The following is a 288,358-nucleotide window of genomic DNA, read 5'->3' as shown; positions in this document are numbered from 1 at the left end:
CTCCAGTCTTTGTTTCATGGTATGACGGAGCACAGAGATGAGTTCCCCTGTTGCCGAAATCAATGACTAATACCAGAGACATTTAAAATTTCTGGTATGTTGCTGACCACTGTTTTTTTTTTTTGGTTGTTTGTTTGTTTTTGTTTTTGTTTTTTTTTATTTTGTCTCTGTCTAAAATTACCAGATAAAGAGCAACAGTGCTGAAGCCTCTCCAGCTCATATTGATTTTGAATTATTTGTACTAAAGAGGACGTCACGTTTTCCTGAAAAGTGTTGTTGTTACAGTATTCCAAATCAAACTGACACAGGGTGACTTTGTTCCGCCAGTGTCTAGTAATGAACTGTCAAAAGACAAGCGTAGCCGTCAACAGGCTCCAACTGAAAAAAACAAAAAACAAAAAAGAACTCTGTAACTCTTAGGACATAAGTGGAAAAAATAGACGTAGAAATGAACAACAAAGAAACAAAAATGAATACATTTGGAGCTGTTTGATGAACGGTGAGAGACAGATGAGCGGTCTATCAGAAGCTAGGAAATCACCCTGAGAAAGTTAGTAGAGACAATGGCCATGCTTGTTTATATACTGTGTATTATTTTTCTAAATAGCAAATATACAAGATGAATCAAATAGCTGATTTACAAAAGTTTCATCTCTGTCCCCATCAGGCCCCTTCATCTACTCAGACATCCTGGACTACAAGAACCTGCGGGAGATTGTGGTGAACAACCGCATCACTTGGCTGGTTCACTACAGCGCTCTCCTCAGTGCGGTCGGAGAGGCTAACGTGGCCCTGGCGCGTTCTGTCAACATCACAGGTCATTTCATCCCATTTGGCCCATAAGATTTAGTGTTAAATGTTGTTACAGCAACGATAGGGTTCACTTAAATACTGGGTTAAGTGGAATGCCTTAATTTGAAGGGTTCTCGTCTCGCTCTTTTTTTTTTTTTTAGGGCTGCACAACATCCTGGACATCGCCGCGGAGCACGGCCTGCGTCTGTTTGTCCCCAGCACCATTGGTGCCTTCGGGCCTACCTCACCGCGCAACCCTACACCAGATCTCTGCGTGCAGAGACCCCGCACCATCTATGGTGTCTCCAAAGTCCATGCTGAGCTGATGGGAGAGGTGAGATCTCAGATCAGTACCACAAATAAACAGCTTATTGTTGTTTGATTCCTATTTATAATCGACAGCATTGAGATCTGATCTGAGGGCCCAACTGAAAACCTGAAAAGATTGTGTTATTAATGACTGATGCCTTTCTGTTCTGCAACAGTACTACCACCACCGCTACGGCCTGGATTTCCGCTGTCTCCGCTACCCAGGAATCATCTCTGCTGACTCCATGCCGGGGGGCGGCACAACAGGTGAGAGAGATGAAACTCAGAGCATATACAAGGTTTCAATCTTAATGGAAGTCTATTCCTGTACCGCTCCTGTCCTGTCACAAGTTTGTTATGTAACGGACTTATTCCAGAGACTTGTTGTGTACTTGCTTGTATTTTTAGGCCATCAAATAACTCAACGCGCTATCTACGTAGTTTAACTTTCACTGACCAGCTTCCACACCCATGTGCACGTCGAAATTCTGTCTGTTGTTGTCGTCGTGGTTTTTCATAACCGCAGTATTGTTAAATATTTGTTAAAATTCAAATACTTCTGTATTAATGTTGCACTTCAGGGGGTTTATTTCTGAACTGGCACGATACCGATGTTTGTTTTACGTCTCTGACCAGACTATGCCGTCCAGATTTTCCACGACGCAATCAAAACCGGCAAGTTTGAGTGCAACTTGAAAGCCGACACGCGGCTGCCCATGATGTACATTGACGACTGCCTCCGCGCCACGCTGGAGGTGATGGAGGCGCCGGCTGACACGCTGAGCATGAGGACCTACAACATCAATGCCATGAGCTTCACCCCCGAGGAGCTGGCCCAGGAGCTCCAGAAGCACGTGCCCGAGCTGGAGGTCACATATGATGTTGACCACGTCAGACAGGCAATTGGTAAGTCACCTTTGAATTTGTCGAAGCACGACTGCGAAACTTTTGCTGAACAGCAGCCACTGTGGTCACAAGTGGTAAATACAGGACACATTCACATTGAATTTGCCTTCATTTGCTCGGATCCTCTCGAGTCAGCTGCTTTAAAGACGTCCTGTTATACTACGTCGTGACAAGCTCCAATGTAGTATAACAGGGGCACAAATAAATTCATAAAGTCAACATGCTGACATAGCAGTCGCAGTTACTCAATATTATCTATTTAAAGTTAGCTAACGTTAGGCTCCGTACTCCGTAAGTTACTGGTCATACCAGACCACGTAAGGGTGCAGCAGCAAAACCCCTCAGTGTATAAAACTGAGCAAGGGTTTGTTTTATTTCTCATGAAATGTACTTTTCATGTGGAAGAGGAAGATTGTGGGGTTTTTTTTTCTTTAAAAAGTCGAATAGTCTCAGTTCAGGGCAACGAGGCTATTGGCAAATATATATATGTAGCTCAGTGTTACACAATTGATGAGCGCTGCTGTCTCAAGTTCGAGGGAGAAACTTTTCATCAGAAACCGATGCATGCAGGAAACTCAAACCAACATGCTGTTCGTTATTGAGATTAAATTCTGTTCTGTCCCCCTGTCTGTTCCTTTCCAGCTGACAGCTGGCCAATGAACTTCGACGACTCCAACGCACGGAAAGACTGGGGCTGGAAACACGATTGCGATCTGCCGGAGCTCGTCCAGACGATGCTCAACTACTTCGGTGCAGAAACGCGCATGGCTCGCGCCAACTGAGGGAGCACATCATCAGTCTAAGCATTCTTTGTACATAATGTATAGATTGACCAAAGAGAGAACAGAGGAACATGGCCTGTATGTAGACGTTCTCTCACTTCTCTCTGTAAAATAAGAAGGGCTCTGCTTGCCTGACCTGATAAGGTCGTTGCGGGCTAGACAATCCTCCCCGCTCCCGTCTATCTACCCCTGCTTCGCTCTCTTTCCGCTTTTTCTACTTGGAGACTTGGGCAAAGAGCAGTCTGTCAGTGGTCGGTTGTCAGCAGTGCCAGGGACGACAGCGTACCCTGTGAAAAGTTGTTTGGAAAAAAAACAAAAAAAAAAACATGACTTGCATGTTGATGAATTGCGCAAAATTTTTGCAATGTTTTCTGGGCAAAAATCAGGTTCAACAGGAAATGTTGCATTGTGTTTTTCTTTAGAAATTTCTACCAGTTTTTCTTTAGAAATCCAAATTGGTCAGGGTTTTTTTTGTCTGCTAAATTTCCATGGATGTCAAAACTCAAATATTCAGGGACTTAAGCACTTGGGTATCAAATCAAGTAACTTTAGATTGGAGGGTATTCAAATACACAAGTTGTGTCCTTTGCACTTTAGATGGATCTCTATCTTAAAATTACTGAAAGGTATTTGGGCCTGTAAGGGCGATTTCTGATACAGTGCAACTGTATCGCGAGCTGTGCGGAGCGATAATTCTTAAGAATTGTTATGTTTATTCCACATAACATTATTTATTCTGTCTGTTGGTGTTAAATGTGTGGGTGCTTCATCAAGTGAAAGCGTTTCTTTACACTTTTTGTTTTCTAAGTGTTCCTGTCCACTTCTATGTTTTAATATTTTTTTTTTTCATCAACTCCGTGGGATATACTTTGACACAAAGGGGAAATGTGACACTTTACGTCACATTTACATTTAGCCACATTTGGTGGTTCCTGTATTTTAACTTTCTGGAAAGGAATTGTTGAAATTGGTTTCTTACGTGAAAGTGTTAGCGAGTACTGTCTGCCTTTCAAATACACAACAAGCTTTGACAATTAAAAGTTTTCCACATACCTCTGACTGTTTCTCTGGTTATTTTCACACCTTGGCAACACGAAGAGACAATTTAATCTCTCACAAGTTAATGTTGATTCTCTTTTGTAATTAAACCAGTGTTGTACCTAAGCTTTCCCTTGGGGTGTTGGAGAACATGTCATGGCAAACATTTTGTGTACAAAAAGTTTTCACAACCCAGCTCCTTTGAATTTTCAAATCCTTTGAACTTGGATCTGTCTTTAGTAAGAGTGTTGGAGGTCGTTGCGGGCTAGACAATCCTCCCCGCTCCCGTCTATCTACCCCTGCTTCGCTCTCTTTCCACTTTTTCTACTTGGAGACTTGGGCAAAGAGCAGTCTGTCAGTGGTAGGTTGTCAGCAGTGCCAGGGACGTCAGCGTACCCTGTGAAAAGTTGTTGGTATAAAAAAAAAACAAAAAAAACATGACTTGCATGTTGATGAATTGCGCAAAATTTTTGCAATGTTTTCTGGGCAAAAAATCAGGTTCAACAGGAAATGTTGCATTGTGTTTTTCTTTAGAAAAACACAATCTTTTTCTACCAGTTTTTCTTTAGAAATCCAAATTGGTCAGGGTTTTTTTTGTCTGCTAAATTTCCATGGATGTCAAAACTCAAATATTCAGGGACTTAAGCACTTGGGTATCAAATCAAGTAACTTTAGATTGGAGGGTATTCAAATACACAAGTTGTGTCCTTTGCACTTTAGATGGATCTCTATCTTAAAATTACTGAAAGGTATTTGGGCCTGTAAGGGCGATTTCTGATACAGTGCAACTGTATCGCGAGCTGTGAGCGATAATTCTTAAGAATTGTTATGTTTATTCCACATAACATTATTTATTCTGTCTGTTGGTGTTAAATGTGTGGGTGCTTCATCAAGTGAAAGCGTTTCTTTACACTTTTTGTTTTCTAAGTGTTCCTGTCCACTTCTATGTTTTAATATTTTTTTTTTTCATCAACTCCGTGGGATATACTTTGACACAAAGGGGAAATGTGACACTTTACGTCACATTTACATTTAGCCACATTTGGTGGTTCCTGTATTTTAACTTTCTGGAAAGGAATTGTTGAAATTGGTTTCTTACGTGAAAGTGTTAGCGAGTACTGTCTGCCTTTCAAATACACAACAAGCTTTGACAATTAAAAGTTTTCCACATACCTCTGACTGTTTCTCTGGTTATTTTCACACCTTGGCAACACGAAGAGACAATTTAATCTCTCACAAGTTAATGTTGATTCTCTTTTGTAATTAAACCAGTGTTGTACCTAAGCTTTCCCTTGGGGTGTTGGAGAACATGTCATGGCAAACATTTTGTGTACAAAAAGTTTTCACAACCCAGCTCCTTTGAATTTTCAAATCCTTTGAACTTGGATCTGTCTTTAGTAAGAGTGTTGGAGGTCGTTGCGGGCTAGACAATCCTCCCCGCTCCCGTCTATCTACCCCTGCTTCGCTCTCTTTCCACTTTTTCTACTTGGAGACTTGGGCAAAGAGCAGTCTGTCAGTGGTAGGTTGTCAGCAGTACCAGGGACGTCAGCGTACCCTGTGAAAAGTTGTTGGTATAAAAACAAAAAAAAACATGACTTGCATGTTGATGAACTCTGCATAGAATTAAGCTTTGAAGCAATGTTTTCTGGGCAAAAAATCAGTTTCAAGGAAAATGTTGCATTGTGTTTCTTTGAAAAAACACAATCTTTTTCTACCAATTTTCTTTAGAAATCATCAATGGTCAGTTTTTTTAAATTTCCATGGATTGGACGATGTGGAAAAAATAGCAGGACTGAACTCTGAGTACTTAAATGAAGCTTTGAAGCAAACATTTTGCCATTATCTGTTTATTAGTGCAATGGAGTGGAAATTTGGATGACCTCAATGACAGTTGGCACTTCTTACGTGATACTCCCTCATGATACTCAGACTGTGAAGGTCGTTGCGGGCTAGACAATCCTCCCCGCTCCCGTCTATCTACCCCTGCTTCGCTCTCTTTCCGCTTTTTCTACTTGGAGACTTGGGCAAAGAGCAGTCTGTCAGTGGTAGGTTGTCAGCAGTGCCAGGGACGTCAGCGTACCCTGTGAAAAGTTGTTGTTTAGAAATCCAAATTGGTCAGGGTTTTTTTTGTCTGCTAAATTTCCATGGATTGGACGATGTGGAAAAACTAGCAGGAATCTGCTTTGCGTGACTGAACTCTGCAGGTATAAATGAAGCTTTGAAGCAAACATTTTGCCGTATGCAATAACGCAGTTGGACGGGTGAAATTTGGGACTCCTCAAGCTGAAATGACAGTTTCGTGATACTCAGAATCCTCAGGTGTAGCTGAGTGCAGGTTACAATACATTTGCCGCTGTCAAAAAAGCCAGTAAAATGGACGTTGATGCTTGATTCCAAAGGCCTTATGGGACCAGAAAACAGCCCTGCTGACACCAAAAAATCAGGCTAAGGATGTGACCATGTATGTAACCATATTCATTTAATCAGTATATATCTCTGATCTATTCTTTGATTGTATTGTAACAGTTATATGTGTGAAATTTAAGAGTGATTGTGCTGTTTAATGTTAAACTGTTGTTTATGAAGATACTCAGAAATGGTTTAGTATTAAAATGATTAAAAATAAGAATTAAATAGTTACAATGGTTGACTTAGAAGTTAACAAATGTAATGTTTAATCCCTCTGTGACGTTGAGAAAGTTATGAGTATGGAGGAAATCAGGGAATGCACCTACTGATGGAAATTTCTGAGGAAGCCGAGCTGACGCAACTTTCATATATGACTCAAATCTTAGGATGAACTCTCTTTTAGGTTTGTTCAAAGTGACTCCACTGTGCCTAACTGATGCATCAATACAAAGTTATTTCCCCACCGTTTTAGCTGGGGGGAGAAGCGGTTCAATTAGCAAGCAAGAAAATACAGTATAAACGCCACAGACGTACGCACGGAATGGACCTACAGCAGTCTCAGTTTGACTACAATCTCCAACAGAGGAAGAGTGGGCAAATAAACATCCCAGTGAGAAGAGCCTCCCCCCCCAGCACGTCCATAAAGGCACTAAACCGAAGCTGCTGTAGTTCCCTCACCGAATGGGCTCGTGAACTGTAACCCTGAGGACAGCAGTGCCCTTCGCTATATGCTCGGTAAGCCTTTTCTTCAGTTTCTCTGTGTCAGTGAGTGCAGCTGTTCCAGGTGAGCCTGCAGAGTGTGCCGGCTTTCATTTTCAACCAAACACTACACGAGCTCTCATCACTAATAAGTACCTCTCCCCCTGTGAATGTGTCATTAAATCTGCAGGTGTGCTCTGCGGCTGGAATGAAAACGTATAATTTGCTCATTACAAATCCCCAGAAACTGTATGCAAGCTTTTTCACACATCCCCACAACTCCACCAAGTAGGAATAATTTCACGCTGCGCGATTTCACACTGCACCCACATCCAGCAGGCTTTCTGCAAATAATATTATCCTTGATTTCCTAAGATTTTGCAGCTGAGGGAACACACATGAAAAAGAACCCTGTAAGTACCTCAATCATACTTGCTAACGTGACCACAAAAGCTTGTCATGTTAGTTTGACTGCAAAACAGCAGCATTTTTAGTTTTTTGTGCTTTTTTAATATAAAAGAAGAATAGATTAGCTAACAGGGAACCAAACTGGTCACACGATCTACGCTTAAGTTACTGGTTTTGATGGTAATTTAGTCATTTCCCTTGTCAAAATCCTTTTTAAACAAGAGTCGATGTCATTTCTGTTCTTCCCAGTGTGAAAGAGTGCAACATATTTTGCTTCCAGGAGCTTGGTAGAAATGTGGAAATTAAAAGGAAAATCAATATTTGCACTGGATGTGCAATGCTCCAAGTGTAGCTTTTCCTGTGTTGGGAACAGAGTGTCTTTTTTTGCAGACCTCTAGCTGTGAATGTGAGATGGTCTTATACTGCGGAACTGAGAGTGTAGCCTCTTGTCCAATGCATGACTGGGAAATCAACTCCTCTTTCAGGATTTACAACACACACACACGCAAGTCACTGCAATACATACATCTAGATTTTTTTTAGAGGCAAAATACTCCCATATGCATGCCTGTATGTCGATATGACTGAACACGCATGTGTCTCAGATGAAGAGGCACTGGAGGGTGATGGAGGAGGGCGTTTCGAAACAGACACACAGAGCCATCTGACAAGGCCCTCACTTGTTACTTCATGTTCTCTTTCTAGTAAGCGACGCTTTGCCTCTTATGTAAGACGTCTCCACTGGGTGTGCACACACACCAGCGGGCCTGCCTCCCACCGGCCAATCACAGGGCTTCCTCAGTCGCCCGGGCCACAGTGTTTTGTTTATAATAAGATTTGCACGGTGTTCAGCGGCTGACGTTGGACCAGGGCAGAAAGTGAAGGGCGAGACGCAAGGAAGACCCGGGGGAGGGAGCTGCTGGGCAATGGGCCAAAAAAAGGGCCGTAACACTCTGTGCCACAGCTGCTATTTTTCATGGAGACCTGTTGCCAAGGTAATGGGGCCGAGACCTCACCACCATCCTCCCACCGTCTAGCCTCAAGAGAAATATATATGCCTATGCTGTACATTATATCACTCCCTCACAGTCACTGGCTTCTAGCCAGCCGAGTCAAAACACTACAGTCTTGTGGCTGCTGTTCCTCATTTGTGACAATGTTTCTCAATCAAAGACAGAGACAGACTAGTAATTCATGAAAAAGCAGAAATAGTTTAACTCTTATTAAAGATTTCATGCTTTTAACATCTTCAGTTTCCTTATTGGGTTTTATTGCCTTCATGTTTTAAGATTTTTTGTTTTTACACTGCCTTGTTGCAAAAAGAACTTGTGGGACAACAAAGAATTGAACTTCTGTTTTTTTTGTTTGGTTTTGTTTTTTCTTAAGGAAATGTTTATGCAAAACATGTAATGGCTTTTTCACTGCCCCAGTGGTCTGGAACAGGACTGATGCTATTATGATCAGAAAATCTATTTTGACTTTGGGATCATGGTCAGGTTTACGAGCTCTGTGAATCAGTGATCTCCACATCAGTTATAAACTTTCAACGAAGTGTCTGACCCGATCTGAACTTTACACTGTGCGTGCATGTGACCTTTGCATGGTAGAGCATTTTTAAAAATATTTTAATTGATGTCACAGCGACTTTAACATACAAAGATCTCTTTCAAGGTTACTTGAAATGGCAAGATTGGGCGTAATGATAGCACAGAGTGTCAGGAGCCCTATTGTCAGCTTCCCTGTAGGACAGTCTGGTGTCTCAAGTTGACCATATTCACTGCCGCTGATCCGGTTCAGGCTTCTGTTACACAACCTTGCTTTAATCCCACGCTTGAGGTGGTAACTTTAACCGCAGATTTAAGGTTAAGATTAGAGCTTCACACAAACAGAGAAAATTATGTCTGACTCTGGAACAACAGATAACGTGAATCCACCTGCACAAACTCGCGCAATTAGAACAAGACTGTGTGATATATAAGACTGCCAGTATCTTACCTTATATAGTGCATTAGTGCATGTTTTAACTTTATCCTAACCATTATCATTTTACAGAGTTTAATTTTCTCTAGAGCTTTACTGTATATTCGGGCTATATTTGGAACTATAAGACCATAACATCTCAGTTTAAGGGCTAGACACTCCAAATCAAAAAAAAAAAAAAAAAAAAAAAAAAGGGATTAGGTTGAACATATAAACAAATAAGCTTAAGAACATGTAGGCGAGGATGGATTTAACATTTCAGGGGCTTAAGTTTTGCTCAAATGCATAATTTTATCTCTAGATTTGCATCTTAGAAAAGTAGATTAGAGAAATAGATTAGAAAAATAAAGAGTCAAAGCAGATATGTCCAGTGGGAGTACTAAAAAAACCCCTTAGTCATATTAACTTGGTACATTGGCTCCTTCCCTAAGAAAATAATTCTTGAAGGTTACCCAGGTGAGGCTTTTTTTTTCCCCTGTGCGTATTTTCAAAGGACTAAACATCTTGATAATATTTATTTAGCATATATAAATATGATGTTCATTCGTTGCTTTAGGTGCACAAGAATTGTTAACATTTGTCTCTTATCGGGACCAAGATTTGTCTTTCTGAGAGGGCTGATAGAAAAAACGTTCCCAGAAAGCTTTCATAACTCATAAGCTACTCAAGGACACTCAGTTGCAAAACAACCACCTATAATATGGCTCCTGGAGTGTGCCATTGAGATAATGTTAGGCTTTTAAACTTTTTAATTATAATTAGTTAATAAACTGAGAGATGTGGACACTCCAGGCTCCGTACCATAACACCTTAACAGCAACTCTAAGTGAGAGCAAAGCAGCTATCCAGTAACATCCCAGAAACTGCCACTGCCATTACAACTATTGAAGTCCACTGATGTTACTGATGCAACTACTATTGTCCTTTATATACGAGCTATAGCGTTCTACTAAAGCCTTGGTTTCTGGTCGTCTTTCATGTTGATTACAAGTTACATAAGAGGACTTCAATATTCATGTGGAATCCACTTGGTCCACAGCTCAGCGATAGCTTTTTGCTTTGTGGTGGCTGAAGCTGCTGCCTTCAAGTGCTGCTTGTAAGCTCAAGTCAGAGTTCAAGTTTTTTGGTTGGCTGCAAAAGAGATTGTAACAAAGTCAAGAAATTTAGGCTAACGTGAGTATTTGGAGCCGTGGTCAGAGCCGTGGTCAGAGGAGACAGAATGATTGCCGGTCTACTTCCTTGCTTCCAAGATCAACAGCGACTTCTCAGCTCTAAGCACTATAGTTAGATGTTGATGATCGCTTGTGGTTGGGATATTTCTGTCCGTACAGCAAGCTGCGCTGTACTGAAAATTTGATCTTCTTTTGGGTTAGAGTATCATATGCATCAGAAAAAAATGTGTTGTGTTGGCTTCGCATGCAGTACAAAGAACACATTATGAAATTCTTTGTTTGAGTTGGGCTCAGTTTAGTTTTGGGTGGAGCTTGACTGATACATCAGTAGGCTGATATCAGCTGATTTTGGCTGATCACAGATACATATATTGCTATTGGTGTATATATATTGGAAGATAATGAAATGTTTTAGTGTGCATTTTTCAAATATTTGATATATTTGAAACATAAACATAATATAAATTGTGGTATTTATGTTTTTATATATTAATTGATGTTTATATATATATATATATAAAAAAAATATATATATATATATATAAATTTTTTTAAAACATTGTATATTACATATTATTGTAAAATGTCATCAGTACATCTTAGTCCCAACTCCATTAATAAAAAATAGATTAAATTATATATTGCCGGTATTTTTTGTATTAGCCATATATTTTTTTATTGTTATATCAGGATCAGACTCAGCAATGTGAGTCAGGCTGTAGTTCTTGGTTGAGGAGGACACGGATCACGTAGCATGTCTGTATGCTGTGGCTGTGTGTGTGCGTGTGTGTGTGTGTGTGTGTGCGCGCGCGCGCGTCTGGCGCCCTCTGTTGGCGAAGAGAATCACTTGCAGTAATACAAAATAAAAATAGCGATAATATTGACAGTTAAAAGATAAAAGATAAATTGATATACTTTAATACATTCTGAGCACGACACAGAATAAATATTTTTCTTAAAACGATATGTTTATAACAAACAACCCGCGTAGTCAGACATTGTCTTCAGGCATTTTACGGGAGCCCCACTCTCCTTTCGTCAAGCTGTTTAAGGACCCCAGGATGTCCATGCTTGCTGAGCGTACGTAAATTTCTCCTAGAGTTTTGACGCATAGTTATTTTTTCTGTCAGTGTGACTATATGTATGTCTATGTTTTGTGTTCGTAAAAATCACCGCTACCTACTGTCAAGAGATTTTCTTCCGGAAATATTCAGTATTCAGTGCTTGTTAAAGTATCCCGGTAGCTAACATTAGCATTAGCATTAGCTACAGCTCTCAATAAACACGTGTTTTTTCTTGTAACTCTGCATCTTATCCACAGTAACTCATCATCAGCTCATTTTAGTAAATGTAGTGTCCTTAATGGCCGAATACTTTGATTTATTTGCATTCCCCTTTTTAACAAACTTGTCAGCTGTGGCACACTGTTCTCTCGGCGCATGGCCGGGCATGTCTTCTGCTCTTACTCCCTTAATGATGACATCTGTCATTCCCTGGGTTTACTTACACACACACACACAGACACACAAAAAACACACGACACTTCATCGTCCCGATCTTCACATGAGCAGAGAAACCGGGTTTACTGAACAACTAGAGCCAGCGTATTATAAGGTTTTGAAATGTGTGTTTTGAAATGACTGAGACGAAGCACAGTATCACAGTGTAACAGCAGTTTGATAGGGATACGTCCGATCTCTGACTGTGTGTTCACTGTAGCTTTAGAGTAAACTGATTATTACAGACTATACTGTGTATCTGCCTTATCTTCATTCTGCACAGTAATCAGTTTTGTGTGTTCGCATATGGACCATCCGGAGTTACCTTGCAGGGCAATTTGCTTTTCCTGATCCTTTATGTAATGTTGTGTTCGCTGACTGTTCTGTAATAATATTGCTGTTTTGTTTCCAGCCCGGAGGAAACAAAAGTGGTCAGTTGACCCCAGGAACAGTGCCTGGAGCAATGATGACTCCAAATTTGGCCAGAAGATGCTGGAGCGGATGGGCTGGTCTAAGGGCAAGGTAAGTTTACACATGAATCTCTGCTGTTTCCTGTTGGGTAAACATTGGTGGTGTTTTCTTTCTTCTTTTAGACCTGGGCAATAAATGGATGAGTTGGTGAACATCGGTGTCACATGTAATGTCTTCCCCTCTCATTTTAAGGGCCTGGGCAGGAGTGAGCAAGGCTCCACCGACCATATCAAAGTAAAAGTTAAAAACAACAACTATGGGCTTGGAGCCAATGCCAGCTATGAGGTGAGCACATTTAACATTTCAGATTTAATGCATGGGAACTGTGCATTTTTATATGATGTGATGGGGTGTATCTTAACTACTTGAACAACTACTAGTCATTTTCTTGAGGAATAATACAGTTTCCATTTTGAAATTATAATTATTTCAGTACAAATTTGAATGACTTTCTTGCTGCACAAATACTAAGATTGGCCCCATTAATACCTGATGTAGATGCACCACAGTTATATTACGCCAGTATCAGTCATTTTTCTAAGGGACTGATGCTATAGCTCAAGTTCATTATCACATTATCATTATCACAAATATAACTGCAAATATTTGGATGAAGTTAAGTTTTTACCTTCTGGTGCTGCTGTCATAAGTCAATAGCTTACAAGTTTTTAATAACAAACTATGAGCCATGCACATCTGGCTCATCTACAGCTTAGTGCTCCATTTTTAAGAAGCACATGGCAGGTCCTCTTGCTGGCTGTCTAACTTCAACTTTATTGTCTTCAAGGGGAAATTTGTGTCTCAGCCAGGTATAACACAGAACTCAGGCTTGAACATCAAACACAACAAATACACAAGATGTTATACAAATTCGTAAAAAAAAAATGCTAAAAACCCCACACACAACCTCACATAAAGCAGTGTTCATTATGGACAGCATAAAACCTGGTGTCCATCCAGCCATCAACATCCATCATCATTCATAGTTAAAACAACATCACCCTCATCACCCACCAGTATTGCCACCAAACTGGCAACTAGTGGTGGAACCATAAACCAAGCTATTTGGTATGATTGCTTCTATTCAGTTAAATCTACAACTCGTCGTGAAAAAAAAACGAAACAGATACGTCATTGTCAAACGGAAGTGTCTCGGTTCTGTTGTGCTGAGATCTGCTCTGTTTACAGGACAACTGGATTGCCCACCAAGATGATTTCAATGAGCTGCTTGCTCAGCTGAACAACTGCCACGGTCAAAACAACAGCAACGGTGTGTACCCAAAGTTTAGCTGAGCTGTGCAGCGTATGTATATTATGCATTGCTAACGACAGCTTGAGAATTTATTAGTGGTGTCAACTCTCTGGTGCGATGTGTGTCAAGGTACAATTGCAGTTTTTAAACTGGAGTGGTAAGTTGCTCTTTACACTCTGTCCAGAAGAGAGATTTTCAGATATGTTTGTAATTAAATTTTTATATCTGTTTATTCAGTGGGTAGTAATATAGAAAATGGTCCACGCACAAAACAAGTGGTCACATATCACTCGGTCTGGATGCATTACGCCATTGATTTTTAAAATGTACGTCTTTCGTTAATCACCATTTAGAGTTGAGTCTTGCAGAGATGAGAGTTGAGATGCGCATAAACGTACTTTTCATAGTAACCTTCCCAACAGCTGTTACAACCTCAACAAGCAGTTTCACTCTGTATCAAGCTACAGGGGACTACACCAAAGTACTGCCATGTGCAGCTTCGATCCATGTGTTGAACAGTAGAGGGTGCCACAGTGTAACATTTCGTAGAGCAAATGCTCCACTAAATGTACTCACTGTCACATAATTAACATCATTATTATCAATATGCCAGAAGACAAAGCACAGATAGACTAGTGTTGTATGAGAGTTTAGTTGGAATGATACTGACTAACGATACTTGTAACTACATTTGACCATGTTTCAATTTTTTTTTTTATTATCTACAGAACCTCCACCAGATGAGCAGAAAGGCTTCAGCTTGGAAGAGAAATCCAAGACCTCCAAAAAGAGGGTCCATTACATGAAGTTTACTAAAGGTGGGTGTGTCTTTCGGCAGCTGACAGAATACAGATCAGAGGGATATTTTTTACCATTTATTACCTGTACAACTGTTTTTTGTAGTACAAATGTTTTCTCAACTAGACTGGACCCTCTATTCATCACATAGTAAAATTCATTTATTCATCTACAATAGTTTCAAGGGAACCGGGAACTGATTTGAGAGCAGCGCTTCTTTTCTTCCACCACCAACTAATACAGCTGGCTCTGCTTTTCATGCTTAGTTCTCTACATATATATACTTACCTACCAGACAGACAGACAGACAGACAGACAGACAGCCTCCTTTACCCCTCGTTGAGCTTTGTGCACTTGGCTAGGACTACAGACGCTGATCAGAGCTCTGTCATTCTGTGCTGGGTCAGTTGGCCCGGTCAGAGCTAGGGGAGGTTATTAATAACTCTTCCCCTCTACCTTCATTACTCCTTTACACGTCAGGAAGTCAAGATTTGCTGGTCAAGGCCAGTATACTGATAGGCACGAGGAGGAATTTGGTGTTCAGGTGCTCTGGAGAGCAAAATGAATAACCGCTAGCCCATATTTTACTGCTGAGTCGCTTTGCTTGAACACACAGCATAGTTTAGTGATTACATAAACAATTCATAAGCAAGACTGTCAAGGTATTCATTAAAAATGTTGTTTTGCATTGGACTAAGATTTGCACTTTTTAAACTTCCAACACGTAGCTGATATTAATCCATATTGTTTTAATTACAGTAATTATGTGAGTCCTCATCAAATGCAAATATGTAAAAGTCATGACTCCATAATTGTTTGTTATTGGGCTCATATCTACCTCATCAGGTCAGCGTACATGGGAAAGCAAAATATCTCAACTTTTGCCTCACCTGGAAGAGCCTTTTATATTTTACGTCATTCAATAGAAACTTCCTGTTTCCTGTTTGGGGCATCTGGCATGTCCATTTACTGCCCCCCCAAAAACAACACCTCCCAGGGGCTGTGCAACCCATTAGATGACCCCGCCAGATAAAACATGGCCTCTGTCTCTTCCTCGGACCCTCTCACCCTGTTTTTGTGATGTTAATATGGCAGGAGCCAGAAAGAAGCATGTCCTTGACAGATGTGATGCAAAAAGCCACACTCAAGACATGAGGCAAAGACGTTATGAGTGTGATGATCACTCGTTTTTTGTATTTTCCACCAGATGCCTCTCCTTTCTGCCCTCACTCTTAATACATACCTCATATGAAGTCATACAACTCGATATAACATCAAAGTTTGTGTCATTTTGGAATTGGCCCAGACACACCTTTGCTTCAGTGTGTGTCCCCTTTTTTGAATCTGCATCTGTTTGCTGTCTCTTATTGTCACCTCACATTGTTCAGTGTTACTACACATGACCACTCATGTTTGGAGAATGTTATCCCAGCTAAATTAATAGTTTTCACTTTATCTTATTGGGGACATTCTTATCTGGGCACGATCATAATCTAAGATAAGATATCATTTGAATTTTGGCCTGAATTCTTTCTTAGTCAAAATCTTATTTGGGGGGGGATAAAAAATTGAATATAATGACCCCATGAGTGAGCACCTCGAACAATACCCTACGTGAGACGTTTGACCAGTCATTCGTTTACATTTGTTTATTGTTCAACTCTAAATATTGTCGACAGCGAACTCGGGCGTTTTATAGACTTTGGATTAGGATGCACTTGTACCCCAACCTGCTTTCAACTGATAAAGTCTGATCCCGCAAAGCTTTGAGTTCTAATCCATTTGAGGATAGCCTTTCCATTATCGCCACCATCCTGTTTGTAAATGTCAGCGGAAGCCGGAGAGCAGGTAGCACCTGACCCAACTGTTGCGTGTTGTGTTAAGACATATCCCTTCTGTAATTATTTTTATTTTGTCAGACTGTCAGAAAGCAGAAGAGGGAACAGATTGGAGTGAATTCCAGGTGGCACCTTTTTTTACTGGAATTCAATCTAGTCAGTAAACCTGTCAGTTCAGCTGTGTTTGGCAACGTAACAACGCTTTAACCTGTCTCTACTCAAAGAGGCCCGCAACTGTTTCAATGCAGCAGAAGGGACATTAGCACTACTTGGTTTTCCATAAACAACTCTTCCCTTAATTGGAAACTTGAGATTTCAGTTCTCTATGTGCCAGAAGTGGTCTGACTGGCACCAACTTTCATTGCACTTTGATAGTGAATTTGTCCGTTCTGAGAAGTTAAATGTTGGAAATATGATCCAACAGCTACAGGAAGTCCTACTTTAATAATTTAAATATCTTTTTTTTCGTTTTTCTTTTTAAAATCGTCTCCTTCTGTTGACATTGCCTCACTGTGTCCAGTTTGTGATCTGGATTGGCATGGGTAACCAGAGAGTTACCTGGCAACATGTAACCAGCCACGCCTGTTTGCATGCTTCCACTGACTGCTCTGATGCCGGTTCCCCTCCCTGTGAGGCTGTTGCCAAGTTAAGGCTTGGCAAAAGATTTTGTGTTGCTAAGCTGGTTACATGGATGTGCAGAGGTTGTTCATGGGCAGGCAAAGATCAAAAATTGAATCTGCCATTAAATACCTGATTTCCTATCCTTTCAGATAAAAAAAAAACCATTGCAAAATGCTTAGTCTGTCACCAATTACTAACCTCAGTGATTTCTTACATACATAGTAGTTGTGTATAGTAATTTAGTATTTATTCATTGATTGATTGCCCTTGATATTAAATCTGCCAAAAAAAAATGTTGTGGCTGCAATAACATCAGCTACCAACTTCCATCTCAGTGCAGGCCTCCTCCTCATTCTCTCCTGCGTTTTTATTGATATCCTGTTCATGCTGGCTCCCTCACTGCCAGCACTGAGGATTAATGGCCTTTGTTTGTGAGGAAAGGCACCAAATTCTCTGCTGCTGAGGTCCGGGGGCCCACGGCATAAACCAGTAACCCAGTTTTAATTGCTGCCTCCATCTATCACCTGTCAGGTCAGTGAGGGTAGGTGATGCAGAACTTAACTACGGCTCTCCGTCCGCCGCTCTGTGCAGTTGGTTTCGTTGCAGGATTTGGGCTTTGATCTAAACCAGTTTTTGCATTACATCCATGCAACTTAACACGCTACAGAGCTGCGGGCAACAGGCACTAAGTTGTGTTGTTCATTCGTTCCCGTAGAAACGTCACATCTGCCTCCAGTTTTGTGTTTAATACTGGAGACACTGATGTAATCGGAAACCATCCCTTACTTTGCTTTGTTTAGTAATTTAGTCGTTTTTTTAACTTTGTATTTATCACTCAGAGCTTCTGTAATTTGTTAGTCAGGTTTTACTAGTTATCTGTACCGACAGTTGTTGTCATATCAACCGTGACCATGGAAACCAACACGTACTGTATTAAATAACACTTTAGCAGTGCCCGTGTCATTACCATCCTACGTAATGGCATCCAGCCACCTTTGAACGTTTAAGGGAAAAGTAGGGTTAAGATCCTTTTTATCAGAACATTGTTTTTTGCACTTTCACCTGAAAGCCAGAGCATTTTGACAGGTACTTCCTTGTCCAAATGGCAGAGAGGTCAGATTGGACATAATTTTACATTTGACCTCAGTTCGCTAGATGTCAAACACCACAGCCCCCTCCCCAAAAAAAAAAAAATTGTTTGAGCTTTCAACATACTTTCTTGGTTTTACTTCTTAGACCTGCATGCGCAGTGACTTTCAAAGCCAAGAGTAGGGGAGATAGAGTTTTAAAAGCAATAAATAACCAAATGTTATCAGAGCCCCACTGAAGGAAGAGGATGCAGCTGTACGAACAGGACCCGGGCTTGAGACAGACGACTGTGTGCTCCAGGAGTCTTTGAGGCCCGGCTTGAAAATGGGAATCCGGAGGCGTGGCGTGGCAGGCCTTGTCGTGGGTTTATTTTTCTTTGCTGTTTTATCCCTGGAGCAAGAAACAAGCCACGCAAACCTCCCCTTTCTTTACTTAGAGACCACCTTCCCCTCAGACCCAACACACACACTAATGCACGCACGCTTTTCAGCTGCAACCATTACAGGTCTCCTGGACAAAACAGTTGCACCTTCAGATGTTGTCTAAATTTTTTAATTATTATTATTATTATTTTTGTGTGTGTGTGTGTGTTGTAGAAACAATGAGCTGTCTTTGCTCGCCTCTTGGTACATCTGCAAAAGTAAAACACCCTGTACGGTGACCTTTCATTTTTAATTTTACAGATTGGCAATTTCTGTTTATTTTACTGTGATCTTGAAATTCGCCTCGTCTCTATGTGTCAGAGTGATAGAGCAACAAAAAAAACAAGTTTAAATTGTTCTGATTTTTATTTTTTATTTTTTTTTAGAGTGTTTTTGTTCTTTTCTTTCTCCTAGGAAAGGACCTGTCCTCCCGTAGTGAAACAGACCTTAATTGTATCTTTGGGAAGAGAGCAAGATCTGCCAAAGACCAAGAGCAGGTAAGAGACATAAAGAATTTTTTAAAAAATCCCCTTAATTATAAAAAAAACAATGCATTTGCATTTATGCAGCAATTTCAATTTTCCAAATTTCAATCATATATATATATATATATATATATATATATATATATATATATATATATATAATATAATATAATATTTTTTTTTTGTTTGTGTTTTTTTTGTTTTTTTTGTTAGTAATAGTTAGATAGTTTCATTTTATAACGGAGTAACCTGCAAACAAAGGCAAATACAACATTTTTTAAAATCCATATCATGCAAGAACCAATAAAATTCTGCACACTGTTGATCACTTTTGTAGTATTCACTTTACAAGTTGGTAAATAAAGCTGGGTTTGTTTGGTTTTTTTTTTTGTTTGTTTTTTTTTTATGTAATAAAATAATGTACACATACAAGATATATCCAAATATCCACCAAAAAAACAAACAAAAAGAGAGATTCAATCCAATATGAAAATGCAGAAACACAAAATGAATCGATTTAAAAGAAGAAAAAAAAAAGAAAACAGACAGAAAAACTATAAATGGCATATAAATCAAAGTGTTATGTATAAAATTGAAACATGAAAAGAAAAAGACACTAAAAGTTAAAATAACTTATTTCTTTAGTTCCACAATGAGTTCAAGTGATCGACATTGTGCAGGATTTTGCTCTTATGTTAAAATGCAGTGTATCCAGAAAAGATTTACAGAGAATAGTAATATAATTAACCCAAGATGCAAGTTACTCCTCTGTACCTAAACAGTGGTTGTGTAAACTGAGAGGGCAGGCCTCTGATCTGCCTTAACCAAGTCAAAATCCAGTATGCACTGGGGGTGGAGGAGATGGCATACCTCTGGCCAGGTGGCTCGAGCTTATCTGCCTCTGCCCTAGTAATTAAGGATGACCACCGGTACTGATGCCTCCATCAGTCGCTGCAGCATCACGTGATCCCTCTGCTTCTACAGGGCCCAGCTCCTGAGCAGCCCGTGGACCTAGATTAGCCATGTCACAGCATGTAGCTTTAACACCGCCGACAGGCCACTGATGGCGGCAAGAGCACCTAAATCCAGTTAAAGGATTTGCACTCTTGCCCCCTACTTCTCTCTTTCTCACTCCCCCTCTTCTCTGCTTCTGTCTTGGAGCGCTCACATCAGGTAGTTAAGTGTGCCAGCGGGCATTATTAAAGGCAAATCAAAAATTGAGGTGAGGTGTGCAGAAATCTGAAAAAACCGAAATGATGACGCTTGCAGAAAAAAGTTGTCTTTTTCCTCTTGGCACTGGTGGTTCATCACTTCAAATGTCACTTTGCCATTTGGCGTTATGCTGGCCCTCATGCTTTTGAAATGTAGCTTACAGGCTCAGGCAGGTGCAAGTTGAATTCAAGCCCAGTAAGTTCCTTTTGGCTTAATCATCAAAAACAAAACCTTAACCTGCATTTAATATCTGGTCTTTTAGGAGTGTGATGCCTTGGGATGAAAAAAATGGTGCTTTAATTATTATTGTCAGGAATTAAACAGGGGAAATTACTACTAATAAAGACTACAACTGAGTAACCCCACACACTTTCTTGTCACTCAGTTGACAGACAGCTGAGTGAGTTGCCAATTTAAAATCACAGTAATTCTGCCAGGAAGATTTGTAAATACATTTTTAGATTTTAACGAGATATTCGTTGCTGCCACAACTTTGTTATCAATGAACTAAAATGGATAACGGGGAGCGTTTTTCCTGATTTTTTCCCTTCACATAAACTGTGGAATTTTAATTGTAAAGACATGAGACGTCAAACAAACACACACAGAACTTCTGTGGGTTTTATTTTGAATTAATAATTCCTCATTTATTTTTGTTGTCATAAGTTCTGCTGACCCAATACAGAGCCACAAGGACAATGATAAATGTAGCTTTTTGGACTGAGAGACACAGAAAAGCCTCTTGCTGGCTTCCTGTGTTTATCTCAAGCATTTGGCTTGAAGAAATTGGCATCTTAAAATCCATAAATTGTGCAAGGAAAAACCCTTCTCTATTCCCCTGCAGGTGCCGAGCCATAACATCACAATGGCTGCTGCTCCCTAGCTGATTAACATTGGAAATGCAGGCAATACACACCATCATTTTCTCCCTAATCGTTTGGTTATGGGTTGTTATTTTTCAGCCAGGAGGGACACCATTGACCATATCGAAAACACTGAACACAATTACAATGGCTTCCCAGGAGGCCTTGTGTTGAAGCCCAGCAACATCTGAGGTTGCCGGGTAGAGGTAAAGAGGCTGATGGACCAATCAAGCTTTAGGCATTGTGCAGGATCTCCTGTGAGTGCGTCCGTGACACTACTAGTGACCCTCTGCTCACACTGATCTGTGCTCACAGTCGTCCGCCATTACGCAGTATACACACACTCAATAATCTCAATACCCCAAACAGCTGTATTCCTACATACGTGGTGACTGTATAAACATTGGGAGCTTTGGTTTAGTGGTGGTGTTTATTTGTAGTTTTTTCAAAGCTGCCACCAGTCGCATTATCACATATCTGTATCCTGACAAGGTGAGGCCAGGGGACTCGACCAAATCTGGATGGGCCTCTCCAGAATAGCCCACCTTCCCCCTCATGAATCTTCCAGCACTCCTCCACCACCACCACCACCACCCCAAAACTGCTGGGGTTTTCCTTCCTCTGCAGTGATGTGCTTCCTGCTAGGCCTCTTATCGCTGCTCACAACGCTCCCTGAAATACAGACACTCTCACACATATGCGCACACACTAGGCAGTCCCACATGCCTCTGTTCATCAAAGGCAGCACTGGGTGTGTTGAAAAGAACATATGAGAAGATGGGACAGATTATAAACCCCTTCGTATTAATTGGTTATATTTAGATGGCCACTAAGTCTCATCTAATATCATGTTTCACCTGAACTAATGTCTTCAAAGTAGTTAAGACAAAAACCTCTGTGTAATCTTATGTCCTGACTATGAAGTAGTATTCACGGTTTAAATCTTATTTATTTTTAAGTTAATTTTTCAAACTTAAACAGTGTACATTTTTTTTTAAATATTTGATATATTTTGATGTTGAATGTGGTGGGATTTCCTTTGATATTCTTCAAACAATCACAGACGCTCTTGGAGGGGTGTGAAAGCTTTAGAAGAAAAGACAAATTAACCAAAGAGTTATACTGTTACCCTGCTCCTTTTTTTTTTTTTTTTTTTTTTTTGGCCTGCTAAGTACACACCTCTGAAGAAGAGGTGTCAAGTAAAGAGAATTATATACATGGCAGCATAACATAAGCAATGTTGATTAACGATATACATACACACATTGAAATACCAGGTGTAGCCTACTAAATTTAGCATACCATATTTTTCATGAATTACTTTCTGTAACATTATTTACAAGATGATGACCACCATTCCGCCCATTCATGTAAGAACCTGAAAATGGACGCTTAAAACCATTATTTACACTCCCTGACCAGTGGTGGTTATCAAGTTGTGGTGGAGCACCTGTCCATCTACACAGCTCTCTGTTATCCATCACCCATCCCACGCTTGCAAGCCCCCTCCTTCTCCTGCCTCCTCTTGTGCCCCTCAACACAATTACTCACCGCATGACAAACGACAGGCTCTCTCGGCCGAGATATCAAAAAGCCCCGGCCACTTCTAAATGAAGGCACTTTGGCAGCCCTGTGCTCCCCGTGCTTATCGGCCGACGCGCAGTGCCCCTGGCCGTCCTGTGTCCCCTCCATTCCGTTCCTTCCTCCTCCTCCTCCTCCACCATCCCTGGCTCTCCGTGCTCTCCTCAGGGGGTTTAGTTAGGGGAGCCACATGGAGGGCCGGCCCGGCTTGATTTATCTCCCTTGCCCCTCTGCCCAGCCACTCAGGCAGGCTGAAAGAGCCGACGAGGCTCCAATGGGCCTCAGCTCGAAAGCCCGGCATTAGCTGAAATAAACCATTCTGCCGCCCTGTGAAAAATATCCTCTGATTGGCTAATTAATCAGTCAAAGGGGAGCGACGCGGCTTGTGACTTGAGGGACCCAAGCGGGCGACCGCAGAGGGCCTGCTGATAAATAGACTCCCCGCCGATTCATACATCAACAAAAGTTAGTCATTTTTTAAAGCCAACAGCTCGGATGAAAGGTGGAAACAAGCCATAGTTTTCTTTTTCCAACTACGTTTCTTTGTGTTCAAAATGACAAAATTCGGTTTTATCTTCTTTCTTTTTTTATGTGTTTGTATTTTCTGAAGTCTAAAGCCACATGTTTTAAAACAATTTCTACTTTATATGATATTTCGAATATTGAATGGCCATGCCTCAGATGATTACATTCGTACTCGGCCATGGTAATTCATTTTAAAGACAATGGAATTACATTTCCGTATTTTTTTATTAATTTTCATGTATGCTTCCAGAATTGATTTAGGATGAATCCTCAGCATAACTTAAAATTTTGTTTTACTTTTGTGTAAAACTGTGCTGACTTTACTGAATTTTTTTCAGTTTACTTTCTAAACTATGAATGAAAACTACTTAATCAGTACAATAAAAATAACTATCAAATCTATAAAAAAAAGAATTAGGTTTTATGATGGATTAACAGAACTATTTGACTATTATAAACATCAAAATGATTACAGCATTGACCCGTTTTATTAGCTCAGTACTCCCAAAACGTGTCAGGAAAGAAAAATGGCTGAGTATAATTTGGTACAAGCCTTGTTTTGACTTCTGCACCCTCCAGTCAGACAGTCGGTATGGCGCACCCTGTTCTTGGGTCAGCGTGACCCCTGTGGTCTCTCCCACTCCCACTCCTGCTCAGGCACAAAGGGCTGAGGATCAAGCTTCATCGGGTGGCACCTGTTGCAAGTTTTTTTCCGCCCACGCGTCGTCCACATGAAGGATCGCACGTCAGCAGGGGCTCCCCCGATACCACCATCTCAAGGAACATTGGGCAGGGGCGACGCGGGTTGGGGGCCTGAACGTTTGGCAGATGCGTCGGCAAGGTGTCATCTGTGTTTTGCTGAGAGCAATTAAGCGAAAATGGTTTTCCGTACGGAAGTTGTGTGCAACTCTAGTATCTAGTACAGGATTTATAGTTTGCTACTTAGGCCAGTGAACAATGAGTTGAGGTAGTGTTGAATTTTTTTCATGTCAAAATTATCAAGATGGTTATTGGTTATTGATAAGGCATAAAAACGAAGACATTTTTATTTCAGCCTGACTTCATACAAGTAACAGACAGACAACCATTTGACTATTTTAAAAGCTATTTTAACGATATTTATTTTTCCACATGTTGACTTCAGTTATAAGGATATAAACTGATAATTGTTGCCTCGGAAAGCTTTACATGTGGTTAGTACAGTATAGATTCAATTATTTGTTTCAGCAGCTTTATTTTATTTGGCTTATTTTCTTCACTGGGTTAAGTGTCCTGTTTGTCTACATTAACAGGATTATTCTTCACTTAGTGCAGAGGCCCACTGTACTGTATAATTGACAGCATAAATAGAAATGTGGCATCAAAGCAGAGATTTTCTTTTTGGCTCAGATGTCAATTACCTTGCAGCAAGGATCTGTTGAAAGGGGATGCCGGTGTAAACGTGCGTTGCCTCAGTGTGGTTGGCGTAGTTTGAATGAGCCGGTGCACTCATGCAGCGAGCTGGGCTTATTGTGAAGCTTAGGAGGTCTAATTCATTCTCAGATAACATCTAATTGCCTCAAGCAAAAGCTTTCCCTGTCTTGAGCATGTTTGTTGACAGGCCCTTTTGCTTCTGCCGCTGAAAATATCAAGACCCGCCAAGCAGCCTCCCCCCTCCTTCTGCAAAGAAACGCACACTCACACCACACATTTACCACCTACTTCCCTTGCAGTTCTTTGGACTGCTCCCTCTTGGCCATGCCAGCTCGCTGACACTTACAGATTAGCGCAGGACAAAAAAAGAAAAAGAAGCAAGTAATGCAAACAGGCAGTTTTTAAGAAAATAAATGAGCATCTGCAGCTTTGTCAAATGCTAATTAACATGTGAGCCAGAAAGTGACTTTATACCTTGGAAAGCTGATTAGTTACACATAACTCTTCATATTTACCTTTTTTTTTTTTTTTTAATAACTTCATAAATCTAAAACAAGTAAACTTCTCGACCTTTATTTGAGTCTTGTCCAGTTTAACTTAGTTGCGTGAGGTTTAGATTTCTCGTGACTGATATATAATATAACCACTCAGCACTTCAGTGCCCTTTAGTATGAATTATTATTATGTTTATTTTAGTTTCTACAAAAAAAGCCATGTCTGTTGGGTTATGCATAAAAACCTTGCAATACTGCAGAGAGAGTTATGTGCCCTAGGTCACACTCATTTTGCGATCTGGATCCACCAAATGTTTAATGTCGAGCCATACTAATAAAAATCGCCCACTAATAAAAATATTAGGGATCTCCTGTGCTGATCCACAGAATTGGGATAAGGACTGATCCATGCATTTAATGGGCCATTTAGATGGGTTTCCATCCAGCTGTTTTATGTGCAGTTTCAACTTGGTCATGAGCGGTAACACCGGAAATTAGGAAAAAAATCTCGAAACATCTAAGTTTTTACGCATGACTTGCTTGGAAAAGATGGTGTGCCGATTAAAAGTAAAAGGCGACAAGGTGCAGGTGAACCAGACCTGGCGAATAAATCATGACGTACATGAATTGTGATCTAAACACTCACTCAGGCTTTTGCTCCACTGTAGAGACGAAGTAGCAGTAGACAAAAACATGAGATCTGTGTGGAACGATGAGGAGACTGTAACATTCCTTAAATTAACACATGAAACAATCATAAATACCGTATTTCCATCATGTTTTCTACATTGTTTTTCACCGTAATGGCACCTGACTGGAGAATTAGCGCCACAAACTTTTTATCTTGACAAATCAATTCCTAATGTTTCATGACAACAGTGGCTAGAAATGTACCTTTTCTTGTGCCAAAATTCTTGAAATTTGATTAATATTTGCACTGCATTTGGATGGAAACCCACCTATTGGCAAAAATTAAAATAATTATTGTATTGGACTCAGTAATAGCAAAGTTTAAATTTAAAAGGTCTTGGATTGGGATTGAAGGCAAACAAAACCCCCAATTAGGACATCCCTGCAAGTATTGATTCTGGAGTTTTATCCTTCATGTAGAAATGAATAGACAAGCAGTAGTTTTGGTTTCTCCATAGGTTTCAGATCTAGTTGGTAATCAATTAATTGAATACAGTGTAATGAATTTCTCCACTGATTTTGTGTCAAAAAGTTTCACATGCACTCTAGCAAACCTTCTCTACCATCTTTCTGCTGGCTTGATTGACTCTGTTCCTGAATATGTTGGCCTCCCTATCTTGGCACCTTGGCACATATCTTACATTCAGCTTTCCATTGGCTACACTAGCAGGGAGAGATAGAACTGGAGAGTCTTGAAGGAGGCGGCCTGTTGAATGTCTTCCCACCCTCTCCTTTTCTCTGGGACACCCCCCCCCCCCCCCCGTGTTCCCTGTCCAGCCCCAGGCCCCGCTAAGGGAGAGAGCAGAGCAGGAAGGGCCCGATAGCCAGCCAGACCGCTCCTCTGCTGAAGGAGCCTTATCTCAGACCTGCACACAGTGCACTGAGCGCATCCTTTTCCTGGGGTTCTGGGTCTGGGAGGGTGAGGAGGAGGAGTAGACACTGCTGGATATAGGTGTGTTCTCCAACCCTCCACTCGTCAACCCCACTGTGTCCTAGGCTGGGACTGCCTTTTTTTCAGTCATTCTTCTCTTGTCCCAGCAATTATGTAAACAGATTTTGTGAACTTAGTTAAATCCTTGAGATGAGATGTCGATGGTAGTTTCATTCAAATCCTTTAGAAGTGCATTTAGTGTTACAGAGAATAAGCTTTTCACTTTAAAGAAGTTAGTGTAGTATGTGCATGTGCTTTGTTCTTTATTCTTGTAGAAATAAGAACAAAAATTCTTTCACTTGAAACATCCCTTTCTTATGGCATGGGACAAGTATCACTGACCTTCACTGTGTATATTGGAGATTTGGCTGAAGACCTTCTGTTGACACTTGAAAAAAGCAATAAAGTGAGACTAACTTTTGGAAAGAAGAAATAAAAAAAAAAACAAACAAACTACTTTTTACAGTTGAAAGGTTGAACACACTTAAAGAATAACATGCACCATTGCTCAAGCCAATACACTCGTGTTTTTCTTCCACAGCCTAACCTGTTCTAGTATGACTAGTAGCTTATGTTCGCTAATGTAAGCAAACTTTAGATGGATACAGCTGTGTAGTTAAGTGACATTATTGAGTCACTTCACTGTCATTACAGTTCTTAAGTACTTGTGTGACTAATTACATGTTTTAGCATTTACCATTATCCCATAATTCTTTAGAACATGATTATTACTACACTATACTTGTGTTCAGTGGCTGCTGTGGAAATTTTCCATAGAACCGCTCTAAGCATTTCTCCTCCCTGAAAGCCTTTTTTACTATGAGCCACCTGCTGGAAATGTTGTGGCCGTCCAGTAGCAGCTTAGGGATGTAAATTGGTGTTGTAAAAGTTTGATTTGATTGTGTAAAAATGTCATTACAGTGTTTGCAAAGAAGAAACAATCAAACTAGAAGAACAGCAAACATCACTGCAACAGAAAGTTATCTTTCAACTGTTTAATTATATTTTTGTTTAATGTTTAAATACTTTACACAAAAACATTTTCTTAAAAACAATTGTATAAAAGAATACTAAGCATGATAATATACTGATCCTACAGGATTTTGATATTACATTTCAAATTTCTAGGTGATTTTTAGTGTTGCTTTTTTTTTGTGTGTGAATATTGTATTGTAAGCTTATATTGGGGATTGCGTATCATCTCGAGCCTGCTGCACACAATAAGCCATGGCTCTTGCAGTCATTAAGTTCCTACAGTAGTAGTAACTGATAATAACGACAGAGAAAGTAAATGCACCTGCAAATAGGGAAACAAGATCTGAAGAAATACTGCTGAGCTATTTCTTAGTCACACGTTGCCCTCAGCACGTTCACCAACAGAAATCTCCACGATTGCCAGTAATACTCACTGGATCTGTAGCTTTATATCCTTACTGTATGTGTGTGTCAAGCCTGTGCTCAGCACAGCACTTTCCCCGTCAGATTAGAGTCTAATGGAGATCCCCAGGCAGAGGAGACGAACCATATACCAAGTTCCGGCCACTTTCCCCCTGATGAAGATGATGTTTCTCTCTGTCATTTTTTTTTTTTTTTTTTTCCCCCTTGCTCGTTCACCCTCTCCCTCTCTTGAGAGTAATTTCACAGGCAGCTCTAAAGTGGCCCCCAGCCATCTTCCCAAATCCCAGTTACATGTTGTTTGGCGCTGTCAGCTCTAAGCCCCATCTCCACTTACCCAAGCAGAGAGGATGCAATTGTGCAGTAACAGGGAGTATAGATTTTCTCTGGGAAGTTGGAAAGTTTTGTTTAATGGCACCTCACCTGAAGGGCCTTATCCCCCTTGTTGGAAGTTGGGGTTCTTTCTAGTCGAGGTCTGAGGTGGCAGAACACTTTGTAGTCTGTTTTAACACCTGCTTTATCATATAGCCTCAATTGTGTGCGTCATGTCAGTGTGAGGCTTCTGAATCCGTCCGCATTAGATATAATGTAATCATGTTATGTAATACTCTTTCAAATCAGTTGAAGTCTTTCATGTTATTCATGTTATTTTCACGTCTTGCGTAATTAAAAGCGCTTAAAAAGAGAGAATTTATGCCTGTGGTATATTCGAAGAGCATCTTTTTTTTTTTTTTTTTTTACTGTATTAATCAATATATTAGCCCACAAAAACAATGGTCGTTTCCCTTATGGAAATATATTGACTTTTAGCGGGTTAAGATAAATAGGTTTTGTGAAATAAGGTTTGACAGAAGTCCCTGGTGGCTGGTTTAAAAGACACAACAATTTTCGTAATCTTGAATTTTCAAACAAACCAAATTATTAGCCAGAATCAGATATATTATACTAAAAACCCTGGAGAAAGCCTAGTGAATAGGTCCCACAAGACCTGTTCAGATCTACATCCACATTGTTTTACACAGCCATCAGTTAGCTTGTCTATCTCACTCAGAGTTGAGGGTTAAAGTAATGTAATCCGCATGTAAAAGTTTAAAGGCCAAACCACGAGACGAACCGGCATGACAATGTTTTTCTGTTTATCTCTGTTCTGTACGGATTGAAAAATGCCGTCCACTTGGCTATCTCCGGGGTAATACACAGCGGCGGTATTGTTTAGTGCGACTCTCCCGAGGAGCTTCTGTATTCTTCTGGACAAATCATTATGCATTGAGTAGGCCATTAGGAAAATGAAGATAAATGGGTCGCAGGGGTGAGGTGACAAATTGTTCATTCTGTAGAGTTAAAATCTGCTCTGTGTTGTGCTTCACAGTTGTAAAGTTGGCCCTGTTTAATGTGTAGCCTAAAGGTCGGGGAGATGACTTGGTGACCACACTGACTCACATCCCCGGACTGAAGACAGTTTAACCAAAACAAATGAATGAGTGCTGCTCTTTCGTCATTTTCAACCTTCACTGTCGGTGCAGGGATCACCTCCTGACTGTCTTCCACTCTGATCCCAGTGTGGGCTGTTTCCTCACAGAACAAAGAGAGAAATCTGTGAAAGTGACATTGCTGTGTTTATTGGCAGACACGTACAGCAGGTTGCACTACATAGCAAACACCTGCGTGAATTGTTATTTCATGATACAAACATTGCACAATTATGTCATGTTATAAGGGGAAAGGTCTCTTGTCTCGGAATCCAAATCCTGCATTAACTAAAAGGAATAAAATTACAAGTAGAAGTTACGAGTAGATTCTCAACAGCGTTACCTGAAAGATCAGGAAACACTGCGAAAAATGATTATAAAGAAAAAAACATTGAGCAAATTTAACACCTCTGATGGAAAATAAATCTTACCAACCTCAAATATTTATTTCCTGCACAGCTGCTGTATCAAAGGTGTTTCTGTTGCTTACCATTCAGGTTTTCTCTGAAAGATCTGAGGGATTTAACTATGAATTGTTGTCAATGCTCATTTTCTAATTGCTCAGTCAAGTAAATCATTCAGTTATTTGCTGATACAAATATATTGTAAATACCAGGAAGCGCACTGGTGTCAGTGTGTGAACTGAAAACTGGCTCCTGCACACTGTCACCACTTCATCAGATATTGTTTTGTTCTGCTGGGAAAGATAAGTCTCAGCTGTAGCTTGCTAGTGAGGAGCTGTTACACAGGGACAGCAGTTAAAGAGCTGACTGTGCAAGTACAAACAGCTGGATGTGTGGAACTACGTAGTGTTGTAAGAACAAGATGAGGAATGTCAGATGTGCGACAGGCCGTGATGCTTATTTTAAGGTGATGCTTCTAATAGCTGTTATTGCATCAACATCGTATTTCTCTTTTCACTCCCTAAAATCTGCCTGGGTAATGGCTGCTTGTTGATTGATGATCACGTAGGCTTCTGGGATAACCATTGTTGCCTGTCTGTTTCTGTGTAGATTCCCTAAATGCTGCATTAAAGCCTAACTCTGTATTTTCATTTGTGTGTCTCTGGTCTAGGAGGGCAACAGCAGTGATTCTCAGGGCGAGATGGAGGACAATGGGACTCCTGCTACTCCTGAACTGGATACGGAGTCCATCTCCAAAACTGTGACGAGTACTCTCACTATGCAGGAGTATTTTGCGCAGCGAATGGCTCAGCTGAAGAAGGCTCGGGGACAGGCCCAGATTACGACATCCCCGGTAGAGGCAGAGACCAACGAGACATCAGGTCCATCGGAGGAACCCAGTCCCATCCACAGTAGCAACAATGATACGGAGGGGCCCAAAAAGAAAAAGAAGAAGAAGAAGAAACAAAAGGCTGCGGATGAGGTGGAAGTGGAAGAAGACAACAGTAGTGCTCCCATTGTGGTGGAAGACAATGAGAACCAGGAGCAGGGACGTTCAAAGAAAAAGAAGAAAAAGAGGAAAATGGCAGAAAACGAAGGAGCTACCGATGAGAACTGTAGCTCCACCTCTGGTGTGGAGCAGAACTGCGAGGAACTGCCTCCCTCCAAAAAGAAAAAGCTTAAAAAGCACAATAACGAAACTGAGCTACTAAATGGACAAAAGCCATCTGAGGATCAAACTGCAGAATCAGAGGTTGTACAGAAAAAGAAAAAGAAACACAGAGAGGAGGCAGGCGATGTCGTAGAGGAGGACAAGGAGGAAGTGGTAGAGAAGAAGTCCAAAAAGGACAAGAAAAAGAAGAAGAAACATTGAGAATAGGGTGGAGTTAGGGGTAAGGATAGGTCCTTTAGTCTTCAGGGGGACTTGGTACTCTTTGTACTGTTATCTTGGAGGCTCACACACATGGCCCTTTATGTGCCAATCAAATGTCTTTGGATGTACAATCTAATTACCTGTTTATGAAGAACACTTTGCTACAGTGAGGGGGGAAAAAGAGGTTCGACATTTGATCAAGCTGCCCAGTAAAGCCACAAACTTGTACTGGTGGACGCTGGGATACACTATTGTTCCCTGCAGATGGTAAAATGCCTTGATGAGAAGACCAGTACCACTCACGTCTGTACAAAACCAGTGTTGTTTTTACACATGGGTTTTTGCTCTGATTCAACAAACAAGACAAGACATGTCAATGAATGATCTTTAGAAGTGCTGGTAGGTAGATGGTGGACAGAGCCAGGTTAGCTGTTTACAGTCTTTATGCTAAACAAAGCTAAGCTAACCTACTTCTGGTCGTAGCATCCTCTTTACTGTACAGACATGAGAGTGGTATTGATTTTTTTCTCATTCACATCTGGGCAGGAAACAAACACATGTAGGCTGCGAAATATGGAACTATTCCTTTTTAATCTGTTTGACAAATCTATTTCTTTATGTATGACTGGCTCAACAATGTCTAAAATGTATTAATACAGACATCAGAAGCTGACAAAGTATTTTAATCAACCCTCTTTAAAATAATTAGATGAAACTAATGTGCTACATTGTATAAAGTCCTGTCACATGTCTAATGAATAAAATAGTCCAATTTCCTACTATTCTAACAGTTGGTTGAGATATTTGTTAGTCCACTCTTTGTAAACAGTGTGTCAAAATGCATTTTTGCAAATGACAGATACCTCAGTGTGGAATGAAAGTCTTCATATTGTTAATTAAAATGACCCAGAGACAGTTTTTGTCGGTTTTGTAAAAACTATACAAGCACATAGGAATAAGCAGGCTCATTGTTATAAGAATGGGTGTAAATTGATGGGGTTTTGCCTTCTTTCTCTCTTTGATCTGATTCATAAGCTGTAAGAAAACAGAAAAAAATTGGTGCTTTACCTGAACCAAATCCATTTTTTAAATAAATCCAAATGGTTTTGCATGTTTGATTTTTGTAGGTGGATGTATAAGAAAAACACAGGAGAGGGGTGGGGAGAAATGCTTGAGCTGAGCAGCTGTAAAGGTAACCCAAAGACGATCCACGAAAGTTCACACAGATCTACACATCCCCACATAAGTGGCTGTCGCAACACTCTCCTTTCCAACTTCCAAATGTGATTCATCAGGTCATGAGATGTTTTCTTTTGACTTGTCAGGCGAACTCTTAACAAGCCGGTCTTGTTCAGCGGTGACGGTGGGTGGTACGAGGTTAAGGACGAAAAAGGAAACTACAACAGCATGTCATCCCTCGTCATTTATATGGGTTGAAGTTTAGAAAAACCGACATTGGATTGCTTAATTTGTCATCCAGCGATAGAAACTAAACCTGAGTATTACTGTAACCATCTCAGGTGTGAAGGTGTTTTTACATCTCCCCGTCCCCATCCACCCGTGGAGATGACTCAGCTCAATTCATTACTAGACCTTTTAGTCCATATAGAAGATGAATTAGATGGTACAATAGTACAAAATAGATCCGTAAATTGCTTTGGAAACTCAGCATTTATCTTTGCTAAATTACAGTGTGCATCATTTTGATCGATTTAGACAATTAATGAAAATAAAGATCCTTTTTCAAATAAAAATGTTTCCAACTGATGTGGTGATCATGTTTAATAAAAAGGTACTTAAATGAAAAGATTTTTCCTTTTATAAGTCACAACCTCCCATCGCCATTTATAGACGTATGTGCACAGAATGATGCTGCTCACTTTTATTTTGTGAATTACATTAAAAGGACACTTTTGGGATTTACGACAGCAGGTTATGTATAGAGAGAAATATTAATCATAGAAGCTGAGAGGGTGAACAACAGCAGGCTGATACAACTCACACCGACACAGCAGTTAACACACAGAACTATCAGTCGTTTCAGAAACCCTCAATTCCGAGCTCTGACTGACTGACTGACTGACTGACTGTCCGTCCTCCATCAGCTCACACTTGTTCTGTAATGCTGACTTTCACTGACTGCTCATCAACGTGGCCCACATCAGACCAGCAAGAGGAAGTGCAGCCCTATATATCACTAATGTGCTTGCTCTATGCACAATCTGTGGCTTCAGGTGCCGTATCCTGTTCCTGTGTGTGTGTGTGTGTGTGAGGGGTGGGGGGTGGGTGAAGTCTCACACAAAGCTGGAGCTGACACTTCAGTTTGATGGGTGAAGGAATCGCTACTGACCGAAAGACGTTTATTCCAACTTGAGATGCATTTTTCCTGTGGATTAACTCTGGGGGAAAGAGAGTTGGAAATTCCTCCTGTCTGAGGTTACTCCCTCCTGCATAAATATTACAAACCAAGATACTATCTGACCTGTGATCAGAAGCGAGTGGTTGGGCAGCCTGTGTGTGTGTGTGTGTGTGTGTGTGAGAGTGAGAGAGAGAGAGAGAGCTACTCTATGGCTGCAGCCCAAGAGTATCCTGTCAACAGGAACTCCTGGATTTGATATGCACTCGCCTATGGCCACAGAAGGAAACTGATTTGTTTGTAGTGTGTGTTCAGTAGTCCTATCTCTGCTCTTACCCACAGATGTGCTCAGAGCTTCCAGAAATTGATCTCCACCCAAACTGTTAAAAAAAAGGAAGACATTTTGCTTTACGAGATGAAGTGTGAAGAAAAAAAAACAAACAATGAAACTAGTAATGTCTGTAAAAAGTGTATGTTTTCTAAAAAATAGAAAAATATGCTTTTACTAGAAATGAGAGTGATGTGTTTTGGTTCTGAATGCAATTACTGTGACATACTGGCTGGCTTCTCGAGTTCAGTGGAAATATAAAAATCTCAGTGCAGTTCGCTCTGTGATGTATTGAGTACGCTGCAGAACAGGTTAGAGAAGTTTGCCAGGTGAGGATTTCCTTGTTGACTGGAAAAGAAAAAAAAAAAAAAACTGAAGTTGCCAAATCCCCCTTTGTCACCACTAAACGAGAGCTTTAATGTTTGCAAAAAGATTTCTCCTTGTTGGACAAACTTTGGTGGCATGGCTGTCCTAAAAAAAAGTCATTGGTGATCAGCAGCTCCCAAAAAAGAAGAAGAGAATCATGAGCTACTCCCAATTATTATGTTCTGTCCTGTCGGTTATACAGAATTTACACGATCTGTCAGTGTAAAGTGTCGTTTTGTTGTGAGGCCAGTTTAAGTAGTTAGTAGTGTTGAAATGCTGCGCGCTCTCTCTCTTCCCTTTCACGGGGCTCAACTTGCAATCAAGGAGGAGCCGAGAGTCCTCCGGGGCTTCTCCTGGAACCTGCTCCTCAAATATAAAGCGCTCCCCCCATCCACCAGGAAAGACTGAATCATAGCTCGCAAGGAGGAGCCGCCGCCTGAGCACATCTTCGCTTTCTTCCCCCAAACCCGCACTCACATCCGACCGCAGCCTGTAGCTCCGGTGATCTGGTCGGCGAGTTGCTGCATTTGTTTAAAAAAAAAAAAAAAAAAGTTTAAGGAGTTTTTGGGCTCTTTAATCCGCCCGCAGGTCGGACCAGAGAGCGAGAGAGAGAGAAGGCAAAGTTTGTCAAAAAGAGAGAGTGAGAGGCGCATCTTAAGTTTGGAGCGCGCAGATGGCAGCCCTCATCAGCGCGTACTCGTCGTGGCCGGAGTCCTTCGAGTGTCCTCCAGGAGACGGGGACGTGCCCGACGGACATGGCCCGCACAGGACCCCCGTGGACAAGGCGCCGGAGCCGCGGATCAGACGGCCCATGAACGCGTTCATGGTCTGGGCCAAAGATGAGCGCAAGAGGCTGGCGGTTCAAAATCCGGACCTGCACAACGCCGAGCTCAGCAAAATGTTGGGTGAGGAGGAGAAAAGTTATCTAAAGACTTAAGATTTAAAAACGAATTATTATTATTATTATTAGGATTAGGATTATTATTATTATTATTGCTGCATTTTAGCCTTCCTCGCACTTACAATTCCCTTCAGGCCTCGGTTGTTTCACAAAAGTTTTCAAGTAGTTTTCGACTCCAAAAGGTAAATTAAAACCTAAATAAACTTAAAAAAAAAAAATGTGTTTAAAGTGCTGAGGAAAAACACCAAAACAGCGTTTTCTGTTGCTGCCGGTCATATGTTACGACCAAGGAAATTACTCACACAACTTGAGCGCCATCCTGAAACGCGTCGCAAAATTCCCCCTGAAATTTAAAGGTTAATGTCACCGCACCGTCAGGTTCGCTGAGAGTATAGTTACAGAGAAGGACTCAAATGTACTGTTTTGCGTCGCGATCGGGGAAAAATAATCTTTAAGCCGAGAGCAGAACAGCAATACGGGAAATGCCCCGTAAATATCTTAATTCGTTAGTCGCATTTACGTTTCTCAAGGACAATTCAGAGCCCCCCCACAAAAAAAAGAAGCTGAATGTTGAGGCAGTAGTTTTTTAAGTAAGTTTTAATACCTCCAGATGATTCCTTCGTTTTTTGGTAATTGTCATGCATGAGCAAAATAAATCAAGACTCTAAAAAAAGTTTATGGAGATTTGTTATATTTTAACGTAAAGTCTGTTTTAGAGAGCCAGAGTGATTCAGGAGATGATGTCGTGATCCCACCATTATTCATATGAATTTAATACCTTAAATTTCCATTAAAGAAATGTAGGCCTACTACTTTTAAAAAACCTTTTCTTTTTAACATTTTTATAGTTATTTTACAAGTTAACTAAATTGTTAGACATTTTTAGAATGTGAGGAAAAATGGTCCATCATTTTAATATTAGTTTATAACAGAAAACAGACAGGAATTTAAAAAAATAACATTGCATCCTAGTTTGTTGAACCATATTCAGGATTTTTGGTTAAAATATTTAAAAAAAAAATCTGTCTCTTTTTTATCCAGGCAAGTCTTGGAAGGCCCTGACTCCCCCGCAGAAGAGGCCCTATGTGGAGGAAGCAGAGAGGCTCCGGGTGCAGCACATGCAGGACTACCCCAACTACAAGTATCGGCCTCGCCGGAAGAAACAGCTGAAACGCATCTGCAAGCGAGTGGACCCTGGCTTCCTCCTGAGCGGGCTGGCTCCTGATCAGAACGCCCTGCCCGACCAGCGAGCCCTCTGTCACCCCCTCGACAAAGATGAGGGCAGCCCTAATGGTGTCAGCAACGGGTTCTCCAGCCCCAGCCCGGCCCTGCCCAGTGTCAGAAGCTTCAGGGACCCCACGGGTTCCAGCAGCAGCTTCGACACCTACCCCTACGGCCTGCCCACTCCTCCCGAGATGTCCCCCTTGGATGCCATGGACCACGAGCATGTACCCCCCTCATATTACTCGACGTCTGGCAGCTCCTCTGTCTCCTGCTCTTCCTCCGCCTCCTGTCCAGATGAGCACCATCAGAATCAGACACACATGGGCAGCCCGCCCCCTTACCACACTGACTACACCCAGACCCAAATCCACTGTGGGGGCACACACATAGGTCACATTCCTCACATGTCCCAAACTGGAGGTGGTAGTGGACTGATCCCTGGCACTCCGCTATCTTACTACAGTACCTCATCTTTCCCCCAGATTCACCACGGGCTCCACCAGGGCCATCTGGGTCAGCTGTCCCCACCACCAGAGACACAAGGCCACCTGGAGACTCTAGACCAGCTGAGCCAGGCCGAGCTCCTGGGAGAGGTGGACCGCAATGAGTTTGACCAGTACCTGAACTCCAATGGGACCGGGTTCCACACTGAGCAGGGCAGCAGCATGACTGTTACAGGACACATCCAGGTGGCATCAGCCGCCACTGCTTCTGCCACTGCGTGTCCCAGTAGCACCACAGAAACCAGCCTCATTTCCGTGCTGGCAGACGCAACAGCGGCCTACTACAACAACTATGGCATCTCGTAAACTTCGTTACAGCACCCATTCTACTTGCAACTGATCAGACTCTACAGGGTTTGAAATGGGTGAAGAAATTTGGGATGATGTTGCACTTGGGTGCCGATAAGGGGAAGATTTCTGTGTTCCTTTGTCTAATTTCAAACACGTGTTAACTCTGTGCAACGTCATCCCACCATGATTGAAACCTGAACTGAACTGATTACTGAGCAATATGATTGTCTGGAGCCGAGGAAAGAACAAAGAGCAGTTGGAGGAATATGAAGAAAGGGAGATGGACACCTCAGGGATGCAGACACAAAATATTATAGTAGGCCAACTCCAGTTGTCGTGAAATTTCTAAACCAGAAGAACAATCATAAAAGACTTGTTGTCCACTTGTAAATGTCACCAGTTACTGTTGCCACATAAGCGTGTACAGATGCTCTTTAGAAGCTAATTTAAGTCCTTCGATGTTTCGCATAAATGCTAACTGTAGTGCTATTATCAACGCTTTCCATTCGAATGTTCGTATTATATGTTCTTGCTCTCATTAGTTTGGGAGTCTTACCTCAGTAGTTGTAATTGAATGAGGTTTTAGTTGGACATTTCTTATGCAATTTAACAAAACAATGTATAATGAAGAAAAAAAGCCGTTTATACTTCTTCTCAAGTACTTAATAATATATAATCATAACCTCTACGATGAAAAATAATAATGGTAAATATAACTGTATGCTGATTTAGGTTTGTGAAAGACAATAATTTAAAATAAAGGTCAATTTTTATATTAATGCAGTTCTACTTGGATAATGTGCCCACAGACAACATACCATAATAAAACCTTTTGTTATTTCACTATAACATCTGAACAGGAGATATTGGCAATAACTGATATACTTAAAAGACAGTGTGCGGTAGCAGATGAAACACATTTCTATTGATTCACATAATTTATACAATCAGATTCCTAAATAAAAACAATAAAAGGAAGTAGGACTCCTGCTTACTAGTTTTTGACAAATGGTGTGTGCTACTTGTCCATCTTTGAATTCAGTGTCACACCATGTATTCTTCTATTTCAGGCTCTGTCTAGCTGTTCTACTGCTAGTGGCCCATTATGACACCCACTCCCCCTGCTCGCTTTTCCACCCTCCATCACATCATCCCTCTCCATCCGTCTCCTCTCGCTTTCATTTCATCCCGGTTCAGAGGATTAGTGTAAAACAGGCACAGCCGTCGCCACCCGCCTCCATCTCAACCATCCTTTGTTTTCCTAGAGTCTTATTGTGGGTGCCATTCTTAGGCACTCTGGACCCCCCCTTCCACCCCCACCCCCTCATCCTATGTTATATCTTGCTGATGCAGACCTTTCGTAATCTGTGCAAAATAAATAAAAAAATAAATCCCGCAGCTTCGTAGACTGTTTTACACCATCATTTTTCTCTTTTTTTCCCCCTCTCTCCTCTCCACTCCTCCCCTTCTCACCCCCTCTGTTCTCTTGAATTTTTCTTTTTCGATAAAAGGAATTCAGGGGGCTTTTGACAAATCCTGGAGTCTGGCTGGTCTTCCTGCATTTTTTGGGAACGGTTGAGTCGTGCTTCTTGTAAAAAGGATGTGGCAGAGGAGCGGTGTTTCCTGACTGATAAGGGAAAAGCCTCTCTCCGTCAGGATGTTTGGGCCTGGCTGGGCCCTGCATTAAAGAGCCAGAGTGAGGGAAGGGAACCCGCTGTTCAGTGTGCGGGAGGAAACACGGCCGCGCTGATTAGCATCTTACTTACCCGTCTTTACTTACCCACCATTTTTCAGGAGAGGCTTTGTCAACCTGCCCAGTTGTACCTTGACCACAGACACATCACAAAAATCCACAAAGAAATGAGCAAAAAAAACGGTTTCTTACTCTGAAACCGGAAAACAACACTTGTGAACTTATCTACACAAAAATGACCTTACTTGGTCCTCGTATCCAAATACGATCATGCACTTTGGATACACCTTCCAACACTTACTGTGATTGTGATTAAGCTGACTAAGATGACAACATTCATCATCTACCAGTGCTTGCAGCTGGCTGCATATTGTGCTCGTTTCTTTGGGGTTATACCATTACCCTTTGTGCCTGCAGGGAGTTCAAAACTCTGCGGAGGGTCCATTTGAGTGCAACCACATTTTGGATATGGGAGCTGGACGGGCGGTGCCCCCGGCATCCGGGGCGAAAGAGTAGTCTGAGTTGCAGCATCAGCCCTCAGAGTTGTCGGGGTCAGGTCAGGGTGCTGCTGCGGACTCCCTCGGTAAAAGACGCTATGAAAAGTCTCAACAATCACATCCAGCACCTCAGGGTAGGACACGGTAACACGGACAAGGACAAAGACTTAAGCATCAACAGAACATCCACATATTAGATGACACACAGAAACCTCAAGTCATGCATGAGTTGAGGTGCTATACTTTAGAATAAATTGCTGAACAAAAAAACATCATATCATATTGTTCCTATGTGCTTTGATATTTTATAGTATTTTTCATCCAAACAACCCAGAAAATCATTATGGCCACTATGGAAATTTAGGCATGGACAAAATATATAAGCAAGATAAAATGCGATGACAACCACGTATCGCCAAAATGTCATCATTTCATGAATTAGATAATCACATAATCCAATGGTTTTCTCTGAAAAACTGTTTATTTTACTTGTGAAGTAGAATTTTTTCAAACCATCCAGAAACCCTTAGTCTTTCAGTTTATCTGAAAAAAATTAAAAACTGCCAGGACTGGAGAAACGTGGTTTTCATTGGACAACGAAAACATGTTACATATTTAAACAGTGGCTATTTATAGTGTAGCTATAATATACTGTATCTGCATTTCCTATTAAAATTATGTATAATGTTGCTTCTGTTTTTGACTATGATCATCTTTTACCCAACAAGATGCCTCTGCAGTGAGATAATAAACACCATTTGGTATCTAAACCATGAAATATGCAGTGCTTTTCATTGAAAAAGGACTAAGTAATGACCAGTCCATATAATAACGCTTGCTTTGATTAGCGCATCAAAACCTATTCTCTGAAATGCCCAAAAGAGCTCTACAGGAATATTTACTGAGTTTTTTGGATCCCGTAACTTTTAAGTTTTCGGGAAGTGAGGGCAAAACACTCAACTTGTCAGCCTCAATCCTTTCCTCCCTAGGAGTTGACTCATTAACCCTTAGTCAGACTCTACTGCTAAAAGCCAAAGACAGCCACCGCTGCTCTTCTAGCTGCAATAAATCAACAAAAAAGGAAAGGGAAAATAAAGTGTCAACAAACAGTGGCATGACATTGTTGTGCACTGCGTAAACTTTGCACTTTACACACAAAGGCACTTGCAGGAAATCTGTGAGAAGGGAGTGCATAATCTATTTAATTTGACTAATTGAATCTCTCACACACTTGCGGTATCACAAGATTTATAATATTTGCGTATATAAGGATATAGGCTGAACAAACAAAGAGCCTCCTCTTATTATTTCTCTCTGATTGCTGGCTGGCTCAGTTCCAGTCTCAGGTCAAGCCCGTGGAATGAGTCTGTCAGGTAGTCTGTTATGTTTCCTATTTCCTACCCTGCGGTCATGTCACTTCCCTGGGCAAACAAACAACGGTCTCGCTCAACACCAACTGTCAAGGTAACAACGTAAGGTTCGGTGTGTGTGGACGGGGCCCAGAGCTTGCACAGCTGTGTAAAGTATTATCCATCTGCTGGGACTGAGGTGAGCAGTGATCACTTTAAATGTTGTGTTCTCCGGAGGCACGGAGGAGGCTGACTGTCTGGTTGGTCCAGCGTCCATTGTGTAGCCGGAGAGGGAGCGTCCAATCACTTCACATTTGGAGGTTGACCATTTGTGCTATATGACGTTCTTCTTCGTATTAACTGTAGGTCAAGAGGAAACGGCTGATTTGAACTACGTGACTAAGGTATATCAATGCATGAGACGGAGATGCTCTTTAAAGCTTCATTCTACAGATATGTTGTGCTGTGTTTGAGTGAGCTGTTGTATTCTCACTGCATTATGAGCCAATTACTTTAAAGATGCATATATCATAAATAATTATTTGCTACTAAACGGAGCAAAGTCGATATTCAAGGTGACCCTGAGGGAATAATTACTTCTTTTCCAGTTAAGCCTCGCTAATAGAAAACAACAAACCCATTACAAAGTCCTCATCACACTAAATGCAGTGAACTTTACACCAAATTAAACTACTCTGTGTGACAGATGAAGACACACTTACATCAGTAAATACTAAATGTTGTCGGAGTGCATTTCCAGTTGGAGTGTGTTACAGCAGCATAATAACCTGTTTACAATTTGTACTTGGCCCCGAATTTGGCCAAAGGAGGAAAAGATGGGGGGAAAAAAAACCACACACATCTCACAGCAAGGGATTATGGAGTGCAGCTATTCTTCATCTCATTGTGGCTCAACAACAGGCAGAGTGTGGGGTGGCGGGCAGGCGTGTACGTCGCCGGACGAAGAATGGACCAGACTCGTCGAGGGACAGGTGCCATGTGGCAGAGGATGTGCGGGGACACAGATGGGGACCCCTGGAAAACTTGGGGGACCGTGCGAGCAGCCAAGGGCCTCCCACCCGTACCTGTGCTGTGAATGCTGCAGCTGAACGGGATCCGGCACCTGTTCTAAGCAGATACAGGCGACCGGCAAAAGCACAGAGGGAGGCCAGCACATGGCTGCCAACACAGGGAAGGAGAAGGCTAGATTTCCATTTACCCATAAGCACAGCCTGATTACCAAACCGGCACAGGCAGGAAAGCTTGTGCTCTACTGCAGAATGTGCAAAAAAGGATTGAGAAATGTGCTTTCTTCCAGAAGTAAGTGCATTTTAGTAAACTCCCCATAAAAACACTTCAATAAGAGCTTTCTAGTTGTGTATTAATTATAACCACAATGAAAACAGTCTGGAAAACTTGGGTTTGAAAAGTTATAAAACAATTTTAGGCAGATTTATTATTTTCAAAACAAGTGATTCAAAATTGCATGTGTGCAAGTCCTATTTTTACAGCTTGACCTGCACTGGTCTCTCTCTCTCTCTCTCTCTCTGATAGCATGGCTTGCACTGGTCTCCGCTATGTATGCTGCTGCGCTATTTGGCTTGTTTTTGACTGCTGCAAATTCTCCCAGGGGTGGTGTAACTCTTCACCTCAATGTGGAGGAGGATGTTCCTATTGTGCTTCCTAATTGCAATGTGGTTGTTCCATTTAAGAGATAGAACATCCTTATCTGTTCCGTGTGTGATCTTGTATTTTGGGAATAGCTGGAAGACGCATTACATATTTTGATTCATGTTTTAACTGAGCTAATTACAATATTGGGAGCAATGTTTTCATATTCTGGAGGCAATGTTTTATCATGACCAGGTTGTTAAAGCTGAGTCATGCAGCTGAATTGTAAAGGATATGGCTAATTTCTGCTAAGTTTGGAACGCTCAGTATTGGTTTTGTCCTGAGATGTTGCTGTTTTCTCTTTACACATTCACAGTTACGAAAAACGTTCAAACGTTAACACATTATTCTTTTTAAGGGCAAGGGCTACATGCCTTTGATCATTAAATCACTCCCCATCTTTTCCATTTTAGTGGGCCTACATACTGCCATTGTGGCTCTGGCCCCGTTCTCCTGCACCAACAGACTTTACTCAGCGTGCATCCTGAAAAGCAGACGCACTAATGATTTAGATGAGTGATGTTATAAGTTCAGTGGTGTGAGAGAGCCCCTTTTAACAGCTACCGTGGAGGATAGACAAAGCAAACCGCCAGGCTGCTTAATGACAGCTTCTGAGACACACCGAGGGTCATTAAGTTTTAAATATTTCAGCAAATATCATTCATAAGATTTGTGTGGTTACAACATAACAGTTATATAAGATTGCAATAACTTTATTATCCTAAAGGGAAATAGCTTTGCAGTGCAGAGTGTTAGCTGACCAAATCAACAGCACCAAAAAGGACCCTTTGATAGATATATTTTAACAGTTGTGATTTATTAAATATTATAGTTAAAGATTTAAAATCCTTGCCATTCATGTTTGTAGCATTTTTGTTTTTTCCTATTTCCCATTTATTACTTTGATCACTATTTGACTACTTTACACATCTCGTAGCTGCGTTAGTGGCTATAAATCTGAAATTAGATTCACATTCCTAAAAATGTTTATAGTTGTTTTTAAATATTCACAATTTAAAAAGTGTTATAATAGAAGCTATGTTTTGATTTATCTGAAGCAGAAGAAAGCAAAGGAAACGATGTTTGCTATTTCAATCAAAGGAGTGAAATATGGTATCATGTTTGTATGTTGTGATTCTTCTGTAGCTCAAGGCACGGCTTTACATGAAAACACTGAAATGCAAAAGAATACATTTCCATTAAACTAAGTAATAAAATCACAGCAGCAAATGACAAATGTATTAAGGTTCCAAAGATTTCTCTCACAACTGTCAGATGTAGAATTACAGAAGGAACATTTTTTAGGCAGAGTGAAATGACAAACGTCAATGTTCAGTGCTGTTCCTGACCTTAACTTAGAATAAGAATAGAATAAATACACAATAGAAAGCATGATAAGATCGTTTTAGTTTGGAAGGAAAAATCATATCTAAAGTTTAAGTGGTAACACTCTATGATAAAGTACTCAAATTCCTGGGTAGTTAAAAAAATCCAAGTAAGGAACAAACCACTAAGTACCTTATTTGCTAAATGGTACAGCCATAAACACATCATCTCATCCTTATTATTTGTTACTATTGTTACCATTGTTTTTATGATTTTATTTGTTTTATTGTTCTTACCCATTCATCAATATTTTTCAAATACTTTAAACTACAAATGAAATAACCAAATTTAATGTGAAAGGGACTGTTTTTTAGTGTTGAATAAAAGTGTACACTTCTAAGCTGTTCTCACTTCTAAAAAAATTCGGGATGGTACAAGGGCAATGGCATATCCAACAAACACATACAAACCAAGAGATCATGAAAAAGTACAAGGAGGATTTTGTTAAAATATTATCATATTCTGATTTTTATACTCTTATATTCTAAACAAAGAAACATGAATTAGCATGTCAAATTAAATTTTATGTTGATTTATTACTTTGTTTCTTTTCTTTTTTATTCTTTTTCATTTTCTTTTTATTCTATTTTTGGACAGAGGGCAGAGAGAGAACAAGGAAAACTTCGTAAAGGAAGAAACTGAGTGCCTACTCAAAGAGAGATCTCCTCCCCGGGACGGTCAGCTGGTGGGTGCCAAGGGTGGGCTGGTGGTGAGATGATGCTGATGATGCTGGTCTGTGTTCACCCGTAGTATGGTTTCTACCTTTTCTATGCCAAGCTCTAGATATAAAGCTTGGTATAGAACAGATATATTAGAGGTTGGGGTGAAGCTGATTATGTAATGTATGGTGCTGGGGATGTTATGTGAATGAGATAGAAGAGGTGTTAAAGTCTTTTACTGTCTGTTATGATTGATAGTGTTATTGTCTGGATTTTTTGGCATGTCTTTCATACTCATCTTCTTCTTTCTCATCTCTGAGTGGGTCCATCTCTTCTTCTTCTGGGACTGAATTGCTGCTCTCACTTTCATACACAACACTGCTGACATCACTGTCAAAAGAGCAGTCCCATTGGCTGTCTGCTAATTCTTCCCACCAGCTGAATCTATGACTGCCACTATCGTCATTATCTACTTCTCGAGACTGTCGCCTGGATCCTCCAGGCAGTGGGTCATCTTGTTCAATACGCAGGTTGATTCCCACATCAACCTCAGCATCAGCAACAACATTCTCAACAAGATCATTGTTGATATTGTTGCCGTTATGGTCAAAGTGACCCGGCTCCTCATTGGCACGGTTTCCTGGCAACATACCAATTACCAGGTTCCTGACGATGGTATCTGTATCAAATCCGTCTCCTTGTCTGTTCATCGTCACACAGCGACTCAACCAATAGTTTTGAATGGGTGTTTCGCCTGAATACAAGGGGGCTAGTGAAATGTGCAGTCTGCAGTGTGTTTTATCTGGTTGAGCTCTTGGTGAGTAAAGAGTAAATGGGTAAATGATCTATTGCGAATTCATCAGAATTAGTCTTTAATGCATGTGAAAAAGAATTATTTAAAACGAATTAATAGTAGTGCAATTCCCATCAAGCTGGAGTGTGGCCTTGAGATGATGTCACTGATGACATACAGACATCTGTCTGTATTTCAGTTTTCTCAACAAATACAATCAACTTTAGACTTCACAGGTATATTACTGGGGACCCAAGGAAGTGCAGTGTCTGTTTTTTTTGATGAGCGGTTCTCGAGAAAATCGATGGAGATTTATTTTAAACTTCACTTGTTTTCTTTTGAATCTCTTTGATGATGTCACTGATGACAGGCAGGTTTCTTGATTTATTAATAGGATAGCTAGATTTAAAATTCCGATAATAACAATCCCTCTAATTCTAATGGAGCGCTAAATTATGTTTTTTGCCCTGCACAATCACATTTACATTTACTCATTTGACAGACTTTTTATCCAAAGTGACATACAAATGAGGGGAAAAAGTAAAGCTTCAGTACGGTAGGAGGCCTTGAAGTAAGTGCTAAGTGCTAGATCTATTCAAAAGACAAAGTGCAAGGAGATCAGGTAAAGAAGTGCACTAAAAGTGCACAGTAAGTTCTAGTTGGGCATGCTGGGGTGTTACAGGTGTTAGGAGAGGACATACTCTAGGAAGAGATGAGTCTTAAAGAGTTTCTTGAAGATAAATATGGATGCCCCTGTTCTGATCACATTTGGTAGCTTGTTCCACCATTGGGAAACCACAAATGAGAACTGGCCTGACTGTGATTGCCTTGTGTGCAGGGATGACAATGCCAGACGACGTTCGTTGGAGGAACACAGCTGCCGAGAAGGAGCATAAGTCTGTATATCTGAGTTTAAGCAGATTGGTGCAGACCCAGAAGTCACTCTGTAGGCAGCCATTATTTACTTGTACTTGATTCCGGCGTCCATTGGTTGCCGGTGGAGGTAAATGAGCACCGGACGTGCAGTTTTAGGCAGATTGAAAACCAACTCTGCTGCTTCATTCTGGACCATCTGTAAGGGTTTCACTGTGCGTGAACGGAGGCCTGCTAGAACGGCATTGCAGGAGGAGAAGGTAATGCTTGATTTTTCTTATGTTGTATAGAGCAAATCAGCATGCCTGTGAGACAGATGCAACGTGGTCAGAGAAGGATAGCTGTTCATCAAACATGATGTCCAGGTTTCACACAACCTTGGTTGGGGTGAAAGATGAAGAGGTGATTTTGATATTGTGATGGAGAGACAGATTGGCCGGGATGACTAAAAGTTCAGTCTTATAGACTTATTAGAGGGTGTCGTTCCCGCATCCATGTGGATATTTCTGATAGACAGGCTGAGATCTGTGCCGAGTGTGTGGGGTAACCTGGCCAGGATGACAGGCGCAGTTGGGTGTCGTCTGCATAGCAGTGATATGAGACACCATGCAAGCACATAATTGGGCCCAAGGAGGTGTTGTATTTTGCAAAGAGGAGAGGCCCCAGCGCCAAGCCCAGTCAGATAGGATTCAAACCAAGAAAACCCTTTTTCTTAGATTCCCATATTGGAGAGTACAGATAGCAGGATGCAGCGGTTGACTGTGTCAAGGCTGCTGATAGGTCTAGCAAGATAAGAACTGAGGACTAAGCTGCAGCTCTGGCTGCCTTTAGGGCTTCCTTCACAGAAAACAGAGCTGTTACAGTGGAGTGGCCGCTCTTAAAGCCAGACTGATTTGGGTCAAGGAGGGTGGTCTGTGAGAGGAATTATGAAAACTGTTTGAAAACAGCCCTTTTGATGGCCTTTGATAAGAATGGAAGTAAAGCAACTAGTCGAAACCTCTAAACTTGCGTAGGGTCAAGTGAAGGCTTTTTTAGCAGAGGTGTTACCCGAGCCTGCTTCAATGTGGATGGAAATGTTCCCGAAGCCAGTGAAGCATTTATCACGTGTAATAGTGGGCACAATGGTGTGAGAGATGGCTTGGAGGAGGTCGGACATGTAGTAGGATTGCTACATGTTACGCTTTTTGGTGCCATGTATTCAAATAGGGGGCTGAGTGACGGAGGTGGTGAGCCATCGACCAGAGGAGGCAGAGAGGAGTATGACAGCAGAGAGGGATTGCATCATGTTTGGCTTACTGATGTGATGCCTTCGGTGAGAGAGGGTCAATGGAGAGTGATTTGCCGTTCACCAGTGGAGACTGGTTGTCTCTGAGTGGTTCAGAGATTTGGGTACTGATCTTTGCCACCTTTTCAGTAAAGGAGGCAAAGATATCAGCAGAGAGATTTGTATCTTTTGAAGGAGGTGCAGGATTGAGTAATGTTTTGAAAGTGGAAAGTAATTTCCTAGTGTCTCTGGTACTGCTGATCTTATCATTGTAAAAAGCAGTTTTGGCAGCAATGATGCTGGATGAGAAAGAAGAGAGGAGTGACTGATAACTCTTGAGATCAGCAGGGTCATTGGATTTACTCCATTTTCTCTCGGCAGCTCTGAGAATCGGTACGCAGCTTATGGATGGAGTCAGTCAACCATGGCTGAGGCAGGTTTGGTAGATAGAGGACACAGGCTATACAGACATGAGGTCAGTGTGGCACAGAGTGGCATCATTGACCTCTAGTGAGGAAAATGTGCTAAGAAGAGGTAGAGTGGAGGTGACCACCAAGGAAAAGTGGGTGGGAGACAGGTTGTGGACGTTGCGGCAGAATGAATCCAGAGGTGGTGGAACAGAGGGGAGTTCTGGGAGGCATATAGTCAAGCAAATGAAATGATGGTAAGAGCGGTGTAGAAGTGTGACCGTTAGGGAGTCTGAGGCACAGTTTCGGATGAAGATTAGGGAAAGGTCTTTACCGGCTTTGTGAGTTGGGCGTCTGCAAACCCGTTTCATGTCAAATGTGTATATAAGGGACAAAAAAGGGGCTGTCAAAGCTCCATCAGACTCCCTGTCTTTCCAGTACAGAATAATTATGTATTTTGGATTCAAGAGAGTAATTTTGCTGCTTTCCCCCAAGAGAAAGGGAAGTTCAGCCTCATTTGTGCGGTGGAGGATTTCTGGACATACTATATAATGCTAACTTTATGAAAGCAGTGACAACACAGTCTGTCATCTCTTGTAGCCATGTTTGTCTGTGTCTACTCATTCTAAATGATTTTTCTATGTAATTTATATATAAAATAAAAAAATATATGTATTACAGACATAAATTGCTTGTATAATCACATACAAAAATCTTCAAAGCATCAGTGGGTCACTTATAAAAAATGTCTGCTATATACTGTACAGTTAAAGCTGCCCTTTCACGTTCCCTTCCTTTTATTGGGTTGTTCAAGACCGAAAAACATATCATTATTATTATTAATATCATAAGTATTATTAATGTGTTATTACTAGTATTTTTCCCACATATCTGGAATTAAAATTAAAGTCTCCGTCACCCATGGCTTGAGAAAGGTAGGTTCTCTATAAGATGACCTATCAGTGATGCAAGTTACTACATACAGGAAAAACAAACCTCATTTACTGCTGCTTATTCAGTGATAAGTACGTCAGCCATGACACACAGCTCTTCCGCTGCCTTGATGTGCTCTGTTTACACTCAGAATTTCTGGGTATGAATGCGCTGGACTGACCTTGGCAACAGGTCACTCTGGCATAATTTCCATGCTCAGTCCCATTCTTCTGACCTTACGTTATGGGTGTAATAGTCGGGATGTTGTTGATGTCTGAGCTTGAAGGAATCCCTTCCTGCTGGATGCTCGGCCCCGTTTCCTCAAAGACTCAACATCAAAAATGAGACACATGGAAATTACTCACGCAGTTGTCCCCAGAGTTCAGACACTTCAACTAAAGTACCATGTTGACAGGTTCAAAACAGGATATGAGCTGGATAGGTCTATGTTTATTACAGATGGCGGAATACTTAAGAGCAGTGATAGCTGAAAGCTCTGATAAGCAAATCAAGCAGCTACAGTCACGTATCCATTTTAACCTACAAGTGGCCACACAAAGACTGAACTCAAACCATTTGCGCTAAAAGTCTCAACTTACGGTGTACGTACTATTCATTTCAAACGCACAAGCAACGACATTACAAATATACTAACATTCCAACAGATGAAAGGCCACAGTAATTTTATGCTTCAGCTCCCTGGACTTTTCAGGGGCATCTCCACTCCAAAAATAGCTACAAAGTGAGAAACTAAAGTCGTATCAAGAAATTTTCCAGAATCACAACTCTTTCAAGCAGACTGCACTCACTTTAAGTATTCACCCCACAGTTTGGTAAATTCTGCTTCTGTAAAATATTGCACAGTTTGCACGTTCACAGGGCAGTTTTCCCAGGTGTCTGGAGATAAGAATGAGAGAATAATTCTTAGTTCCATGGGCTGTTGTATTAATTACAATAGCCCATGACCTCCTGGGCTAACTTGTGCCATTTATAAACTGAACAATTTCTGCTTAGTAGTGGGATACTTTACAGGCAAGAGTGCCTCTCCAACATATAAGTTTGACAGTAACATAAGCAATGTAAGCTACACTATTAAATTATTCTACAACCTCCAGGTATGTGTACATTTTGGTGAGAAAAACCTGTCTATGAATCACAATTTATTTTGATGCAATTATTCTCCTAATTGGCCCCAGCTGTGTGCAAGTCCAGGTGTTATCAATGCAGTTCATTTACTAGCACAAGATAAAGAAAAATGGAGATACTGTCTATAGAGTGACATGATGATATAAAAACATCCTTTACCACTTTTACTTTTCCACCCAACTATGCATTGTCATTTTGTGTATTATATTACAACAACAGAAATAATAAATACATGAATCTGAATTGCTCATATTTTTCTAGTGACTGTTTTTAGCTACAGTTTTTTTCAATGCAATTTTTGTCAATACTTTTACTTTACTTTTGTTACTTAAGTTAATTGATCTCTAGCTGCTAATTGGTAGGTAGCATGGTGGGAAATGACGCCTGAAAACTAATTTTGTCCGACTCTTAAACCACTCAAAAGCTTCCAGTATTTTTATAAAACAGCCAGTGACTTTGGTCCGACTTCTTACTTTCACAACAGTGGCAGGTGTACTACAGGTACAGCGACAACGCACCAGGAATTACACTTGAAATCTGCCTGGGTATGAGCTTGGCGGATTCTGCCATTGGCTTTGGTGACTTGATGCACTTTTCAGCATCTAGCGGCCGTGAGAGGAACCGCAAGCCTAAAGTCCCCCCCCGCCCTCATAAATCATCAAAATGCTACGGCAAAGGTCGTTAGTGTGTCCCCGGCTCCGGTCCCCTCCCGAGAAGCAAAGTTCCTATTCTGCGTTGCGTATTGTCTTCTAGGACTGTCGGTTTCCTAGGCTTGTACAAGAATCCGGGTATTTCGGTGTAGACGTTATCTCCCTGTAGCTGCATCCATGCTAGTTGTCTTATTAGGTAGCCAAGCAAAAGAATAAGCCATTATCTTTTTATACCAGTATTTATAGGTTTATTGGGTCAGTTTCGTGTGTTTTACAACACGTTCAACGCAGTGTTCACGTTTGACATAGTTGTGTTATTTAAACCGATAGTTGAGACAAACCTCCACAGCTGTCAGGATGGCCGAGCGGTCTAAGGCGCTGCGTTCAGGTCGCAGTCTCCCCTGGAGGCGTGGGTTCGAATCCCACTTCTGACAGAAATAACTTTTTGCTTTTTCAGGCTTAAAGCTCGGCTTCTTGTCTCTAGCCTCACAACAAGCAGCAGGAGGAGACGGGTCAGCGGATATAAGACCAGGAGGAAATACAGTATGTTATATTTACAATATGTAGCCATTGATGTTGTTTCTCGATTGTGTACGTATGTAAGCACAGCATCACCCCTATTTAATTATTTCACAGCACCGTAGCGGTTTTGTGGTAAAAGGTAGGTTCTCATTTAACGGAGCAAAACTTCAGAATAATGCGAAGTTATTAACACAGAATATTACCAAACAGTTTAATCCCTGTCATTTTCTTAAAGCAAGACAATAAGGTAAAAATGTGTTTTAGAAGTCCGTTGTATACATTAAGAAAGATGAGGGTGCGATGTTGCCTGTGCCATTTAAAAAAAAAAGTTTTATCATACCGAAATTCAGAAACCTAGAAAGAAAAGTACAGGGTCCTGTCATGTATGGGTAAGGGCAGACTAAGTATATGCAGTAATACCTCATCCACACTTCATATGGAATATTAAGGAGAAATTACATAAACTAAGATCTGGTTCTGATGAATCGTGGTTTCAGAACAACATTATTCTGGTGGATCAGTTGTTCAATAGGGATGGCACATTGTTTTTTTTTTTAATCACAGTACATCATCTCTGTAACACCTGGGAGTGATATCATCACACTAGCATATTTTTTCTCATACTGGAATCGTTTTGTAGATAGGTTGGCATGGAAAAAGGTGGGGCCTCCTACCTAATAATGTGGTATCGTGACAACTAACAAAATCAACTTATTAATAGGTTTGACATGGCTGAGATATATTTTTTAAAAAAAATCAAAAATGGTAGTAATATAAATTGTACATTCTAGTGATATTTCTTTTAAGTTAAAAATAGCTTTACCAACTAAAATTCTCCGGTTTGAAGAAATCAGATAACAGCATGCTTCGATTATAAAGTAGAAGAAGCTGTTTCAGTACTTTCATCTCTCACTAATGGGACTGTCATTACACACGCCTTAAATTGAAAGACTGCTTTAAACATATTGACTATATTTTTATGAAAACAGAAATGGTGAGGGCCAGACATTTGTTGCACATTCATCACACGACAATGGCACATGCACGCATGCACAGATGCACACGCACACTGTCGCAAGCATTAGGTAACAACACACGCGCATGGTTGCATTTGCTAATGCACTGAACAGTTTGAATGTATGGTGAATTTAAACAAATGAAGCAGGATGGCCTATCAAACATTTGATGTCAAATTAATTTAATCTACCAAAGGGAAATAGTGAAATATGTGCAAATCTGTTAGGTCTGCTTGGCTAAACCCCAAACTTGCAGATTTGTAAAGCTTGAAAATAAATGAATCAAATAAAACTGCAAATGGATGAATATAACAGTATATTTAAACAAGCGTTCTCGAGAGATAAGTACAGTAGGATTTGTCCAGAGCATGGGTCTACTGCTGTGCAAATGGCTCCTTCTCTTGCTAATAGTCTTATATTTGCTCCCTGTGACCTCACTGTGGCAGGTTAAGGTTAAAGAGTGAACGGAGGTTAAGCCTGTCTGGACACTCATTACCATGAGATTGGCACATGTCCTTTATCATATGGATTAAACGCTAGTGACGAAGACATGAATTTGTTCCTTACATCTCCTCTTGGTTATTTATTTAGGACGTCTAATTTAAAATGCAGGAGAGAGTGCAGGGACCCCTATTCGGGGTGTTTTCCGGTTAGTCTTCTGGTTGAAGGAGGTGAATAACTGATGGATGGACAGCTCTCATCATGGCGAGTGGTATGAAGTTGGAAAAATACAGAACATTGGTATCAGATAAAAAAAAACAATACTTCTTTGGAATTATTTGAAATCCCACAACCTTGTATTGTTTGTGTTTACTTGCAGCAATCGAAATTCTTGGAATTTTTGCACTTAAATGCCGTAATTTGAATGATAATTTATCATCTCGTCATGGAAGATTAAATGTAATTACTGTATTACTTTTGGTGGGAAATTTCTACTTTTTGACTGGTACGCTGGTATGCAGCCTAAATTAATGCTGTTACTTAACAGTATTTGTGATATTAGTGTACACTTTCAGTGAGAGTATTCATCCCATCTTATATTCTACCTTCAGCTTGGATTTAAATGTCTTCCCATTTAACCGTGGCCATTTATCAAGAATTCCGTTTCCTGGGTTTAGAAAGACTATGACTTAATATAGCAGGCGTCCTGCTGCACAGCAGGTTGCACTCTAATTAGCCCTGATATTTTAACTGCAGCCAGGAGGGGGGAGTGCTAAGCCTGAGCATCAGTGCACACGTGTGAGCTTGACAGATGATGAGCTTCGTGGAGTCCTGCTGTGACTGTGATCCAAACTACATCCGCATGGTGGAGACTATACGGCTGACAGGAAGCTAAAATACTAATCATATTTAATTAAGTTTAATGCAGACAACAGGTTCTGGGAAATTATTTCATCGTGGGCACTTGAAGCCACGAGAGGCTGGTGGTAGGTGTAGTGGTGGTGCTTTTTGGTTGATTATAGGAGTGTAAAAGCCCTTATATAGGAACAAATATTTTTTTTCAGAGTTGAAGCATTTATTTGAACGATAAATCATCTCTGCTTGAACTGCGACTCTTCATGATGACTCCATTCAGAGCTGACTCACACTGATCGTAAGCTCTTTCATTTTCTTCTGAAGAGTGGACGTGCCTTCCTCACACAGGAAAATCCACAGTGAGAGTACAAAACCACGTCCTCAGTACTTCTTTTGAGTCACTCATGTGCTGTCATGACTCAGTGGGGGGGGGGGGGGGGGGGTCTTTCTGCCATTTTCTCCCCTGAGACCTGACTCAGGGGATAAAATAGCCCACCTCGAGTCAACTCCTCCCCCACCATGACTCGTCCAGCTCCTTAAGACTGAAGACAGATGGCAGCGTGAGAGCTCAACCCTCTGTGTGTGTGTTTGTGTAGGCTTCGTGGGAGTGGGTGCTCCTGTGATTAGGCACTTCTTGAAACTCCCGGCATCTTTGGGCAGGGATCGGCATGCTGTCTGTAAACCCCTGATAAGGGTAAGCGCTTACATATTCTGCGGCAGCTCTTTTGTCTTCGGAAAGAGTGAGCTGACCCCAAGTGATATTTAGACAGGGAAAGTACAGTCTCTCAAATAGCTTCAAATAACTTTCACATATAAGACATGCAGGTGGAACATGTGTGGTTAGATGTTTTTAGACCCTGTGAGCATTTCACATGCTCTGCCTCAACAATCTGTCTCAGGAGACTGTGCCAGCCAGACAGCTGGCTTGTCGAAGGCTAATCAGCCGAGGGCAGTGCCTCTCTTTTTAGTATCACATTGCCCTAGAAAATAAATGGGTAATTTTAACGCTGCCATCTTTGCCCATTTTTCTTGATATGACCCTTGAGACAACCCCTTTGTCTTCTGTTAGGCATTTGTTATATTTTTAATTGTATCTGCTTTGTTTTCGTAGTGATAACACAGCGTGACACAGTAATTAGCAGTGTTGGAGAAAAATGGGTAAGTGACAGTTTGACTGTATATCCCTGGAGAACTTGTTGGGCAGGACAGTATATATGAAGTCTCGTGACAATAAGAGGGAAGGAGTCAAAAAGAAAAACATACTCCCACATCAAAAGAGTCAACTTTTAAATTAATAATTACAATGCAAATGATGAATTAAATCAAGTGTTATTTATGGAGCTCTTTTGAAGATACTAAAAAATGCTCCAGATGGCAAATGTGGCTGAGGAGGTAATCTCCAGCAACTAATCACAACGTTGGCGGTTCAGATGTTAGTTCCTCCTGTTCACGTGTTGAAGTGTGCTTGAGCAAGACACTGAACCCCATATTTCTCCCGATGGTCAGGCCAAGATCTTGCATAATAGCATACTGCCTATGGCGTGTGAGCTGTTGAATGAGATGGAAATTGTAAAACACTTTGGATAACAGTGCTATATAAATGCTGCCTTTATCCTCTTGCAATTTCTTTAATTATGACAAATACAACGGTTACGTCTCTCCTCAGTAACAGAAAACCTGAGATGCAACAAGCGCAGTAAGGCTTGTGGATGTTGCTGAAAGTCATTCTTGGAAGTGTCGGAAACCAGTTACTAAAAGGGAGGAGAAATAAATCCAAAATATTGAAAGGAAAAAAAAAACAATAAAAAAAGTTGAAATCTGTGCTTTAAATAGCAGTCCTTTTCTCGCTTGAACAAAAATCAGCTAATTTTACCAAGTTACCACGTTATTGTAAGAAGAATCATGTCGCATCATAACAACACAAGTACGTATATAATGGAACTTTTTCATATTTTGCATATGTTGTAATATCTTGCTCAGGTATAACACAAACAAGAAGCCTAACCAAAATGTAGTGTTAGAGACAAAACGCAGCAGAAACTGCAGCCATACAGTGATGACTGAAAGGACAAAGGGTGGCAGATAAAAAAAGGAACGTTATGTCAAACATAGATTGTCACTGAGCCTTTGATTGCTTTCTAAAAGCGTGTTTAACTCCCTTTATGCAATGGTGAAGTCCAAGTCATGTGTCCAAAGCCTCAGCAGATTCCAGTCCAATCTCAGAGTGATTAGCAAGGCTTTTCATTCTATCCTTAGCTTCCCATGTATCTGATTAGCAGGTAGGCCCGCTTCTGGAGGGAGGCTTTTGAACTGCTTTCTCGTCTCTCTGCTTGCAATAGCTCTGGCGTTTCTGTGGGAGTTTACATCTTACATTCTGTGGCTTTGGAACTATTCATCTTCAGTTTGGTTCTTTTGTCCTCTGGATTATTATTGTGGGTCATGTGAGTATACATACTTAGTCTATATGATGTACTTTTTGGCTGCGCTGCTTTATCTCTTTGTACATCAAATGTTAGAATATATTCTAATAACTACGAGAATACCACTGGAAACTGCACTCCCAAAAGTTCAAAATAAGTTAGAATTTAAGACATGCTGTGCAGTGGTTTGTTCATGTGATTCCCACAAAGAAAGGATACAACAGTCCATGTTAAACTGGATGATCTCAGGCTGGCCTGTGTGCAGGATGTGATTTTTTATTTTCCTTGTTTGAACTCTTTTAGAAGCCTCAGTTGGCAAACATGACACCTTGGGGATGAATAGCATTATTCTAGGGATCCAAGGCCACATATGTTTCCTGGTTCTGGTGAATAAAGAAAAATACTTTTTGCCTTTGTAATCCACTGACTAGAAACAGGCACTTGATTTGCCTAGTAGCAGCTAATTTGCAGAATAATGGTCTCTGCCAAGTACACGCTACAGTATGGTGAGTTATTTTTACATATAAGTATATACCTTCGCTGTACCTTCTATTATTTACCCAAACCCTCCTGTGGCACCTATAATTTTGACATATAATATATATATCTAAAATAATATTTTTACATATCAACTAGTTGTCTTTCCCATCAGTACCAGTCCATTTTTGTAATTTTATATCTAATGTTATGCTTTTGCTTGTTCACAGGGTCATAACATATATGAACAATGTGAGCATTTAGTGTAAGATGTTTAAGTATAACTGGCTGTACAAGGCTACTTTACTGTAGGATATAAATTATATGATTTACACTGGTCAGCAATAATTTTAAAACCAGTTATAAAGTTTTGGCTGAATTGTGTATATATACTATATACATATATATATAGATATATACTGTATGTATATACCATACAGCCAAAACTTTATAACTGTTACCTGAAATAGAATTCACCTTCATAATCCTGTATTACAGTGTGGAGAAAAACCTTTTCTAATCAAGTTACATTCTAAGATAATTAAAATGCCTTTGTAGGCTATAAATGGTTTTAGGTCCAACTCAAGATTTAAAGACCAAGGTTGGCAGCATGACATATAAGAATATTTACAGCAATCACTTACGCTCTTGTGCTGCCAAAATGTTCAGCTAGAGGAAACACTTCCTGCATGTCTACAGCACTGCTAATACAAGAACAAGGACAACAGCCAAACCTGTTCTTTATAGGTGTCAGTCAAGCTTAGCCTATTTTTTTAGTCACATAATTTGACTCATTTTTATTTGCATTTTGGTAGTGGGATTGCATCCTTTTCCATCAAGCAACAATGAATTATCCTTACCTCCTTCTGTTGTCTCAGTAAGAATACATAGTGCTTGTTGCAGTTATTTCTGGTTTTTATAGGTAATCCTTGCATTATTGATTGCATGGAAAGCTGGCTAAAAATGTATTTTTTCCTGTGACAGTGACAATCACTGAGGTAATGTCCACTTTCACTGCTAGCAGAGACTTAAGCTCGTTATTTAAAGTCACTTGGAGGATTTATTTATGGCTGTATCCTGATTATCCCTGCCTTCATTTACTCTTTGATCTCACAGCAGTCTGTAGATGTGCAACAACCTCTTCGTGTGTATCTTTGTTTTAAAAATATAGTAGATACTTGCAAGGTATGTGATTTTAAACACTGCTAAAATGGAGATAAATTTATTGTTAGACTGGATATCGTTCTCTGTACAACTAAAAAATATTCATAAATTTGTTTAAAAAAAGGAAAGTATATAAAAAAGTGTACTTGAGTTAACAGTCTCTGACCTTTAATCCAAATAGAATAACTGTCTACAAGTTAAATGTCAATAAATATCCGCAGTCATTCAGGTAGTAGGATATCTACAAGTAATTTGAGAATTTTTGTGAGCGGCAGAAAAAACCTTCACGAACAAAACAGGCACCTTTGATTTAGTAAATCTAACCATAAGACAGCATTATAATGATTAAACCCATAGCCTTAAAGGTGTCTCTTTATAAGGATTTTCTTTTTCAGACATGCCTTATGTCAGGCCTCATCAAACATGTTTAGGTGCTACTTTAGATGTAAGTTCGTTAGAGAAAAAGCTGAGGAGCCATGCTGGGTTACCAGGAAAAGCTAAAATGGGAATAAAAGTGACTGGAGGTTGACTGACTGCCTGCAGGTTAGCGAAGGATATAAAGTTGCATGTAAAGAAAACAGGAATTTCTGCCATGTTTTTGTTTCTTTTGTCTTTGATTCAAGCATTTAAGTGATAACTCATGCTGAAATACATGTAAATAACAACAATGTTCTCTCTTTGTTTTCCCTTTAACCTGCTCTACTTTTTTCACCTCGTTTTATATTGTCTTTCAGCCTGGGATGAGTGGGAGCCATGCAGATGTGCTGTGCATTACCTTCCCCTAGGCAACTCAGGAGAAGTATGACAACTCCCAGTCACCGCCCGCTTCATCTACTCATGTGAGACCATCTTTCATCCAGAGCAGAGAGGCTACCATCCAGAATGTCCTCCCACAAACGCAACTTTCAGTGTTTCAATGCTTTAGGAGATGAAGGCTTCCACAAGTCTTCTCTGCCCGTCAGTCATCACACCAGCCGCCTCCCTAGGATCCCTCAACATGGCATGGTGGCCCATCATGAAGCTCTGGAAGAATGCTACCTTTGCTCTGAGTACAGACATGCCCAGGGCCTGGAAGCATTAGAGACGCAGGTTTTACCTCTGTATCACGCTCACACACCATATCACCACCATCATCCACATCAGTTTGTTCTTGGGAGGCCAGCCAGGCCTGAGGAGCCGCATTCAGGCCACGACCGACGCATTCATCATCACAGATACAATAAGAGGGTAACGCTGGTGAAGAACAGCGACCCCTCGTTCAGGAGGACCATCATCTTGCACCGCAGGGGTCTACGCAGTTTTGGGCTTTTCTTAGAGGAAGTTTCTGAGCTCATGCAGTGCCACATCAGGAAGCTCTACACTCTGGAGGGCAGCAAGGTGAGGTCATAAACACCTAGAACTAGAACATTATGTAGAGATGTGTTTAGTTTTCATGTTCTTTTTTCCTTGATACTCTTACATAACCTGCAGAGCGTTTGGGAGAACGGGGATTGTATGACATTTTATTACCCGCACCAAGGAGCTTATATTTTTACCTGTGTCTGTCTGTTGGTTTGTTTGTTTATTTGTCAGCAGGATTAAGCAAAAACTACTGAACTGATTTGCACCAAACTTGGTGGAGGGATGGGGCATGGGCCAGGGAAGAACCCATTCAATTTAGGGGGAGATCCGGTTAAAGGGGCGGATCCAAGAATTTGTTTAATTACTTTCCTTAACATTGCCAGACATTTTCGTCATTATTTGGCCTTGGTGGAGGTATGCACTCTACTGAATGCCATTCTAGTTCAGTTATGTGCTCAGGAAGCTTGTTTTACCAAGAGGACATTTTTTATGTGCTTGACCCTATGTAAATACTTCCCTTGTGTTTTAATGAAAATAAAAGGAAGGCAGAATCTTTAATGAACTATAAGTACTAGGAGTTTGTCTATATTACTTTAGCTTTAAACTTCCCTAAAAAGTATGCTGGGGTAAAGCTTTGTTACACATTGCGGTTATTGCCTGAGACTGAAAACCAAAGTGAAAGAGAGGTCTATAGTGACAGGATTGATTCCCTTCTAAATCCTATTCGAGAGCTTTGTCAATTATCAGCCCTACTGCAAACATGTAATTTCAAAAAGTATTTTTTTGACATTACATTTTGAAACCTTATCAAAAATAACACTTCATTTGCCATATTTTTACAAATTAAGTTAAGGTGTGTACTATTATATTTCAAACTTTCAATATGGTATTGTAGCTTGTTAAACATGAACAAAGGGCAGCATGGAGTGCAGAACATCAATGTCAAAGACATAACTGTTAAGTTAATAAATAAAACGGAACGGTGAAATGATCACAATACTACTACTAATAACCTTTTAATGGTTTACATAATTGGATTATGATTATTAGTATCTCACATTTTGTTTCACATCTTTTAATGTCATTTTGTCTTGGATGTATTTTCATAATATACATACAATTTCATATAAAAAGTATTATGTGTACTTAATTTCTGGCTCTACATTGAAAAAAATACACTTCCTCTATACACTAAATATAAAAATGGATTTGAATCAGAATACTGCATCCTTTGCCATGGAGATAAATAAGGACATTGGATTTTTTAACTACTTGTAAAATCTTTGCCATTTGTAAGTAACTATTCCATACTGGGCAAAAGCATTTCTGGAACAGTAAAGTCTACCGTGTGCTCTAAAATCCCAAATGAAATGTACAGAAACATCCAACACCTGATTGTTATTTGTTAGCATCCAGATCCATATGATTTTCCATTTCTTTGTGTTTGACTCGTTAGTGTCTTTTATGGTAATTTCCTTTAGGAGGAAACACCACTGCAACTAGATGTGTGCAATTTTTAGACATGTACACAATAAATACACTCTTAGAATATCTGAGTGGGTGCATGAGGGAATGAAACAAGGATATTCCCTTACACACATTTTTAAAACCCCATTAATCTTGGTCAAATCAGAGCTATTTATGAGAGAGGAGAAACGGGTCAATGTTGAAATTCCACTCCCCTAGTTTGACACCAGAGGTGTCTCAGAAATGTGTCTTCCACAGTGGTAATTAATTATCTTCACCTGGGCTTTGTGTGACCGTGGATGAAGCCATTTATCTGCCTTTACCAACAGTGGATTTTATATTCAAAACTGCACCGTCATCAAAACTGACTGCTCATAAGCAAAAAAATCAACAAAACTCAATATTTTAGTCTACATGTTTTGTTTCAGAGTTTCATAGCTGTCACTAAAGAACAGAAGCACCAGTATTCAGTATTGAGTGTCATGAAAATGTGAACGCACACTTACATAAATAAAAAAAAAATAGGAATAGCAGTATTATATACATTTCATTTGCTTTGAGGACTACTTCACCACATAAAGAATAAAAATATGCAATAGAAATTATACATACATGTTGATTTAATATGGAGAAGTAATTAACTGCATTATTGTCACAGTCCGGGAAAAAAAAAAAAAAAAACATAACATATCCAAACAACCAATGAATATATGTGTATAATTAACACAAAAAGTGTAATCCCAAAATTTAAGATGACATGCCCCTTTTGAAGTCTAAAATAAGTAAAAATCACCAAACTTGGCGATACAGTACATGGTTTTTATCAGATGGCAACGTGTGTTTATCAGTAAGGAAGCAAAATACAGTAGCTTCTTTTATTAGACCAATGTATGGAGATGCTAGGGAAAACAGGTCAGTACACATTCACCCACTAGATTAGCATTCAGCCATTCAGGATAATCACCTGTAAGAGAGAAGATTTATATTTTAATTCCCACCACTGTGGTGGTGACTATGGTGATGATGATGATGATGATGATGATGATGATGAAAATAAAAATTAGCCTGCATGATGTTAGCCATCCACTTTTGTTGATAACCTTGCAACACTTTCATACATAAAGAGACTTTGTGTTTTCGTTTACATCATAAATTTTAGGAGTACGAGGTATCCTAAAGCAAAATAACTGAATATAGTTATGCTCTATTAATGGATTACAATTTCCAGACCACTGTGTTTGCTTGTCTGTAGCATTTAGTCGGCTACTTTCACACACTCAGCAAGCATGCATTACTGCTGAGCAATACAAACCGCTCTTAAGAGTGACAATGGCAGCAAGAATGCACTGTCATCTGGCGCAGTTTCCCAGAGTTCATCCTGGATTAGGGTATTTATCTGGTCTTGGCTCACTGCTTAACTCAGAGCCTTCTTTTACAGGGATTTAGAGCCCTCAGTTGCACAAATTAGGGGAAAATGCCTTGACCCAATTAAAATATTCTCATCATAACACTTGTTTCTTAAATGTTTTCCTGTGAATATTTCCTAGTTGGTATATATTCCTATGTGTTTGGTAAAAGAACAGACCTTTACTAAAAACATGACTACAAACTAACATCAGACTAACACATTAGTTTCAAGACTTGGTTATTGGACACTTTTAATATTAAAAAATAATCAAAATATAAACCCCAATTGTTGCTATTTCAGTAATAAAAAACTGATATGGAAAGTGGCTACAGAAGCTCTAATCTTGGTGAAATGCAAGCCACAATAAAGGACAGGCTTTGCTGCTCACCAATATGGCAGAATTTAACCCTCACTATGACCAAAGTTTCATAACTATGCACTTAGCTATAGGGGTAAAAAAATTACCGCCCAATGGCATATCTTATACTATATAGGAAACACAAACGCACCAGTAAATATGTTGTTCCCATAAACGCAGCAGCCTGGTGAGCCTGACAGAAGAACAGACGTCCTGTATAAATAGGAACATTACAGGTAGTAGGTGCTAAGGCTGTGAAACACTGCACTAGATACGCCTCATTCTACTTCCTTAGTGTTCTACATTCGGTTTGCTCACAGTGCCTAGAAAGATTGACAAGGGCTGACAGCCAAAAGAAAAAACAATTTTTTCTCTGTGATAAAGAGAATACCTCTCATGCATTAAATATAATGAGTGGTTGGGCGCATCTTTAATTGCAATTTTATATCACAACAACATCAGACAGAAATTCACCTGGAAAAATTCCTAATCTACTTCAAATAATGTCATGTCCAAGGCATTTAATCCAAAATGCTTGAAATCAAACACGCTGTAACTCGTCAACTTATTTCTTTTATTTTGGTAAAAACTTTATTCAGTCAAAAAACTCACTCTTTACTAATTTCTGTTCTTCTGTTTCAGGTTGACAATGTTCAGAGTCTCATGCAGTGCCCCAGTGTCCTTGTGTGTGTGGGACGTGAGCCTTCTCATCCTTCCATTGTGGAGAATTTTAGGAAAACATCTGATGACAAACTTCCAAAGCTGAGTGTTAGGTCACGCTACCATGGCTGCACTAGAGGACATGAGGGTAGGAGAAATGGTTTATTGTCAAGACCGTATTTCTGACACAATTTCTTGATACAATATTCTTTACATTATTAAGGTATTAAAAGCCTTAGTATTGACTCCGACCCCAGTAATATGATCTTTTTTCTTATTTTTTATATTCCAAGTCATTGATACCAAGTAATTCTATCGTAAAATTAAGTGCTACTTATCCTTTGTAACTGTATTGTACACCATGAGCAAAAGAGACCTAATTCCATCTATTTTTGTTTTTGTTTTTTCCTGTCGCTATTCCTGACTTGATGGTAAACCAAGGACTTCCAACAAAGAAAAGTGTCATCAATCCAAAACTGGAATCTGACAACAGATTTAACAGGCAGTCTGTGTCATCTGACAAGTCATTACCGGATGGAACTGACTCTCCAGATAATGTAGATTCCTGCCCACCAAGTGGTGATGGAATGAGAGATGATGATATAGAGAAACAGGTTCGTGTTAATAAGGATGGCAGTTTATCTATGAAAATGAAAGTCCGCTTCCGGCTACAAAATGATGAAACACTACATTGGTCAACAGAAGTAAAAAAGGCAACAGGCAGGACCTGTGAGTACCTCCAAGCACACAATAACCCCTGTTTTGCACAGGTTAGTGATAGAAGCTATTCAGAATCTGAAAACATTTCTGCTGGTGAGCAAGATGAGGGTTACATCACCAGGCGCTATCAAAGACATACAGAGGAACCTCACTGTCCTCACTGCTGCAGTTACTGCCATGATTATGACATCCGGAAAAATGTTCAAGGGACACACGGAGCAAGTAGCAGCATTCGAACATCCAGCTCGAGTGCCTCCTCACATACAATGGTCTCTAGAAAGACAGTGGTTGCAAGGCAAACTATGTCTAGATCAAGCGAAGAGCATACAGAACAAGTGGTAGAGAAAGAAATGTGTGTGAAGCAGACTGTTGAAGCAGCTGAAACTGTAGAGTATTGCACCATCAGGAGTGGGACTTGCTCGCCAAAGTGCAATATGCAATCCCCCACACTGGACAACTGTGAGGTGTGTGCTGACAGTTCCCAAAATGATCAGGTTAAAACATCAGAGCAAGAAGAACGAACAGGATCTGCTCTTAGTACTTCCTCACAAATATTAAAAGATCATGGGGAGGATCAAAATGAAGAGGATGATAATGTCGCACCAAGTGCATCAATAGGATCTACTCAGAATACTAAACCTGAAAGGGAAGAGACCACTGGAAGTGCAGTGCTAGAAGGATCACCAATGCAACATTCATCTCCGAGCCCTACAGACAGAGCATCCGATGCTTCAGTACACTCTAGAAAGTCAAGAAAATCAAAAACTTCCCACACTTGTCACTGCGGAGTACCAGATGTTTCTGAGAATGACACTAAAGGACAACTCAAGACCCAAGCTGCAGAAGAAGGTGAGATACAAAGATATCAATCAAGTGCCATGTCTGTTGCATCAAATGCCTCTGGCAGATCAAATAAGTCTGAAGAAATACAGGATACGGAGTGTGAAGATGTAGAGGAGAAAAGATCCAAAAGTGCCGTGTCAGTTCAATCCAATGCCTCAACAAAATCCAAATCACATGATGACAAAGAAACACAAGTAAGACCTTTAAGCAGCATGTCTGTTAAATCCTCTAAATCTGAAAAATCAATGAAGTCAGAAGTGGTAGCTGAACAACATAAATCAGAGGAGGATGTTAATGAAGGAAGAGCATTAAGTTCCATGTCTTCAAAATCCAAAGCCTCTATTAAATCAAAGGGATCAAGAGTCTCTTCTCTCCCAGACACAGAACAAGATGAGGAGGAAACTGAGCAACGGACACGTAGTGCCATGTCAGCCTCATCACACGCCTCTGCAGAATTAAAATTAGAAACATCAGAAGCATCTGCAGAGAAAAGCATTCAAAACCCGGCTAAAGAAGATGAGAATGAAACTGGAGAGAGAGCACAGAGCGCAATGTCAGAGAACTCAAATGTTTCTGAAAAATCTAAAACATCAAGAATTTCTGAAGCTCCACCTAAAATAAATTCAGAGGACAACTCTGAAGGAAGTGTACATTCTCCCGTGTCATTAAAGTCAAAAGATGGTGATGAAAATTTTGAGGAAGAAGAGGAAGCTGAGGAGGCTGGAGAAGATCAAGAGAGAGTGCCAAGTGTCATGTCATCCAAATCAAATACCTCTGCAAGATCTACACTTTCAAAAGCATCTATGCTTCAAGACGAAGAAAATGCTATGGAAGATACCCCAGAGAGAGCATCCAGTGCCATGTCAGCAAAATCAGCAAAGTCTAAAACTTCTGAAATTGAGGTTCAACAAAATACTAAGGAAGTGCAAAATACAGATGCAAGAACACTTAGTGCTTTGTCAGGAGTGTCCTCAATTAAAGCTGACTGTGAGGAGGAGGTAGTGGAAACTATGGAGAGAGCTCCAAGTAAATTGTCAGTAAAATCCACGAAGTCAAATGTATCTACAAGGTCCAGAAAAACTAGAACCTCCAAAGGTCCTAAATATGCAGATGAACACGAAGTTATAAATTTGGAGGAAAATCAACATAGAGCACCTAGCACCATGTCAGAAAAATCAAATGTATCTGAACAATCAATGGTGTCTGATCTTTCAGCTGCAGAAAAACGGGCGGAAAATAAAGAAAGTGAAAGAGCACTGAGTGCAATGTCTGCTAGGTCTATCAAGTCAAATGTATCATCAACATCTAGAAGGTCAAGGGGCTGTGACGAAATGAGTAAAGTAAATGCTGAAGATGTAGAAGTACCACTGGAGAGAGCAACTAGTGCTATGTCAGCTAAGAGTAATGCATCTGAAGGGAGAGCACAAAGCACTATATCAGTTAAATCAACAAAGTCGATGAAGTCAAATATTTCTGCAAAATCTAGCAAATCTAAATCGTCTGAAGTTCCTAACAGAGAAAGTGATGACAATCATGAGGACAAAAATTATGTACTACAAACTGAAGAAAGAGCAGCAAGCTGCAATGATGAGGCTGAGGAAACACCAAACTCCTCCAGTGTCTTAGCTGAGGAAAATAATGTCAAACATGATGAAGCTGACGAGAGAGCATCTAGCGCCATGTCAGAAATATCAATCAAGTCAAAATCATCTGCGATATCCAGCAAGTCAAAAGCCTCTAAAGATAGATATGAGGAAAACAATGATGAGGCCATTACAGAAAGAGCCCTGAGTGCAATATCAGCAAAATCTGCAGAGTCAAATGTCTCTGCAGTATCTACAAAGTCAAAAGCTTCTCAGGCTCTTCCTAAACATAATGGAAATATTTGTGATGAAGGGGATGCTGCACAGGAAAACAGTGAGCGATCAGCAAGCTCCATGTCAGATAAATCAGCCAAGTCAAACATTTCAGCAAGATCAAGTCAGTCAAAATGCTGTGACGATTCAGAGAGAGAAAATTTTACTAAATATGAGGAAGAGAGGGGACCTAGTGCACTGTCAGTGAAATCAGCACACTCCAATGTGTCAGGCAAATCTGCCAAATCAACAGGGTCAAAGCCCAGTGATGTTTCAGCTGAAGAAAATAGTGCAGGTCATACAGACCATGAAGGAAGGGCTCCAAGCAATATGTCATATACATCTGCTAAATCTGCAAAGTCAAATGCTTCAGCAATATCCAAGAAATCAAGAGGTTCTGCAATTCCTTCTGAAAACTGTGGTGATGCCTCTGAAGAAAATGGGGAGACTGAAGGGAGAGCAATGTCAGCCCAGTCATTTGAGTCAAGCATTTCTGCAAGATCACAAAAGTCAAAATGTTCTGCTCATGGTCCGGCTGAAGAAGGCTTTGAGAGCCCTGATGAAGGAAATAACAAAGAGCAAACTGAAGAAAGAGCAGAAAGCAGCATGTCAGCTAAATCAGTCCAATCACATGTTTCTGAAAGGTCTAGTAAGTCTGCCATGAGGGCACCTAGTGCTTTCTCAGTGAAATCAGCAAAGTCACACGCTTCTACAAAATCTATTAAATCAACTGCTTCTGAACTTCATTGTCCCAAAACTACTGGCATTCATGATGATGGCGATGATGAAGAGGTAATTCAAGAGAGAGCACAGAGTACAATGTCAACCAAATCCACAATATCAAAAGGACAGGATGGTCCAGCTGAAGAAAATATATCTGATCATGAGGAACATGGAGAGAGAGCTTCAAGTAAGTTGTCTTTCAGATCAGTGAAATCAGCAAAGTCAAATGTTTCTATAATATCTAAAAGATCAGAAGTTTCTGAAGTTCCCTTGGAGGATGATGCTGACAATACTAAAGAAGGACTTGTTGACGAGGAGAGTGAAGGGAGAGCAACGAGCTCAATGTCAGCCCAGTCAAATATTTCTGCTACATCAAATAAGTCAAAATGTTCTGTTGATGCTCCAGCTAGAGAACGCTCTGAGGCATCTGATGAAGACGAGGATGAAGAGCATACTGAAGAAAGAGCAGCAAGCAGTGTGTCAGCTAAATCAGTCCAGTCTCGTTTTTCTGAAGTATCTTGGAAGTCTGCAGAGAGAGCACCAAGTGCTTTGTCAGTTAAGTCAGCAAATTCGCGTGGTTCTACAAAATCTTTTAAATCGAATGCTTCTGAAATTTGTTCTGGCAAAACTACTGGCATTCCTGATGAAGGGGATGGTGAAGAGGAAACTCAAGAGAGAGCACAGAGTGCAATGTCAGTGAAAACTTCAAAGTCAAACATTTCTGCAAAATCTACAAAGTCAAAAGGACAGGATGGTCCAGCTGAGGAAAATATATCTGATCACAAGGAGCACGAAGAGAGAGCTCCAAGCAATTTATCAGTCAGATCCGGAAAATCATCAAAGTCAAAAACTTCTACAACATCTAAAATATCCAAAGTTTCTGATGTTTGCTTAGAAGATGGTGTTGACAATCCTGCGGAGAATGAATGGAGAGCATTGAGTCCAGTATCAGTCCGGTCAAATATTTCTGCTAGATCAAATAAGTCAAAATCTTCTGCTGATGTTCCAATTAAAAAACACTCTGAGACATCTGATGAGGAAATAACAAAAAGCAAATTGAAGAAAGAGCAGCAAGTAGCATGTCAGTCAGATCAGTCCAGTCACATGTTTCTGAAAGGTCTAGTAAGTCTGCCATGAGAGCACCAAGTCCTTTGTCAGTTAAATCAGCAAAGTCATATGCTTCCACAAAATCTGTCAAATCAACTGCTTCTGAAATTTGTTCTGCCAAAATTACTGGCATTCCTGATGATGGAGATGATGAAGAGGAAAATCAAGACAGAGCACAGAGTGTAATGTCAGCCAAATCCACAGTATCAAAAGGACAGGATGGTCAAGCTGAAGAAAATACATCTGATCATGAGGAACATGAAGAGAGAGCTTCAAGTAAGTTGTCTTTCAGATCAGTGAAATCAGCAAAGTCAAATGTTTCTATAATATCTAAAAGATCAGAAGTTTCTGAAGTTCCCTTGGAGGATGATGCTGACAATACTAAAGAAGGACTTGTTGACGAGGAGAGTGAAGGGAGAGCAACGAGCTCAATGTCAGCCCAGTCAAATATTTCTGCTACATCAAATAAGTCAAAATGTTCTGTTGATGCTCCAGCTAGAGAACGCTCTGAGGCATCTGATGAAGACGAGGATGAAGAGCATACTGAAGAAAGAGCAGCAAGCAGTGTGTCAGCTAAATCAGTCCAGTCTCGTTTTTCTGAAGTATCTTGGAAGTCTGCAGAGAGAGCACCAAGTGCTTTGTCAGTTAAGTCAGCAAATTCGCGTGGTTCTACAAAATCTTTTAAATCGAATGCTTCTGAAATTTGTTCTGGCAAAACTACTGGCATTCCTGATGAAGGGGATGGTGAAGAGGAAACTCAAGAGAGAGCACAGAGTGCAATGTCAGTGAAAACTTCAAAGTCAAACATTTCTGCAAAATCTACAAAGTCAAAAGGACAGGATGGTCCAGCTGAGGAAAATACATCTGATCACAAGGAGCACGAAGAGAGAGCTCCAAGCAATTTATCAGTCAGATCCGGAAAATCATCAAAGTCAAAAACTTCTACAACATCTAAAATATCCAAAGTTTCTGATGTTTGCTTAGAAGATGGTGTTGACAATCCTGCGGAGAATGAATGGAGAGCATTGAGTCCAGTATCAGTCCGGTCAAATATTTCTGCTAGATCAAATAAGTCAAAATCTTCTGCTGATGTTCCAATTAAAAAACACTCTGAGACATCTGATGAGGAAACTGACAAAAAGCAAATTGAAGAAAGAGCAGCAAGTAGCATGTCAGTCAGATCAGTCCAGTCACACGTTTCTGAAAGGTCTGTTAAGTCTGCAGAGAGAGCACCAAGTCCTTTGTCAGTTAAATCAGCAAAGTCATATGCTTCCACAAAATCTGTCAAATCAACTGCTTCTGAAATTTGTTCTGCCAAAATTACTGGCATTCCTGATGAAGGAGATGATGAAGAGGAAAATCAAGACAGAGCACAGAGTGTAATGTCAGCCAAATCCACAGTATCAAAAGGACAGGATGTTCAAGCTGAAGAAAATACATCTGATCACGAAGAACATGAAGAGAGAGCTCCCAGCAATATGTCCGTAAGATCAGCGAAATCAGCCAAGTCAAATGTTTCAGCAGAATCTAAAAAATCAAAAGCTTCTGATATTCTGTCTAACCAAAATGCTGATACTCCTCAAAAAGTAACTGAAGAGGAGCAAAATGAAAGCAGATCAGTAAGTTCCATGTCAGTCCATTCAGTCAAGTCAAATGTTTCTGCAAGATCAATTAGGTCAAAATGCTCAGCTGATGTTCCAACTGCAGAAAGCATTGCAAGACCTAGGTCACATACTTCTACAGTATCTCTGAAATCAAATGCTTCTACAGTTCCTCCTGATACTAATAATCCTGAGGAGAGAAATGATAATGAAGGAGTTCAAAACAGAGCAGAGAGTGTGATGTCTGCAAAGTCAACTATTTCGGAAAACTCAACTAAGTCAGGAGAAAATGCTTATGATTCTGATCATGTGGAAAGAGCTTCAAGCAATATGTCAGTCAAATCAGCAAAATCGGCAAAGTCAAATGTTTCTGAAATATCTAAGAAATCAAAAACTTCTGATGTCCTTTCTGAACACAGCACTGAAATTGCTGATGCAGAGAACGAAGGAAGAGTGAGTTCAATGTCAGCGCAGTCAATCAAGTCCAATATTTCTGCTAGATCAAAAAAGTCAAAATGTTATGATGTCTCAGCTAAGGGAAGCTTTGAGGGCTGCAATGAGGAAAATGACAAAGAGAAAATGGAAGTAAGAGCAGCAAGCAGCATGTCAGCCAAATCCACACAGTCAGCCATGTCTGTAAAATCAAGTAAATCAAAAGTCTCAGATGTGCCAACTGAAGAAAATGTTGAGGAACGTGACAAACCTGTAGAGAGGGTAGCTAGTGCTATGTCAGAAAGATCTGCAAAGTCAAATACCTCAACACTGTCTCAGATATCAAAAGGTAGATTTCCATGTGAAGGAAGTGCTGAAGAGGAAAAAACAGAGAGAGAACCAAGATGCATGTCAGCAAAATCATTTAAATCAAGTGTTACTGTCAAATCTGTGACTTTAACAGAAAACAGTGCAAATGCTGAAGAAATTGTAGACCGAGCACCAAGTGCAATGTCAGCAAAGTCAAATGCTTCAGGGATATCTGCAAAAGTTTCTCAGGCTTCTGCTGACAATCATGATGAAGAGAATGCCACAGAAACTGAGGAGGGATCACCCAGCAAAATGTCAGCCAACTCAACCAAATTAAATATTTCTGCATCATCAAGAAATACAACAGCATGTGAAGTTCGCTCAGAAGAAAACACTGGAAGTGATGAGGAAACTTTACAAAGACCACTAAGCTCCCTATCAGCTAAATCAGCCAGATCTGTCAAATCAAGTCAGTCAAATATTTCTAGTGAGTCAAGGTCTAGTAAATCAAAAGCCTCTAATGATGAGAATATGGAGCGAACACCAAGCAGTACTTCCATCAAATCAGCAAAGTCAGGACAGTCAAATGTTACAGCAGTATCAAAGAAATCAAAAGCTTCTGAGGTTCCTGATGAAGGCGGTGCTAACATTACTGACACTGAAGAAGACACTGAGAAGAGAGCAATGAGCTCAATGTCGGCCAAATCAGTGAAGTCAAATGTGACATCAATATCTACAAAATCAAAAGCTTCTCACTGCCCTGAAAATGTAAACAATGAAGAAGATGCTGGAAATGAAGCTGAAAAGAGGGCACAAAGTGTCATGTCAAATAAATCTTTAAAGTCTACTGGAAAATCAAGTCCTTCAAAAACCACTGAAATTTCAGCTGAAGATGATGCAGCTAATTGTGAGGACACTGAAGAGAAAACACAAAGAGCTATGTCAATTAAATCATCAAAGTCAAATCTATCTCTGAGGTCAAGGAAATCAAAAGTTTCTGAACAGACAACTGAAACACATACTGAAGAGGAAGCTCGAACAGAGAGGACATCGAGTGCTTTGTCAGTGAAGTCAAACACTTCTGCAAGAACCATGAAGTCCAACATGTCTGGAAATACCTGTAGTGAAAGGACTGCACATGATGAAGAGGCTGACGAAAGAACACATAGTGCCATGTCAACCACATCAGTGAAATCAAATAATTCAACAAAATCAAACAAATTAATAGTGGATGAAATTTCTGCTATGGAAAGTTCTGACGTTCCTAATGAAGGAAATGGTGAAGACAAATCAGTGAGAGCACCAAGTGCCATGTCAGCAAAGTCAACTATGTCAGTGAGATCAAAAAAATCAAAAGTCTCTGATGTTACTGCTGATGAAAATACTAAGGAAAAGATGGAGAGAACACTTAGCCCTGTGTCTACAAAATCAAATCGATCTGAAATGTTAAGCAGGTCTGAAGTCCCTTCTGTGACAGTTGAGGAAACTGAAGACAGAGCCCCTACACCCATATCATCAAAGTCTAAGGTTTCAGCACGCTCAAAAAAGTCAACAACATCTCTGGTTAAACAAAAGAAAAGTGAAGGGCGGCCACAAAGTTCTTTATCTGTCAAGTCCAATCTGTCCGTGAAATCCAGAAAATCCAAAATAACTAATATTTTGACAGATGAAGATTTGGAAAATAAAGAGGAATTAAAAATGTCCACAGCCATTGATGTTCCTGCTGATGAGAAGACCAGTGATTCTCCAATAGATGCAGGAGAAGTTGTGAATCCTGAAGTCGAGAGTAAACCCACATATAGTATGAATGAGGAAGAGAAACAAGAAGGTACAATTGATAAGAGGAGTAGTCACTCTAAGACAAGCAAGTCAAGCAGGCAAGACACAAAAAATGCAACTGCAGAGGTTATTGCGAAATCAAAATCTGTTGCAAATTCTGCAGCGTTAGAAACCTGTCAGAATGCACATCAACCAAAAAGAAATAAACATCATGTGATTTGTCACACAGAGTCAAATGAAAGTGATTTGTCACAGACTCTGTCCAGTTCAGATATTGTCAAAGAGATGTGTGAGACTCAAACTACCGGCGAATCAAACTCCAATGTATCTAAGAGGATAACAAAAGGTCCACTGGAGTCTACAGGGAGTGATAGAAGTGTCGGGGATAACAAAAGTGACAAAAGAAGCAAATGCAGACGGAAGACCACAGAAGATGCTGATGACCTTGAGCTGGTCCCATCTAGGCTACCAAATGCATCCCCTACTGAGGTTGTAAACGAATGGTTGAGAACCATACCAACAGATGGAAATATGTATGGCATGGAGGAACTCAATGAAAACTGTGATGGACAGAAAAATGGCCACAAAACAGAGGAAATTAATATAACGGAAGATAGTGAAAAAAATAATGACTCTGCAGCTGAGAATACAAAAGACACAAATGAAGGAGTTGTGATGAGCAGTGTCCCTGATAATGACTGCCAAACAAGCACAGAGGTACCAAACGCAGATAATACCCGTGCCGAGAGAGACAATGCCTCAAAAATATTCCACTCTTCTGTACAGGTGATGAAAGTACTTTTAAATCCAAAGCCTGACAGATGTAACAGTTTACCAGAAATTTCTCCAGTGTATGGACGTAAACTAAGCACTTCAGCTAGAGGTCTTTTGGATTGCCTTGTGAAGTTGCAGCTAATAGACCATGATCCTAAAAATGCAAATGAAAAGGATGAAAGATACCAAGAGCTAATGAATATTCTTAAATCTCTTTGGCTTTGTGATCCTCAAGAAAATGAACATGTATTAAAGAAGGATGATCACCATTCGGTGGATGATGAGTTCAATCATACGTCATCCTCTGGTGTGGATGTCAACAGTGGCTCCACCGGCTCTGGGAAGAGTAGTGATGGTGTCAATGGGTTTGTGTCTCAACCGCATACCAGTGCAGATCTGTTAGGGAAGGTACAAGAAGACTGTGAAGGTGAAGCAGAAGCACATGCTCAGTGGACATCTGAGAGAGATGTAGAAGGAATGTATGAGGAAAAACAAAAAGAGGATGATCCAGCAACAGATGACACAATCAGAAACAATGATAGTCCAAGAGAACTACCTGAAACACCATCCTCCTCAAACAAGAGTTCAGAAAATGACAGCAATGGCCAAAAAGTGCCAGAGGAAGATGAAGCAGAATGTCAAGAGGACACCAGTTCTGGCAGTCCTCCCCTTACTCAAAGAGAAAAGATAGCTAAAAGGATTTCTCAAGATCCTGATCCTGTCTGGGTCTTAACCTTACTAACTAAAATAAAAAAGCAGTTCATGAAACATTATATCAATGCAATGAAAGAGTTTAAAGTCCGATGGAACTTGGATGATAATGAGCAGCTTGACATGATGATAAGTGAAGTTAAAACAGAGGTCCACAAAAGAATCCAAACCAGTATAGACAGAGAACTGAGGAAAATTCAAGGTCGAGCAGGACTACCAAGACCTCCTAGAGAAGCAATGTCCCGTGATTCAACAACACAAATGGAAGAGAGAAGACGGAGGTTGAAGATTATACTCAAACAATCAGTTGATCCAGAAGCAGAAAAAAGTGATGATTCAGCAACAGGCACATCTTACAGTGACCAGCGCAGTGAAAATGATGAATACTGTCCATGTGAAACATGCTCAAAGACAAAAATGACATCTAGGCCGCCACTTCCTGCAGAAGTTATGAATACTGCACCTGTTGTCATGGACTTCGACCTAAAGAGGATTCTGGTGATGAAGAACGGTGATCCTGGCAATCCACAAGCAATCAACTGCACATCACACTCTGAAAATGATACTAGGATAAAATCAGCAGAGACACTTGTAGAAAAAGTTATTGCCAATGCTGTAAGAGAAGTGGAATGGGTTGAAGCACACCATAACAGAGAAGATGACGTTGCAGTTGTAGCAGATGAAAAAGAAGCAGATGATGTGTGTCACCATCTAGGTCAAGAAGATCAGTCTGAAAACAATGAAGTAGAAGAAGTCGATACCATCAAAGAACTGGCTGAACAGACTGTTGCTGAAGAAACAGTAAAAGCCTCTCCTGCAGATAAGGATGAAATAAGCATAACAGAAAATGAGAGTGCAGACATAGGCACAGGTGAAGATGAATCCATGGTAGAGAACGAAGAAAAGTCAGTAGAAGCTGAAGCAGCTATTGCTGAAAATGAATACTTAGAAGAAGAGAGAGAGAAAGCAGACACAATTGGAGATATAATAGAGGAAGAGGCTAATGAATCTACCAAAGGTAGAGATGAAAATACAACAGAAGAGACTGCTGTGGTTATGTCAACTGAACACCAATCTGACAAAGAGGAGGCTTTGGAAGTGGGGGCAGTTGAAGAGAGAAAAGACACCACCACAGGGGATGAATTGCCAAAACAACCACACGAAGCAGATGAAGATGAGACTCTTATAGTAAAAGAAATTATGATCACGAGTGAAGATGAGTCTAAGGAAGAGGCAGAAGAAATTTCAGCCGAGGAGTGTATTGTGGTAGCCACAACTAAACGCATACCTGACAAAGAAGAAGCAAAGAAGGGATGTTTGACAATGCAGCAACTGATGAATGCAGAGAATGATGACACAGCCACAGCTGAAGAATTGTCAAAGGAACCAGCAACTGATGCAGAAATGGAAGATGAAATTGCTGTAGAAAGAGAGACTGCTGTCTCAAGTGAGGAAGAGACTGCTGAAGCCACCACTGCTGAAGATGAAAATACAGCGGGAGAGGCTGATGTGGCAGACACAACTAAAGATGAATCTGACAAAGAAGAAGCTGTGGAAGCAGAGATGGTTGATAATGAAGAAGAGATTCTTGCTATTGGGGCAGATGATTCTGCAGAAAAAAACGACACATCAGCTGATGAATCAGCAAAGGAACCAGAAAAAGGAGCAACAACTGAAGATGAGACTGCTGTCATAATTGAAGATGAACTTCAGGAGAAGGCGTCTGAAGCCAATACCGCTGAAGATAAAAATGCAGCAGCAGATACCACCATGGAAGCAACTAGTGAAAATGAATCTGACAAAGATGAGGCTGTGGAAGAAGGGACAGTCGATGATGAAGAGGAGATCCCTGCCACCAGTGGGGATGAATCTGCAGATGAGAACTATGACACAGCCACAGCTGATGAATCATCAAAATATCTGGCTGAAGAGGCAACAACAGAAGACGAGATGGCTGGAGAAAGAGAGATTTCTGTTACAGGCGAAGATGAATTAAATGAGGAGACTGTTGAAGATGAAATTGCAGCAGAAGAGACTGCTGTGGCAGCCTTAACTGAACATGCATGTGACGAAGATGAAGCTGTGGAAGCAGGGGCAGTTGATCATGAAGAACAGATTGATACCACCAGTGAAGATGAACTGAAAGAAGAGGTTGCTGAAGCCACCACAGCTGAAGATGAAAATGCTGAAGAGATCACTATGGCAGTCACAAGTGAGCATGAATCTGACAAAGAAGAGGCTGTAGAAGAAGGAACAGGCAGTGATGAGGAAAAGCTTGCCTCCACTAGTGCAGATGAGTCTGCAGATGAGAACAATGACACAGTCACTGCTGGTGATTTATCAGAAGAACCAGCTGAAGAAGCAGAAACAGAAGATGAGATGGCTGTAGAAAAAGAATTCACAAGTGAAGATGATTCACAGGAAGTGACTGCTGAAGATGAAATTCCAGAAGACGAGACTTCTGTGGCTGCCACAACTGAAAATGCATCTGACAAAGAAGAAGCTGTGGAAGCAGGGATGGTAATTGATGGAGAAGAGTCTGCTGCCACCAGTGATGATGATTCTGTAGAAGATGCCACCATAAATGAAGATGAAACCACCGAGGACAATGACGCCACAGGTGATGAAATGTCAAAGGGACCAGCTGAAGCAGCAACAGCTGAAGATGAGACTGCTACTGAAAAAGAGATGGATATCATAAGTGAAGATGAATCAAAGGAGCTTGCACAAACTAACAAAGTTGAAGATGAATATCCTGCAAAAGAGTCTGATGAGGCCCCCACATCTGAAGATGAATCTGACAAGGATGAGGCTGTGGAAGAAGAGATGGTTGATAAAGGAAAACAGGCAGCTAGCACTAATGATGAAGATGAAACTGCAGACAATGATGAAGCAACAACAGCTGAAGATGAAAGTGCTATGGAAAAAGATGCTTCTGTCACAAGTGAAGATGAAGCTGAAGATAACAGTGCAGCAGAAGATGATGATATTGCATCTACAACTGAACATGAATCTGACAAGGATGCAGCGTTGGAAGAAGAGATTCCAGTCGCCAATGCAGATGGGTCTGAGTCAGATGACAAGGACACAGCTGGAAAAGCAACAACTGAAGATGAGATTGCTGTCACAAGTGAAGATGAAATGAAGGAAGAAGCTGGTAAAGCCACCACAGCTGAAAAGGAAAATGCAGCAAAAGATCTGGCAGACACAACTGAACATGAATCTGACAAAGAGGAGTCTGTAGAAGCAGGGACAACTGAAGATGCAGAGGAAACTGCTGCCAGCAGTGAAGATGATTCTGCAGAAGGCATGGATACCACCACAAATGACGACAGAACTTCGGAGGACAATGATAACACAGCCAAAGCTAACAAACTGTCAAAAACATCCGAAGCAGAAACATGTGAAGATGGAGAAGAACTTGTAGAAGAGCATGATAATGTAGAAGCTGATCCTGAATCTACAATAGAAGAAAGCTCCAAAGCTTTGAGTGAAAGTGAATCAGAGGAGGAGAACAATGAATCGGCCACAGATGAAAATGAATCATTAAACGATGCAACAACAGAGGCAAATGAGACCACAGGAGAAGAGGATACTTCAAAAGTTACAAATGATAGTGAATCGGGGGAAGGGCATTCGGAAGCCAAGCCTGAAAATGAGACCGCAGATGAAACTATAGGAGAAGAAGAGACTGCAGAAGAGGATAAAGTGGTTACAGATGAAAATGAGACTTTAAGTGATGCAGAACATGTTGAAGTGGCATCAGCTGAAGAGTTACATGAGACGGAACCGTCTGAAAAAAATGCAGAAAGCAGTGCCACTGAAGATTTTGTTAAAGAAGAAGAACAAGTTGAAGAAGAAGAAATTGAATCTCATGACCAGGAACTAGTAGAAGATGAAACAACTGGAGAGGAATCTGTAGAGGCTGAAAATGAAGGGGAGGAATCTGCTGAAAATGAAAGTGAAAGCGTGTCTGGACCAACAGGTGAAGATTTCACAGAGGCTCCAACAACAGGAGATGAGACTGAAGAACATGAAACAGCAGAGGAAGGTTTGGGAGAAACTGAATTGGCAGGGAATGAAATTACTGAAAGTGATGGCGGAGAAAAATCTGGAAAAGAAGGTGAATCTGCAGGAGAGGAGGTTGGAAAAGCTCAAACAGGAAGGGAAGAATCCCCAGATAACACAGGGGATGAATCTTCACAAGACGACCAACAGCAACTAACTGGAGAAGATGAAGAAGTTGTAGATAATGCTGACAGTGAGTCTGAGACTAATCCTGAAAAAGACGAACAAACATGTGAAGAAGGTGACATGACTGAAGAGTATGGAGAAGATGCTTTAACTGAGACAAATAATGAAACAGAAGGCCCTGATGATGTGATGGAGCTGAAGCCAGATGAGGATGAGGATGTGGAAGAAATATCAGAAAACAATCAAGAAAAGAGAGAAAACAAACCAGTGGAAGTTGTAAATGAAGATAATGATGGACAGAGAGAGACAAATGTAACACAGTCTGAATGTATCAGCAATGGTAATGATGAAGACAATGTCAAAGCCACCGAAGAAGAGGAGGAGGAAACTGAACCACCCAATGAAGACTGGAGTGGAAACCAGGGAGATTCAGCTGATGGAGAAGATGAGGCAGAGGAAGATTCAGAAGAACCAGAGGAAGAGACTGATGATGGAGAGCAAAGTTTTGCTCCAAACAAGACAGATAATCAAGAGGCCACTGACAGAGCAGCTGGGGAAACAACATTAATCCCGTTTGACACTTTGACGAAAGTGAATGCAGAATCTGAGGATGGCGCTTATGCTGATGTTGAAGATTCAGAGACTGAAATAACAAACAGCCAAGAAGAAGTTACAAGCCTCAAGTCGAAGAGTTCGAAAAAGATTTCATCTTAAATTGACTCTGACTCTGCAAATGCTCAGGAGAACTGATAGAGAGTGAGATGCAGGGGTATGATAAGGAGTCTACTGTAGAAAATAACAAGAAGACAGCAAATAATATTGATGCTACAAGAACAGAGCAGTCTGAAGTCATTCTTGTCATTTTAAGCCATAAAAATCAAGAAAGCAAAAGGATTGATCTAGATTATTGTCACTTCTAATTTGATTTTAAATTCTTGTTAAACAAGCACTAAAGAAATACAAACCGTTTTTTGTAGCATTTCTAATGTTGAGATCAAACACATGCACAATTCCTGATCATACACTGGTATGAAAAAGGAAGCTTAAGGAAACTCTTAAAAACTTGAATGTATATACACATTATGGATGAGGTTTGCATAGTTTTATATAACTAAATGGGGCTTTTATTTTCATGAACTATGAAGCCATAGATTGTTTGTTACGTAGTTCCCACTCTGAGCCTCAGAAAGAACATGAGTGTTCACTAATGTTAAACTATGCTTTGTGGCAGAATCTGCGACTTCCATTAATGACATAAAAATGTCATGCAAGCACATATATACTGTAGATTTTCTTCTAATTACTGCAGTACATTTACACCATTTTTGCTGCTTAGCCTTTTTATGCAGGGTTAAGTAGGTCTCTGAATATGTTTTAATTAATCAAGAGTATTATTTAAAGGCCATTTGGTTCTGATGTTAAAATTTAAAATAATAGTTATATTATTTTTGTAGTTAATATTGTACTTTCCTGGAAAGCCAGAAAATACTGATAGTATATTATTTTGAGTAATTAACTTACTGTTACTGTTCATGACAATATTGTAGTGTGGATATAAAGGACTGGATAATGATTAAATTGGTGTGAACATCTTCACAATTCCATCGGGTAACTGCATTATAGCTTTAATTGATTTCTATAGCAGATGAACATGAACATATCTGGAAGGTAGCAAAAGTCATGGCAGGGTTTTATGTATCATTACAAGCTCTCCTATTCTGTGTTTTAGACCGTTCTACAGTGTTTATCAGTAAAAATACGTTATTCTCTGTGGTACAGAGGTTATTACCTTTGCTGAATGTACTGTACTAATTGTCTCTGAAATTAAATGTACTTTAAAATCGTTTGTGTTTTTCTTTTGTAAGAAATATAATTCAAATTCAGAAAAATCCAAACTGTGACACTGACATTTACATCATAAACTTTGGCTTTGTACCTCCTCTACTTAAAGTTTGCAATTAAAGAAATATTAAATTTTAGAAATGACTTATCCGGAACTTGAAAATGTGCAACTTTACGTGCAACATTCTTGGAAAAAAATTGTAAGTATTGCATTCATACACACAAAGCCAATAAGCTAATAATATACTATTTAAATATCAGTGTTTCAGTGTTATCAAAGATCAGATTGAACACTACCTACCATAGATGTAAATATGTCCCCCAAAAAAAGTATATTATGAACAGAATCACAACCAATCAAAATGGCTAATCATAATCCATAATCCAATTCACCACAATCACAAAAAATTCCATAGAAAAAGAAACTGTGTGTAAAATTCCCTAAAATGCAAATGATCAGTATCTGCTACGGGAGTAATGTTGAGGACTTGATCGCTTCTTTTTTGGAGGGCTATGGTAACCTCACGCACAGCAGTGGAAGAACAATAATTAAAGGTCACTTGAGTCTTTACCGTTTGCTGAACTAGTTTAAAGCAAAAGAGATAGCGCCTACACAAGTACGATCAACTTCTGGTGATAGGCCTGGTGCGTGATGCGGGCGTTTGAGACTTCATTCATTTTCTCTCTACAGTGAGCCCCAGTAGATAAGAGCTGATGGATGTGCCCCTCTCGGAGTTTCCATTTGCAGTCTCTTGTGGTCATGTGACATACATAATTGGTGTCACTCTGATTGACTGCGTAACGCCACAGTGAGGCCTCTCTTCCCAAGCTTTCGCGCTGAGACAAAAACATCTTACAGCCTGCGTTGCCTGCATGCAACAGTCCACTACTTCGCCCTGGAAGTTGAAGGAATACTTTAACTCAGAAGTGAAGCATGTGGAGTGCAGTGTGCTTGTTGCCAGTAGTTAGGAGAAGTAGTTTAGCTTAGCTTAGGAAAATTTACTCTAGGGTTAAATCTTACCCGTCTCATCAACCCATTTCCAGCAGCAGGAGGCAACTGTTTGCTAAAAAAAAAAAACCCAATGTGCACTCTTTTCTAGGGCCATATGCCTGGCATACAGATTTAGCCCATAAGGTCGCTGCTGAAGAAAGTCAAATATGTAGGAGCTATAACACCCAAATGTTGTCCTCAGGAGTGGGGTGGAGACTGTGGAACTAAACTATAAGTGACTATTGGACTTACCTTCATCTTGTTACAAAAAAAATGACTCCGGTGGGAGGACAATGTTGCTACATGTCTGCCGGAAGAGCAGGTAATCTACGGGCTAGCTAAAAAAAAAAAAAAAAAACTTTACAATCCAATCAATAACATGTAAGGTCTTTATTTTAGCTTGTTTTGTATTTCTTCTGATCTTTAGTGATGAACTGAAAACAGCTTTAAGATTTTTTTTTTTTTTTTTTTTTTTAAATTTAACTTATATTTTGTAATTCCAAAGGTGGTTTCGCATTTTAAGGCCTGCACATCCAAACAGGTGTTTTTTTTAATCACTTGCCAGTCAGGTTAAAGAAGCCATGTCGGGACGTACACTCACCAAACTAGTCTGATCAGGCAATTTGAACACACCTGGATAGGTGGAGCACGGATGTGTAAAGGGTGTAAGGAATTACATTTTCATTCCTTTGGCATTAGGAATGGTCTTACTGTGCTTGTTCTATATTTTGCCTCCCAGATTATTGTTTCCACTGAAAAATTCCTCTCTCTTCTGATGTTTAATAAGTACAGTAGTAATAAAGTCCAGTGTCAAATAAATAGGCTCGCGTAGCCCAGAGTTACGTCTGCAGGTTCAAGAAGCTGGAGGGTCACATTCATGCGAAAGCAGGTCCGCTGTGAGAATATTGTGACATGGTTCCTCAAGGAGGAAATGTGTACAGTAATCATTAAGGCTATTGCTGAAATCAAAAAAGTGGCAAAAAACCGTATCAGTTTAATACTATGCCTCTTATCAATAGTTATCCTAACCTCTTTCATAATAATGCTTCACTAATGTTTGATTTGGCCAGATGAATCTAATCCTCAAATCTTCTGGAAAAGCAAAGCGTTTTTTGAGGAAGCACCTGCTTGCTGGCACAGAGTTATTTCCACGGTAAACACTGGAAGAGTGAGGAACATCATCCGGAGCACAATAATAAGGGGCTTTCCCGCAGCCATGTTTACCTCAGAGCAACTTGCCTCTGGAACAGCTGCATAGGTTTACTCCCAACTACATTACTACAAATCCCAACTGCAGATGTGTGTTTTGAACAAAGAGTGTGACAAGTACCATTTAACAGGGGAAACGCAGGCTTTTGCACTTTAGGGTATCATAGTAATGGCAGTTACGAAGCACAAATAAGAAAAACATATAAGAAAACTGCCATTGCATTAAATCCCACAAAATTAAGCTACAATGGGGGTTACCCCAGTGCGCTCGGTGTCTGCTGTGCTGTCAGTCTAATGGAGGTAATTAGAAGTAGGATGAGTGAAGCTCTTCCGAAAGTCATGAGCGTCCCGGAGGAACGGCAGAAGTGCCTGTTGAATACATGGAGGGGGTTCAATTGTTCCTTGTTTACTGACAATCACTTTATCTTTTTAAGGCAAATGCAGGAGCAAGACCTTCTCTAGCTCCATGTGTGACAGAGGATAGAAATGGTTCCCACACAGACAGGAAGTCAAAGAGGGGCCTCTTGTGATGTAGAGGGGGATCAGAATTGAGGAAAGTGTGTGCTTGTGTTGATTCGTGAGAGTGTGTGTGTGTGTGTGTGTGTGTGTGTGTGTGTGTGAGTGTGAGTAAATCAAAGCTTTGACAAACCCTGAAACAACACTGGCTGAGTACTTACAATACAGCTTCTACTAAATATTACATTTCTAATCGTCATGTTTAATATGATAAATGTTCAGCTTTGCCACACACCTCCACACACAAATCTGAAACACTCACATAAGCACATGTACAGACCTCTTCAGTCACACGCAGTGCACACTCACATTAATAATAGGAGCTGAAAGCAGCTATTGGCAGCACATATGCTTTTGGCACAGAGGTGGCCAGGACCGCGATACTAAAGGAGACCCACGCTCCCTTTCTTTCCCACCGTTGTTCAGGTTATCCTGTGGGGCCACTTATGACCCTTCTGCAGGCAGGATGCAATGTCTGGGGACCCCAACAGAGCTGTACACAAGCATCCGCCAAGCCCTGGGAAGAAAACAAGGGCTGATGGAAAACCAGAAGAAGGGAGTATAAAGAGAAACAGCAGTTAGTAACCAGGACGCACTCAATAACATTCAGCATGCACCTGCAGCCTGTGTGTGTGTGTGTGTGTGTGTGTGTGTGTGTGTGTGTGTGTGTGTGTGTGTGTGTGTGTGTGTTTGTGTTGGTGTATGTACAGTGAAGGGAGGTTGTTCCTTCAGAGAACTACAGCACAGCACAGGTGGTCCAAACAAAAACCTGTGAAGTGTTGCCCAGAGAGTAATATCCCCACGTTGCGTGTTGTATAAAGCCCCCCATAGGAAACAAACATTTCCGGTGCTGTAAGATTTATTGTTCCCTGCACTTATAGGTTACAACATACTGTGAATGATATCTTCCTTGCAAAGTTCTTTGATTCATTCTTAATAACAATTAATGGTGTGAGAGCATCAAACGAGAAACAAAAGGGTCATAGAGCTAGATAACTCCAGGACATATTTTTTTTGAGTTTATTGTCTATAGGAGATGTGTGAATTCCCCCCTCAGTGGCATTTTGTGGTGAGAATAGGAAAGACCTGGTTAACTCCGCTGTGCGGTGTGAAAAAACAACGCACTGTTAAACTTTGATAGATTGACCACAAATCAGCTTGCAATTTTTTTTTTTTCCCCCCGTGTGACAGGCTGCATCTGTGTTCACATCTGCACACCGTCCTCTGCAACAGATACAGACATTCAAGCATTACACAATAAAAATGTTCTATATAAGGAGGTCGATGTAAAGGCTATCTATTAATAGAAATGGCATGATTTTGGGGAAAAGCTGGCACAGTGTCTTGAAAACCACCAGGGGCCTACTTCAGGAGAGTCAGGGAATAAAATGTGACTTTCTACGCCATCTAGTGTCAACTTTGGGGAACTTCAGCAACCAGACACTCTACAGTCACTTAAACTTCAACCATGGACTCCTTAATGCTTCTGGAGGTAAGTACAGAGTCAACACACAGACTTTGAACACAATGCTAGTCGGGAAGAGTGTTTATTGAAGGTTCATTGAAAGAAACGTTAAAACAAAGATACAAATCAAAGCACGTGTGCAGAAGGGGCAAGAAACCCCGTTGGGCTTTTAAGAGTCCTCCTCAAAGAGCACTAAAAGTAGGGATGGGTATTTTGATACCTGAAGTATACTACGACACAAAGTCTTACCAAAAAGAAATACCAACACAAAAATGGATCTGTTGCATGTATAAGTCACACCACAGACACTTGTTTTTTACCATTAAAAATGATCTCGTGTATTAATATGCATTTGACCAAGTAACTGACGGAGCACAATGAAAAGAAAAACGTCATGCTTCCTATATCATTGGTGGTAATAAAATACTCACAGGTGGTCCATCAATGTTGTCTTTACCCATTCACAGTACAGTAGCAGCTCTTAATAATAAAAAGTAACAGTATCTCTATTGATTCTGGTGAACCAGCCCCAGTATTACTTGGCATCAGATTGAAACTGCGTGTGTAATATACAGTCCTACTTACATTACGTTCCAGTTTGTGGTCAGCGGGCGATATGCTGGAGGTAAAAGGAGGGTCGCAAGGAAAGAAGGATGAGGAAGTAAGGCATACACTCACTTATTTTAGAAAAGGCTGAAAAAAATGGGATAAACATCATTTGCAGATGTGGCACAGGAAGAATTAACACTGCAATAACACGTACAACCTTTGACCCTGCACAGGTACACGAGGAAAATACTTCCCTTCTTCCCGTGAGCACATACTCCAATCCTATTTCTCAATTAGAGGGTCTCACCAACAGTTCACCAGTCCATCTTGTGGCGAGAATGTGTACTGCTTTACTGTACTACTCTACCGTAAACATGCATCACGGTTTTCTAAGCTGCAAGGACGATTTGTAGAGATAAACAACAGAGAGGAACCGAACCCCAGAGGAACTGAGAAATATGTCATGGAAACTGTGCTCTCTCTCTTGCACAGTATTCAGCACTCAACCCCATACACTCACCAGTGCAGATCTCATTTAATATGCACGATGACCTGCAGTTTAAAAAAAAAAAAAAGATCATAGTTCTATGTAACACACAAATTACGGACTGTCCACCAACACATTTCGAAATACAGCCGTCCATACCAATTACCCTAATAAACTTCCTCTTCTTTGTGATCCGATCAATAAATCCGATGTTAGTTGTGATACATTTGTGAGTCAGAAGACTGAAGATAAATGGCATTCATTCATTTCACTCATTAACCAATTGAAGATTTGGTGGAAGTTAACTAACTGAAGTTTAACCAGCAGGTTTTTCTCTGTGCTGTTTTGTTAGAGGATCTGCAACAGGGGCAAGAGAGGGATTTACCGGATAAAGTAAATACAGTGCTATCTTTTTACGGTTAAGTCAGTGTAGACCCCCAGGGGAGGCCCTGGTCTTTACTGCGAGAGAGAGAGAGACGAAGAAAAAAAAAAAAAAACAGAGCGAGAGAGAACAAAAGAGAGAGAGAAACTTTCAAAACCAAAATGAGCGAGTGAGAGTGATATACTGACAAGCGCTTGCTTTTCAATAAGGAAGACATTTTGCATCTGGAGTACTTTTGACAACACAAGCCTGGGGGACAAGGTCAAGGTATTTATTTGCTGTATAATTATCTCACAATGCAGTTGACTGACACAAATACTGTAATGTTATGGTGGTAAAATGAACAATCATACCAAGTAGAGAACATTTTAGAATCAAAAGGAGTGATTTTAATAATGCCGTACACTGTTAGAATGTTTTAGCCGGAAAAAAATGAAATACTTGACAGTCGAACGCAAATAGACTTTAACGGGCATGCCAAAAAGTTAGTGATAATCATAACAGAACATTTTTAGAAATTATTTGGAGACAAAAAACACATGTAAACATAGTGTTTATCACACAAGCACTTACAAAGTAGCAGCATTTTAAACAGGAAAATAAATTTTGACTAAGAGAAATAAAATTCCTAGATTGTGTGAAAAAAGCCTGACGGAAAGATTCATGCTACAGAAAAGGTCAGTAAATATAAAGTTAATTTTCCTTGAAATGACCAGTTTTTCAGGGTATAAACTTACATTTAAATATAGGCTAAATAACGATTATAGAAAGTTTGACACCGCTCAACAGCAGTGTGACTTCCACTTATAATATTACCACTACAGTTTTAGTTTCGCATCATTAGACAGTGTAGGCAATAAAGGCGCGAGGATTTTCATCATGACAGTTGCTTTTTAAAGATAATCTTGAGTTTCATGTGTGACTTTTTGGCATAATTAAAACATGATCATTTTCCATCATTCCTGTTACAGTGCTAACACATAAATGCTGACATCAAATGTCATTCAACGAACTGTGAGACAAAAAAAAACAAAAATGGGACTAAAGCATGAAGTCCGACCTCCATACTGGACACCGGGAGGTTTTGGTTTTGTTGGCCAATGTGAAAACGTTGACATTTGGACTTGCCAATTTGCATGTACAAGCATGAACTCGATAAACATCGATAAACATCTCTTTTAGGTGCCCAATATTCACATGCAGGTAATTTTGAAATTGGCTCTTACAACTATTCTTAGGACTCTCATGATGAGCAGTGTAACTTTTTTTTTTAAATTCATCGGCTATTTAAAAGTTTTAACACAAACATTTTATAGGAGCACCTCTTCAAACAGATCAGAAACTGTAGTAATGAGCGAACCGTAAATGAAAAACACGACGCTTTCACGTTGAAGACCGTTGACTGCAAATTTCTACATCAGGCTCTTGTCAGTTATTTTTAGCACTCTATTTATCCTCTATTATTAACTCTGACAAGACCATGTGGCTGTATCTTAAATTGTACATGCAAATGATACCATACAAAGCTGTAAACATATTTTCAACTTCCACATATGAGGCTGTTAAGTCACGAGCGCACTTGTAAATAAGATAAAAACTTAAGGGACTCTCCACTGTTCAATTTGGCAATTTTGAGTGAGTTTAATTCATTTTCAGCCCCGAGCATGAACTCACAGCCCAGGCCCTGCAGTGGGAGGAGTGGCGACTGAAAGCAGCTTCAGCAAAGCTCATCTGCCTTATCAGGTGAGGGCACAGAAAATGAACACGCTGTACCTAGCTGGGGCTCTTAGCTAGCACCTGGCGTGGGGGGTAGTACTTGATGACGTTATGAAGCATGTGCTGTAATTTTATATTAAGTAAATCTTGTTAGTAGTGTGCGGTGTAACTGAAGAAGGTAACCATTATATACTCAGGATGGGCTGCACTTGCAGTGGCCAGAAACAAGTAAACGAGGGCAAGTTCTACAAAGGGAAATACAACTCTCAGGCCTCGCACACACTGAATCACATAGTAAGTAGAGCTTTTCTCACTTTAACTAAGTACAAACTAAAGTATTTTGAAACTAATCTAGAAGACAGACTTTACATTATTTGGCAAAGTCTCTTTAATTGACTTACTGCTCACTTTGGATATTAAAACATTTTTTTCCCCCCTGTTCTTTAGGCACAAAGTGGACAAGCCTATTCGGATAATGGTAATCACGGAACGCAACTCGCACAACAAACTTTCTGCTGAAACACTGGCCTGCATTTATGTATCCGAATGTTGCTGTGCTCAGAGACATGAGCAGCCATAAGAGGAGGCAACATTTAGCGATTGAAATCTCAGTTGGATTTCCTCTGTTCCCTTCTGGGGAAAAGATGAGATTATTCACGAGAGACGTAATTTTAATGTTACGGACAGCGTAAGAACTCCAGAATTATCGTAGCTTAGAGAAGGACGGTAACGCAGTACTTTGAGTACAGTTGTTTTAACTGGGAACACAGTATTATGCCCAGAAATGCAGGCCATAAGAAAAATAAAAAACTTTTTAAAAACATGAATGAACCGCTGTAAAGAGCAATTACTTCTCGAACTCACTCGTTTGCTCTACTCGACTTCAGATGACACTCTGTTTGTGGCACAACATGACTTCAAAGCGAACAATGACAGTGATCTACCTTTCAAGAAGGGAGACAAGCTTAAGGTTTTACAAGAGTAAGTCTCTTCATAGTCCCTACTATACAGTACGTACCCAGCAGTAGTGGAACATATTACTCGGTACTTCTAACATGAAGAAATGAAAATGATATGCCATGATTGTCTTGTTTGTAGAAATGGAGAATGGTGGCTGGCTAAATCGTTGGTGACTGGACAGGAGGGTTTCATACCATGTAATTATGTAGCCAGAGCCGATACGCTGGAGGTGGAAAAGTAAGCAAGCAAATTCGAACACACCACAAGTTATTATCAGACAACCTGGCAGATGAAACTCAGCACTGCAATGAAGTTTTATGGAATTTTAATTAGATTTGTATACGTGTTTATATAGTTGTTCTCTCCTCTGTAGGTGGTTTTTCAAGGACTTGAGTCGGAGGGAGACTGAGCGACTGCTTTTGGCCCCTGGAAATAAACCGGGTGCCTTTCTAGTTCGAGAGAGCGAGACTTGTAAAGGTGACTCCCGCCAGTCTCTTCTCGTGATCATGCCACAAATCAGAATTTCAGCGGCAACGCCTCTCTGGAAGGCCCACACAGAAGCGAGGGAACCTGCCCAATTTTAAAACTGTTCAAGTATTAAACCCTAGGTGTAACTGTAGAGGCCATTTGTTTTTCTTTTAGGCTCCTTCTCACTGTCAGTCAGAGATCACTTACCAGAACAAGGAGATGTGGTGAAACACTACAAGATCCGCTGTCTGGACAAAGGTGGCTACTACATCTCTCCTTCCAGCACGTTCCCAACCCTACAGGAACTGGTTAAATACTACAGCCGTAAGTAATAGACAGAAATATAGTGCATCCACCCGTAAAAGCTTGTTGACATTTTTTTTAGACCTAAATCATTTAAAAAGAAGCAGGTCTATCCACAGGTTTTTTAACATCTCCTAATAAGATGTCTGCATTGAAACGTTAGACCTTTGTGAAGCGTTGTGCATTTCCTGTTTGAGAGGAGTGATAGTCTTTCCACTTCTGTGACTAAACCACAAGATAAGAAGGCCAAAACTATAGAAAAGGCTGCCAATGCACAGCAATTTACAAACTTCAGATAAAATGACACTAAAAACTATATTTAGCACAACAGCAAAGAAAGCAGGTAAAAAGCACTGTTCATTATATTTGCATGTATCACATTTGGTGGCAGGTACAGCTGACGGTTTGTGTCAGCGACTGTACGCTCCCTGTAAGCCCAAGGCTCCCCAGCAGCCGTGGGGACACGATGAATGGGAGATTCCTAGAGAGACGCTGAAACTGGTGAAGAAGCTGGGAGCTGGGCAGTTTGGAGAAGTGTGGATGGGTGAGAGGACGCTGCTAACAAAGCCCGCCATCGGAGACATTTTATAAATCAAGACAGTAAAGAACAGCGCGTTACTGTAAGCACCCTGCTGTGATTCTTCCTGCAGGTTACTACAAGAACACCCAGAAGGTTGCTATCAAGACGTTAAAAGAGGGAACGATGGAGCCTGAGGCCTTCCTCCAGGAGGCCAACCTGATGAAGCAGCTTCAGCATGAACGACTGGTGCACCTCCATGCCGTGGTCACGAAGGAGCCCATTCTCATTGTCACCGAGTTCATGGTCAATGGTGAGCCGCAGAAAAAAGGGGTGCGTGGGTGCCCCATATGAAAGTATGGACAAACCATTCAGTTTACTACCATCAGTCCTTTCTCAAACACTTATTAAATGCACACCAAGATATCCAGCTGAAATTAACGATTATTTTCGTTATGGATTAATCTGGTGATTATTTTCTCTACGTAGTCTATGAAATGTCAGCATATATTAAAAAAATGCCCATCACCGTTTCCTAAAACCCAAGGTGACATCTTCAAATCCCAAACATTTTCAATATACTATGACACAGGACAAAGAAAAGGAGCAAATCCTTACAAATGAGAACCAGAGAATGTTTGATATTTTGATGCTATTAAATCCAAGAAATAGAAAACTACGTTTGTGAAGCCTATAATATTCACTTTGAGTGACTATCAGACCGTTGATTCAATTCCATGGTTTTTTGAGTCTATAGTATGAGGTGTTATTGTATTGGACTTGATTCCGTAATAAAGTTTCTAGTGAGGGAGTCAAATGAATCTGTGCATTATTAACTGCAGATTCAAAGATTAACACAAAACTCTACCAACTATTACACAGAATAGGTGTTTGCGTTGTTATTTCTAGCTGCTAGAGCCTTAAAAATCGATAACTGTAGCCTTACTGCTTAATAACATGCAAAGGCACAACCGCAACACCATCATATGAATTCTCCTTTTCTCATTCGCAGGTTGTCTTCTGGACTTTCTAAAAACAGACAAGGGAAGAATGCTAAAGCTCAACAAGCTGATAGACATGTCAGCACAGGTGGGAAACTTTCGATTGTAATCTTCCGATTTGTATCTTGTACATTTTCATCAGACGGTTACCTCACACCTCTCTGTGATAAAAGTAAAGCTTTTTCTCAGAGGATCAGCTAAGAAGCTTTTTTTTTTTACACTTGTGTGCTTCTGTAATTCTTGTTGTTCTAATTTTGTTTTGTTCTGTTTTTTTGTTTTTTTTTTATTGCTACTGCGGTTGTTTACAACTATATGACATTAGTATTTAATTCAAAGATTTTTACATTGTCTGTGAGAAATAAAACACTAGCATTATTTCTGACCTCAAAGTCTATTTATATACACTAGTTGCTCTACAGTAAGACTTTGAGCATCTGCTATAGTGTAGACTTTGAAACCAGTCAGGATGTTAATACACATGGAAACTGTCAGCAGTAGCTGTGTGGTTTCTGTAGTGGGGCTTTTGCTTGTCTGGCTCAAAGCCTCGCCCTACGTCAATTATTAACATCCGGACAGGAAATCATGCTATTTTTCCACCCACAGTGAGCTCCCCCAGAACTCTTGCCCCTCCAAAAAAGCATTCTCACTTCCTGAGAGTTGGCACATCCTGTTAAACCCACATTGCTGCCATTACGATACACGTAAACACAAGTATTCACACATAGATATACACACATAGTGTAGCTGCACTACTGCATGTGCTCGACCACTGTACACACTGACCAGAGAAAATAGACACAAATTATCAGTACAAAATCTGCATTTATTCTACGGATTGAGTGTGTTTCTAAAAATGATGTATTTCAAGTGAAATTATCTAAATTCTCGTGACAAATTAATATATTAATAAATATTTTCTGATTTTGCATTTGATCTGATGATAAACCGAAAATGCTGTTCCCAATGTTCCTTCCCTGGTCCTTCCATGCGACAGATAGCTGAAGGCATGGCATACATCGAGCGGAAGAACTACATCCACCGAGACCTGCGTGCGGCCAACATACTGGTCAGTGAGACCCTGCACTGCAAGATAGCAGACTTTGGCCTGGCCAGGATCATCGAGTCCGAATACACGGCTCAGGAAGGTACAGTACGCGCAGTGTTACAAACATCGGACAATAAATGTGTCCATGGCCATAGCCCGGATTGTAGACATCCCCTAGCACACACTCAACCCTCTCAAGCAATTTTGACCGGACCCCAAAAAAAAAAAAAAGGTCTCTACATTTTTTATTTCTTATTTTTCTTGTTGTATCTATCAAGTTAACTGTTAAATTGTATTTTCTGTGAAATTTCCCTTTTCCGGCAACATGAAGGTCTAAATTACATCACATTACATTAATATAATAAAATACCCAACACATGTACATTTTTGATTATAGAATGTCACCTCCCCCGAGGTTGCTGAAACCCCCAAAAATTCCCTGAAAAAATAAGGAGGACATGACTGCAGAATCCTCAACGATGGCGACGGCTCGGAATTCATCAATTAAATCCTCAAATTAGACGCACATTATTTTAACCGTTCTGACAACACGTTGTGGTTCTAATGCAAATTCCATCGTATGCCATAGTGTAGAGGAATAGCAGTGGGCGAAATGGATAAAATCTTGTATCATGATCATTTACTTGTAAATGTAATCTACAAACAAATTATGTAATTTTATATTTTGATACAACTAGCAACATATATTGTGGTGTAGTAGATTTTGAGACATCCAACTGAGAAACCATTTTTTGACAAAATGACCAGACGGTTTTTAGCCAATCCAGTGAATTAAATACCTGACTCAAGGTATGGTAACTTGAGTCAGGTGGTTTTTTATTCACATTGCTGCAAAAATCCTGTAAATCTAAATTTGCCAGCATTGCAACAAAAAAGGGACAAATACAACCAGAGAGATTAAAGATGTAACTACCCTTGTAAAAATGTTTATGTAAACACACACACACACACACACACACACACACACACACACTAGTCACCAGCCAATAACACAGTTTCCCTTTGCTTTTTTTCTCACCCTCTTTCTGACAACTAGGTGCTAAATTTCCCATCAAATGGACGGCTCCAGAGGCCATCAATTTTGGCACATTCAGCATCAAGTCAGACGTCTGGTCCTTTGGGATCCTCCTGACAGAAATAGTTACCTATGGAAGGATACCCTACCCAGGTACAGGACATTAGAAATAAATTTAAAAAAAACAACAACTGTATTGTGCTTCAGAACACTCACAATACATTGTATATATTGTGTACAGTCGAATAATTGTATAGAAACTAATACAAATGTTGTGTTGCTATTTATTTGTACACTGAAAAATACCATTACTAAAAGTGAATTATAATCCCACACTAGCTGCATTTTTCTTTGTCCCAATCAGGGATGACCAACCCGGAGGTGATCAGGAGCCTGGACAGATCGTACAGGATGCCGTCTCCGGAAGGCTGTCCCGAGGAACTCTACGACATTATGATGACGTGCTGGAGGCAGAGGCCTGAGGACCGGCCAACCTTTGAATTTCTGCAAAACACTCTCAACGACTTTTTTATCGCCACGGAGGGACAATATGAGATGCAGCCATGATTAAAGAAAAAGGAAATGTTTCCTACTCATAACCGAAAGGCAACACCAAAAAAAAAAAAAAAAAAAAAAAAGGAAAATATAAAAGTAAGGCTTGAATGGATAGAGGACCATCCAAACAACTTTATGACTGATACAATTTATTTTTTTATCATTTCAAAAGGGACACATTTTTTTACACCTACCTTCTGGGTTAATATAATTACTATTTATGGCTTCTTCTGTCTATCAGCTACTGTAAGAACATCTGAAAACATGTCAAAGTCAGAAAGAAAACATTCAGAACTTCAATGCACGGTTTTATCATCCTGACTGTACTCCTGCCATCGATGGCTCCCATTCTTGTTGACAGCCATGGAGTATGAGGAGACATAATTAAGACTGATAAATGATGGATAAATAGAAATATGGAAATACAAATACAGTACATGCATGATATAAAAAGGCATTAGGACCCGCAGAAGTCAACACAGGTAAAGTTACGGATTCAATTTTTCCATGGTACAGAAACGAGCAGCCTGAGATGACATGCACAATACTTAGCACTTTTTTAATTCCTTTAGTAATTCAGTGGATATATAAAGAAATGGCCTTTCAAAGGAGAATTTATATTTGCATAAATGTTTTTTGTAAATAAAATATTTACATTATTTAGAAATGTATTTCATTCCAATTATTTTAATAGTGGTGTAACAAATAAAGAGGGTTTGCACGCACAGGATGTGATATACAAACATAATCACACATAATCACTTTTGCAGCGTGGCGACAAAATGACAGTCATGGGTCAATTTCACTTTGAATAAAGTTGAAACATAAAGGAAGGCTAAAGGAGGAAATTGCAACAGTGAGATGAGTGATAGAGACTCGAAGATAAATCATTAACTTTACAATATACATGTTTCCTTCAGTACAAAGTGTGAGAGACTACAGCAGCGTACAGGAAGCCTTTCAAAAGCAACCGACTTTACTAAATTACAGTGGGTTTCATCCTTTGACTAAACCACCCCCTAGGGGGCTCAGACAGTATCTTGAAGATAAGAGAGTGGGGTGGCCGCAGCAGCCAGGGGTTAAATTCCGCCATTTCCTGAACGGACCGGAAACAGGAAGCGTGAGTCAGCGTTCCTCAAATGCCACACAGCAAGAACGAGCTCACACACAAAAATTTGTTGAGGTCTTCACATTTTTGTACGCTGGAAAACATGTTTTGGTTATTTTGGTGGTTGAGAGACATTCTGAAGAAAGTGTTTCTCTTGATATGGTCAATAAAGCGCCTTTGAATTGTGAGGGAGAAAGAGGCTTTTTATGTCATTTAACATACTGTGAATGAGAAGAGAAAGAAATCTAAAAAATATAGACTATCGGTAGTACACACAAATACAAACACAAGATGCTGCGTCATCACACTGAGTGTTAACCGCCATACGTCTAACAACAACGTCATGAGTGAGTTTAACACGTGACATGATGTAGATTTTATGAGTCACTGGCCAGTTTCCCTGTTGTATCAACAGCACGGGCCATACTAGCGATTAAAAAACATTTTAATTCGTGTGAGATTAGGGATGTCTTTAGAAATATACATACACTTTGGAGACTTTCCAACTGACAACAACAGGAGGGACATGCATCACATGTTTGCAAGTGCAGCTTCTTTAATTTCCTGCAGGACACATTAATTCCATTAAATCCATCCCAACATCAGATAACTGAAACACTGGCAATCTCTATGATATCAATCTTTCTTATGAATACCAGCAAAGACATTTTAATGTCATTTTAGAGTATTCAACGCCCGTGGTGTTCAGTTATGGAAATTAATTATTCCCCATAGTCCTGTGCTTCCTTTTCCTTTTCTTGACAATGCAAAGAAAAAAGATAAATCCCTACATGTTAGTAAGGAAAAGTCTGAAATGTCAAATGAAGAAAATTGTCCAAAGAAAAAGTTGGTGTTTCAGGTACTATACCACTGCAACCCTGCAGAGGTCAGTGTTACACAGTCTCGCATGATGTATCACATTGTAGACTGCAATTAAACTGCTGTGCTGCTAATGATTTCTGAGGATAGTAGAATACTGGAGCTTCTGCACAATCAAGACAGATTAGAAAATGTCTCCAATCCAGAGTATCCCTGACAGGGGTACTGTTAGGGGGTCAAATTTCATTCATTCAAATTCAAAGCAATCTGTATAATGGTACTTCAAATTACATATTACCATAAAGCCAACGTTGTGCATCATATTTAAAATAAATATTTCAGTTGTTAAATCCTGTTTTGGACATTTTATGCCATTTCATGACAGGAAATGAGGGGAGATAGGGAGATAGGAGATGACACGCAACCAAGGTCCCCAGCCAGATGCAAATCATTTAAGTTCTCTTTAAACGTATAGTGTTTTCACTGAATACTGAGCTTGGATGCAACATTCACCACAGACACATAGCTCGTAGACACAGTCACAAATTCCTCATAAATCATATTTCGGTCTGCCATCAAACCCACTGCTATGTGCTGAAGTGTCCAACTGTGCACAACCTCACATATCCTGCAAGGTGGCCTCAACAACTACAGTAGTGGTACAAACCACTGAGCCACCCTGGCACGCACTGATCCTATCGCAGTTATCTGTATTCATTTACACCTTATCTGTCTAGTTGTCTGGCTTTCTTTGCATCTAAAATCAATATTGTTTCTTTTTTGCGTGTGGGTGTGTGTGTGTGTGTTTGTTTGTGTGCTAGCAGACATTTATGAAGAGCAAATGATCTTTAATTTAAATTTTGGTGAAGTTGGAGGCCTCAAAAGGAACAATTATGACTGAAATACCCTGCCTGCTTTAATGTTTTTTCTTGTCGCACCTCTATTAATTTTCGCATTTTTCTTTGCTGATTCTGCTGTTTACCTCTGGCAGCATAACCAAATATTACAGGATCAGTGGTGGATTATATATCAAATGTCCTGAGAATCCATGTGTTGTGCATGCACCGAAACTTTTCATACCTTAGTTCAGTGCAAGATACCGTAGACGTTAAGGGATGCAGCTAATATTTGATCATGGTTTTCAGGAGCTACCCCACAGGCACAGAACATAACATCAGCTTGAAGGAACTGCCATTAATACTGTAAGTATCACACTTTAATATGATTGATAAGCAGCTCACCTTGAAATGAGCCATGATACTAACACAAGATAACAAGACATGTGGGGTAAAGGTTGGGAGGCCCAATCACCGTCTCCCCTTCCCTCTGTTCACCACTGCTGCCCTGGAGGGATAATGACGGGAAACGGTGGCTTGTACGCAGATTGATGACTGATCCCTGCAGAAGGCAACACATCATTAGCATCTTGTGAGGATAACCCCACGCCGGCCTCTGGGGTAAAAACGAGCCCATTGTCACAGATGAAAAGAGATGCGCTTTCATCTCTCAGTAATGTTGCTGTTTTCAATGGTGTTCAGTTGGCATTATGCTCCTCATAAACATGTTTTCTCTCTTGGGCTTTGATGCCTTTAAATTAATTGAGTCCATCAATCAAGAGTGTTTGGTCCAATAGATGTGAGGGCTCTTGAAACGGTGATAGAAGATGTCCACAAAAAACATTTTGCAAAATGAGCAGCTGTAAAGTCCATTAGCAAAGTGAAGGATGGGGACTAGGGCTTGTAAACTACTGTAGGTGTCACATGATTCGTGAATTTCATTTTATCTGAAATTATCTCATACACACAAACAATGAATCTGTTCTCTGACTTAGACTATGAAAGAAAAGAGAGCTGAAGCAATCCCTCTTGTCTCTCATTCAGGAAACAATACCCAATTTAATGGGCTTTATTTTCATTTTTCTTGAAATGCACACACATTAGTTCAGGCTCTTTTTTCTCTGTGCGATTCAAAACAGCATTTCTCTATTACGAAAAACTGTGTAGCTCAGTCAGTCAGCACAAGATCATACAGAAAGTCACAGTCAAGGTTCAGAGTAAAAATATGAAGATAACTCAACAACCAGCAGCTTAACTGTTCTGATTCAATTCCAGCTGCATCAGGCACCAAATGAGCGCTTTGATAAACTGTATGCTGCCAACCAAGCACTTAACAGCAGACAGACAACATTAGCGAATAGTTGGTGAACATAGCGGAGCATTTAGCAACTAATGAGCCAGATATTTCCCTCTCAAGTTGGTGGAGACCAAAACTGAGGTAAAAGTTGAATGACATACATTTTGTTGGGTGGACATGACTCTAGATGAATGCTAATGTTGCTCAGTGTCCACTGAATGTGTTTGCTAAAAAGTTCATCAGAACAACTTAAGGTGATAATACTGTGTCATTGTTGCATTGCCCTCAAGTGGCAAAAAAAAATTTAAGTAAAAATTATTATTATTAAAAATTATTGCTGCTTAAGAATTTTTAGGGAGGTTGACAAGACAGTGACAGACTAAAAAAAAATCTATGATTGTATGAAATCAGAATAGACAGGTGCTTCAGGATTTAATAGAAATACACCTGTAATAGGGAAAAAAACTCAAATGGATTTGGACAAACTGCTCTACCACTGCCAAACAAAAACGAAAACACTTACAGCTTATTTTTATGTAAGAAATATACTGTAAGTGTTCCATTCTCAAGTACATCCACATTATTTCAATAACACAAGTCACAAGGCCAGATTTCTGCACTGTACATGAACTCCCCTGGAAATCAATATGTAATAATAATGTTTGCTGGTGTCCTGGGTTCTGCTGAAAATTAATTGAAGCAGTCACGATCAGCCCAGTGTGTATTATAATTTTTTAAATATCCTAATTTACCCTCTGGATAAAATACTGCAAAATGTAAAGCTTCTTCAGTGTGTCTGAGTAAGTGAGATTACTGTCACGCACAGTGAAACCATGCAGCATACACAGATTTTACTGCTGACATCAGCGTCCTTGAACATACAAAGGACGCGGATGTATGTTAATATTTCCTGATCACTTGGAGCAGTGAAGAAAAAAGCTCTCTCTATTGTTACAGAGTACTGAGCACTTTAATGCTAAGCATACAACAGGAGAAAATGATGGAGACAAGAAAGGTGGAGAGCTTTTCCTTGGCTTATATTGTATAGATCTATACGGTAGGATGATTATATTCCATTTTTTTTTTTTTTTTTTTTCAGCCAAAACGAAGCCTTATACAGAGACCTTTTGTTCTATGAAACCAATGCAAAAGAAATCTGCACACATGATTTATGGAGGCAAGCTTCCTTTCTTTGAGCTGATTGGGAAAGGTTTAGGGAACCATCTGCTAGATTGATATTTTCTCTTGATATACTAATCTATGTCAATTCATTTACTTTAAGGAAGCCTTGGAGCCATGAGGGTAGAAGAAGCCCAGCACACCCTCCAACTGTGTCTGGTAATTGACCACCATGGTTGTGCTCAATGATGAGTCAAGGGCACTGGTAACGACAGGGAAATTTAATTATATCTGCGCTGGTGCAGTAAAAATTACTTAAGGATACTGCTGGCCTACACAATGTGGGCTTAAATATGACCATTCAGTGTTCTCCTAGACTTTCTGTCTCCAATGGTAAGCATTCGAAGATGAAATGATCTGATTCATTTTAAGCGGAGTCACTTACGAAGAATCAGACTATTTAAGGAATCCTCGTATGAGCAGGAAGACATATCTCTCAGCTAAATGAACTCAGCGCAATCAAGTAAACCTTTCACGGGACAGTAAAACGCTCATGTACGTTACAGCTACATTTCACACAGTTGCAGACTTACGTCACACCTGATATTTTGCGTCATGGACATATGCGTCTTTTGTTAGCTCCCCAACAAGACAGCTCACCATCCCTGATCAGTATGCAGCACCGTGCTCCTGCCCATCTGAAGATCCCTGCTGTCACTGTCTCCCTTCTCCTAGTGGTTTATGTACCAAATGTCGATGTAAATATTCATATATGTGGCTTTGACCTTGAGTGACTGTCTCTTCCGCCATGCTTTCTCTCTGCCTGTTTTTAAATTCAATGTCAAAAAAAGGAAGATCACTAAAAGCACCATGTCAAAGTGGAGGTGATGTCTTTTGTCAACGTGTGTTAGAGCAAAAAATACAGGGAAACAAAAGTTTACACAATATTCAAACAACTTTTTAATTAACTGAAAAGAATGATTTGTGTTTTGTCAACTTTGTCTCATCCTTCTTGTCTTTTCCATTTACAAATCTTTTAATGTCTAACTACTGTAGAGGATACCATGGAAGGTATACACAATGCTTTTATCCAATCATGACATTTTACTAAATGGTGACTAATGTTTCATGCAACTGCTTTATCTCCAAGCCCAAAAAACTCTTGGACTTCGGTAGGTGTCATCCAACGTAATGTTTCCAATCTTACACTTTAAGTACCTGGGAGCCATCAGGAGGACACAGAAAATGAACTATCATCAGTCCATGTCTGCCATCACTTATTAAATCCCTGCCATCTTTCTGCCTCCTCATTACTTACAAAGTTCTTTCACTGGACACTGAACACCAAGCAATTAACATTTTGAGTCTTTTCTCATGCCAGGTGAAGTTATTTTTGGTACTTTCAACCCTGTCCTTTCTGGATCTTGTTTTGAAAGTTTTAAAATTAAATGATGACTGAGGTCTTAAGGTGACCCTCTGTCTTTTGAAAGGTCTTCCACCCCTTCACTGGACTAATTTGTTTATTAAAAAACAAGCTCTTTAAGACACCACTGGAGCAAAATTATTCCCATGTCACAGTGTTTGAGATTATTCCAACAGTCCAGTAATGTGAAGGTGACACATTCCTTAATGTTTACAGTGGGAGGTACAGATGTGTGATATCCTTTGCTTCCGTCAGAGTTTGACAGTGAGGAATGGCTTGCCCCGATCTTAACACCTATTTTCCAGCAGTCAGTTGAGACTTTCACATTTTTCATTCCAATTGTTCTTTTCTCAGGATGTCTGACAAGTTCACAGCGCAGACAGGAAGATGAATTGGTCCCTTTTTAAAATATGCACTAAAAAAGCGGTCTGTGTCTCTATTGCGATTGTTCCCGGCAAAAAACAGAAGTTTTTTTTATGCATTTTTTCCCCACACACACACACTTTCTCTTTGGTGTCTTTAAACAGGGATTCCCATCTTGGTAAATTCTGTTTTGGTTAAAAAATCCATCCACATTTGTATTTAAGAGTAAAATAAACATACTGATAGGATCTGCTCTTTAGTATATTTATTGTCACTATACCCAATAAACTACCAGGTGGGATAAGTACTCCACAAACCTCTGATCGGTTATAACACCTGAACACCACATACTACAATTGAGATTGTCGGGAAACTAGTTAGCAAGGGAGCAGAGAGGTCAAAGAGTTATCTAAAAGTAATGGAAACATGTTTAGAATATCCTGCTTCTGACCTTCAAATGCAAACCAACCAAACCTGGGGCAAAAAAAAAGCCTAAACATGTAATTCTAGGATCACTAGGTCTCCTGTGAAAAAAACAACAATATTGGTAAATAGCATCAAATTTAAAATCAATTCAAATGAACACATTTGGAAGACGCCAGGTGGTGTCACTCGATTCCATCCGATGGAGCTGCGAGAGAGTCTGTCAGACAAAAATATGTGAACTACTGTCTCAGAGCAGACAAAATCTAAAATGTTCAAGGATTTAATGAACTACCCGGTCAGTTAGCTGTTCCCACGCACCTGCACCCATACAGTACGATAAACGTCCCTTGATGCCGAGGTGATTTTGACACCATGCAAAGCCATCCCACCATATCTACTTTTAAGGTTCGTGACAGTAACAAATGAGAGTGCAATAACAAACTGCTGGCACCTGCAATCTGTAACACTTTTCTGTAAATGCAGGAAGTTGACATTGGACTCTGAATGGGAACATTTCTCATCAGTCCAGAGAAAAACAGAGCAAGCGGAACCTTCGGTAAAACCTTTGAGACGATACATCAGCTCCGCAGGCGTGGAAGCTCTTTCGCCCGTGGACACGGTGTCCAACATTTCTCAAGTTCTAATAAAATAGAGCCACACTATTTCACAGTCTGTTATAAATTTAAAAAAAAAAAAACTGTGTATTGCAGTGTTCCAAATGGGTTGTGAATTGCGTATTTGATGCTCACAGCTAGAATTTCTCTACAGTAGCGGGAACTCTGTCTTTTACCCAGGTTACATACAAAATAAAGCAATACTTCCCCTCATGCGAAAAAAAAAAAAAGAAAAGCTTAGCAACAGGGGATAGTGGTGCAGTCAAGCGACTGTGTTAAGAACAAACAACTTGGCCCAAAATTGGATTCAGGCCGGGTTGTGGTGCAGAGCATGTTGAGTGCTGCTACACAAAGGTAAAAACCCATAAGTCTGAGTGCTGCTTGCATAGATCATTTCGGTTCCATTGTAAGCCGTTCGATTAATTCATTATAGCAACATTTTCCAGTGTGAGAGAAGTTTCTGTTACCTTTTCAACATGCACTTACTCATTTTCTTTTTAATGCTGCTAGAAATCGTTTCTGAAGTCTCTACCACTTTGATCAGTTGTGAAATATTTTCTTTTATTCCCCCCGATACCAATTACTTTTACAGGACTTTTTGTAAACTTTGAATAATAATGAATAATAATACTCAAATAATACTCAAATGTGTCAAAAATTGTGAGGGAGAACGACACCCCCTTCCTCTGCGTCTTTCTCTTGATGATCATCAGTGTGCACGTCGATATGAAACAACGTATGGAAAAAGTCTGAGGTCTGAGTCAGTTACAGAGATACTGACATCTGTACTGACTGAGACGTTTTTCACGAGAGCCTGAGAGGTTGTCTGACACATCTTCAGTCGTGCTGTATTCCAACGAGCCAGCGAGGTGCTCTCATGACAAGGTTAATGTCTCCCGTTATTGCTGGATACACATGAGAGGCAGCGATTAGTGTAATTTATGAATACAGTGAAGAAAGTCACGCAGCCAAGTGAGTTCTGGCTCATGTTAACTGCTAGAGATTTTAGGGCTGGTGCTACATCAATCTGTGGTCTTTCAGTTTAGTGTTTGATCCAAGCACAGTAAACAACGTGGAAGGAGAGAAGTTTGTTTGTTTGTACTGCACTGTACACCTGTGTGCGAGCCAACAACTCTCTTCTCCGAAAATCATCACAATTTTAAAGAGTGCGGGTAAAATGGAGCCCCCTGCTCACAAATCACACGCCGCTGCACAATAATCTGAACAACAGATTATTGTGCAATGAAAAAAGCTATTGTGTAACTGAAAACTAAAACTTTTAAACTGTAAAATGGCATTTACAGTAAAAAAAAATTAAAAAATTTTAAAAAATTTAAAGGGATTCTCGATTAGCTACAGTCAGGGCTCAATAAATAACTGAAAGAAAGTTTGACACACAACTGAACCTCTATATTTATACTTGCTTCACATAGGAAAAACACACACACAAAGGAACAGTGAATATACCAAGTGCTAACCACGATAACCCCACGTTCAGTGTCTTTGTCGAGGAAAAGTAAAAAAAACAGCTCTTCTCGAGATAAATGCCACAGAAATGTCAGCTACAAAGAGGCAGCTGTCGTGGTAACTCCAATATCTAATATCTAGCTTAACCGTCTCGCGGAGGCTCGCGGAGGCCTGGTGGGCTCATAGGAACCTTGGCACCACCTCACAGGGGAGAAAACCATCTTCTCTTGACCACCAAAAGGCGTGGAGCATGTCATTGAGCCGACAGAGCTGTGGAAACAAAATCTCTAATGGGGCAACACACGCCTGTTTTTATTCTAGTTATTAGATCATATTGGTAACATCTGATTTCCATCCCCCCTCATGTTCTGACTCATAACTAGAACACACACACACACACACACACACACACACACACACACACACACACACACACAGGGCGCTGGGGAGTGTATGATGGGCAAGTGGTGGGGGGGGGGTATAAAACACTCCCTTGCCTCCCTCTCAGCGGGGTGTCTCTCAGATCTCTCTCTTTCGTTCAACACACAACACGAATTCACTCCCTGTTGCTTCTCGCACGTGCCTAACAACCCCCCCTGACAACAACGCTCCTCGAGCCGCTGCGGTAAACATCTATCAGCGTGCCGAAGCGCGCGTGTGTGGCTGCAGCCCAGGTCGCCGTATAGCTGACGCTCCCCTCCGAATGACACGTGGGTGATCGATCGTGCTATGCTGCGCGTGCACTTGAGCTGAAACCCGAGGTTTTTTACAGGCTGGTTGGAGGGGGGGGGGGGGTCCCCCCTACCGGACCGGAGAGGACTGCAGGATGACCAATCAACACATTCAGGTCTGAGGCGCAAACGGTGAGCTGCGGAGCGCGAGCGCAGTCCGAGCAACTTACGGCGCTGTCCATGGTGCTGAACCCGCCGTCCCCTCTGCCTGCGGGGGGACCGACGACCCCCGTGAGAGCGTCATCACACCTGAGCCCATGATCCGCGATCCCGAGGAGGATGGCAGGCTACCGGACCCGGTCGGGCATCTCGCGGTCTGCCTGAGGACACGCATGGAGGACTTGTGGATTTAAGCCTCGGACGAAGGATCCGCCTGAGGCTCGACAACAATGTTCGTGAAGACACCGTTTGGTGCATACTTTCACCGGCTCTCCGTTTATTGAACTGAGCAGCTCGGGCCCGACTCAGCCCGGAACCGTTCATTCACTCATCAGAGGAATTCCAACACGTTGTACAACAATGAACCACAGCCGCTTAGTCGCCATTCGAGCATAGGACACCTGCGTTTTGAGCCCGACAAGAGCCACTTCACCCGCGGGGACATGGCTCGCCTGCTCGTTTTGGTCCACTCCGTGGCCCTGTTGCTTTTTGGCAGCGGCATGTTCTTGGTGGGAGCAAGTAAGTACAAGTCACAGCGGTAACCGGGCACTTTGGAGCCTCGTGCAATGCGCCACTAGCCGAAGTATTACAGAACGTGGACAGGCCGTCGTGTTTGTTAAGAGTCTAACGAGGTCGCACTCAATTCTACCTTTCACTCATACACGTGAAACAAGACCCTAAAATATTATTCAATGCTCTGGTCTACTTACTTATAATACAGGTATATTTTGATCCCAATATGCAGCTCGACCAGTAAGACCTGTTTAACCAGGTTTATATCAGCATTATTTCTCTTCTTTACATTCTTTCAATCATTTACAAAACGAGTCACGGTATCTATTTTTAAAGTATCCCTTGTGTTTTATATTTGAATTTAAAACTGTATAATTACCCAGAATAACCTCAGCAGTTTGCCCTACCAATGCATCTAATAATAAAAAAAACCCCAAATCATTTGAGCAGGTTTGCAGCAATAAAAACCCGGCAATAATTTCCTAAAGACAGAACCCGCATCACAGCTACCTTCAGCCTTTTCCCCTTGTGTCTGCTCACTGGGGGGGGCACTTTTTCTCTCATTCTCGTTTGACTGTGGAAAGACCCTTTCATTCTTAAATCGTGGCACTACGGAACGATGCGGGCCACGACACACAGGGTCATTGGCTTCACTGTATCAGTCTGCCACAGAAAACACCAGTTGCAGAGCCAACATGTAAAAATCATCGCCCGTGCTCAACCTGTACGGTCTCATTTACAACAGCGTATGTACACCCAATGTATGTACTTTTGCAAGCTCGGCTTCAGATTTACAGTTTATTAATCTTTTCCTATTTCTGTCACAGAAAGCTTCTCTTATTGCCTCTGTAAGCGTGCGTCTACAGTATCTCAGTCTCTTCATCTAACGGTCTGCCTCTATCGCTTCCTCCCCTTCCTTTCTCTCAAGGGGAACTGAGTCCTCACATGTGACAGCGCCTTGAGAGAATTAGATCGACACTCCACAGTTCCTGCGGGTGTGTGTACTGTCTGCCTGAGACGAATATTCAGAGCTTTTGCCATGTTCTGTGCTGACATGTGAGACACAAGAAGCATCTCTGATCTCCGGGGAGTTCTGTGTGAGGTTGTCAAGAGCATGCAAAGCTACTATTAAAATAATCGACATGGCGCTCATAAATATAAATGTCAATTCGGCTGGTGCAATGAGCTTCAAAGTCAATGAAAATAACTGGTTACTTCATTACTGCCATCCCTATGCATGCAGGGAGACTATGGGAATCACAGTGACACGTCTTTCAGAGGAAGGTCTGGATAAATTATAAGCAGGAAGAGGGAGAATTTCAGTGAAGTATCTCTTAGGAAACACAATTAGTGAACTGTAGTTTAATGATTTAAAAGTGGCCTAAAATGATGCAATGATCGTGAAAGCTTGCACATAATGAAGCCCATTTTTCTTTCATCTCACCCACTGAGATTTGTTCTCACTCATCCGTTAAGCACGCTTTTCAACATGAGTCGTGATTACACAAGAATCGACGCCGCGCAGGTCTTTGAATTTGGATTTGGAGCAGATGATAAAGTATTAAAAAGGGCATTGAGCTGCCAGCATTTGCACGTCAGTGGGACAAACGGTGCGAACCAAAACCAGGTGTTTGAGATTTGTCATTTTCCGGCTCCAAGCTGACAAGAAATCCTTGAATGTGAGCAACCCGGTTTACATTTACACGGTCTGAAGACAAGCGTGCTAGAAAAAGAAATTCGGACTTCAGACACTAAACAAATGCAAATTAGAATTTATTGGATTTATTTGGATGGCCGGGCTCATATCATTCTTCAAACTGGCAAACTGCTGTTCATAATTCTGGTGACACGTTTTTCGACAAATAGAGGCACTGTATAGGAGCTGAATCCATCAGAGTGAGAGCTAATGTTTGCTCATTCTGGCATGATTTGATCTGCTGTCACATGACAGACATTTTAAAAATACACAGAAATAAAACAGACTACAGTGTGTGGGGGGAAAAAATGGATTGTATCCAGCTCTAGGTTTCATATTAGTGTTTTGAGTATCATACAGTAGATCATGCTTGTTGGTGTTTTGTTTAGACGTCTGTATAACCCGCAAAACCAACTGTAGCCAAAACAATTAATGCTGCGAACTCTGTACGGATCGCAAACTAAGCTGCTTCTGCGTGTCACAGCATGCTAGCCCTTGCAGTTTTGGGATGATGAAGATATGTTAGCTTGCAGCTGGAAAGCCTCAGGGTTTGGCCAGTGATTACATTAACCTTAGACTGGCACCTGGTCCCGTCTGGTCCCCCGCTGCCGTTTCACAGCCTCTGGGTCTGTGAGAAAGAAGACGGTGTGTACCTAAACCAAAGGAGTGACGCTACTGTAAAGAGGCTCTGACAAGTACAGGAAAAAGGACTTAGCCACACCTGGCTGGACAAATCCCTATACCTTATATTCTAAATAGGTACTTCATACAGTTCTACTTCACTAGGTAGATACTAATGTATTGGAGAGAGCATGTATTAGAGATTCAGGCCAAGATCACACAAAATCACCTCTTCCGCATGGCATTAAATGTGAAATAAAATTAGGCTCTCAGAAGGGAACGCGTTCAGAGATGAAACTAGAAAATGATCTTCAAAGATAATATGATAAAGCCAGCATGACACTGCTTAAGAGGAGCAAGTGATCTGCAACACCGCAGCCTGCGAGCAGCTGTCTGACAGCCTCCTGCTGTGCAGAGGAGAACATTTAGACCTCCCTCGGCTGAGCCCATGCAGATGAAGCTGTTTGAGGACTGACTGGGCAACACATCGAAATTCAACGCACCTGTTATGAGTTACCGCCTTTATTTACAAGACGTCAGTGAATATATTATTTCACAAGGGACTGACACGTTGTAGTGTATTAGAAAAGGATTACAATACACGCAGCCTGTCAAACTGTCACTAGCTTAGAGGTAATTGAGACTAAAATATGATCGATAATACAGGAATACAGAGACCATCCCCTCGTTAAACCACAGCGTTGTGCCTTTTAAATGTGTCTGAAGCAATATGAATTACGCACCTTTGGGAGTTTTATTGTGTCGTGAGCGAAGTAATCAATCATTTGGAGCATTTCTGTCATCCAAATAATGAGTTGAGCACTCGTTCAGGTCAGACTTGATGTTGTTTGTAAAATCAAGTGGTAGCAGCCTCTGTCTTATTGTAGAAGATTAACGGAGTAACAGAGAAAATGTCAGTTTATCACGTTCCAAACTGTAAATGAGCACCTAAGCTTTGAAAATATCATGTTATAATTATGTCTTACATGTTTTTATGTTGTTTCGAAAACCATCGAAAAAAAAAAAAAAAGAGCAAAAATGGATTAACTGGCTCTACAACACACCACTACATATGAAATGTATCAATCGCTGAGAACATGAATTGTCTTTTAGCGTCGACAGAGAATACACGTTATTCTTTATAGGATTTTCTGATAGCAGCCGGAGGCAACTAGAACAGCCAACTTCCTCTGCTTTCACACTTTCTAAAGAAATGTATGGAATTACGATGTATGTTTGGCATCCAGATACAGTATCTACTTACGAAAATAGTGATGACGGTGACTTAAATTGGAGCTCCCTAGGGGGGCAATTTTATTTTCTATCAGTCAATAACCCACATCAGGTGTAAAAAGCGAACACAAAAAAGGCAGCTATATTACATTTTACACAGGCTGCAAATTTCCACCTTAATGCTTTTCTTCAGGCAGAGTGAGACTAAACACAGAAGCGGCTCCTGGAAACAGTGAAATGGAGATGACATGTCACCTGTCAAATTGTGCTCCTGGTAAACCCGACAGGTGACGCAGTTCTCTACTCACATCTCATTTCACTGCGTCTGTTTAACGAGCGTGTCACGGTTATCCAAGGTGGTCAGTGATCAAAAGCTGCGTGGGCTGTATTAGTGCGATAAATCGAAATTTTTTGCAGTTTGACCGTAAAAAACATCTCCAACCAATCTCTTATCTGCTGCTGTGAATATACAATATAACCAACCACTAAACAAACAATGCGTAAATCCGGATGTATCGCAGAATTATGCTACACAGGAAAATATAGAGTTCAAGATGTAAGATGCCACGGCCGTACCGCACTCTAACAAATTCCGACTGGGCTCCTTTGCACGTGGCTTGTCAGCCATTCAGAGATCCAGCAGCTCTTTCCCTCTCTCTCTCTCTCTCTCTCTCCGTGCACTCTGGTTAGATGGGGAGTAGCTAATGTGTTGGGGTTTGGCTATACGCTATGATTCATCCTGACAGTGCAGCAACATCCCAAGAGGGTCTTACCCTTTGTTTGCACTGACACACTCCTCGGCCACTGTTTGATTTCAGGTCTTACATAATGCATTCTGTGGAGTGGGGGTTACTCAGGACACGTGGCCAATAACATATATTTAAACATCCACAATGACACTTATTACTGCGGAAGGGAACATCAAACAAGCTAGAGGGGAACAATAGAAGGAGGGTTAGACAACTGGATTTCACATAAATAAAAATATTCACATTAGAGCTACAATTGTCATCTGCTGTCTGCACATGAGCCGACAGGGATTCAATTTTGGCAACATCAAGACAGTTCTTTATTTATAATAAGCTTCTAAAATAATAAATGAATGAAAACAACAGTATCAGTTTTAGTTGGCTTCATCTCATCCAATTCTTTATCTTATAGAGTCATCTCACCCAGACACTTCAAATTGAAAATATACTTGTCCTTCTCAACCGCCTCCGATGGAAAAAGCATCAAACAGGAAGAGGGCACTTATACATTAGTGATGATTCATGGCCTGCTTCAACCAAACCGTCACTTGCTCCATCACCAGTAAATGACTCGCAGACAATGCATCATGGTAACTGGCTTCTTTTCTGTCCATGTGTCGCTGTCGGTAACCCCCATTACCTAAAGGACAATGAGCTTCAGGGAAATGAATGTGTCCTGTCTTAGACGAATGCTGCGCCCGATCCCGATGAGCGTGCCCTACAGGACATATGCTGATGGCAATCAAGGCGTGATAGCGTTTGCGTGTTAACTACAGAATCAGATTTATCCTTTCAAAACAAACGAAGATCCTTGTTATTTTGGCGGAGTGTGCGTTTGGGATCAAAGAAGCAGAGTCAGATCTAATGAGAAAAATGAATTTCTGGTATGTCAGAACCTTATGCAGCATACGAGCAGGGATTCGTTAGGTACGTATATGAAGTGTGAGTGATGTACGTTTCCTGACAATACATTCAATTACAGGATCATTAGCATGGTCATCAAATGATTATGACACAAAATTAGCAGTCGTTTAGATACTGCCAAGGCACAAGGACACAGGGAACCATTATTCTTAATATATGTATGAGTCATTCCCCTCCAGCTCTCCAAAGATCACGGGCAATTTTTTTCTGTATGTGACTTTCCCCCGCTCTTAACCTAATCCATGTCTATCTTAACACACTGCAGCACCTGCTTCCATCAAGGAGCTTCTCATTAAACGGACAGAATGAGACGGATGTCATCTCTTAACTTCTTGATACCAGTGTTGCCAACAGCCAAGCCCCCTTTTCTCTCCGCTCCCTCTGCAGTTAGAACATTCATTTCCTCTCGTGCTCTCTATCAGCATTAGTGTGGCCTCTAATTCCGCTCATTCGCACCCTTCCACAAACCAATCTCTGAGCGTGTCATGAGCCCGAGGAGCCGGGCGTCATGCCTGTGTTTGTTCTGCAGGTCATAATGCCACTGGGGCTGAGACAGGGAGACTGATGGCCCTCGTCTGACCCCTGGGTCTTGAGGTCTGTCTCAATGTCAACTTTTGCACCAAACACAGAGGCCTTCATTAATTTGTCTCCGAGATAAAAACAGACATAAGTGCAAGAGAGAGTAAGAGAGAGAGGGAGATAAAAGGGGAGACAGGGTGAGATAAGAAGGGAAGGGATGTGAGCTAGGAAATGGCAAATCATTTGAAATGGCTCCCAATTTCATCATTTTGTGTTTCATCTTTCTCTGTCAAGTGCACTTTTGGGATGAAATATTGCCCTTATACAGTGCATGCCTTTAGCTGTCATCTCAAGACAACTGTGTTATGGGTTATTACATCCGTGCCCCTATGAGTTAATAAAAGTGTTTGAAATACAACCTGACTCTACAACCGTCAATTAACACTCGTCCTGTGCTGAACAGCTACAGAGAGCCACAACTAGAAATCTCACTGCTACTTAAAGAGCAACTTACAACTCATTAGGCGAGGCGTATCTCTATGTGTTTCTTTTTTATTCTTTTATGCTGCATATGTTGCCTTCTTTTATACATATCTTTACACATCTGACAGCGCAGGATATTTCCACTCACTTGACCCCGTCCACATTGCATCAGTTACCTTCTCTGACAACACACAAAGTCCATTAGACCTACGTTAATGACAAAAGCCCTCCAGGTCCCCATCAGGCCAGCCAATCCAATCTCGACTATCCATCTAACCCCAGTGTTTGCTTGGAGACTGTAAAGCCGTACAGGCCCCTCTATTAGATCTGTCACCCTGTGTTTCTCCTGTCTATTGCTTCCCAGGCTTTTGTACCCACGCCGCAATCAGTGCGTCCACAAGCAACCAAATCATGATAAATGGCTGCAAAGTGACAGGTCCAAGAAATGTATCGGTGTCCGAAGAAGGTGGACATAAAATGGACACAGTGGTTTCTTTCGAGAGGCCAGTCGGTCAAGGTGACAGACAAGGCTGTGTAGAAGAAAAAATTTGAAAAAGTGACACATATTTGTGATTTTTAGTAATTCTGTAGGGTCATAATAAAAAGCAAGCAAGCAAATTCTTAGACGAGTTAAAAGATCATTGTGGTGCGCTGTAACTAATTTGTAATCAAATTTTTTTAGTGTATAGGAGTTGATACAGTAAAACGCTGTTATCATTGCTTATCTGTTGTTACAGTGTACTAACGATTTGTTTTGCTCTGACACTGCCTTTGAAAACTGTTGTGCGTCTAAGCCTATGCAGTATGTCCTCCCCGTTTAGACCTGGAGAGTTTGTTTAAGTGTGAGCAGCACTCAGTCTAAGTAATCCTGTTGCAATGGCAGGAGAAAGTGACATTACTGTCGGTGTGTGATATGGCTTTTATCTGGAGATACACTAAAGTATAGGAATGTAAGGATGAAAGTAACAACTCCCAGCTACAGCTGTACTGATTAATCTACAGAAAATTAATTGGCAACTATTTTGATGATCCAAAAAAATTGTTTAAATTGTTTTTTTCAAATCACAAATGCCCATCATTAACTAGTTCCTACTTCTCAATTGCTAGGACTTGCTGCTTTTCTTTGTTTTATGTGATAATATATTAAGTATCTTTGGGTTATGGTCTGTTGATCAGACAAAAATAAGCTAACCAAAAATGTCTTCTTGGGCTCTTGGAAATTGTGACAATTTTGACCTTCCTTTGATATATTATAGAACTAATATTAATGGATGATTGCGAAAATTATGTGACAGATTAGTTAGAGCCCCTCTCCAAACACATCCCACTTCCACTTTGAACTAACGCTACAAAACTACAGAAAGGTGAACATAGCTAGCCTTTAAAAATTACACTTTCAGTCACTGGAAGAACTAACGTCATACCATGAGGACACATACAGCTTGGTCGAGGGTTGCTAGAGATTTTTTCACTGTAATTTTCTAATTCCATTCACTAATATATCCATAACTCTTACCAAATGTACTTTGACAGTACAAATAGTTAGAATCGGTTATTCACTCTTGATTCAAACACCTGTGGTGAAATATGGCCAACATAATACTAGTCTTTCCAGATTCAGTGTTGGCACTGATGGCATGGAGAAATCGATATAGCTGCTGGATTAACGGATATCTCCGATCCGGTTTCCTTTCCTCCAGACCGGCCACCAGCTCCTGTCAATGTGTCTGTCATGCACCTGCGGGCCGACTCAGCAACTGTATCCTGGGAGGTTCCAGAGGGAGACATAATAATTGGCTTCTCTATCTCACAACAGGTAAGTCCTAAACTTCTGATGTAAATCAGAGAGACCATGGAAAGATCAGCAGAACAAGTTCAAAAAAGAAAATGGCACCAGCTTTATTTTTAGCTGTAGCCATTTGTGGTTTGGCTCTGAGTGTTCATCTTATCCTGTTGAAATTTTGTTGGCAGGTGGTACAATGAAAAAGTGCATCTGGAATCGATTTTCTACTATGTCACATTTATTGACATCCTGTGGAATACATTGGCATAAAAGGTGTATAGGCAACTGAAAAAATGTTTTGGGGGCAATGAAACAATAATTCAATCACTGACTGAACTCAACGGAGGAAAATTTGTGTGCTCAACAAACGTTTTTTTTTTACTGAGTAAGTAGTAGCACATATGCACAAGATCCTGGCTGAATAAAGATGTGTTTAAATCTGGATGTATATTCTTAGGAACCCCTTAAAGCTTTGCTCGGCATTGACAAAGGCTGACTAAATCTTGCCTTCAAGCCTGGAGTTAGAAAAAAACTTGGCACGGTCGATTTGTCAAGAGAAATCAAGGATGCAGCATGAATGCGCATACGTATGTGAGGCTGCCAAACTGTTTTTTTTGTTTGTTTTTTTTTTAGGATGAAAAGATTTCAAAATGGGAAATAGGAAACCTAACACTGAATGCTAACACTGAATGATAGAAAAATGATGGGAAACCATATGCTGCTGTAATCAGGTTTATGCTTTATGAAACTCAAAACATTATGCAGCCATTTAACTTTGCTATTCACACAGTGCTACTGATGGGCTGTATACAACACCCGGACGTCTCTCCTAAGGGCCGTTCATCATGTTATCCAGCTGAATTTGAACACGTTTGGTAATTGCATTGAGTGTATATGACGGCTCAATCGTTACATTATTCATCGTATATGGAGAGTAACAAGCAAAAAAAAAAAAAAAAAAAAAAAACAAAAGAAAAGAAAAATTAGATACCTCAGTCAAGCGGGGCCGTAAAAAAAAAAAACATAAGAAAAATTTGACCCAAATCCACTTCAAGTGCAGATGGTCTAAAGAGCACACTAAGAAAGAGCTGTGCACAAGAGCAGGAGGAATAATCTCCATAGCTCTAGGTCTTGATTGCTCCAATAACATTCTGAAAGGTCAAAAAAAAACTTTGAGAGCTAGTGTCTCGAGGTACTTACAGTCCAAATTAATCCGAATATTGACTCCACAGCATTTCAATTTCCAGTCAAGACTCCATATGGCGATAATAAACTGCCAACTGTTAATATAATAAAAGTACTCAGCATGTTGTTTTCCAGCACTTTGAATATTTTCAGGTTTGTCATCTCCTTCTCACATTGTCATGTCCTATATACAGGTACATGATCGCTTTTAGCCTTTTTCATGACGTTGGTGGGGGATACATCATTGATGCGTTATTGCCCTGTAAAGCTGAATTCCATAAAGTGAAGCAACAAGACTTTTAACAGAAGAGAGTTTCTTCCTTAGGGACACATTTGTGTGTGGTCACCTTGATGACCTCATCTGCCACTGTATTGATTATTTTAATTACTCAATAGATCTATCCATTCTGTTGTTTTCTACCTGTCTTCCCATACCAGAGGCAGGACGGACACATGCAGCGATTCATTCGGGAAGTAAACACCACCAGCCGCTCTTGTGTTCTTTGGGACCTGGAGGAGGAGACAGATTACATCATCCAGGTCCAGTCGATTGGCCTCTACGGCGAAAGCCAAGCCAGCAAGAAGGTCCATTTCCGTACCCTCAAGAAATCAGACCGCTTCCCCTCCAACAGCTCCAACCAAGGTATGCTGCTCTGAGACACAGTAATACCTCCCTATGGCAAAGCTCATTTGAAAAAAATGTGTTTCTGTCTGTTTTAAGGGACAATTACAAGTAGGTGCTTGTGTGCTTTGAAAACCTTTAAAAATGAAAGGATACGGCTATATATTTTTATTATAAGAATCCTTTAATCCTTTAAAAACAGTTAGGTCTTGCACGTATTTCATCATAAACCCAAGTACTGGTGATGGCGCTAGAAAAAAAAACCAAAAAAAAATCAGGAGATCACCAGAGTCATTCGGATTAATCCTCTTTGTTCCAATAGTTGTTGAGATATTACATTACATTCTGGACCAAAGTGATAGACTAACCGACAGAGAGACCAACGTTAAAAACAATTAAAAACAGAAAACATATAGGGCTGCACTGGGTGACATATCCCTTCACTAGCTGAACATGGCCACTGTGGTCAAACTAGCAAGGAACTTGCATGCTAAGTCATACCTGCCTGCTATGGATTTGTTAATAGAGTTTAAAAAATGCACTTGTGGCTCAAATACTTGTTAGCAGGATACATGTTTTTGTTTTGGAGTCTTCATGGGATTTGTCAATAACAACAAAAAATACAATTCAACTGCCGAGTATTGTATTAGTTCAGTCTCTCCTCAAGTCGACAATTTGCTATAAAGTTTGTCAAAATGCGACATAAATGTTAAGGTCACAAGAGGTCACTGCACCAGTGTTTTCACAGTGCTGTTACATAAAATAATGCTTTGCTTTTAATTCTGCAAGGTCTGCCACTGGGCTTTTTCCCAAGGCACAAACAGCAGCAACCCATTACTGACACTTTTCCTGTGCTAAAGCCTCTAATGCCTATTGAATGCTTTTAAGCACCCTAACATTGAAAATGAGGTACAGTAAAGGCTAGTGCCGACATAAATGCAAGTCACCTTAAGCCTCTTCTCACAGCATCTCTCTGGTGGGGGCTCTATGTGCTTCTTGCAAGTTTATTTTCTCCTAGACACCAATTCATTATTGAAAGACTCTTCAAGCATGGCTGCCGGCAAGCTTCTCTGAATTTAACTCTATATCACCCTGGGTGCCTAATCAGGATTCTGACACACACTCTAAAACCCTTCAGACTCAGTGTCTGGGCTCGGCTCATGGGCCGAAGGAAATAATAGGACCGTGACCAATAGAGAATAGGTTTAGTAGCTCTGAGTTTCTTACAGCACAGATGAAGAAAGAGTGAGAAAAAGCTATTTGCTCTCTATTGTAAGCAGTTGGGATGAGTCCACATTTCAGAGGAAAGTAAACTGCTAATCTGCTATGCATTAGTTCAGCCATGATTATGGGATAAGCCAAATACATTAACTCCTGAAACAATGGCAGTATGGGTTTGCCATTGGTGAATCAGGTGTGATACTTCAAACAAGGTTTCCTCCGTTATTGAATGGTCTGGTCGAGGTTGTGAATGGGAATTGCTGATGCGAGTCAATCATGAATGTTTCTGTTAAGCTGACTCAGTTTTGGTACCATTAGTTAAGTTGGCAAGATCAGCCAAAGTGAAAGAAACTATTTCAAGCTCAAGTTCAACACAAGAGCCTGTGCACTGTCTATTAAGCTAATACAGACAACGGCATTACACTCCTTTCCTGTTGCTTTACAATAAATATTCAGGAAATTATTTTCTTTGCTTATTTGTGAAGTTAAAAGCTATGGAATTTAGAAAGCTAACAAACCATCAATATTGGAAGAAACTGCTGAGAATGAAAAGACTTATGGCCGGGGCCTTATTACTTTTTAAAGACTCTCAAGATTCACTACGCAACATTAATCAGGATTTGTAGCCCCCCTGAGTCATCCAAGTAGGTCAGAAAAACAGCCCATTCAGTGCATGAGCTTCATTTGTGGGAGCTTGTTTTTCTAAGTGGTGAAGCAATCAGTGTCTGCTTTCCATAAATCTAATGCCAGCACTGCTGACTCCTCATGCCCCATTTTCAAAGTCCGATTACATCAAATATCTTCCTGTAACTCGTCAAGTTTTTTATTCATCGTCTCTCACCTTTTAAAATGCTGCAATGCAGTTTACAAGGGTTTAAAAAAAAAAAAGAAAGAAAAAAAAGAAATCAACCAATGCCTGGCGCCTAGCACAGTCTGTACACTTTCCTGGGAATTGTAAACATTGTGCTAGCCTGCCCATTAAGCGAGGTTATAAGCATGTTCATGTCAAAGACTACAGGAGTGAGGCCTACTGTTACTACAATTTTGCGACTTGTAAATACCATTCATGTCAACATTCAAATCATCAGTATGACTGATAACTGTTATACAAAAACTCTGCAATCATACAACCATCTTTAGATGTCTCCTGATGTGAAGGCTCAGAGGCTCTAAACATGAGAATAATCTCCTCTATTGCTTCAATGGCAGCCATTGATGAGCAACAGTTGTTAACCTGTTGCTAAATAATGATCATTTATCCGAAGACACAGTGGAGTTTTACTGATAACATCTTTGAATAAAATTACAGCAGGCAACATTACAGGTACTTTGCCCTTTTCTAGCCACAATATTAATTACCACGACCTTTGAAAATACATTTCTGTTGTTTTTTTGGAAATAAAAGTTCTTTCTTTTTGCAAGCTTTTGCCCACTAGGAAAGGAAGTTAGCAATGCTTCCCCTTACGTATAACAACACATATATCCTTCATTACCCTTAATTTTCATTAATTTAATGTGAAAATTTTCTCTGGGTCCTGCTGCTGACCATTGTTCCTTAAAAAACACTTTTTAATCTAGATGGCAGCAGCATCACACACAGAGCCATTTCAGATATCCTTCCTCACAGCCAAGTTCCTCCTGTTGAAACTAAATTGATTTGCAGCATATACCAGACATTCTTAAGAGCCAGAGCTATGATGCCCATGAATACATAATGCTTTTATTTATTCCTCAATTCTCTTTGATAATGTGATTACATATTAGTGCATATAACCCTGAACGTATACTTGCCATGGCCAGATTCATAGTCCACTTATTTCATATAAAGCATTTGGGCAGATGTGCTCCATGTGTTGCTGGGGAATTTGAATTTAAATAGGCTACTGTGGGTTTGTATTTTTTCCAGGATCAATAAGTCTCTCCAAAGTCCATTTCCATTCCATTAGTTCCATGGAAAGCTTTTAATCAGAGAATGTATTTATTTGTTTTGCCTGCCCTTCAAGAGTTAGGTATGTTGTGCTGTGGCCCTGGCTTTCAGACTGGAAAAACTTGCTGTGTGTTGGCACAGTTTACTGACATTCAAACAATTTCTACAGTTTCTACAGTATATTTTTACATTTGCACAGTGAAGACATTTTAAAGAATTCAAAGAGAATTAATTTCACTGAGTTCAAATTTCAGCCTACTGAAGGGACTGTTTGAAATACAAGGACTGACAGTGAAAGATTTATGATCTATGATAAACTGGGGTAAATGAACATCAATAAATAAATAAACATCCTTTATTAACATGAACACTGATGGCACAGTCAATTCTAAAATGTCCAAACGTGATATAAACGATTTGCGATATTCCCCAACAAAAGACATGAAACCGCAAAAAAAGAATATTTTCAAAGGAGGGAAGTCAAAACTAACTAGGTAGATGGTCCCCTTAGACACAATTACTATGTTACTTCAAAGAGAGGTCAAGCTCTTTTTGCTGAGTCAGAAGCTACACCCACAGTTGGCTCCCATTAACAGCACTGAGACAAAGGTATGCTGCACACTTTTAGCTCCCTGCAAAAAATTATTTTAAGTTTAACAGATACATAATTTTATCTCCATATTTAGTTAATGTTTCATATACGTGTAAGTTAGTAGCACACTGATTCGCCGATAGTGGGCAAACGGCGATATTAGACCTGAACAGTTAGCCCTTCGATTGATTGGTAGATCAACAAGAAATTTATACTGCAACTGTTTTTGATAATCGATTAATCATTCCAATAATTTTTTAGAACACAACGGCCGTACATTACATTAATTAACAGCATTCAACTTCGCGGATTTTCTGGTCTCAAGGAAATATAGTGCAAGAATAAATCCATTGATGCATCTTTGTAACACCGATACGGCACTCCTGGTGTGTTGTTACATGGTTTCCTGACACAGTTCAGAGCAACAATCATCATCATGGGATTCGGGATGAGCAGAGGGAGGGTCGAAGAATTATTTCAACACAAACGCTTTGGTGTACCAGAGCAGCTGGGTAATTCCCTAGCAAAGAATCACGCGGCATACTTGAGAGTGGTGCCAACATGAAATATGTATGAAACAGTAGCACGACATGTTACTCAGGTCATCTGGAAATTCTGTTCACTCACTCTGTGCTATGAAACCTACTGCCTCAAATATGCTCATATACACATTGTATATCAGCATACTACACAATATTCATGTACCAAAGCACTTAACAGAGCAGTTAAATGAGATCATTAGGTAGACTAGAAAACTGTAAACACGAACTAGACGTTCAGCTGCCAACTCTCGCAGAAAACAGCCTTTGATGTGCTGTCATCATCCCAACACTTCTGCCAGTAGTTTCTCTAGGCATGGACCCAACTGTGTTTCCAGCAACATCATGTCAGGATGTAAATCCAGTCCTCCACGGAAAAGGAAAGTTAAAGAACTTTTTGACTTCCTGAGAAGATCAAAATGAATGAAACAGTTTTTTTTTTTTATATGCAGAAGAATGAGTTGGGGAATTGTTTAATATTGAACTGGTTTGGTTCAAACAGTTAGAGGAGATGTGGGAGTAATAAACTGGCGAACAACTCTCAGTCAATTTTAGCACTGACCTGAGTCCTGACCTGGCCTTTGAGTGTAATGCCCAGTCTGATATCAACTCTGCAGAGCTCCGCCGTCAATGGGAAGATACAAGCGATGATGTGGGTGAATCTTAGATTACGTTCTATCTTAATACAAAATTTATGACATGTAGGTTAGAGGAGTTATTTAGGATTATTTATTCATATCTTGCATTGTATTGTAACTATAATGTAATTTTTATTGTCCTGATTTATCTTTTCAAATCTATTTAAGCTTATTTTTATCTTGTATTTTATATTACGCTTTAAATCTTATTTATATGTCTTTCCCTCCCTACTGGCCATGAGGTGATACCTTCGTAGGTAACTATATGCTATAAGGGATTAGGGATAAAATCCACAGCCCTCATTTCATGTAAAAATGCATTCTAAAATTCAGCTGAAGCTAATATGGAGCTTCAGCAACCCAAGATAGCCAAAATCAAGTGGATGTCTTGATTTTGGCAGTCGTGCATAGGTTTATTGCTGGTGTTTTGTCACACCAGGAAAACCTACATGGTAGTACAAGGAAGTATCCCTCTACTGCAAACAAGGAAATTGTGTCCAGGAAAATAAAAAGTAGGAATTTTCACAGTTAAAAGCTTTTTTTCAGTCAGACTTGAAGACAAACTTTTGACAAGCGAAATGATTTATGTAGAACCAAAGTATATTTGGAAAGATACACCTAGCGCCCACCATATTGCAAAAGTCTTACTGATAAATTAGCATAAAGCGCTTCTCTGTGATTTTTTAACTTCCAGGTTCATGTAAGCCTACCGCTTCCCTGTCTCCACTCACACGCCCAAAGACACTACTACCAAGACCCAAAAACGTGGCAGTACAACTGACCCCACTCCGTAATTGCTATCATGTGAAGAGAGCTGACAGTCTGGCATCTGGGGCCAGTCTTGACGTCTTGATTCACTAAATGAGGCAATTGGGAAGAGTGTTGCTCTGGAAGAGTTCCATCCATGCGAGTTAAGAGACAGTATGGAGAGTGAAAATAGGCCCATAGTCAATCCACTTAAAGGAGAATTAATGCCACAAGATTGATATGTGGTAATGCCCACCACTCACTACTACAGTTTTTGTTAAATGCCCATAACAGTCATGAGAGATAAAGGTAGTGTCCATTTTTGCCAGTCCATATTGACAGAATGTGAGTTTAACGTCTTAGATACATCAGAATATCCAGTAAAATAGCTCAACAACCACTTATACCTTTATGAAGGTTAAAATGTTCAGCTTTTACTGAGGCACATGGGTGTTATTTCAATTCTATAATAATGTTTGAGGCCATTCTTTGTGACGTTGTTCTATTGGACTGCATTTTAATGTTCCGTGTATCTCGTGTTTGTCCATTTAACATAAATAAAGGGTTAATGACAAATTATTCAGTTTTCTGTATTCAGTATTTAGTGTTCTGAAGTTTGTATTCACTGCAACTGCCCTATCTGTCGTCCCTCCTAGATGACCCCACTGTGCAAGGCCTGGACAAGTCACGGCATCTACAAACAGGAGAGATGATCATAATAGTAGTGGTCTTGGTCATGTGGGCAGGTACGTTTTTAGAATATGTGGGTTCAATATCAGTTTGGTCGATACAGAAAAAAAAGATAAGGCCCAAAGAGCATTTCCTCAATCAGCTTCTTAATGTGAGCAATAAGGTGCTACATGAACACTGTATTTTCTGCCAAAAAATGAGAACAGTTTTGGTTATTCCAACACTGATTTCTGTATTTGTGTTTTTGTCCTGGCTTTTCTCATTGGTTTGAAGTGGGCGGGTCCATTTGGGAATAGGCGATGTTGCATATTTCCAAAAGCCAATCAAAGTTTAAGCAACATTTGATCCAAAATGTGATGACAGTTGTTGGTTGTCAATCAATGTTAATCTGATAGAAAAATATATAGATTTTGTCTTAATGGCACTGAGCTGGGTCTACATATGTGAGACTAGGTTTCATTCACTTTCAGTGCTTTTAATATTACAACACTGATGGCGTTTTTTTTTTGGTAAAATTTCATCAGTACTCCAGTTTAGGCACCTGATTAATGTTTGATCTGCAATACTGGTGATACTGTCTTTATAACAACCATAAGCTCCTAGTCCTTAAGGGTGAAGCAGTATCATTCATCTTAGATCTTTTAAAGGTTATCAATTGACAGATTGTAGATCCAATAAAGTCTAATATCCATAAATCCAATGCCAAGTATTAGATGTCATTGAGAAGCTATTGTCAATAGTGAAAGGACATTAAAATCCTGCTTATCAAGCAAAAAAGATAACTGGACTTGTCCACTGGAACTGCAACGTGACAATTATTGTCAGCATCAATGATGAAGACTAATGGTGCACACGTGACAGAGGTTTCACACTCTAGATTATCTTGTAGCTACATCAATACACTGACACACCAGTCAATAAACCATTAATCAATGGACATTCATCCACAACAAAACCAACAGGATCCCTATTAAGTGGAAGTTAAAGACCAAAAACCTATGTAATACACACTCAGAAATAAATCTGACAACTCTGAACATCCCATCCCTTTAAGGCTTTTTCACAACAGCAACGTCAAACCATCCAAACATCACGTTTTTCTGAGCATTCTCTGCATCAAAGCTCTCCATCCAGGAACGAGTCTCTACTCCTTCGAGGAAGTGTGCTGGTTAATTAAGTGTTGGGGCACAATGAGAAGTGGCATATCTGACAGGCTGCCAGGAGCAGGGTTTCCCACCCCCGAGCACCAGTGTGAGATGTTAAATAATACTAATGGGAGAAACCAAAGTAATGCAGAGGAAGAGAAGAGTGGGAGTAAAAGGATAAAAACACCTCATGTGGCGTTTTCATGACGGACTGCTCGTTTGCAGCCAGTCCAGTTTAAAATCAAATTTACCTCATTTCCTGCATTTAATGAGGTATCTAACACTTTTAAAAGTTCCTAATCTGCAAAGTATAGGTAGTTAATTTCTGCATTTATTTGTTTATTTGTTCTTTTTTGTTCTAACTAATTTCTATACGCTTTCATCTTTTATCCTTTATCTCTGTTACTGTCTGTTGATTAGTCTCAGTCTGGAAAAACAATGAACTGAACTATAATGTAAGTAGTTGCCTTAATATGATGCCATCTCATCTGCTATATTAAGCAACATTTCTGCCTTGTAAGTGGATGCTGGTTAAAAAAGTGCTCAAAATGTGGTGAAGACCTTGAAAAACATCACTATCAACGCTAATATACTGAGGAAACTCTCAGTTTATTTTGTTTGAACATTAAAACAACATTACAATAAATGGTTTAGATGCAGACAAATCACTCCTAAAATTAAACAAACGCTGCTGTAATTTGAACGTGGAACCAACCAGTGTAAATGTGGAACTGGCACCATTCAACATCTCTCCGCTACAGACAATGAGATTTTGATTGCAATATTGCAGAGCTCTTATATGATGCATGAACAATAATTTGCTGATTAAATGAATTACGCCTATGCGTCTGAGTATTTCTCACATCTCCCTTGTTCTCATTACCAGAACTGTATATCAGTTTCTGAATATTTAATAATAGCATTCTCATCGAAATTCATAAACTCTGTGAAGCAAGGAAGTTAACTGTGAGCAAACAGTGCTCATCCGAACTGGAGGCTGAACTTCATCTGGCAGATGCCAAAATGCAGCAAAGCAAACTCCATGGAGAATTACTGTCTTCCAAACTGCCAGATAAAGGCTTGGACATCACACAGAGCTCCATTACCCACATGGCCTTTCAACGTGCTCAGCTACAGGAAGTGGCGACATGTCTGTGAGTGACAGTTGTCACCTCATGACCGAATTCCTATCCTCCTTTGTGTGTGTGTGTGTGTGTGTGTGTGTGCGTGTGTGTGTGTGTGTCGCACATGTGCCCATCTCTCACCTCCTGGCAGCTGTAATTGCCCTGTTCTGCCGGCAGTATGACATCATCAAGGACAACGACTCCAGCAACAATAAGGAGAAGGTCAAGCCGTCGTCAGAGAGGAGCACGCCAGAGCATCACAGCGGTGGACTGCTGAGGAGCAAGGTGAGCATGACACCTCTGAATGCAGGCCCACTTCACAATCAGTGCGCAGGAAATTATGTGCTGAATGAATTTCATGTTCGGTATTGAAATCCTGGATCCCTGACACAAGACTGACTCCGGTGCTCTGGATCATACTCCTTGAAAGGTTCTCTGAAGCAGCTGGTGCCGCACATAAGTAGACTCTGTCTGTACAGCGAGCACTTTTACCATCTATATCAATCACTGTCTGTAGACGCGTTTACGGTGTCTCATGTGTTGAAGGACACGCAGAGTGAAGTACTGAGGATGTCTTTCTTTCAGTTCTACAGTATATTTTGCTGTTTTTAAACGCACTTTGCAGGAGAATCAATTCCCTCCCGATAAATGTAATCTAATCTATGTGCTGAGCCAGCTCATGCTGCCATGAAGTGCCAACCTCTTTGGCACTTCGTCCCTGCAAACGTGAATATTAACCTGATTACGGTATTTCTGTGGAATACAGATACACCTGTGAGATGACGCATGATCAATAACTCTGATATTGCCCAGTGATGCCCAGTGAATCCCATGCCAAATATTGCCAAGAAATTCTTAGGAATGTCTGGCACATGGCGCAAATCAATTTAGTTTCATTAGGAGGCACTTGGCTGTGGGAAAAGGTCTCTGAGATGGCTCTGTGATGCTGCTGCCAATTAGATTAATAAGGCTTTTTAAGGAACAACTTTCAGTATGTAGCACTGCCCTCATGCCAAGGTTGACATATTCCTTGTCTGGCTTAATAGAAGCTTAACTTTATATTTTCCTTTTTATTTAAATGTGTTTTGGAAGGTTTAACTGATATGATTCACAGCTGTGCATAAACGCTTACCACTCTCGGAACTAGTACAGCACACTGCTGTGCTGAAACTTTACCCATTAAATTTAATGCTAGATTTCATCTTTACATAGACAGCACTGTTGCTTGAGTCCATCTTGTCCAATATATGTAGCTTAGTTGTTAAGCTCGCCCTTGTTTCTCCCTTTTCAGAGAAGAGTTCTTGTATTCACAGTTGGAAAGCCGATGTCTAATACGCAACGTTCCCAATTAAATAATATTCCCCTGGTGGAAAAAATATATATCTTGACTTCAATAAAGCACCTACTGGAAATGGTATCTTTCCGACAGAGGTAATAACAGGAATCTCCAAGGACCCATCCCTCAGCCACAATCTCTAACGGTGCAAAATGCTTGCAAAAAAACATAAAAGCAACATGTTTGTTACAGAAAAACATAAAGGAACATGGCTGTTGCATTTGACTCTTAAGAATCAGGGGTCTTGTTTTACGTTGAAGCTCTGGGAGGCTGAGGGGTCAGTGACAGAACTGAGAAGTCCCTGCTGTGAAACATATAAAATCAAGTAACAGGCAGAGCTTTTAGTATGTGAGCCATTCCTTTAAAAACCACCAGACAGCAGCAGACAGATGCATGACCATCTAGGCCATGACCAATCGATAATCGAGGTCATCTGCATTGTGAGCGTTGACCTCTGGCTAGGATTAAACGCAGCAACATATTGAGTTCTCTCGTTTAAAATTAGCTGAGGGCCAGCCATTGCAAGATTTCTCACAGTGTTGGCTTATCTAATCTTTCCAGTCCACATTTGGTGGTCGGACGTCGATGTAAGGTTTCTGTCAGAGAAGTTCTGATAAGGACTTTAGAAACTCTCCCTAGTATCATTCAATACCGTAGTAAACTTGGCCCAGTCTCGAGCCAGCAAAAGTCCTCTAGGGTGTTTATGATTGACGGAACGACCACACGCTCACCAGTGGCTGAAGCAGCGTGGATGTATGGAGACAGATCAGGGCTACATTTTTGTCAATTTTAATTAAATATTTAATGAAAAGCTAAAAGTGAATGTGGAACAAGTTTTGTTTGAATTTGTGAATTTTTGACTTGAAATCACTTGCCAGTATTGTAACAACATACAAATAAGTGCTACAATCAATCTCCTCAGCTAGATGCAGTGCATTTGTCTTCTATGATCAAAGTATTTCTTAATCGTAGAAGAAAAAATAAAAACAACAACGGTGATTTTATCTTTCTTGTCTGTTGCAGTTTCATCCTTCTGTGCCGTCCATCAACATCATTGAGGTTTGACGGGAAGGATGCCAAACTCAATTCCTTCTTCTACCATCAATGCATTTTCAACCTGTCTCACTGAGGTGGGGGGGGTACAAAGTTTCTCTGGGTCATCATTGGTGAATAAGGTTGGCCAAGACTGTCTTATAAAAGACACACATGCATGCACACAGTATTTGTAGGAAAACACAGCACTGGACTACAGATACCAACATCCAGCAACCCTATACAATTCTACACAACCTCCAAAAACAAAGGACACACACCGTACAGTAGCTAGCAGAAACCTACAGTACATGAATTGATGTTAAACCATGGTGCAGTTAACAGTGATGTCTTTGCTGGGTACTTGGTATTTTATTGCAATAACACAATACTAAAAACACAATACAACTTAACCATCTCTGGGAGGCCGGTCTTCATGACTTCAAATGCGCAGCATATTTTTGATATTGGCATGTGCAATGAGATACCACGTTCACCTGCTACAGACAACTCAGCTCTATATAAATCAACATTTCTCCATTGCAAACATATGTTAATCTACTGCCTGATCACAAATGTATATTATTGCCTAACTGCTGTGGGCAGATTTTTAATAAGGAGAGAAAGCAAAAGTGTGCGCCAGAAGTTCATTTGTAAGAATTGCAGCCACTTCATTTCAAAGTTACAAAGTTTTTCCTATTATTCAAATTAAAGTACCATTTTCTGTCTAACATTGGATTTTTTCATATTTCATACATAACAAACATGACTATATATATATTTCATTCATTTACTAAAAGAAGTTGCATGCAGGTCATTTGCCTGTAGAATAGCATTTGATGTGTGTTCTAAGTTAGATGCCAAAAATGGAGAAATAAAAATGACTAGAGTACTGTGAAGCTTGTTTCTTCTATTTTACCTGCTTTTAGAACAGGGCACTATCTTATCATCCAGTGTTTCGTTTTAGATCTTGTACATTTCCAGACAATTGTATTACCTGAAGTGTAAAATAAACCTTCTTTTGAATGTCCCATTACTATGTTGCAGCTAATGTAATGGATTTTCTCTCACTGAAACACATGAATCACCCCCACTGTGCACAAAATGCACGTTTCACACACAAACTGCTCATCAAGTTTCACAAAGGTCCATTTTGGGACCGAAGTGCTGGCCAAGACTTACAGTAGAAAACTGCACTTCCTGCACCAAATGTTTGCCAAGCCACATCACAAAACGCATAATGCAAAAAGTTATTTCCAATTGCTACAAATTAATTAGGTAAACATGAATGGTAGTTAAAATGGATTTGAACTTGTCATTTTAAGGTAAAAAATGCAAACAGTGCATGAAAAGTGACACATTAAATTCTGAGGTGTATTCTGATCACAAAATGACTTTTCCGCCACATCAGTTTGTAGTGGGCTTTAGGATTATTTTCATTTCTTCTATATCTCTCTTTAAAAGCAAAAAAAACAAAACAAAAAAAAAACAAGTAATATCCCTGTTCATATTACGATGTGAGGTTCCTGAGTTCAGGTTCATTCTGTAAAATAAATCCGCAAACAATCCTGTGTTCTGACTCATGTTGCAGGTGTGAGACCACAGGGATAGCCGCTTCACACAACTGGGATTGTGATTTGATGTAAGCGATAACAGGCAGGGGGTTTTGAGGAGATAAACTCATGTTTTGCTAAAGCTCTTCACTTCAAGAGATGGCTTCCGAGTCGGCTTGATGAGTGGCTGTTTTGGAGCAGTTTGGCGATTTAACCAGGATAAAGATCAGTGGAAAACCCATTGAGAGTAGGCCCGACATTGGTCACGCTACCAAAGATTACTGTATTTCTCTACAGCTCCCTGATAACAAACATGTTTGTATGAAGCTACTGTGTCTGTTTGCTCACTTTTCTCAATAATATACCCTTTAGAAAACTCGAAGGCAGTCATAAAATCTAAAAACTGCAGTTAACTCAACAAAAGCAGGTACATTTATCCATGACGAGTCTGAAGAACACTTTCTACTGCAGTACTTTACAGAACTAATTCAATAAGCCATTTCACCTGGTCTTTAAACTCTGATGTTCCTAATACAAAATGTAATTATACAGAAGTATCTAAGAATACAGCTCATCTTAAATTAGAAAGTGATTATTGCTTCCTCGGGATTAATCGGTAATATTGTTAGCCCTCCTAACTCAGTCTCAGCACAGCGCTGCAGACTTTTTTCCCATTAGTTGCTCAGGTGATTTATGGGCTGTGGTTATGACCAAGATAAGCATTGGTTAGATGTTAGATGTAATTCAGAGACCTACTGTATCTATAAATAAATACAGGATCTGTCCAGGTGTCTACTTTCATTATTGTAACAATGGGCCCCATGTTTCCCTGCGCAGCAATATTAGCAGCCTCATCTGCTCTCCTACCGCACTTCGCGTGTTTCTGACTGGGTAAACGAGCGGAAATATAACAGGACGAAAAGGCAGAAGAACTGATTCATATCTGCTGAAATTCATTAAAGTTTTGCTAAAGTTGAAAACTGGTTCTACTGTGTCCTAAAATCCTGTTTTTTAATAAATGCAGCCATTTATCCTGTTCATGCTGTACATGAAAAATGTTCTATAGCCCTTTTTACACTGCAAATATACGGTTCATATAGCAGAAACTAGACCTCACGTGGTTCACAGCTATGTGCTAAATAACCTGCACATTCATACCTGTAACTACGGTGGAAAACATCCACAGCACTTGCAGGTTCCTGCCCCCCATATTCCCCTTCTGCTGCAGTGGTTAAGACTTCAGTAAATCTGATCTTCATGAGCTCCTTTCAATAGAGTCTCAATAGCATGACGGTATAAGCATTATCAACACAATAATAAGCCACTAGGGTAGTGTGGAACATCTTATCAGAAGCCAATTAGCCATTTAAAAATTGTGTTAAATAGCCAATTAGCAATGAATGAAACACTTATTAATACCAAAGGAGCTGTTCATTTACAGATCCCAGGACACCGTGGACAAATTAGACATTGGTAATAATCCTATTGCCGCAAAGTTAAACAAGAATTCCTGATTTAGCATTCAGTGAATTATAAAGTCTATAGTTTGTAATGTGAGAATATATATGAGAAGAGGTTAGGACGGGAATCTTTCTTTTTCCTAGGGCAATAGGTGGTTTAGGTTGTTGCTGCTCTAACTGCAGTGTCTGCTGCCAGAACAGAAAATCCTATCCATCATTGTTGGTCTTATTCTTATTTCATCATCACAGCACTTAACAATTTTTTTTTTTTTTTTTTTTTTTTAAACTGCACTCCAATGTTTCCCCACAACAGGATTCAGCAGGCTGCTTAAGCCAGCACAATATTAAGCCACAGACTACCTGCATGCCATGCTGACATGTCTGTCTGCAGTGAGCTCGGCAAAGAGAGCAAAAAAGCATTTCAAGTGGAGAGAGGCAGACACACTCTTGTCACGGACTCAGCCAGCCTCTCTGGTGGATCTAGTGTACTGATCGAAATAAAGCCAAAATCCAGAGCATTTTAGAACCTAAAACTGTGATTTGTAGTCACCACACACACATGAAACACCACGGTGCAGAGACACAGCCCACAAGCAGTACAAGTTAAGCTCCTCAGTCTCCAGTGAGTTCTCTGTTAATATCAAAGTGCTTCTTTTCCACAGCTCTACTTTGCTGGTACTCCACAGAGTCTTTGTTCAACCACAGCCAATGGTTCCTGTAACAGGACAGGATGGTCCCGTCGAGCTTTCTGGATAGTCCAGTCCTCCAGGCACGGGTAACAGACTTTCAAAGTCGGAGTGATCTTTAAGTGCAGCTGAGACTCCGCCTCACCAACGGATTACAAATGGATTAAAGTGGTCAGGTTGCTAAATGTGAAAAATACAATTTACTCCTCAACATCCACCCCAGGGAAGGCTTCGTACTAAGCTTCTGTAAACCTGAATCACTGATGTCTGAGACCTGAGACTGGTCTTTGCAGGTACTTTTCAAACCCATTCTGTGCCAGAGCCATTTCTTTTCCCCCCACTGTTAGTTCTGCACAGTCTGACATCAAGATTGGAGGCACCCGGCCATGATGCAGCATCCATGACTGTAGAAATTAAACTGATATTTGCATACTTGTATAAACAGTCATCAGACTAAAAAAAAAAAAAAAAAAGCCCTCATCTGAATCCTTCACAGCTTTTCAATGAAGTGTTCCAGGTGCACTTGTAAATACATATTCACGCTTTAAAGTACTTATTCAAATACATGTAACATTTAACCCAGCGAACAAGAGGAAAAGACGAGTCCTGAGGTTGAGTTCTCTCTCACTTCCTCCATCCTCATCAATACCTTTCATCTGAACAACAACAATTAAGTAGCAACAACTAAATGCAAAAGAACTGCAGGTGCGTGTGAACTGTAATCGAACCCATAAACAAGATTACAGCTGTCAAGGCGCACATTTTATATGCTGGTATCACTTCCTCATACAGCAGAACTCATTTAGAGAGGTTTTTATTTTTGACAGGAGACTGTCAAAGACACGTTTACCTGCACCTGATGTGCATTATGTTACTTTCCAATCAGGCATGAGTGGTGAATGAACAGACATACCGATGTGTCTGTGTCAAGCAGACAGCCAAACATAGAGAATGTCCTTGCTCTTGATCGACCACAGTGAGCTTGAAGTTATTTGAGTGAAAAACAGTGTAGATTCAATTTCATGTTCGAGCTGAAATGTTCTGGACACATCAGCAGAAAGTCAGGGATTACTGAAAAATAACTCACATTTAATATTTGCTCTCGGCCCGTGTGTGTGGACAGTGAGCTGTGTGAGCTGGTTGTTTAACTGGTTCTTTTTGTAAACGGTTTGCTGAATATCAGTGCTGATCAACTGAGCAGTTTTGGAATCAAACTGACTTGCTACGATAAAATCACACTGCAACTATATTGTCTGGCACCAGGGCCAAACTGTATCCTTGTAAATCAAACTGGGCATTCATTTTATAGAATAAAGGTTCAGTGCAATGAAATATTTGAACAAAGTCATTTATTATGCATAAATATGTAACAAACCAAAACAGTTTCCAAATTCTATACAAATCTTTACACAATTTAGGACAACTGCTTGCAGTTTATTCACAAATTCCTATCAACATATCACAACACGGTTGGAAACCCACTAATTGCATAGATAGAAAATAAGCACCTTCTTTGAAAAGTAGACCAATACTGTAAACGTCAGTGGTTAATTTGGGTAATAATGGCTTATCTGAAAACTCTCCGCTTTTTTCCCAGTGGATCTTTTTTCTTTTCTTTTTTTTTTCTTTTTTCAAGCCTCAAATGTTTTCAGGCCTCAGACCCTCACAGGGTGATTTGTATTCAGTGCTTCCAGATGCAAATTGGCATGTTATACCTCCAAGTGCAGTCTGTACCCACTCTCAAACAAAACTCTCAGCTGCGCCAAAGAACACAATTCAAAATTTGCTGGGTATCTGCCGATATCAGTGTTCTGTATACACTATACTAGCGTGAAACAAAACTCTGAGAAGCTAGATCCGTGCCATTAAATAATTTATGCAAGGGTTTCGTTCAGTTCTCAATAAGGATCCAAAGTTATCCAGATGAGCTTGGCTGCAAAATCAAATTGTATTTTACTGATTCTTTTGTCTGAAAATCAACTGCAAGGGGCAAAGACTGGTTGAGAACTGTATCTACCGTAAGTGTAACATCTAAAAGTGCCACTTATAGATCATTTTGTACTACTGTCCAATTCCTTTTCACATTTGCATGAGTAAATTTTCTTCAAAACTCAATTTTTTGTTGGTTGTTATAATTGAAAACCAATTGTGATTCCGAGAGCTTCTGGACAACAGCCCATCTCCAAATATCACTTAATAGTACACCAATCAATCAGTGAGTCAGTGATGGAGCTGAAGCGGTGGGAAAATGTGGCGAAAATCATTTCTACTTGTGAGGAAACGGTAAAATGACAAAACTGCATTCCGACAGTGCACTCTGCTAACACTGAACTTCAAGGTCAATACTGAAATGCAAACATGGCTCAATAGATCATCCATAGACATGCTGGTATCTATTTATGATATCCAAACAGTACGGAGATTTCTTTCAAAAATGCCTATTGAGCTGGTATTTCAGCCAGTCGGGAACAAAACAATGCAATTAAGCTTCATGGCGTAACCTGATAAGCCATCCAATTATTCTGCAGCGGGTGTCATGACAACAACACAGAGCATCCGCTACCTGCCGGCCCCCGTTGTCACAACTATTCTCAGTCACGATGCCATGACTACACAGCACACGGCCAGACCGGGGCACAATATAATCCCCTCTTGATAGAGAACGTCATCTAAGTGGTGGATAAATATAATTTGCAGAGTCTGTGCAGACCAACAGTTTGTCTGTAATAAGATTTGGGAAAAAGGACGTTTGGCAGGACAGACTGCTGTGAAGAGAGGAAAATGTGAACGTAACAGGAAAATGTCAATGTAACGTGATTACTGATCTGAGAACAGGGTCTTTTCTTGATAATCGTGTTGATGGGTTACTAACAGCTATTTTGAAAAAATAAAGCAGTAATAAAAACCACATACAATTACATTTGTATAAATTGTCTTACCTAATGCAAAACATACAAGCATCTACACAGTCACATCTCAACAAGAGTGATAATTATTTTAAAAAACAACCTGAAGCCCTGATTCTATTCACCCTACTTCATTTATAATGATACAATATGCATACATAAATTACACGGTTTTGACATTGAAAAAATAAAGCCTACGGAAATAGGTTTCTTTACTCTAATAGTCTGGCCTAGCCTTACATCATTGCTTTTCTTTAACAAGTAACAGCAACTTTATGTACTGTGGCAGCTGAATTAATGAAGAGACGACAGAATGCAAAACAGTCATTACATTTTGGTTACATAAGTCATATTGAACTCAGACAGCACGGAAACTGATTGTTACTGGAATGTCAGCCTGTTTCTGCAAGAGAAAAGTTTGCTGTTATGTTTACTCATAAAGATTGTGTTTTCTTTATATTACAAATGGGCACTGACATAAAGTAAGCAAGCCAAAGGGATATCAGTGGATGATTAATCCTGATTGCCGATTCATCCACAACAGTAAATTTTTGTTTTTGAATCTGATTTTAAAAAAACAGATAAAGAATTGTTTACCTTAAAGGGGCACTCCAGAGATTAGTACTACTCAGCGTGTGAAAACAATTGTATAATGTCTTCAGTGGCTCTGGACGTAGTTCGCCAAATTTTAATAAAATAACCCTGATGATGTCGTGGTGAGTTAAGACTATGTCGCGTTGCATTACGGGAAACATTCAATCCGGGATTTTTGGAGCTCTGCCCAAACTAGAGACTATCAGGATATCTCTTTCTCTGTTGCTTCAACTTCTATCACTGTATTTGTAATCTGTCTCTTCTTAGACCCCGAACCTTTACGAAAGCGCAACTCTAAATCTCTGGGGTAGCCCCTTTAACTGTACTTGTTTGTGCAGTGCATTGCTGAGGGGTCCCTGTAATCTATTTCACTGAATGGACAACTTTAAACCTTGTAATGGGACTGACTAAAAAGAGCCACTGTTTTGAAGTTTTAGTTTCAAGGGTCATTCTTGACCTCGAAAAAAGTAGTTTGGTTAAAAGTACCCAAAAACAAGTCCCACTTACTTACTGAAACTTGTGGCCCTCCTCAGCAGATAAAGTAACTCAGGCTTCATGCGTATGGTCTTTTGAGACCAGGTGGATATAAAAAAAAAGATATATATATATATATATATAACTAATTCTGTCTTCTGATAACTCCCACTTACTCCATTCCACTACCTGTTATGTAAGAAACCGTCTCCATGATAACTGAACAACTCCACCTTCTAAAGAAGGCTACGAGATGTGGTTGAAAGCTTTGGAAGTAAGGCGTGGGGTTGGGAATTTCTGGCCAAAAAGCAATAAGCTTAAGTATAATTTGTTGGAAATACAATGTAAGCACTGTACTCTGTACAGTGTGTCTGCATGCATGAATGTCTAATTACCGTAATCACATGCTGTTTCATAATTCACTCAATATCATGACAGAACATTCATACCAGCGTCTGATGATGTTTTCTAACGCTGGTGACTGATCAGACTGGCAGCTTTTACACCATCAGACAAACAACAAGGTAGTCACATTTTCAGAAAGCGATGGCAACCTCATTAACACACATATCTGGACTTTTTGATGCAAAGTAAATCACCAGAATTTACAAGTGGAGCCCATGTGTGGAAGTCTTTTTAGAAATTTTGATTCAAAGAGGTTTTACTCCAAACTTCGTAGAGTCTTCCATCCTATGATCTCCTGTAGGAACTTCTTTGAGTAGAAATATATAATTTTTGCTCGGCTTGCAGTGTTGCATTGCAGACTGCATGCCTGTCATCTGGCTGTTTGTGAACGTCTGAATATAGCAGGAGATGGCTGGAGACAGCTGTTTACACTGAGTGGAGTGTGTGTTGACTGGCAGGCATTCCCAGAAATAGCAGTTTATAATATCAGGGTATTCATTCTGGCTTCTCGGGAGCAGCGACAGAATATCAAACAGAGCCTCTCTGATTCAGGTTATGCACCAGGGAGCGTGATATGTTTTTCTGTCTGTTCACCTGATGTATGCTGTCTTGTTTGGGTTTTTTTTTTGGAGGGGGGGGCTGTGGTATGATTTCTGTCTAATTTTTGTGGGGCTTTAAATTGGGCAGCTATTGCCGGGGTTTGTTATTCAAACTCATTGTTGCAGATAGACAACAGATCCTCAGTGGAGACCTCCTGGGGACTCAGAGCTGCATCGTCAGAGACGGGTTTGGAGCGGGACTCGGCCAGTCTGACAGAGACAGGAAAAGAAAGGAAAAGATCAGAGTAATATTGCTAGAGAGGTCAGACATATTAAATATTTATTCATGAAAAGGGTTCACAGGAAACGCAAGGGTTAAAAAACAGAAGAGAAAAGGATACAGTGTAGCAAAGGCATGTGGAGGGTGTGGATGTGTATGAGGGACTGACAGTGAATGAGTGGGAGGGCAAACGTACAGAGTGCAATGTGAAGTGCCATCAGTGGCGGAGACAGGTGGAGAATTACAATATCTATGAGGTCCTTCATACAAACAACAGTCACCATCATCGCCAAATGATAATTCGAACAAAACTGTAACTCTCTACGACAGATCATCTGATTTTTATGACAATGTCTAATGGAAAAACGAAATGGCAAGACTATCATGGCTGCAATTAAAAGTTGATTGAATAAAGTCAAGCTATGATTAACAGCTGGTGAGTTCATTAAAATCAGACACTTCCCTATTAAATCATTTTTAGATAAGAAAAAACGATTTTAAAGAATAATTTTGTCCTATGCAAACCACCACTCCTTGCACCCCAAAAAATAGCTTATCTGCCTTACAAAGAGCAGTAAAAATACAGAAACAGAGAAGCTGAGAGAAAAAGGGTTTGAAGTTTAAAGGCTCTTGGCTGCGTAACAGTTAAATAAGTTGCAAAACCTTGATTTTATGCCTTTATGCTGATTATTAATCATTGTCACAAATCATACATAAAACCTAAAAAAATCATCAGATACTCAACTTGTGTTTGGACAATCTATAGGGTGCAGAGGAAACACACGTTTCTTGTTTCTTCTTCAGCTCTCTTGTCCATTCAAACTAATGAGTATAATAAATTTATCTGTACTCAAACACATTTAAAGGAAGCGTAACCACATGAAACCACATAAATTCCACCAGAATCAGAGGCTGCAGAGACAACTATTACTGCTTCCCTGCTAGGCTTTGTTGGTTAGTGTTTAGCAGCGCTAATTTACCTGATGTTAATTTTTCCCCTCTCTATTATGATTTAATATATGTCTGATTAGATTACTAAGATGTTGGAGCATCAAAACAACTTTTCAATTCCTCGAAACAGGGTGAGGTGGGTAAATTAGCTTTTAATAAAAATATTTAGTTCTTGTGAAGTTCCCCATGCTGTTTCTGATTTCCGACTCTGGTCTTAACTCAGTTTGGATCCAATATGTAGTTACCGTCTCCTATATGGCCTGCTTTGTTTATATTCAAAATGTACTCAGTGGGCTAAGTAACTCAAATGTGTGGAGTTCCAAATAAACAGGTGCCAGTAGTTTGCCTCAAAGAGTTCAGTACTCAAAAAAAAAATTGAGAACGACTGATTTGGATCATTTGTTTATTTGCGGACAGTGTGGATCATGCACAAACGGAGCAGAATTGTCCAGGCATTATTGCCGTTCTAAATGAAGGGCCTCATGCAACATGCAGTACCAAACATGAACTCACTTATCACATCACCTACCGGTGTCCATCTCTACTTCCATGTTGCTGCATGCCAGGTAGAGGACAGAAGAAATCGTGATGACGTCACTCAATGGTAAAGATAAAAGTAAGTGAGAACATTGAGAACTGTCTTCCAACTCTTGCTAAAACTGGACACAGAAAAGGCACCGGCACTCTAAAAAGTGTGCGTGCACAGCCGCAGGTGCTGTCCCTGCTCCGCCATGCAAAAAGTAGAGAAACACTCAAAGAAGCTTAAATTTCAAAAAAAGAACTTGCCACATTTCGAGGACGTTAAATTATTCAAGTGTCTCAGTTTACGATGGAGCCAAGCCAGCAGTTACATAATAGTCACATTAACTCCAAGGTCACCATTCATATAGGAAAACTTAAATACAAATCAAACCATTTAATTAAGCCCATCTGAACTTAAGCTGATGCCAATGGTTGTAAGCACCAATTGCCCATGGTGGCAAGCACTGAGCCTCCACTTGAAAAACTATCCTGCATTCAGATTTTTTACAGAGGCCTACAACCTGACCTCTGCTCATACAGTTAATTAAAAATGATTCTCCTGAAGTTAGTTTGGTTGCATCAGTTGCAGCTGAACTTACAAGACTATACAGCACTGCTAGCGACCCCTAGAGGCTGTGCTGCTACTTATGCCCAAGTGGAATCGGAGGTGGTTTAAAGTTAACCACCAACCCACCGACAGACACGCACCGCCATCTTTAGATTCTCACACTGTATTTAACCGGGCTAAGGGTTCGCAGAAAATTAGCTCATGAGGCCTGGTGAACTGTGGTATATCCAAGGCTGCTTTGGTTTCTGTACAGGAGAGAGAGACTACTAACACTAAACCTAAACGATAAAGACAATACATGTCATTTTTTATTTATGATTTAGTTTTTATGCTATTCAAACTGTTTATGTTACAAGCTATACAAAAGATCTTAAAAGGTGCACGCAGTCGAGGACCAAACCGTTCACAGCCGTGGCCAGGTAACAAACGCAGACTAGAGCAAGCTCTCATGATAACTTCAGGATCTATTAGTCCCAAAATTCTTTTTTCAACCCTGAGCTACCATGTCATCAGTCACCTGTCATACAGCAACAGCATATTTTACAGGGTTTTTAATATGGTGATTTCAAGAGAAATTACTTATTTCAGTTTGAACATATAATGTAAAAATGTGGCTATAATGTTGAGTAAATGTTGCTTTGTTTTTAGTTGGATGAAAAAAAAGGAAAGAGTCTTTCTAGAGCATCAAGAGAGCTTTCAAAGAGTCAAAACATTTGGAAAGACTCCATTTTCGGAAACCGAGATCACAACCTTCCTCTGCTTATCTAAAGGCAACTCACATGTAACATTAAATAGGTGCGACAGTCATGACAGCTCAGCGTGATCCAGAGCCCTCAATGCTTCACGACACTTATCTATCCACCCTTCACACACTGCCACTTTAGAGGTTGACAACCTTGACCTCTGCAGAGGAGGTCTGCTCTAACACTCTCAAAATCCTACAGCTCTTCCCCTAGGATGTCGCATGTAAGTGTTCCAACCTTTGACAGCCATCCGCGCTTGAGGTCAGTATGTCCCTGCTCAGAACAGCCTCAGTGATGACCTGCCTTCCTCTACTGATCTCCCCGCACACCCAGACAGCGTCAACACACACACACACACACACATACACACACACACACACACTTCTGTACATAATCTCTGCCTCTCGTTTAGCCATTTGTTTTAACCAAAGCGTTTCATGCTCCAACACAACAAACAGATCTATTAGCTTCGGGCCAACACAGCTTAATGAGCTGCCATCTCTTTAACGTTTGGGGGCACCATCACTCTGCTGCACCGCTCTCTTTATGGAGGGGTCATACAGCACTGCAGGACACATACACACATATCATCTGGTTATATGAGGAAGTGAAAAGCCATGCAGACTTCTCAGTCAGTCACTGTGGCCTATATTCTCAACAGTTTGTGGTGCATGGACGAGCATTATCAAAAAGTTTTAAAGGGTTTTGAGTTCGAGTATGTCAGAGGGACCAAGTGCATGATATTACCAGCACAAAAGTATATCATCTTTGCGTTTGTATGTCACAGAAGTAGGCTATAACACAAAATACTGTATGTTCACTAGTCCTATCTGTACGTGTATCTATATGCAAGGATGTCCAGTAATAGTCCAGAATAAGGGTTATTTCCATCAAGTGTATTAAAACCGGAACCGATGTGAGTGAGAGCCTCCATGTGTGACTTTTCCATACCTGTCAAGTCTCACATTTTACCTGAGTGACCCACATTTTATTGTCTCCGCAGGCATCTCGCGGCATTGAAATGACAATTTCACGGACTGTCACACTTTCAAAGATAATAAAAGGTGTTGCATTGTAATCCGAGCCCTGTGATAAAGTGCTGATGCAGGGTATAGTGCTCTTCATGGCTTCAGTTGCTGTGCTTCCGACAGCTCTGCCAGCAGAGGTGGCGATCGTTTCGGCAGTCAGTTCTATTGTCTGCTGTGGTTCAGTTGTGGCACAATGACCTCGCAAGAGTTCAGGATACTTGCTGGTTACACATGGTTTCTAACATTAATTCTGCTTGTTGTTTAACAAGACTTCAGTAGCTCAATCACGTTTTGTTAAATGGTATATGCTGTACAGTGACATATTATATGTTCTCTAATATAATCAATATTAGTAAAAGGTTCATGTCTACAGCTCTGTTTACACTCCTCTATCATATCTAACAACCACTGCTTTCTTAGCTGCAGCTAATGCTTTGACTCTAATTAAAATACCTACAATAAAATCTTCAATTTAAAATGAACTATGTATTTTTTAAAAGCATAATACCTATTAATTTAAAATTTAAAAAAAGCTTCAAAAATAGATTATAGGAGCTATTACAAGACGATGTTGCAGCAGGATTTTTCTAAATTAGTTTTTTTTTATCTGTCAAAATGAGACATTAAATCTGTCTTACTTTAACTGCAGCCCTTTTTTCAGGGAATTAGACATTTCTGACAAATTTAATCACTTTTCAGCTGCGGGAACCTATCGTTCAAAAACAAATAAAATATCCCACCTCTAAAATTTTCTAAGTATTTCAGCATAATTAGTTTTGAATAAGATACTTGATCGAGTAACCTACAAACTAACTGAATTAGGCCAATTATTTTGTTTTGATTAAAGCTGATACAGTAGTTTCTTACATCTTCACCTGTCTCATTTTACTCAGCTCTGGTTTAATAAGACACCAGAGCTTTAAAACAACTACAGTAACTACAGTTGTTTATTTTGTTAAGTTAGAAGGAAGCACTTCAGGGCAACTTAAAAACTGAGCACACTGGGAAAAGGAGCTTTGTAAATAGGCATTTTCTTTCTACTTTTTTCTATTGCAATTTTTAAATCTCTAAAAGTTGAAATCATTTTTAACCATCTCACCAGTCAGTGACAACTTGTACGACAATATGTTCAAACACCAAATAAAACACACCACACAATCAATACAGTAACACCATCTATTCTGTAACCTTGGCACTGCCCTTTTCATACAAATTCTGTCTACCTCATGTCACTGCTGCAAATACAATCTCATCCTTTTGCATGGAGTTACTTGAGAGAAGAAAACCATTTACATATCCCTGTCTGTGTGTAGGTGTGTGTGCATTTCAAAACAAATCAGTCGATGTGTCAAATAGGTTTTTCTTATTTAAAGGAGTCTGAAAGGTTACTAACATTTTACCACCACCCTATGCGCAAATTGCTCGGCAGTATTCAAAAGGTGATCTATTTCTGCTCAGAACTGGAATCAACATAAAAATGATTCCATAAATGTGTTTTTTTGGGGGGGCGATATTTAAGTAATTTGTATGGAGGAACAATCCCGTCATTCTTCCTAAATTAAAGAATATATCCCCAGTGCTCGGCAGACTTGCAGTCATAAGCAAAGGTTACCTTGAGAACGCTTCATCAAGTCCATCCTCCACATCCTGTTGACACATAAACATTATGAATCAATACACACATAAATTACTTCATATGACAATCCTGCTGCTACTCTACTTTCAAGCCCCTGTGCATCTCCATCGATTCAGTTGTTTGTCATAACTTGCTTTATTCAAATGAATTCATTAGCTACTACTGAACAATCCAATCTTGCAAAACGGATCTTCTTGTTTCAGTCACTATGCTTGCACCACAACCAATATTCCATGACTTAGTCTCCAACATACAGACAAGGAATATCATACACTCTTTTTTCTAGTTTCTTTGCTCTAGTTATAGGGAAGCCAAGTGATCCGACCTATTTAAAATCACCCTGCTTTCTTCTTATTTATCAGATACTAATAGATACAATCTGATAAACATAACTCTGTTCAAGTTACACCGGAAAAAATATTTAATTTTACCCAATATAGGGCAAGTGTTGAAAGATGGTAAAAGAGGAGAGTATTAAAGATCACGTTGGACTCAAAACCTAATTTCTCCCAATGAGAGAAAAATCCTACCAGGGAAAATATGTCACAGTGAACACAGATGAATTTCAGCGTGAGAGATGAATATGGTGTCACCTAGTGTTGAACATATGTAAGTGAATAAACAGGACGGTGACTGATGAGCCTCTGCAGCGTGAACATTTTAAATTTATTTACCACTGAATTTAACTGCTTCTGGTGTACAGTACCTATATATTTATCGATGTAACTGAAAAGGAATCACTCTGTATATCATGAGAAAACTATGCTGCAGAGTAGAGTTTTACTGTATCACTATGAAGTGTTTTCTGTTTGCCAGACCAGGGCACAGAGGTCCGTTTGCGCTAAGGTTAGATCTGGCATCCTGGCCTTTGGCTGTGGAAAGCTGACACTTTCATTCAGTCCCAGAGGACGACAGGAAACGTCACCTATGTGATTTGGATGAGGGTGATAATGAAATGCATTTTATATTCATATTTATTCATATTATTTAGACATGAAAAATGAATGTAGACTACAGTTTGGATACAAGATGTCTGACTTACCTCTGCTTTTCATCAGCAAATGAGAACTTTTTAAGTTTATACTATAGCATGTTTTGTCTCTGCATGTAATGTAAACAGTGACTTGTAAGCGAATGAGTGCTGGGCTCCTCTGGGTGTGTGACAAGTGAGTGAAAATATTAATTTGTTTGTTCTGTTAAAAATCAAAATGCCGTTTTCAAAGTTTTAAAATGAATAAATTAAATTTGAGTTTTTATTGTGCTAAAGTTTAGTATAAGACTTTACTTTGCTCTGTCAGCCTGGCCAAAACAGTCAATTAAATTTTGCTTAAAGTAAATGTACAGTACTTTGCATTACATCTGTGTAGATCACTGGTCCTAACAATAATGCTGATGTTTTGTTGAATCCATGCTTGGATTGTGCTCCAGATGACACTTCTGATGACAAACAAAACGGTGAAATGAGGCAGGTTTTACACTTTTGTCAAGGTTTTGTATGCCAATAAACAGAGAGCATTTCAAATATCTAGAATTTTAAACTGCACTTAACACAAAGTTTTACAATGCTTTCTGATTTTCTTATACACAATGTAAATTACTGACATCCAGGGAGGAGAAAGGCATTTATGGCATGGTTTACAATTCTACGGTTGCGCCAGTCCAATATACTGGATCAGTATCGGCACAAAGACTAATCTAATATAAGAAGATCGGGTATCAGCTGTGTTGCAACCAATCCACATTAAATACAGATTCTTCTTCAGTGTCATTATGAAGTTTACTCAGGTTTCAGGTCACAACATTCCCTGGTCTCACATTAACTCACATAAATATTATTCCGATGCGTTCCATGCAGTGAGGTACATGGTTTTTAAGGTTGGGAAAAAGAGAGCTGGATTGGATCCATACCCAGCATTGGCAGATATCCTGAGTTGAGGAATCAGAATTCGTTATCAGGAGAGAAAATCTGGGACGAATGCAGCTCGTCATAGCTAACCTGTCACCTGAACAAAAAACTGACTATGGCATTTATTTTGGCCCACTCAGACCAATCAGCTGATTGGAGGCAGATGGCGTGACCTACCCAAGAGTCATGTTTGATTGGTCGCCTCCGTGTCGGGTTACTACGAGGTGAGGGCGAGCTGAGCGAGGCAGAGAAGGCAGGCCTCCGGAGCTTCTCCTCCATCCCAACAGGCTTGTGTGCCTCTGGATATTAGGGAGAGGACAGGTGTGGACGAGAGGTTGACAGGAGAATCAAGTGAATGCGTAGAGAGAAGGAAACATGGGGGACACAGGAGGTGAGACAGGAGAAAGGAAAAGGAAAAGTGCCGAGCAAATCCAGAGAAGGAACAGACGCGAGAGAAGGAGACTTGTCAACATTTTTGCCTCTTCACCTCTGCAGTCTGCAGTCTGCAGTACCAAGGTGAAACACCAACTCGAGACTGTGGCACTCGCACCTTCTCTGCAACAGGCAGAATTTAAATCATGTCTGTAAAACTTTCATACATCTCTCCGAGTTACTCCCAAGGTCCTTGAGACTTTCACATCAGATTTTTTTTTTTCTGTCCTAAGGCCCCTACCGCTGGGAGGGGGGCAAATTTGAATTGAAAGAAACTGGAAATGCCAGGCCCAGTCTGAATGGCTGATTAAATCTCATTTTGTATGTCAACTGATCCTGAGAGGAGTGGAAATTATTTTGACCTATAAATGTCACAGCCATTGGAAAGTACTTAAAATCTACTGCTCCTCTGAAAGACTAATGAGTCACACGTAATTTGGTGATCTTTCCTCCGTGTGTGTGTGTGTGTGAGAGGTGACCGACGTCAGTTAAATTTGTGTGTGAGGGCAACATGTCAAACTGCAGTATTACTCATTTTCGTGTACAAACTACAACTGGTAAGGCCATTTTTAAAGTCATTATGCAACTGACTAAAGCAGCACTTACTTAATAATGATTGAAGTAAATGTTACTGTAGTTTGTGAGGATTATTAAACCAGGACCTCAAGTCTGGGGGAGTTTCCTCCTGCAAAGATGCAAGTACTTACTCTAAATCTGCATCTAATTACGGTCTCAGTTGAATGACTGCAACGTATTACAGTTGTCATTTCTACTGTACTAAGATCATGTAAGTACTCAGATTGGTGTAATCTTGTCTGTGACAAGCAGGTTTTTTCTCTCAAGCCTTAAACAGTATGCTGACATTACATAATCTTTATCCTCGTCCTCCAAGAATTACAACGCCTGAATTCTGACAGGACAGTTAGAATCGTAACAACCTCCACAGCAAGAAAAATCTATTAAAAATCAAAGCCCCTGAAACTTGTTTCAAGTCTTAAGAACTTCCCTATAGACAGCAGAAATTCATGATTAAATAAGCAACAATCAAAGTTAAAGGTGAGTTATTTATAAAGCGATGAAGGGAAAACATGCTTGTTAGATTTCTTGCTGAGAATTGGACAAGAGGATCGATAACACTCTCACGTCTGTACAGCGGCAGCTTAGCTAGGCGTAAAGACTGGAAACAGTGGGAAACAGTTAGCCTGGCTCTGTCCAAAAGTAAAAAGAAATCTGCTCATCAATATCTCTCACACATTATTTATTGTTTGTTTAATTCAAGCAAAAAACCCAAGGCCTACAAACTGACATATTGTGGTTTTACAGGTAGTTATGTGCCAGAAAGGATTCGTTGGCCGGACGCAGTAACTTCCTGGCACATAACTGCCTGTGTAAACCCCAAAGTGCTGTTTTTGAATGTCAGTTCTTGAACTGATGTACAGTAGAAAAAATGAAATAAGCATGTTAATTAATGGAGCTTTAGAGGTTCTGGTAAGATAACCGTCTCCTTGCTCAAGCTTCATACTTAAACATGAGAGTGATACCGACCTTCTCAACTGTCAGCAAAAAAAAAAAATGAACAAACAATGTTGTACTTTTACACCTAAGGAACAATAGACTTTATTTAACCTTGTGAAGCTGTTCCTTAAATTGCAAACCATGCTCACAGAAGTTACAGTTCACTGCAGGAGTAACATAAAGATGAACCTCAATTGTCTTGTAGTAATTATCAGCAAGACACTCAGCTGTGTTCAGTTAAGTGGTGCAACCTTCCACTAATAAAAATCATGTCTCTCATCAACATTGAGCTCATGCTGAACACACTGCGGGTGAGGACAGAATAAAACCAACTTACCTGCTGGAACGCACTGAGTGTCTGTGGTCTCGGTCTGCCCGTTGTTTGCTGCACAGGAACAGCAGGTCCTGGCCTTTTTGCTTTTGCCTATAGACACAAACAGTATTCTCAACACTAAACCAGCAGAAAACTACAGGATCCGTCTATGTTGGATTCTAAGTGATTTACGATTAGTGGCAATTTTAGGAAGTACGGCAGTGTGTGTCATTTATACAGAACAGTGCAGAAAGTAAGAGAGTGGAGGTCAGCATGTAAAATATTTGCCATCCGATCCTTTGGTTTTGAAAAAACATTTTCAGTAACTTTCCTGCCAAGTTTCCTTGAAAACAAAAGGAATTCCCAGTAAGATTACTCACAGATTAAATGAATTTCAGCCTTGCCTTACCCATATTTTGTGTGATTAACCAAAGAGGAAAATCGTTTACTTAACTGCCCCAAAGTCACCTTGCCTTTGTTCAGTGAACTCACCTTCTTGAGCAATCTCCCACAGATCTAGAGCTACTTTAAAGGCCTGGGCTACCGTCAATGTCACAGCCTGAGCCTGGGGGGGAGGGGTGGAAGAATAACACAGTAATGAGACATGCACAGCCAAAAAAATGAAAGATAATGAATAGCTGTGATTCCATTTTGTTGTCTATACTTTGTCTGTTTGTATATACTTTTAAAAAAAACCCCAAATATTTTTAAACTTGTAACTGTTTATAAACAAACGTATTTCTATCGATCTCCTTTATTTCTCAAAATTGGTTGATTTAATAGTATCCAGACTAACGTGATGTGAGGTGGCCTTGAAGAAATTACCACAAGATGGAGCCACACACCATCTACATTCATGCCACCTGCTGACACAATGCAGTTCATTACATGTTGTCGATCTCCAAACAAACTGACCTCCTGACCTGCTCAAGTCTAAGAGTATGCACTCAGTAACTTCAAGCTAAATACAGCTATATACGAAAAAAAAAAACCAAAAACGTTCCATGCAGTGCACTTACAATCTTCTTCTTTTGGCAGAGAAAGGCATGGCACTCCAGAGTCTCATTGAACTGACTCTGAGAGACATATGCAAAGACCTTGTCTTGAGTTTTATCTGCTGTGCAGTAAGAGATTCTGCAAAAGAAGAGGCAGAAGAAATTAAACAAAAAAAAAAACATTATTACATTTTACCAACACCATCAGTCCACCTGACATCAGTGAATTTATAAGGATAAATAAACAACTGCATCAGACAGGGACCAATTGGTTAAATTACTGTCTTACGGTAAACATAATTTTCAATCACAGGACATACATGTAGAACAAAGGGACAGCATATGCATTACATTAGCTACTAGCCTGCACTCTTCCTCAAACCTCACACATCAAGGTAAGCTCCACTGGATACATGGCAGTTTGGGCCATAACTTTGCTTTTGTGCTCAACCTTTTGCATATGCATAAGCAAACCAATCACCGCAAGCTGAGAGCGGTGGTTATGAATATTATGTTGATTAAGTCCCACAGCTGGGAATGGTGGAGCGGGAGACAAATGAGCAGCAGTGACGTGCATGAGAGATGCTTGATGCTGTGATCGAGCTCTTCAGTACTTCATATTTTCAGATAGCGCGTGGGTTTTATGCAAAACGCAGCTCAAATGTTGATATAACATTGCTCTGTGGATTCCAGGCTTTCCATGCAAGGTTAGGATGGTCAACTGACCCTGAACTTCTCAGGATAATGGCGGTGCAGGGAAAAGGAAAAGTATGCCTTTTTGCACTATATTCGGGTACCTTGTACGCCAGTCCTGAGAGTTTACTCTCATTTGTCTCTGAGAACATCAACAACTGGAGAAAGGGATGTGAAACTGCGAGACATGTAGAAAAATGTTCATTTCTGAAATAATTTCCCTTACGTTACATATTATATTGCTACTTCTTATCAGCAACAGAAAAATTCCCCCGTGGTGTGGGTACATTTTTTTTTTAAATGAAAAATCCCAATTTTTGCCATCAGTGGAAAAGGGAAAGTCTTGGATTGTGAATTGATCTTCCCTGTGACTATATTACACTTGAGACCTCATTCCAAACAATCGCACCGAATCTCTTCCACATCTAACGTCTAGTTTTCAAGGAATCCAATCGTCTGCAAATCCAGCGACAGTCATAGGCCTGTGAGTTTCAATGGTTATCTAAAATCAATCTAGACAAAGTCCACCAAGCCATTTTGCTCCCCTACAAGAGCTCGTACGGGTTCACTGAAGCAACTGCCACACAACCAATGGATTTGTTTTGCCGAGTTTTATTCAGTCTATTAGAAGCCGTATCGATCTCTAGTCTCACTGTACGTCTGTGTGAGGTTGTTAACTGAACCAGCAGTGTGCATCTTTTTTTTTTTTGCTTTTAATAGATGCATAAATGAGCCACAGTGAGGGATGCTTTTGACCTTTTTCACTGCAATTAAACTTACAACCTTTATTGTGAGCAGCACAAGGACAAGATTTTGGTCCTTTCCGTTCATTATGGCAGGAAAAAAACTCTGCTGTACAGGCTGAGTTGTTATTTTTACATCGAATCGTCCTATCTCAGTTAGATTTAGATACTCAGGGTCTTCTCAATGCATGTCGTCATCATCACTGTAGGAAGACACCATAGGACTGCAGTCAGCAGCGTGTGGATCCCTGTATAATCATTACAATAACTTGTAAGCTGTATACAAAGGGGATTTGTGGACGGCAGCGACTCATTTACCACCCACTTCAAAAGAGGCACTAAAAAAGGATGTAATTTATTCGGTCAAACAACAAGCATGAAATCACCAGCCTTCTCATCTCCCTCTCAGATTGTTTGCTGGCTTGCACCACTGATGCATGACCCACATAGCAATGCCCAGGACACCCAGCTCTGTGAACCCCCCCCCCCCTTTAATTGCAGAAAAATTGAGAGGGTTGACCTATTTAAGTTAGGAAAACAAGTGTGATATAACCAAACTACGGTAACTACTCAATATGAACATAATAGTTATTTTATTTAGGTATTAACTACTTTCTACTAACTCCCTGTACTGTCCTGTGCAACCTGATTTTTAGATATTTCACTGAACATGCATTGTCCAGGCCTCCACAGGTTTGCATCTTATTGTGTGCGCACTTTTGTTGTTAAATAATATGAATACATGTATTCATTATTAATAATTTTAAAATACAACTGGATTATCCATAGTAACTAAAACAGTAACTTTAGTAATCGTAAATCAAATTGTGTTCCTGTCATTTAGTGGTCTTTGCTTTAGAGATATTAAAAAGGAAATAAGAAACAGAAAAAAATCCAAAAGGCCATTGCATAAAAGTTATTTAACTCTGATTTGATTTTGGTTTGGACTTTTCTTTGTATTACTTATAAATATGTAGTCTATAAACCCAAGCAATGCCTGGAAATCTGCAGACTCCTCTTGCTTATCGTAAATTTTCGTAAATAGGTACCCAGAGGTCCTGAGACAGTTTTTTTACAAATGTCTTTCAACAAGAAATGCTGTTCATTGTCAAAATTCAGCTGTAAGCATAAGCAAAATAAGCAAATAGGTTAGTTCGCATACAGTGCATGTCGGACTAGCTAGTGTCCCCAAATGTGTTCATCAGCAAGAATCTCTTACTGTTATTTGAGCATTGAACTTTGTTGAAAATTACAAAATGATGGTGAGCAAAATGGAAATTATGAAATTTGCATATGCATCCCATCTCCTTTTATTATCATCAGCAAGAGTGTCATGAATAAGAATTTATCACACATATAAGTACATATACGTATGGGTAAGCCAGAAAATCGTTCATTATAATATACAACCCATGTGAGAATAATGTGAATCTGACACAGAGGCACTTCACTGGAGTGAATACACATTTAAGATTTCATCTTTTTGGCAAAAACACACAATCTTCTTCAATTTACAAAAGGTACAAAGTACAAAGGTCTTTTTAAAAGATCCTTGTAGATGCAGATTTCATTCATTATAAGATAACTGGTGCAAGAAATAAAACAAAACATTTTCATTATTACCATCAATGTGACAAACAACGGATCACATTCACAATATAAGCCTTGAAACAACAACAGAAAAAAAAACGAAAAAAAAACTGACAGCATCACAGAGTCTTCACTAAGCCTGAACAACAGAAGCTGAGCTGTCAGGTTGCATCATAACTCCAAAGGGGCTCTGTGGACTGCAAGCCTTTGATCTCCTCACTGTGTAGAGCACCGGTGTTTGTGAGGAAGTGAGGGAATATCAGTCGAAATATTTAAATATTTACAGTACAAAGCCTGAACAGAACTTCATACATCAAAGCCCCAAATTCTCAGTATACACTGAATAAAGCAGGTGTGCTGCAATTCATATAACAATGAATTGCTTTTGTTCAACTTTCAACCTGACATAAGTTCAATAATGAAAAACAGCACTTTGCTTTAGCTGCAGAGAAGCGATTCATCAAACCATCTTTGCATAATGATGAAAAAAAAGCAGATTCTCACACAAACTGAAAATGGCAAAATATTTGCATGAATTTTCATGAGCAGCACAGCCACATCCTGAATCCTCTGTTTGGAGATCCTGTTGACAGATCTCACAAACCTAATGGCATGCCAGAACAACGTGCATCATTACCAGGTGGAGTCTCAGTCAGTGTTTCATCTCTCCTTTTCTGACCCGGGTGTTTTGCTGATTGATATGCTGGTCACTCGCTGAGAGCTGTTGTCAGAATATGAATCAGAAACTCCAGTCCAGATGGGAGCCTAACACCAATTTAAAAATAACATATAAGACAGCCAAATTGCATTACAATTCAATACCTGGATTTAGACCTGGTTACTTTGTAAATACCCGGAACCAAACTATTCACTGGTCTACTGTTTTAGGGCTTTTGCTGCTTTGATCAATCATCCTTGTTTCTTCTTACAGCTGGACAACTGGGTCAGATAGTATTCAGTTTTTGCAGTCTTTATTGTGTTGTATATTTAAATTTAAATGGGGAAAATTGTCATTTTTGTTCACCACTCTACACCCCATGATACATAATGACAAAGTGAAAATATGTTATTAGAAATTTTTGCAAATCTCTCATGTACAAAAGTATTCAGACCTCTTAAAGAAACATCAGGTTTTCTTTAATTATCCTTGAACTTGAACGGAGTCCACCTTTGGCAAACTGAACTGATTGGACATAGTTGAGAAAGGCACACACTTGTGCATGTTAGATCCCACAATTCACAATGCCTGTCAGGATGACAAATCAAACCATTAAGTACAAGAGACTATCTGTAACCCTCTGCGGTAAAAATGTGGCGAGGTTTAGAACAGTGCAAGGGTATGAAACCATTTCTGAAGTTTTGACTGTTCCCAGGAGCACAGTGGCCACAATAACTGTGAAACGGAAGATGTTTGTAACCAGGACTCCTCCTAAACTTGGCTTTCCAGCCAAACTGAGTAACTGGGCAAGAAGGGCCTTGGTCAAGGAGGTGGACCAAGAACCCAACAGTCACTGTAACGCACCTTCAGAAGTCTTCTGCAGAGATCTCATCTCAGCAGCACTACATCAATCAGGCCGTTATGGTAGAGTGGCTTGACGGAAGACACTTCGAGTAAAAGGCATAAAACAGCCTGCTTGGTCCTTGAAGAAAACCTGCTCCAGAGTGCACACGACCTGAGACTGGAGCAACGGCACATCTTTCAGCACAAAGTTTATCCAAAGCATATGGCCGAAACAAAGCTGAAGTGGCCTTGGGACAAGTCTTTGTTCTTGAGAGGCCCAGCTAAAGCCCCAACTTGTACCCCATCGAACATTTGTAAAGAGACCTGAAGATGGCAGTTCACAGACGCTTACCATCGAATCTGATGGAGCTTGAATTTGCCAGGAGGAATGGGATAAATTGCACAAATCCATGTGTTCTTCACCAAGAAGACTCAAAGCTGTAATTGCTGCCAAAGGGGCTTCTACAAAGTACTAAATTAAGGGTCTGAATATTTTTGTGAATGAGAGACCTCAGTTTTTAATTTTTAATAAATTTGAAAAAAATTCTAAAAGCATGGTTTCGCGTTGTCGTTATGGGTTATAGAGTGTAGATTGATGGATAAAAATTATGATTTTATCCATTTATAACTACTTGCTTCCAAAGGGTTTTGTTTTACCTGTGGACAGAGCCAGGCAGGCTGTTTCCCCTGCTTCCAGTCTTCATGCTAAGCTAAGCTGACCAGCTGCTGCCTGTAGCTTCATATATACCTTATAGACATGAATGAGGATCTAAAATTTTCAGTATCATTACATGTGACTAGATATCTTGTGGGACTTTGGCTATCCTGGTGTGTTTTTCTGGTCACATGATGGTCAAATGACAAATTTCTAAACTTTATTGACAAATTCGATGCACTGTGAAGTGGGCTGTCACGGCTGCCGAGTAGAATATCGGGCTGTGAAACTGATCACTTAAATGCCACTGATAAAGTATGATATTACATTGTTTGTGTGTGTGTGGGTGGGTGTGAGTGGGTAGGTGTGTGTGGGTGGGGGAGGGTCATGGCTGGAAGGATACTATTTCCCCTATTTCCAATGCCATGCACAATGCCCTCCAGTCTGTTTTCTATCCCTCCACTAAGCTTCCCCTGAGGTAAACAGTCCGGCTTCCAGTGTGGATACACAATTAACTTAACAAACACACACATTTACATACACTCACTGTGTGAGGTGCATCCAGGCGTGGACCAATGTGCACACGCACACACATACCTTATGTATCCAACTCTTTTCCCCCCTTATTTGTTAAGCACAATAAAAATAGACTGATTTGATCCATTCTCTTACATCTACAGTCCACTTTCTTTAAGCCTTCACTTGCTTTCTTAGCCAATACATAGATTATGTGCAACTACAATAAAATTCAGAGAGGAAGGACAGGAGGGGAAAGAAGCTGTAAGGAGGAGGACGTGGGGGTGGGGTCTCATAGAGGGGATAAATCAATCCTCAGTCAACCCAAGCTCTGAATGTGGCCCCTCAATCTCTCCTGTATCATTTCTCGGGGGTATGGGCAACGACTGGCAGCATGAGCTTCAAAGCGGGCAATTAGTCGCGGGTATTCCTGCGTTCAGAGCTCTGTTTATGTTAATATGAGCAGAAAAGAAAGATTTCTTTCTAGACAGTAAAGAGGAAAGGGGAAAGGAGAGAAGGAGAAGATAAGAAGATAAGGAGAGAAGTAGCCCAAAGACCAGGCGGATTCCCCTGGCCTGTGGTCTGTTACCGCTGATAAGGTGGATCAGGAGGGGATGCAGACCTCTGTGTACATGCACACACACCAGCCTCATGCACACACATCCTCTATCTTCATCCCAGCCTGTTCTATAATCACAGTCCAGCCGTATGATATTTAGACTGTAATCCTCAATGACACGAGGCCCAGTCTATATTACAGAATGCTATCGAGAGAGGGGGAAGCCAGCCAAACATATCACAATCCACGCAAACACACACTCTGCAATGATTTGGTAGAATGAAACCTAGCGTGATGCTGGAGAAAGGTTAGCTGTCATTGACAAAGAGAGACAGTAACAGACACCCCCAGCATTCCGCTCTTGCCTTCCCATTATTGGTTTCCAAGTGAATTCATCAAACAAGAGGCTCGCATCAGCTCTGAGCAGCAAACTGCTTGTTTTAATCCTCCAAAAGGAGCCCAAGCAGTGGACAGAGGGGAAAGTGACCTAGATAGATGATATCAGTTTCCTACTGTATCAAACGAAACCACTTTTGTTTTTTGGACTCAGTTTGAGGGATTGCCAGCATTGCAGGCATAGGCAATGAACCCTTTAATGAAAAAGAATAAAAACACAAACCAGTAATAATTTAGTTAATGAGCCATTCATCTAATAAGCCCATGTTAAGTCGTTATGTATTGTGTCATATTGTTCACCCATGCGTAATACTCGAATGTCGACTGTCGAATGAAAATTTAGAGACAGACTCTGCATGAAGAGCATGCAGTTTTTTAATGTTTTACAAGATGTTTTCCACTCTGCAGATTTGTCCGTAAATTCTGAGATTCATTTGGGGTTTTTCCAATTCGAATATACAGAGAAAATTCAATGAGGGCCATTTGTACGTCTGTATCAAATTTCATAGCAATCTATTGAATTGCTGTCGAGAAATTTCACTAAAAACCAAGTTGACACGAGTACATGTGGAAACTTTTCTGCCGGTCCGTGTGGTAGATGTTGAGATACTTCACTGGATTAGTGAAAACACTGACCTACTGGTGGTGGTAGAGGAAAAGTCCGGGAATCACCAATGTCATTAGGATTTATCCTCTGTACAAAATTTCATGGCAATTAGTCCTGTAGTTATTGAGATATTTCAGTATGGATCAAAGTGGTGGACTGACTGACAGACCAGCGTTGCTATTCCTAGACCCATACCTTCAACTGTGGCTAAAATCATTCACCTGTATATGGAGACATTCTCTATGAGGTCTGTAGTCTCTGTGTCTGTGATGATGATGCCTTTTGGTGAGACCGTCAGTGTTACTTTCCGAAACTTCTTAGCACTGGCTCTTGCCTGTGGATATGAAATGTAACAACACATAGACAAACATTAAAATCAGATGGAGAAAATCTTACCTCAGGCATATACAGATACCCTGTCACTCTGACATTAATATAAGACGATTTTACTACTGATTAAACACCAAAAACCCTCAAATGTGACAGTAGCTGCTGAGCAAAAATAAGCAGCCTGCATGAGTTGTCCCAGAAGTGTGGGAACTTTATAAAAGGTGACAGAACAGGAGGGAGGAAAGCTGCAATCTGTAGCCAAGAACGAGTACTCGAGGTCGGGCTGGCAGCCACTGACTCCCCCTGCCGCTCTGCTCCATCTGGAGTTTCAGAAAATATGGCCAAAGTGCTGAGCTTGCGGTCTGTGGCAGCGCCTGGTGACAATGACAATGACCTCCTAACCATGAAATTAGTGAGCAAATGAGAGCAGTTTAGTTTCACACTCAAATGATATCAGGTGACTGTGGAGGAATACAGAGGGGAAAAAAATAAGGAGGGAAATCAAAGGGAGTGATTTCATCATTTACTGAAAATGTATACATTCACCCTGCATGGGGACTCTTTCACTTTTGGAGGAGGTGAAATACAGACGTACAGTGAAGAGAAGCTGAGGATGAAAAGGAGTGGAATCTTTGCTTAAACAAAACCTAGGACTTCTCAAGGACAACAGGAATGGTGCAGTGGCTTTCTGTTGGAGCCTAAATGCCCTGGAGATGGTGACAACGACCAGCACATTCTGCTTAAACCCGCTGCACTTAAAGTATGGAAAACTGGGAGGGAAAGCGTGCTGCGCCTGACTGTGGCAGCTCATTCATGTAGGAAGCCCCTAACAACCACATTTTCTGCTGTCATGTTACAAGTGTTGGGCCACGAGGCAAAAACCGCGTCAGCCTGCGATACGCCAAGTTCAGCCTCTCTCTACACGTTTGGACCCTCGGTCTTGTCTGATCACGTCTGACTACAGTATGTCATTAATGGAAAACTAACAAATGTATTCAGTCATCCCATTCAGGTAATTGGTTTCCAAGGGAACAGACAGATACAGCTGAGTCTCTTTTTCTGTCCTGGTGTAAATCAACGGAATTTTAATCCTGCCATTAGGTTCGGTTCAGTCTCTAATTTATAAGTGGGGGGTTTGTGATTAGACTGCATGTGCCAGGCCTTTCTTTCTGCAGAGAAAGCCTTATCAAAAGATTAGACATTTTCATTGTTGGCAGCATTCAATGAGGTGTGTCAGGTGTGCATGCGTGTGTGTATGTGTATGTGTGTGTGTTTGCATGAAAGGAAGAAACATGAATATAATATTTAAGTTTGTGTGCAAAACATGCAGATAATTTGGGTTTTTGTATGCCCACAGACTGGCTGATTTAAATGCAAAAGTTTATTTGTAGTCTTTGTGAATTGACAGGATTCTGAATCGATGTGGAAAACCATGCTCGGAAATCCTGTGTGACTCTGTGTTAAGTAAACATTGCATCACTGATTTATCTACTGCAAATGTTCAACTCTTGATAATCCTGGATTAGCCGCTATGTTTTCATGCAGCCATACTGACCTTGATGTAAACATGTACTAACTATAAGTACCATGCATAGAGAATTACAGAAAGTTCAAGGACTACACCACTGAAAATTTAGTTTTGAAGTCATTCCGGTGGGCAGTCTGGCAGTTTACTGAACATTTTGATCTTTTTCCCCAATAGCCACAAAGCTTCCTTAATTACTGTAGAAGGGCACACGGTTTCATAAATACTGAAATTGAAGATTATGATAGTACCCATAATATTTTTCTGACCATGAGAATACATTTGCTGACTTGAGTGAGTCTCCCTGTCATTGTCTATAGTGATACCAAGTTTTATATACTGTAGATATGGTGCAACAATTTACCGATTTCTATCCTGACAAAACATTGTCCTGGGCCTTCAGGATAACACAGATAAAATCTAAATTTAACAGCTATATTCCCCTTTAAGTCATTCAGATAATGTGCATTGCAGTTTTAGGCTGTAATTTCACAGATCCACAGGAGAATTTCTATAAAAAGCACCACTGTAATTGAAATCTTCACACCGTCACTCTTGAAATTTCATGTTGCTAATAAAGGTGCAATGTTGCCTTCAGAATTTTATGCAATGTTGTTAGCAAATATCAGAAATAACGTGCTATGTGGGATTATAAAATGTCAGAGTAAAATAACATATATTATAAGGTTATTTGGGTCAGAAGGGGAGCAGTGACTCACCGTGGCGACAATTCTGTGAATGGCAGCTGAAGCCATGTCCTCTCCTTTAGGCTGACCCACCAGTGTCATACCCAGGTACTTCACGTTGAACACCATCCCCTCCAGCAAAGTCTCCTTGGTGTCCGTCCAGTTCTCTGGCAGCTCTGAAGGGACAAAAGACAGGACAATGGAAATCACTGAAACACTTTGATGCTATGTAGCTGAACAAAGTTTAATAATGATAATAATAACAATAATGATTTATTATTATCATTGTTATTATTATTATCATTAAATGTGCCTAACTAAATAAAAATCCTGAAAAATATCAATTCAACCTTTTCAAATACTTGTGGACAGATTCTTGCAAATGACAGATGACTGTGTCGTATACAAAGTTAGGAGTCTAGCAGTCTGTTTACAATACTTGTCACGGAGAGCATGTGAGCTGGCAGAGTAAAATCACACCTGAGCAGAAAGTGGTGTCGATACGCAGACTCGGACCTTGCACAAATTCTGCCTGACATAATGATTTAAATATGAAAGTAATTTTTTGTGGGGAGCTTAAAATGTCTCTTTTATACTTATGGAGTAAGTATGTGCATTGGATGGTAAAAGAAAGATAATTAGACTCTACTGAGAGTGTTGTGCATGGTTATTTCAGATAAAGCAGATGGTATGATCATTTATTTCCTCTTTGAAACATAAACGGCTGGACTGCAAAGACATGTGTAAATGAACCTCATATTCCAGACAACTGTATGCTTGTATTTCTGAATTTGAATCCATCCTGCAACTTTAACTCCTCAGAGATTCGAGAAAGATTTGTTTCATGGCTAAGAAACTAGAATTGATGGGACAGAAAATGTTATGGTTCTCAGGAAAAAAAAATTGTTTCATAGACTAGAAAAACCCAGTATCAGCTGGGTTCTGATAGACTGTACAGAATGGCTACTATGTCCCGCTGTTGCTGTGATTTCCAACAAGTTGCACCAATCTGTCCTCTAGCTGACTACTGTAGGCAGGGGGGGGTGGCCATGGCGAAAGCTTAAAATATCTCTGAGAGACACCTGGCCACCCTGCGGAGGAACATCAGGAGAGGAACAACTTACAAAAGTATGCAACAGGCCACACTGTAGTTGAAGTACATGGGGCGATAACTGAAACATGATCCATTGATCCACAGGATTTCAGAGCATTCTTTTAACACTGAAGTTTGCTAAGATAAAGAAAACCATATAATAAACGCATAACCAACTGATAAAGAGACATGTAAGTTGTGCCCTGTTTTGTTTTCTCCTGTGTAATTATGCTCATAGCAGCGAATAAAATGAGAGACTGAGATTGACAAAGAGCATGAAAAGAAGAGCATGGAGAGAGAGAGAGAGAGAGAGAGATAGAAGGAGAAACAGAGACACAAACACACAATGATTGTCCAACAATCTATTGGGCTATACTGGCACCAAACTCTCCACATGGGCTGAGCCATCTGTCACTGGCAGGCCCCATGCAGCTGTGAAGGCGAACAGCAGAGAACACCATCCCCGTCAAACCGCTTCCAACAACTCTGAATTATTAACTAATCTTCATTCACACTGTGGGGGCTGCTTCAAAACCAGAGAGCACATTTGATTCTATTACATGTGACTGCCTAGATACATTGCGGATGGCATGGCTTTTTGCCTCTGACTGTTCTGGAGGAGAGGTGCATGTCAATTACGAGTAAGAGTCGCATATTTTGTCTAAAATGGAAGTTGTGCTTTTATTACTTCAAGCAATTCAAATAATAAATGTAATACACTTACTGCCCTGAGCCTGAAGGTTAACCACTATTAAAAAAATGGTTCTTTAATACACTATTGATCCACGCGGGAGAAATTCATCTTTTTGCTCTCTCCTCTCCACAGGAAGTCAGAGGTCAGTTTCAGCTACAGAACAACACATAGGGTTTCAGGGTTGTGCTTCCTTTCACTCTAACAATACAGTCTTTCGCAGGGTATCATGTATGTAGCAAATCTGCATATTTAAGAAAGCTTTAACAGGGTTCTCGTTTTAAAACGAGTCCGCTGGAAAAGTTTAAAAGTCAGATGGTGACAAAGTTTTCAACCAACAAATGGAGGTTAGAACCGCTTAGCGAGCTAGCCATCTGCAGCTGATAAAATCCGCTAGCAACAGTCATTTTGGGCGACAAAATCAACAGTGGTCAACTAGAAACGAGATTCTGCTGTTGTTTACATCTGTGTGAAATTGGAGATCCATTGTTTCAAAATTAAATCTGCTGCCGTTAGCAATGTAAAATACATATATGCCACACTAGAATGGAAAGCTTGACAGGCAGAGCAACAGTAAGTATGCGTGGCGGGGATTTGCATAGGGTCACTTTCAAACAAATAAAATAAACTTTACATAAAGTTTGGGTCATCCCAATCTGCAATACGGCATTTCCTGACCAATAGCTTATTGCATGGTTAGCTTCTTTAAAATGCCACAAGACTACAAAGCTTAAGTGCTACAGTCAATGTTGTGTCTTCAGCAGGCTACAAACATGAATTATTAAAGAGCTTCGTGTTGACGCTGCAGGGTTTCCAATATATTATCGCCCTAAAAGAGGAGTATTAAATTTTTAATAAATCCTTTGTGAGTCTACAGAGAGACTGGCATTGATAAGAGTGACAGGAATAAGCGGAGGGAGGCTAATTGGATTTTAACATATTGGAGAAAAAACTGGGGAGCACTAAGGAGAGTAACATTTGGGTTTTTTAGGAGGCCAGTGTTCATGAGTGATCTGTGTAAATCTTTGCACAAGCGTGTGTTTGTGAGTGTGCGTGCATCAAGGCGATGTAATTTAAGAGAGCGCAAAACAAAATTAGGGAGTGTAAGGCCGTGGTGGTGCCCTGATAACATTTGCATCTTTATTAAACTGATACCGCTTTCACACATGAGCTGTTGCAGTAAGTGCACAGACTCCATTATGTTCACACAAAAGCCTCACAGCTGGGACACACGCTGAAGGAATCAGTACATTACAATGAAAGCACACAGCGATTTGATGATATTTTGAAGCACGGGGCCTCAAGTGTATTCACATGAAGTTATAATACTACTGCCCTAAGATGTTGAATGCCGTGGAATATTCGACACTCTGTTGAACAAACAACTGACAAGTGTAGCATTTCACAGTAGCTGAGCTGACTCGGGGAAGGGCTGTTGTAGTATAAGAGGTACCATGTGCTCTGCACGCCTTCAGCTACATGCAGCGATCAACAGCTGTGTCTTCGAGCTCCACGCACAGTAATTTAATTTGCACTGAGAAAGTCAAAATCGTACCCAGGTGGATTCTGCTCTGGCTGAACACCTACACTGATGGTTAATTAATAGCACAAACAGGAGCACACAGATATGCACACAGGCACAATGTAGCAAGAGAGGGCATATGCATAGGCTTGCAGGGGGTACACACACACACACACACACACACACACACACACACACACACACACACACACACACACACACACACACACACACACACACACACACACACACACACACAATGTCCCAAAGATACCAGCATCTGAGTTAACTGCAAAAACTCTTCAGATTGAGTGATAAGTGTGTGCTCCAGGTCCATTCCCTGTCCCCCTACAGGTCAGTAAGTACATCATTCTTTCTGAGGAGGTTTCACGTACCATCTTGGTGTAAATCCAATGGAATGAGTACATCCCAAGCAAAATATGTGGAAGGAAAAATTCTGCTTGCTGACAACCCCATCCTCCACATCCCCCTTGATACAATCTCTTTGCCTTACTGTTTTACTCATCTGACGGAACTTTGAATCTAGGACACCACCTTGACAGGGAAAATAGGCCGCACATTCAGGGAAGATGCTGGGCTGGGATAGTGCATATGTGTGTGTGTGTATGTATGGGGGGGGGGGTATGTAACTGGTTTTTCTGATTCTGCCTTGAGGGGGAACCAAGTAGAGTCAAGTCCTTCCTTCCAAGCTCTCGCTATTCTTACTGTTTTCTTACATCTAATCTTCCGCCTCTCTCTGGCTCTGATTGACTGTACCTACAGAATAAAAAGAATAAGAGCTGATAAGTTACCTCTCAATCAGAGCTACAGTACAAGCCACACCTCAATTGTTGACAACATCAACATCAGCCTATGTTGCTAAGCAACCACAGGCACTACCACCAACAACCCAGCAGCGGCAGGGAGGTGGTACCTGCAAATTGCATTACTGAAAACCTTGGCCAGGCATCAAAAGAAGTGTACAAACCTCATAAAGCATTCGAATAACAGTGGAATTACCCTGCGCTCTGAAATGGAGCAGTACACAGAACTCCCGCCTCTGGAAATGAGTATTACACATCCAGTGGGCCCAAATACAAAACCACATGTCATGCTATTTTAAAATATTACCACCCCAACTGTTACTTCCTTCCTTTCACTGTCCTCACACAGACATAAACCTGACATCTGACGTCTTCATATTGCGAACCAACACTAAAAAATTCAAGGCTTGTCATATCGCTATCATGTAAAACTAAGATGAGCAACAAATCCCAACAAATGACAAGCTGGACTGGTAAAATCTTGGCATTTTTATGTTAAAAAAAAAAAAAAAAAAAATTAAATATTCAGTGAATATCAAAATAGTTGTAGTTCTTAGTTTTAGCAGGTATCTAGTAATGAATACACAGCCTTACAAAGGCTCTGTGCCAAATGGCATTGGTGAAATATTGTGAAGAGCACACATCTTCAATAAGTCACCTAGTGTTGCCAAGTGGTTGTTTTTTTAGCAGTAAATAGACAGATATAGAATGCATTTTCACAAACTGGGTTTCACTGCTGTTTCTTATATGACTGCACTGGTTTATTCATGGTGTTTTCTTCTACATCTCTTGTATCAAACAGATGGAAATTACATGAGAAAGTGGGTTTTTCGGGAGAAACGAAGCAGAAACGAAAAATCCTTTGAAAATATAATGGATTTTGGTTTATAATGGACGGTGTTTCTCTTGTTCTTTTATTTTGATCACCAACTCCAGTACAGCCACCCTTTAATTTGCCATTTCATCCCTGTTTTTTGATTACAACATTCTTGAGAGCTTTGAAAAAGCTTTTTTATGGAAAGACTTGACTGAACTCACATTTCAATGTCATGCTTTTCATTTTTTCCTCATAAAAACTGTCAGAAAAAGATAGCAAAACCCGAAACCCACAAAGGGATTTAATTGCATTTATGTCTACTTTTTTTAAAATTTCAGGACAGTGGAGTCTTCAAGCTTCTGTAACATTTCCTTTAAGCTTTTATTTAATTTACACTTACATGAAAAGTATCACTGCAGTAAAATAATTCAGGTTCAGGAGTCAACTATTTGCCCCGGAGGTCCTTGAATAAGTCAGTGCTGGTGTGGATCTTTCAAATTAATCCCCATTTCACCAAAACCCCTCATTAATTGCTTTCACTTCAAACACCCTATCTGCTGTTAATCATAATGATGATGGGAGTTAACTGGTATATGCATGGCTAATAGAAAATAGAGCTACTGCATAGTGGTGGCTGTGTCAGTCAGACAGGGGACATGAGGGAAGGAATGTGAATTTGCCGAGTGAGTGACATTATGCGGCTTTGCAATCTTGAAATAAACATTATCTCAATATATAATTTAAAAAAAAAAAAAAAGACTATAAAAAGACTACAAGCTATTAACAGCTAAATACGTTAAAGCATACCATGCAACATGCCTGGAAGCATGAAAAATACAGCATGTGTGACAAGCGAGTATCAAAAATGATAAATGAAAAAAAAAACAACACAACTTGATAAAAGACTTTCCTATAATGTCCTGAATGCTAATTGCCTTTGACTGCAGTTGGTATGCAAAACGTAGGCCTCAACCTTCCCATCAGGAACCGTCCTCCAAAGGCTCCATGAATCATTAATTAGAAAGGATCAAACCAACGTCCTCACATACTGTACGGCAGTGAAACAGCCTTATCATATGTACTCTAAGAAGCATGTTTTGTCCTCACAAGTGCCCTGAGAATGAAATGGGATTAGCGCTGGGGTTATTTTGCGGGCACGCATTATTACATGCTTCAAATTAAAAGCCAACACAGACATTTGGGTTTTGTTCCAGAATGAATGAATGAATGAATGAATAAATGCCTTCCTGTACTCTATTTATAGCTGGTAGCCCACAGTGAAATTTACACTAATATTTTGCTCTGCGGACAGTGACAGTTAGGATGCGGTTGGTATGATGCTGCGCAGAAGGACTGAGCTAGATAAGCATACAATGAAAATGCTTTAGGAATTATCCCATGTAGCTTAACAAGCCAAAGGCATAATTCTTCAAGTGTCTTTAAGGGGTTGAAAAAGTATATCCAAATCCTTTATATGACTTGTCAGGTCAATCTAAGACTGTCCTCACCAGAATAAAATCAGTTGTTTGTTCAACAGCTTAAAGCTGCACTACTTGATATTTTTATTTTAACAATGGATCAAATCATGATGCGTAATGTGAAACGAATCAATTGTGACAAACCCACAGAGAATTATCACCTAAACACCTCAGTTAACCTCAGCTCTACTAAGCATTTTAGTGTCTTTAAGCTCATTGTTTTGCTATCAACCCATTTCCCAGCATTAGGCACAGAGAAGACAGACGCAGTTAGCGACTAGCTGGTGAACACAGTGGAGTATTTAGCAGCTAAAGAGCCAGTTATAGATACAGATAGGTATAAGGACTTGTGGCCTGTCCCCTGTTAAATAAGGGCTTTTTTCAGAATGACTTGTGTAAAGCCATTTAAATGCTCATTTACTTGCTTCACTATGTGCCGATTCATCAGAAACAACATGGCAAGATGGAGGTTTGTTCGTAATATACAGACTGTTTACAATCTCCTGAAAGCTATAGTTTATCACTGATTAAAGGACATTAGATATGGAGTTGGCTTGCACAGCAAATGTCAATTGAACGTGCCTTTGATCATTTTTATTGATTGACTCAGCAGCTCCTGTTTGTCAATGCCTGACATGTAGGCTGCTGCTGTCCGTTAAATTAATACTTCTGAGATTTCCATATAGGTCTGAAGCATCAAGGACATTTTTCTACGCAAATGACCAGAATGCATATTTCTTACTACAGTTATAACTTTAACATTTTTAAAGTTGTTTCTGTAGAACCAGGAATTAACAGAAAGTATAGGGAGAACAAGGACAACACCTATATTATGCGGTACGGTAAAGTTCACTAGAGAAAGAGCAAATATTTCCGGAATCATGCCAAGACAACAACAGCCACATTAACAATGCAGACAATTCCATACCGAAAGAAATCTTCCCTCACAGCTATTTATTCATACAGTATAACCGCTCAGCACCGTGGAAGGATTGTTTTCATTAGCAATTCAAACAGGGCATGATTTTCTCTTTTCTGATACAGATCTTTTCCCCCTGGAGTCTGCTTGCTCAATTTTCAATAGCTTCATCATCGATAAATAGCTCCTTCAAAATAAATCCATTTATGAAATAATAGGTTTATATTTAATATTTTTTGTTTTCTATTCAAGGATAAAGCTGTGCCTTGAAAGAGAAAAAAAAAAAGGTTTCCCCTATTTCAAGCTGAGTGCTAGGAAAACAACACTTTGCTTGAGCAATCATTAGCTTCTCCATCCATTATCACACCAAAGCCAAACAAGTCACCTTCGAGAGCTGCTGATCTCATTTGAGACAGTGTATCTCTGTGCCCCATTAATGGATGAGGGCTTCCCGTAGGAATCTCCTCTAATGCGTTAGAGCACTTTAGACTCTTCCATGCGAGTGATGGATTCTAGTCCAACACAGCTGGTAACCTCGGATCAGGTCTCATGACTCTGGAAAGTCAGGATATTAGGGGGGTCACTGATGTGAGTGCTTGAGCTATGCCTTAACAGTGTGGAAATGACTCTTTCAAATTAAATTACACATATTTTATTGGTATACTTTTGCCTTTACTTGATATCAGTATGTATATTAAAAGCTCCTGGGCTGGATTGGGATTCAGGAGGTCCCTGGTACTGTACATGCAAGGCCGTACAGTAGGTTTGGTTTCGGAAGTGAGGGGGCACAATGAAGTTGTAGGTTCTTCAAAAAAATTAAATTAAATTAAAACTAAATTATATCATAGCAGATGACATACTGTATGATGAAAACTGTTCTTGTGCTTTCTACAATAATGGTTATAGAACAAAAAAGCATAAGTGCTATATAAGTTGCTGCATTATTAACCTACTTGAAAAATCCCTTTTAGTTACCCAGAGACCTGATACTTTATTATAATGTATCTCCATCTTTACTACAAAGAGCACTGTGCTTCAGTACCTGATCTTTGATGGATGTATAATTCTAACATCTTTTTGGGAGGATATGTTGCTTAAAAGATTTTTAACCTTGCACAGGAGGTTACAGGGTTTTTTTTGCAGCCCAGTGTGGTGCCTGTAGTCTTCCTCTCAAGCTGCATACTGACCCTACAACATCCAGAAATAAAATAGGAAAACCCTTATGCTGCCTGAGAGCCCTTACCAAGGGATCTAATGACCCTTAAAAACCCCCCATTAAGAATCGACTTAGAGCTTCTCTCATCAGGATTTTAGCATTTGAGCATTTGAGCATTTTAGCAGCAGGACAGCATGAGAATGTGGTTTAGAAAGGTTTGGGAGTAATTCAAATTGAAACTGTATATGTGGAGGAGACATGAACAGGATTTATAAAAGTGAGGAGGGCACGTCCTCACATTCCAAGTGGAAATTGTATTCATGGTATGAACTCGGCCAACTTAACCAAGGTTACCTAGAAGTCAGTTTTATGTAAAACAGATGTGAATAATTTCAGACATAAATTATAAACAAAACAAATTCAAAATGAATCGAGACAATTAAAGAGACGCAGGCACTTGTATTACATTTTTCAGCTGCTTTTAAAGTTAATCATCAGCATCAGGCTTCATGATTAATTTTAAGATGAGCAAATGAATTAAATAAATATAAACATATAAATGAAATCTAGTTATTAATCTCATCTTGTTTGAACAACAGCAGCACATTTAAATTAGTTTGACAACCACATCACCAAAGTACCTTGTCGTATGAGACATCCCCTACTGCTCTTTTTAGAATTTTGTTCTAACCATAATAGCACACACACACCGTGTTTCTATATAGCAATGAGCTACAGAAGTTTTCCATTTTCACTTTGACAGTATAAGGTTATTTTTAGGAGTGGGTTCCTTGGCTCTTTGTGCTGAGCTCAGATAGTGACATGATGTGTCAGAAATGTTGAGGGGAGTTTGAATTTTTCAGAGGAACAGAGCATGGAGATGGGATTTGGCTCTCCAATCAAGGAGCAGGTTCAGCTGATATGCACACACACACACACACACACACACACACACACACACACACACACACACACACACACACACACACACACACACACACACACACACACACACACACAGTAAGGCATCTGCAGTACTTAATCTCTTTCACACACACACATAAATACACACACACCCCTACAGAATAACAGCTGAGAACATGCTGAAAAAGACTTACACCAGAGTGACAGCATATCCCATTTCACAGACGGCTGTCATGGACATCAAACAGAAAGAGCACTCACGTGTGTGTGTGTGTGTGTGTGTGTGTGTGTGTGTGTGTGTGTGTGTGTTGCTACAGCAGAATGAACAAGCAACGCTCCCAAGATAGGTTCTCTCAGTTTCCTTGTGTTGCATAATTCACTACACTTTAGCCCAGGGAACGTTGTTGGTGCTAAAATCAGTCCAGAGAGACTGAACAGAAAAGCATAATAATGAACTAAGAGACTTAAACAGGGCACAATGCATCTACAGTTAGGTGAATAAGTATTTGGACAGTGACACAATTTTTGTAATTTTGCCTCTGTACACCACCACAACAGACTTGAAACGAAGCAATCAAGATGTGATTGAAATGTAGACTTTCAGCTTTAATTCAAGGGGTTCAACAAAAATATCACAATAACCGTTAAGGAATTACAGCCATTTTTATAAATAGCCCATCATTTTCAGAGGCTCAAAAGAAATTGGACAAACCAACATAATTATAAATATGAGGATTATTTTTACACTTGGATGAAAATCCTTTGCAGTCATTGACTGCCTGAAGTCTGGAACCCATGGTCGTCGCCAAATGCCTTGAGATGCTTTGCCAGGTCTTTACTGCAGCTGCCTTCAAGTTGCTGCTTGTTTGTGGGTCTTTCTGCCCTCTGTTTTGTCTTCAGTAAGCGAAAAATTTGCTCAGTTGGGTTGTGGTCAGGTGACTGACTTGGCCATTGAAGAATATTTAATTTGTTTGCCCTGAGAAGTTCTTGGGTCACTTTTGCAGTATGTTTTGGGTCATTATCCATCTGTACTGTGAAGCACCATCTGATCCCTTTTGCAGCATTTGGCTGAATCTTAGCAGATAGTAAAGCCCTATACACTTCAGAATTCATCCTGCTACTTCTATCAGCAGTCACATGATCATTAAACACCAGTGACCCAGTTCCATTGGAAGCCATACATGCCCATGCCATAACAGTGCCTCCAACATGTTTGACAAATGATGTGGTTTGCTTTGGATCATGGATCCTTCTCCATACTCATCTCTTCCCATCTTTCTGGTAGAAGTGAATCTTGGTGTCATCTGTCCAAAGAATCTGTTCCAGAACTGGGCAGGCTTTTTTTAGAGGGTTTCTGGCAAAGTCTAATCTGGCCTTTCTGTTCTTGAGTGTTACCAGTGATTTGCACCTTGTGGTAAACCCTCTGTATTTACATTCATGAAGAAGTCTCCTTATTGTAGACTTTGACAATGATAGTCCTACCTCCTCAAGAATGTTCTTGACCTGGCTAAATGTTGTGAAGGGCTTTTCTTCACCAAGGAATGAATTTTGCGATCATCCAATTTAGTTGTCTTCCATGGTCTTCCAGGTCTTTTGGTGCTGCTGAGCTCACCAGTGCATTCCTTCTTTTTAAGAATGGACCCAATTATTGATTTGGCCACTCCTAAAGTTTCCTTCATCTGTCTGATAGGTTTGTTTTGTTTTTTCAGCCTAATGACATCCTCATTCATCGACAACTCTTGGAATTAAGAATTCCCATGAACAGCTACCAAATGCAAATTCAACACTTGGAATTGACTCCAGACCTTTTATCTGCTTAATTTGTCATGAAATAACAAGGGAACAGGCCACACGTGGCCACGAAAGTGATTGTTGGTCAATTGTCCAATTACTTTTGAGCCTCTGAAAATGAGGGGCTATGTATAAAAATGGCTGTAATTCCCAAACAGTTAATGCAATATTTTTGTGAAACACCTTAAATTAAAGCTGAAAGTCTACACTTCAATCACATCTTGATTTGTTTGTTTAAAATCCATTGTGGTGTTGTCCAGAGGCGAGATTATAAAGATTGTGTCACATTCCAAATACTTATGAATCTAACTGTATATAAGCTGTATTACACTGTAGAGTAAAGGATTCCCTCATCTTTGTCATCATTAAACTGGCAGACAGGGTACAGATAACCTATTAGGCTTAAAAAAAAAAATACAAGTTACCAAAAATAACCATTTACATCACATTCTATATATACTGTGGGCCATATGAAAATGTTATACACTTGCCATAACACAACTCTCAAGGGTCTGACAAAGAAAATCAATATAGAATATGATGTGGAGCAGTTTTTAATAACATGAGGCCAAGGCTTAAAAAAAATAAATAAATAAAAATAAAATCAATATTTGTGGAGTGCAACAGTGAAGAAAATATACTCGCTGTTCAAACGTAACAGCCACAAGTAAGCATGTGAAAAAGTGAAAAAATATCACATCACACTGTATGAATGTTGAGTTGAAACAGTTACTAGAGGATAGTTTTTAGCCTAATATACAAGAAATCCAATGTAAAATTCTTGCTCCTGGAGGGAAATTTTAAGTAACTCTTGCAGTAACCTTCCCAAGAAAATGAAAATTTGGTTTTAAAAGATTCAACCAAACCCTCCGGCACGTACTGTAAGTTCAAACAGTCACAGCAGCACTAACACACACACACACACACGCACGCACGCACACCCCTCGTTAGAACCTTCCAGTGTCTTCGCACTAACTCCTTTGTTTTAACTACAGAGAAAGATAAAATCCGAACTATTGAATGTATCTTCAGCTAATACGTCCTCTGTTATCCTTAAACCTCAAGGAAGAATTAAGGCGAATCTTCTTGGCACAGTTGAGATTTTAAGGCATGAATACAGAAATGAAAGTTGTGGGCTCCCTCTAAGATTTGTTTAAACCCAGACCTATGATAATAACAGAATGAGGTTTATTAAATTTCTAAATACTCATAGCAACTGCAGGATTAAAACACAAGACAATAAGTGTGACAAGAGGAGCAGCTGTAGTGTAGCGCTTGTCAACCCAGTGAGAGGTTGAATAGCGTTGTTCACACCTGCCCAAACAAACCTGCTCGAAAACATGTTTGGTGTGAAAATATCCTAAATTCAATTTAATACCCTATGTCCTCTTGACTGAGGAAAATGCAAAAAAAAAAAAAATACACTTTTGTGGCCTGAACTGTTTTCACAAGAGGATGACGGAAATCAAACATTAAACAGATAATAGATTCACACAGGCAGACTTCAGCACACAATATAAGCTATAGCAAAAGAATCTTCTAGTAGGCCACTGACCACAATGAAATAAAAATAAAGACTAACAAGACTAAGAGTCTATAGCCATGCAAGTGGGTTTTGTTGGTATCATGTTTACTATGTTCACCATCTTAGTTTAGAGTGTTAACATGCTAATATTTGCTAATCAGAACTAAACACAAGGGGATCACCAAAATTATTACAATTCATCCTGAGACAGACATGCATGTCTAAACCAAATCTCAAATGTAATGGTTGCACTAGAGAGAAAGTCAGGGAATCACCAAAGTGAGTAGGATTCATCCTCTGAGAAACGTGACTGTCTGTACATAATTTCATAACAATCTATCCAATAGTTGTTGAAATATTTCAGTCTGGACCAAAGTAGTGGACTGACCAACAGACACCGTTATTGCCATACCTAGAGCCTTGCTGCAAGGCTAAAAAGGGCGTAAGTCACACATCGAGCAGTTTGGTGATAGAAGTGCATAACAAAAGTAATTTTTCCAACTGAATACTGTATTAAAATCTAATGTCAGAGACACAAAATACAATCGCTTAAGGAAATTATGAAAAAAGACTCACTGAAATTGTGCACAAGGTTTCACAGAAATGAAACTAAGTGGGGGAAAAAAGAGTCAAGTAGTAAGCAAAAATAGAGTCTGTGCAGAGCTGTCACTGATGTAGCTGTGGTTTTGACAATAATCCAACTAATCAGACACTTGGGGGGATTTAGCTCATGTAGTTCTCTTCTAACCAAAGTGGAAAGAGTCAAAAGGCCATGCACTCACACAAAATCTTCTCAGTTATTATTCATAAAACTAAATAAAACTGCATTTGAATACCATGCTCACAGAGTCAATTCGCTCATCTTCACATGCACTAAAAAGGGAGATGGCTATGGCTATGAGGTACTTTTCAAAGGGGAAAAATACAACGTTTGTTTAATCTATTAAAGGCAAATTCTTTAAATCTCATGTCTCAACCTGTAAATGTTGCTCTTCTACTCCAAAGAGGAATATAGAAAACAAAATAAACCATTTCCTGTTTACCTTATGATAATTATGAGCTTTCTGAGTCATAAATTCAAAGAGCCCTGGAAGATACATGATGGGTGTAAATAACTTCAATTCATCAACCCAATGCAAGCAGTCTCTCAAAACTTTGGCATCTGCTGATCTTTGGAATGAGAATTCCATTAGGCAGGTTACTTTCCTCAAAGCACACACCATGAAAACTCATTAGCAGCACTTTGTCATCTAATCTAGCCTCAGTCTGTGACTGGTGAGACTGATGCGGCTGAGAGGATGAATTATGCAGAGTATAGGTGGGAAGTCTGCTCAGTTAAATCATCACCTGATATACTGAAGCTCGGCTATACAAGCACAAATTGGTTTAACTGGTCTTCTAAATGAGCCTGTATATTCTATACAGACCCTGGTGAGAGCAAGATGCAATAACTGAGGGTTTTTTCCTTTAAGCATTGCTGGAAATGGTGGACAGCCGGGATTAAAAAAAAAAAAAAGATCTCAGCTGTAACCAACAATTATTTAATGTATGGTTTAGACAGTACATTTTGACTTCCTTATAATGGATTTATCAAAGCTCTTTGATGCAATTGATAATTTCTTTACTTCTTAGTAAAGAAGCAATGCCTGTGACATTTATAAAAATAGACATTAGTGCGTGAGTACACACAATGATTGGCTGATGCTTCAGAAACCTCATACCAGAACTGATTAAATGGAAGACTTTTACTATTTTAACAAACCGGTGGCATGAAATATCCTGCAAAGCCACCTAAAAAAATACTCTCCGTAACTTCAAGAACACTCAATTCTGTACCTCCCTGCAACTGCTTTTCCCCCCTCATTCTCTTCTGTTTGTCCGTTCTTGGTACATGATATTTTTAGTGTGTTTGTCCAACTGTTAACAGGCCACTACTGTAAAAGGTCATGTACTGTATGCTAATACAACCTTTCCTGTAGACGTTGTGTTAAATAAGCAGTGGTCCTCGCCATTGAAAGCACTGCATTAACGCAATGCAAAGGTAATGCAAACTATTAGTTCCATTGTAACCACAGGAAACTGGGACACAGTTTCTGCTGATTATTTTAACTGTAATTTTTTAGGACTTTGAGCATCACAAGTAAAGTCCCATTCGCCTCCTTTGTGTTAGAGTGGTGACACAAGGACGTAGAAATGCACATCTTACGACCTGTTCAAATGAAAACAAAGCTATCTGCATGGTTAGACGCCATTAGGGGTAAGTGGGAAAATATATCTTGTTGAAATAACTATTTAAATGGGCTTCCCATGCTACAGGGACAGATTAGATTTGGTACTTAATATCAAAGCTGCATTGATGACACTTTAATGGTACATCATAACACAAATCCAAATGCTCCATCGGTCCCCAATTATCAACTCCTCATCTTATTTATCACACTCAAAGCACAGGATTCCCCTGTAATTTGCTGCACACACTAATCCCAGCCTTCATCCCTCTCTTTGACATTCCCTACATCATTATCCTGTATATTCCCACCATTCCTTCTGCTCTCCCTCCTCCTCCTCACTGGTACGTCCCTGACTCACAGGTTCCTGAGCCCTAACGAGCCACTGAGAGATAATTGCTCCTCCAGGGGCAGTGCTAACTGACACCACTGCCTTCTGCATGTCATTCAGTCAAACTCCTGTCAGCTTTAATAGAACTGCGGGGTGTATTCACTGCCAGAGTTCCCAACCGGTCAAACCCAATGATTTTTGACGCCACTAATTTCAGATCAGGCTCTTCTCTGGGCTGCAAAGCACAGCAATACAAAGTGCATATTATTTTCCTCAAACAACAAAGCTTGAGAACCTAACAGAAGCACACTTGAGATGTATTCAAGGATTAAACGTAGCTCATTATTTTCAGTTTTTTTTTTTCCTAGATATTGATTAGCAGCTATGCAGCAAAAGCAAGATATGATGCATTCATCCCAAAAAGAATTACAAAACACAAATCCTAAACCCAAGTACACAGCCTTACTGGACATAACTCAGTCTGTCCCAAAGCTACACGGTTTTAAATTGATGCAGACTATACAGCATAGATGTCCTTGGTGCCAAGGGCAAGTGTGTGCGAGTTCTGAGATACAGCAAGGTCCGTACTGCTTCAATGTGACGTGATCCAAAGGGATGGCTTGTACTCCAGGCACATGCTGTGTCCTCTTCCATCCTGCCAGTGGCTTTGACCTCAACAGATGACAACGGACGGCCACGAGTGGTGATGGGGAAGTGCTGTACATGTCGGTTTTCTGCTGGCCTAAAGAACTGAAGACTGGCTACAGTAGATGTCAAGAAATAGCTCATTTTATTTTAGTAAGGTAGAAAGTTAAATCATTCTGCCTGTTTTTTTAACTTGTGAAAGGAGTGCTTCTTTACATGGCTAGTTTAACTTTATAGAGTTACCAATCATCCTGGATTTGTACTTATCGTGCCAACTGTGTGTCCCATCCTGAGGTTGTGCAAAATAAAGAAGAAGATTTGATTGCACTATATAGCTGTCAAAAGCACCAATGGATTAGTCAGACTTTCACACAGTAAAGTACTTCAGAACAAAACAGGACATTTCATTATTGTTCAGTTTGTTAGATTCAATTTTTGGGGAAAATGAATATTAAAAAAAAAAAAAATTATACATAGATATATATATATATATATATATGAGGTCACAATACAGAGCCATGTGTGCCTACAGTAAATTGGATGGAAATCCAGGATTGTTCTTCAGTCCTTCTCAGACATGAAATACGGAACATTGCTGGCTTCATCTATCTGTTAAAGTGGTGGCTTTTGGTTATTTAGACCATGGCCATTACATACATGTTTGTTATAGCTTTATTCAGACTTGACAGCCGCCTTATGAAAAGAGCCACAATCTTTGCACATTGTTTGGCACCTGGTGCATGAGAGAGAGCAGTGAGACTGCAGGAAAGTAATCTCTCAAAGGCTGCATCAGCAAGGCAGTTCTGAAAGTGAATTCCTGATAAATATTTGATAACAGATTTTGCTGCCTATTTCATAATGTCCCATAGTACTCAAGCATAGAATGACAATACATAAACTGGCAATAGACAAATTTTCCCCCCTGGTGTTTCCAAATGGTATTACTGTTCTGCTGTTGCAAAGACAGGATCGCTGTCCCTTTTGCTCAGAGCCTACTAACTACCAACAACACACACAAAACAATCAACACCACTTTGGAAATAAGAGAGAAGAAAGAAGCATGTTTACTGAAGAGGTAAATTGAAATTGTCATAGTTTGATGTGGAGTAATAACATAGTTTGAGTATTGCTTTGCGCAAACAAGTAACTACAGCAGTGCTATGATAGAGGCAGCGTAAAACATCCAGTTATATTAATAAGTAGGCAGGATTTGTTACTTAGCGATCTAGTGGAAATAATGTCAAGTTAATGTTGGTTTTGAAATCTCTTAAGTCCTGGAGCTCTCTGATTATTACTGAATTCCCAGTCCACAAATTATCCTTTTTAGACTGATTTGACATGAGAAGAACCTCCAAAACAACTTAAAATTGGCTCCTTCACAATTTGTCCAAGCTTATTAACCCACTGTTATTTTCTTTGTGCATAAAGGTGTTATAGTTAAGCAATGGATTAATTACACTGCTCTTAATAGGGCAAACAAGACATGTAGTCTCTATGCATTTTACTTTGCACTGTTACAGCCTCTATATTATATTAATATAACAGCATTCATTCAATTTTGGTGTGTTGGATGTGTTACTGAAATGTTACTTGGTCCAACATAGTACGATTGCGTCATGACTTTTACATATGAGTGGCTCAGGTGCTCGTTCAGACCTTGGACTGACATGTAAAAATTTCCCTTAATGTAACGGGGTGCATGTCTAAAAGGGTCATCAACCAAAGTAAACCAAATTAATTAAGTCAGCATGTTGAATTAAAGCTATCTCTGTGCGCTTTTAAGTGGCACTGCCCCTTAAAAATGCAACACCCAAGTCATCCTCTTCACACTCCAGTCTCATTTAAAATAAATCATGACTGCTAAGGCTTTAATACTGATAGTTGGCTATAATTAACACATGACCTTTCAACAGAAACTCAAATGCCATGATGGTAGTTTAAATTTATTGTGATACTGATTTTCTGTCATATGACCAAGCCTCTACATAATCTTTCTATTAATAATATAACAACATAATTCATTACTTTTTTTCTTACTTTAATCACACCTAATTTCTGTGAATGTGCCAAGCCGTTGCAATGTTGCTTATTTGCATTCCAACAGCCATCTCTGACGCATTGCCACATGCTGGCATAAGGAAGCTGCCCTCGCTCCAAATTGCCTGTTAAGTAGCTTCTGGACATCATCAGTCACCCTGTCTGTCTGTGCTGTTTGTGACTGCTGTGTTCACATTTTTCCAGCCCGATTCCTCTGGTGGCTCTCAGACACAAACTGCTTCTGTCATCAGGCGCGGAAATCCAGCTGGATTCTGCTCTTGACGGTATCATTCTGCTTTTTCTTCCGTCTCTTTCTGACGCCAACAACAATAAGAGAAGAAAAAGCACAATGCAGAGGCTTCTGCTAACAATGTGACACAGACAATGTCTTCCCAGATAACATGTTGCCGGTTTGGTTGTCAGCTTTTGTCATCATAAAGACACCATGGTAATGACGGGGAAATGGTGATGTTGGCGTTGTTAAGGAAAATAATAACAACTCCTATCCATCAGCGTTTGCAAAAAAAAAAAAAAACAAAAAAACAAACAAACAAACAAACAAAAGATCACAAGTTTTAGCCCCCCAGCAGCCATCAACAGCCATCATCCCACACCATTCAGGACAACCTGTCAATTAACGTTGACATCTCTTACTCAAACTGACAGACTAAATGCATCAAAAACCATCAGAGAGACTCATTAAATCCCTAATCCAATAAGAAAATGTTTAAATCCCACAGACTTCCACTCAATACTCAATAGTCAATGATTTATGTAGAACATTTCCTAGAGAGCATGAAGAAACCAAGCACATCTTCCTGGCTGTGAAATTAATCAGTCACGTTTAATGAAAGCTGGCATGGGCGGCTGATTATTCACTACGCAGGAATTCAGGATGAGGCAAAAGCAGCGTACTAGCATGTATGGCAGCGATGTAGCGGCAGGGAGGGAGCGTTCAAGACAACACTTCACACATCAGTGAGACAACAGAGCTCCAGGCAGCAAAGCAGCCCTTTACTCGCTTCCATCCCACTAATGGTGTGACCAGGTTTGTTGCTGTTACTATATTCAAGTACTGTGTATCACTGAATGTTATCTGGTTGTAATCTATCTATCTATCTATCTATCAATCAATCAATGTGTTATTTATGAATAAAAAACGCCCCAAAACGCCTAAAGATTACTTTAATAACAGTATTTATTATATTGCCTTGAATGTATTGCTGAAAAAAAGTATCATACTGTGAACTACCTCAGGACTGTGAGTTAGAGAGATAGAAAAGTGACAAACCTAACGAAAAATCTCTTCACTAACATCCCAAGTTCATCCCATCATTAGGTATTCAGTAAAGGGTATAAAATGAAATTATCCTTCTTGGGTCTATATTCATATGGACGATTTTTAGTATAGTACTTAATTTCAGGGCTCCAAAAAATGGTTATTTTCACTAGCAATTAATCTCTACATTATTTTATTGATTACTCAATTAATTGTTTACTCTATGAAAAGAGAGAAAAATGCCCATCCGATGTTCTAAGATCCCGAGGTGATATCTTCAAATCAAAGTCTAAAACCCAAAGATATTCATTTCAAAATTATATAAACCATAAAAAACAAGCAAATCCTCAAATTTGTCAAGCTGGAACCAGCATGTTTTGGCATTTTTGCTTGGTTAAAGAATTAAAGTTATTAATACATTTTAAAAACATTTACGAGTCCTTTTTTCTTTTTTTAATCGACTACTCGGTTATTCGAGTAACTTTCAGTACCAGTTCTAATTAGCTAGTTGTAATTTATGCGACAGGCTAGTTGTTCTGTTGAGGCACAAATGGCAGTCGGACAAAATCAGGAGGAAGTGAAGTAAATCACAGCTGAGACTTGACATATAATAAAAACAGTTTGTAATTGTACAGCCTTGTACACTACAGTACATTCAGAACATCGACCACAAGACGAACAAAAGCTCTCCGGTAATAAAACGCAACAGACCGCTAGCTTACTTCGAAGAGCCAGGGGCACATACCGTCCTCCTCTCCCTCACGGACAGATAATACCACCTTTGCCACATCGCCGAAATCTTCACAACACTGTACCAAATCCAAACATTTGCACACGCACACATTTGTCCGACTCACTTTCGTGCTTCGAAGTTCCCCAAGTGTGCCGCGGAACTCCGGGGCTCTTGATAATCGCTCTGCCGGCGGATTTTAGGGCATCCATCCCGAGGTGTGTCTGCTCTCCGGCAGGTGGATTTCCCCAGTCACCGGACCACGGGGAGGTAAATACAGCGGGGCTGGGCTTTCGACGGCGTATGCGCCAAAGAGGGAGGAAAGCAAAAAAAAAAAAAAAAAAAAAAAAAAGGCGAAGAGAGAGCCTGCTGATAGAAGTTACCACCTTCAATCTCTCCCCTTTTCCTCCTCTCCGCCGGTAATGTGGGCAGCCGAGGCCGAGCACACGCATCCACCGCACCGTTTCCAAAGTTAAGGGCGTGTCCTTCTAACCTTGGTGAGCTATGAAGCTTCCTCCGAAGTGCTCTAGTTTGAAGGGGCAACCTTGATGGAATAAATAAAAAAAAAAAAAACAACTTCAGACTTCAGACGTGCTGCAGAGTGGAGCGACTCCCACGCGCCAAGGAGTTGATGAGCTAATGAGCTCACGCGCTTCTCGTCTCCCAGGATTTTCTGTGGCTTATTGACCTCCGGTTGTCCCACTGCCGCAGAGTTTTGGTCTTATTATCCCTTTAATGCGTTTAATACTTCTGGCCTGCATCAGAAACAATACGCAATTGTTGTCTTCATCAATGACAGAATTCAAATTAGAGATCTAGTGATGGACAAGGCCACTTTTCTCCCGTCATTTGCTGAATTTTTTTTAAGGCTGGGATCCGAAAACAATTCCTGATCAAGGATCAAGTAGCGACCACATACCTGGGCAAAATTTCAAACGAATGCATAAGTTTTTCTATTTTTTGTATGTTTGCGCCATCTATTGATTGTACCTGGTTATTGCAATGTTGCATTGACCCATCTTGACTTGAGCATTATAATGTTTGGGGATACCATTGAGTAACAGTAAGGTTTTTTTGTTGTTGTTGTTTTTTTAACAAAATGACTTATGAATAATGTTTTAAATAAAGACAAGTTGAGACAAAAACAATTGTCCTGGCCAGGTGGCCTAGTCGTCTAAGACAATGGTTCCCAACCTAAGGGTGAGGATGCCCACAAGGGGCTGTGAGATGAACCTTCAGGGGCCGTGATTTGTGCAACAGGCAAGAAAAACCGACTGACTTCAACACACAAGGTCATGTCTATCTTTTCAGACTTTCATCTATGCCCTTTTCTTGTGAATTAGTAGCGCAATCTACTTCTTCAAGACTGAAAAATGTAATAACGGGGGGGGGGGTGAACTAGACTTGCAGCTGGTTACACAGATCGCAACAAGACCTTGCTTCGATTTGAGAGGTTACAAGACAAAAAGGGTGAAAACCCTTGTAACAACCTGCAGCAACCTCCTGCCCAGTTTTGACTGGGGACTTTTGGTGCGTTCTCCCCATGTTTCCTGTCTGCACTCCTGTAAAGCTATACATTAAAGGCAGAATGCGCCCCCCCCAAAAAAAAAAAAAAAAAAAAAAAAGGCGAAGAGAGAGCCTGCTGATAGAAGTTACCACCTTCAATCTCTCCCCTTTTCCTCCTCTCCGCCGGTAATGTGGGCAGCCGAGGCCGAGCACACGCATCCACCGCACCGTTTCCAAAGTTAAGGGCGTGTCCTTCTAACCTTGGTGGGCTATGAAGCTTCCTCCGAAGTGCTCTAGTTTGAAGGGGCAACCTTGATGGGAAAAAAAAAAACCAAAAAAAAAAAAAAACAACTTCAGACTTCAGACGTGCTGCAGAGTGGAGCGACTCCCACGCGCCAAGGAGTTGATGAGCTAATGAGCTCACGCGCTTCTCGTCTCCCAGGATTTTCTGTGGCTTATTGACCTCCGGTTGTCCCACTGCCGCCAAGTTTTGGTCTTACTATCCCTTTAATGCGTTTAATACTTCTGGCCTGCATCAGAAAAAAATACGCAATTGTTGTCTTCATCAATGACAGAATTCAAATTAGAGATCTAGTGATGGACAAGGCCACTTTTCTCCCGTCATGTGCTGAATTTTTTTTAAGGCTGGGATCCGAAAACAATTCCTGATCAAGGATCAAGTAGCGACCACATACCTGGGCAAAATTTCAAACGAATGCATAAGTTTTTCTATTTTTTGTATGTTTGCGCCATCTATTGATTGTACCTGGTTATTGCAATGTTGCATTGACCCATCTTGACTTGAGCATTATAATGTTTGGGGATACCATTGAGTAGCAGTAAAGTTTTTTTGTTGTTGTTGTTGTTTTAACAAAATGACTTATGAATAATGTTTTAAATAAAGACAAGTTGAGACAAAAACAATTGTCCTGGCCAGGTGGCCTAGTCGTCTAAGACAATGGTTCCCAACCTAAGGGTGAGGATGCCCACAAGGGGCCGTGAGATGAACCTTCAGGGGCCGTGATTTGTGCAACAGGCAAGAAAAACCGACTGACTTCAACACACAAGGTCATGTCTATCTTTTCAGACTTTCATCTATGCCCTTTTCTTGTGAATTAGTAGCGCAATCTACTTCTTCAAGACTGAAAAATGTAATAACGGGGGGGGGGGTGAACTAGACTTGCAGCTGGTTACACAGATCGCAACAAGACCTTGCTTCGATTTGAGAGGTTACAAGACAAAAAGGGTGAAAACCCTTGTAACAACCTGCAGCAACCTCCTGCCCAGTTTTGACTGGGGACTTTTGGTGCGTTCTCCCCATGTTTCCTGTCTGCACTCCTGTAAAGCTATACATTAAAGGCAGAATGCGCCCCCCCCAAAAAAAAACAAAAAAAAAACAACTTGTCCACATTGTGCCATATTAGGAAAATTGGAACTGTCCAACTCCTCTTGAACTTCTGCTTAAGAAAAATTAGTTAATTTCTGACACATACAAAACATGCATTGTGTTTTTTGTCCTTCATGGTGAAATCTTTATTTAATTTCTCCCCACAACCCAGCACAGGTTATCATGTCATGTCTGACTTCATCTCTCACAAGTATTTCACACTCAGGAAGCTAAGCAGTGCATGTATAGTCATGTATTTCTCACAGATCATCTAGAAGGGGTTATTACAGTTTAGCCTGATGTGGCATGCTGCTGTTGTAATTTTGGTGCTCTGTGATCATTTGAGAGGGTCTTTAGTTTATATTTAATGTTCTCAGCAGTGCAAACTACTGGAGCTACGCCGACTGCTGTGCGTGTGGGTATATGTGTGTGTGGCTGTGAATGCGTACATGTAAGTCTTGCTTGTGTGTGCGTATATGTGTTATCCTGGATACACAGCGAGTAGTATAACCATGCAGCTATTTTTAAAGTCGAGACTCTTCAGAGTGCAGTGTCGCTGCCATGTCGTTGTCGCTGCAGTATCTGCATTAGAATGAGCATTTTTACAAACCAAAGCAATGTCTCCCTCCTCAGTTTAGACGGAAATAGCCTCATCAGGGCTGCACTCACACAATGCAAAAGTGTCACTGCCCCCTATCTGCTTCCATGGAAGACAGTGGATCTGTGATTAGTAGTTATAATTCATGGTATTTATAAGCCCTCCAGTCAATTCAAACAATCACGGCCACAATGTCACAGAGCCTCTTTGAATCCAGTACAGAGCAAGTTACAGGTTCAAGCCGTTTCCAGATGTCATTTCCAGCTGGACTTTCCTTCACGAAAGAGTAATCGAACTATGCAGCATGCGTCGTCTGTTTAAGGTTGCCCAATTCAGGTGTGAACACTGCATCCTAAAATTCTGGAGATATCCTCTCAGGTAGAAAATAAAATCATCTTACTGTCTAGCAGCAGGGCTCGGGAAGTGTTTGATATTTATTCATTGACAAGACAGATGTTAGATTCTTAATCCCCCATAAAACAAATCATGCTTGTGAGGGTTTCTTTATTTGTAGAGGAGAGGGAGGAGGGAGGTGAGGTCACTAAAAGAAGTATAAGAGTACAGCCGGACGAAGAGAGGGCTTCTTGAAATAGATTTATAATAGAGGGGGAATATGGTAGTCTCTATTCAGAAAGGACCACAGAGAAAAAAAACAGACTGAACTAGTCGGTTAACATGCTCTCAGTCACTTCTGTTTTAGATTCATTGATGGGTGCTATCCTGTCTGCTTTACAGTTTATCCCCCTCCAGTTCTCACGTTATAGTCTCATGCTCTTTTGTCTCATACACACACACTCACACACTCTGATCTTTTTCATTTGCTCTCTCTAAACACGCGTCTTCCCTAGAGGCTGGAGCTAGAAGGCATCTGGTGGGCGGGCCTGTCTTGGAAGCAGGAGGTGACCTTGGCCAACGATTTCCAGGTCAATCCAGTGACACGTCAGCTCATGGATTTGTTTATTTCCATAAAACCTGACTAAATCTTCAACCAAGTACAAAGCCAGCACTGGAGGACCTCATACACCATCTATTTCAAAGACTGGGAAAACTGTCCCTTTGTATCCCCCTGCTGCTTCTGCTGCTGGTATCTCTCTTCCCTCCTGCTCTTCTCCTTTTCCTCCTCCCCCCTCTTGTCTTCCTTCCATTTCTGAGGCACACAAGTTGTCGTGGGACTGGGTCTGCAAGTGTCCCAGGGACTCCACTGACAAGCTTCGGCTAGACAGGATGCTACTTAGGCTGGACTGGCGGGCACCTCTGGGATGGGTCTCAATTTCCACACGGACCTCAATATTGGTTCCTTCCCTGCAGTGACAAGAGACAAATGTAGAGGTATGAGTTCAAAACTGTCAAAATCACTGTAGCAGCAGGACTATCTGCTTAAATACAGATGTTACATCAGAAATAAATTAACTTTTGTTTGCAGAAAGAAAAAGCAAAATCCTTCCTAAAAGAGACGTTATAAACGAGGAAATCCAGAGGCAACATCTACCTCGAAGGAAGCGCTTGTGTGTCATCGAGCTTGCTGTCAGGCACAATAACCACCTCGCAGTCCGAAGGGCTGTCCTGCTGGGTATATTCATGGCGTTTTGTGGCTTCATCCAATCCCACATAGCTATCTAGCTCTTGGGGTGTGGTGCTCGTACCTGGGAGGACACCCACTTCCTGTACACTGACTCTGACTTCCTGGACGCTAGTGTTGCTGAGCGTCGGGTTGTTCTGACCCGTCCAGTGGTCACTGACTACATGAGAGAATAGAAGATCTATAAGAAAAGTTGAAACTTCATCAGATTAGGCCGTGTTTTGGAGCAAAAAAAAAAAAAAAAAAAAAAATCACATGTCAATGCTAATGTAAACTGTATTAGTATATGATATCCCTGACCTAAACTTGACAGTGACTAAACTCTGTACTCACAGCTGGCCAAGTCCTCCAGTTGGATTTTGTGTGTGTCAGGGGGCTCACTCTGCGGTCGACACCAACCGTTCCTACAGAGCGACATGGGCACGACCCCATAGACATAAGTCAGCATTAGAGGTACACCCACACCTGGAGGAAAACAGAAAAGTATGAGAAACCACTTCATAATACATTATACATGATCAAAACCATTTGTCTAGAGTCTGGTTCTTCTTGATAATATACAAATGGTTATTAAAAGAGTGCTGCTGCGATTTAGTATTACATTGCAATAAAGTTGGGGGGCTTGTGAGAGAGATTTACAAAAATGGATCAGGCTCAGATATCACTGGAAACTATAATAATGCAACTTGTCACTATATTTCAATAAAACCATCCTTCCCTGGTTAATCCTCTAGTATTAAAGTCCAATCCATGCAATGTAATTTCATTCATTTTCTCAGAATAGTACTGGCCGTGACTAGTAAATACATTTTAAAGTTAGCCGCTTTTTATGTCATGTTAAATTGGCGGAGTGCACCTTTAAAGAGTTGTACATTTTCATCATTATATTATCACAATGATCCAAAACAAACACAAGGGGGGGGGGGCTCCCTCCTGCTTCACCGTTGGCTGGACTAATGTTCCCAGTACACACTGATTTATAAAGCCTTGCTTGGCATCTTAACCTCCACATTCATGCAATTTGTTGTTCCAAATAAAAATGGGAACTACTGCTTATTGCTCCAGGAAATCTTCTTTATGTTTCTAAGGTACGTACCAAGCAAGGGGACCCATTTCTTTGCAAGCTCTTAAATCCATTCCAATTGAATTGTAGTCAGGTTGATCTTGCTTTATTCATCCATTTCATGTATTTACTTATTAGAATTTTTAATCTACTGCATATCCGTTTTTATATTTCTTATTATCTTATTTCTTCCTTCTGTCTGTGTCCTTATGTCTGTGAACCTTGACGATTCTCTTCATATCTGATCCACTTCATTATAACTCTGTGTTATATCTTTTGAAACCTCTGTTTTTTTTGTGGGGCTGCTACCTTGGCCAGGATGCCATTTCCTGGTTATATATGATTATAGATTAATCATCTTGAGAAGTGGAAAGACGTCCCTGCTGTGGACACTTATTTTCTGACAACAAAGGTTGTGAGTGCATGGCTTTTCAGCGGCTGACTCTCTAAACTTGATTGTCAAAGCTTCCCTAAATGCACTAGCAGGAAAGATTTTTACCTAGTTCACGGATTGGCAGGATACAATAATCCGATTTTGACACGACAGTTAAGTGACGGATAAAGTGTGTGCTGTGATGGAACACCTGTCTTTATATTAAGTCATAATGAGAAAATTGCAGTGCATAACTACACTGACGAAGTCAAATTTCATTTTACAAGTTTGATTTCTCCCCGCTCTCCTTCATAACTTTCACAAAAGAACTTTCAACAAACCTCCAAACTCGATGAGCAGCAGCCTCCCTATGTTGTGTGATTATGCAACCTGTGATTGAGATAGGAATTTGGGAACACAAAGCAGAGTGCCAACCAAACAAAGGGACATCATTAACACAGCGGGAACACTGGGACGTTATTGACTCAGCAACAGGGTGAAACTAGGGAAAGAGGGGATGAGCCTGCTAGCCAAATTGTTCACAGAGAGAGATGAGTGAATACGAGAGGCCGTGCGTGTTTGTGTGTGTGTGTGTGTTTTTGTGTGTGTGTATGAGTCAGTTTGTGAGAGAAAGAACACGACAGGGAGCTGTGATTGAAATATGAGAAACAAAATAACAATTGTGGAGCAGTGAGAGCAGAAAAACAGAAGATATATGAGAAAACGTAAAGCGGAGAGTAAGTGATGCCAGAATGAAAAATTAAACTGAAGGGGCGTAGAGACAGAGCGAAGGGATACACAGGGTAGGAGTCGAGGGTGAGGAGTACAGTGCGGCTATATGTGTGTTTCAGTGTGTGTGTGTGTGTGATGAGTGTGTGCCAGGGGAGGGCCCGTCACCGTGCGGTACGGTGATGGTTGTGACAGCGCAGAGGGAAGCTGAGAAGGTGATAAAGCCTTAAGGATTTCTTTCACAGCTGCGAATCTTACGTCCGGTAGGAGGTGGCATGAGTCATCAAAATGCTACGTTATTCTGTGTGTGTGTGTGTGGTAATGAAATCAAGTGGTATGTTTGCATACAGATACCTAGTTTGTGAGTATTCATATGGCTGTACAATAAACAGTTTGTGCCAAATGAAGCCTGGAGGCATGTTCAGATGTGCATAACTCATGATTTATAAAAGGACTAGTTTGACGTTTTGGGAAATCCACGTTTTAATCAGCGAGGTTTAGAGGTGTTAGTAGGTCAGCCATTCTTCATGCAAAGATAAGCATCATGTTTGACATGCAGACATGAGAGTGGTATCATTTTTCTACATCCAACTCTTGGCAAGAGAGCATATAAGCATATTTCACAAAAGATCAAACTGTTCTTTTACATTTTAGTTTCAGAACTGTGTGCAAGATGGGAACAAATGTGGGGTTTTCTCTCTTGTTGATCCGGCAGTCTTTACTTTGTCATTGTTGAGGGGAATAGACGCTCCATAGCTGAGAGCCAGTGTGCTGCTCAAACCCCCATGGATCATCCGTATCTTTATTGACTTTTTGATACAAATAAATTCTGCCTCAGACGCTGGAAAATCCGATTGGTTTTACAGCTTAATATTCCAACACAAATATTTAAAATTTGCATATGTAGCTTATAAGGTCTCTTTGGTGTCGGCCCTAAACTTCTATGTTTCAGGATACTGTGTTTAATTTACCCACTTTATGTAAAAAAAAATCTATTTCTATAGCTAATTTACAACTAATTTTGCACAGATAAGCTAATTTTACTGTTTAATTACTCCTCTCAGTGTGCAGGACAGAATGTGGCCATGTTGTTTGCTCCTTACCCACAGTGACAGCCGCTATGACCGGCGACACAAAGACTGACATCATCACGCCACTTGCCACAGTCAAATAGTGCTTGCTTCCTGAGATATTGTTTTTCTTACAGCGACCATGGACCTGGAAGGTAATAAATAAAACATAAATTAGATGCTGGAAATTTTCATTTGTTCCTTGTTGTTGTTCTCATTCACTACAACCACTTATTCCCATCACTTATTCATGTCAACTACTAAATGCATCCCAGCATGCATGAGGGGAAAGGGAGACAGCCTGTACAGGTCACCGGGCTACCACAGTGTTCTAACACAAAGACAGACAAATAGTTCACACCTAATGACATTATAGTTGCCATTAGGTGTGCCATTAGTTTACAGTCCACCTGACCTGCATGATGTGCATGATGATGTGTTCAAAAGTGATTTCACATCTGTTGATTACATGCAAATTAACAGGATTTGAGAATATTGGAATTTTACACTGAGGCTGGCAAACATGTACATGTCATTTAAAAAAAAAGGTAAAAAAGGTAATCTTTTTAATTCAGTCAAATTAATTTGTTTACTATAAACATATGGGAACATTTTGCACATTTTAGATGTAGTGCACAAACTCAACGAGTCCCAAAAAAAGTAAGTGAATCTATTTAAAACAGTCATTTCCCATGAGACACTGTTTACTGACTCTTTTGTACCTTTCGGCCCATGTAGATTGGTATGCCCACAATGATGACTGGGATGGCGATGCCTGCTATGAGGGAGATGACCACCGGTGCTCCAAGCAACATGCCCACCTGCCACAGTACCTTGCGGGTTTGCGACCATGGCTTCTTCCCCCAGAATGTACATCCTGAGGGACTGAAACACACAGGAGACACCACAGCAGAGATCAGCTGAGTATTATCATGCACAGAGTTCGGGGGGGGGGGGGGTATCCTATGGATGACAATATCAGTCTGTCTGTTGCTTAGTCCACCACTATGAGACGAGTCGTCACGAAAGCTTGTACAGACACATGGTCCCCAGAGGATGAATCCTAATGACTTTGATGGTCCCCTGACTTTTCCTCTAGCGCTACATTAAGGTTGACATGTTTGGTTTTGAGTGAAATATCTTGAAAACTACCGGATGAAATTTGCTACAGATATTCAAGGTCCCTAGAGGATATATTCTCATTACCCTGGTGATTCCCTTAACTTTTCATGTAGCATCGTTTTCAGGTCAATATTTCATTTGCCCAGTATTGTTGTTCATGACAGGTGCAAAACTAATGACATTCCCGTCAACTTCAGTTGTACGTTGTGTTTAGTGCTAATTAGCAAATGTTAGCATGCTAACAGGCGCGAGTAAAACGGTGAACCTGCTAAGTATCACCTGCTAAACACAAGCATGTTAGCATTATCATTGTGAGCATGTTAGCATTTAGCTCAAAGCACCGCTGTGCCTAAATGTCATGGCTGTAGACTCTAGGTCTTGTTACCACCTCATTAGCACATTTGATTTTTGGTTTTATGCAAACTTCATACTTAAAATTTACGGTATGTGTACATACACTTAGATACAGTCTATGCCCACAAAAGAATCATCATTATGTAGATCATGACCTTTCACGCAGCTTCAAACAACTCTGGCACAGACATAAAACACTTTTGAATGAAACGTGAAATAAATACTCACAACAACATGACAACATTAGCGGGCTGTCTCATTGCTGCCATTACAATATTACCCAAATTGAATGATCTCCTCTGCATTCATCATTTTATCTCCCTGAAGTACAGTCATTTGCTGCTTCAATTCACATAGTCATTTTTCTTGCATGCTGCTGTTAGAAAAATAGAAAAGCCTGGTTATTTAAATCTGTTTACGAGGAGTCGATATTCTGTCACCTGATATGACTTTATGTACAATAAATGTCACCGTGAGTGTTACTTTAATCTAGTGTCAGACTTTGGTGTTGTAGTGTAATTCTAATTGCCAAGGAAAGCACTACAGCTCTGACTAATGCTGTTTTGTCTTAATCAAGGGGCTATGCTATTTCTCAAAGCATGCGTTTGTGTTCGAGCAGCAAATGTAACTTTGGGATTCTAAAAGCCTAAGTGGGGGAATAATGCTGAAATATTATTGTGCTCAGCACTTCCGAATGTGCTGTGAGATGGTAAAAGCTTTGTCGTTGTATAGGACGTTCACTGTAATTTGTAGTGTGAAAGACAGACTGAGTGAGAGAAAAGAAAAGGCGGGGGATTACACAAAGATTACACTGTTTCTTTGAATTTACCTTATCAGCCTCTAGGCTAGTCTTGCGGCTTGAGTTACATATTCTGCCGCATTGGAAACATGGAGGCCGACAGGGCTGCTGAACTGATGACAAGTCAGCAGTGACTCCCTTCCAGGACCGGGAAAAGTCAATGGAAGCTCAGACGAACAGTTTAAAGCAGTGCAGCGTCTAAACAATGACATACTGCAGGTGTCTTGCTGACTTGACCAATTTTTATCGCTGGCTGGGTTTTGCTTAAAAACCTACAGACGGAATAGTGGTGTGAACACAGGTATACTAATTTTAGTGAATTCTGTTGTTAGTTTTAGGCCTCTAGGATGAATTGAAATGTATCTTACAAATGCCAAAGTTGGACTTGTGCCATCAAACATTTTTTCACCTCACCTGATCAAATTCTGCTGTTCTTTCTCTTGTGTTTTTGTGCAGTGCTTTTACTGTAAAGGTCGCAAAAACCAAGATATTTCATTATTGGGCAGCAACTAATGATTATTTACAATATCACTTACTCAGTCTTCTATTTTTTTTTGGTTAGTTATTTGGTCTAAAATAGTGAAAAAAATCCTGAGCCCAAGGTGGCCAATAGTCCAAAACAGGAATATACTGCGTTAATAGTTAGGAGGAAAACATTAAATTCTGCTCGGCATTTTTGTCTGATTATTAACTTAAATGACAGTCGACTGATCATTTCATTGCCTTCATGAAATTACAGTTTCTGAGTTAGATGTGGGCATTTGGTTGAGTATTTGACACCTGAGGTAGTGCACGTCGGTGATCTCCTGCATACACAGCCAGCAGAACTGACAGGCACACACAGTGCAGTTCATACGGTTACAGCTGCCATCATTGGTCTTCATGATGTAGGCACCACAGCGAGGGCACGCTTTGATCTCCTCTGCATCTACAGCAACAGAGTGAACATGGAATGGCTTGACCACACATTCTGCAATATTTATTTATCCACTTAAAGGAATAGCTCAGCATTTTTGAGGAAATACTCTTCTTTGCTAGAAGCAGTAACTTTATGGAGTCTCCACTGGTTGCTCGGCAAAAGCTAAACAAGATATAACATGTCAATGTCAATGTTAAAAGACATCGGAGACTGCAGCAAAGCTGAACAGTAGCTGCCGGTCCTACCTCCACCAGGTTCTTCATTGAAGACGTACAGCGTGGAGGCATCGTTGCCGCCTGAGGTGTGGCGGGCTCGCTGACGCCGGGCCTGGTCACACGTCTGGTTGGGGTGCCACAGCTGCCGACAGTGGTAGCAGAACTCTGTGTCACATCCCTCGCGGCCGCAGCTCAGCTTAGGACACTCTGCACAGCCGTAAGCTATCACCGCATAGCTGAGGACAGAGAGAAACTGCAGATAAGGATGACCGACTGGACATGATTCATATGATAACTGATCCCGGGGGGCGGGTCAGAGGTTTCATCCCAGGTTCCCTCCCTACTCACTATTCCACCCTGTTGCCCTACCACCGTGGCTGCAGTTTCATTTAAATACCATAGCTTTGGTAGGCTGTCTGGAATATCTATGAAAAATGAAAAAAAACATAATGATTCTGAAATCTACTGCTCCCCTTGTATTGATTTGCTGCTCAGCCTGGTGAAGCACACTGATTTGTTCACTGCTGTCTTTGCTCACAAACAGCACATTGGTTGACAGCGTGGCTCAGTGAATCACAATGCAAAGAGAGATACAACAATCTGTGGGACTGGCCTCCAGAGTTCCACACCTGGACCAGAAATGATTCCATCCTCAGATCTTGAGCATTCACTATGATGATAACAAGGGGCCTAATCTCACTCCTCAGAGGGGATTTTAACATGAATTTTAATATTTGAAAGATCCCGTGACTAATGGTCAAGTACAAGCTAATGGAACCGTGTGTGATTTACAAGGCCTGGAGGATCCAAGCAGTACTGCTCTGCTGTGAAGTATTTAAAAAGCTCCACCAGGGTCTTTCCTTTGGCAGCTCCAGCCTTATGTGGTTTTCAGATTTATCTGAAGGGAACGATGGATCTGACAGGATGAAGGCCACACACACATACCAGGATAATTAGACGGCTGCCTGGATTCCACTTTTGAGTCAAACTAGATTTGAACTGACTATGTCTGATTCTAAAGTTGAACAGCTGATTTTTCTAATGGGGACCTGCTCATGCATAAAAACATTTCCAGGTATCAGTGAGTATCTTTGTCAAAGACACCAGCAATAACTGGCATTATGCAAAGATGCTTAAAGAAGTTCTTACAACATAACACTGGCAATTCCACAGGCTGCTGATACCCTTCAAATCGAATTTTACTTGACAAGCAGCACTGCACTTTTATGTCTTGCCTGTGAAATATAGATCATAGATAGATCAAAGTTTTAGCAAAGCCTTTTGCAAAATACACGCTTATATGAAGTCTTAAGATCTCATCCAGACATGTTTTAAGACATCTAAAACACTCTGCTTTGAATAATAATTTGTGTCTGTTAAAGTTTTACTATAAAAAAAAGTTTAATTACCTAGTTAAAATTATATAGAACTAAATCTATTTATGTTTCTCCCTCATTGAAAAGTCCAGAATTTATAAATATGCAAATCATTTAGCTTTCAAAAGTTTAATGGCTGGACACAAAATGTCTCCTACTCCACTTAGTTCTTGGGGTATGTGCACTGGAGGCTTAAAGCTTTCACATCACACTTGTGGACTAACGGTCCACAAGTGTGATGTCTGACTATAAAAATTATGTTTTATAGTCAGACGTCTTAAACTCAGATTTAAGATGAGCACAGAGAAACTTTTCACCTTCAGCAGATGGATGTGAAAACAGCCTTCTGTTGTCAAACTCTGCACATACATTGTACTGCACATCCGTGGTTAAAGATCCAAGTGAGGTAACGATAAGCAAAACGTTTTCGCTAGAAGGGGGACTTTAAAGGTTCCCTGTGGAGTTTTGACCACTAGTTGGAGCTATGGAGCAAATGTTTTCATGAGTGGATCTCTGTTTTGTTTTTTTATCCTGTCCACAAGCGTGCACATATCACGACACACATTCCAGCCAATGGTTTCAGGCCATTCCACCGATTGACGGTGGTGATAATGCACCAAGAAACGTAAAGAAGCAGTGCCACAGTAGAAGGAAGGGAAGAGGAAGAGCGTTAGCCAATGTACACATGGACGTAAACAAAACACGTCTGAAAATATCTTAAAAATCAGCTTTGCAAAGAAAATTATTTCAACATGTTTGCTGTGCATTTTGGTGGGAAAAACTGACTGTAAACACACTTTGTTTGTTTGCAAGAAAAGCCCACAGGGTCCTTTTAATTCAGTAGGTATCTGAAAATGAGAAAATTTAAAAGGTATGTGGTAGAATTTATATGTTTGACAGAAGTCCAAAGCAAAACGAATTTTTACTCAGATAAATCTAATTACCAGGCCATGCAGCTAACATCATTTTAATAAGGGCTGTCCCATTGTGGCATTGGATCAGGGCTGGATTGGCACTAGATTTTTTTTTAAGGTAATGACAGTACAATGAATGGCTGCTGTGTAACTAAAGATGTCAATAAAAATATACAACACAATATACAAATACAAACAAACAATTAAGCTTTCTCAAACATCAAACTGCAATAGTCTTGGATCTAAGTGCTGTTATTTGACATTAACATGGGCACAGAAAGTTTTCCTCCAGCAATACTTGTTGGGGCTAAACAGTTAATCGAAATATTATTGAAATCGCAATATGGCGAAGTGCAATGTCCAAATCGCAGGAGATAAATTTTTTGATAAATGTAAAATGTTTCACAGCATTCACAGTAATCGATGAAGCATCGTGGTGCTACAGAGATGCCCCGGCCTATAAACCATATTCACTAGACGTAAGGGAACATGTAAAAATCACATCATCATTTTTACATTTTTTTCTGAAAATGAAATACAAAAAGTACCATTCCCACAAAATCACGACTCACGGCAATCGCAACATCCGTCAAAATAACTGCAATATGATTTATTTGATTTTATTTTGCATACCGTTAAGCTCTAATACTCGTGCGGCAGATTTCCTGTCTCTGCTGAAAAATACCTTGCCGCTTCTCATTTGACACCACCTACAGTAGCATCACACATGCAGCAAAAACATGAAAAACGGGCTCAGGGAGATAAAAGAGGACGGAGACACACAGAGCACAAAATACACATTTTTGCCACACGTTCTCAGAATCAAGATAATCTCCAGATAAGCTTCTGTCACTAAGACCTCGAGGAATGCCTGTATGTCGGGAACGTGGGAATACACAAACCATAACTGTGAATGAATAGTTTACATAATGGGTCAGCACATCAAAAGCTCCACTCTGTGGGAACTATTAGACACTTGAAATTTTAAACACCACTACAGTGACTGCCACTTCCCTTTTAAACTTTCTCTTTAAAAATATGTCAAACTAAAACTTCAGTGATTCTTTTTGGATACTTTTTTTTTTTTTTTTTTTTTTTTAGATAGAAATCAGATCTCTTTTGTTTCTCTGTGTTATAATAAATTCACCACAGCATCAGACAGATTGGGGTATTGATTTTTGCTCCGCTCATCCATCATGACTGGGCTGTGAGCACTGGGCGCTTGGGAGACAGACAGCCTACCACTGAGCCCTGAACCCCGGTGCATACGTGCTTTTGACCACAAATATCCACTGTGCGCACACACACACACACACACACACACACACACACACACACACACACACACACACACACACACACACACAGAGTCATGCGCACACACACAACATGCAGAAACACATTATGATTTCCCGTCAGCAGCCCTATCCTGTTACCCATCCATGAACATTAAAGTGGTAGAGCAACGGTTCAGTGTCGGTGCATGTTGTAAACAACAGCAGAAAAGAAGAGAGTTAGCCAGGAACATGTCTTGTGGTTGCATTGCATTGTGGTCTACCGAGGGTGCCGTTAATGGAAAAAATACACATCTCTGATTCTTCCACAGTGACTTTCTACCTGTATGATTTATGATGGTGTCCGAGATCGATTCTGCAATGAAATCCCAGCGTAGCTGTGCTTTAAACGTCTCTACGTGATGTGATGTAATCCACATTTCAGCCAGTTATCTTCAGTGAACAAGACAAACGGTGAAATGGTCCAAGAGATGCCAGGAACATCACAAATAATGATTCTTAAAGTGTTATTGTAATAAACTGAATAAAGGTAAATTGTTCCTTTAACTCTTAACATGTTTTTGGTGTTGCTGTATGTAGTCACACATTTAGATATATTTAGACAGATTCTTGAAAAGTTGTAGTTCGCAGGGGAATGCATATAAAACTCAAACTGAGCTTTCACCCGCTGTCAGTTCAGCTTTTTAAAGTCCAATCCATCATTCTGACATTGAATAACTGTTCGCAGTTGTGTTTGACAACATAAAGCCAGTGGTGGGATGCCGGGGTTTTGACAAGAGCTGTCCTATTGTAGCGCTGGATTAGGGCTGATTGTTTTTTAATTACAGTACAGTGACTGTGTGACTCAAGATGTCCATAAAAATACGCTGTTCTACAAGTTTAAACAATCCAGAGAGGCCATTATTCTTAAATTTGCTGTGCCTTATCTTCTTCCCTATTAAAATATTTCTCTCTATGCTGTCAGTTAACAAGTTATGTACTAAAAAGGACTCTGTGTTACTATTAATGAATTTTACAGATTTTCTAGAGTAAATATAGTATGTTCAAAACTGTTGTGGGAAAAACTGTTGATTTACTCCTACATATAAATGGTGCAGGGTGGTGGTACGAGTTCGACTCTCACCTGCAGTCGGGTGCAGGGCACCAGCGTGTATCTGGATCAGAAGCCAGGAAACGCCTCAACTGGTACTCCTCAAACCGCTCCAGCAGTGCCCGGTCATCCAGGATGGCACGGACATCCAGTGGCGCCAGCGTCTCAGGGCACTGCGGGCATGCGATGCCCACCCGGCTCTCTGATATCTCAATGCGCAGGTACTGGCGGAGGCAGTCAGAGCATGTCCGGTGGGAGCAGGAGGTGAGTCGTGGGAAGTGGCAACGTGGTTGACTGAGCAGGCACAGTGGGCACTCCTCCAGGTGTTCGTCCAATAGCTGCTCCTGGCTGGAGAAGGAGAGGGACAGGACGCCAGTGGAGCCCGTGTTGGCCCCGCCCACGCATTCGGCTGTGGCGGCACCGTCCTCGCCCACCTCACCCGCCACTGGCAGGCCTCCTCCTTCTCCTCTTTCTGCTCCAGAAACTCTTGATTCTCCAGCCTCTTGTGCTGTGAGGCTGAGGTCCTGTGAACAATTACAGAGCTTCTGATTTACCAAATCCAATTAAGTGCATTAAAAATGACCTCATACACAGGGTGAAACTGAGAGACAGAAGACTTGTGAGGATATTCTGCTGCTGTTGTCAAAAAAACGTTGTATTTTGAAAGTTAAGAAATAAATCAAAGCAAATGGAGCAGCCTCACATTTCTATTTGAAATCAGTAAAGGTGAGTGTGCATGTAGGTGGATACACTTTCTCTTTGGTCTACTTGGTTTCCTGGCAACACAATTTCTAGAAATTACCAATTAATTAAATAAACACTCTAATGGATTTGGGCTATAACAGTATGGGAGATGGAGGAAGCAAGCAGAAGGTAATACATCCAAAGTTAATCATTTGCAGCCTCTCTTCAGATTCTTCTGTCTGACACAACAATTTGAGAGACATTTAGATTTCAGTCATTTTAAAGAACCATTTAAAATTTATAAAAAATTACCTCTGAAACGTATGTGAACAATAGCAAACAAAATTATAGATATGGAGTAATAAGCATATATATATATTATTATGTCCTTGGTGCTGTGTGTTTCAAAAGTAGGAGTATAATATTTAATACTAATGACACTTAAAATACAGCTGTATGCCACCGTTTTAACAACCAGAAGGAGTATTTAATAGTGTAGCAAGATGGAATAATGTAAAAAATATATATATTAACATGCGACACATCAGTAAATTTTTATCTACATACAAATTTCTGTCAGTGTGTACAAAGCCAGCACTACCAATAAACCCTATACAGGCTTCCTAATGGACTTGATAAAATTAAAGCTCAAACTCGAACATATAAGGACCGAGATCAAACGTTTACACAAGTAAAACTGAAAAAAAAAATGCATAGAAATCAAAGTATTTGATAAGGAATTACTTCCTCACTTCCACTCAATCCCAAACAACATTAACGGTATTAGGAGACACATCCTCACCTGCTCTGGATGCTCGCTGGGGGTCAGGGTGATGGCCACCTCCTCTTTGGGCCAGGCCTCCACAGGCCTCTCGGGCCTCGGCTCGGATTTGGGCTTTCTGCTGAAGAAGTTTAGGAAGCTCAGCGGCCCCGTCTGCTGCTTGGGTCTCTTCATGGTCTGGGACTAGAGCAGGAGCAGCGGCTGAGGACGGCAGGCCAACGACCATGAGCAGGATGCCAACTGTGGTTGTTTGTGTGTGTGTGTGTGTGTGTGTGTGTGTGAGAGAGAGAGAGTGAATGCGTGTGTGTGTTTGAGTGCGTGTGTGTGTCTGTGGGTGGGTGAGCACAGCGAGCTCTCACGGCTCAGAGTCTTGGAGCTGGGCGGCTGCTCTGCTGTACGAGGGAGGAAGAGCGGGAGCGACGGAGAGGGAGACGACAGCGAGGAGGTAATCCCTGCCCGAGGGCAACATCACTAATTTGGAGCCTTTCCGAGGTCTGGTCATGTGGTCTACTGTGTCCCTTCAGTCTTCTTTCTCTCCTCCACCTCCACTGCAGTTCCCTCGGTCTGAGCTAGTCCTGAATTGGCTGGCTCTCCTTCATCATGTTAGGCCTCTTCTTCACTGATAGCAGTCCCCTTAAATTGGAAACAAATATACAATCATGACAGCGAATCAGAAATACATGTACAGTGCTCTGTGAAGACATGTTGTCATTTTATAAAGCAGTCCCTACATGAAAAGTGGAGCTGCTAAATGCATCAAAGGCAGGGTGATCATTCAGTATAATTACTGATCAACTTTTATATGTATATCTATATATGTGTATACACACACATTTTATATTGTATATATAATTATTTGATTATTTTTTATTATTAATATTGCATTTTTTAGACTTTTTCAGACTCCCCTCTAAACTTTGATTATTTTGTCTTGCGTATTACTGAATAAATTTTCTTCTTTAAGCCTCTAAAAAGATTATCCAAGTAAAACATAAAAAAAATAATCACTTTTTGGGGGAACTAGTAGAAACCAGTAAGAGTGTAATGTGCAGACATGGCTTCATTTTAAGGGGTCACAAGCCAAAAAGGTTGAAAGAAAATGGCACTAAACCACCAGGACATCCATACCTTTCTTTTTTTTTTTTGGTTAACCACAAGAGGATTAACAGAAGGGAAAAGCCACAAAAAAGTATCTTTGCTGCACATAATGAATAGATAAAGAGATTTATTTTCCTGACTTTTCTCAAATCTTTGCTCTTTTCTTGTTCATTTGGGGGTGATTTTAATTCTTCAGAGTTCAAATAACGATTCAAATATCGTAATAGCAAGAAGAAAAAAAAAATCACTCACTCACTATTTGGTTGAACTGCTAGACATATGCAACTGGCTGCAAGTAGACATTTCTCCATTGTAAGGGGTCACAGGCCAAAAAGGTTGGGAACAGACGATCTAAACCATATTGCCCAGTCCAACATCAATGCCATATCCATGATTTAAAGCATAATTAGCTACAGCTTGCTTTAATTCATATCTGCAGTCATGTTCTCTTTTGAACATTTTTTATTAAGCGAAACCTCTGTGCGAACCCCATGTACATGAATATAACATTTTTTCTATGAACTTTTTCCCCTCTGGCTGCAAATGTAGAGCCCCACTATATAGAAAAACAATAGCACACAGGACTTTTACACAAAAACATAGATAGCTCAATCTGCGCAATGATGTTTTTCATTTGTTATATCTTAATTGTTAGCAACCTGTTCGTACTTAATTACAGCAAAGAGGCTTGAGGTCTGACCAGGCCTGACACCAAAGGACATTAACTCGAAACCAAAGCAGACCAGGAACACATTTTGAAATCTCTCCTTTCAATAAAGTCACAAAAATAGCAATTCATGAAATAAGCTACACCATTTCACCCCTAGATCTATATTTGAAAGCCCAAGACAGTCAGTTGCACGAAATAAAAATTGGAGGTTTGGATCTCTGCACCCTGGCCTCCCATTCATACGTCCACAGACATGAGCAGTAAGGTCACAGCCATGAGACACAAATAGCAGATGGATGAGAGCGTTGTGGCAGAAAGAATTGGGGGAGATAGAAGGTGAGGGCGAGACAGAGGAGAGGCGGTGATAGACAGCACAACTCATTCTGTCCCCATTAGGCAGCCGCAAGCTAACATAATCGGGCCCAGAGAGCAAAGAGAACACAAGGTGACTCATGTAAACCCCAGACCAAATACAGTAGCTGTCACCATATCGTCAAATCAGACCGCAGTATACGACATGAAATATGATGTGATTATAGAATATCATCTATGTTAAGACCCAAAACAGTTTTGTGTTATCTAATTGTGTAATTACAGAAAAAGTAAAATCTATGAACTCTAAAAGCAATGCACTTTTTATTATATGAAATCAACTGCAATGGCCAGAGGCAGGGAATAGCTACAGGAGCTACAATATGCTTCATCATTCTTTAAACAGGGATGCACAAAGAATCTCGATGTATGTAACACCGCAGTACCTAACCTGCCGTCTTGCATAGAGACTGAGATTTAGAGTTGTATTAAGATTCAAGTCCGGTGGTTATGTTAAAACCGACATGAATAGCAGGCTCTTCTTGCAGCAGCACATCATTATATATTTTAATTTAACAGTAAAGACATTCGAGCCCTTGGAAAAGTTGGCACCATAAACGGCTGATTAGATGATTTGAGTTTGTTTTTTTTTCCCCGCTGTAGCTCTGCTGGAAGTACTGTATTTTCAGTATGGTCAGATGAATGGTGAACACATTTGAAGCTTTCTGATTCACACAGGTGGACAACACAGAGGATACAATGACAAAGTCACAGCTACAGTGTCATTAAAACTCTCTCAGACTGCTTCCTGCTGAGAGAAATCCACCTCAAGAACAAACAGTGATGAGAGATAGGGTAACAATCACATTTTCAGCTTTTTAAAAGTCTTTAATAAAGTCCTTTTAATCCCTCTCTTGGTGTCTTCTTTTTTTGGATTGAAGCACGCCATAACCTGACCATCAGTCACGATCGTTTGGACTTCACTTGTATTTGTTCAAAGGTCCATTGGCAACTATTTACCTTTCCCAACATGTAAATAAAAACTGCGGTCCACATCTCTCATGGAGAACTTTGTTTGCAGACTAAAAAAAAAATCCAAAGCAATGAATGCATACTGTTGAATAAAGTCATCTGTAATAAAAAAAAAAAAAAAAGGAACAGCACCCAGCAACAATTTAAAATGGTTTAGGTCTACCACAGCATTTTCTCACCAGATGCCACTTCCCAGTGCAGTTCCCAGTAACTGTTGCTGTCATCTTTTCTTTTTTTTTAAATCTCAGTTGTGCATCCTCTTAAATTTCCCCAACGTCCATAGTCCATGGCAACTGACTTTCTTAGCCCAAGCACAGGAGCCAAAGCCTCTATGATGAGCACACCGCCGTGCTGCTGTTTATTTATAGGAATAATTCCTACATATGAAGACATCAAAAGCACGCACATAACACATTCAAAAGAGTTTAATTTGCAAGCCATGAACATACTGTTCTCTATGGTGTATCTATGCCTACAAACTCACATATATGCGGTAAAACACACACAGGCACACAGATACACGTACAAACAGACACGCACACACGCAGACACACGGAATTGATTGTTTTTAAAATACAGCTCAGTGGGCTCCAGCCAGGGCTTATCGCTCTACACTAAAGTCAGACAGCCAAGCAATTACGACAACGCAATTCACTGCCTAACGACTTGGATAAATTGTCAATGTGAGGAATTAAGTTTTTTCATCAGAAAGCTCCGAATTAAAAGGGTTGTTTTTCACAAACCTCACTTCCCGTACACAGCAGAGCACAGATAAAGCCGTTCGTAGGAAATCAGATCGTACAGAACATTACATCAACGATAAAATAACAGTAAGAAACCATACAAACACAAAAATAAACAATGAGGGACTTTGTCCTGAGTCATTTCAGTACAAAGTTTGATGTTTTACTAGGGCCACAATTTAGTTTTACACAAATGTTTCATTGAAACCATTTTATTTAAAAATATACACAGTGAGTTAAAGACAAAACTATTACTCTCTGCTAAAGGGCGACAAACATTGCTGTGTTTTGGTACCAGAGGACTAAATGGGAGCTGGCTCTGGTCCGTACTTAACTGCCAGATTTGACTTGGATTTAGGGGCTCAGCTCCATTTAGTTACTACACAAATCAGACCTGTTTTGGACCAGTTATAGCTCCGAGAAGCATCCAAAGTATTTTGGCAAGACAGTCTGAAACTGCCAACTAAGTGCGCCGAAGTAAGGCCAAGGCTGAGCCGAGTACTTTCCACTACCTAGGTCGACTTACATGTTGTTTTTTTTTCCTGTTTCTTCAGCATCTGACTAAAGCTTCCATTTATCCCAGATCATGTTCTTTCACTCCAATTGTCCTGTTCACAATCTGTGCAGAGCATCTTTACTTTATTATCCAGTGCATCATCATCATCATCTTGAATCAGATCATCCATCCATCAGAAACTGCAGAAACACAGACCACTGACATGCACTCACATCCACACACACCCAAGCACACAGGCACCCACGTCATTAAGCACATATGAATTATGCGGATGCAGAGAAGGAAAATGGCAGAAGAAACTTCTGGATAATGAGATGCTGTTTTTCTTTTACAACCACTGGCTGTGATTCAGGGACAATGGATGTTACTGTTCAGTCTGACTCGGAAGCAGTGAGAACCACCGTATATAGTCCCAGGCAAAACTTGTAGCAACAGAACAGGTGCCCATGGGATATCAAAAGCCTTAAAATTCAGTGGGAGCGTTCATTTTAACCTCCTTAACCTCTCTGACCCACCAAAAGGTCAATCATCACAAAGACATTGTTTATGGACAAACAGTTCCTTGTTAAGTAGGTCACTGTAGCTACCGAATATTGTGGAAATGTGTGTAAAATGATACACAGCATCCACAATTTACTCATTCAGAATCATCAAGCTTCAATGGAATGTTGTAACAAGCAGATGAACTTTACTGTATATATGTGATGTTGTAACATAGTCCTTAAATAAACCAGGTTTTCCCGCGTTTTAAATGGGAAACTGGGGTTAACCTGGGTTAAAAAGTTGATTGCATTTAATATTTCAAAAGGAATAAACATCGAATAGAAAGGGGTCATTTAATCGCTGTGAAACTAAAGTGAGACAAAGTGGTACCGGTGTAATTTAAACACACAAATCCAAAAACACTGTGGTGTCAATCCCTGTCTATTAATTCTAAATCAAAACCAATTATTTTGTGCCAAAAAAAGCATCAAGGCAAAATGATGAATGAGTATTGAAACATACTCTTTCAGTGCATTCAGAAAGTATTCAGACCCCTTCATTTCTTTCACATTTTGTTAAGTTGCAGCCTTGTGCTAAAATCGTTTCAATTCATTTTTTCCCTCATCACTCTACACTCAATACCCCTCAAAGACAAAGTGAAAACCGAATTTTTGAAAGTATTGCAGATTTATTAAAAAGAAAAAACTGAAATATCCAATTGACATAAGTATTCAGACCCTTTACTCAGTACTTAGTTGAATCTATTTCAACGAATACAGCCTGGAGTCTTCTTGGGAGTGACGTGACGAGTTTTGCACACCAGGATTTGGAGATTATCTGCCATTCTTCTCTGCAGATCTCCTAAGCTCTGTCAGGTTGGATGGTGACTGACGGCAGACAGCCATTGTCAGGTTTCTCCATAGATGTTCGATTGGGTTCAAGTCAGGGCTCTGGCTGGGCCACTCAGGGGTATTCACAGAGCCGTCCCTCAGCCATTCCTGCGTTGTCTTGGCTGCGTGCTTAGGGTCATTGTCCTGTCGGAGGAGTCTGAAGTCCTGAGCGCTCTGGACCAGATTTCACTTTGCTCCGTTCAGCTTTCCCTCGACCCTGACCAGTCTCCCTGTAAACGCTGATGAAAAACATCCCCCAAGCCTGTGGCTGCCACCACCATCCTTCGCCTTTGTGACGGTACTGGGCACGTGATGAGCGGTGCCTGGTTTCCTCAAGACATGACGCTTAGAATGGAGGTCAAACAGTTCAATCTTGGTTTTATCAGATCATAGAATCTTGTTTCTCGCAGTCTGAGACTCCTTTAGGTGCATTTTTACAAACTCCAAGCAGCTTTCATGTGTCATTCACTCAGGAGAGTCTACCATCTGGCCACTCTGCTATAAGGCCCAGATTGGTGGAGTGCTGCAGTGATGATGGTTGTCCTTCAGGGATTTTCTCCCATCTCCACACAGGATCTCTAGAGCTCAGCTAGAATGACCATTGGGTTCAAGTTCACCTCTCTCACCAAGGCCCTTCTCCCCCGATTGCTCAGTTCGGCCGGGTGCCCCACTCTGGGAAGAGTCCTGATTGTTCCAAACTTCTTCCTTTGAAGAATAAAGAAGGCCACTGTGCTCTTGGGAACCTTCAATGCAGCAGAATTTTTTTCTCAAAGATGTTCAGGAGAAATGGGAGGCACCTGAGCTAAATTTCAAGTGTCATAGCAAAGGGTCTGAGGAATGATGACAATGTGATATTTCAGTTTTTCCTTCTTAATAAATTTGCAAAAAATTTCTAAAATTCTGTTTTCACTTTGTCATTGAGGGGTATTGAGTGTAGAGTGATGAGGAAAAAAATTGAAACGATTTTAGCACAAGGCTGCAACTTAACAAAATGTGAAAGAAATGAAGGGGTCTGAATACTTTCTGAATGCAGTGTAAATCTAAGGCCTAATAAATCTCTGAAACCATTAAGTTAAGCAAACTTTATGACCTCTCTCTAAATACAGTCGGGCCCAAAAGTCTGACACCACTGTGGTCTCTAACTTCCGGACCCCATTGTATATGCAACGATGAGACAGTGGGGAGTAAGAGAAAGGTCCTGTCCTCTTTAATGTCCGTCAGAAAGCTCAAGGGAACATGGTTAACAAACATCAGGGATGGAGGATGCTGCTCGGAAAGAGTGAGCACATCTTCAGTTTACAGCTTAATGCTTTTCTTTTCTCTTGAATGACTGTGTGTGTGTGTGTGTGTGTGTGTGTGTGTGTACACATTATACTTTAAAATGCTCCTGAGGCCAGAGACACACTTAAAGATTTGACCTCCCCTCTTTACACAACAGGACTCTGGTGCTCCTTTGATGTTACATACTTCCCTCACTTTCTAGAGAAAGTGACTGAAGTACAGAGAATGAACAATCCGATAAAACAGCCTTTAAAGGAATTTGAATTCTTAAGGCTTCTTGAGGGATTACAAAGTATTAAAGGACAAACACAAAATCTGTCCTAGAACTTTCTTTCTGCGCCAGAGAACAAATAAATCACCCCCTATTCAGGCGGAAATACTAGCCTAGATATCAGATTTAATGAATTTGAATAACTGTGATAAAACTGTAAATATACATCAAATTATGTGTCACTTTTATACAGTAGTGTATGAGCGAAAGTTCTATGTGAATCATAACCTGCTGTTATATTTTTGGGAAACACGTAGTCGTTCTGAGAGCTAAGTAGCCACAGCACTAGAGAGGCTAAAAATCAATCATGTTGAATTGGGTCCCACGGGAGAAGGAAACTTTCCGAAGAAAAATACACTGCTTTAGCCCTGACAGACACATCGTCTGGAGAGTAACTTAGGGGGTATAATTTATAACAGACTAATGTGATGTAAAACATACTTATTCAGCTCATTTCTCCTTAACTGGTCCACTGTATTTATAATATGATATCAATTTATAAATAGGTTATAGACTAGTTATCATTATCAAGTCTATCTTTCACAGTGCAATAGGGAAAGTTACTATAAGTCACGAATGTCTCAGCAGTATGAGGGCAGGTGGGAGGAATGGGTCTGCAGGAGGTGGACACTCACTGTCAAGCTCAGGATGACTTTAACAAGATGGCCGCGTGACCTTGTGACCTGCTCAGGCACCTTATAGCAAGCAAAGGAAGCAATACCACGAAATGGCACCCCTTCCATGTGCTGTCAGCTACAACAGCGCTCCAAAACAAAAGCTCCGGCCACACATCTCAGTCTTTTATTCACAGCAGCACACCCTCATTTTTAATTTAGTTCCAGCGGGCGAGAGAAAGCCGATCTCCTGGCCGACAGCATCGCTGGACGTCATTACATAATGTACAAGGGCTTTCGCTGGAGCCTTGTTTTCTTACCTTCTGACATGATTCAGCATGCCGAATCACACCAATTTCACTCTGACAACAAAGGCAGCACACACTCAAGCACCTTTCCACAGAAAATATGGTATAGGTGAAAAGTTTTTGAGTAGAAGTTTTAAAGGGGCATTCCGACTACCTAGGTAGCTTTATTACTTCGAAAATGATGAAGCAACTTATTCTGTTTTTGCTTCCAGGTGTGTTGCTATCATTAATTTATCTATCGCTTGACCTGTAGAGATGGTTGTCTTTGTGTCACAAGAATATGAGATTAAACTGCACTTAATCTGACCTCTTTACAGTGGAAACATGAATGAGGCGCAAATGTTGCCGTGAAACTTGTCAAATCAAACTTTCATTGCATTTCGTCAACCCGGATGACAAGTGAGTGATGCTGTGCATGTCTGCTGCGCGGAGTCTTGAGTGTTTTACGGTATTTCTGATGGAGTACAGCTTATATGACTTCACGAATGACTGCATGTAGGTTGGAGCCTATGGAATGGCACTCCTCTCGGTGACACACGATACATCAATGGCAGATGGGATTATTACACAAGCGGCATCTGCCCCAAAGCAGTTTCCGCTCATTTCGAGTGCCAAACGGGGAAGAAACTAGCCATGTTTTCTTTTTCTTCTCTCGATTACTTCCACCGGGTAGACCGGAATGATCGCAACCATATCATCTCAGTTTGGAGGCGTTTTTCGAGGACGGCACTTGGTAAGGAGCTGTTGCTATGCAATGATTGGGTGAAAAAGACGGTCGGTTTTCAGTTTTGATGCTGAGCTCTACCTCAGCGGAGGGAAACCTGATGATGCACCCTATTAAATATCCGTCCACTGGACACAAGCCCACATCAGCAATGCGGGTTTCGCAGGCATGAGAGTGACCTCAGTCTGCCCACACACCCTCCTGTGCTCAGTGGCATCCCTGACCAAAATATTCTGTTTCTGTACCATGTGGTGCGCAACACTTAGTCTTAGTGACCTCTGGCAGCCCGTAGCCGACTTTATAATATGGAATAACAACAATATAAGGGATTAAGTTTGATATAATATCATGTTATTGTAGCCTATGTTGGTGTGGAATTTCATATCACTGCTACAAGTCTTCTTAGTCTATTACAACTTACTGATCCATTTTTTTTTTTTACATCTTCAAATCCTCCAATAAACCACAGGCAGGCCGATAGTGTATATGTTGTGAATGCAAGTGTAAATTAAAGGTGTTATAAAGGCGAGCGAATCAAAGGAGGCCATACAGAACCCCCACTCCTGTTTTCAAAAAAGGATTTACACACTTTCACGCATCCGCTTTAATCATTTCAAGAGAGATCTGCTCAGGGCATCATTCTGCTATTGCAGGGAGTGGCATGTGTGATAGGCAACGTTTTCGCATTCACCTCCACCTCTATGTACCCCTTAAGTAGACGCGAGATAAGAACATTAAAGGCGTCTAAACGCGCAGATGAAATTCTGCCCGGGCAGCAGACAAAACACACAATAATTTCTATTACGTAAACGGTACCTTACCTCTCTGTGCGGCGCCTTCTCTTTGCAGCGTAGAATCAACAACTGGCTCCTCCCCTCGAGGACCAAACACTGGCACAGAAATCCCCCCCCCCCACACACACACACACACACACACACACACACACCTCCCCCCCTCCCTCCGTCTCCTCCTCTTCACTGCTGCTGCGAAAAAACCCGTGTGGCCGACCAAAAGCGGAGGAGAGGGTGGGTGTGATGTTCGAGTCCGGCCCGGTGCAGAGGAGATCCGCGGGGAGGAGAGGCCAACCGCCCCCGCCCCCCCTCGCCGTTACAGCGGCGGAATGGTGGCTTTGCCGTGCGGCGGCGCAGGGGGGGGGGGGTTAGAGACACACTGCAGTGACATGAACCAATGAGATGACGCACAGTCCCAGGGTCTCCTATTCATAAATGCCCGGTCCCATGAAAAAACACTGTGGCTCTCACCTTGTCCTCACTGCCAAATATGCACATCTGGTTTTATGTTTTGTCCCAGGACAAACTATAGAAGGGATTTTTGTTGATTGATACTGAAGGGTACATCCTATTAGGTCCAGTGATGATGAGCGTGGTCCTTTCTAATCTGTTACTATCCGATGAGATCGGTTCCTGGCAAGTAAAAGGTAACTATTCCTTCAGAGACATATGGGCTCACATTTAGAAAAACACTGCACTTCTGATGTTGATGGAAATAGCACAGACACGTACAACACACCCTAAAGGTGTGGGGTGTATATATATATATACATATATAATGGGGTACTTTTTAGGAGGAGAACCTATATATTTTTCAGGTTAGCCTATTTTTAAGTCCTAGTCAAGTCTAGAGGCCTATTGATACACCCTCCCAAAGTGGGTCTGTGTTACTGAACAATAAGTCTAATGGGAGCTGATCACAGTGTTTTATAGTATCCCCATGATGCACTGTACAATTGTACTGCATTAAGTTCATACTTAACTGTTTAGAAGCAAATAGATTGCTGTGCGTCGATGAATTCTGTAGATTTCCAGTTGGGGCAAAGAAATTAAACAATCCTGGGATGAAAGTCCTTCTAAGGAAGGGATTTTGCTGTCATGATTTTTCACTTTTTTCTAAAATGCAGATAGTGAGACAAAATGAATACATTCTCCATGTAGAGTAACAATTTTGCTACATTTGTGGCATTTTTTCCTCCTCCTGCAACTGTATTACATTGTATGATCAGCGTCTTGGACTTCCTACTAGGTACAAGTTTATTTATTTATTCATTTTTGTTGTGGTTAATTTTTATTCTTTGCCTTGTAAAAATTCTATAAAGGCTGTACTGGTGTCAGTCTAGAGTGAAGTGAAACTTTGGGGTCTGAAGTATGCCTGTTGTGGTATTATGTTCCCCTTCCATTAGATCAGTAGGTCTGCGCTGTGTTTTTGTAAGATTTATTTATTTATTTATTTATTTTTGTAAAATTCTCTGTTTAAATAAAAGACTGACAGGCCCAGAGCTGTAAAACAATTCAGTCCCGATGATCATAATAGGGACGTTTCGGTTATTATCTATAAGAACTACAACTACAATGATCCAGTGAGGCAAAGCAACCGGAAATTATTTCCGGAAACGGAAACACATAATAAACGGAAAAGAAATGTATACAATATAATCAAGTTGCATCCCGCAAGCAACAATACAACGTCCGGCAAGCGCTCATGGCCTTCAGAATAAAAGCAAAACATTGTTGTAAAGTACTGTAATTGAATATGTCATACCAGTTAAATCAGCTGGTATGCGTCTACCAGCTTAACTAAGTCTATCACTAAATAGCATATTTAAATAGAAGTTAGATAGGTTGTTTTAACTTTAGAGGTACCGAAGGTACTGCTGCCGAGAGTTGAATACTGAGAAACTTCCAGATTAAAACAATCTGTTTTAGCAGTGAATCTTTATAACAGGAAAAGGTTGTTTTTTGTTTTTTTTTCCATACCAAATGTGTTATCATAAAAAGCACAAATAAAGAGGTGAAAAGGAGAAACTTAAATGGCTTGTCAATTTAAAAGCATGGCAAAAAATAGGCTTTGGTACACCATCTGAAAGTGTAGAAATTTGTGTGGGTGAAAATAGAAAACAAACAACAGGTTGTGCTCTCTCATTTATCACAGTGGCTTCAAGGCCAGATGAGCACTTTTATATAATATGTGATTTTGAGCATGTTAGCAGGTTATTTCAGGATATCAGGCAAATCAAATAACAGACTGACCCGGACAGCCCAAGAAAGGAGTGAATGTATGAATTCTTATGTTTTTCATCTTACAGATCAACGGATAAAATTACTCTGTAAGAATAAAGTAAAATTCAGTATGTGCAAAATGTTTATTGTGTGCAGTTTTTTGCTGAAGTTAAGTTTGAGTACATAATTAGTGGCTATCATCGCTTTTACTCTGAAGGATTCGGGCCGGAAGTCTCATTGTTGCTGCCGCTGGCTCACAGGCAAATCAGAAAATCAATTAAGTTATGAAAAATACCATTAATTGCCTTTCTTTGTCACCGCAGCTCATGAAGAAATGGCGGATCTCCAGACGTTGTATATTTGAGGAAGAACTCGACACACCTAATGGCGTGTATAACGGCGATAAACAGCATCTCAATCGAAAGGAATATTTACGTTTTTTAGGTAAGTTAGCATGATAGCTAACTAGTGAAGTTGACATTAGCTACTCGGCTAATTTAGCTGTAGGTTAACATGTTTAGCCACGGCTGATATTTACTCAAGATGGCACTTGTCAGTCATTACTACGCGCTGACGAGGAGGCGATTTGATTAGCCACTCGTCAGGTTGCGTACCGTCACTTTTCCCAAATTTTGCTGACATGTCTTGTTGTGCAGGGATACCATTAGCTAGCTATATGCTATGTGAAGACATGTCTTAGTTTAAACTGCTAGCTGACTCGCCTGATTGCTTACTGTCGGAGACCAAAGCTAATGTGCTAGCCATTTTCGTTAAAGTAGCTTGGTGGTTAGCTACTTAATTTTGGATTTCCAGTTTGTTTACAGTGAAAATACACCAGTTCATAAACTCAAATTACGCATGTGTCCTGTAGTGTTACTTACCTGTAAGAGATGTTGTTCATGTCAGTATATTAGAATAAAGTGCTAGGTTGTAGTATATTAATTACACTGTGTAATATCCTCTAACTCGCTTCATTAGGACACGAGAGATTTGCTGGAAATCATAGTTGACGCTGAAGAACTGACTGGCTTCATTGTTTCGTAGCATTGATAATTAGCGGTTTTATTTAAACACATGGCTTAACAGGCGTGCAGCCGCTAGAAAATCTACCCATGTTACAGTAAGATGATGAAGGCGGCTGTGTAATAGTCTGTTATGTACTGTTTATGAGCAGTATCAAGATTCGTTTTGATGACACCATCACTGCTCACCACAGACGTGTCACTCTCTTGTCCAGCTTAAGGAGGGACTTGATCATAATCAGTTACAAGTAAGCTATTGACAATGGTAACTGAAATACGTGATATTCTGTTTGTAGCTAGATGTTAGAACCGGAATGATTTGATGATTAATTGGTGAGTTGATATACTGAAAATGAATAAGCAACTATTTTAACAACCACTTTTTTTAGTAAAAATGCCACAAATTCCATGGACCCAGGTTCTCAAATGTGAATATTTGATTCTTTAGTTCTAGTTTTCTATGATAGTAAAATGTATCTGTATTGGTTTTGGATTGTTGGTGACACAAACCATGCACTTTGAAGATGTCACATTGGGCTTTAGGAAATTTTATTTATTTATTAATTATTCTATAAACCAAACAATTAAACTATTAACTGCTAAAAGAATCTGCATACCAATTGGTTTAAATTAATAATAATTACTTAATAATTCAAAAAAAAGGATTTTCTTCTTTCCTGCATCTATAGAAATACTGAAGAATATCTTCCAAACATATGAGAATGAGCTGATGGTTGTGGAAGTCTGCAAGAAGACGTTGCAAAAAAGAGAGAGGCTGAGTGGAAGATGCCAAGAAAAAAACAACAGAATCCACAGCCAGTCAAGTGTAAGTGTTCATAGGTTTTTCTTCAAGCTGATAGGTCAAAGCGTAGCAGAGCTACATCGCTGAAACCATTACTCATGTCTTTAATCTAACTGTGCATAATGGCCTGGTCTATTACAATGTGTTTCCTCTTGTTCTACTCACATCAGGGCACCAGGCATTGTTGTTTGAGCACTTGTTTTGAGAAGTGTTTCATATGGATCATACTGACCCACAGTCCTGTAAAAAGCAGTGGGTTTGGGTTAGGATGTGAGGTTTTGAGTTATTAAATTCGTTTAAAAACAGATATATTGAGAATTATTTTTTATGAGCAAATTCTGCTTTTCTTAAATGTGTTGTAATCTGTCTAGTATCTGGTTTAGAATTAAATAACTAATACCATGTTAGTAATTAGCTGCTTCATATCGAGCTTAAGCTGCTGCGGGTACAGTACATACGCTAAAGAACAACATAGAACTTAAAACATAAACATAGAACATAGAACATAAAGGCAACTCCTTTCCTCAAACCCTGCAACCTCTCACTCGGGCTAGATATTCAGGCTGTCACACTAGCTGGAGGATGGTATTTGTTTAAACAACCTATTTCTCTTTAGTAACCCATCAGATTGTAATCAACAAATAGCTAAGGAGATGTGATCATCGTGACCAACTGCTATGATTCATGTTCATGGTCCTATCTTGGATAATACTTCATCTAGTAATGTATTTCCATTTCCTTGGCCCAGCATTTAATAGCAAGACTGTAATTGTTGGACCTATTAAATGACCTCAAATGAATCTAATTTGAGGTGTGGCTCTGTAAGAATAAACATCCTGCATACTCATGATGTATTATTGTCATTATGTCAAACACATGAATGACCAGTAGATGGTAGCATGAGCCTGGTACTCAAGGATTTGCCAAAAAGGGCTGCTTAGCATGATGTCCCTGAAAAACTACTGAAGCAGTTTTCTGAAGAGTGGATGCTGTGTGATAGCTGTTTGGATTCCATCCAGCTTTAGAAACCAAGTCAGTATTTCAGGCATCATTAGCTGTAGCTGCAGTAAAAGAGCTCCCTTTGTCAACTGTTAGCAGTTCATTTTTTGTTTATGAAATGACTGTAGGAGAAGAGTTATGTCATTTATACCACTTCCCAGTAATCTGACGTGGTTTGGGCAGCATCCTCATTACCATTAACATATTTCAGCCGGGCTTCATGTTAGTAATGAGTGCTTTATTTGTGATAATTTGTCTAAGACAAAGAAATCAAGATTGTATTTTTTATTTTTTTTTTTTTTTTTTTTTTATAAGTAGGCCAAATGTATTTAGAAAGTGTAGGTATGTCACCAACATTTTGCTTCTAACTTCATTATAACTAAATTCTGAATATTTGCTCAGTTTTTATTAAAATACACAAAAGATTTTAACAACAAATCAGTTTTTCTCTTATACAATATCTCCATCAAGCTGCAGAAAATTGTGGTTGTTGTTGTTGTAACTAACTGCCCACAGCAGTGAAATATTCATGCAAATAATGAAGAAATTACCCTTCTTATAACTTGAAGTGGTAGTAGTCATTTAATGTTGTTTATTGGCTCCTTTCTATGATTGTAGTGGATTCTGAAGATGGTGTAGCCATTCAAGCTCCAGGAAACCTCACCTTAGACACAGACTTCCTTCTTGGACAAGACCTTGAGTTTGGTGATCCTGATCATGACAACAAGATTCTAGGCCTGGAAAAGTTCTCAGGTTTGTTATCCATGATTTTTTATCAAGTGTTTAAAGATATAATCCTTTAGATTTTAACCCTGGTGGATTTGGCAATGCCCGTGGTTGCCACGGCAACAGCAAGTGCAGTTTGGTTCCACAGCAAACAGTCATTGAGCTACTTACTCAGAAATACAACAGAGGCACAACTGGTGTATCAGTTGTTAGTGCAGCCAAGCAAACTCATGTTGTTTTGTCAAAGCAGTAAGTAAAAAATAATCGCAACAACTATCTAATTGTCATGCTGTGCACCGTCCGAGGAGTTGGATGTGTGAAGCCTGTCGGCTACAGCAATTAAACTAAAAGCTCACTGTGGCTGCTCCTTCTTGTTCCATTACTCCCTGCAATAATGAAATAATCCACTGACCAAAATTTGCCAAAAATGGCCGTGTCATGTTTTGTAGATGTATGATGTGATGACTTTTGATGTATGACTGTCGTTGTTAGTGGACTCCGCCACTAACAATAAAAACTACTATATAGAGAGATAATTACAGAATGTAATTACATTGAATGGCTATTGCAGAAAAACTGATTTGAAACTATAAATAGTATCAAGTGTTTGATTCAATGAAATTTGAAGCATTGTAGCTTTGAGAGGTGGGGTGTGATGTTGATCTCTGCCTGCCTGCCTGTCTTTATACTGTATCTGTCCAAGTTTTCCTCTTTTTCTGTCTCACTTTTTTCAAATGTTGCATGTTTGCCCTTCCTCTTGTGTTTGTAAGTGTCGTGTATTGTAGAAGTGTATTTTTCATGGACGTCTTACGAATTTGTCTATTGATTATACAATAAACGTGAATGTGAGGATCTCACAGCCTGGTCATTATAGTGCATTTCAATTAGGCCAAAGTTTGAACTACATTTAATTGGTAAAAGGACAATAGTATCATAATGTTTTGTGCAAGCCCTCACTTTCACTTCCTGTCATTACCATGAAGATATGGAATTAATCAAAGAGGAAAATTATTTTAATGGCTTAACCAATAAAGGAAATGTAGTAGTGTTTTCATTTGTGAAGTGGTTGCAGTACAAGGATTTTTACCTTTGGTTTGTCAGTGATAAATTGTAACCTCTCTTTGCGACAGTAGGAGAAATGGCACCACCAGCTCATATTCCCCAGCCTGGCTCTTTGTCAGAGAGAGTGATCTGAAAAATGGAAAAGTAGAGAAAGGAGCTGAGACACCATTATTATATAAGGGTCATAAAAATAGGACTATTACCATCAAGGACACCATTATAAGAGGGCATTTATTTATCATCGTCATCATCATCATCATCATCATCATCTGCTGCCTCTGCTCCCACTACCCCACTGCCATTATCGTTTCCCCCTTATCATCATCATCATCATCATCTACCATCATCATCATCATCATCATCATCATCATCATCTAGCCTCATCATCATCATCATCATCTAGCCTCATCATCATCATCATTATCATCATCAGCAGCAGCAGCAGCCTCACCATAATAGTCATCATCATTATCATTAGGCTCAGTAATCATCCACGAGGGGTTTCTATGGGGCAGGATAAAAGGGCAGTCTCAACTCTCGCCTTCCTCACATCCTGCCTTGGCATCTGTGAAGGAAGGTGGTTTTCTTCTGGCTCGTTTGCCTTCAAAAGCACCCACTGACGCTGGAGAACACTGTGTCTTGAAGTCTTGAAGTCATGAAGCTTTTCTTTCTACCTCGTGGGAAAAGTGCCTTTTTCGTTTCTTTGACCTTATTCTTTCTTGTCTGAAAACCTCAGATGGCATAACAACAGCTAAAACACAGTTGACCTTGCTGATAGAACTGTGAGTATCAAACGTTACCATCTCTCTGAAAATGGAATTTTCTTAATATTTTCCTGAGAAAAAAGGTTGTCTGTCCTGAAGTTACCTAACTCAGTATGATGTATTTTCGGGGGCATTTTCACTAACTTCTGGGTATTGCTGGTTGCTTTCTATATTTGTCCCTTTTTTAATAGTTCGGTTACATTTTTGTAAAAGGTTTGAACAGGATGGGTGCCTTCTGGTGTCTTAATTTCAGTCATGTCTCATTATAACAGAGTCTGACTTTAGTTTGTTTGTATGGAAGTCCAGGACGTTTCGGTATAAACTCAGAAATATGAAATGTGATTTCTTCATTTTTTGTCTTTGAGTTTGTTTTTCTGTCATAACTACTGCTATTTCAGAATGACTTTTTCAAAACCCTGAATTTCTTTCTTATTGGCAATTTTTCCAAGTGACGTTTTTAGTTAATCATGTCACTTTCAAAAGAAGTAATGTAAAGTAAAGAAGTACCTCCTCTTCACCCAATGACATGCCTCCAAACTGAAAATAATAATGATGGAATCACTTATCCTTATGATTAGTTCAAAATGTCTGATTCATTTATTCAAAATTGTTAATTTTGTATTTCTGTACATTTGTGCTGAACATCTGTTAAAGCTTTCGAGCTTCTTGTGTTTCACCCAATGTTACTGAGAAACAAGTAATAACAGATGCCTCTGATGTCTCTGATGCTTGTCGTACGTCTTCTCTCTATACTTATTTCTTCTGCTGTACTTTTCTTCTCTTCCATAAGAGATCTAGATCTCATTGAGATGATCTGTTTAATCAAGTTCATATGCCGTATAATACAGAGAGGGAGAGACAGGAGAGTTGCAGATATAAACCTTGTTTTGCCATGTAGATTTAGAGAGTAGCTGTACAGAAATTTGCTCTACTTTGTCGAGCTCTGTTGTACAGCACTGAGAGTGGATTGTGTGTAAGTCCTGGAAACGTGCAGTGCTTGGAGAACATTTTTTTTCTGTTTGTCTTCCCTGCACAGAAGTAGCTGCTGAGATTGGCTTCTCTGTGTATCCTCTGGGTGATGAGGAGAGCCCTGCCTACGGCCAGCTCAGCATGGAAAGTGAAACGGACAACTCTCGCAGCACAACTGACAATGGGAGGGAAGACGAGGGCAGAGCAGCCCAGTCGGAGCCCAGTTTTCCCCCCTACCTGTCCTGCAGGGGCTGCGGACAGCTCCGTGATGAGCCTCTGGGACCTGGCATAGACCTTGTTGGTCCATATTGCCTTAGGTGCTGTAAAGCCTCCAGGGAAGCTAAAAGTACAGACTTCTGTTCACCTTTTGGAGGCATCAGCGGGATTCGCTCAGGTTCCCATTTGCAGCTTGATGGCGAAGAGGTGGGGAACGGGATGGGGGACAAAGCACTGACAGCTGAGGACAAATCGCCCAAAGTGCACTCGTGTCACCTCTGTGGCTTCTCCTCGCGTTACGCCAACCATGTGAAGCGTCACATGAAGACACACAACGGGGAGAAGCCCTTTAACTGCCCCTTGTGCACTTATGCCTCAGCCCAGCTGGTGAACCTGCAGAGACACCTGCGCATTCACACTGGGGAAAAACCTTACAAATGTGACAGCTGCACTTTTGCCTGCAGTTCCCTTGGCAACCTCAAGAGGCACCAGCGCATGCATGTGCCCTCTGCAGGGGCGGGACAGGATGCGCCACCGCGACCTGCCAGTGGCCAGAGCAGTCTGAAGAGGCATGTGACTGGGCAAAGACCAAATGGGGAAGAGCCTGGTGCTTCAGCCAAGGGTACGTATGCTTTTCCGAATGATTCACCTTTTTCGCCATAACTCCAGCTTGGATTCATCCTTAAGCTGATACAATCAATCATTTAGTGTATAATAACTCAATATTTCATCTCTTCTCGAAGTTTCAGAGGTTGCCAGGCCAACATCAAACCTGAGTTTGGTAGCCCAGAACAATGACTCCCTATCAGTCTTTGATGACTTAAAAGGGGCATCGCCACCACCCATACCACCCTCTAACCCAGCTCCTGGCCACCAGCCTCCAACTCTGCTGCAGACCACGGGCAGCGGGGGCAGCAGGGCAACCAGAGGGGGCTTAGCAGACGGCGCCACCCTCCCCCCTTCACTTTTTCCTTTTACTTGCCGGTTGTGCGGCATTGTCCTGGAGGACGAGGACGGCTCCTCGGCCCAAATTTGTGCCAAGTGTACCCTCGAAATGCTGACTAAAGACACCTCATCATCTCCCAACAGCCCTGGCGAGCGCAGTGACAAGGTGTACACCTGCGCCGCCTGCCCCTTCCTCACACACTACCCAAACCACTTGGCACGGCACATGAAAACTCACAGTGGCGAGAAGCCATACAAGTGCCCACAGTGCGACTATGCCTCAGCGCACTTCGACAACCTCAAGCGCCACCACAGGGTGCACACAGGCGAGAAACCTTACAAGTGCCATTTGTGCGATTATGCCTGCGGGAACCTGGCCAACCTGAAGCGCCACCAGCGCGTGCACTCTGGCGCCAAACCCTTCCAGTGTGCCGTGTGCAGTTACAGCTGCAACCAGAGCATGAACCTGAAGCGGCACATGCTTCGGCACACTGGAGAAAAGCCGTACAAATGTCAGGAGTGCGGCTACACCACTGGCCACTGGGACAATTACAAGAGACACCAGAAGAAACACGGCCTGGCCACAGACGGCTGGGTCAAGGTTCCAATGACTGGCAACGATGAAGACGACGAAGTAAGGAAAGGGATGGGAGTTGGGGTCCAAACCCACAGAAAAGAAGCAGGGGTTGATATGCAGTATATGTCTCGGGAGGGAGGTCAGACAATACACTCGTGCTACAAACTTGAGATTGTATAAAATATAACTCAGCAGAACTAAGCTACCAGCAACTTGTTTTTTTGTTTGTTTGTTTGTTTTTTAATTTTCACAGAGCCTTTATATTGTTTTAGTGTGTGTCGGTCTTTTAGTGTTTTGTCAGTTGTCTTCAGAGGCTGCTAATTGTTTATTTGTAGAAACTCGCACAATTATGAAAAACAGTTGTTCAGAATATTTTGATGCCTTTTGGATTAAGTAAAGTGGATGAGTCTGTTCATAGTTTGTCTTCTGCTCTGTTACTCTGTGTTTGTGTCAAGACAAATGGACTGTCTCTACTGTCGGAGTCCTTTCACTGTCTCATTCTGTATGTTACTCCACAGTAATTATAACATTTCGCTCTCACACTACTACAAAGATCTCGTTCCTCATTCTACCAGATACTCCTCAATACATGGAACTCATGCACATTTTTGCCTGAACTGTTGAGCTGCGCTGTGTAGTTTTGATGAAGGTTTTGTTTAATAAAAGATCATTACTATTTTTTTTATCAAAGTCGTCAGTGCCACAAGTTTAGGTCAAACCTTTTGTTTTGCACCCAAAATAAAATCATATAACATGAATGTAACCGAAACACAGATTTCTTTCCACCCTCCCATTACATTTACAGGACGGAAGTACTGATTTACCTTTGGTTTGATTCGTGAGGTAATTTTAACATTAAATTAGACTTAAAATATGTGCTGATTGACAAAGTTACTTTCCTGAGACTACACAGTGCAGCTTTAAGTAAAGATGGCTCCTTGTAAGGGCCAGTATTGTGCTTTCTTTGCATTAGGGCACACGCTCTGGTGATGGCATGCCTTCAGTTGAATTTACCAATGTATGTACTACTAGCAAAGTGCTATTTATAGTACTGAAATTGTTTTACACCTGTTAAACTATATTGATTAATTAGGTTGTGTTAAGCTTACTAAATAATCTCCTGTGTCTTGAACTGTATTGTCATTTTAGCCAAACCCCCTCAGGTTAAAAAAAAAAAAAAAAAAAAAAGTGATATGAAACGCTAAAATTTTGGCAAAAAGAAAATAATTTATAGTTATTTTAACACTAACATTGCATGCACAAGCATTTTAGTTTTAAAATGGTTGTATGGTTAAGGGGAAAAGCACAATCTTAGGCTACACACACACTCAGCTGCATTTGGGCAGGTTTAGGATTAAGTTCAAGTGCAAGAGAGAAAAAAAAAAAGGGTATTGATGCATCTCTCTTATTTGTGATTCAGGAGTGAAATACATGAGCACGATATTCATAGAATTTCCCCCCAAAAAACGTTCTAATTGTCGGTAATCTTCCAATTTTTAGATCTTAAATTAATCCTTTCGGGACATGTCTTTTTGGGAAGGTGAGACTGTTGGATCCCCTTCCTTTGGATTTCTGTTTACTATTGACTGTGAAATTAGCCCATTCTTGTGTGTTTTACTTGGAAAAAAAAAAAAAGATGACACTATTAGTAAGCATGTGAGTTTGTAATAGTTGTTTTATTTTTCTAATGTGGCTGTAATACATTGCTAGAAGTGCATACTTTAATATATAGAATTAGAATGTCTTTATTTTAATTTTGAATGTGTGGTGTGTCGTTTAGTTTCCACGGGAAAAACACGAGACAGTGACTTAAATTGACTCTTTGAGAATGACTATTATATGCAAGTGAGAGATTTTTCAGGTTGCCAACTTGCCATGACACAATGGAGCATTGAACCCATTGATTAGTACCGACATCCCCCAAGTGTCCATTTTTGTCCTTATGCAGTGTCTCATAAATGCCTTAAGTGAGGAATTTGAAATAAACACATGGGATTCATGTCATTGAATGTCAGACAGACTGCTTCTAATTGTTCTTTAAATCTTGGTGACATTTTCACATACCGGCACATGCAGAACATCTAATTTAAGCATTTTCACAATAACTGGAATCATGTTGTTACTGCTTAGAGCAGCTGTAATTGACATTTTCATAACAGCAACTGGTCAGTAACACCCACAGGTGATTAGAACCAAACTGGCCCTATTAAAAATAAACTGAGCGTCTTTAAGTTCATTGTTTTGGTTCTTTTGCCCACAACATAACTGGTTCTGGTTGACAGTCATATCTTCCTCTTCGGTCGCAGCTGACAGACACAGTTACCTGGTGAAGTAGTACAAAATGAAGGTATAGAGCCAGAACGATAAAAGGAAGATATTAGCTTGGGACAGGTCTATCGGTATCACCATATACCGTATGTCGGCCAATAAGTAACTACAACATGTTGGAGTGGCAGTGATGAGTTTTTATATTGTGGTTGCAATCTTTAAAAAAAATATATATATACACACACATACACACACATATATACATACATACATACATACATACATACACACACACACACACACACACACACGCACCATTATTGGACATACTTCATTTGGACTGCTAAAGTATAAAAAAAAAAAAAAAAATCAAATACCTTCATACATTCTACAGGAACTTAAACTTACTTGTGCTGTGATGGAGTGACTTCTATCATTTGTCTGAATAGAGCTTCTCCACAGCGCTCCACTTGTAACATTACGATGGCCCGTTGTATTCACGTGTCCCAGCAAGTCGCGAGAGTGAGCACAATACCGGGACCTTGAAAATGAAGCTGCCAAACAGAACTCAACCGTCATTAAAATTAGTTACACACGTGCTTTTCCTACTGTAAATCAACCATGAGCTGCAGTATTTACAGGCCTTTTTTCACTAAGTACATTGTGACATATTACAGTGAGTGAGGTTCTTGGCACATTACATGGCAGAGGACCAAAGCTGTCGCTGTAAATAAAACGTTGGAGTGCTGCAGAGCAATGATGAAGAAGTGACTCAAATGGACCATTAACTGACAACTGAGAGCCACAAGGTCATCTAATTTCAGCGTTTATTTTAGCATCATGACAAACAGAGCAGACAGTTGTCACTGACCTTAGCACTAAAATCAAAATGAAAAGTAGTGGAATGAATAAAGTCGAAACAATCTTCATAAAATTTGTCACAAGTTTAATAGCGATGCTGACGCTAATGCACTTAACGTGTCATTTGGCACCTACACATTTATCAACATCCAAGACCTTGCAGCTTCCATGTACTCGGTATTGACAGGAATAGAGAAAAACAAAGATGACTGTTGGTGTCCACATCACTCTACTAAAAAAAAATACAACTGAAGACAGAGAAGAAGCACAGCAGTGAAAGAACAAGACATTTATATTGAGAACATTTTGTTTACAGTTGTGGCTACCAGTGAGAGTAAAGCTGTTGATAGGTTGGGCACTGATTTACATTTAGAGGCTTCAAAACAGGCCGAGATGCAGCTTTCTTAAAATAACCCAAAAAAAAAAAAAGAAAAAGTAAAAAAAAAGAAAAATCGATTGACATGTCTCATAAAACAGCGGGATATGTTCACTTTTCGCCTGCCTTCATGAACGTTACTCGATCCAGCAACTGTGATCAAATTAGCCACTTCACCCAAGCAACTTTTTTCAACAAGATCCTCTGAGATGATTGGCACAATATATGTAGAAATTCCAATGAACTGAAGCCCCTAAGACTGCTCCGCCATCGCTCGCCCACAAGGAACAAGACAAAGAAAATCAAAAGCAACACTTGTAAACACTTTTCATTTTAACTAAAAAGTCCCCTAAACATTATGTAAACAATGATAAATGTTAGTCCACTTAAACTTTTTGTTCTATACAACTTAGATTACATTTGATCTATTTGATTACAATAAGCTATGATGATAAAGATATTAGTAAATGTTCAGAATACTTAATTGCATGTACATAATATAAAAAGTGACATTGTCATAATTTTTTATGTTTATTTTGTGCAAAATGCTTTAGTAAACTATAATTTGGCATTTATGAGAAACCTTAAAAAATTGGTAAAAAACAAAAAACAAAATCACAGATGGATTTAGAGAGCCCCTTGGAAAAAAATCTCCACAAAATGTTTAAAGTCATGCTCACGCTTCCACTCAAACATTCATCTCCACCTGTTATACTGTGCAAAATGATGGGTTCAGCAAGTGCAAGCAGCGCGGCCAAATCAACCATCTATCAAGTTCTGCAAGATTCTAGGTAACACCGACTGACACCGATGTTTTTTGTTTTTGAAGTTTGAACCTGTGTCGCGTCAAATGACAAGGTAACCCACGAGGGGAAAATTTGTATTTTTTTTTTTTTTTTTTTTTTAATTAGGTGAAGTAAAAGTTAAGGCATCAGACTATTACTGAAGGCAGTATGAGTTACTGTGCCTCAAACGTGAGCTGAAAAACACCACTGGTATCTTGCTAAGATATTTACTGACTTGGCACGTGAATAGTATGGCACAAAGAGCATGACTGACAGTATAAAAACGTGACATTTTGGTATATAGCCAAGCCAAACACTGATCATCCATAAAAATAGGCAGGTGCTCTGAATAGAGATCAATTTCATCACATTCGCTGGACTCCGGGTCATGTCGAGAATTATCGACGTCCGGCTCCGCTGCTGTATCATCACTAGTGCCAGGTCTAACTAAACATTTGGCTCTCTGGGTGGAAAGGAACATGCAGCCTCTGGAGGAAGAATCCCGGATCTAGTGGGTTTCCCCCATGTAGTTTATAAAATATTAATTTACCGTTGTACCTCATTTTAACTGCATGATAGAACCTCACACATACTGTTGATGAAATAGTGATCCCTGTGAATGAAACAGAAGTAGGAATTTGTCAGACAGTAACATACAGAAAGCATCCCTATTTGAGTACCTGCAGCTTTACACGCTACGCACTCTGTATATTGCCACAAGTTTAATAACACGGGGACAAGTGAATATGATGACTGTAACTCAAATACAAATGGATGAGCTTTTAAGAGTCTAAAAGAAAGGACAATATCAAAGATTAAATGAGAACTTAAGGCAGCGATTTCTCCAGGAAGAAGCTACAATCTTGCAGAATTGGACGAGTGTGTGGTTCGCTCGGCTCAGCTCAGCTCAGCTCGTAATCTTTGTCATCCCAGTTGTTGACAGTGGAATGAGGAGGCGAGGAGGGAGAACGGGGAGTCGTTACAGGTCATCGTCCCCGATTCCCTCGAAAGCATAGTTGCCGTGGAAATCATTGCCACTGATGTCGTTTGCTGAGTTGGAGGCGCTGATCCCCCGGAGGGACACTGAGCTCAGCTTGGTCTAAATGGAATAATCAATACTGTAATTAACACTGCACTGACATTGACTTATTGGAGTGTGTTTCAGGTTCTGTTCCAGCTACATCATTAGGCTGCATTTTTCTTTTTTTTTCTTTTTTTTTTTTAGAAGCACGATACATCACGACAAAATTAAATCCAAAAAACCATAAATGTACTCACTGAGAGTTTGACGATTTGTTCACGGTTCGGGTCAGGGGAGTCCTGCAGCCAAAAAAAAAAAACATACAGAGTAAAACGAACCTGCACCTGAGATCTACACCATGTCCAACAGAAAAACAAACATATGGCATGCTATCCTGGTTCTCACCAGCAGAGGGGGAGATTTCACAGCTTGCTGTCTGTCTGTTCGGTGGATGGAGCCGTTGTGTCGTTTCCTCAGCATCTGGAAGGGGGACAGAAGATGGAACAGAGAAGTCAGGCGCACGGTTAATTGCGAGGTTTGTTCCACATCTGCATGTGTCATGATGTCAGCGCAGTGACTCAACGACTTATTATCTCTGCAGTCAACAAAACAAAAACCAAATCGTTTTAGAAAATCCATTCATGAACAAAAAAAGATGCTATAATGTATTTATAATGAGAAATATCGCTCCAAAAAGTGTGTAAAACCAATTTTCTTACGTGAAATGTGGGAAATTAAGTGTCTAAGTGATTGTAACGTTAAGTAATGTCCTCTGCAAATCGGAGTATTAAATGTAAACTAATTCCAGAAGATGTCTTTTTAAGGATGTCCTTAGGAAACATAATTTTTCTTGACACAAACCTTTTTTATGCTGCCTCCTGACTTCTTCACCATTAATTCATCCACCATAGACTGAAGGCAGATGCTCATCATGATAGCCTGAAATCACAGCGTGAAAGGTCAGTAAAATATGGAACCATTTTTTTTACTTGCATACAGTAACAGTGTTGTACTTGCTGACTCAATTTTTGTTAAAAACCTTTCTTAGACAGTGCGAAAATACACACTGGAGTAGTTCGACTGAAGAAGAACAGCAGGGACAAAATGCTCTGTTCATAAGAAACACAATCACTATTTAATTTAGTGCCTGTCGCCTCCACAGTGGCCCTGTCGGTGACTGCTTACCTGCTGACTGGTGATGGTGACCCACTGGAGGCGGTCCTTGCTCATCAGATACTCGAAGGCAAGCTCCAGCTTGACCTCGCATTTGGCTGAGCTGCAGGGATTGGTTGTACCGTTGGCTATTGGGACTTGCTGCAGTGTTGGACAAAAATGTAGATTTTTTTTTTTTGATTGGGTGTTTGGCAAGTATCACCATTGTCATCATTATTATCTTCTAACTACTGGTTGTCATCAACCATTTGAGATTTAGTTTCATTCTATTTTGGGCTTTTTCCTCCTTCAGCGTTGAAGTTAAATTTGCCTTTTTGTGTTTAAGGTGCATTAAAAAAAGAAAGAATCAAATTTCCATATTTCGTCACCAATATCCAACCTACATTGATAAGTAGAGGATAAGCTTGCTATTCTACTCCAGGACTGGAGGGTCATGTACATGTAAGCAGCTGGATCGCATTCCTATTCCTATCCTACATCTCTTCCTCTTAAGCTGCCATTCTTGAGCTGCTGCATCACAAATGGCAGCCGGCCCAATCGTCGGAAGACACAAGCAAAAAGATTAACACCGGTGCAAAGGAGGAAAGAAATATGTACTAATGCAGAATTTCAAATGCCTTCAAAAATGTGTGAGTGTCAGCGACACACACGGCTCCCTGAAGATGAGCCCTCATTCCTCATTTATGAAGACTGTGGTCTTCACTGAGACGGCTTCATCTGGGCCAGAACCTGGCTGTACCTCCCATACTAAAAGCACCACACACACACACAAAAGATGACATAAAGAAGGAATACAGATAAAAACCAAGGTCTGATGCGCGCGCTCACACACACGCACACACGGGCTCACTGTTTATACGTGTTCTTCCAGATGCAATTTGAGATTCAGCTGTGAGGGGGGTTGCAGTGCTGCACTAAATGAGATGTTTTGAATAGTTTTTTTGGAAAGGAAAGGGCTCATTAAAATGACTTTGACCTCTGAGAATGAGCTGAGGAATTAATCACCCTGCTGGACAGCGAGGGGGCTCAGTCAGTCATCAGACGAGCCAACATGCATTTTAATTTTAAATGTGCTGCCATGTCTCCAGATCTCTGTGCAAATTAACTTTTGGAGAATCATAAAAGCTTATGTGATACACATGATAACTGCTGCACGAACACTGAGGCAATACAAAAGCGAACTGTTCACCCCGTCTCTATTTAATTGAGGTCTTGCATCTGTGAATGTTCATCTTTCAAGCGGTGGCTGGAATTATGTGGGTAGACCTGCATTTAATGCTTTCCTGAGCTATGCACAGAAGTGAAAATAGATTGTTGCAGCCTTTAGAGGAACTGTCTCTTCGAGACGGCTGACTGGGTGAAAGCAGAAAGAAGTGCATGTTCCAGGCAGATCATCAGTGTGGCGCATGCTGGTTTGAACTGACGCTAATTTTTTCTGAGGCGATTCTGGGTGACAGTTATGGAGATGTTTTATTTTATTCTTTAGACTGGGGATTTGCTCTGGATTTCGTGCCAGCTAGAGTACGGTTTCGAAAGAACCAAAATCCAGCTTCAATCAGAGAGTTAAATGTAGTCGGTCAACTTGAAACATTTCCTCCACTGGTTTAGTATTGCACTTCCATAAGGTTGCGGGGAAATAGAATGGTCAAAAATCCTAAGGGTCAAGCTCCAAAACCACTGGCTACTACATTTCCCACAATGCAACTGAACCAGACTCTTCATAAGATCCTCCAAGGCGCGTAAATGCCCACTTCTGCTAAACGCCATACCACCAGTTTGTAACTCAGACTCTGTGTTAAAACTTTTAAGTCTCAAGCCCAAGCTGAGATGACCGTAATGACATCATCCAGGTTGTTTTCTCAGACCTAAGGAATTTCCTCAAGAACCAGAGAAGACATTATCGCACAGTTTTCACAGGCCGCGTGGTACTTCCCATAGTGAGTGCACTCATATTGGTGGAATGTGCCTTTAAAAGGAGACGTTAACTGCCTCAAACAATTCCTGGAAAAGCATTTTTTTTAAAACGGGAATATTTTCTGTTCCCCCGTTGACAGTGCATCACGCTGCATTGATTCATCACTGTGAACTGAACCTAAGATGCGCAGGCCTGATCAATTCATCGCGGCCGTCTGCTGAGCTGAGTCTGACTGATCCTGACAGCATCTCAGTTACTAGGTGACAGCCTAAACAGTAGCCTCCTGCGTCAAACATCAATCCTTTGTTGTATGAAACAGCACCATTGCTTTTTCCTTTCCCTGAAGGTCTGTAAGGTTCGATTTTCAAAACCTCTATTTCTTAGGCTGGTAGTGGAGTTGTTGGCACCGCATGCCATCAGATTCCCTCCTTGCCAAAGGACAATTATCAGTTTAAACAAAGAATGCTGCTGGATCAATAAAGCACCATCCTTGTTTGGGTAATTGGACTGATGAAGACAGATGGTGTGGAGGTCAGCACTTTTAGTGAGCAATAGGAGTAAAAACTAGCGCTTGGCAAGACTAAAGACATTTGTTTGTGGTGCAGTGGTGAGAGGAAGTTTGTAAACAGGCGACTTTGGAAGCACAGAAGCCCTTGTTGGTTTGAGAGGGGCTCTAGCCAAATCTGCTGCATCTCCGCTCTGCCAAGTCACAGTCTCCTAATAATGTGGAGAGATTCCAGCTGGATTATTTCAGAGCTACAGGGATGCAGACATTCCTGAAGGTGAATTCACTCTTCCCCATGCGGTCTTGCACACAATTCCACTTACAGAAGACGTGACTCGCCAACACCTCATGCGCGTGACCTTGAAGCTTCCCTCCTTCATCTGTTCGTTGGGCAGCTTGACGTGGAAGTTGAGCTCATTGTTGCCGGCACTGACGATGACTTGGCAGCCCTTCTCGGGGAAGTCAGTAATACATGGGTCAAACTTGATATAGCCATAGTATTTGAGCGTCTGACCTAGATGGATCAACTGGAAAGAAAGCACAACAAATTTAGATGACTAACTTTTCTCGAAAAAAAAAAACCTGTCTCGCAATTTATGTGGATTAAAAGTTCATCTCATGGGAAAAACTAGGCTAATACCGGAATGCACTAGAGGCAGTATTCTACAGGTTTATCCTCAGACAAAAGACATTTCTGAGTATCAGCTGGATTCCGGTTAGATGCTGTAAAGGCAGAATAATCTACAAGACACCCTTGCCTACCTCTTTCTTGGAGCCTTTCTCCTGCAGTGACTTGAGCTGCCTGTGCTGGTCTTTGTTGACGAGTATCCAGCCTCGCTCAATGTCAGACACTGTCTGGTGAAGCAAAAACAACAAGTGAAGTTCATCTTTCTGCACAGATGAATAAAATAAAGACTGTTCTTGTGTTTCCTCTGGTACATGTGGGAGAAATCACACACTGACCCTAAGCCTTTCATGTACGCAGAACAGATCAGCAAATAATTACACAGAAATGTGCAAAAACGCACTTAGTTGCAAACACAATTTATTTGTCTTTGATTTCCTTTTTTAAAACTCCTCTCTGCTAGACAGAGGCAACACTCAGCAGATCCCGATTTTAATCCAACTAGTCGCTCCAAAAATGCTAAATACAACAGATCATAGCTGCCGCAGCGAAGGGAATCCACTATTAATAGGATCACATAGGGCCAGGCCATAAGGAGGTACAGGATTCAAGGTGTTACACAGTCAAAACAAGCTGACACCACTATCAGATAAGGGAAGAGCACCAGGGCGCAGGGGATGGACAAAAGCATTAAGCAGCCCAGGGATGTAGTGGTTTGCTTGATTTAGTTTTCTTGATGTGAAGCTGGCTCTGTGCAAACTCAATGATAATACAACAGATGTGTTCGGTTTCACACCTCAAGGAAAATGTAATTTAAGAAAGGTATTTTTTAAAGTCCATTGCTGCAGGTGAAAGCAAGTTACAGTGTCTGGTTTACCTAAGTAATGACATCTCTTACCTGGGCGTACAGCAGATTCAGGCCAACTCTGTTGTCCATCACATCACTATCATATGCCATGTCCCAAAAGCTGCAGAAAGAAAAGGCACAAACAGTCATTTTCTACAAATCTATATCCAAACATAAATTAAAATGAACAAAGTTGCACAGTTACTGTTGACAGTGCCAATTCAATTGTGCAGGAAGATGAACTTCACTTCTTGTTTTTGCCATTTGGATTTGTTTGAATGACTTAAAGAGACTTAGAAAGCCTGAAACACACTCAATAAAAATACCATCATATATGGCTATTTGCCACCAGGTTTATCATCTCCTACAACTCTGTTTGCATACCAAGCAACACTACATAGCGTCGCTGTCCTGTGTAAACTATTCACATATCTCAACAACATCAAACATTAACATTTTTCATAAAAACAGGTCTGGTTTCGACTTTGTGACAAAGCATTTTTCAGATAATTCAATTGTTTTTAAATGGTTTATGTAGGTTAAGAAGTATTAGAATTGTCTCAAGCCATAATGAAACACTTGATCTTTCAAGTTTATCTGAAAAACACAAAATGACTATATTTGGAGCTATATGGTTTTCTTTGGACAGTGATGATAGGGGTCCAAAGTTTGGCAATGTACAATCAACCTCAGTATAATTATGTCAAATATACACCTGAATTGACTCTTCGTCAATATGTGACGTGAGAGTGACTTGCAGACTAAACTCCTCAACTCACTATCAGTGCAGTAGCAGTGCAAGTATTCATCTCAAAGGGTTATGTCTTGTAGAGGTTGAAGGACAGTTGGTCTGCTGATGACGATGTGGATTATACAGTGGCATGAAAAAGTTTGAGCACCCCAGGAGAGTCTACTAAGGTCCCAGACCTTAATTAGCTTGTTAGGGCTATGGTTTGTTCACAATCATCATTAGGAAAGCCCACGTGATGCAAATTTCAAAGCTTTATAAATTCTCTGACTCTGCAAGCCTTGTCCCAACAATCAGGAGCCATGGGCTCCTCTAAGCAGCTGCCTAGCAGGCTGAAAACTAGAATAACTGATGCCCACAAAGCAGGAGAGGGCTATAAGAATATAGCGAAGTGTTTCTGGTATCTGCTTTTAATGTAATTAAGAAATGGCAGGTAATGGCAGTTGGAGGTCAAGTTGAGGTCTGGAAGACCAAGAAAATTTGGTGAACTGCTCATAGGAATGTTAGAAAGGCAAAAGACCCTCAGGAGGATTTAGCAAATTCTGGCGGTGGTGCACTGTTCTACTGCGACCTTCATGGAACAAGCCTGATGCATTTTGGAAACAAGTCCTGTGGACTGATGAAGTTAAAATAGAACCTTTTGGCCAAAAGGAGCAAAGATATGTTTGGAGAAAAAAGGGTGCAGATTTTCATGAAAAGAACACCTCTTCAACTGTTAAGCACGGGGGTGGATCGATCAGCTTTGTGCTTGTGTTGCAGCCAGTGGCATGGGAAACATTTCACTGGTAGAGGGATGAATTGTTTTGGGAGCAAACATCACACTTTATCTAAAAAAGCTGAAGATGAAAAGAGGATGGCTTCTACAACAGGATAATGATCCTAAACACACCTCAAAATCCACAATGGACTACCTCAAGAGGTGCAAGCTGAAGGTTCTGCAATGCCTCATAGTCCCCCTATCCTAAACTTCATTGAAAATCTGTGGATAGACCTCAAAAGAGCAGTGCATGCAAGACGGCCCAAGAATCTCCCAGAAATAGAAGCCTTTTGCAAGGAAGAATGGGTGAAAACCCCCCCAAAAGAATTGAAAGACTCTTTGCTACTACAAAATGCGTTATACTTGCCAAAAGGGGTTTTACTAAGTACTGACCATGCAGAGTGCCCAAACTTTTGTTTCGGGCCCTTTTCCTTTTTAGTCATTTTGAAATAGTAGAAGATGGAAATAAAAAAGTAATCTTGAAGGAAAGAATTGTTTCATCTTTAACTTTATGCCCTTTGGAAATCGGGTTCTCTTTTATTCACTTTCACAGTAACAGAACCTTTGACCAGGGGTGCCCAAACTTTTTCATGCCACTGTAAGAATTGCTGGTGTGTGGGTGCCAGAGGGCAGCCTGAGGAGTAGGGCGTGATGTTAAAAAGAAAAAAAAGAATGAAAAAAGCACAAATTCCTATCTGACAAACAAAGCTAGAAAAGATCGCATCTGGCAAATCAAGCACTCTTATTTTAAAAAGGTATTGGCCATATTTTCCACTCAGTGTTTAAAGACGCTTCAGTTCAGACTGTATCTAGATGTGAAATTTCTTTATCTAACTGACCCTGGTGTCATACCTCAGGTTAGAATTATTACCATCTCAGTTAGCACAGGACTGAATTTTGTATCCATTTTTGCACTTTAACAAAATGCTTATGTTGTAATTGCATGACACAGGGGTGGTGGTGGATGGAAGAGTTGTTCAAGCACGCATGAAGCAAGCTGCTTTGCAACATCAGAAATACAAAGCAGGTAACAAGGGAAATGAAGGTGGGGTGAGAGGAAAAAGAGGAGGGAAGGAAGAGAATAAGAGAACACCACTACTGTAATCAAGATGTGTCTATCTGTGAGTACTTTTTTGCAGCTTTACTAGTATTTAAAAGTGGACTGAAAGCCCCTGCTGAGACATATGGGCTGTGTTTTGAATTTCCAATACTATTCATATTCCTGTTTTCATTTCATGAATGCTTTGGAAAACTCTAACACAAAAAGGTTGACTTGACGTAGATTTAATGTTTTCACTGGACAGAGAGCGCGTTTCCTTCGTTTGTAGCATGCGCATTTAGCCCGATCCTCCCCTGGACCTCATACACTGGGGGTCTGTTTTTCCTCCACCTCCACTTGTTAGTTCTACATTCATTCTTCCCTCAATGCTCTACACTCCGCACTGAAACTAGGTCAGGAGGACTAAGACTTTCCTTGAGGCAGAAAGAAAGTAAACATCCTGTGTACCTCAGTCAGCAGGAGGCAGGGTGACGAGTGAAAAGACAAATGAGGATGTAGAAAAATGTTATGTTGAAGAGGGGAGCAGTCACCAACTTCAGACTGGAAGGGAAAGTAGCATCAGCATTTTCCATGAACAGAAATTGTTTGGCTGGTAAACCCAAATAGATCTGCTCCCACCCAAGAAGGTTTTCCGTATTTTTTTCCAGTTTTTGCGACATGCAGCTCTCAATGACAGATGCTCACTTCCCTGCGCAAGCATCCCCCAACCCCCTTCCCCTCTCATAACAGGCAACGCTACACTTGCATTTTTATCTGTAACTTTAAACTGTTTTAAGAAAAGATAAAAAAAACATAAATAGACCAGAACAATAGGGTTTTTCTGAAAAGCAGAAGGAAATATTGTTAACATACACCATGTGAGGCCTGCCGTTGGAGGGGCAGTAAAGTTTAAGGATGTACTATTGGTTAAGGTTACTGTCATTGTTACTGAAGTTTATATCAAGTGTTTGTGTTTCATGTAGTTTGGTTTGTTAAAGGGACTTAGTTTAAACAGTCTTCATATATTGGTGGAGAGACCCACCCTCTTCCCTCCAGTGTCAACCACCTGCAAATAAATTCCCAACCTGTGGGAAACACTGAGCACACAATCCCATGCAACAGTCATCAGGAAATATGACCTTTGTGATGTTTTCTAATTTCTAATTTTTGGTCTGACTGTGTTAGAAAGGTGGTTGATTCACCTTTATGGGAATTTTTGAGGCTGTTCGTGTCTCTTGTGCACCCTGCATGTACCCAAAATCCTCTGCATCAAGTCTTCTAATATGACATCAATGACCTGTCTGAATCCTGGGCATCCAGTTTTCAGGGGGACATCATTCTGGCCATAGCTTAAGACGCTTCAAAGAGCACACCAATTTAGCCTTGCATTTGTTTTTTCAGACTCAGGATAGACAGTTTTTTTTTTTTTTTTAAATTATAAAAACCGATGCAGGAAAAACAGCGATATCACCTTCTTTATTTCACACATTCTTCTTCCTTGTCAAAATCTGGTGCCTACATTACCCAGAATGCATCGACTGGGAACAGTTCAGTTAGAGATTCCATTGTGTTATGCTAGTAACGGCTAATGTAGCCTTGAGCCTTTAGTCTAAAGGAGAGGAGAAGAGTGGGCTACAGAGGTCTGACAAACTCACTTCTTTCTAACTCCACTCCCCCAGTATTTTTTTTTTCTTTCCATTTTCCAATTTGTAGTCTTAAGCTTCAATTGACAATGACTCAGTCACTTGAGGCAATTTATCAGCTTTTTCACAGCTTTTTCCACAAATGCAGTAATACTCCCCAATACCCGTATACAGATTGATGTGCAAAATCGGTGGAGTTTCCCATTCAGCTAACAAAGCAGCGGGAAGCACGCTGCAGCAGGGCTGGACAAAATGACTTTAAATGTAGAGCAACATAAACAATTTTTCAATAAATGTAATTACAATTCTTTTTTTTATCTGTGGGTACTGTGCTGTTGGCTGATTGATTAATTTCACTTCTGTTGAGATGTGACTGGTTTTTGTAGCTAATGTAACTTTATAGACTTAAACTGAAAATTTCTTTTCGAGCATATTTGAGTCGGTGGGGGATTCATAATGCGAACTGAAAAAAAAAAAATTTATTGTCCAGCTCCATGCTGCAGCAACATCCGAATTAGAGTATGTCCTTGTTTAATCCCTGACTGTCAAATGCACCACCTGTCTGGTCATGATAACTGCTGGTCTTGGGAAACTGCCACTTTGTAGGAGATGGTGACGCTGGATAAGAAGCCTGTAGTTAGGCTAAGTGCTGTTCTGAAACATTAAGAACAAGTGCTTCACTGCATATAAGGAATGAAATGGGTAACACCCAGAAGGCAAAAATGAAAACTGAGTCCCTTACTGAATTCAATTATACCGGGTACAGGAGATCTAGTTTTTACGTAGTATGTACGGCTTACCAAAAGCAGAAATCTCAGATCTGCTTCATCACAGGATTAGATAAATAATACATGAATACACCAGACAGTGAATCACAGCTATAATTACAGTAGATGTGGAGGAGAGCACTTTTGGAATGAAATTCAAGGAAATTCAAACTCATGATGTGATCAGGTTATGGGTACCTTTTCCGTAGGAGTATGTGAAATTCAGAGCTCCGCAAGCTGGTAATGGATACATAAGGCAGCTCAAACTCCTGCAGCTTCCGCACAACTGAGAGGGAGACACAGGAAAAACAGACAGAGAGAGAGAGAGAGGGAGAGAGAGAGAGAGTAAGGAACAAATGCAGCTATAGTCCCAAGGACAGTTGGATAATAATACCAACAACAAACAATCAGGGATTGGAAGACTCCATCTGGATGGGTCCCAGTAGGGTTAAACTTTGTGTGTGTGTGTGTGTGTGTGTGTGTGTGTGTGTGTGTGTGTGTGTGTGTGTGTGTGTGTGTGTGTGTGCATGTACGTGTGTGTGTGTTTGCGCGTGTGTGTGTGTGTGCGTGTGCATGTACGTGTGTGTGTGTGTGTGTGTGTGTGTGTGTGTGTGTGTGTATTCAAATGTGAAAACAGATAAAGGGCTGTGTGTGTGTGTTCGTCCATATTCTGCAGCTGTTCCATTGCGGCCCGTTCCCTACGGAGAGTGAAGGAGACCTCAGGTGCTTGCTGCTGCTGCTGCTGCTGCTGCTGCTGCTGCTGCTGCTGCTGTGTTTTCAGGCATCAATAACGTGCACAACACAACAAATCCAATGACTGCAGAGCGCTTTAGTTTGCCATTAGGTTTGTAAAAGTATGTTCATGTTCTCTTTATGGGCAGAGATGCGGAGTACAACAAGCAGAAACGCTGCTGGTTACTTTGATGTAGCAATTCTCTGCAGGAATAAAAAACAGATAGAACTGAATGCTTGAAATGTTTTGAAACATTCCTCGGCAAACTAAATCGTCAGTGGGAAACTGCACACAAAAAGAAGACCAGCACTGCTATTTCAAAAAACATACTGGGTATTCTTGACATGTGTTTGCATATTTTACAGCACATATTGATTTACACATAGACTTCTGGGAAACTTGCTGAATGTCAGCGAGGAATTGAATTCTTCTAGCTATCCTGTTATGTCAATACTCCCACCACCAGTTTTGTTTGATCCGCAGCCTGCTGCGCCGGATTTATCCTAGTATTTAACACAGGGGCCCTTCCCTTTCATACCACTCAGATTTTCAGATTTAAACTGTGCCAAGAATATACAACATCCCTGCAAGATTCCTTCAAGTTCACCTGGAACCGTTTTCGGACTGGAATGGTTTTGGCGTGAGGAGTAGAGGGAACATTTGGCAGGTGGAAGACGAGAGAAGAGTGCCTTTGGGACTGAGGGGGGATTTGACCCGACAGGGCTGTGATGGAACGGAAAAATGGATTGGAAAACTGAAACATCTTTATGTGGAAAGCTGTTCACCTGTTTCACTGTGGTAGTCCTTTTGACAGCACATGAGAATTCAAATATTCTACGATGATTTGCATTTGCACAGTTATTTATAAAAAAAACCAAGTGAGTACAAACAAATACATCAGAATCCTTCGGAGTACTGCAGAGTTATCGTCTATACCCTAACACGAGTGAGGGGGCATAGAAAATAATGTTAGGATATGATAGAAATTTAACATTTAAGGGACTTAATAACAATTACAAAACATCCTACTAATATATAGTAGGTCACATTAGGATGAATCCCAATTACATTAGCAGCACTTGTCAACTGCCATATACTGCACACTTTAATACGTGTGTTTCAAAGCAACATGAGACAACTAACGCAGATCAAAAGACGGCAAATCAACGGTGGCTAAGTTGCTGGAGCGCTGGCCAGAAAGACGCTATTTTGAATGAATGATATCAGAGCATCCACTGTCATGGTATATATAATTTTAAATTGTTATGCTGATATACTGAATATTGTGATATAGTAAATCAGAAAAATAGAGAAACCGTTCATAGATAAAATTCTCAGTGAATTAAATACCTAAATTCATCATATTGAAAATGAAAATCATGCTCAAATCCACCACTGCCATAAAAACACTCCTCACCGATTTGTAGAAATGCCCATAATCAAACAATACGCTCTGAAATATTAGATGAATAGCTACAACATTTTAAGTGATATGGCAACATCCCTGACAGCAGACATATTTACTTCATATTTATATGGCTCTCTTGCCCCCCTCAAAAACAATATATGGCGAACACAGATGAACTGCATCAAGACAAACAGCTTCAGACTCTCTAGGAGGGATATGATTGGCATATACTGTACATACATTTACAGGGTTAACAAATAATGCTAACTGACATGTAAGATCCACCTTTGTGGAAATACTGGCATGGTCATTTAATCAGTTCAAAGTACAAGTGATTATTTTATGTCGCCCCGCCCCCATAAGTTGTTGCAAATGGAGCGGGGAACGGATATAAGGCTGGGATTTGAGGATCGGAGAGGTCGAAGAAGAGGAATGAGAAACGAGGAGATCAGAAATGGAACTGGGGCAAGGTCATGCAATGCCATATACGTAATCAACAGGATCTTGTAGTGTACTCTAAATTTAACAGGAACCCAATGGAGGGATGCAAGGATGGGTAATGTGAGACCAATGGCTCATTTTAGTAGCCTGGCAAGTGCATTTTGGACCAACTGTAAACGATTTAGAGCAGCTTGGCTGAGGCATGTATGAATACTGGCAACAAATACATTTACCCCTTCCGAATTAATATCTTTTTTTTTTTTTAAATACATTATGTAAATACGAGTTGCACTTTAAAGTGCTGATTAATTTCTGAAGTCTCCTCTTTACAAAAGGAAAAATTACTTCACTAAACAGAATGTGATGCAATTTTAAGGCTTGCACACGCGTCAGATATCATAGCATAGACAAACAACACGACGAAGTCATTCCGAAACAACCCTAACCCTGACCCTGAAAACACTGCACACAGCCTGGTGAGCAAGCTCAAGCCCCTCCAAACATTGCACTACTCTTTTGCATGAGCCAGCCAACAAACACACAGAGCCGGGCTCTCGCTCAGCTTCCAAGCACCTAATAAATGAATAATGCATTCTAGCCAGAGATACAGTAAGCACTCAGAAAAAAGATTCAGCTCTCTTGAGGCGATGCTGTTTTGCTTTTGTAATTAAAGTTCAGTATATCTCCAAACAGGGAGACAGATAAACTGAGCTGGTGGACCGTTGCAAGAGCAGTTCTTTACACCTCATTGTGGGAGATTTAAAGTACAAGAAAACTAAAATCAAGAGCATGACATTATAGTGCAACATAATTCCCATTGGTTTACCAGAAAGTTATTCTGAAGTGAAGTTTAACAAAACTTTTAGTTTTTAATCCAAAATCCTATTTTCTTCTGTTTCCCTTTTTGTAAGAGTAATTTGTCTTCCAACGACTGTGTGATGCGTGTGTCTTCTGAGAATGGTCCTTGGCTGTCCTGATAAAGTAGTTTATATTAACATTACTTTATTGATTAGCGAATTTAGTTTGCTGTAATAAACAGCATCGGTTATCTGATGGATTCCAGCTTTAGCGTCTTAAAAGGCTGGATCTAAAGCATTAATGAGTTATGGTTCTACTTTATGTATCTTTCTAATGGAAAAAATGCAACAAACTAAATAAAACTTTCAGCTCAAAAGGATTTACTGTTACTGTTTATTCTGCTTTCTCGCTGCTATTTTCACTGACCAATAATTAATAATTCATTTAGTACAAATAATTACAGAGACAGGGAAATGTTACACAAGGCCAAAAGACGTTTTTCATCGTTTGTACTCCTCTGATTCTTTTAGAGGTTTCATGTTGAAACTTACATGTTAAACCTCCATCCACACCCTCACGAACAAGGAAGAGACTGAAATAACCAACGAGGTCATCTGGAAGGTCAAGCTTTGTTGCAACGGCCTGCAGAAAGATGAGAAAGACAGAGAGAGAGAGAGTTCATTTTCAGCATCAGATTCAATTAATTCATTCCATCATCAGATTTTTCTTTTCAGTAAGATATGAGAGATGATGATAAAAATAATTGAAAACAGGAGAACAAAAAAAAAAAACAGCTCAGCATGAAGGGAAAAAAAAAAAAAAGTGACATTTTGACTGAAGATTGGAATACGGAGTAGATCAAAAAAAAGGGATATAACCACAATCTTACTTTACCATCTCTACAATACAACCAGCTCTTGAGTGACAGATTTGAAATGGAAGATTTAGCAAATAATTTGTTGTAGTGTTACACAGGATTTATATTGACTCCTTCAGGTTTAAAAAGATGAATGTGCTGCGTTCTGTAATTTTATTCCATTTATCAAGTACTATAATATAAACTCAAAAGATAAATGGCCGATTTAGAAGAATTTAAAACATTTTAGTATCATAAAACATAAAATGACCGACTGCCTTTGGCTTTTCAATACCGTTACATTCTTACGCAGGAGGATGTCTTTCCCTGCGACAACTCTGATATAAAATTCAAATTTTGCATCTTTCTTAGTACCATTTCTTCTTTGACCTCGTTTTTAACTCCTGAGACTCAACAGACACAAACACTGCAAAGGCTGATAACACACAGTAAAAATCTTTTAAGACCTCAAATAATGTTAACCTTAAAAAGGCTTCTTGGAGAATTTATTAAGCACATCATACACTTTCCAGCTGTATAAAACATTATTTTATTACGTCTATAGACTAAAGTCTACAACTCTTTACAAACTGTAGAGTCAGAGACTGGGTGAAAACGGTTTGTTTATGCTCTCTTTAACAGAGCGCACTCCAACACTTACATCAAGGACATCCTCCGTCTGATCTGAGGTCAGAATGTTGACTGTAACCTTCTGACCGTTGGAGAGGCAGATGTCTAGCGCAACATCTTCTGTGGGAATCTGCTGCGTCTCCTGTGGAAGGGACACAAAACATAACAGGCTTTCCTCTAGCTCCGTGGGTATGCTACGTGTTTTCATTCCTATCAGTCAACAACAAAATCCCACCAGGTCACATGGGCAGGAAAATATGGGCTTGTCTGACCGAAGTTGGATTTCCAGTGGAGATAAAAACAAAACATACAAGCTACCCATTTCATAGCTACACAAGTGTTCCCATCATACTAGGGGAAAATAAAATCCACTTTAATACACACACACACACACACACACACACACACACACACACACACACACACACACACACACACACACACACACACACACACACACACACACTATGAGTACAGCTGCATCGTTTCCCGAGTCAGGTTGGAATCTGTGGCACAAAGTTAATTCGTTCACATTCACATTCAAGTGTAAAACAAGAGATATAGCCTGGGAAGGTCAATTTTATGTTAGCAACAGAAGAAAAGTACGTTAAGATTTGAGTCAGATGGAGGAGACACAAAGACAAACCCTTGGCTACTTGATGAGGATTATTATGCACCAAAGAAAATGAAGTCTGACAAGGCAGACACTGAGGAATGATTTGAGGAAAAACAAAATCATAAGCACTAAAAAAAAATCCTGAGTAAAGAGTGCAGAGTGTAAACTCCTAATGTGTAATGTGAATTAACTGTAAATTCCTTAACAAATTAGCAGCCATATTAATGTTTAGCACTCTGCAATTACAACTTTTATATTCACTAACTTATCTAACTTGTGGTCTTGTTTTTTCTGACCAGCAGTCCAAAATCCAAAGATATTCAGTTTACTATCATAAAATAATGAGACCAGCATTTTTTTTTTTTTTTTTTTTCTTAAAAAATGATTAATCTATTAACAAAATTGTGGCAGATGAATTTTCTGGCAATCAACTGATTAATATACTAATTGTTTCAGCTTTAGTAGTCCCCTCCATTTATTTTCCTGCTGCCAGCTCACACAGAAATGAAGGGAACTGTATTCATTAGTACTGCTGTGTTTGTGCTTCTGTTCATGCCTTTACTCAACACGGCAGACAACAGAACAAAAACCCATAAAATCAATGAATAACAAGAAAGGAAGATAAACTGATCTGCAAAAAACCTATGAATATTTCAATACTCTAAATAGTAGCTTCTGCACAGATAAGAAATATGAAATCTTAAACTGGATAACCCCAGTTTCTCCTGACCCCAGGCAGTCTCTCACCACCTCTGCTAAATCATCTCTTATCTTCCCTGTTTCCTCAGCAGGGGGTCTCCAAGTACGCCCTTGCTACTAAAGGTGCAGATGAAATGACAACAGCGGGTGTTAACTCATCTCCTATTCTGCACCTGCTGTCCCCGCAGTGCATACTGTAAGACACTGGTAGGGAGGGGAGGGAGACAAATACAGAGTCTGATGAGAGAGGAAGACAGAGAAGGAGAGGCAGAATGGGTGTGACGTGGCTGCGGACGGAGGAATCTGTCCATAAATGCATTTATAGCCCTCCTGGGAACACAGGTTACAGCTTGAATGATGATGAATCAAACCCTGCTACCTGGTCTGAATAAGTCATGGACACTATCATGCAGCAACAACCAACCATGAGTCTGTGTATTTACAGGACCATCCACTTCAGTTAAGAATTTGATTGTATTTTTAGTACTGCCGAAAGAGCTTTTTGGAAAAATTTGGGGATGAGTCATTAGGTGGCTCGGTTTTCCTTTTTTGTATGATATAATGGTTGAAAAGGATCCAGTACCCACACACAATGCAACAATATTGTTATATTTGGCACGAGGACGCTTTCCCCTCAGCTCCATGTCTGACGAAATCATTGCACAGATTTCTGCATGCAAACAAAACCTAATCTGACAGGTCGAGTATCTTACAAGTAGAGATGACACAATCAGAGATCAGGGTATGTTGCTGCAACAAACTGTTACATACAGTAAGAGTCAAGCTACCTCATTCCACCACAATGCCAAAAGTAATTACTAGCTGGGCAGAAATGACTGCATCAGCTTTTTGGGTTCAAGGAGGATGCCCTCCCTCCTCACAGGCCTGTTGACTAACAGAAAACAGCCTAATGCAGGTAGGAGTAAAAAACAACTACCAACCTGCTGTGCTTTCCTTAAGAAGCTGTTGAACATCTCACTGCCCCCAAGCAAGGGATCCTGACGCACTGTAAAAAAAAAAAAAATAAATAAACAGGGGAGAAATTAGAGAAACAAAAACAGCAACATCATCATCAAAATTAGATCACTGCTCAGTGTTTGGTTTTAATTCTGATAACTCATTACAGGTAACAGACTTTTGGTGGACAAAATTTTCCTCTTAGACAATTTCATATTGTTGTGAAATGGGTTTGACCTTTTTTAAGACAGTAGGAACGCAATTTAGCTTAACATGCAAAAAACTGCACTTTATGAAGGGTGGTCAGAAAAAAATGCATGAACTTGTTTGGCATAAGTTCTATTTACTATAAATTATTACATATCAGTTTCAGCATAATGTAGTCCCCAGATTTGGTAAATAAAAGACTCTTTTGCTCATGTCTTTTGCTTTCTGTTGATGAAGTTTTCAGTATATTTAATTATCTGCATGTTAAGTCTGTATGACTACAATTTGACAAAGTGTGTGTGTGTGTATCAGCCTTTACACTGTTATCCTTTTATAAATTAGTCTAACCTTTTGAAAGTTCTGTGAGCCATCTGCGTCAGAGCAGATTGTGCTTGTGGCAGTTCATTTTCCATAACTATGTAAAAAGCCATGATGTAACCAAATGAACTTGTAGCCAAGAACACCCTGTGTGCGTATGCTCCCAGACTATGAGCAAATACACACTCGAACAACGCTTCCTTGTTCTGCTGTAACTGCCAGTGCTTGAGAGGATTAAAACAAACCCTCCGCATTGCTGCCAGTTCAACTTATTCATGTGTATGTGTGTGTGTGTGTGTGTGTGTGTGTGTGTGGAAATCTCACCCTCGACCTGTTTGTAATATGTTGAAAACCTCCCCAACAGGGATATGAAACTCCAGTTTGCTTCTCGAACATGACATTAGACTTGCAAAAGAAGCTTTTAAATACTGTCATGTGGCATATTTACTAGAAACCCCCCAAAAAAACTAATGCTTCACTGCTACTGTAAACACCACAAAAAATATGAATTATTCTTAATGACATTCAATGAAAAGTTAAGCGTCCCTGAAGGAAGCATATCCTCACTAGAGGATCCAGACCCATAAACTTTTCAAAACCCGACCAGGTCTGAAGTCCTGAGTAGGGATTTTTTTTTTTTTTTTTCCCCATCAGGTGTGTCAGCATAACTCTGTCTAGCGAAGCTTTGGCTCATGTCCCAGCTGACTCTGTGCTCAGATCATCAGTTCTTTAGTCAAACACTTTTATGTGGCATGAAAGGACCAGTGTATGGCTGGACTCCCCGCAGACACAAAAGCCAATTCATTCTTGTGGAGAAGCAAACATTACAAGGAAATTGTGTTTGTGTACCAAAGCTAAGCAGTTTCCAAACCGTTTCAAAAACAAATTCTAAGTTGGTGCTGTGCTGCTCCCCCACCCCCACCCAAATACTTAAAAGGAGAAATAAATTACTAGGGGTTTTGTGAACTGCAATTCAAAGAATGGTATCAAATTTAAACACTCACAAAAACAACCTCTTTATAGCTGGTGTTTGATTTAGCCAGAAAGGAAGTGAAATGCAATACAGGCCACGAGTAAAAAGTCTATTCAGTATGAATAACATACCAGCCTGCATGTATTTCTCCAGCTGTTCCCGTCTCTGTTCGACCTCAGCAGGAGTCAGTGTGAAGATCTTCTTTGGGGGGAAGGCAGGCACCACATTGCTGCCATATTCTTTCTTTATCTGTTGGTGCAAAACGCAACTTGTGAAACTAAAGAAAGAGGTTGCAGCATTGAAGGCTATACAACCTGTATTTTTCTGTCTCTGACAGAGAATTTTTGAGAAGAGTCAGATGGCTAAATTCATTTTTCCAAATATAAAATTTAGAACATCTGTGAAGGCAGATATGTGGGTTTATATGATTAAACCTGGTAACTTCAGCACAAAGTTGCGGACTCTTGAATTAAAGAGTCTTGGAGTCATTTTAAGAAGTACATTCATGCTGTTTGAGATGAATCACAGATTTATTTTAAGCCGTTTCAGCGACTAGCTAGTGGACTTTCCGTGCATAACACACGCACGCAGACACACATCTGGAACCCTCAATGTCTAGTCATTCCAAGTTTAGTTTGACTTCCAACTTATTGACTCATTTCTTCCAATTTTGTATCATCTAAATGCTGGCAGCTTTGAACTGTGGAGATCATAAACTAAGACATCACAAATCTGGAATCACAAATCAAATGTGCTTTAATTTTAACCCGTATCTTGCTGCGAGCAAAAGCTATACAGTACACTCATTATTACAAATTCACGAACACATTTTTTACTCATTATAAAAATTCAGGTCCTGCACATATGGTATGATGAACGCAGTCCACAAGAGGTGATTTTCACCTCAACATACTGCCCTTTGGTATTTTCAGTACGCCAGAGGCAGCACTGGTTACACGTATGCATCAGCTCACTGAGCAGAGACTGAGCACAAGTTACAGATTCATCAGAGTCCCCAAAATCCGAACTAAATCTGAGTTCATACAGCTTGTTACAAATCTGTACAGAAGAGAAAACAAGAGAAGCGATTAGTATTCAAATTTCCTCAACAATAACTGAGTAGAGTGTGGGCGCCGCAATCACCAGAATGTTTTGGGGTCATGGGTACGCCACAGGAAGCCCTTTGGGGTTTATGCTTAAAAATTCCAATGTGTCTTCTCCACACCCTGTTGCCAGGCAACGGCAACTGTCAGAATGGATAACAAAGACTTGAGGATGGAGATAGCGAAGTTTGGCCCCTGCTTGCTTACTTATTAATGTGTAAATCCAGAGACTGTGCTCTTCTAAAAACGGTTTTATGCTATGGTGTATATTAAATAGCACAAAGAGCTCACAGGAAGTCAACAAGATATTCAGCAACTAAGTCCATCTTTTACATACAATGCATGTACCTCTTCAAAATGAAGCATTTGAATGCATATTAACCACTTTCACAACTATGTTTATTTTCAACCACTCCGATGCAAAAAAAACCAAGCAGATGCTGAATACATTAATTGCCTAATAATAGCTCTAACAAACAGTGGTGACTCTGTGTAAAGTTTCACTGAGGTAGAGAGACCAAAAAAATGTTTCAGACCAGGCAACTCAACACTTTCCAGCAACATTTCTTTTTCAGAATAAGTTCCTTTTCCCAGCAGGTGAAGTGAAAGAAAGGCCAAGAACATTCCTTCCATGTCACCATCCCCCTCCAACCTCCTCCACAATACTACCCATTTACATGCAATAGTTTGAACTCTGGGAGGGACAACAGCACAAGAGTTCAAGCCGTCGTGGTCATGATTCAAAGTGACAGGAGGCTGGCGTATCGACCGTACGACACAAAGACGAGTGAAAGGTCATGCTGGGTGGATGTGGTGGCATTTAAACAACGTTCAGTGTGCCACACATGCAGGACCAGTCAGTTCCGGTCTAATGCTAACTGACAGCAATTGGTATATTGTAATGGGTTAAGACTCACCTGTTCATGGAGGCCAAGAAGTTGACTGTAGCGTACCCGACAGTGCAGGACACCATTGACATGGATGTTGTAGGCCTGTGGGAAGGATTGGTGACAAATTAAAAATGAAAGGAGTCTGTAAAGGTCTGACATATTGTAGAGAGACTGAACTAAAACGCTTGTAGCAATCCATCTGAAACAGGTTGTGGGTGGAATCGCAGACATGAAAATGTCAAAATAAAAGAATCAAACATATATAGAAAGATGCTGAAATTACTATAAAATAAAATACTTTTCAATGCATCAGTCCAAAGTTGACAGTAATTTCTACAAATATATTTCCCAAGGCGCAGGTGCAAAGTGCAGAGGTAAAACCACTATTGTTTAAAGACAGCGAAGCAACAGCAATTAGCATCCTGTATCTTGGGCATAAACCTTCATCTCCATCCATTTCATCTTATCTCACCACCGAGTGTTTCGTCGCACTTTGCTTTCATTAGGAAGACCAAAAGAAATGAAGTGTGAATTGGATTCAATCGAACCCTACTGACTTCCGAGCAGGAAAACAGAACCTCCGGCACATTTTCCAGTCAAAACAAATGCCTCTTGCATTACGCAGTAGCTAAAAAGTACAGAAAGCAAAAAAAAAAAAAAAAATCACATGGGGAATCTTTCATTCTTTCTCTGAGACATCCCTTGTTTGTTCTCACAGGAGCTATCAGTTGATTCTCCTCCAGAACACCACAATCAGCAATCCAAATATCTGCTTGCAGTCATTTTTAGAGCCAATCGCAGAAAGTAAATCTATTTTTCACGTTAGATGCCTCATTAAGTGTTGGGAATGGTACTAAACTACATAAATAACAAAGTGATACTTTAATAATGCCTTTAGGAGGAGACAGACATAAAGTTTACCCAAATATAGGGTCACTCACAAAACAGCACCCTTGAACTGTAAAAGAATACAGTGTTTAACTGTTTAACCACCAGTCAATCCTTCCACTCTAAATAATAAATCTTTTTTTTTTTTTTTTTTTTTTTTAAAAAGAGAAAATGGCTCAAAAACAGGAGGCAGAAACTTTTCCAGGACAGATTCTACTGACGAGAACTCACGGTCAAAAGCTACTAAAGGTTTGGCTAAGGTTGTGATTAAAAACAATCTGTGGCTGATATCAATTGCTAAAAAAAAAAAAAAAATTTTAAATTTAAAAAAATATATTTTTAATGATTTTATTATTGGGGGGGGGGAAAAAACCTAAAATGGCCTGGACTAGTATCCACTCTGAAGAAACTGACTCATGATTATGACTGGGTTATTTTATTATTGATAATAATACTTGCTCCTTCATTTGCTGAGAAATATCAGCTTCCACCAGGCTGCATACATACATACATATACTCCGGTCAGCGATGAGAGGAAGTGCGATCTGTATGCTTGTTGAGGAGATTTCCTGTTTGGGTGTCAGGGCACAAACTGTCAGTGCTTTAATCTCCTTCCCGCTTTGTCAATTAATATTTATAGTAAACATGTTGTGTAATCTGTCAGAACAAAAGGAGTTTTGAAGATACTGTTGAATGCAGTTGCGCATGCCATCGCGGAACTACAATACCACTCAATAGGAAAAAAACAGTGAAAGTACAAATCAAAATTTCTACAGGGAAAGAGGAAGACTAAAAAAATTTGGAGAAAGGCCAACAGATGAACTGAAAAATGTGCATGTAGACAGTATCCAGGCAGGAAGGAAGAATGAGTATGCAGAATGTCAAAAAAACAAAAAAAAAAACCTTATTTTTTGTGAATTGAAAGCAGCTCAGCTCAGGGACAGTTCAACAGGATTCATGACTTTCTTTGAATATAACCACTGTGATCTATTGCTCTAACTTCAAACCAAAAATGTATTTAAATCCTGTACATTTTCATCCAAATCAGACCTTCATCATGTCAAAAACATTTCATCTTAATGAAGAACCAAATAGGATCAAAATGTAATCTAAATGTTTTTTACTCAAAGAAGATACATCCAACATTGAAATGTTGTCTAAATGTTTGTAACTTAAAGATCCACCTGCAATGAAAACATTGTTTAAATATTTTTCACCTGACAAAATCCGATCATTGTCTATTTAAATAAAATTGTGGAGTGGAGTCAGTGTGCAGGTGTTACTCTTTTCATCACTGCCTATTTCCAACAGCCCCGCACCAACCTTCTTCTCACATTATATGACGCATGTGTAGACTGAAATCAGTTTTGGTCTGAGGACCCCTAAGGTGAGTGCTTATTTGTACACATTTTAATAATCATCACTGTCTCTAAGTTTATACATATTTCTCACTGCCAGATGTAGGCTGATAAAGGCGTGCTGCCAAGCATTACTTCCACTGTTCGCAAAATCATAAAGAGTAACACAGGAACTTGTTCATATCAGAGTCCTAACATGTTCCTCACCCAAAGTAAATGAGTCACCATCGCTTACAGTAGCAGCAAAGTCCATCTCTCTTTTACACTGCCACCAAGACACAAGCTGTAAATATCATGTGAACCAGAGAGGAAGATACGGTCAGTCCACTAGACAACATAAAGTGTGAGCACTCAAAAATAACGATTCATCTGTGCTTTCAGAGGAATAGCTCCATATTTAAAAAAACGTAGCCCTTGTTACTCTAAAAAGCGATGTGCAAACTTGGCAGATTCTGTGGCCTACTGGTTCAAAAGGTACACAACACATCTCTCAGCATTATAATCAAGCAAAGTCCCTTCCTGTGGGCTGGTTACAGGAAGGTCAGAGCGACAGTCATAGGACTGCCAGCTGAGAGGTGAAAAGCTGTCGCTTTAAAGTTCCCCTCTGCAGTATAGGCTCAGCCAGGTAGAAACAAGCCAAGGATGGCATCTGAAATGCTCAGTGTAGAAACATACAGACTTCTAGCAGCAATAGTAGGTGTAGGTGCGGAAAATTTGTGGAGGGGAAATAACTGATAATACTGATAACTGATAATAGACTAACTTCCATTTCTAAATTACTGCACATAAAATAATGTGTCCACCACTTATCCAGGGAAAGTATCCAAGTTTAAATCCAAAACTAATGTTGAACATGCTTGTGCAGCGGTGACACTGAACACATATTCAAATATTAAAAGGTTTATTCCCAGATGTTTTTGTTTTTTTTCCCCATCTTTGGAGCACATGGAGTCAAGATGTAAAATAGTAATTCGCTAGTGTGTGATATTGAGAACAGCCAGTGTAATATCACATGGAATTCAGATGTTGCAGATATTATTTCAAAGCATCTGGTAAATATGAGAGTGATGGCATTCTTCATAAAGCATCTGATACAAAAACTTCTTTTTTGACAAAAACGATAGACTTTATATTCTACAATTGTTTTTTTTTGTTTATTTTTTTTGCAATGTTAGTTTATGTCACACTAATAACCCAAGCTATTCCCTAGCAACATAATGATTTTTGTTCATGGGCATGTTAAAAGACATGCATTCACACCACTGTTTTTGTCTATATCAGCAAGGAAAGATTATTTTGAGATGACAGTAATTCTTTGGAACAATACTGCCTCTGCCACAGATTAGCACAATGTACCCTAACTGTGTCTGTGACTGGTGTTCACGATTTATGAGGAAAACATTGTGAAACATAAACAAAAGCCTAAAATGGTTTATGTCTATGATGTTTCACTCTGGCTGTCCTTGACCAATCCCCATGTCTTATACCCTCTCAGCACTACAGCGAATGTCTGCCAAAATGTCAGGGCAATGCAAAGGCGTAGCACATTTCAAACACAACTGCAAATCAAAGGGTTATAGACGGGGTATAAAACAACATTAAAAAGACAATGAGAAACAGAGTAGTGAAAAAGAAAACACCCAGTTAGGCTACAGGAGCCCACTGTTTAGCAATGTTGGCTGTATTTTTCTCTAAATAACAAGGAGGATTGCAATATCATGATGGCAAACCTGAAACGCTGACACAAATCTTTAAAACAAAAGGAACTCTGTTGTGCCTAAGGTGAGGCATCACAGACTCAGCCACACTCTTTCTTCCGATGGCTTCGAGAGTAAAGGACAAGTCAGTTTGTGCCAACTTAAGATAAACCACAACAACGTTTCGTGGCCGCAGCACCACATCTGCCATGTTAGACAAATTTCAGTGTCAGTTAAAATGATGAATCATGACGCTTTCAGTGGCATCCTAGAATTATACAAGTCCATAGCTTGTCTAAGCATGATGCATTGGACGTTTAAAAAAAAAAAAAAAACACTTTTATTAAACTTCCACACGTTTTAAATTTTGTAAATCAAGTTTTTTTTAGTTTATCGAGATTGTTTTCCCCTATGAAACACATTAATTGCATCTGGTAAAAATGAGCATTTTGTAGTTTAGCCGATTTTGTTGCATTATATAATTGTTTGTCCTGTGCTAACCACATCGGTGCTCGTGTTATCAGATCATTTATAACGGTCAATACATAAACTCCCGCTGCGCTGACATTAGCCCGACCTGTGACCAGCCGAAACCAGCGTTTTAACACAGGCCAAGTGAAAGCGGGTAAAACAAGAACACGAATCACCATGCTCACCACATAGGTCGATCCATTTTCTCCCGAGCGAACCTCCGTCTCGGGTATGGAAAAATGCATTTTAGCTCGAAACACAGCCTGTCGCCGGACGACAAGTCCCTTAACGCCACCACAGCTTACGATGGAGAAGAAGACACCACAGTTTTCCCACTAAGTCCACTGCAGTGGCTGTCGGCGGTGACTTCAGAGGAGGAGGCGGCTCTCGCACGGTTCATCCACTGGTTCGTGAGTCCGGGGACAGCAGTGCCAGGCTGGGAGAGACCGCTGACGACTCTGTTATCTTGAGAGAAACTCATGTGCCAACTAGCATTCGCATAAAACTTCTCCCACGTCAGTGTTAAACTTTTCTCGCTGCCGTCCCCGCAGCAGCCATGTTGCAAGTGTTGAGTAATTATACCTGGGTTGACGTTAAAAAGATGGTTTTCACGCACTTTTGAGTAATTCGCGCTGACCTAAAACAACTCGCTGTGAGAACTCAGTGGTAGTTCAGTTCATTAGCGTAACCAGATGAAGTTTCGGGGTAAAATGTGCAGTTGGTTCCTGCGAACCCCACACCGTCGCAGAGCCGTCGGTAAACCTTTCGAAATATGAAAGGGGACAGTTGCACTTGTTGTGGTTTTGCCTGTTTTTCCTTTCTCCTACGTTTGCTGAAGAAAAATGTGCTCGGCGAGGGAGTACGTGCACAGGCAAAATGTGATAGAAATCACAGATAGAGCAGATGTATCGTTAGCGTCAAGCCATTCTGTGTTCAGTGCATCTAGTGGCCCATCAAGAGGCAATGCAACAATCCATCTGGGCCAAACCATCTCATCTTCAGCCGGGGAAGCACCAGTCTTTACGGGTGGAAAAAATTAAGAGAACGCTGGCACAGTTTCTATCACCTGTTTTACACGTAAAAACATTAAAGTGTAATATAATGTTATAAATATACCATAAACGTGATGCGTTGTGTATTTTGAATTTCATAAAACCGTCTAACTCGTAGTCCCCACTTTATTTGGTGCAACCCAAAGTGACAGTGAAAGCGCAGTCAAAATTCTTTAGTCAGAAAAAAATGCATCAAAATTTATCGACAAATTTAGAAATTATGTTAAATAGGATTTTTAATGTTACACAGTACTTTGACTCGTGGGATTTATTGCACAAGGTATATTTTAAATGATACAAAAATGTCCCAATACGCTAAAGATTTTATATAAAGATCTTTCAACTGCTTGCATAAGAAACTAAGGCAAAGGTGTTTTTTTTAATTCAGAAATAAGTATTTCAACATATTATCACATTTTCTGCACAAATGAACAACCAAGGTGCTTGCTTTAAGTGTTCACTCCCTATTCTATTGTTCTGTTCGCGATAGACGCAGATAATATTAGATTCAATCTTCCCTAATTTAGTGTATGCGTAATTGCAGCGCCAAAATAAATTGGAATGCAGGATGAAGTGTTGGACCAGCTTCCTGTCACATGGCCGCTACAGTAGGATCATATGACTTCAGTCGATGAAAATGAAAGCTGGGTGCAGCCAGCTTGAACCTGGGGCTCTTATTTTGGTCTTTAATTTATGTTTTTACGCGAGTTACCAGCTGACTGAGCTGCAGGTAAAGCGAGGATTTATCGATGTGACAGCCGTAGTCTTTACTAGAGTAAATAAATGACACGGTATGCGGACATATCGCTGAAAAACACCATGTTTTGGTACATGTACAGTAGCCATAGGTGCAAGATGAGGTCTAGATGACTGGGAACACTGTTGTTTATAACCTTATTTTCCTCCGTAATGCGTTACAATCACAGGTGTGCAAGCTCTGCAGCGGGCCTGTCCTAAATGACACCGCGGTGGGCCAGTTTTGCTCCGTATCCGCTGGACGGGTAGACGGTCGCTGCTGCTTGAGAAATGACAACACAACCGACCCTGAACATATCATCGGGTAGGACTTTAATGTTGCCTTCAGGGTCTATCGGAAATATACACAGTAACTTTATTTACACCAAGTTATAAGTGGTCTTTCGTAAATGTTAACAAATGCTGTAAAGAATACCAGCACCATATTTTTATTGACAGATATTTTTTATCTTTGTAGATTTCTTGTTGTCCTGGCTTATATTTGTTTGTCTTTTTCAACATGATAAATAGGAAGTGTGGCTGTGACTTTTCAGCAAAAATAATCAAGATCGGATGACAGGAACAAAAGAGTAACCTCATTTGGCAGCCAAAGGGGAGGAGGGGTGGATTCTTTGCAACTTTTTCAGTAGTCTTGTTTTGCTATACTACCATTATATTGCTGTTACCATTGGACAGTATGCACATGGTTTGGTCGGTCTTCATTACGACCTTCATTCCGTTTAGCCGAAGGTTAGTTGGAGCAATGAAAGTAAAACATAGCGTTGGGATGATAAAAAAAAGTTTCTGCTTAGTCATATAATTTGTGTATAAACCTCCCTGCTCTGTATAGTACGCTGACAGTGCCAATGTTGTGGCCTTTGTCCCTGTTTAACACAAAGTGCAGCACAGAAGCCTCTGTAACTTGAGTACCTAACACCTAAGCAACTTAAATAAGATATTCACAGTTAAGTTTTGTTAATGTTTCATCTTGTCTTTCTGTTTTCCTTTAGGTTGGATCTATCCAACTGTTCACTAACTCACGTTGAGGACCTTAAAGAGGCATCAACAGCGTTAATGATGTATGTACAGTAAATACAATTTCATACCCATTTACACATCATACAGTATACTGGGCTCACAAAAAAATGGAAGACCCTGCCTAGATGTTTCCTCAGTGACTCTGTGAGGTTATTTTTAAGGCCAAAAAAAAAAAAATCAGAACTGTGCTCATCAGTACTGCACACGTTGATTCTGCATGATCAAATGGGCCTGTTCCACATGATAAACAGTTGTAGACTTCTGCACTGCTGCACTCGGGAAAATGTATGTCACACATGCAGGTGATTCCTCAGAATGATCTTAGTGTTGATGAGAACATTCTTGGGCAATAGGAGTTTAGGAACGTTTCTGTTTCTAGCAGCAAATAAAAACTTTCATCTTTCCCACTGGCAAAGACTGAGACTCTTCACACTAAAGAGAAAGAGCTAAATGGATATAAACCCAAGTTGCCCCACACAAAGTCTTACTCATCGTTAATTAATATCTATATGGAACCATTTGTCTTTGCCTTTCCTGACGTATTTTACTTAATAAGATTTTGTTTTGCAGAGACTTCTCATTTAATCCCATTGTCAACATCAGTGACACAGCATTTCAAGGATTTATTGAGTTAAATTACATGTAAGTATATTGTTACAAAAACTGAACTATGAGAGCTGCTCATGAGAATAAAGTTTACACTAAGCACTCATGTGTATAAAGTTGTGTCTGTTTCTTTGTAACTGAAATTGTGTGTCTCTTTAGGATTTTGCCAGGAGACATAGTTTGTCCAGGAGGCAACACGTCTTGGTCAAAGGTGGAGGTCAAAAAGGGAAATCGTCTTTGTGAAGGCCAGAAAAACATGTGCAACCAAAGTGGACATCTGTGTAAGTCCCCATCTGATAATCTTCCACTGTGACACAAAAAAAAAATCTAAATCTGCAGTACCTTTCTGGTAATAAGTGACATCTGTTCATCTCACAATCACTGACAATCCTCAGCCGTTAACTGCCCAGAGAACTCCCTCTGCGCCCCCTATGGTCCCGGCTTCGTTCAGTGCAGCTGCGCTGACAACTACCATGGATACAAGTGCCTTCGAGAGGTCAGTTCTGCAAGCAGCTTTATCCGAATCATTCACGTTATTATCCACTTTATTACTACGTTTAACACTGGTTCACTTCAATCGTCTGGTTATTTTAAGTTATGCATTTGTTAACATTGTCAATAGGGGGAGTTCCCAGCTCTCCAAGTGTTTGGGCCTCTTGGGGCATCGACAGTTGCGATCGCTTTCCTGCTGTGGGTCACCCAGAGACGGAAGGCCAAATCCCTCTGAGGGTGAACTGCGGTCGTCTCGTTTTTATCTTTACCTGCAATGATCTACTGAGCTGAAACTGACTGTTCTGAAATGGAAAATGCTGACACACAGTCTGAGGTGACCCCAGGCTTCTTTTAGACAAATTAATTTCATTTTACACCTTTTAGGGGCAGCTATGTTTTACTTAAGGGAATTTCTAAGTCTGAAATTTGACATTTTTATTACTGCATTAGTGCAATTTTAGAGAAAGGATTTTTCCAATGTTTTAATATATTTTTTTTTTTTGTCAAAAATTACCACTATTAACACTTTGATTAAGTGCAGTTGACTGACACAAGATATGAATCTAGAGGTTGTGTTAAAAAAAATTCTGAACTTCTGCTCGCTGTCAACTGTGCCATATCTGTACTGTGTAAGTTTACACAACGGAACTACATATCCTCAGGCATATTTGAGGGGAATTGTCAGATTTGGTAAACTGTTTACTGCATGTTGAACATGTACTTTACTCAGAGAAAAAAATCCAAGCCAGGTTCACTACAGAAATCGCCATGTGAAACATCAAAAAGCTTATCTTGCTATTGATGGGTGAGTAGTTTCAATGCTTCTTCCCAATGAGATTCAGGGTTCTAATAAAGATTTCAAAACAGTACATCTGTTTCTTTTTTTGAGCTACCACTAGGAACCTATGCACATATAAAGCAATTAAATATTATAACAGTCTTTATAGAATTACGTGTCTGGAAATTTACATTAGTTAAGGTCAATATGTGGTTAATAAATACGAGGCCAGATAACAACTTCGGGATTACTTAAATGTCTGAATGTTAATGCATTGTATTTATACAGTGAATGTCAAGTATTGCAAAAACTAAAATTATCCTGCAAGGAAACATGCTGTGAAAAAAAGAAAATGTTTATTCCAACTTTTGCTCGTTTTTGACTAAAATTTGTGCCAATATGAGAGATGAAGCACGAGTATCATGCGTTGACCCATGAGGACATAACAGTAAATGACCTTAGTTCCTTTGCCAAAAAATGTTTTCATACCTGGTTTATGTCTTACTTTTCCTCTTAACCTGTTAAACTGATCATTAAAAACTACTCTGAAGAATTTATAGGAGCCATAAAATACCCCTTAGATACTGCAGCTCTAACTGTAATTAGGCAGCCATTTATGGTTAGTTTAAAATTGCCTGCTGTGGTTGACAATCGGAGGGTGTTGCAAACCACAGTGGAACGGTTCTGCTCTAAATACTGGAAATTAAACGTTCTGTTAAGAAACTGTTCATAACATGGATCTATTAAAACAATTGGCCTTTTCCCCAAAATAAAAAAAAGACAACTAACCTTCTCATCTCATCAGCCTTTGAAAAAATCTCAAATTATGCAATTCTACCATAAAAACACACATGGACTGTTTTTAAAAAGCTTATGTCATTTCAGATATATATTTATTGCATGCTAAAAGCACGATATATTGTTTTGTGTGCAAGCATTCATGCACACAAATTCCCCCATCAAGACACAGAGAAAAACCGGCCCCTTGGCTCAGACTGATGCGAGATGGAGGTCGTTCACTGGTCCACGTTTTTGACTCGCAGCACCACAGGGACCGAGGTGCATGGGATCATTCCCAGATCTGTGATGACCAGGTCCACGAAATCAGGCGGCGTCACGTCATACACCAGGTTAAGCAGGCCAAGAGAGTCCACTTGCTGCCAGTCCTCTAGCTGAGTCTTTCCTTTACGGGTCACAATGAGGTCATCAGGGTCATCTAGAAAGGACAGATGATGATAAAGTGCTGATTCTGACAGCCTCATCTAATGTCTGGATGGAATTTATATGAATACAGAAGTAACACTGAGCAAAAGCAGCATTTGAACTGAAGGGATGAGAAATCAAATCAAATCACTCAAGATGCTTTTATCTATGTAACAATTTAACAAATCTAATATGCCACTGAATGCTTTCCATACCAAGTTCATTGGACACGAAAGAATCTGTCTGCACCCGCTCACAAAACTTGTAGGTCTCACAACACACCAGCACAGGCACATTAAAGGCTTTGGCCACCAGAGCTATCTGGGATGTCCCCACACGAGACATGACGTAACCGTTGGCCAGCAGAGCGTGAGCACCGAGGAACACCTTTGATACCTAAAAGAAAATAAAGAAGTCTAATACGCTTAGAGCAGAAAACATAGGCTACTTCATGGCCAATTAATTGCTTTAATAGAACAATATTAATGTCTTGCTCAATCTACTATGGCCTCATAATTACCTCTGGAAGGATGTAAGAGACCGCCGAGATAAGGACGTAGGTGCAGCTGATGCCTCTCTGGACCAGGCGCCTCAGAGCCTCCCTGCCCTCCAGCCGAGGCCTGCTGTCCACCACGATCACACGGAACTTCCTGCTTTTCTCGAACGCCTCGCATAGGATGTGGTTGACCAGTGACGAGCTGAGCAGAGGGAGATGAGAGCAGAAATGACAACTAATTGTGGTAATGTTAGAGTGGGAGTTTAAGAGCTGACACATAAAAAAAAGGAAGAAAAAGCTTTAAAAGTGTTTTTTTTTTTTTTAAATTCTGTCTTGATATATGGGTTTTGCATGGCTTCATCATAACAAACTATTGAGCAATGCTAAGTAACGAGGAACCACAGGTTTGATGACCGAAACTAAGCACAGACAGAGTTATAATAACAAGATAAAACATTTTTTTCCTTTCATGTCAGATTTAAAAAGGCTTACCATCCATAAACTAGGATGACGTCTCCATCACTGATCTTCTCTATGGAGTACTTGGCAATAGCTTTAGCAGCAAGAATGATCTTCTCATTGATGTAGCACTCGATACAGTTCAGCAGTTTGCTCTTTGCCTATACAGAAAGAGAGAATGTGTGGGAGAAGAAGAGAAGTAAAACTGAAAATCTGTAACAGTAAGTCTGCCGTGTCTATGGAATATGTGAAATACAACATATTTATGATCTCTGGCTAAATTATGAGAAAAAAACAACTGTGACAATAACCTCTTCTTCTTTGCATTGACTAGGAATATTGGAGATCTCCTTCTTGATGTATTTGATTGCGTTACCCATGCTGGCTGACAGAGGGCGACACTGATTTAAAAAACTGCAAGAAAAATAAGACAAACAGAGTTGAATTTTCTTTGCTTAAAAATGCAGAGACATGAGTCATAACTGTTCATTTTACTTGATATACTGTGTGAGGTGACAAAACAGTAGTAAGCAATGCCTCCATGTTGAGCAATAACTTCAAAATGCTTGTACCTGATATAAGGTTTCAACTTGTTGACCAAGTCTCTAGACAGCTCCTCATTTGGAGGTGTAGTATAGTCCCTTATTACCTGAGGTTAAAAACAGTGCATGTACAAGTTATTTATGTTATTGAAGGTATTTAACTTTCTTCACTTAGAATCTGTCCACAATAAAAATGAATATGGCAACCTCATATTAATATTACATGTTGGATGCACCCTTGCATTAGTAAAGACGTGTGTAATTATTTTACGCTCACTTCCAATATTTCGTTGTTCGTAAAAAAACAAACAAAAAAAAAAAAAAAAACTGAACAACAACTGAAAACAATGTTGCTATAGTCATATGGGGAAAGCTACCAAAACTCTTTTTTTTGCTGAAAATCAATTTGCAAAAACATTTATAGGTTGGAGGAGTGTCTCCAATATCTTTTGACATCTTGCTCTTTCACTGCACTTGATTACAGAGTCAAGCACAAAACATATAATACAGTGAAGCAGATGAATGCTTTTTTTGTTGCTGACATACAAGATTTTAAAGCAATCAGACTGAATGGTCCGTGTTCTGTGGGAGTCTACCTGTTTGAAGGCATGCAGCAGGGCTACAGAGCGAGCATTGGATCCCGCCACAATGCCCTGTGAATACTGGAGACCCAGTCGAACAATAGCAGGATGAATCACTGTGGAAGGAATGCTGCAGGAGAGAAACAGAAAGAGTCAATAGTGAGTTTAAGGATGTGGTCATTAAAAACATAACAAAACATATCAAACTTTCTCAGACATCGCTACTGCATATAGTCAGTTTACCTAAGTTGCTGTGTTAGAGGGGCTTTGCGACTGTACTGGTGAAGGTGAGAAAAGAGACTGACTTTGTAGCCATAGTCTGACCGGAGTGGAATCTGAAATCAAGCAGATCCAAATCCAAAGCCATCAATGTCCAGCAGTTAAAATTGAGATAGTGAGGCTAACACACAGCCACAGCACAGCCTAGGCATGATTCAATAAACAGATAAGTCTGTAAGTAAAATTCAGCGGACCACAGGGAGAAACACAGATACTTGTTCATGTTTAACTTTCAATTATGTATGATTTGGTCATAAATACTCTCCACACAAAAACAGAAGCGCAGAATGGATTACAAGCAAATACCTGCACAGCAAACAGCTGAGTGTTGTAGGTGAGCAAAGAGTACAAAAAACAAACAATAAACTAGTTCTCACCAACTTCTCAAACAAAAACATCCCACGGACATATCAACTCTGTCCAAATGGACCAAACAATAGTTTAGTTAGTTAGCATCCCTAACTTTCCAATTAATGAGTGGTGTTGGAATACGATAAGGGTTGCGGGTTAGCAAACAAAACAAAATGAGACAAATGTCAATGGCACACATTTCAGAAAGTCAGACCTTAGCTTTTGTAGCAGCATTGTACCCTGGTGTCTGAAAGAAATGTTAGGTATAATCACATGCAGTTATGACTGGTGCCACAACACTGTTCATGAATTGCTGGTTACATTTTGAGAACTATCCTTGTTGCAAATACTCTAACGTTAGACAATAAGAAATGATAGGCTAATAATTTAAGTGAACCCAGAAATGATTGTGACTCTCATTTTACAGGAAACGACCGAGTGTGAGTGGAAATGGTATCGATCTTCCTGATCTCTTAGTTAGGCACCTACAGCAGACATCATACTTTACTTCTACAGCAGACATTTTACACTGTTCATGTGCCAAACCTTGTTCTTTCAGAGTTCTTCTGTCTAGACATCTTTGACAGTGTAAAACACAATGTACAAAGACCTTCGGCATTTTCCTGACATCTATCATTCCCCAGTGTACTATATATTACCCATTACGTGGTATATTTCTTTCTATAGATTCGAGCTTAGCTTTTCTCATTTCCAATAAGATAAAGAGTTATAAGCATTTAGATCATTTCTATCTGTTTTTTATTTGTATTTTCAAGCTTTAAGGCATTAAAAGTTAATTTACATTTAATTTGCTCAAGACTTAAACAACGATTCTCACACACACACACACACACACACACACACACACACACACACACACACACACACACACACACACACACACGCGCGGTGTTCAAAAATGCGTGGCTGGCAGTCTATGCTCATATCAAGGCATGCTGTTCTGAATCAGACGAAGCACACTTCCGTGATTAAACATTTTTAGAAATAAGACAGAGAGTGGCTAACCTGTTGTCTTTCCAATTTCTTGGCCAGTTTCTTTAAAACATCCGGGTTGTCCACTTGGATATGTTCTGGGAGCCTCTTAACCACTGAAAATACATAAAGAGTGTGACCTTCTTCTCAGTATATGACGTATACTTTCAGCTCGTCTGAATGATTGTTTCCACTACTGGTGCTGACCTTCTAGCTGTTACAGTACCTGGCTGCAGCTCACTGGGCGGTGCTTTGGGTTTGCCCGTGGAAGCTTGCTGACCCACCTCTCCCTTCTTGCCCTGTTTGGACGCCCTCTCAGCATCCTGTCGAGCTCGCCTCTCAGCTTTTAGCTCTGCTTTACTCTTAGCCGGCTTGTCTGCCGGGGCAGGAGATTCTGAGGCAGGCACGGGAACGGGCGCAGGAGCAGGCACTGCTGAAGGAGCCGGAGGAGACACATACAGACAGACAGACAGAGGTGTCAGGGTTAAGATTAATGGCAATATGGATAACAAACAGAGAGAAAATTTCCTTGACTAAAATCATAAAAGTGATCCTGTCTTAGGTGTCCCGCATTAGATGCCGATGTCAAAGTAATCTGTTGATGTCGTATGCACCTTTCTGCGTTGTTGGTTGCGTTGGAGGCTGGGATGCTGGAGCAGCTGAGGTAGCAGGCTTCTTTTCCTTCTCGCTTTCCTTTGAAGCCTTGTCATCTTTTCTCTCTTTGTTCTTCTTCTGCTGTTTCTTCTCTTTCCTCAGCCGTTGCTTCTCCTCCTTGGTCAGTTCTTTGCCTTCATTCTGTCATGCGACAGTGTCATGGGGGGGGTGGTCAAAGAGAACATTAGGCCAGATATGTCACCTAATATGAATCTGTAACAAAACTCAAGAAAAGACACTAACCTTTGCTCGTTCGATGTCATCTTTCCTGTCTGGTCCATCTGTAAAACAACCAATTTGGGATCATGTGATTAAGTCTGTTTATGGCACAATTCTGTTGCTTTTTTTTGATTCCGGTTAATGATGACAGGACCAGCTTTTATTTAGCTTTTGCTCCTTCAGTTTTGGTGACGCTGTTGGCAGCCTGTATGGCACTAAACTGGCTCGGTTTGCATCACGCCACGACACCAGTCGCCAAACTGGTCTACTACCATCATCTTCACAGCGCAATTACAACTTAAGCAGGCCTTTTTAGTTATCTTTGTAATTTTAAAAAAAAACTACTCGAAAAGATGATGCAATAACATTGGGATGTCTGCCATTAAACTACACTGTCTCGCGCAAGGGTACCGTTGGCTTGCGTGTAATGCTAACGTTAGCACAGCTAGCATATGGAAACTAACTTTGCTAGAGGCCAAACCCAAGGACCACAAAACACGAATTACAAGTGCAGGACAATTCGCCGCCGCGCCCCCAGTAAAATAATCAAAACACCTGGAAACAGATATAAAGTCCAGCTGTTACACACTCCCAAACTCACCTCCCACTTCACTATCAGCCATGTTTACGACGCTGCCTCGCTTCCCCTGCTGCTGCTGCGGCTGCAGGAACTACAGCCGCGGAAAATGTATATCGCCCCCTCGTGGCTAAACGTAGTGCCATCTCCAGAGGGATTTAGTTATTTGCCATGCTGTCAGTTAATTGCTTTTTATTACTTCTGCTGTTATAAACAGTTGCGTGTAAAAAAACATTGTCACAGTTTTACTCATATGCATTTCAATACATTATACTGTGGAGGATTGTCACTCTGCCACTACTTTCTACACAATTTATAATGTTTATTATTCATTTGTCAGTAAATATCGCTGCTCTGCATGGCATTTTGTGTCGAGGCCACGTTTACTAAATCATCTACAGTACACACTCAGTTGGCAGTTTATTAGGTACACCCAGCCAACCCAATGCAGTCTAGCAGTCCTGCGATAAATCTTCCCTCTGTGAAGCTTATAATGTTCGGTTTGTGTTGAAACTGCCTCAGGGATATGTTGATTCAACTTTTTAGTCATTTTGGAGGCTATAGTCTGTGCTGCTGTTGAATTTCAGTTATACGGACAGCTGATCATCTTATTCCGTCCACCCCATATATATCACTGAGGGTAGGCTAAATAACAGAAAGCCTTCACTGTATCATACAGTTCAACAGCACCACAAACTACAACCTCCAAAGTGGTCGAAAAGTTGAAACAACTCTTCTCTAAAACAATTTCAATAAAAACGTAACATTATAACCTTCACAAAGGGAGGCTTTATTGCACAAATGTTGCATTAGACTGCATTAGCTTTTAGCTCGGTGTACCTACTAAACTGGTAACTGGGTGCATGTACCGTTACAGTTTTAGAAAAAGAGACCCTTTGGTCCGGATGGTTGTAATGTGGGTCTCAAACCTGGGACTTTTACAGTTTGAGGACACGTTCTTTACATGGAGACTGTCTCGTTGAAAATCTTGTGGTACGTTGCTGGCAAAAACACAAAACATCACTGAACATGATTATTGTTATTGTGGGAAATCACAGGTGCTGTCCATGGTTCTGAATTCTCTGGCCTGGACTCCGTGCACACTGTCAGACTCTGGGCTGCTATGTCATTTCACCTTAAACAGCCCTAATCATTGTAAAATAAATAAACAAACTGCTAACCAAATAAACAAAGGACAAAAAAATAATTTATTTTAAGGGAATCAAGATACTCAGTGTAATCTATTCATGCACGACAATGATAACAAAACAAGCGAATCCCACTTTTTATGGCTGTTTGTTTTCTGATTTCCTCACTTATTTGTAGGATTAAACACGTAGCTGTAGTTGTCAGTAGTCCTAACGCTACTTAACTTAAGAAAATGCAAAATATCTACCAACCCAGCTTTTATCAGACCAAACATTCATGACCAAATGGTTCTTCTTGAGGATGTTTTGTTCCATTTTATTATTTATATTTTATTTTTCCTCTGCTCTTTTTTCCTTTTCAGATATATACATGTACAGTTATTAGATCAGACCAAGACTACTGCTTTTCACAGTCACTTTTACGTAAATCTCTAATAATCGGTGCATATCAAAAAAATGCCCACATCTCCTCTTTGAGCAAGGAAGACAAAAGTTATAATAACCACGTAAATATTCCAGTTGTGAAGTCTCCCTAAATCATCCGTCCAAAAGGCAAGGAGAAATATTTTGTGCCATTCTGTTGAAGCAGATTATGTGAATTTTTCATCTATTTATTTAGCTCTTAGAGGTGAACTCTTTGTGTCAGCCGCCTTTAAATGTCATTAATAACTGCTCATTGTGCTGTAGTTACCAGAATTATAACTGGATATAAATTAGGCCAGTTACAAATGTTGTATTATTCCATGAGTAATCAAAAACATGAAAATTACCGAATCCCATTCAGTTCAAAACACACTTGTAGAAAATTTGACTCTATGAATATCTTCTTTGTAATTATTGCCATTTCCTGATATTTTACACAATCCGCAGACATTTCAATTCACCACTGTATGTTGTCAGTCCTCTTTTATTTGCTTCTTCAAACACACATTGCCACACAGGAAAAACAACCCATACCAATCCACTAAAGAAAAGAGACAATCGACTGCTGTCTCCCACCTCCGGAGGATGCAGCATTACACCGAAACGCCACTGTGTCTTTGATTCCGCGCCGGTGTCTGCTGACTGAATTCACGACGCAGTAGCTGGTTGAAGGGGACCAAACCTCACAGAAACACCTGACTTGGTTCCGTTTGACCAGCCACAGCAAGGTGTGTTGCTTCAGCTGCAAGAGGCAGAGCAAGAGAGAGCAGGAGGAGGCATGCAGGGAGCAGGGGGAGAGGGAGGGCTACCGGGGCAGGGGACATAGAAGAAGAGGGAAATGAGAGAGGAGAAAGAGAGGAAATAGAAGGGGGGACATCGCAAGCAGTCGGGTCGTCATGTCCTCTTCAGCCTTACCTGTTGAAACACAGAGAGAGAAAAAGGATATCTTTAAAGGGTCAGTGTTGATACAACCTGCACAGTTACAACATACAAACGAGTGTCTCCATGTTACCAAGCAGAAAGTTCCTATTTAGAGGTTTGGGAACCCTGACAGCCAGTGACATCGCCCTGTTTCCTTCCAAACCCAGCCTACAGGAGCAAACCTCCGTCCTCAGTGACAGCACCGCATCTCTGCCCTCCCTCCCTTCTGCCTTTTTTGAGAGTCCTGTGGTTGCTATAATGGGTGACAGCTGTGGTCTGTCAATCCTCCTTGACTGTCAGCAGTTGGGGCAGGGCAGGAATTTTTCAAGAAGTCCCTGAGACCCGATCAGCGGCCCTGGGAGTATACGCTAACTGTACACGTGCCTGAGCTGAAGGAGAGGGAACAGGCCCTTCACCTGTTATGCCTTGCCACACACGCACACGCGCGCGCCCACAACATACACATGCTCATTAACCCTGACATCCCCCTCCCGACTCATAAAACAGACAAAGGCGCACTCATACAGTTGCACTAAATGTAAATGTAGCTCCGTCTTTCATGACGTGTGATTCACTTTTAAAAGTAAATGTTGAAAGAATAAACCATGAAAACTAAAATCAGAAATGTCTCTTCTCCCCACTGTGGTTGGTGTTCATGTCCCCTTGAAACCACACACTTCCTTACATTCCATAAGTGGTGTATTAATATGGGGATATAAGGAAGCATGTCCTCACAAGGGGCAACAACTGGATTCACCGCTCCTCGGGCACAAAGCACCCTTTCATAGTCACAGATGCTGAGTAGCGGGAACAACCGGCTTAACAATGGTTAACTGTGACAGAAAGAGGGAAGAGGGACGGGGCTAAAGAAACACGTGATGGCGGCTTCGATCTTCTGCGCCACAGACTCACAGGAAATTTAGAAGTATAGAACTTTTGTTTGATGTAAGGGGAAATTTCAAGTTTCATTTTTGTTCAGAGTGCGGCTTAGTTTCCTACTGTTGTCTGCTACTAGAGGCAGAAAGCAAGGCTTTCCAATCCTAAAAGAAAGATATTAAGAGCATTGTTTGACCCTGATAATAGTAATAGAAATTTTAAGATGAATGCTGCCAAATACCAGCTCATGCAGCTCTTTGATGGGTACTGCCAATGTGATGATGATGAACTGTGTTTAAATAACTCTAGAGGGCGAGGCAAATGCTGACTTCCAGCAGACAAAGGTCACAATCGGTGTTATTTCCTAAACATCATGCCATGCCAAGTCATGTTGATCCCATCAGCGGTGTAAAATTGTCCTTTATAAAACTGTATTAAGAACAGTATTAATAAAAATGAACTTTACAAAAGCTCAGACTTAAAATAAAACTGAGCCCGAATAGATTTATATGTTTTACTCACCTTCATTGAACTCTGTTGTGTCTCCTCTTGTGGTTTTCTTGTGGCCAGTAGCTGGAGTTGTGCTTCAGACCACAGTGGGTTCAGGCAGCCTCTCCTACACAGTTACTGTCTATCTAGTGTTGACTCCCTTGATAAATCTGACCGCTGCTGCGTCAAACCAAATGGCCATTAAGAAGGATCGCCCATCAAGTCACAAAATTTCCTGATTCTTTCCTGTATCACACCTCAGCTTCCCCTCACCTGACAGAGGTGTTGGGCTCTGCCAGAGCGTGTTGTGCTGTCGTAAAAATGAGAGAAAACACCTAACAGCTGGGTCGACACCTGATTTTACTCACACACTGCTGCAAATCAAGGAAACAGAATTTTAAAGGAAGCACAGGGACTTGGGTTCTTCAACATCTGAATCTACAGAAAACCTTGTCACTGAGAGATTTACCTACAAAACAATCACTTTCTGCTATCAGAGAACAGACAGAACCCATGGACCAACCTTACACCTAGTCCCTGAAGCTGCCTTTTCCACCCACCAAAGCCTAAACCCATCTCAACCTATCCCTCCACTTCCTGAGCTCCATTCCCCAACCTCACCCTGCTCCCCTCCTCTCTTCCCCTCAGCTCGCCTGCGACCAACCATCCTCCTCCGTATCTGGCCGGTGGATTGTGCCCACAACAGGCCTTGCAGATCGGCCTTTTCTATCCCGCCAGGAGCGCCCCCCTCCAAAGCGGCCTCCCACCTGTTGGTGTCCTTTAGAAGCCCGGGCCTCTCCTGCGCCTCCTGTCCGGCCCAATCAGGGCCCTGACAGGGGGGAGCCAGCCTGTGAAATCACACCTCTCAGCTGTTCACACTGGGCTCGAGACACCCTACACCCCTGCCTTTCCTCTGTTCAGCCCCCACCCCACCCTGCCTCTATTTTACACCGAATGTCAATGGCTCCTTTTTGGAGAAAAAAAAAGAAAAAGGGGGAAAGAGAGGGATACAGAGAAACAAGGAAGCAACTGCATGATGGGCGTGTTTTATTGGGTTTGGGGGTACAGTCAGAACAGCAGTTACAGCAGACCATGAGTCACAGCTGAAGCCAAGGTTGAGTTTCATCCCGGTTTTTCTTTCTGGGCTTCACTTTAGTTTCATTGTATCATTTACAGTATAGGAAAAAGTGATGCTCACTATTGTCAGGAGCATTTCGTAGCCTCTGAAAGCCATTTTCAAGCCAGTTTTATGTGAGGTAATGATGAATTCAGAGGATTTTATAAGTGGGGCAGCCACAGGACAAATCCATCCGCTTCTCGGTCCTCCAATTGTGGTAAACGATTTGAAAAATTCAAATGTAAACCTCTTTTAACGAGGCGCAGCCAACGACATGTGTGGAGTGTGAATAAGGGTGTTCTTGTGGCACCGAAAAACAAGCAATAAATTCTCCAGTGGCCACAAGGTGACCATCTGGCTGCCATGACACTTACAGAACAGCACTGAGTGTAATATGAGTTACTTTTGTTGGGGAGGGAAGAATCAAAAGGAAATGGTGAACCTGTACAAAATCTATTAACTAAAAGAGTCAGCTACCAAATTAAGTGTTCAACTTCTCCATCAGCAATCGTCAACTATGAAGCGAGTCAGAATATGACTTTTTTTCCCACTGAACTTGCTGTTAATACCTTCTAAGTGATTCTATGGAATCCGCATAATCCCTATATGAATAGGGGTTTTCAAGCATCTATGCGATCATGCAGTGAGCACCAGCACCGTAGAGGCAAATGGGCCGAGCTCAGAGGTTCATTTTCCTCTGCAGCAAGCAGAAGCCACTCCACTAAGGTCAACACCTGTGTTCTAAAATCAGCGCTGGGGTTGGGTGCGATAGGAACCCAGGCCTCATTCACAGAAAGCTCGAGCTCAGAGAGGGGGGCTTACATTGAAACCTAATGCTCTCGCTATTTTCGAGGCACTCGCCGTCCACAAATAGCAACCCCATCGCATCTTTGTAGCTCCCGTTTATCTCCGCCACAGGATGTTGTCTAAATTCGACAGTTGTTCAATATTTCCCATGGCCCACAGCCAGAGAGTATCACAAATGCAACATTTCCACTAATGTCAGCTATGCGTCAAGGCCTTGCCAGATATATTTGGGTGCTAGGAAGATTAGATGACTTTTGTTGTTGAGTGGATTTTCTTGGTGGCTTGCACCGGACACAATGGTTAAGACACAAATCATAATCCTGTTGTTCCTCTTAACGGGACAGCTGATCTCCGTCACATACTGGCTCACAGGCCCAGGATTTGCCAACACACAGATCAGCCTCATTTAATCATCTGTTTCTCTTTCATCATGTGTCATGCATCATGCAAAAGATCTCATCTTACCCTCTGATTTTTTTTAATCTGTCAACCCTTCCTCTGGTTTATTTATTTGAGTTCCAATCATCAGTCTGGTGCTCATTTACAGATTTGAAGTCCATAAAAAATGTAGCCTAAAAATTCTTATCTAATGTATGAGGGTTGGTTCAGCATAGGATTTCACTCCTTTTAAAGAACAATTAAGCCAAAATGTGAGGATGACAGCACAGGAGCTCAGTGGTGGGGCTGCATGTTATCTACAAACTGGGTCAACAAAGTTATTTTTAACCCGTGTTCAAATACCGGGGCCCCCGTTTGCTAATCACTTTGTTCCCCTCTGTCATACCCATCTGCCCCATTGCCAATGTCACAATACACTTTTCTTGGCAGAAGGAGATAATTTCCCTCGGGACGGCAGATAGAAGTTAGACTGACTAACCCCAGAGCAGTTTCTTCAACAGAGGATAGCATGGATTTCGACTGGTATAAATAAACTGGCATCTGATACCAGACCAGGTCCTGCACATGCACAGGATGGGACAACCTCGCAGATTAACCCCCGTACTTTGGAGGAAACTCCCTGCAGGAGGTGGAGAGTTAACCTTACAAATCCCTTTAAACGTGGTGCATTTTCATATTTTACAATGACAAAGATATGTTTCTAGGCTGGTCTGTGATAGTACGACTGCAAAATGTGCTGTAACATGCCGGAGAATGGGAGTATGTACACAAATGTAATGCAAGGTAGGTTTTAACACTCAATAAAATGTGTGACGGATACAACATAAGTCATAACAAACCACAGAGACGAGCAAAATATGCAGCATTCAGGAGAAAAAAATGACGATATGATGAAATTAAAAGCGCAAATTTGAATGTGGGAACGGTTAATAATGCTTCAACAACAAACCAAGAAATAAAAGTGAGCTGCTTGATCCCAACAAAGATAAAACAACAGATCTTTGTAGCATGTTGCTGAGTCATTACGCGGTCTGACATTAATGCCACTCTCTGTCCTTCCCTGGGCACACCAGTTGCCAGGGCTGAGGTTGACACAGCTGTTGCAGGGAGCCTGGTCCCGTGTGGTGAAGCAATGGAGCAGAAAGGCCAAAGGTCACCAGCATTTAGGCTAAAAGAGAGAACAGGTGATGGAGAGGTGAAGGCAACTCACTCCCGCGAATCACTGAAGGGGACAGAAAGATTTAGACGGATGCTTTGAGTCCAGGAAATTTAAGAATGAAGAACTGCAGCAACTAGAGATTTTAAGTAGATCTTATGGTAAAGAGCTTTTTTCCCCAAGGGACAAGTGATCGAAAAGAAAAAAAAAATTATCTGTTAAATCTCATTATGTCCAACCACAGTGGAGGGCCATGTAGTTAAACAAAAGGTGGTCACTTATGATTATTATGTTTCATCGCTGGTAATGTCGCATCCTAACTCCGATCTGTTGCTGAAGCCCCAAAAGGTGCTAAAACAGGAAACACATCCCTGTCTTTTCTCACCAATCAAACAATTAAGACATAAAAGGGATCTGGGCGTCACGCTGGGGCCCGAGTCCCCCTAAATGGCCCTGTTGTGACGGTCAGGCAGCCTCTGAGTGACCGGATGACAGGTGGATTGCAATGTCGTGGATCAGTGTACAGCAGAGTATGCGGGTCGAACCTGACTATACGTTTTTCTACATAAGTTGTGGTTGTTCCCGTGGAAGTCATGTCACGATCCAGCACAAGAGGATGTTTCAAGTGTCATAATAAATCAAGTTGGTTTTTTTTTTACATAGCTCTTGATTGCGATATCATTCTCAAAGGACTTCACAGGCCCATATTAGACAGGACACAAGGACAACTGCTTGTATTTAAAGTTATAGCATCATTTTAATGTACAGCACAGAGTGAGAGCATTTTATTTAAACACTGGTAGTTGGTTCATAAATGCCTTGCATCATGTGGGAAAATGAACTCTCTAGACGATAATTATATGCACAAAAAAAGGATCTTGCATAACCTCATAGTATCAATCAAATAAACTCAATACAGAAAATAGAACAACTGGATATTGACATCCAGGTAGAAAAGAATGGAAAGTAACTCACAGCACACACAAACCTGTTGATAAAATTACCTGTACATTAATAATGTAGCATAATATGGGTATATAAGTATGAATATGCATATAAGTAGCAAGGATTGTTTCAATTTTCAAAGTGCTAGTGACTCATTACTGTTGTTTGCCTATCAATTGCACTGCTGAGGAGAGTTCGAATAGTGTGTTAAACTGGAAATGTGAATGTTTCACTGTATCAGATCATTTAATGCTTTACATTACCAGTGAGTAATTTCCTAATAATTTCCTGGGAAGTCTCTTGGCAAGAACAATGTAATTTGATCATTTTAAGTTTTTTAATTAGTTAGTCGTGTTCATTTCAGTAATGGAAGGAGAATTTCAAAGGGTTGTTACTACTGATGCATTTTAGCACTGTCGCTGGTCAAGCTGGAACAAATTTCAACAACTTTAAATACTGTTGGCGAGTTTAACTTTGTAACAATGCATCAGATTCTAAGGGCTGATCATATGTTTTTTTTGTTTGAAAAATCATTTTCTAATAAACAGCTAAAACGGATATACTAAAGTAAATTACAAATACCTCAAAACTGTACTTAAGTACAGGACTTGAGTAAATGTCCTTAGTTACATTCTACCACCGGTTGGGTTTGGAAGCAGTTGTTGCTTTGCAGAGGAATTTCCTGGAGAGAGCCGCTCCATTTAAACCCAAGTAAATATTCATTAATAATTAAAGTATTATTTGAAGCTTAGCTTGACAAATTTCACATCTTTGCGTGTTCAGTTGACCTGATGTGGCCTGACTAAAAGACCTGCAATTAAGACTAGCATTTCATTTAGGGAAAGATTGCCACACAAACAGTCATTTTTCCCTACAGTAGTACCCAGTGGTAGTAGTTACACAGTCCTTTCCAGGGACCTTCCTATGAATTTACAGGACCCACACAATAAAGTATTCTTTACAACACTACATGGGCTCACTTACTGTATGCTACAAAGTACACACAATGGTAAAAGGTGCTGCATCAATACACACACACAGACTTGTATAAATATTTATATCATACATTATCAACATACAGTACATATTTCCGATACAGTTCTATAGGACAAAAACACCAGCTTTGCTCAGAACGTCAAAACTTTGCCATCACATTAAAATTTCTCCCTCTGGTGCTGTGTGGAACATATTTTCACATGATCCTTTACTGTTGCTCCTGGTGGAAGAATGAATGTGGAGCAGCCTATGGACGACCCGAGAGCCTGTGGGGGTCGTCAAGTCAGCTGCCCGACTCCCACCAAAAGGGAACGACAACTGCAGGAGAGCCAGCAGCAACAGCAGCAGCAGTCAGCAGCAGCGGTGACACCGAGATAAAACAGAGATGGGGTTTATGGCGGGCAGGGACCGGGGGCGGGGTCAGCTGAATCAGCCCCCCAGCTGAGGATGTTTAAAGCAAGAGTCAGCGGTGACCAACGGCGGTCTCTGTTCTGTTCAACTTGTCTGCTGGTTCAAATCTTCCTGCACTAAGTTTTCCAGATTTTCCCAAAGACAAGGAGAAATCCTGGAGGTTAAGGAATTCAACCATGGGCCATTTGTTAGACATTGGGAACACTATTATGTCTTATCATCTAATATGTAAAGTATTAACACTACTGTCTAAATTAAGACATAATTACCATTTCCATGGCTCAAGTCCATGTTTTCCACACCACTTTTACAGCTTTGCCAGGCTCATGACAAACAGCTTTTGTTGAGATCTGGAGAAGAGTTAGATGATTTTCGATTCAAATTTTACTGTGATTACACCATTTGCAGACAACCTTTGGTTGAAGTCCAACGGGTTGACTTTGTTACATGTCATCCCGAATCTCTCCCTCCTTATTTCCGTCAGCTCTCGGATGTGTGCAGTCTCATTAAGGCAAAAACCGCCCCTGTCTCTGGCCTCATTTTGCTCCTAATACTCTACGATAATGATCTAAGCTGAAGAGTCAGACACATTTCGAAGGTGAAACATGGTGCTAATTGGCATTTAAACTAACATGACTAGAGGCCTGTGTAATCGTGATTAGGCTCGATTACTGTATATCTTGTCATTTGATGATCCTGTTATTGTCTCCCTCTCTCTATTGCATGTCCTCGGTCAACTGTGCGGGCTCGGAGAAGACAATGGGCTGCTGTATGAAGCAGCCAGGGAGCAACTGTCACTAACTGATAGAGGTATAGTACATTAGTTATAAGCTTAATAAAATGAAAGCTGCCGTAATGATATACAACATTTACTTTTGATTGAATTCTCTACAGCAGCACTTTATTCATGAACTGTCACCCTCCTCCCCCATTCTGCTTTCCTCCCATGAAAGACCTTGTATAGTGATTGTAAAATAAATAATAACACAAGAGCAAGAAATTTTATACTGTATGTAAGTATATAGATTTTTGTGCTATATTCTCAAAAATGTGCCTGATTCAACCCCACACCCACCCAGCACTTCCTCTCGTCCTCTCCATCCCCCTCATGGGAGGTAACAGCTGTGGTGTCACCCCGAGTCACATGACATGGGCAGGTGGGAGAAACCTATGTGGGACATCCATCCCCCCTTTCTTCCCTCCTATTCTCTCGCTCTGAATGTCAAACCCCACACACACGGACACACGGACACACACACACACACACGCACATGCACACGATCCCGTCTTTTCAAGGGTGTGGCCATTTTGCATTGCATGGAATGTGCTCCGTGTTTGTAACATATACTGTACGTCTGATCTCCCACATTGATCAAATTCCACAGACAAAACTCTCTCTCGCTCCAGTCCCTGTAGCTGCCATGTCGCTGTCTCTCCCCGGAGACTGCCAGCTACTAGAGAGCTACTACAATGGCCCACCCCAAAAATCTCCAGCCTTACCGCTCTATAAATCTGACGCTATGAGAATTTTTATTTAACCCCAAGGTACATATTTCGTAATGAGGATAAAGACCCACTAACTCAGATACTTTCCTACTGCCCTCCAGTGGCACTACTGCTGCTGCTAAAAAAAAAAAAACTATATAAAGGCAGAATTTGACAGATATGTTGATCAGATATGTATCTATGGTTGATTTCAAACATGCCAACCAACTGGTGGTGAGCACGTTAATTCTCCTAGGAGAAAACATTTATTTTCAGCATAGGATTGACCTGCTCCGAAATGTTGGTGGAGCAAACATAAGGAGATTGACCTGCTCCGAAATGTTGGTGGAGCAAACATAAGGAGCTTCCTGTATATGAAGACAGCGAGTCAAAAAAGGAATAATGCTGTGATATACGCACTCTGTAGCAGAAATGACCTTTCAACATAGTTTTCATTATAATTGTCCAACTTTGCATGGACTCCTGGGCATTGTATTACTTAAAAACAAAGAAAAGTTCTGTTTTTTAAAAATATCGTATACATGAAGAGTGAAATGGTGAGAAGAATGGCAGGTTAATGCAGTGAGCAGTGTTATATCCGCCCTGCCCCAGTGCCTTTTTGCAAGGGACTGAATCTCCCTATTGCCCCATGACCGCTGCTCTATAATGACCTGTACCTTGCTGTGAGGGGGGCAACCAGAACTTATTCATCAACTAAGCAATATTTAATGTATATATATCTTATATGATGTTTGTATCAAATATAGCTATTTTTTTTAATTTGGTTTCACTCTCTCAGTGGGAACATTCTGTGCTGGCTAAGTTTCTGGGGGACGGTATATACGGACGGACAGCCCGGTGCGCGGAGCCATTGAGCTAATGATGACATTTTAAGGTTAGATTCCCCTGGTTACGGTAGTAGAGGAGATTTTTCTTTTGTTAGACGAACAGAATAAACATTACTTATAACCTGTAGACGCGGACTGGCGCCTTCATATTAAAGTAGCGGGTTCGTGTCTGCTGCAGTATGGCGACGGCGCTCTCCACCGCCAACTGAGCATTATTCTGGAAAACAGACAGAACAGAGGTTGGTACATGTAACGAAATTCAGCACCAACTGATAGTCAATTATCATGAGCTTCAACGGTTTAGCTTTTTTTTTTTGAGGTCCATTAGCCGTAATGAATAAAAAAACAACAACAGAGCCCTGCTGTTTACACTGCCTTAGGTTTAACTTCATTTTAAGGCTTCAATCGATGTGGCTTCAGGACAAACGTTTCAAGCTGCGCACTGACAGCCGGCTACACGTCCCTCGTTGACAGTGGAATATCTGTTCCCTCCGCAGGCGATGTTACCGACAGCCGGTCGTCTGTCCAAAGTGCTGCAGCTCACCCTGGCGGTCATCAAGCCGGACGCTGTAGCTCATCCCCTGATGTTAGAGGTCGGCACCGCCTCCCTGTTACCGTCCGCTCGACGTCTTCACACCGTGGCTAAGTGCTGCCATATAAACGTTTTGTAAACCCCCGGGCAGGCGTTTTGACTTTTCAGTAGGAGCGGGATTCATTTATCACGCAGCACCTGGAGCAAAGCTCCCGGTCAGGCCCGTATTGTCGCCCACTTTTCCTCTACAGTCCTCTGTTCTTTTTATGCTGTATTGCAAGGTGAAGAAAGAAAAAAAAAAGATCTTCTATCAGCTACCCCCCTTCTCAAAATAAACAGATGATCCTGCAGATACCCTGTAACAACCCTTTGTTACAAAATATGGACACAACACAAGCAAAACACACACAAACACTAACAGTCCACTAAACTTGATATTAACCATACTGCCCAGTTTTTTGACTGTGCACATTTTACGCCATTTAATTCAGTTCCACAATTTGACTTCACATACTGACATAGATTTAAACTTTGGAATGAAAGAGACCTTTGATTGCTAAACCAAGCGTCTTTATCTCTCCATTCATTCACACATTCGACAGAGTAATCCCAGCGAGTGGCCTGTTCCTCGATGCTGCCTAGCCTGCTCTGGTCTCATTTTTATTTAATCCAAACGGTAACTTAAGCTTCATTTGCTGGCTTGATAGATTGAGGAGACCCGAGGCCTCAAAGTCATGAAAGATGTGTCAATCAAAAAATATTTCAAAGTCTCAAAATTTCAGCTGTAAGGATCATCCCTCTTGCAGGTCTAACATTTGATATAATAATATGGAAATGCTGCCCATTTTTCCTTTTACCTTTGTGCCAGAACGCTGCACAGAGTTCCCTGCCTGTAGTTAAGACCCAGACATATTCAGATATACAGTCGTTTACTCAGTAACCTCAGCTCCAGTATGGCACCACAAGGTAAAACTTTTTTTTTTTTTTTTTTGCTCTCAGGCTCTTCACCAGAGAATCCTGGACAACAACTTTGTCATTGTTAGATGCAAAGACCTCATGTGGAGGAGACAGGACTCTGAGAGGTTTTACGCTGAACATTCAGGTGTGTATACAACTCATCTATGTCCAGTAGTATTAAAATTGACAAAGTTGTTGCTTTGATTCTACCGTAGTTTTAGCAGATATGTTTCATGGTTCATCCATCACTGTGTTGCTAGACGAGCCCCACTGAAACAGGGAAAAACAGTCGTTAGTCGTCGTAAGCGGGATCACTGAGAATGATTTCTGATGATTATGTTTCTGTCCAAGTCAGGCAGTGAAGTACGGTGTTTAAAATAGTTAAAGAATTACGAGTCATTTGGAGCTGAAAAATTATAGTAATTCCCCTTATTTTTTGTCTCAGGGCGATTCTTCTATCAAAGACTCGTTGAATTCATGTCAAGGTAAGCCTTACTTCACACTGACATCATACCCTGTTGGATAATTGCATGTGTAAAACTCCTGTTGCTTTTATGCCTTTGGATTTTTTTTTTTTTTTTTTTGCCCGATGTATTTGAAATGGATTAACGAGGAAAATTACCCAACCGCATCACTCAGTGGGCCGGCATGGAAAAAGCATGCCTCGGTTGACGGTGCTCCCATTTCGTGCTCAGCAAGTCACGGATAAATCATTCTTGGAAACTTCACAATGGGGGTTTCAATTATCAGCAGACTGCCGCGTTTAGCACGACCCCCCGGGGGCAGTTGTCTGAAAATTTCCAGGGAGCTGCTCACAATAGCTCCACATGAAGGGAAAACCCACCGGATTGCAAATGGTGATTGTGATCCCGTTTGTCATGTGTGTCTCGCCGCAGCAGTGAGTCAGGAGTTGCCACAGCAACCTCTCTCTGGCTGCTGGTAGTGTTATTGGAAAACGTGAGAAGCGTCTTCAGCATGTCAGTTCCGGTTGGCATCGTTTTGCTAAAACTGATAAACCGATATCTATGTATGCCAGATATGTATTTATAGCTGAGCTCTGTCCCCTGGAGGTTCTGGAGCGAATAGATCGGATTTGTATGAAGAGACAATTTCTGGCCCCTTGTTAAAGCCTAGAAAGCATCCAAATCTCTGTGTCCAAAAGCCACAGAAAAGCAGCGGTTATGGCTCTGCACTGACTGTGTAACATTAAACTTTGTTTTCATTACTCAAACTGCTGCTGATTTCTTTGCCACAGTGGTCCGATGCGTGCGTACATTTTAGCCAGAGAGGACGCCATACGTCACTGGAGAGAACTGATGGGACCCACCAAAGTGTTCCGAGCCAGGTACACCTCCCCTGCGTCCATCCGGGCCCAGTTTGGACTCACGGACACACGAAACACAACTCACGGCTCAGGTAGGAAATATGTAGCGTGTCAAGTACTAAAATAGGTACGACTCCTCAGTGCTTCATATCTAGGTTAATAGGTTCATGACATGTCCTACACCCCATGCATTATCACATGGGCTGTCAAATCACACACTGCAATTTCACCACATTTAACTTTGGCATAAAGTTGCTTTAACAGTGTAATTATAGGGCAGAAACACAAATAGTGATACATTTATACTTCATCCTTCAGGCAAAATATATTACAAACTGTGCTTCCAACAATAAGTTTCAGTTTTTTTATTATTATTATTTTTAGTTCACTAATGAACCAGAGAGTTTTCAAAATTGTCATCTTTTAAAATAATTCCTCCAGATTCGGTCGAGTCGGCACAAAGGGAAATCAGTTTCTTCTTCCCGGACTTCTGTGTGGAGGAGTGGATGGAGAAAGAAGAGCCATTGTTCAGATGTGGACAGATACAGTTTGACCATCAAAAACAGATCCACACCCTTTCAGCGCAAAGCTGACCCCAGAGCTGCCGTTACAGTCGCTGATCAACAACACACTGCGAGGTCAAAGACGCAAACATGAGGACTCCGCTACTGTTTATCCACTGCTCAGAGAAAAGCCGCCAGAGGTGATGCTACATGCCATACGTAATACTGTGAAACTGCATGTTTATTGTCCACCTTAGTTCCTCAAAGTGCCAGTATGTTCCTCCCATGTCTGTGTTGTTAAAACCTATCTTCCATGCCATGCGTAGTAATTTAAAATAAGGGCTGTAAATGTTTGGTTTTTTTTTTTTAATTTATTGTAATTAGAAAACAAAAGTGACTAGACAACACAATCAAACACTGTATTGTACAAAACAACACGATGGAGTAAGACAGTTCTTACGTTATCATCACACACTCCCGTCCGGGCTTCACTGTAAATAGTGCAATCGCCGCTGTCAGTTTCAGTTTCCTGAGCCACACAGACTGTAGCACAGCGGCAACTACCTGTTGTGTCTCAGTGTCAAATGCCGAAACTACACATGTATTCATTCTTAAAAGCATCTCAAGATTAAGATTCTAGTTCACTTGAGAGATTTGAATGTGCCAAATGATGGCTTCCTCTAAATGATTTTCAAACCAGGCTGTCTGCTGTGAAATAGTATGAATTCTTCATTTAATATTGGTCAGATACTGCATGAACTGTAAAATATCGTGTTTTGTATTTTCTCTTACCAAGCTGCAGTTTTAGGTGCCAGTTCCTTCAGTGTGTCAAAGTACAGGGAAACATTGCGGTAACAGGCACCAGGGAAATACATCTGACGGTATTAAATACAATACAGCCTAGATAAACACTTTTTTTAAGAAAATGAGCCATGTTTTCAATATGACAATCTAAATTTTAGAGTTCAGGATCCCAGACCAAAGTTGCGCGTCCTCTTGTGCTTCACCAGCCTTCAGCCACTTTTAAGTTTTCTCCACAAAAGTACGATCAGTTCATTCATTTCACAGTCATCATTTTTCTTTGGATTCTCTCAGTCTCCCCTGCGCTCAAGTGTTTTGTGTGGCCACCTGTTTTAGAGTTTCCACAGGTTTCATAACCTCGTAGGTGGTGAGGGACTTCTTCACCTTCCCGTTCTTATCCACCTGATGGATGCTCTGTGTCACTGTGATGGTCACCTGCTTGGTCGACATCCGATTGTCCTGCCATTTTGTCTGTTGAGTGTGAAGAATGAAAGATGAAACATAGTAAATCTACAATATTAACTCTAGTGTAAGGTTGGCAGATTGTGGCAGGAAAAAGGGGAGCATTTAAAAAACACCCAGTGAGAGACTTACAATCTCTTGAGTGTGTAGCGCACTTCGCCACTGCGCTGCGGTGCCAGACAAAGGCAAACCCTCGTCTTTGGGTGGAGACGGCGGTATTGCATGAGGGCTGCTGGGTTTCACATCATTCAGGCTGGCTTCAGACACGGCTGAGCAGACCTTCAGATACACCTGAGCAGGAGGAGGGAGGCTGTCCTCAAAGAAATCTGGAACTATGAACAAAAAAAAAACAACCTTAGATGAATCCTCCGGAGCGACTAAACTGCCGGAGTCTTGTCGACTGCAACCTACTGAACCTTGAACAAGTCAAAGCCCCTTTTTTTTTAACTGACTAAAAAGCACAGGGTGATCCATTCAATTAATGGACAAAACATGTAATTTCAGTCCCGGTACACACACCTGAAGTCTTTGCATTAATATATATATATATATATAAAACTGCCAACAGTGTAGTACCTGTTACGACTGCAGGTGTGTGGAGGATTTTCAAAGAACACATGGACACGCTTGGTTAACGTCCACACAGGTGCAGGAGGCTGGTGGGTGCTTGAGCTCGGATGCTTGTTAAAAATATTTTTACATGTAAAAGAAGCTGCGAATGAGGAAGGCATATCCAGACAGCATTCTAATTAAACCCAGTCAGGTAACAATAAAGCAAAATTGAATGTCAGAAGAACAAAACATTCAGGAGGCTGATGGACAATAAAAAGCAATCTAGGAAAAAGAGTTTTGTATCGACTACATGAATGAAAGGCGGCGGGTTATGATATTGACCCATAATATTAATAATAATGACAAGATTAGAGAGAACTATGTTAGAGATTATTCATATAACCTAAAATCTGGAATTTGTAGTAATTCGGGTGCTATTTGGTGATTCAGTAAATAAAAAAAAAAAGCTGAAAGAAATCTGACCTCAGAACAAATGCTTCTTCTTTCAAATACTTGGACAGCTTAATTCTTAATTATAAACTTGCAGTGGGAGACAGCTGCATGTTTATGTGTGTACTGAGCGTTTATTCATTAATATGGTTGCCTTGAATATTTTTCTTTCAAAATAACAAAAAAAAAAAGAAAAAAAGGTGCAATCCAGTCCGATCAATATAACGTTTATCACACCATTTATGATTTATTAGGTGTAGAAGTGGATCATTTGTAAATCAACCAGCATTAGTCACAGGTCGGAGCATACAGACAGCTTCTAGATGCATTACTGCTGCCACCGAGCTAATCGGACCACAGAGTGGAGCAGTGACGTGTGATCAGTTACAGAAAACACTCCGAAGCGTTGTTGGACGTGCACATCAAGTGTGTTTTGAGTGTACCGGCTGCTGGCATTTCACCGATGTAGAGAGCATATTATGTATCTCCTCATCGATACTGGAACAGAACAAACACAAGCAGAGTGTAGACTTTTTAAAGCAAATTCTGCCTCATCATGTTAGAAAAAAAAAAAAAACCACTGGCATATCTAATCAGATTTACGTGTAAGTTACCATATCATGGAACCACTATTTGATAAAATCTTTGTGGTTACCAGCTGCTGATTAATTCGGCCAGTTCTGGATCTGTTTATCTCCTCAGAGAGGTGCCTAACCGAATTTGCCTTCACAATTACATCAAGGCTCCTCTCCCCGCATTCACTCACAGCTGTATCTGTTGCCATGAGAGCCGAGTCCCTGTATGAGCACGCTGGCTTTTGATGTGATCTATTATGCCCATTTACTGATTCATCTCCTCCTGGCTTCAAAGAAGACGCACCCACAATCCAGTGGAAAAGACACATTAACGCACAACAAAAGAATTATAGTCAGATCCATCTGCTCCTGAGCCGTGTGCAGAGGCACAAGTGACTAACTGCACACTGGAAAAACAAAGGTTTCCAGAGATGACGTTTTGTCGATCACACGTCCTTATGTCATACTCAGTCCTTAGCAAGAAAGAGCATGAGGGTCACAACAGGCATTTTTTCATCTTCCCTTCAATTTTCCTTGTGCGTAATGGTTTCTTTTCTGAATGGCCCTGGCAAAACCTCGAGCGGTGTTCAATGTGAAAAGGGAAAAAACGTTTTTACACACACAACGGGATTTGTCCTACAGGGAAAAGCAGATAGACTCACACACACTGTATAGGTGCCACCCTTCACTTTGTTGTTCAGTGTGAGGCAAGGCCCACTCACTGCTGATCCAATCAAATCACTTACAGCAGTATGACTCTAAGCCTGAACTCCCCTAGCCCGGTGTGAATAATGGCAAATATTAAAACGGTCCCACTGATCAAAAAACTTGTTTTGCTCATCATGTAGCAGTTAAAAATGATGAATGTATATTTGGGGCAAAGACGCGTAAATGAAAATACAGTAGACTTTTACCGTATGTATTTAACAATAAAAGGAACCTTCAAATAACATCAGGATGCAAGAGATGAAAGCAAACATATGCTAGAGAAATTTAAAAATGGAAAAATAACATTGGAATTGCAAATATACTGTATTCAGTGGTGGTAATCTAATTAAGTACTAATATATGCAAACACAAATGTATTATTCATCTGTTTAGCAGTTAAATTACTGCCTGTCCCTGGTAGGATATCAGTTAAGTATTCATTCACCCATCCACTCAACTGTAATTCATTCTTCTTACCGGGGCTGATTGTTTTCTCAGAAGAGAAGCTTGCCTCAGAGTTCTCAGAGGGGATGCTCTGGATGGATGACAGGGGGATATCGGAGTCTGTGCTGGTCAGCCATGTCGACTCTGTCTCTTTAGTCCAGCTTTCCAGATAGCGAGGCTCCAGAGCGTCAATCCTGCTCCCCCCACAGCCCATCGCTCTCTCTGCCTCAGGGCTCCTTCGCTTCCCGGCTGGACTTTTCTTCAGAGCAGAAAAAGAAAAACAGATCTACACTGGATTTCAATTTCATCTTTGAAAGTTGTGAAACTGAGTATAGAAGTAACTAGGGAAGTTTCCTTTTAATCTTCCAATAACATACACTGCTAAATGAAATAAATAATACATATTATACATACGTATGTATATATATACACATACACACACACACACACACACACACACACACACACACACACACACACACATATATATATATATATATATATATATATATATATATATATGTGTGTGTGTATATATATATATATATATATATATATTACACTGGGAAAAACACTGAGGAATGGGAGCCATCTTTTACAAGTGTGCCGAGTTAACCTCATGAAAACAAAATGATGAAAAATAAATAAATAAAACCAATAAACAAACAAAATGTCACAATAAAACAATTACAGTCATAGATAAAATGCGGTAAGATAATAAAAAAAGAAAAAAAAAATATAATAATATAGTAAAGTAACTGATCATAGTAAGAGTAAAAACATCAAAATTAATAATTTTTTTTTTTTTTTTAACTCTTTGGAATTAGGAACGATTAAATTAGAGCTACAACCAGGAAAATGATGGATTGAAAGAAACTTAATTCTCAACTATTTTGACAGCCGATTGATCATTTAAGTCATTTTCAAGCCAAAATAACAAACATGAGCTAGTTCCAGCCTCTCAGGTGTGAGGATTTGCTGCTTTTTGTCTCAAGTCTCAAAGTAGAATAACTTTTGGGGTTTGGGGTTTCGGACTTCTGGGTGTAAAAAACAAGCAATTTGAAATTTGATAGGACAGTTTTTTAGCCATTTTTTAAGCATTTTTTTTTTATTCATCTATTTCTTACCATTTCCTGACATTTATAGATTAATACGACTGCAGATTAATTAATAATAAAAATGTACATCAAGTTACTCGCAGCCCTAAAATAAATGCTATATAGTTATAGTGTTTAAATTATTGCTGATTATTCTATATTTATTATTAGACAGGACATCGATATACATAACAGCAGCACACAGCACACAGCTGTGGGATAAACCGAGCGCCCTCATATGATTGATGACTAGACCCCAGTCACCTCTGTCTGTCCTTCTGGTGTTCCTGTTGTCACATGTGTTAGCCCTGATTTCCATTTTCCGGCATCATCTTCTCATCTCATCTCTCTAACTGTCAACTCATTACACAGGAGCCTGCTGACCATCAAAACATGCAGCCACCTGTGGGAAGAGATGAAGGGGAGAGAGACTGTAGAAGTGTCTTTTTGTTGACATTTTCTTAAGTCACTGCATTTGTCTTGAACTACAAATGAGTGTTGAAAGAATAAAGAACAAGAGGCTTTTCAGATTCAAAAAGAAGCTCTTTATTAAAAAGGGGACAGAATGTGGGAAAACACGACCAAAACAAATGAAGGTTCAGTCATAGGATCGTGGTCCTATGGTATGGTCCTAATATCTGAAACTGAAAATCAAAACACACTGAAGCAAAGATCAACGATGAGGAACATGTTAAATAATAAAAGTTACATTAAATGCAGTCAGCTGTGTTCCACTCTCTTGCATCACATCAGACAATGTACTCTGGCCCTCGATGATCAAAGCTTTGCTCAGTTTTGCTGATGAAGAACATCAGTGCCTTCATACACAAAGGCACTGAATGAATTACTCCCCTCCAGTGATGACTAATCAGCTAATCTTTTCTTTCCATCATAATCGGATGGCGCTAAAAATCAATGAACCCCGTGGAATCATTACGGTCCGACCAGATCTACCGGCTTTTAAAAACCACGGCTGGGTGCGGGTCTCCTCCAATCCGATGCGGACCGGGGTCGGATTTCTCACTGACGCGCTGACACCGAATAAGCTGATCACAATCGGGGCCCCCTGTAGATCAAAATATCGCCTGCTTGACTTGCTTTACTGCCCCCCCCCCCCCGGACAATCCGAATGGGCACCGGCGTGCGGGCACAGCAGCGTCCCCACCACCCATGGCCACGGGCCGTGGGAGGAGGGGGCGGGTACCACTGCCAGCGTTAAATGAACGTGGGCTACGACACGAGCGACCGGCGACGCTAAGGCACAGAAATCCCACCGCAACGGCCACGGATGAGGATAAAGACTCACTGACGAGCTCGCCCCCGGCGCTCCCCGGCGCCGCCCGGCAGACCGACCCGCACCACGCTGTCAGTAACGCTCCGTCAATCATCCTCCGCCGACCGGAGCGAAGGAGGGCGTCCCGAGGGAACGGGGGTCCATCTCAGACTCATCCAGCCGTGTCCCTGGATTGAAGTGAGAACGAGAATCGTAAACTTTGAAAACGACGGAGCTGGCCCTCCGTGGTACTTGTGTTCACTGTCACCGACAAAAAGAAAAGAAGTTCGCCGTCTAGCTCAGGGGTGGGGATGAACCACGGCCCGCGGGCCACATCCGGCCCGTTGATCTCCTTATCCGGCCGGCCGGAGATCGGTACAGAATTGCCCACATCCAAACATATCATGACTATGGCTGCATTTCAAAAGTACCACAGGTTGCAAGTGGCACGGCGATGGTAACCTGCTGGCCATGTGCAACCTACAAACACCGACACGATGTTCACCACTCCGCCCACAAGGGGACAGTCACAGCCCACCCCTGCACCTCAAGAGCCAGACCGGTAAACGACAGAGGGCTTCCCATATTCTTAATTACACAGGGTCAGTGCTGTAATATATAAATAGATGATGGTTGTTTGGTATTTATTTACCAATAAATCTCAGTTTTAAAAAAAAATCCACAGCCGCTGCAGACTATCACAGGTCAAGAAGCTGCTGGATGCAAAAAGTCCAGTAAATGAAAAGAATTCAAAGCATCTCCTCGCTTATCTTCAGTGCAACCGTCCAGTTTATTGTCTGAGCTTTCGAGTCACACAGACCTTTTGTCAGAGCTGGTATATCTAGAAACCTCCCACAAAACCTCAATTGACTCATTTTGTCAGTCTGGAACTACCATTTGTTTCGAATCATTAATTTGGACGGCAGAACTTTGTAAAAGTAAGACACAATGTGGTCCTTCCATCGCATATGAGGGAGTCAGCGTGCACAGCACCGGGACCCTGAAACGGAAGCGGCCAAATGGAAATCAGTCATCATTAATTTTTATAATTTAAACTTGGGCTTTTCCTAATGTGACATGTCAAAATGCCTTCAAGGAAAAAAGCTCTATAAACTGTCAAAAATACAAATGGAGCACTGCCATACTGTGGTAGTATTCATTTCACCACGGAGCTGTTGATTCTTTCCTAAAACTGCATTTCACTGATTGCTTGGGAAGCCTCTCACTAGCCAGCAAAGTGCTCATTCATCACAGTTCTCTTCCGTGGTCAGTCTGGACTTTTGATCTCCGTGATGGACCAAAGGAATAAGAAACAGCAGCTTTCCCCCCGCTTTACTGAAGTGACTGCGTTTGACAAATACAAATACTGCCCTGAACGAGAGCGCCGCTCGTGCAAATCACGGTCAATCATTTCTAGTGTATCAGCTGCCAATAAACCACATTAGAAAAAAACAGGCGAAGGATGGCGCTTCGACTGTAAGATCAATTCCCTAATGGGGAAGCTCACCACTTGTTCCTGTCATACTGCTGTCTGAGGAAAAGATTTAATACGAAACAGTATACAGTATATGCCCTGGTCAATTAGTGATGAACACCTCCACTAAGTGCACATACTATACACCACTTTTTAGAAGGTCTTTCAAATTGCCAAGACTCGACTTGATGCAAAAAACACTTCAAAAATACAGGTGCCAAAATAGGATTTACAAATTGTCAACTCTTGGATAAGGACTCCCGATTGGTTTGAGCATTATCAGTGTGTAAACCTTGCCCACCACATAACACCTCTCTTCATTAATGGACAGTCTGCAATAAAGAGACAGACGGTGACAAAGTGACGGAAGAGGACACTCGATTCCTGCGCCACTGAACCTCCCTCCTTCGTATAGATGCATGAGCTGAAAAGCACTAGGTTAAGAGGTAGGAACGCAGAGGTTTCATTTTCATCTATGCAGACGGTGACTTCCGCTTCACTGCGGGGAATTGCCAACGAAGACTACACCACCATTTGCCCTTTGAATACATATACGACCATTATTACGCACAGGTCTGGCAGGGTCTGAGCTGAATCAAATCCCCGCGACTTCCTGGGCCTCCTTTCCCCGCCACCCAGCTAATGAATCTCGCATCCTGTGGACAGTCAGGTCAATATTAGGCTGGGCAGCTTTGATTTGTATGTCCTGCCTCTCTGCCCTATTGGACCACTGGTCAATAGGCCTGTCTTCCCATTACCCTGGCAAATTAATGTGGCGCGCTGCCAAACACCACACTGTCGTGGGTGAGCTCTCAGTGGTTTCAGCTGCAGCTGCGTCCCGAGGACGTGTGCTGCTGAATCACACTGAAAATGTACTTTACATCAGGTTTATTGCATGCAACAGCCTCCCTCTCAATGTGAGCAAGTCCCCGACACCCTCAGCTGAGGGCTTTTTTCCTGTCTTTTGGGGCAAGTTCAAGTCAAATCACAAGTCTTCATTTGCGAATTACAAGTCAAGATACAAGTCTTGTGTGTCTCTGAACGATGGCTTTTGAAGGATACAGCATTTAAATATCTTACATTCGAAGCTGTGTTAGAAGTGTTTTTAGAGAGCTGAGTGCAAGTTACTTTACCACACCCAGTTATAGGCCTAAGATTTAAAGCTGCACTGATCAATATTTTCATATCAACAATGGATGAAATGAACTACCAGCTTGTAAAAGCGATCGCTCGTAGTGACCAATCAGCAGAGAATCAGCAGAGCGCTTTAGCATCTCTGAGCTAATTTTTTTTGTATTTTGGCCCACAACTTTAGTGTACTGATTCACTCTCACCACTCTCATCAGTGTCGTTTTTTTCCAGCAGCAGCAGGCAGCTGTTTTCAGTGAAAAAGCTCTGATAAACCAACCACGTACTACTTGCCCGGCACCAAACAGCAGGCACACAAAGTTAGCGACTACTGTAGCTGCTGAACATGGTGGAGCAAGGTGTGAAGTCGTACCTGTCGCTGCCTGTCTTTTGTTTTTATTGTTCTGTGATTTTATCAGGTCAGCTCTCATGTAAGTCAAGTGTCTCTACAGTTAAGTCCAAGTAAAGCCCCGGGTCCTCATTTATCTAATTTAAGTCCCAAAATTTAAGCCTGGTCTCCACCGATGACAAATCAGAAACTAGTTAAGTCAGCAGGTAGTTTTCCATCTAAACAGGCCTTTTTCACAGCAGACATTTTGACTTCTCATAGTAGAAAAACTGTAGGTGCTACTAATAACATTAACAATGGCTCGGCTCTATTCAAGTGTCCCTGCAGCTACGTTGATTTCAGCCATCATTAATTGGATTTACACCTGTGCTGTTCCTACTGTGGCATGTCAAAAGGCATATGATATCTACACATTGCAAAAATACACAGTGTCGCTGTGTCTCCAGTCCGTCTCTTTCACTATGAAGAGTAGTTTTATCTTAGATATGTTTTCATTTATTCTCAAGATGAGAAGCATGTTTTCATATTCCCCTTAAATTTATATACTGTGTGTGTTTGTGTGTGTGTGTGTGTGTGTGTGTGTGTGTACGTGTGTGTTAAACCACACTCAGTGCTCCAGTTGGCCTCAGCATTCATCCCCCGGTGCTTCATTTCCAGCAGCTGGTCAAGGTTGATAGCGGATTACGTGCAGTCTCCATTGATTTGCAAAGTTTTGCGGGAGGGAAAAGAGCTGTTTTCTGGCAAGGACGAGGAGTGAATGAGCCAAAATGTGCAGCAGCAAAGCAGACAAATCCAAACTTTCACTGGGATTTCAGTGAGATAGCCAGTGAGTTACAGCCCTGGAAAACTAATTAGGGTGCTTTGGGCTTGGAAAGGGGAAAAGCTGTCACAAAGCAACACTGGTTTTGCTATCCATTTCTTATCTTTCAAGTCGTATGATGACTGCAGTTAAAACATAAGCTTAGTGCATGTGATTAAGCTAAACATGAGGGACGAGTCACCAAATTCGTCCTGAAAATTTGTCCCAATTATTAAAAGACGTTATTCATATAACAGCAAAAACTACGAAACACAATATTACCAAACAAAAATGAATATTTTCGGACAGTCTTGCACCTCAGAAACACTGAAACACTCTGTAAATGATACTGAGAGATTATCACGTCTATTTGACAGGATTCTATCAGCAAATTGTTGATATTGGAGCTGCCGGTGGTGCAACGAGCAGCTTATCCAGATTGAGCTTTGCCTGGAGGTTGTGGTTCAGTGGCATCAATCACATCTCTGGGTCTTTTTCTGGCAGCCTCCCGTCCTTTGACTGGCAACGGCAATCTCCCCCTCTCATGCGGAGCTGTGCCAGAGATCTCTCCAGAGGCTGGGTTCTTTCAATCCATCATGGTCTGAGCAAACATGACACCTTTTCATTAGTGCAAAGTGTTCCAGAGGAGAGACACTACCAATGTCCAAAATAAGCATGCAGGGGCTAAAATAATAGTATGTACTAGGTGAAAGTGGTGATGAGGTGTGCATGGGTGTGTTGCTCTTAAGTTTATTTATCTTGGGGAACAAGAGGAGCTGCTATGGAACATGCAGCGATTCCGTGAACTTTTTAACCACTTTAAAAGTGATTTGAGGGTATAATTCATAGAAATTATTAACAAATCTGCAGCTACATATTTCTTTCAAAAGTGGGACGTCTTATGGGTTCCTCCCTAATGAAAGCTGGAGGAAGAAACTGCACAGCACAGCATCATTAAGCATAAATATCTTAATTCCTGTTAAAGAGCCTTAATTTTAACATCTAAATTAATGTATTTCATCATATCTTGATGAAACAGCCTTTTATCTCATTTAATTACATAAAAATGGTGAATACTGCCACCATAATAAAATCATTCTCCATGACTGATTTATGTAATTTCCCTTACTGTCATTTACATTCTCGGTGGAAGTGCTAAAATCGATCTTTAGCCGCCACTCTGGCCCCGATATCCGTCTTTTAAATTCTGGTGAAGCCTGGCCTATAAATGCAGCCTTTGCACTTTATGTGCCTCATTCATTTTATCTTGGTAAACACACAAGTCTAATCCTATCAAACGCAAGGAATATTATGGAAAGGGCATTAGTGGGGGCTTACGAAGCGAAAGAGCGGAACATTAGTATTCATGGAATTTCTTGGGTCAGACTCTTAGTTTTAGCGAAATTATCTGCGGAAACTCTGAGGGAGCTCACATAAACATTAAACTATGAGCGAGCATAAAGAGTCATGCTGGATATTGGATATGATGAAGCCAAAATTTGGACTTGGACTCATGAGACTTCAAAACTAAGCACAAGTGCCATAAATGTGCCACCAAAAGTGGCACATTTGAGTGTGAGATGAAAGAAATGAAAGAAATGTTGATTGGGTTGTCGGGTTGCACAAGTCCGGGTTAAAGTAAATAATAAACCAATAATACTCTATGTCCAAATTAAATGGTTGGTTGATGACATTTCTTTTAGCTGCATACCAACAACCATGGAGGGAGATGATATACAGTAAGTGCTCTGCCATTTGCGGTGTTGTTTGAAGGCAGCAACATGTGTTTCACCATTAGGGGTTTGCAGGCTCCCTGACATGTTTGACCTGCTCCTGCATTAGGTGCACAAATAAGCACTTAAACTGAACAACACATTATATTATCATATTATTTTGTCAAGTGGGGGTGTGACTCTGGCTTCACTCACTTGAACCATTGATGTTGTGAAAAACTGCTATTGGTTTTCATATTTACTGCTCTTAACTCAGGGAAAATGTAGGAAAACACTGCACTGAAATTCTTGAGTGAGTTTCTGACTCAAGAATTTCAGGGTGGTCAAATTCAGGGGGTAAATTTGAGGTACGCAGGTGTCGATGCACAAACGTCTTTTGCATTTATTTTTAGGTATACTACATCTTTTACAAGAGCATTGTAAATGAGAAGTGAATGCTAGGTCAGTTTTCCTGCATTTGTAATTCAAGCAGGGAAGGTCCGATTGACCAAATTCAACTTCTGAGAGATGTTATTCTGCGTGCCGAGAAAGTGAATCAGGATGCAGAATTAGTGCTTTGTTGAAGGCTGCACGACATGAACGACATACTGATTTTGGGGCTATAATGACTGTCTCAAGGCTTGTCTCAGAATGAGACAGAATGAGTCACAAAACCGCCTCAGGAGGAAGGGACTCTTCCTCTGGGGAGCAATAATAAGCCCAACAAATGTCATGGCAATCACCCTGTTATATTATATTATTATCTGTCTGAAGGGGCCAGAGGAACACCAAAATCAATGGGTATGATCTTGCCCTTAGTTACATGTGCTCCAAGTTAATAATTTAATTGGCCTAGTCACACTAAAACTAAAATGAGAAACAAGTCCTTTGGGGAACATGAAATTGTTCAGTAAATGTCAGGCTTATCCCCATTTCACTTTTCCGATCTGTATAAGTGTAAATTTGAGCCTGAGGATGAGAAACAGCCAATGGGTCAACAAAATCAGTAGGGTTTATTTTTTGGGTACCAAGAATTTCTGCTATAAATTTCTATTGTATATCTCACTGTACGTTTTTGACTATTTGGCCTTAGTGTGGAGTTTCAGGGAAGCCGATGGAGAATGCTCAGTAAACTTCTCTGCAAATGCGGATGAAATAGGCTCAACATCTCGGTTTACTGCTTTGATGTAACACTTTCAATAGATGTGGCAAGCCATCACCATTCAAGGCCATTTTAAGTACAGCGGCTAAACAAATGCACAGGCATGACTCTGTAGTTATAAGATCTGAACAGCTTGTCTGAGATTATCATTTACTGTGATGTACAGTAAAGTAAACACAGCTACCTCCTCAGCTTTATGCGTCATTAACATGGACTGCCATAAAATCTAGGCACTGTACAAAGGGTAATCTTTAAAGAAAACATGATCAATTTGTTTGTGTGGTATTTATCTAATACGCCGCATATTTCTCAGTCAATTGAGTGTCCACCATCAACTGCACACAATAATACAATACAAAAATATTTTATCACTTGGAGTGACTGCTGAATATATTTCCCATTTTAAATGGCTATTTTTTTGGTTATGTGCATTACGCCGATATAATAGATTATGGAATAAAAGAGAGCATTTGTTTGGTGAATAAAACTCGACAACCTGACAAAAGGCTGAGTATTTCAATAGCAGCTGAGTTAGGCCTCCACATTTCTGTGTCATTGCCAGAGATGACGTAAAAAAAATATATTTCAATGGCATCATTCCGAAACAGCAACACGACCATGAGTGTAATAAAGGAGATCGCCATGAAGCTACAGGCTCCTCACTACCTAGTCAGTCTAATTAAACTATGAGTGGTGTTGATGGGTTACAGTGACAATTTTTACTGAGCCAGGGGACCATCCAGCAACATTTGTGCGTATCAAGTCATCTTAGGCAATTACTGTTATTTTAATCTCTGTGCTGGCAAACCTTTTCCATTTTCATATAATAGTTTTTATCAGTATGATCTGCAAATATGAGATCCACTTAAACTCAGTCCTTAAACACTTTCTGCTCTCCCTCCTGAGATGCAACTGCCAACCGGTTCCCCATCTCATACAGAGTCAATACACACCAACATGAATCCACATAACAGGGGCAGAAGTGTGTAGAACAATAAAAAAAAGGGGCAGGTGGTGCAGCGGATGGGATTAGTTTACTGCTAATTCACTGTAATGAGAACATCCACAGCTTATAGTCTGATGTATGTTTCTCACAACTCAAACCGGCAGGAAAGGTAAGATCTAAAAGTGAACTGAATTCTCTGAAAATAAAGCCAAATCATTACTAATACCTCTTGTGGTTAAGGTGTTTCCGTTTATTATCCTATCATAAAAAATCTAAACAAAAATAACAAACTCCTTTTCAACGACAGTGTACAACCTCAATTGCACTTTTCTGGTGCACAAAATGAACGAAAAGAAAGCAAAGTCATCCTTTTAACAAAACACGTGAAGAAAAAAGCAAGAAAAGAAAGTGAGGTAAGGTGTGAAGGAGGCAGGCTGTACACACGTTTGTCATGAAAGTATGAGCCTGAGCTGACGCGCCCCTCTAATCATGAAACTGTCAGAAATAATTTAAAGAGCAGGCTGATGAATGGGTCCACTGTTCTTATGTCTTTGACTGAATGGTATATCACCGCTGCGGAGGTGAACTGTGGAGCCATTAAAAAAGCGACACTTCTCTACGTGTTGCTGAGTGCAGAAACTGTGTACTTTTGATGAAATGGAACATTGCTGCTGTGTTTAACTAATTTCTGAACACGGATGGAACCTGAAAGATTTTAAAGACTTCAGTTACATAAATGAATATAAATGTGTGCATTCGTTTATGTCTCTCTTCCTCTAGGGGGTAGATTTTTCGAGTAAATGACTAATAAGGCGAAAGCAGCACACACCAGGACATATTTTAAATTTCAAAAGAACCTGTGTCTGATTCACAAGGCTTTCCACTTAATTGATTAGCAAATTAGAATCTCCTTCAGCATGTTCTTGTGTGAAAACACTAAAAATAAAAAAAAAATTATTCTTGCATATTCTGCGCACCTCCTTACTCTCAATACACTAAAAACTGATTCTGATGGCAAAGTGTGATGCCCGGCGTCTGATCGAGCCAACTCTAGCCATGGCTGTTCACACTAAACATTTATTGGTTGCAGCACCTTTAGCAGCTATTGCCATGTTACTGAGTGACTTTGTCAGTCATTCTGGCAGCCGCTGCTGCTGATTCATGTCTCTCTCTCTCTCTCTCTACAGAGCAGTTTGCACCAGCTGACAAAATCAACTTTCACACACCAGTTCAGTGTGAAATACCACTGCCTTGAGTCTTAATTTTAATCAATAATTGCACGCGAGGATGATTATTTGCCCTGACGCTGACACACAGTTAATCAGCTGTGATGAACTGCACTCCGGGTGGAAAATAATGACATTATCATAATGTTGGAGAATTATTACTTCTGAACAGATTTTTAATTAATAATTCAGGAGTTAATATAATATTATTATATTTCAGATTACACATCAGTTATGCTTAGAGGATAATAGCTCACATATCCACAACCTCATCATAAACTTAGACATTAAAGACATTAAACTGAGATAGCTGAACTAAAGTTAGAATAATCCTGACATTACAAGATCACATTGAACTTAAAACAAGACTAATAGTGCATTCGTTAATGCCCCCTCAAGTCGAAAGTTTTGGTACATGACTTGCCGAGTTGTTGACGTCACATACATAGAAACATGGCGGACGAAAGTAAATGATTGGCTGATGAAAAGAAACTTTTGATTGGTGGTACAAATCCACATATTGCATATCATTTTTTTCTTGCTAACATTTAATTTATAATATGGTATTAGGTTGTAACAAGTACTTGCTGTCCACATAGACTGACCCAGATTACTTCGAAAAGTTATTTATTAGCAGTAACCCTGATAACAAGTCAGGTAAAGCAATATTTTATTGGTTTCAGGGAATGTACTGTTGCAGCAACATCTCTGGGACACTCTGAACAATAAAATACAAACATCTTCTATGTAGCGTCCATGTTGTTTCCACATTCCGACTTCAAAGCACATGAACACACCAAAGTCGGAAGAACGACTTCCCAACTTGGTAAATGGGACCACCCGTCCAAAGTGTTGGACTATTTGAAATTTCGACCTGATAATGGCGTTAGATGAAAAGTTAAGAGATCACAAAAGTCAACAGATATTATCCTGTGGTCAATCAATCAAAAACTTGTTGAAAAATTTCACTTAAAACTACAAATATCAACCTCATGATTGTGCTACAGGAAAAGTCAGGGGATCACCAAAGTCATTAGGATTAATCATTTGAGCACCATGAATATCTGCACCGGATTTCATGGCAACCCGTCCAACACTAATTCAGATATTCCATTCTGGACCAAAAGCGGTGGATCAACCGACACACCAAAATTTCCATCCCTTGAGCTATGCCGCTAGTTAGCTAAAAATGCCAATCTCCTATCCCAGTAATTCTACCATTTCTTATCATTTCTCACCTCCTAATTATTTCAAAAAGGGGAAATATATTTAGCAGTTGTGGAAGTGAATCATAATTCCAGGTCAGTGTTTGATTTTACTTTGACGGTAATTTTTTTCAACTACTATTAACTTTTTACTATCAACTTATCTTCTACCATAACTACTGTATTTGCTATGATCAAAATCTGTATCCGTAATATTATCAGTGTCTGTGGCCAGTAGTGTCCCTAAAAGTAATTTCATTCTGGCAAATGAATGATGGTTTGGTGAAATATTTGCTTCCTCTAAGAGTTGTGAGATGTATCTTAGGAACAGCAGACACAAAAAGGATTACTCACAAAAATGAAATTTAAAATGATCTGAAAATAACCGACTCCAACAAAAACAAGATGAGTCAATGACGCAACCGCAGGCAATGTTCTTGTTGCGAATGTCACCCCACAATGAGGGATTAAAATGAGGGTCACAAATGAGGGAAGGCCATGAGGACACGTTGAGTGAAATGAGAACGGTAATTTGAGGATGCCATGTTGAGCAGGGACCTCGCAATCTAGGCGAGATATTAGAATCAATGATTTCAGAGAATCAGAGTCAGTAAAGGAAATGCTGAAGGTGGCCCAGCAGTCTGTTAGTACTGATTAGAGAGACACCTTGCACTGCCACCTGCAGCGTTAATGATAGTCGCTCACAACTGGTTATGAGTGAACATCTTTGAAAAGGACAAAAGAACCTTTTTTCCTTAGCAAGTCTGTTATTTCCTGTGTGCGTTAAAGAATTTTAATGAGTGGCTATATTCAATGCTAATATAATAATAGCAGTGATAATAACGGAAAATAATGTGATTGCAGAGGGACACCACGACCTGTTGCAGGTATACTTTATCGTTTGGCTGATTCTTTTGGAGTCTGTTTCAACGCTGCATGAAATGATCCCTGAAGCTACATGTTCCTTAAGAGAGCCACAGGTACAGTGGCTAATTACCACAGATGCATGACGCAGTTTCCATAAGTCTGGTGAGGTCACAACCTCTCGCCCCCCGCCAGGGGCAACAAAGACGAGGACGAGGAAGAAAGAATACAGCATGGGATGAGAGAAAGAAGGATGGTCTGTCAAGGCTGAGGATGTCATTAGTGTGAGCGTGGAACACATGAGGCAATGAACAGTGAGGGTGACCTTCACACCCCATCCCCAAACTCTGCTGTCCATCAAACGTCTAAAACCATGGAAACGCTTCAGTGAGGGGTCATCGGGTGGCTCCTGTGAAGAAACCTGCATGCCTCAATCCAGCTTCTTGACCATGAATAATAGACATATTTGAAAGCTGAATCAATTAGTTGACTGAGAGAAAAAAATAATTGGCAGCTACTTTTATAATCAAGTAAGTAATTTTTCAAGCAAAATGCCAGAAAATTGACTGCTTCTAGCTTTTCCAATATGAAGATTTTCTGCTTTCTTTGTCTTATGTGACATGAAACTGAATATCTTTGGGTTTTGGACTGTTTTGGATTCCGATCAAACAAAACATTTAGAGATGCTAACGAGGACTCTGTGAAACTGGGATGTTAATTTTTAACTATTTTCTGACATCTTGTTGACAAAATCCTTATGTTTTAGAAAGTAAAAAGAGAAATCAATTATAAAAATGATTGTTAGTCACAGCCATAACAAATTTAACTCAACTGTGTGCATTATAGCCATTTGTAAGCGAATTTATTAAGAGAACTTTATCACCTGAATCTGCAGCTCCCCTCGGCTCTATGCAGCCTCATAGCGGGTTTCAACTTGTTGTTTGGCTGTGTGGCCCACGACTTAACTGTTTTGGTTCACACTCGCCGCTCTCATGGCGTCGTTTTCAGTCCCAGCAGCAGACAGCTGTTTTCAGTGGAGAAAAAAATCTCTAAAAACTCACTGTACACTACCTGTTCAACACCAAAGGGCAGACAGACACAGTTAGCAACTAGCTAAACGGAGCTAATAGAGAAGGAATATTGGGCTTACATTCGCCAGGTGGTCAGACTATGTTGCTCTGTAACTGCTGGTGGTATACGTAGGCAAATGTTTGCTAACAAGTTGTTCATATCAACTGAGTGAGAGCTATAAATTTGATTGTACTATCCTGAGAGCTGCTGAGTTCTGATGAGTAAGCTTTGTTTTATGTTATGTGCTTGAGCAGAAAGTTACTTCCCCCTGCCATGACAGTATGCAGCAGACGCATGGATTTACACTGATAAAAATCTGACCTTATTTTTACCTTTAAAGCCTTGGGCTCGTATTCTGCTATTCTGATCTTGAAAATGTAAAGTTACGTGACTAACCCGTAAAATTTTGTCTACAAGAGAGACTTCAACGGGCAGTCTACTCCATCTCCTCCCCGTTTTTTTTCCCAGTAGCAGCACTGACAGATCTTGCACAGTATTTTTCCGGACCACTTGGTGGCAACAGCGTCTCATCTTGCTAAGGTTGACTTTCATACAAATAGATTTCTATTTAATTCTTTTAATTCTATTCAGTGAGACAACACACGGTAACCGATTGTACTTCCTGCCCAAAAAAAAAAAAAAAAAAAAAAAAGACCGCATCTCCTCTGGTGTTAGTACTGAGGTTGGTTTCAATTTTAGAGCAACAGCACCAGAAACATTTTCATACCACATGTTGGTTTAAAGATTGATGTATTACTGCGTCATCATACGGCACACTACATGCATGATTCACACTATTGAGCAGCAGCCATAGATCCATTGCAAGAGAGTGGCAGCACAAAAATAAAATGAGTGAAATTGAAGGGATTTTTAAGTTTTCCATGACTCTGGCAAATTTAGAAATGGGTCTTGCAGTTGAGCCAGACATCACCCTTTTCCTCTACTTTTTCCTGAGGTCTCCGTAGAACTTCTGAAACTTGAAATGTCCTGAAAAGTGCCGGAATGAAAGAACACATTATTTTTTAGTGGTGACTGGTCACAGTTTAGACCATTTTCACATCTCAGTTTCCTTTGTGGTTTCCTGTGTTGGTTTTCCAAAGTTTTGGAACCAGTTATCTTCACAAATAAACACTCTGGTAATGGCACTGATTCTACGATAGTTTTTTTTCTCTCCGTTGCTTCTTTCCAATACTAGAATAAGAATATGGTTTTTTAATGTTTCATAAAGACTGGTGGCTTTGAGTTTTGATGATCATGTTAAAATACTGTGTTGTGACTGAGCTTGCTCTGTTTTTACGACTGAAAGTAGCCAAGGCAGCATATTGGACATAAGAGTTATACAGTAATCACAGTCAAAGGCTAAACTTCTTAAAACTGGGGCAAAAGGCAGATGAAAAGGACACGAAACCGCAATAAAACCAGAGATTGGGGACACTTGTTTTGCCACAGAAAGCACACAGTTCCTCAAAGTTCTGAACAACTTTCTGATCATCTTTCAGAAAGGGGTAAGATTTTTGTCTAATTTTATGATCTTTTCTTTAACCCTTTTCGTACACTGAGAGTAACATCAAGCTAATAATAGTGCACACAGGAGC

General features: G+C 40.4%; 14 protein-coding genes, 1 long non-coding RNA gene and 1 other non-coding gene across 28 annotated transcripts in view; 11 read left to right on the top strand and 5 right to left on the bottom strand.

Annotated features, from left to right (window-relative positions):
• Window positions 1-3,841, top strand: part of tdh (L-threonine dehydrogenase) — a 6,736-nt gene extending 2,895 nt beyond the window's left edge. For both annotated transcript variants that reach the window (XM_040125826.1, XM_040125827.1), the window contains exons 5-9: window positions 668-817; window positions 954-1,126; window positions 1,278-1,368; window positions 1,738-2,007; window positions 2,650-3,841. In XM_040125826.1, coding sequence (XP_039981760.1) covers window positions 668-817; window positions 954-1,126; window positions 1,278-1,368; window positions 1,738-2,007; window positions 2,650-2,789 — 824 coding nt within the window. In that variant the 3' untranslated portion in view covers window positions 2,790-3,841. The remainder of the gene's footprint in view (window positions 1-667; window positions 818-953; window positions 1,127-1,277; window positions 1,369-1,737; window positions 2,008-2,649) is intronic.
• Window positions 3,842-11,493: 7,652 nt separating this feature from the next.
• pinx1 (PIN2 (TERF1) interacting telomerase inhibitor 1) lies at window positions 11,494-32,107 on the top strand. The gene is made up of 7 exons (XM_040126178.1): window positions 11,494-11,575; window positions 12,407-12,516; window positions 12,658-12,750; window positions 13,654-13,735; window positions 14,446-14,535; window positions 18,900-18,982; window positions 30,618-32,107. Exons 1-7 carry the CDS (start codon window positions 11,557-11,559, stop codon window positions 31,317-31,319), a joined length of 1,179 nt encoding a protein of 392 aa, XP_039982112.1. The 5' UTR covers window positions 11,494-11,556; the 3' UTR covers window positions 31,320-32,107.
• A 2,935-nt stretch (window positions 32,108-35,042) lies between these two features.
• sox7 (SRY-box transcription factor 7) lies at window positions 35,043-38,598 on the top strand. Its single transcript, XM_040124448.1, has 2 exons — window positions 35,043-35,274; window positions 36,312-38,598. Exons 1-2 carry the CDS (start codon window positions 35,043-35,045, stop codon window positions 37,301-37,303), a joined length of 1,224 nt encoding a protein of 407 aa, XP_039980382.1. The 3' UTR covers window positions 37,304-38,598.
• A 12,362-nt stretch (window positions 38,599-50,960) lies between these two features.
• trnal-cag lies at window positions 50,961-51,043 on the top strand. The gene has a single exon. It is a non-coding gene; the product is annotated as a tRNA-Leu (tRNA).
• A 7,364-nt stretch (window positions 51,044-58,407) lies between these two features.
• On the top strand, window positions 58,408-79,483 carry LOC120789325 (titin homolog). The gene is made up of 4 exons (XM_040125992.1): window positions 58,408-58,881; window positions 62,721-62,886; window positions 71,519-72,780; window positions 72,826-79,483. The coding sequence occupies exons 1-4, from the start codon at window positions 58,507-58,509 to the stop codon at window positions 78,499-78,501; spliced, it is 7,479 nt and encodes a 2,492-aa protein (XP_039981926.1). The 5' UTR covers window positions 58,408-58,506; the 3' UTR covers window positions 78,502-79,483.
• A 5,908-nt stretch (window positions 79,484-85,391) lies between these two features.
• Window positions 85,392-93,488, top strand: blk (BLK proto-oncogene, Src family tyrosine kinase). Its single transcript, XM_040124926.1, has 14 exons — window positions 85,392-85,495; window positions 86,885-86,971; window positions 87,142-87,238; window positions 87,392-87,422; window positions 87,832-87,925; window positions 88,043-88,141; window positions 88,278-88,381; window positions 88,547-88,696; window positions 89,067-89,219; window positions 89,326-89,505; window positions 90,205-90,281; window positions 91,188-91,338; window positions 92,296-92,427; window positions 92,639-93,488. The coding sequence occupies exons 3-14, from the start codon at window positions 87,143-87,145 to the stop codon at window positions 92,839-92,841; spliced, it is 1,470 nt and encodes a 489-aa protein (XP_039980860.1). The 5' UTR covers window positions 85,392-85,495; window positions 86,885-86,971; window position 87,142; the 3' UTR covers window positions 92,842-93,488.
• A 10,146-nt stretch (window positions 93,489-103,634) lies between these two features.
• fndc4a (fibronectin type III domain containing 4a) lies at window positions 103,635-124,543 on the top strand. The gene is made up of 6 exons (XM_040124931.1): window positions 103,635-103,710; window positions 111,630-111,745; window positions 113,336-113,540; window positions 119,840-119,929; window positions 122,294-122,427; window positions 124,502-124,543. Exons 1-6 carry the CDS (start codon window positions 103,635-103,637, stop codon window positions 124,541-124,543), a joined length of 663 nt encoding a protein of 220 aa, XP_039980865.1.
• A 5,029-nt stretch (window positions 124,544-129,572) lies between these two features.
• Window positions 129,573-174,338, bottom strand: si:dkey-71h2.2 (low density lipoprotein receptor adapter protein 1). 4 transcript variants are annotated; one of them, XM_040124928.1, is made up of 10 exons: window positions 173,935-174,338; window positions 153,851-153,993; window positions 151,498-151,610; window positions 144,041-144,155; window positions 143,514-143,586; window positions 143,046-143,132; window positions 140,939-141,060; window positions 138,832-138,866; window positions 134,888-134,913; window positions 129,573-133,397 (listed from the first exon to the last, which is right to left on the bottom strand). In XM_040124928.1, the coding sequence occupies exons 1-10, from the start codon at window positions 174,257-174,259 to the stop codon at window positions 133,351-133,353; spliced, it is 1,086 nt and encodes a 361-aa protein (XP_039980862.1). In that variant the 5' UTR covers window positions 174,260-174,338; the 3' UTR covers window positions 129,573-133,350. The 4 variants fall into 4 exon arrangements, with proteins under 4 accessions (XP_039980862.1, XP_039980861.1, XP_039980864.1 ...); XM_040124929.1 differs by having other exon boundaries at window positions 133,309-133,397; window positions 134,872-134,913; window positions 173,935-174,337; XM_040124927.1 differs by lacking the exon at window positions 134,888-134,913.
• On the top strand, window positions 174,004-179,107 carry LOC120788800. Its single transcript, XR_005707304.1, has 3 exons — window positions 174,004-174,077; window positions 178,147-178,627; window positions 178,722-179,107. It is a non-coding gene; the product is annotated as an uncharacterized LOC120788800 (long non-coding RNA).
• Window positions 178,297-201,487, bottom strand: si:ch211-278j3.3 (E3 ubiquitin-protein ligase RNF19B). Of its 3 annotated transcripts, none has more exons than XM_040124922.1 (10): window positions 201,426-201,487; window positions 191,683-192,294; window positions 190,230-190,720; window positions 185,552-185,757; window positions 185,168-185,315; window positions 182,835-182,997; window positions 182,146-182,260; window positions 179,211-179,342; window positions 178,788-179,058; window positions 178,297-178,600 (listed from the first exon to the last, which is right to left on the bottom strand). In XM_040124922.1, exons 2-10 carry the CDS (start codon window positions 191,833-191,835, stop codon window positions 178,315-178,317), a joined length of 1,965 nt encoding a protein of 654 aa, XP_039980856.1. In that variant the 5' UTR covers window positions 191,836-192,294; window positions 201,426-201,487; the 3' UTR covers window positions 178,297-178,314. The 3 variants fall into 3 exon arrangements, with proteins under 3 accessions (XP_039980856.1, XP_039980859.1, XP_039980858.1); XM_040124925.1 differs by having other exon boundaries at window positions 178,788-179,037; XM_040124924.1 differs by lacking the exon at window positions 201,426-201,487 and adding an exon at window positions 195,517-195,592.
• A 2,390-nt stretch (window positions 201,488-203,877) lies between these two features.
• On the top strand, window positions 203,878-213,335 carry znf513a (zinc finger protein 513a). Of its 4 annotated transcripts, none has more exons than XM_040126098.1 (6): window positions 203,878-204,062; window positions 204,856-204,888; window positions 205,330-205,466; window positions 207,060-207,194; window positions 210,030-210,800; window positions 210,922-213,335. In XM_040126098.1, exons 3-6 carry the CDS (start codon window positions 205,427-205,429, stop codon window positions 211,878-211,880), a joined length of 1,905 nt encoding a protein of 634 aa, XP_039982032.1. In that variant the 5' UTR covers window positions 203,878-204,062; window positions 204,856-204,888; window positions 205,330-205,426; the 3' UTR covers window positions 211,881-213,335. The 4 variants fall into 4 exon arrangements, with proteins under 4 accessions (XP_039982032.1, XP_039982031.1, XP_039982033.1 ...); XM_040126097.1 differs by having other exon boundaries at window positions 204,793-204,888; XM_040126099.1 differs by lacking the exon at window positions 204,856-204,888 and having other exon boundaries at window positions 210,928-213,335.
• Window positions 213,336-216,088: 2,753 nt separating this feature from the next.
• snx17 (sorting nexin 17) lies at window positions 216,089-243,070 on the bottom strand. The gene is made up of 15 exons (XM_040124500.1): window positions 242,259-243,070; window positions 237,687-237,761; window positions 235,798-235,915; window positions 234,153-234,217; window positions 231,928-232,038; window positions 230,962-231,052; window positions 227,229-227,316; window positions 222,128-222,197; window positions 221,367-221,459; window positions 220,928-221,131; window positions 218,197-218,325; window positions 217,873-217,950; window positions 217,417-217,491; window positions 217,269-217,310; window positions 216,089-217,089 (listed from the first exon to the last, which is right to left on the bottom strand). Exons 1-15 carry the CDS (start codon window positions 242,316-242,318, stop codon window positions 216,970-216,972), a joined length of 1,419 nt encoding a protein of 472 aa, XP_039980434.1. The 5' UTR covers window positions 242,319-243,070; the 3' UTR covers window positions 216,089-216,969.
• Window positions 243,071-243,655: 585 nt separating this feature from the next.
• Window positions 243,656-246,865, top strand: atraid (all-trans retinoic acid-induced differentiation factor). Its single transcript, XM_040124501.1, has 7 exons — window positions 243,656-243,855; window positions 244,052-244,185; window positions 244,871-244,939; window positions 245,469-245,540; window positions 245,664-245,785; window positions 245,900-246,000; window positions 246,127-246,865. The coding sequence occupies exons 1-7, from the start codon at window positions 243,757-243,759 to the stop codon at window positions 246,229-246,231; spliced, it is 702 nt and encodes a 233-aa protein (XP_039980435.1). The 5' UTR covers window positions 243,656-243,756; the 3' UTR covers window positions 246,232-246,865.
• A 785-nt stretch (window positions 246,866-247,650) lies between these two features.
• Window positions 247,651-253,252, bottom strand: eif2b4 (eukaryotic translation initiation factor 2B, subunit 4 delta). 2 transcript variants are annotated; one of them, XM_040124497.1, is made up of 13 exons: window positions 253,153-253,252; window positions 252,576-252,613; window positions 252,293-252,473; window positions 251,905-252,111; window positions 251,712-251,794; window positions 250,299-250,390; window positions 250,071-250,185; window positions 249,505-249,581; window positions 249,244-249,346; window positions 248,966-249,093; window positions 248,498-248,675; window positions 248,193-248,373; window positions 247,651-247,990 (listed from the first exon to the last, which is right to left on the bottom strand). In XM_040124497.1, the coding sequence occupies exons 1-13, from the start codon at window positions 253,172-253,174 to the stop codon at window positions 247,791-247,793; spliced, it is 1,605 nt and encodes a 534-aa protein (XP_039980431.1). In that variant the 5' UTR covers window positions 253,175-253,252; the 3' UTR covers window positions 247,651-247,790. The 2 variants fall into 2 exon arrangements, with proteins under 2 accessions (XP_039980431.1, XP_039980432.1); XM_040124498.1 differs by having other exon boundaries at window positions 251,905-252,108.
• An 11,865-nt stretch (window positions 253,253-265,117) lies between these two features.
• nme6 (NME/NM23 nucleoside diphosphate kinase 6) lies at window positions 265,118-270,078 on the top strand. Of its 3 annotated transcripts, XM_040125967.1 has the most exons (7): window positions 265,118-265,196; window positions 265,278-265,388; window positions 265,647-265,742; window positions 266,681-266,783; window positions 267,084-267,123; window positions 267,894-268,054; window positions 268,404-270,078. In XM_040125967.1, the coding sequence occupies exons 3-7, from the start codon at window positions 265,650-265,652 to the stop codon at window positions 268,553-268,555; spliced, it is 549 nt and encodes a 182-aa protein (XP_039981901.1). In that variant the 5' UTR covers window positions 265,118-265,196; window positions 265,278-265,388; window positions 265,647-265,649; the 3' UTR covers window positions 268,556-270,078. The 3 variants fall into 3 exon arrangements, with proteins under 3 accessions (XP_039981901.1, XP_039981899.1, XP_039981902.1); XM_040125965.1 differs by having other exon boundaries at window positions 265,125-265,388; XM_040125968.1 differs by lacking the exons at window positions 265,118-265,196; window positions 265,278-265,388; window positions 265,647-265,742 and adding an exon at window positions 265,787-265,962.
• On the bottom strand, window positions 268,821-272,697 carry baalcb (BAALC binder of MAP3K1 and KLF4 b). Its single transcript, XM_040125969.1, has 3 exons — window positions 272,491-272,697; window positions 269,861-270,060; window positions 268,821-269,737 (listed from the first exon to the last, which is right to left on the bottom strand). Exons 1-3 carry the CDS (start codon window positions 272,669-272,671, stop codon window positions 269,573-269,575), a joined length of 546 nt encoding a protein of 181 aa, XP_039981903.1. The 5' UTR covers window positions 272,672-272,697; the 3' UTR covers window positions 268,821-269,572.
• Window positions 272,698-288,358: the final 15,661 nt, after the last annotated feature.

The sequence above is a fragment of the Xiphias gladius genome, chromosome 4, assembly GCF_016859285.1.
Source record: "Xiphias gladius isolate SHS-SW01 ecotype Sanya breed wild chromosome 4, ASM1685928v1, whole genome shotgun sequence".
Classification (NCBI taxonomy): domain Eukaryota; kingdom Metazoa; phylum Chordata; class Actinopteri; order Istiophoriformes; family Xiphiidae; genus Xiphias; species Xiphias gladius.
This window is presented reverse-complemented; position numbering and strand designations above follow the sequence as displayed.

What these genes read in the sequence shown, in the direction of transcription:
- pinx1 (XM_040126178.1), top strand. An exon ending in GAGCCAATGCCAGCTATGAG is followed by an intron (nt 12,751 to 13,653) that starts GTGAGCACATTT and finishes CTCTGTTTACAG; the next exon opens with GACAACTGGATTGCCCACCA. An exon ending in CTGCCAAAGACCAAGAGCAG is followed by an intron (nt 18,983 to 30,617) that starts GTAAGAGACATA and finishes TCTCTGGTCTAG; the next exon opens with GAGGGCAACAGCAGTGATTC.
- sox7 (XM_040124448.1), top strand. Translation starts at nt 35,043, where the DNA reads ATGGCAGCCCTCATCAGCGCGTACTCGTCGTGGCCGGAGTCCTTCGAG. An exon ending in CGAGCTCAGCAAAATGTTGG is followed by an intron (nt 35,275 to 36,311) that starts GTGAGGAGGAGA and finishes TTTTTTATCCAG; the next exon opens with GCAAGTCTTGGAAGGCCCTG.
- LOC120789325 (XM_040125992.1), top strand. Translation starts at nt 58,507, where the DNA reads ATGGTGGCCCATCATGAAGCTCTGGAAGAATGCTACCTTTGCTCTGAG. An exon ending in CTGCACTAGAGGACATGAGG is followed by an intron (nt 62,887 to 71,518) that starts GTAGGAGAAATG and finishes CAACCACATCAG; the next exon opens with TGAAATCAAATAATTCAACA. An exon ending in AAGACACAAATGAAGGAGTT is followed by an intron (nt 72,781 to 72,825) that starts GTGATGAGCAGT and finishes ACAAGCACAGAG; the next exon opens with GTACCAAACGCAGATAATAC.
- blk (XM_040124926.1), top strand. Translation starts at nt 87,143, where the DNA reads ATGGGCTGCACTTGCAGTGGCCAGAAACAAGTAAACGAGGGCAAGTTC. An exon ending in ACAAGCCTATTCGGATAATG is followed by an intron (nt 87,423 to 87,831) that starts GTAATCACGGAA and finishes ACTCGACTTCAG; the next exon opens with ATGACACTCTGTTTGTGGCA. An exon ending in CGAATACACGGCTCAGGAAG is followed by an intron (nt 91,339 to 92,295) that starts GTACAGTACGCG and finishes TCTGACAACTAG; the next exon opens with GTGCTAAATTTCCCATCAAA.
- fndc4a (XM_040124931.1), top strand. Translation starts at nt 103,635, where the DNA reads ATGGCTCGCCTGCTCGTTTTGGTCCACTCCGTGGCCCTGTTGCTTTTT. An exon ending in GCTTCTCTATCTCACAACAG is followed by an intron (nt 111,746 to 113,335) that starts GTAAGTCCTAAA and finishes TTCCCATACCAG; the next exon opens with AGGCAGGACGGACACATGCA. An exon ending in GTGGACTGCTGAGGAGCAAG is followed by an intron (nt 122,428 to 124,501) that starts GTGAGCATGACA and finishes TGTCTGTTGCAG; the next exon opens with TTTCATCCTTCTGTGCCGTC.
- si:dkey-71h2.2 (XM_040124927.1), bottom strand. Translation starts at nt 174,259, where the DNA reads ATGCGTGTGCTCGGCCTCGGCTGCCCACATTACCGGCGGAGAGGAGGA. An exon ending in GGGAACTTCGAAGCACGAAA is followed by an intron (nt 153,994 to 173,934) that starts GTGAGTCGGACA and finishes TTGTCCCTTCAG; the next exon opens with AGCTGCCAGAGAACTGGACG. An exon ending in TTCACAGAATTGTCGCCACG is followed by an intron (nt 151,611 to 153,850) that starts GTGAGTCACTGC and finishes TCATATCCACAG; the next exon opens with GCAAGAGCCAGTGCTAAGAA.
- si:ch211-278j3.3 (XM_040124922.1), bottom strand. Translation starts at nt 191,835, where the DNA reads ATGAAGAGACCCAAGCAGCAGACGGGGCCGCTGAGCTTCCTAAACTTC. An exon ending in CCAGCGAGCATCCAGAGCAG is followed by an intron (nt 190,721 to 191,682) that starts GTGAGGATGTGT and finishes AATTGTTCACAG; the next exon opens with GACCTCAGCCTCACAGCACA. An exon ending in ACCGACGTGCACTACCTCAG is followed by an intron (nt 182,998 to 185,167) that starts GTGTCAAATACT and finishes TGTGTGTTTCAG; the next exon opens with TCCCTCAGGATGTACATTCT.
- znf513a (XM_040126096.1), top strand. Translation starts at nt 205,427, where the DNA reads ATGCCAAGAAAAAAACAACAGAATCCACAGCCAGTCAAGT. An exon ending in AGGCCTGGAAAAGTTCTCAG is followed by an intron (nt 207,195 to 210,029) that starts GTTTGTTATCCA and finishes TTCCCTGCACAG; the next exon opens with AAGTAGCTGCTGAGATTGGC. An exon ending in GCCTGGTGCTTCAGCCAAGG is followed by an intron (nt 210,801 to 210,921) that starts GTACGTATGCTT and finishes CTCTTCTCGAAG; the next exon opens with TTTCAGAGGTTGCCAGGCCA.
- snx17 (XM_040124500.1), bottom strand. Translation starts at nt 242,318, where the DNA reads ATGCATTTTTCCATACCCGAGACGGAGGTTCGCTCGGGAGAAAATGGA. An exon ending in TCTTAAGGAAAGCACAGCAG is followed by an intron (nt 232,039 to 234,152) that starts GTTGGTAGTTGT and finishes TCCCTTCCACAG; the next exon opens with GAGACGCAGCAGATTCCCAC. An exon ending in CAGGAGGCAGCATAAAAAAG is followed by an intron (nt 217,492 to 217,872) that starts GTTTGTGTCAAG and finishes TCCCCCTTCCAG; the next exon opens with ATGCTGAGGAAACGACACAA.
- atraid (XM_040124501.1), top strand. Translation starts at nt 243,757, where the DNA reads ATGAAAATGAAAGCTGGGTGCAGCCAGCTTGAACCTGGGGCTCTTATT. An exon ending in ACCAGCTGACTGAGCTGCAG is followed by an intron (nt 243,856 to 244,051) that starts GTAAAGCGAGGA and finishes TTACAATCACAG; the next exon opens with GTGTGCAAGCTCTGCAGCGG. An exon ending in CAACCAAAGTGGACATCTGT is followed by an intron (nt 245,786 to 245,899) that starts GTAAGTCCCCAT and finishes GACAATCCTCAG; the next exon opens with CCGTTAACTGCCCAGAGAAC.
- eif2b4 (XM_040124497.1), bottom strand. Translation starts at nt 253,174, where the DNA reads ATGGCTGATAGTGAAGTGGGAG. An exon ending in GTCATCCTAGTTTATGGATG is followed by an intron (nt 248,676 to 248,965) that starts GTAAGCCTTTTT and finishes CCCTCTGCTCAG; the next exon opens with CTCGTCACTGGTCAACCACA. An exon ending in TCTCTTACATCCTTCCAGAG is followed by an intron (nt 248,374 to 248,497) that starts GTAATTATGAGG and finishes ATTTTCTTTTAG; the next exon opens with GTATCAAAGGTGTTCCTCGG.
- nme6 (XM_040125967.1), top strand. Translation starts at nt 265,650, where the DNA reads ATGTTACCGACAGCCGGTCGTCTGTCCAAAGTGCTGCAGCTCACCCTG. An exon ending in CTCATCCCCTGATGTTAGAG is followed by an intron (nt 265,743 to 266,680) that starts GTCGGCACCGCC and finishes TTTTGCTCTCAG; the next exon opens with GCTCTTCACCAGAGAATCCT. An exon ending in AAACACAACTCACGGCTCAG is followed by an intron (nt 268,055 to 268,403) that starts GTAGGAAATATG and finishes TAATTCCTCCAG; the next exon opens with ATTCGGTCGAGTCGGCACAA.
- baalcb (XM_040125969.1), bottom strand. Translation starts at nt 272,671, where the DNA reads ATGGGCTGTGGGGGGAGCAGGATTGACGCTCTGGAGCCTCGCTATCTG. An exon ending in TGAGAAAACAATCAGCCCCG is followed by an intron (nt 270,061 to 272,490) that starts GTAAGAAGAATG and finishes TTTTGTTCATAG; the next exon opens with TTCCAGATTTCTTTGAGGAC. An exon ending in CGCTACACACTCAAGAGATT is followed by an intron (nt 269,738 to 269,860) that starts GTAAGTCTCTCA and finishes CACACTCAACAG; the next exon opens with ACAAAATGGCAGGACAATCG.